Here is a 272768-nt window from a genome sequence, read left to right as displayed (position 1 = left end):
ATTTAAAATCCAATACGAAGCACTTCAAAAAATCGAGGATATCTTTGTTGGTCTTAAAATCGCTAAAATTATACGAAAATAAAGCACTTAGAAATATTTAAATGCAAACGTCTACTAGGAATGCAAAGAAAATGTCTTCGTTGTTGCTGTTATAGAAACTTTGATGTCAATTTATTAATTATTTATAGGTAGGATAAAATATGTACCTGTAGGAAAATGTTTATTGCAAGGAGCAATAGTTGTTTTGTAAAATCGCAAATTGAAAATGTAATATGTCGCACCTTTGTTAGTGTGTCAGGAAAATGTTATTTAAAATTCAAAATCTTTTAGTAAATTTAAAAAACAACTTACGTGAAGAACTTTGGAATAGACATATCAGAAAAGTAAAACAGAAACTTTTCAATTGTCACTTTTGTAAAGTCTAATTTTTTGTTCACAATGTTTACTTCTGTTTACTTCTGCTCTAACAATATTTAATTGTAGGAAAAGCTTAAACACAAATAATTTTAGGGGTGCATCAGACAGTAATTAGATAATCACCCTTTCAATTTTACTTATTAATAATATATGCCTAAATACTCAAACAAATAATCTTAAGACAATTATCTTTACAATTAATCAGCTCATAATAAGTGGTTGTCCTACTTAAAGGCTTTAATTAGATACTAAAAAATGGTAACAGCAGAGAACATGTGAATAATGAAAAATATAATTAAAGGGTTAAAAATAAGATAAAGAACGAAACATTCTATTTTCATTGTGGTTTTTAGTTCAAGGGAAGAGCTTCCTTTAAGCAGTTGTGACACATTTTTCAAAATTAAAGTATCGAGTAAACTCTCTAGAATAGCTTTATTAAAATGGAGCAATACGACTGGAAACATAATCTTGATATAAATATAAAAATGATGAAATACATGGGACTGTGGCCATCAGAAAACATAAATCCTGGACTGTATTCAATTTACACTGTCACAGTCATTATATTCTTTGTGGGTTTGCACGTTTCATCGCAAACTATAAACATCTATTTTGTCCGAAACAATCTAAATGCTGTCGTTGGAATAATTTACATCATCTTGACGGAATATATGGCTTGTTGCAAAATCTACTGCGTGGTCAAAAAAGGAAAAGTTCTCCGAGAACGGATTTCTTTCCTAAAAAGCGACTGGTTCCAACCAAAGAATTTCACCCAGAAAGAAATTATCGAACCTAGCATCAAATTTTGGAGAATGGTATACAAAGCGTTGTTGATCTTATGTATGGCATGTAACACATTTTGGATGATTTTTCCACTTCTGGACACTTCAGATGCAGAGAGAAGGTTACCTCATATAGCTTGGTTTCCTTTTGATTTTACAGTTTCGCCGTATTATGAAATTACTTACGTTTTTCAAGTTATAACCACAATCTATCTGACTCTGGTGCATTTAAATGTGGATACTTTAATTTCTGGTTTCAATGTCTACACAGCTTGTCAGTTCGATTTGTTAAGTGATAATTTAAGAAATATCCGAGCTTCTGATGCTGGAAAAGATTTAATTAGGTGTGTTACGCACCACAAGGAAATTTTGAAGTAAGATTTCAACATTCGTATATGTATCTTGTTATGTACTGTTTGATTAGGTTTATTGATGGATGTTCCCAATTTTCGGGTCTGATTATCTTCTGGCATTTAATCATGAATGGTATATCAATTGGCATAACGATGTTTCAACTAACTCTAGTAAATTAAAATTGAAATTTATTGTTTCAAAACTGACTTAAGTATTTTTTTTAAGGTTGTTCCATTTTCTAATGAGTTTTATTCTCTTCTCTCGTATGGAGTCGCAATCACTCTACAAATATTTATGTACTGTTGGTTTGGCAATGAAGTTGGAGCTAAAGTAGACAGAAAATACAATTCAATTTAACAAAATACTGATTTTTGGTTATTTTAGAGCGATTTAGTTTCATATTCAGCTTTTGAGTCTGACTGGACCAATCTACCAGGAGATATAAAATGGAATTTGTTATTTTTTATAATGAATGTGATAAAACCAGTGAAAATCTCAGCGTTTAATGTCTTTTACCTTTCGCTGGATACTTTTATGAGAGTAAGTTTTATTATTATAGAATACAATTTGGAAAATAGAACTTTTCAGATTTTGAAAACGGCGTGGTCTTATTTTGCTTTGCTGCATCAGGTCGGTTCACAAACTTAAGATAAAGTTAATTGGATTTAAAAATGGTATAACTCATTTTAACTTATGTCCCAAAAGTGTCTCGGTATTAAAATGTAGGTAAAAACTAATAATTTGTAAAATCTTATGAAAAATGTATGTACAGTTAACAATAAAGCAATAAAAGAACATCTGCTTATCATTTAACAACTATTTAACAAACAAGTTGGTTAATGAAAGCCGTTAATAAGCCAGATTATTAATCGCCCATTACCCATAGAGTTAGTTACAAAAATTTTCCGGTGATCAAATACACCGTGGTCCACGAGTGATAATGAGCCTGACGGAACTCAAACTGCAATTCAACATACATTTTCATAGCTGTCGTAGATATTTGAAATGAACGTCAAAATTGACAAATTTTTCAGAACAATCTACTCACGTTATTATGCTTTTAATTTATGAAGACTGCTAAGTTTTAGCATTGCTTTTACCTGCTTAAGGTTTCAGAGATTCCACATGCGATTAGAAACTGTCTTGAATGAAAGAATTTGTCGAAACTCTGACAGCTATCTTGTTGTAAATATAAATTTGGCAACGAATGCTATGAAAATGTATGTTGGGTTGCAGTTTGAGTTTGGTCAGGTTCATTATCACTCGTGGACCACGGTGTATTGAAAAATTCACCAAAAAAATTGGTACAAAGGTGGTTATGCAACCAAATATACAAAAACTAAAGTCATGGATATGCCCGATGTGTTCGCAGTTGTAAAATTTTAGTGTAATTCCAAACTATGTTTATCAAACTAGGAGTCTCTATGTGAAGTCTAAAAATCGTCGTTTTGATTTGGTATTAGTAAACAAACAAATCCAAGGCCTTCAGAACGGCGTCATTAGATCATTATTGAATTTATTGAATTGCGGGTGTAATTTGTTGCCTATAATAAACACATTAAATCATTCATTAGAAGCCCAGTTTAAGGGCCCCACAAACCTCGTTCTTGCACGACGTTTCTGAACGACGGTTTCGACGGTTGGAACGAAACGGTCGGAAAAACCGAGGTCTGTGGGTAAAACTGTCGGTTCAACACGACGGTTTTTGCCCACAGACCTCGGTTTTTCCGACCGTTTCGTTCTAACCGTCGAAAACGTCGTTCAAACACGTCGTGCAAGAACGAGGTTTGTGGGGCCCTTTAGTGTATGATTTCAACCGACAAATCATGCATTAATAGTACCTAAAAACAAACGATCGCCGGAAAAATATTTTAATATCTAATTTCTTTTTGTACGCGAATTATTACTTTTTCGATTGATTTCATTGTGGATTCTGCGCATTTCAGTAATGCAAAACTTCTACAGGTACCATAATTATTTCTTCGATCAATACTTAACCTCATTTATTAATCATAATTATATTATAATGCCATGTAATCAGCGATTGCATGAGAGTCTGCACTGTCAGCGTCGAACAAAATTACCTTCATAACCGACTTTTTAAGACAAAAATAGCAATCCCAAAGATAATTACTACAATTTTCCACGATAATTTGCAAGAGTAGCATTTAATTTTTTAACCCAATTCTGAACCTTTGACAGAGTTTTTTAAAGTGTCTATGCAATGAGGAATGTTATTATTTTCGTACTTTTGCACGATAATACAATATTATTTTGTTCTTTAAATTTCTCTAAAAAAATTTCTCTAAAAAAATTTAAAGCCACATGCTTCTAGATGTTTTGGCAAATAATTGTATTTTACTTCGAACAAAAAATAATTTTTAATTTGAATGCTCGTAATTACAGGAAAATGAAAATTTGTTCACATTTAAATTTAATTAATTTATCCCCTTTAGCTTTAACATAGAATTTTAATTTTGATTTAGTGTTATGTAGGTAAGGGTGTATTGCAAATCTACCAAAGATTTTAAAACACTTCCAGATATTTAGTTTTTTTAATATTTTTTTGACAATATGTAAGATATTTTATACAAAACGATACTAAATCTTCACGTAGAAACAAAAAATTATGGAGTATAATAATAACATTTAATACCTAATAAATAAAAATTAAAAAAATAATTTTGTTAAACGTTGTACTTATTATAAAAAAATTTCAAGATGTAGGTCTTAAATTTGGATATTTCTCCAAACGAGCGCAGCGAGCGATGCTACCACAAAGGTGAGTCCATACAACTTTCGATGGTCTTTAAGTTTTTGATATAACAATCGGTATCAATCTTCATATGATTCTCTTTTAGTATTGACTCTAAATTACTTCTTTTTCGATGTAAATGTATAATAAAGTCACTTTATTCTACTAGTCCTATAAAATCTAAAGTGGCAATTATTAATGACTGCAAACTAAAGTTATAAAGAGTAGTTTCTAATACATATTATACATTCATTTTATATTGTGTTGCAAAATTACATACAAGGGCTCCTCTGTGTTCCTAGAAATGATAACCCTTTGTTAATTGCTTGCATGTCCACCAGTCATGGTCTACCCAGCATGCAAGCCACACCCAATGGGTGGTTTAGTTTTGTATTATTAACGATCAAAAGGCGTGTTTTACCCTTGCATTATTTTTTCAAAAAAAATTAAACCACAAAATTACCAACAAGTAACTGCTATGTTCTTACGCGAAACCGAATAACGTTAATTACCATTCTTTATCATCCAATTTGTTGGAGCAGGCCGCAATGGGTATTTTCATTGGTGGTTGAACAAAGACAAACGTACACTATAAGTAAGATCGCAGACAGAAATAAATCATTGTTGTGGTGACAGTTGAAGGACATTTTCTTGAGGTATTTCAGAAAACAAATTTTATACCAGCACCAGCGCTTTTTGTTGCACATTTTGATGCTTTCATCTTCAGGTAAAAAATATTTTGCACTCTTGCAATGTCTTCTGTAATGGAAAAGTACGACTGGGAAAGTCATCTGGCTATGAACTTAAAAGTGATGAAATTGATGGGACTGTGGCCACCCCGAAATGAAAATCGACGTTTATATTCTATATACTCTGCAGTTGTGATAACATTGTTTGTGCCCTTCCACATTTTAGCACAAGTGACCAACATTTATTTTGTTTTCAATGATTTGGAAGCTGTTGTCAGTATAGTTTACATTCTTTTAACAGAATTTGTGGCATGTTGTAAACTGTATTGCGTTTTAAAAAAAGCAACAATTCTCAATGAATGCATTTCTCTCTTAAGAAGTAACTGGTTCCAACCGAAGAATTTAAGTCAAAAAGAGATGATTCAACGAGGAATAAAATTTTGGAGAAATATGTCCAGCGTGTTACTGGTTTCAGCTTTTGCTTGCACCACATTTTGGATGATTTATCCTCTTCTAGACAGTTCAAACATAGAGAGGCGATTACCTTTCGTTGCTTGGTTTCCTTTTGATTCGAGAGTTTCGCCGTATTATGAATTTACTTATGTTCTTCAAGTTGTTAGTACAAATTATCTAACATTAGTGCACTATCACGTGGACTGTATAGTTTCTGGTTTTAATGTTTACATAGCTTGCCAGTTCGATTTACTATGCGATAATATAAGAAAAATCCGAAGTTCACATGCTGGAGAGGATATAATGAAGTGTGTACTGCATCACAAAGAAATTTTGAAGTAAGGTTTGAAATTAGTTTTGTCATAAATTTGTGTTTTAGGTTTATTAAAGGTTCTTCACAATTCTCAAGCCTTATTATTTTCTGGCACCTAATTATGACTGGCATATCTATTGGAATAACAATGTTTCAACTGACTTTAGTAAACCACTTTTTTAGTACCTAAAATGACATTTATCATCTTTTATTTAAGGTTGTGCCATTTTCAAACGAATTTTATGCTCTTGTTTCTTACGGATCCGCAATTATTATACAAATATTTATGTATTGTTGGTTTGGTAATGAAGTTGGAATTAAGGTAAACAAACAAAATCATTTAATTGTACTTATTATTTCAGATTATTACAATTTTAGAGCGATTTTCTCTCATATTCAGTCTTTGAGTCTAGTTGGATCGATCTATCAGAAGGCATAAAATGGAACTTATTATTTTTTACAATGAATGTGATCAAACCTGTCAAGATTTCTGCGTTTAATATGTTTTATTTGTCTTTGGATACTTTTATGAGAGTAAGTTGCCTGTACATACAAATTGAAATTAAATTTACAAGTTTTAGATTTTGAAAACTGCATGGTCTTATTTTGCTTTACTCTATCAGCTTGGTGCACAAACTTAACTAAAGAATCAAATTCACTACCAACAGTTTCGCTTGGAGTTTACAAGTTTTAGGCTCTCTGTTGATTATACCTAAATAATGTGCTATACTAGTTATTATCAGCATATAGAAAATCTTCTTTTGATTTAAATAATCATTTAAAATAAGACTTCAAAATTTTTTTGATTTTCTTGATTTTTTAAGTTTTGTTCATTTTCCACACAATTTTTAAGTCACTTAAAATACTAATAAATTACATATTTCGATTCTCTAGATTCCTCCCCATTTATCGGCTGTTTAAAATTTTCAGATTCTTTAAAATTGTTAAATTTCTCATATTTTTCAATTTCTGTACACATTTATGTTTTATGGCTTGAGATCTTTTTGGGATAAATCGGTTTGTAATTTCATTTTTTTTTGAATGTTCAGTTATTAAATTTGTAAAAATTTAACTAGTTATAAGTAATAATAATATAAAAATAATTTTATTTGAAAATTGGATTACATAGAATGCTTGATTTTAGATTTACATATGTATGACTAAAAGTTGAAAATTATTTTTAGTTTCTAGATTCCATTATAAAAATATGATAAATAAAATCTAAAATTTATATTATTTTTATTATGTTGATAATACGCTAAGGCATTTCTAAATTTTATGACTCTTTCACCAATGTAGCAGAAACGATTACTTTTTATTTAGAAATATTAGAACCGGCGCATCCACCATTTTTACAATACACTGATTTACTCATTTTGCTTTCCGAAACTGGTAGATATAGTAGTTTCTAATATAAAGCAATTTGTAATAATTATCTCTAAATAATTAATGCTGCAAAATTGCTTGCATGTTTACCACTCCCATTTTGCAGTGCACGTGGCATTTTCCAATCAGTCATGTACCTATAAGCCGTTACGTAATTACTAGCGGGGAATTTGAAAAACGTAGAATGGAACTTGTATTAAATTTTAACCTGCAATAATATAGGCACTGACATATATCATTACTTATTAATATTCGATAATAAAATTTGTTCCTATTGGTGCAGAGGACGTCGATAACAATTTTCATTGGCTGCATAGATGCAATGAGAGCTTATAAATAAGGGCTCAGTAGTGCATGAAATTTATTGTTGTGGTAGTTCTCCCAGTTCTCCGTTAAATGTAAGTAAAGTTTAATTTTCATTAGTTTTGAACCACATTTTGGGTACTTACTTAGTTTTAACTTTTTTTTCTCTTTAATTTAAATTTCTAAGTTATTTCTCTTTGTTTTTTGAAGTTAAAACATGTGTTACTTAGTTATCTTTATCAGCGATTTTTTGGAAACTCGAATAGAAAGAACAACAAAAGTGTTTCTTCTGAGAAATTGCTTATCATTTTAATTTATTGCCACAATGACATAAATTTTTATTAACAATATAAAAAATAAAACAAGAGTAAAATAAATTTGGTAAACACGTATTATAAGAAGAATCAAAATACTTACAACAAAAATTATTTTTACTACACAACTTCACTTTTAAAACGATTTTTTTCAAATAACTAAAAAAGCTTAAACTATGTACTTAATAATAATTCTAGGGTGGCTTTCGAAAAATAATTAGATAATTACCCTTTAAACGATTCTTCTTATTAATAATATATTTAAATTTTCCATTCAGTCAGCGTCACAAAATAAATAATTATGTAAGCGTGCCAGTGACATTTACAGAAAAAATGTAATAAGTGGTTTTAATCTACTTTGAATACATTTAAAAGCATATTCTATTTAATTGTTTAGATCTAATTGTTTGATTAACAGGGGATATGTTAAAAATGCATGAGATGATTAGTGGTTTCGGGCACCTTGGAGAAAAATTTTCAATATTTCATTCAACGTTTTTGTCTAAAAAAACCTTTAAGAGTTAGTAGTGTCTTTGACCATGAGCAGAATATTTATAATAGATAGTCATGTATTAATCTTCAACTCTTCTATACAATGGATTCAAATAAATCTTACTCTTGGGAAGATAATTTCAAATCAACTTTAACACTTTTGAAATATATGGGATTATGGCCCAGCAGTGCAGATGGATACAAGTTAGAATTATACACACTCTATACTTCGTTGATGGGATTTGTATGTGTATTATGCCACATATCGTCCCAAATTGTACTAATCTTCTTTGTTCGCGATAATCTAAACGCAGTTGCTGCAATAGTGTACATGGTTTTAATTGAACTAGTGGGAGTTTGCAAAATCTACAGTATTCTCAAAAAGATGAAACTTCTAAAATTAGTCATTGCTAAATTGCAAAATTATCAATTTCAGCCACAAAGTCTCAATCAAAAGCTCATCATTGAACCTAGTGTGAAGTTGTGGAAAAAATTTTTCAGCACGTATCTGGGAATGCTGTTGATTTGCAACACAATTTGGATTATTTATCCTCTAGTGGACGGTTCGACAGAGAGACGCCTGATATTTATGGCTTGGTTTCCTTTTGATTACAAAATTTCACCGTACTACGAAATTGTTTATTTTGTGCAAGCTATAAGCACAATGTATTTAACATTGTTGCATACAAACGTGGACGCTTTATTATCTGGTTTTAACGTAACTGTTGGATGTCAATTTGAATTGTTAGCCGATAATATTCGAAATCTCGGCCGGGAAATGATTGCAGAGGAAATGCACGAAAATCTAGTGAAGTGCGTTTTACATCATCGGGAAATTCTAAAGTAAGTGCGTGATATTACAGTAGATTAGATAATTTTTTGTAGTTTTGTTAAAGCTGTCGCGCCATTTTCGGACTGGATACTTTTCTGGCATGTTATTCTCACTGGGGTCTATATTGGAGTTACTATGTTTCAACTAACAATAGTAAAAGAAAAACATTTATTTGCGACATGTTTTAAATAAGTTTTAGGTGGTCCCATACTCGAATGAATTTTATTCTTACATTTCATTTAGTGTTGCTGCTACGTTACAAATATTTATCCATTGTTGGTTTGCAAATGAAGTCAAAGTAAAAGTAAGTTTTTTCATAAATGTGTGCAATTAGAAGTACAAGTTTATATTTAGGGAAACTTGTTGTCATACGCTGCTTTTGAATCTAACTGGATTGACAAGCCGGAAAAGTTTAAAAAAGATTTGATTTTTTTTGTTCTAAAAACGATGAAACCGATAAATATTTCTGCATTGAACGTTTTTGAAATTTCTGTTCAGACGTTTATGAAGGTCTGTAGGTGCTTTAGCATGTAAGAAAATGATTTAGTTTGTGTTTTTTAGATTTTAAAAACAGCGTGGTCGTATTTTGCTCTTTTAACAACCTTGAGTACGAAAGAATAATTTTCACTGGCTTGGGAATTTTGTGTTTTGTGTTTAGGTGATAGTTTTATGTTTAGGTTTTCCACTGTTATAGTACTTATTAGGCATATTAATTATAATTATAAATCTTAATAAAATAAATGTTAATTGTTTCGTAGACTAGGACTATCCAATAAAGATAAATCTGTTACATGAATTTTTGTTTACTACTAGCTTGATAATGTATCAATATCTATGTTGCTTTTGATCCGAGAAGTTAATTTTCTTTCCTACTGGTCGCTAATGAATTTATTATCTACTACTAGTTAATAAATTACGAAAGTGAACCTTTTCAAAATCTGTCTAGAACCAATTAGTCACAATTACGAAATTTATATTGCTGTGTCAAATTTCGGTCTGATGCAGATGTCGGGTTTTGCATTTAGGCGATTGATATGTATTTGTAGAAAATATGATCCTAAATCAGGATAAATAAAATATGAAATATGTTTTAATATTTTTGCTTTATTTTTACTCTAAATTAAGAAAAGAAAAATGTGACAATTTAGGAAAACTTCAAATTTGGTTTTTGACTGTTAGTGTTCTATATCAAATATTTTTTATGTTAGATAAACATTTATTTTGCTATCATAACATACAAATAAAAGGTAATCAAGAGAATTTGCCATCAAGCAAGCTTCAAAATTAAGGTCACTAGATCAAAGTGTCTGTTTTATAAAACAGACAATTTGATCTAGTGACCTTATTCAAAATGACGTCTTAATGCCATCTTTTGTTGAAACTTTGACTTAACGTGCACAAATTTAAATGTCAAAATGCGCACTACATTTTTCTGGAAGAAAATTGAAAGTATGTATTTAACTAACTACCAGTAAAGTCGTAAGATTTGCAGCTGATTTTAAAAATCCATTTTGATCTTTTGAATTGTAAAGCACACTTTTTCGTTGCACACATGGAACCCTACGTTTGCGCTGTCAGGATTTTGCGTCACGTCTCTGCAGCAAATGCCGCCTGCGCTGTTGGGGACAAAAATTGCTGTCGAGCCGTAAAATTCTACTTATTGCAATAATGAAGTGAATAATTATATTATTAACAAAAAAAAAATAAAAACGCGTTTGACATCTTATAATTTTGTTCTGTTAAAAATTTGTTATATTAATTTCATGAATAGACTTAACTCCACCTTTTCAAAGCATGCTTTGATGATCAGTTTTCCTGATCACTTGGTACATTAACCATATCATTTGTTCTCTAACTTTTCCTAGTAGGTATATACGGTTAAAATCGGATGGATCAAAACAAATGCATCTAATACAACAAAATTATTTTCACTTAATAGATTTTTTTTTAATAGAATTTAAAGCTTAAAACTTATAATTCGAGGGTAGCTTCAGAAAAATAATTAGATAATTACATTTCAAACGATACTTCTTGTTAATAATGTATTTAAATTTTCTATTCAGTCAACGTCACAAAATAAATAATTATGGAAGCGTGCCAGGAAAATTTATTTACAGAAAAATGTAATGAGCGGTTTTAATCCACTTGGAACTAATTTAAAGGGTATTGTTTAGACATAATTATCTGATTAAGAGGAGATGTGTTAATAATGTATGAGATGATTAGTGGTTTCGAGTACTTTGGAGAAAATTTTTCAATATTTCATTCAACGTTTTTGTCGCAACGAAACCCTTTAAGAGTTAGTAGTGTCCTTGACCATGTGCAGAATAGTGCTAACAATCAAGTGTTGATAATACTACTGATCTAATTTGCACCAATGGATTTAAAACAACCTTACTCTTGGGAAGATAACTTCAAATTAACTTTAACACTTTTAAAATACACGGGATTCTGGCCAAAAAGTGCAGATGGCTACAAACTAGAATTCTACACCCTGTATTCCTGGTTGTTGGCTTTTATATGTGTCGGATGCAATATATCGTCCCAAATCATACTAATCTATTTCGTTCGCGACAATTTGAAGGCAGTTGCTGCAATAGTCTACATAATTCTAATAGCACTGGTGGGAATATGTAAAGTCTACAGCTTACTTAAAAAAATTACAATTCTCAAATCAGTCATTGCTAAATTGCAAAATCCTCGATTTCAGCCACGAAATCACAGCCAAATCCTCATCGTAGAACCGAGTGTGAAATTTTGGAAGAACATTTTCAACACATATCTGGGAATTTTATTAGTCTGCAACACAATTTGGGTGACTTATCCTCTTGTGGATAGTTCAACAGAAAGACGTCTACCATTCATGGCTTGGTTTCCTTTTGATTATAAAATTTCGCCGTACTACGAAATTGTCTACACCGTGCAAGTTATAAGCACAATTTATTTAACCTTCCTGCATACAAACGTGGACGCTTTATTATCTGGTTTTAATGTAACTGTTGGTTGTCAATTTGAATTGTTAGCCGATAATATTAGAAGTCTCGGCCGGGAAATGATTGCGGAGGAAATGCACGAAAATCTAGTGAAATGCGTTTTGCATCATCGGGAAATTCTAAAGTAAATGCATAAAATTAAAGTACTTAGACTGAGTTATTTTTCTGTAGTTTTATTAAAGCTGTGTCGCCATTTTCAAATTGGATTCTTTTCTGGCATGTGATTCTCAGTGGGATCTGTATTGGAGTCACCATGTTTCAACTGACAATGGTAAAGAAATCACTTCTTTGTGATTATTTTTAATTAAATTTTTAGGTAGAGCCATCATCCAATGAATTTTATTCTTACGTTTCGTTCGGAGCGGCTGCGACTTTAGAAATATTTATGTATTGTTGGTTTGCAACTGAAGTTGAAGCAAAAGTGAGTTTTATGAAGTGCTGAATTAGATATGAAAGTTTAATTTCAGAGCAGCTTATTGTCGTATGCTGCGTTTGAATCCGATTGGATTGATAAGTCAGAGAAGTTTAAAAAAGATTTGATGTTTTTGGTCTCACACGCCACCAAACCGGTGAATATCTCTGCATTGAATGTTTTTGAAGTTTCTGTTCAGACTTTCGTAAAGGTTTGTATAGTAATAATGAATACGCAATAAAATGTTATTTTTTTGTGATTTTTTAGATACTAAGAACTGCATGGTCGTATTTTGCTCTTTTAACCACTTTGAGTGGGCAAGAATAAGAACATTTTTCAATTTCTAGTTAATTGTTTCCTAGATCAGTTATAAGAACAATATTAATGTTGTATCACCCAGGTACTTATTGGTATATACATAATTAATTTTGTATGAGCTAAATAAATGATTGTGAGGCGAGTCAGAACCAATTAAGGAATAAAAGGTTTTTTTAATGCCGAGTTTTTTTTAAATAAAATATTGTCTAATAATAAAATTCGTTAACACAACTTTTGACTTTTTTAAAGATCTCAAATGGAACCAAGAAATTCCTACGACTACGATTGGGAAAACAACTTCAAAATAACTTTTGCATTTTTCAAATACATGGGATTATGGCCAGCAGCTGCGGAAGGCTACAAACTAGAAGCTTATACAATATATAATTTTTGGTTCGTTTTTATTACTGTTTCCCACATACTCTCCCAAGTTGTAAACATTTATTTTGTTCGTAATGATGTTAAACAAGTAGCTGCAACAAGCTATATCACTTTAATAGCATTCGTGGGAATATGTAAACTCTACAGCGTCATTAAAAAAAATGTGCTTCTCAAGTCAATCGTTGATAAACTTCGAAGTCACTGGTTTCAACCACGAAACTACAATCAACTCCTTATTGTAGAGCCTAGTGTCAAATTCTGGAAAAATATTTTTAATGCATATTTAGGAATTTTGTTAGTGTGTAACATATTTTGGATAATTTGGCCTCTTATTGATAAATCCACAGAAAGGCGTTTACCATTTCTAGCTTGGTTTCCTTTCGATTATAAAGTTTCACCATTCTATGAAATTGTCTACGTTTTGCAAATTATATGTACGATTTATTTTACTTTACTGCATGTAAATGTAGATGCTTTCTTATCTGGTCTAAATGTATGTGTTGGTTGTCAATTTGAAATGTTAGCTGACAACATTCGAAACCTCGGAAGAGAAATGACCGGAGATGAATTGCATCAAAATTTAATAAATTGCGTTCTACACCATCAAGAAATTTTAAAGTAAGTCCTTACCTACCTGTAAGCAAAGAAAGTGCATATTTTTTATAGTTTTATTAACGCAGTTTCACCGTTTTCTGGTTGGATACTCTTCTTTCATTTAATTTTTAGTGGCATTTGTATTGGAGTCACCATGTTTCAACTAACAATGGTAAAATTGATGTTTAATTTTTAATTTTTTGACTCAGTTTTTAGGTGGTGCCGGGGTCAAGTGAATTTTTGTCTTACGTCTTATTTGGGGTCGCTGCAACCTTGGAAATCTTTATGTACTGTTGGTTCGCAAGTGAAATGAAAACGAAAGTAACCCTTTTAATAATAAATGTGCTAAACTAGTTAATCAGTTTAATTTTAGAGCACATTACTGACTTACGCTGCTTTTGAGTCCAACTGGCTCGACAAGTCTGAGAAGTTTAAAAAAGAACTAATATTTTTGGTGTTACATACAATCAAACCCGCAAGTATTTCCCCGCTAAATGTCTTTGAAGTTTCCATTGAGACTTTCGTGAAGGTAAAGTACCTTTATCTTGGATGGGAAGAAATTTAATAAATGTTCATTTTACAGATTTTAAGAACTGCTTGGTCTTATTTTGCTTTGTTAACAACATTGAGCGATGAGAAGTATAATTAAACACAGACGTTTCTGCTACAAATATTTGGCCAAGCCTGGAAAAATCTGAACTATACGTGAATGTACCGGTTTTTTAAATGTCATAATGTCATAAAATCCTCGCTCCGCTCGGAATTTAAACTAACATGTGCTGATGTTGGTGTTACATTAATTGCATCTTAATTATGTTAATCATAGTTTGTGTAAATGTGATTATTGTTATAGTATTAAGATAATTAAAGCTGCTTTTAAGAAGTAAAGAATCTTTTTTAATTAGTAGTTTTTTAAATAAAAAAAATAAAAAATTTAAAAATATAGCTTCTGAAATACTCTTAAAAATGAATTGTATTTTCTTAGATAACTTCCAGTCATGGAGCTTATACCTATAAATTAATTATTTCTTGCTTGCTTGCATGTTCATTCGGCTCCTCGCATGTAAACCACGCCTAAGCAGTTATATACACGTGGTGTTGAAATCGGCCATGTTATATGAGGCGGAGTTTAATTAATTTAATTAAAAGGTATTATAATTTCACCTAGAATTTACAATAATTTGACTTTATAGCACTTGGTAGTAAAAATTGAATAAAGTGCTTGTAAATAAAAGCACAAATGTGCAGAAAATGTCAGGTCCGAAATGACAGAATAAAATACCAAAAAATTAAATTCGACAAAAAAAAACTAACTTAAAACTGGGTCAAGTCGCAAATTTCTTGTAATTTAACTTCTCCGTAAATTATTACTTTACCGAAACTAGGTAAGTGGGTGAAAAAAATATGACAAACAGTAAAATAATTAACTGTTTTAACTGATGAAGTTGAATAACAGAAACAAGCAGGTAATAGCATACTACAGCTTCAAGAGTTAAAATTGCATGTTTGCTGTCAGACATGTCATTCCCAATTCTTCAAAAAAATAAGGACACTGTGTTTTCGAGGATCAGTTGTGCTCCAATGCAAAACAATCTGCAAGCTGGTGCTCAAATTGTAATAATTAAGTTGTGTAAGAAAAAGAGAAAAAACGAACACATTTATAACTAATCACTTCTTTATTAACTTTTATCAATAAATCCATCGGTATTAGAAAAATTATAACATTTTTAAACAAAATCCACTGCTCTTTACGACAGCGAAATACTTACTCTGCACAAAATCTAATCAATTTATTTAATTTATAGAATTTTGGTTGCAGAAAAGACAAGTCCACATTTAAAGCTTGTAATTGACTGAAATTTTCTTACAGAAACTAGTAAGCCCTTCGACGAAATATATTTACATTTTTAATTAAAGGCTTCCTCATTATCTTTCTTTGTTACCATTTATTTTAATTACAAGTTGTATTTTATGAAATTATAATTGTTATGATAATAAGCAGGTTACTTTTAAGTAATAAATATTGCACCAGTAAAAATATGAACCAACCGGTAATTTATAGATGAAAAATTTCAAAACCACCGAATTGCTATAATTTCCACCTCTATTAAGATATAAATAATTCAACTAAATTCAGATAAAAATCCAACCTTTCTTTATTTGGTTGAAAGGGAGTAATAAAAAGAACTTCAGAGTTACAAAAACGGCATTTGAGTGTTGATTTGTTTGATTGACCATGAAAGGTTTTAGTTACAAGTCTAAAATAAAGCTCAATCTTTTGATGTTAAAAATCGCCGGACTCTGGCCCAAAGAAGACACGTATCAATTAAATCTTTATACAGTTTACGCGATTATTTCGAATTTCGTGTTTGAAGTTCTTCACCAAGGTTTTCAGTTCATGTACTTAGTAAGCACTGCTGATTTTGAAGCGAGAGCTCAGTCACTTTTAATGCAAGTGATCCAGTGGTTAACTTTACTTAAAGCTTACTACTTCACCAAGAACATCAAAGTTTTAAAATTTTTGGTGAACAGCACCGAACAAGAAATATTTCAACCAAAAAATCCGATTCAACGTAAAATAGCTGATAAAAATTTCGCTTTTTGGGCCTCGTATTATAAACTGATGTGGGGCTTTTGTATTTGTGCAATGTTTTTCTGGGCGACTTATCCTTTGTATGATGCTAGTGAAAATAATTATAGGCTACCTTTGTTGTCTTGGTATCCTTTTGATTATACACAGTCACCGCTTTATCAAATTGTTTATGTTCATCAGATGGTCAGTAACTTGTTTATTATAATTTCGAATTTGGATATGGACACGCTAATTGCTGCTCTCAATGTCTACACAGGGACTCAGTTTGATATTTTATGTGATGACCTGAAAAGTTTGCATTTTGATACGAAAAACTCTTTCGTGGTGTTAACACGATGTATAAAGCACCACAAACATATTTTGAGGTATGTAGGGAAAACAAGATTATAATAAATTTGGTGTTAGGTTTGCAGAGACGTACAATAATTTTATAGGATGGATTATTGTCTTTCAGTTTGTTACAAGCGTCGTGACTTTAGCATTTGCAATGTTTCGATTAACTATTGTGAGTATTTTTCTTTAATTATAAAAGTCTGTTGCATAAAAGTATTTTGAAGGTTTCACCACTCTCCAATGAGTTTTATTCCATTATTTTCTACACAAATGCAGTTTTAAGTGAAATATTTGTCTATTGTTGGTTTGGAAATGAAATAACTGTAAAAGTAAGACAAACCGCACTAGAAACAAGATCAAACATAATTTCTTAATTTTTCCAGAGCAGCAATATTCCCTATGCCATTTTTAGTTCTGACTGGGTTGGAGCCCCCTTAAATATTCAAAAAAATATGCTCTACTTTATCATGAAAAGTCAATGGAGCATGAAAATATCTGCGTTAAAATTGTTCGATCTTTCTTTGAGCACCTTTGTCACCGTAATTTTTACGAAATATGAATTTAAGTTTAACTTACTTAAATTTAATTTTCAGATTTTAAAAACGTCGTGGTCGTATTTCGCACTTGTGAAAAATATTAGTGTGCGAGAGTAACGGTGGATTGCGGACCTTTGCTGGTTACAAAAGGAAACACAGGTTTGCCTCGAAGAATGAAACTAGTTTATTTGTTTTTGAATAGTGTTTCTATCAACATTTTCACAAGTGGATCAAACACAACACGTCAAATTTTTTAGTTACAGGGTGAACCAAAACGAAACTATTATCTGTTACAATTTTTTGTTTTTGAATTTATAAACATTGTTCTAGGAAATCTTTTGTGCAACCTGTAAAGCTACATTTTGGTAGTATTAAAGTTTTCAATCCAAAATTATTTCAATGTATTTTTTGAATACACATTTTGTCAAGGCAACTTTACTAAATTTCAGTTATACCAACCAGGGGTATTTAAAATTTTAAGCTTATTACATCGAAGATGCCTCAAATTAATTACTAGAGTTTTTAAGTTGTAAACAACTGAGTTCACTGTCAAATTAAGAACACCGGCGCCTCATTCAGTTCGGTATTAAAATTGTTAAAATAAAAATTAGTTTCATAAACAATAAATTAATCTACAATAAAATGTAGATCAAAAATAAAACAATTAAACTTTTACTACTTTATTATCTTCTCGCTGAACCAACATCTTCATTCCTCTGTGGCAAAAATGGCTTCCATAATCTTAGACAAGTCGGTGTCCTATTGTAGGTATAACTCTATACGTTGTCATCTATGTTTCCAGTCGTTTCTCCAACCGTGAAATAATCCTCAAAAGATTTTTCACAAAGGGCAGGTTCCCGCAAAACCCTCCTCCCTTTTCCGGGCTTGGGACCGGCAACAGCGTCTTTAGTGATGCGGAATGTACTTACTATGATAAATTACTAAGGTATCTTTAGTTCCAGGTTTAGTAACGGGTTTCATTATAACAAAAAAAAATTATCAACTTACAATTGTAAATTACCACAGTAAGTTTTATGAAACACTTCAAAAAAAGTGTTAAAAAGTAATAAAAATGTATAAAATGATATGCTTACCTGGATGTAATTAACTTAACAATTTTGTTTTCAAGAAGTGAAAACGACATAAGTTACTTATACGAATTGGTTAAATGCAAAACTCGACATCTGCGTTCAACCCTAATTTTCAGACCAATAGAAAAAGCTTTGCTAGCGCTGATGGAAAATAAAATAAATAAATAATTAAATAAATAAAAAAATTGTTACCTCAGAAGCATAAGAGTCTATCTCCAATTTTTCTAAAAAATGAGTTAAACAATGTTTTTTATTACTCTTTACATCTTCTTTAAGACATAGAAAAATAATCTTTATTACATAAAATACAAAGGATGTTAGGTTTTTGAGGGAAAGTACAACAGCATGTAAGCATAAGGAACCAACTCCTTGCAGATCATTTCGACGTAATTTTTTTACTCAACCGTTCCAAACTTGTCAAATTAATGTTAAACGAAAGTATATTACATAGAAATACTATAAAAACAAAAATCGTGTATGATGCATAAGAAACCAAGTGTAAAAATATGCCAAAAATGAATTATAGGGTAGTATACTTTACTTTACAAGGAGCACTTTGTAGCACAAATCTCCGAAACGACCGTCTTTATCAAAAGTCGAAACACAACTAATTCCAATAAAGAAATTAATACATAATTTGCTAATTGCATATAACTATCTTTTTTTGTGCGGACAAAAACTAATCAGATGGTACTATTGCCATAATAACCAAGAAAAATAAATGACAACGACTTTTCAGAAGATCGAGTTTCAAAATAACTCCAAATATACGTAGATAAATCGAAGATAAACATTTATCAAAACTAACATAAAGCTAAACTATGCACAAAGACTGTGTATATTAAACTACTCAAAATTCACAACTCAAACTCGAAATTTTAATCGACTACAACTCATTGTCAGTTATTTGTTGACGTACGAAAAAAAATAGTACAGCTTTAGATTCAGTGTAAAATTCTGCATAAAGTGAGCGGCAATATCTAATGTAAATTTGCTTCAGAAATAAACTAGACATCGACTAAGAAATATTTAAGTCAAATTTTTTTTTTCAAAAAAAAATGATAAAAAGTTCGATTTAGTTCTTGAGATATTTTGTTATGAACTTTACATTGAAATTCCTATATATACCTAATCGAAATTCGGCTGAAATCCACAATTAAATTAAAACACTTTCAGCACTGAAGCAAGAAATATAGGTAAGTACGCATGTATGTATAGTACATTTTCATATTTATTTCAAAACAACAGTGTTTATTTAATTTTTAATTAACCCATTTTAGTATAAAATATCACAAATTTTCTCAATGTGTTATTATTTTACGGAAAACAAGCAGTGACACACTTCTTATAAGAGATCCTTATAAATATTGTATTTATTCAAGGGTTAAAAAACAAAACAAAGTCGAAAACTAAAAAAATGTATATTCCCAGCTGATATTTCTCACAAAAAGACACGTTTAACTTAATTAATTAATAATAATAATTAAGGGGTTGTTACAGATATTTTCGTAAAAATAAACAGACCTGAGGTAATTATACGTTTCCAGTGCGCAAGTGCCAGTAAAGTTACATAAACCCATACTAAATTGAAAAACACACTTCGATGTTAACACCATGACTGAAAAGTTCGACTGGAAAGTGAAAATGGGTAACAACATTTTTATGTTGAAAATCATGGGTTTGTGGCCTCCTGGAGACAACACCTACAAGGCTGACCTATATTCATTATATTCCTTCATTTTTATTGTCGGCCTTACCTATTGTCACACCCTCGCACAAATTGTAAACATATTCTGTGTGTTCCCAGATCTTAAAAAAATTTCAGGAACAACTTTCATGACATTACCGGCATTGTTGGCTATGATAAAGATGTACTACTTTGTTCAAAACATGAAGATGTTGAAGCAGATTATCATTGATATAAACGCCCATATTTTCAAACCCAAGAATTTACGACAAATGAAAATAATTGAACCTAGTTTAAACTTCTGGAAAAACATGTGTAATTTTTTCTATAGCATGTGTTTACTTGGTAATATTCTCTGCAGCACTTATCCAATTCTGGATGGATCAGTTAAGAAAAATGAATTTCCGTATCCAGCTTGGTATCCTTATAATTCTAAAATTTCGCCGTTTTACGAAATTACATACATCCACCAGTTTGTCAGTGCCGCTTTTACTGTTTTTTCAACGTTGAGCATTGATATGTTCATCGCAGCTTTAAATATGTTTATAGGAGCCCAGTGTGACATTTTGTGCGATGATTTAAGACACATTTTCAATGATCAGGGATGGAAGAATCCGTACATTGCATTCCTCAATTGTATCAAGCACCACAAGGAAATTTTAAGGTTTGAAGAAATTTGGCAGTTTATTTATCTTAGATTTAATAATTTTAGGCTTGCTGCTGACTCGAACCAATTCTTTAATTGGATAGTGTTTATTCAGTTTTTCATCAGTGCTGTATCAATGGGCCTCACAATGTTTCAGCTTACTATAGTATGTTATTTGAGGAAATTATCACCGAGTTTTATGGTTTCTTTTTTCAGACCGATATATTCAGTGGAGAATATTTCTCGATTATCATTTACGGCTCAGCTATAACTGTCCAGATTTTTTTGTACTGCTGGTTTGGCAATGAAGTCGAACTGAAAGTAAAAATATTCTTAATCATAATGTGAGATAAAAAACTTTTGAATTTCAGAGCAAAAATATACCTAATGCTATTTTTGAATCAAAATGGACAAGTGCTCAGGAGAAAATTAAGAAGAATATGATTTTTTTTATTATGAGAAGTCAACGACCTATAACAATGTCCGCTCTAAATTTATTTTCTCTTTCTATAGAAACCTTTATGGGGGTGAGTCAAAAATTGTATTTTGTTAAAACATAAATTAATTTTTTGTAGATACTAAGAACTGCTTGGTCGTATTTTGCTTTGTTACATCAAGTTACTTTAAAGACGTAAATTAAAACAATTACAACATAACAAAATGGACCAAAATCTTCACAAATCATCACAAATTTAATCAAAATCGTGTAAATTCATGATTACACAACTAAATGGAGAAATAAAATGATCAATGCAAATATTCCTTGACTCGACAAAAATTACCTCATACCAAAAACTAGTGCGTTCTAATTTAGCCACCAAAGTAATTTCTCACCGGATACCTACTTTTTTTAAATCAAATAAATTAGTTTTTTGTAATAAAGTTTGTACTCTACTATTTTTTGAGCTAAAAATTTTTTGTATTGAATTTTTGGTTCTGAGTTGTTCACTTCATAAGCCATTATTTTTCTGGGTCGCTAGTTCTGAAACACCTGTATAATTATTCACAAAGAAAAATTTAAGTTCTTAATGTATTTAATGTATTTTCTTAGTTATGTTATAAAGAAATTTTTACTCCCATTTCTTCTTTCAAAAGATTTTGTTCGGATTAGAATTTTTTTGTGTTTAACATTTTATTTATTTTGGCAATTTTACAGACAGAAATAAATTATTCCAACTTATTTTCTTAATACATATACCAAGAAAATATTGTACGATTTTCACATCATTCCTCGACTATCAGTGTTTCTCGGATAATGGAAAAACACGGACAATCAAATTGTTAGAAAAAAATACATTTAAAGTAAAAGTTTTATTTAAAACTTAAACAAAATTTATAAACATCTTAACAATAAGAATAATTCTAAACAAAGAATCAGAGAGATGTATTACCTAGCAGTAATTATTCTATAGTAAAAAATATGTAACCTTCATTTGTTTCTTTTTTGTCCCAAATTTTTTTTTCACTTGATGTTTCAGTTTTGTTACTTTATTTTATTTCTTTTTAATTATTTTAGTTTTTGCGAATACTATTATACGATCAAGACAAAAATTTAAACTCACAATGTTGATTTTTTCTTTTTGAGCTGACTTTAGTAACACTAAACTATGAAAACTGTTACTCGTAAATTTCCAATTTTTGGTCCTCTATTTGTATGCAGTCCCTTAATCCATGCATAATTGAGCCACGGTTAACTGATTCACCCTGTATGGATTACAATCAACAGATTTTACATTTTTCATTCACATTTGTATTGAAATTTTCAATACAAAAAAACTCAATCTGTACATATTTATTATTTAATTCTATATAAAAAGAATTAAATTTTTCTTTTAACCATTTTTTGACGAGTTTCCATTTGCCATATTACTAAAATGTTTTTGATTGAAATAAAACATTAAAAATTTCAACTACCGGATTGAATTAGTTTCAAGTCACTCATTATTTTTGCATGAGCAAGTTTTTTTTTTTAATTCAGTTCATTCATAATGATTCATTTGATCATCTATTAAATTGAACTTTACAATTTCTGGTCAGTATAAGCTCACAATTATTGCACTTTCTGAAATATATTGCAAAATACATATGTGCAAACAGAACAAAAAGTAATTATAACCAAATTCCTTTTGCGCCATTTTCATCTAATTTTTCGTGTACACATAATAAACAATAAGTGAATTACTGCACTGCATTTCGATTATTTATTGATTTAATACTATAGTTTGGTCGATTAAGATTGGGTTTGTGAAGCATTTGAAGTGATAAATCTTAAAATAATTGTCTTATAACGTTATTTTTTCAAGTTGTCATTTTAGGGTAATGAGAGTTAGGTCAGGTCAGGGCGCATACAGACAGACAGAATGTCTTTTAGAAAAGAAATAAGAAAAAAGAAAAGCAGAGAAAGAAAACTACAAAACTAAGGGAAAAACGCCAATAGAAACTAAGAAAAAATAAGAAGACAAAAAATAGAATTGACAAAGCAAGGCTGTGAAAAACAAGGCTAAGAGACGTGTTTTACAAGACATACAATTGACTTCCGAGTCAGATTTAAGTCTCAGTAACATTTGTGACGATAACAAAAATGATGCTCTGGAGTCCATTATCCATGCAGTATGTGTCCGCACATGCGGGTAATTGTGGTCAAAGTAATTTTTTTTAAGTAACTTTCCAAAGTTAATGAAATTCGTCACACAGATACTTGACAAAGTAAATTACTTAAAAAATATATATCAATAAATAGTACCACAAAAATTTGTGTTTTGGAAACATTATGACTCCCATTACCCTGTCCTCCCCTACTTGGCAAGACCAGTAAATAAGTACTTGGCAAGCAAAGTTTTCTTTGTGAGAACGTATTATTCATTTTTGTAAATTAAACTTATGACTTTTATAAACAAATTTTAAGTTTGGAAATACCAATTTACTTATTTATTGTATACCAAGTCAGTAAAACGATGCTTTATCGAACGAGTCTGAGATTAGAAGCGATCAAGCTAGCGAGGCGACTAACAGGCGAGTTTGATAAAAACACTTTACTGACGAGGTGCATACAAACTTTTATCGCCAACTGTCAACAGTAAGTTGTAGTTTGAAAATAGAAACTTTTGTTGAATTCCTGGAAGTGTACATTCTGTCAGATTCTTTACTCATTATTTTTTTCTATTACTATAATTACAATCGACACGAAATAAAATTAGTACAAAGTACAAATTGTAGACTATGTCTTTGGGTGTTAAAGTACATTGTTTATCCAATGCATAAATCCTCTTAAATTTAGAGCTCTACAATTTTTAAATTAGTACCATCAAGTAATGCTAATACTGCATTGAAACGTAGGTAACGTTTTTTCGGGGCATCCTTTACCGTTTAAAATTAAAATAATTTTTCGTCAGAGATGATTGATCTGGGAATAGATCGGTAAACCTTATCCAGTGTATAATTATTTAATGACTTTTTTTTAAATGCCACGTGTGAAAATATTTTAGCTTGACAGTAACAGTATAACATGCAGTAACTGAAATCATAGTTAATTCTACACAAAATTATTTTTTAAAAAGACGATTTTACGGAAAAGTGCACTCATTCTCTGAAATATAAAACAAATTTAATTTGAAGAATAGAATTTTCATAGAATAAAAATTTGTCAAAACAAACCAGAACGAGGATGTAAGAATGACTCATTCTATACATTTATATTTATATTAGTTTCTTTTGGCGATTTTCCACTTGTGCGTAGCATATTAAAGTGGAATAAAATATTAAAAATAACAACTATCGGTTTGTATTAATTTAAGTTTTAATTACTGTTTTATTTCAGCACAGCTCATTATCGTTGCATGAAAAGTAATTAAGGATAAACCTTCCAACAAGAAAACTAAATTCTTTTCAAAAATATATGTATGGCCAGATGATACTTCCCACAAAAATTTACGTTTAAATTAATGAATAAGTTATTATAATTAGAGGGTTGCTAGAAATACAGTAGAAAAAAAATCTTACAGGTTTTTCAGGGCGCAGATGCGGAAGCACCTAGAAAAGTTATAAAAGCTCAAATTTTTTCACAGTCCAACACTCCTTTGTTCGATATAGTACACTAAACAATGATAGTGAAATTTGACTGGAAGAAGGCCATCAGTCGCAACATTTTCATGTTGAAAATCATGGGCTTGTGGCCTACTGGTGACATGTACAAAATCAATTTTTATTCATTATACTCTTTCGTTGTCGTCTTCGTTTGCATCTATGGTCAAAACATTTTTCAAACTCTGAACATATATTTTATTTTTCCAGACCTCCAAGAAATTGTAAGAACAATTTTCATGTCACTTTCAGAATTGTTGGCGATTTTGAAATCGTACTATCTTATCCAAAACATGAAGATGCTTAAACAACTTCTCGTTGATATGAACACCGACACGTTTCAACCTAAGCATCAGAGACACATTAAAATAATTCAACCGACAGTAAATCTCTGGAGAAACACGTGTACTCTTATGTGGGGAATGAGCTTCGTGGCAAATATTGTAAGAGGCATTTATCCAATTTTGGACGGATCAGTGAAAGAAAACGGATTACCATATCCAGCTTGGTATCCATTCAACACTAGAATTTTGCCATTTTACCAAATTACGTACATCTACCAGGTTATCAGTGTTGCCTGCATTTCTGCTTCAGTTCTGAGCATTGATATGCTGATAGCAGCTTTGAATATGTTCACAGGAGTACAGTGTGACATTTTGTGCGATGATTTGAGAAATATTTTTAATGGTAAACATTCAAGTGATGCCTACACTGCACTTACAGACTGCATTAAACATCACAAAAAAATTTTAAAGTAAAGTTTGTTATATTGAGTGTTAAATGTGACTATGTTGATTGTTTTTAGGTTTGCAAACGACTCCAACAAATTCTTTAATTGGATCGTGTTTGCCCAGTTTTTTATCAGTGCGGTTTCTGTTGGTCTAACAATGTTTCTGCTTACTGTGGTAGGTATTTTTATAATAATGAAAACAAAGTTAAGATTTTTTCCAGACTGTCCCCTTCAGCAGCGAATTTTTTTTCCTTATTATTTATGGTTTGTCTATAGTAGTAGAAACTTTTATCTACTGTTGGTTTGGCAACGAAGTGGAAATTAAAGTAAAAATCTGATTTGTATAATTTCGATAAAAGTAAGTTTTATTATTAATTTTAGAGTAGCAATATTCCCAGTGCAATATTCGAATCGGACTGGACAAATGAGATTAATAAAATCAAGAGGAACATTTTTTATTTCATCATTATAAGTCAACATCCCATAAAAATGTCTGCTCTAAATTTGGTCTACCTTTCTTTAGAAACTTTTATGAAAGTAAGTTTATGTAGAAAATTTGAGTTATTTAAGTTTTTTTTACAGATTCTTCGTGTTTCTTGGTCATATTTTGCTTTGTTAAATCAGGTTACTACTACTCATTAATTAACTGTATTTTTTTATTTTGACTTAACTAATAAGATTGCACAACACAATGTTAGTTTCAATTTATACAGTATTACCTATTTGTCCATTTCAATTTTATCCTAATAAGTTCATTGAACAATCTTTGTACACAAGCTTTATTAAATTACAACACAATTTAAATGCAATTTACAGAAACATTTGAAATTTTAAAATATGCGTGTGGTCAGTTGAATAAAGCAATAAAAATTATTTTTGCCATAAAATTGGTGGAGGCGCCGGGTAAATAATATCAAATTTCTTCCTTGACACTGATGTTTTTGACTAGAGCAAAGTACGACCATGACGTTTTTAAAATCTGAAACAGTTATATTACAAAAATTCTACTTTTAGATACGCAATATACCACAAGAAAGGTTGCCAAAGAGAGATCGAACAAATTAAGTGCAGAAATTTTCAGACGGCGCTGACTCCGCAGCATAAAAAACATTAAATCCTTTTGAATAGCTATTGGGGCTCCAATCCAATCAGATTTATAAATGGCAACTGCTACCTTGCTGCTCTAAAATATTGAAAAATGATTTCGTCATGGCGCAGTAAATTACTTCTTACCTTAACAGTTACTTCATTTCCAAATAAACAGTAAATAAATAGTTCGCCTATAACTGCATTTGTATAACAAATATCAGAATAGAATTCATTGGACAATAGAGAAACCTAAAAAAATGTGCTAAAAAATGTTGTATTGATTTGTTGAAAACCTACCACCGTCATTCGAAACATGGCAAATGCTATAGTCAGAGCACTAGTAAAAAACTGAGAAACAATAATCCATCCAAGAAATTTGTTGTACGTTTCTGCAAATCTACAAAAAAACTCAACAAATTTTAAAAAGTACATTTTAAACTTACTTAAGAATAGCTTTGTAATGCTTTATACAACGTTTTAATTTAACAAACGCATCTTTCGCAGCCAGATTTAAATTTTCCACATCATTGCATAAAATATCAAACTGAGTCGCAGTGTAGACATTTAAAGCAGCAATTAACGTATCCATATCCAAATTTGCAGTTACAATAAACAAATTACTAACCATCTGATGAACGTAAACAATCTGATACAATGGAAACTGTTTGAAATTAAAAGGATACCAAGCCAAAAGTGGAAGTCTATGATCTTTTTCACTTGCGTCGTAAAATGGAAAAGTTCCCCAGAAAAACAGAGCACCGATGCACGAACCCCACATCAGTTTGTAGAAAAAGCTCCAAACAGCAAAATTTTCTTCTACTAACTTTTGCTGAACTTCGTTTTTCGGCTGAAATATTTTTTGCTCGATGCTGTTAACCAGAGATTTCAAATCTTTCATGTTTTTGGTTAAGTAATAAGCTTTGAGTAAAGTTAACCATTGAATTATTTGCATGAGTAGTGACTGAGCGATGGATTCAAAATCGTCGGAATGAAAGAAATACATGAACTGACAAAGTTGATGAACCACTTGAAACACAAAGTGCGATAAAAGTGCGTAAACTGAGTAGAAGTTGAATTTGTATGAACTTTCGTATGGCCACAGTCCAGTTATTCTCAACATTAAGAGATTAATGTTTATTTTGGATATGTAGCTGAAAGGTTCCATTACGTCTGCGCTTCTGAAAATTGTAGTAATTGTCAATTTAACCATGCAATTGAGAGAAATTAAGAATGAACTAAATTACAGCCTACTGCAAATCGAAATAATCAACAGGTTTTCGTTCTACCTGCAAGTGAAACTGAAAACTGAAATTTAATTATTAAGAGAAATGTGTCAGCAATGAAAAGTTGGACTTATTGATCAAAGGCAGTAACACAATTTTAATATTTAGATTCACTTTGCACATTTTGAAAGATATGTAAACTTTTTGTATTTAATGAAAAATTTATATTCCAAACAGATTTTTAAACAAATCGAGACAAAAAAACACAAAAAAAGCAGAAAAAAAATAGAAAATGACCAACCTTTTTAAATTATTGTTAATATTCCTCAAAGAAATTCGGCGAATTCCAAAATCTTTGATTTATAAAAACGTTTTTATATTTGAAAATATTGTTAGTAATAATTTTATAATAGCTTCTATTATATATATTATATGATAGTAGCTAGCACTCAACTTTCTCATCTAAGCTTTGAAAACACTAAACCTGCAGAAAGTAGTTGTCTTAGTTTTAACAATTAAACTTCAATCAGCGCCGAAGCAGCTCTGCTAACACTGATTGGTTAGTTTGTAGTATGTCAAATCTATATGATGCAAGACCTTAAAGACACTTAATCAAGGACATAATCCAACATAATTTATGTCTATAATAATATCTATTTATTTAATAGAGAGTTTTTTTACACATTAATTATTTGTACAAAAATAAGTCCAAAAATAAGTGGTGTTGTAAGGTATAAAGAAACATTTTTAAGTTTAAAACTCAGTACTGCGTAAATTTTTAGGTAAAAATATAAACGGTCAACTTATTTCAAATATCAGAAAAGAATTTTTTGCACGATAGAACAATTTTGCTTAGTTACCGCGCCTACTGTTAGAACAGTAAGTTGAGTTTACTGGTTACTAAGATAAACAAAACGGTAAGTACAAAGTTGAAAAATAGTCATTTAAAAAAAGGATTTATATACATTCTCAAACCGAAATTCTTACTTTTCAGGAATTATTGAAGAACAATTAATGTCAATTATTTGTAACATTTAGTTTTATAAAAATAAACGAAATTTGTCTATCGTCTATTATAAGCATCACGAACGTTAAGGACTATACCGATCTCAGACAGTAATTGCCAACTAATTGTTTTCGATCGGTAAAGTGTCCTTACCGTTCTTAATACTTAATATAATATGCTTTTGGATTGTTTTTATTTAAAAAGGTCTGTGTTAGATTTTTCAAATTTATTTCTCTACGAGGTTCTTGCAAAATATAGAATTTAATGTCTGCGATTTAAATATTACAGTTCTGACACATCGAAAAATAAACTGTGTGCTATATCTTTTTTTCTTAAATTTCTACAAATTATAAACAAATTACAGTTTATTTTTTCCCTTTCCGTTGCGTTTTAAAACTACCCAGTTGTTATACGGTTCATCGTACATAGATATTTATTTTTAAAATTTTTTTCTGTATAAGAAGAAAATCGTTATTCTTGTCTGCTATTGATTTAAATAGAATTTCTTATTAGCAAAGATTAAATACCTGGCACGTTGCTTTATAAACGTAATTACACGTCAGGAAGGTTTGCTTTTGCATAATAGAAAAGTAGATCTCTGTTATTATAAGTAAATTTTGCAATAAAAGGTTTAAATTCGTAATAAAATTATTTTTCCATGTCGATGAAACTTCTATTTATTTGACTGTGGAACGGTTTATACAAGCTAAATTAAATCTTTAATTTTGTGACATGTGACGGCTTTTTCGCCATCAAATGTCAGTATCAAAAACTTCGTTGCGGAATTACCTTAATTTAACGTATTGCGTAAACTGGTACTTAGTTTCGTAAAAAATACCATCCTTTTTCACTCATAAGTTCCCCACTTTAATCACCCCACCATCGTTACCACCACTTCTATTGTCTCCGCCGCTTCGAGCGCCGCCCCCACGTTGGGGGTAATTCAAAAGAAATCCAAGAAACGGGTGTTGACCTCAATTATTTCAAAAAACTTATTAGAATTTTTTGTTTTCGTCAATTTAGGAAAAATCATTTTAGAATAAAATCAGAATTCTTAAATCTTTTTTATGTGAAAAGTTTTAAAATATTAATTAGAGTAATTAACTATTTTTTTTATTGTTAAACATTGACAATAACAACTTATTTTTAAAAATAAAATGTGATCTTATATTAAGTATTTACCTATACAAATGATGGCACTAATTTCTGTATCTATCATTTACAATAACAATTAGCTACCTAATTTTATTCACAACTGATAAACTATGCTAAAATTGTGTTTTAAATTTTATTAATAAATTATAACGTGTGATCCACAAAATTTTTATTTAGGGTAGGCTTTGACAAAATTTACGTAAGTCGAGGAAAAATTTGACAGTAGTTTGACATTTGTCATTTGATTTAATTTCAATTAGTTTTCAATACATTATTGATTCTGGAGAGACACACGATACATTTTCTCTTATTTGCATCTCGTAATGTTACATATTTTCATCAAAAAATTGACTTTATATCAAAAACAAAATTTCACTCCGACATGACTTCTATGTTTGTCTCTCTTTCATGGCCTACCCTAAACAAAAATTTTGTGGCTCACATGATATGTATATTAAGCGAATTTAGTTACATTTCCTTAAACATTTAAGCATATACATTTATTACTTTACACTGATATTTTTCATTAGAGCAAAATAAGACCATGAAGTTTTCAAAATCTAAAAAGCTAAGAATCAGAGAGTTTACAATTTAAAGAAACAGTTAAAGTACCCCCACAAATGTTTCCAAGGAAAGATGAAAAAAGTCAAATGCAGATATTTTCAAGCTCCGTTGACTTCTCAGTATAAAAAGCAAAAGATCTTTCTGGATGTCTATAGGAGCACCAATCCAATGACAGCTAAAAATGACGTACGGAACGTTGCTGCTCTAAAATTAATTAAAATTAAAACAGTTACAACAACTCAAACTAGATTGATATTTTATACTTTTATAGTTACTTCGTTTCCAAACTGACAGTAAAGAAACAACTCGCCTATGAGAGCGCTTGTATAAAAAATATCAGAATAAAATTCGTTGGAAAGTGGAGAAAGCTAAAAAAACAACCATTTTATAATTTATTTTTAAGTTAAAGAAACATACCACAGTTAGACGAAACATTGCAAAAGCCAACGTCATTGAACTTGTGAAGAACTGAAAAATAATAATCCATCCAATAAAACTGTTGTATGTTTCTGCAAACCTAAAAAAATGTAAATAAAATAAACATTCTTGTCTACTTACCGGAGAATAGCCTTGTGGTGTTCTATACAAAGTTTTAATTGAGAATTTTTGGTAGTCAGGTGCAAATTTTTGACTTCATCGCATAAGATATCAAACTGAGTCGCTGTGTAGACGTTCAAAGCAGCAAGTAACATGTCCATATCCAAATTTGCAATTACAATAAACACAATACTAACCATTTGATGGGTATAAACAATTTCATAAGTAGGGGATTTCTTAAAATTGAAAGGATACCAAGCTAGTAAGGGTAATGTGTAATCATTTTCACTTTTATCGAACAGAGGAAAAGTCCCCCAAAAAATCACAGCACCAATGCATGAAACCCACATTAGTTTGTAAAAAGATGTCCAAATAGCAAAATTTTTTTCAGCAATGTCACGATGAGTTGCATTTTTAGGTTGAAAAACTTCCTGTTTTATGATTTTAACTAAATGTTTTAAAATTGTCATGTTTCTGGCAAAGTAGTAAGCTTTTATTAATGTCAACCATTCAACGACTTGCATTAAAAGTAACTGAGCAGTGGATTCAAAATTTGAACTGTGAAAAAAGTATATGAACTGACAAGTTTCACACATTACTTGAAACACGAAATGGGACAGAAATGCATAAACTGAGTAAAAATTTAATTTGTAGGAGTCTTCTTTAGGCCACAATCCAGCAATTTTTAGCATGAGGAGATTAATTTTTATTTTGGATTTGAAACTAAAAGATTCCATTGTGTGTGTAAAATCCTAAAAGGATAAATAAATTAAGCAAAGTTGTGAGCGAAGTGGTTAACAGGTTTTCGTGTTGAATTAAATTTGCGTGAAGAATTGAAAACGCCGGATTTAATTATTAAATGAAAAGTGTCTGCAATGAAAAGTTGGTTTGGATTGAACACCAGAAAAATTGTGTTAAAGAAAAAAAATTAAAAAAAATTTGTTTTGAATAGTTGTATGTACTTAATTATAAATTTTAATAATTTGTTTAACTGAAATAATTTTTTTAATGTTTTAAAGTGCATTATTAGAGCTCTTACAAGGCAATAAGTAGAAGTTACAAACCTTAGTTATTTCATCTATTCCACATCATCTAGTACAGTACAGGCTGAATTTCAACTTTCAAAGATAGAAACCACTGAAACTACAAATGAATAGAGCTTCTTTAATTATAACCAAATTTCTTCTCTGAGCGCAGAAGCAGTTATCATGACTTTCATTGGTTATTTTAAAATCCATTCAAAGTCAGAGACACAAACAGATTTTGTAATTATTTATATCAGTCTTAGTTTCATAAAAAAACTTTCACACTCTCTGTTTTCACAGTAGAAGCAAAACAAATAACAGAAAATAGACATTTTTGCTCTTTAATTTATCATCTTAAAAATTAAAAGACGTAGATTTTTAAAATATTTTTTCTGTTGATCATGAAATGGCCTAATAATACAGTGTGAAGGAAGTGTACGAGTTTCCGCGCACCTGTATAAATCATTTTCAAATTTTTTTTCTTTGTAATAATATGAAAATCGTTATTCTTGTCTGCTATTGATTTAAATAGAATTTCTTATTAGCAAAGACGTGATACGTTGCTCTATGAACGTAATTACATGTCGTGAAGAATTGCTTTTGCATAATAGAAAAACAGATTTCTGTTACCTAGAAGTAAAAACGATTTATTTATTTTCAGTTACATCTAAAAAAAGCGTGTCATTTTGATCTCTTCTATCCATTAAGAATTTGGTCACTAATATCTTTTTACTTTATTCATTTATAAATTCCATCTCTCCATGCCTCTCCATCTTTACCAACACTTCCATTGACTGTCTCCAAGTTGGGTTAAATTAAATTAAAAAACTTTAGTAAGAACCGAGTGTTGATTTTAAATATTTCAATACGATTGGATAATATACATATGACTGTTTGACGAATGTGATGACTGATGAGGCACAAAAAATACATATGTTATACTCACGGAATTTGTAAAAACCATAAAAAGATGGTATCTAAACAAATCGTTACTCTTGTCTGCTATTGATTTAAAGAGAATTTTTGATTAGCAAAGATTAAATACCTTGCACGTTCTTTCCAAGTAATTATATGACGTGAAGCATCACTTTTGCATAATAGAAGTACTCCAGTTTATAATTTATTCATTGGCACTAGAGTCAATAGAAAAGATATTTTAAATACAAGTTCTTCCAATCATATATTTGAATATTTTTCTAGATTTTATACTTACGTGGCTGATAAATTATAAAAACCTGAGGTTGAAATACAGCGACACCAGCTGTTTCCTAAATAAATGTTAGAACTTATACATATCCGAAAATATACAAATAGTCGAGCAGAATAAATTTTTTCCTAATTTGTATCTTAAACATTCCCAAGTTGCTATGGAAACAAACTATTCTAACATTCCGTATCGAAATGGATATTCTAGCACTGAAAAAGAATTGGAAAATAGCAAAAATAGCTCTGTTACAAGAACAAATTAGGAAAAATAATATAAAAACCTCGTTCATAAGGCCATTTAGGCACTCATCCATTATAAAACTCGCGAGTTTGCCGCTCGTTTTATAAACTTGGATTCGTGCCTAAAAAATTGCCTTATGAAACTCGGTGTTTTAATATACTATTCTGGTTTTGTAAATTCTTTGGTTTTCGGCGATCTTATTTAGATCATTTTTTTTCATTATTGTTACATTTATTTGTTTTATAACATTTTTGACAACTCGCTAAGCATCTGTTCACAATTAAATTTGTGGTCCATTTTGATATTTATGAATGAATAAATGAATTAATTATATTTAAGTCGACTTTAAAGAAATTAAAAATGAAGTGCTTAAGTACATCTCTTCATTTAGCATTAATATTTTCCTAATTGTAAGTAGATAGCAATTATATTATACTTCTAATTTCTAATAAATATAGGTATGTAGGTATTTAGATCTTTAAATAAAAAAATAACAAAATAACGGATGAGTAAAAAAAAAATTAAAACAAATTGCAAATTGAATACATTAGATATAGCCTAATTTTCAACTCTTTTCCATCGATTGTTTTCACTCTGTCTTAATCCACTAACCAGTAACTAAAAATCGAAGCCTTCAACAAGTGTCCAGCACAATTAAGTACATATTTTGAGAAAATTGTACCTAATTAAATTCGCGTGTCTGCTTGGAAATTTATTTATGAAGAAGAACCTGTCTGCAAAGTGAAAGTTTTATTGATTTAACAAAAAGTAGTTTAATTCGTCACGGAACAGATATTAAAGAATTACTGCTATGCAACTATAAGTTTAAAATTAAACAAACTAAATTTTAAAAAAAGGATTTAAATATTCACGTGAGAGTCAAAAGATTTTATGTTCTTTCGTGTCTTGACAAAAATCGAAGAAGCGTCGCCGTCGGTTTAACAGTACTCCAAAAAAGGCACACAATCAACACCAACACTAGAATCTACTATCATACAGCGCAAGAGCAACGCTGCATATTATGCCGATTGGTCAAAGTAACTCTATATAAGCTGAAAAATCATCAATCACATCCATTTTCCAGTTTTACCGAGTGTTGAATGGTCCATTATGAGAACCTATGATTGGATATATGTCATCAGAAGAAACATCACAGCTTTTAAACTTGTAGGATTATGGCCAGAAGGTGATGAAGGCTACAAAATAAACTTTTACCTCTTTCGAAGCATTTTTACCATTTTCTTCCTTGGATTTCTACACTGCTTTGCTCAAACCTGGAAACTTCTAACGAATTTTAACAATCTTGAAGTTGTGACTGGAACGGCGTTTTTGTCTGTTACCGAAACTTTAGTGGTCATCAAAATGTTGTGTGTGATCTACAATATAAAAACCATCAAAGAACTAACACAAGGCTTGCAAAGTGATGTTTTCCAACCTCGGAATATGAAACAGTTCAGTTTGATTACTCCTAATTTTATTATGTGGAAATTTATGTACTACCTGTATTGGATGCTTACCACTGTAACCATTATTTTCTGGACTATGGTGCCCATTGTAACCAAAACTACAAAAGAGTATAGACTACCTTTTATCGGATGGTATCCATACGACACTACAATTTCGCCATGGTATGAAATAACGTACATTCACCAAGTTACAAGTCTCTTCTTCATGGCTTATGTCATTGTAAACGTCGATACTTTGATTGCTGCCTTTAGTTTATATGCCGGTGCTCAACTGGATATTTTGTCCGACATTTTAAAGGACACACTATCTAACGAATTGGAAAAAAATATAGTTTCATGTGTCCTACGTCATAGAAAAATTCTAAGGTATAAACAATTTTACAGAAAATTTAGTAACTGCTTAAAATTTTCCAGTTTTGTGAAAACCTACAACAAAGCTTTTGACTGGATTATTTTAATGCAATTTTTTGCTGCTTCTATTTCTTTGGGTTTGTCAATGTTCTGCCTCACGGTGGTAAGCAAATTTTTTATAATTAATACAATAGAAAACAATAATTTTTTAGGTAGAAGCATTCAGTAGCGAATTTCTTTCATTTTTGTCCTATTTAAACGCAGTGTTGCTGGAAGTCTTTATATACTGTTGGTTTGGAAATGAAGTGCAAGCAAAGGTAGGTGAATGTGGTTTTTCATTTTTTAATAATTTTACTAAATGTAGAGTCACAACGTTTTGACTGCAGCATTTAGGTCTGCTTGGATCGAAGCACCAATAAAAGAACAACGTTTGTTGATTATTTTTATGATAAACACGCAAAAGCTTATAAAAGTGTCGTCTTTGGGACTGTTTGATCTATCTACTGGAACGTTTTTGGGGGTAAGCAATGTTTAATGTCAACATAAAATAAGTTTTTTTGTTTTAGATATTAAAAACTGCATACTCATATTTTGCCCTAGTCAGTAAGTTCGAATAAATAACAATTGTCGGCTCAAAAATTAAGATTTTTTAAGTTTTTAAATTTAAATTAAAATGTAGATTAGTAGATAGTGTAATTATTTATTATTTCAAAGATTGCCAATAGCAACGTATTTTATGCCTTTCGAAAACACGTTTCTTTTGGCAACTACGTAATGTTTATTGTTATTATGTCTTACAAGTATTGTTAAAAAAATTTAAGACCTGGTTTACAAAAGTTAAATTAAACTTATAGTGCACATTAACTATTGCAGGCCATGTTAAAGTAACATGTGACAGGCTTTTCCGCCAGTCATATGTCAGCATGCAATTGTCAAATTAAGTCCAAGATTAAATTAATTTAAATTAAAAATTGTGTAAACTGGCACTAAATATAGCATATTTCGTTTTATAGAAAAAAACATACATTGGCACTTCATTCATAAACTCTTACTTTAATCGCCCCACCATCGTTACCGCCGCTTCTATTGACTCCGCCGCTTGTAGCGCCGCCCCCACGTTGGAGAAACTTCAAAAGAAAACCAAGCAACTCAATTATAAAATTATCTCAACAAACTTATTGAATTTTTTTATTTTTGCCAATTTGGAAAATAATCGTTTATTAGTTCAAAAATTTGAAATTATTAATTAATTAATTAATTAAAAGGAAGTGCGAGCGTTCTGAGACATCCTGTTAACATTTTTTTCATTTTAATGCATCATTGAAAAGGCTGAGCCTGTATACGTATGTATATTTATATTTATTTTTACCTATATAATATTTAATGAAAAATTTTGTTATTAATATCATATCTTGTTTAACTAAAGCAAGCGTACATTAGGCAGTTCATTTTTGAAAGTCCTCCTCTTTTCGTCTCCATCACTTCTACTAACTGCTTTCAAGTTGGAATAGGTGTAAAGTAAACTCAGTTGACATATACCAAGTAAACATTTTATGGCTCCTAAGCCAAATCACCCTTAGAATTAACAGGCTTAGATGCATTTTGTGCAACATTTGGCAAAATATCTTCCAATAAACTACAAAAAAAATAGTATCAAAGGAAATCGTTACTTTTGTCTGCTATTGATTTAAATGGAATTTTTGATTAGCAAAGATTAATTACCTTGCACGTTCTTTCCAAGTAATTAGATGACGTGAAGAATCACTTTTGCATAATAGAAGAACTTCAGTTTGTAATTTATTCACCGGTGTTAGAGTCAACATGTTCTAATTACAACTTCTTCCAGGTTCTTGTCCTCTAGCCCGTACAATGTAATTAACCAAGCATATAATTTAATAAAAAAAGACTTGTAGAGTAAATTTCCTAGATTTTATATTTACGTGGACAAATAATTATTCTGCAACTGTTCTAAAAAAAATTTAAATTTGTAAAATTGGTATTCAAACCAAAATAGCTAAAATTCGTATTTTCTGTTGTTGTTTCAACTTGAGTCTGACTAGGATTTCAAATAAATAAACTTCTTTTGCATTCCAATAACAAATTAATTACAAAAATTGTAATAAATATAATAATATCGCTGTAAATTGCTAATTAAACACCTAAACTTGGAAACAATGACTAAAAGTATATAGGTGTCCCAGAACTCATGCCTAGCCGAAAACAGGGCATATCGGGAAAAGCTGTGAATGTGTAAATTGCTGAAAAAAAAGTTCCAACTGCAACAGAAACTGAGAAAAGACATGATAAAGTTGACCAATCACAAGGCCGCGAGCAAATGGTCTGGAGGATACACTCGCGTGTTGCTAAGATACCAACATTATTACCTAGCAACATTATTATTATTTGTGCTTGAGCGTCTGGGATTGGTCATTTTCATTAAACAATTTCTCAATTTTAATGCACATCAGGACAAAACAAATTGCGTTTTTGGCGTCCTGATTGCTGTCGGCATCCGCTCTTTTTCGGCTAGGCGTGAGTTCTGGGACACCCTGTATACGAATAAGATCAAAACAAAAGAAGAATTATTGTAGTACAGATGTGAACGTAATAGAAGAGAATTAAATTAGTATTGTTATATATAAAAAAAATTCTGTTAAATTCACGCTCAACAAAAAAGTGACCAAAAATATAAAACTCTGGTACTGTAATAAACGCAGTTAATAATGTTTCATGCATAGTAATAATTGCACTATTGATCGAGCTAAAAACGACATTTGACGAAATGAAAAATGCTTTTTTTATTAAATTTGTCGTAAACTGAAATCTCCGATAAAACCGATAAAGATACAAAAAATCGTATTTAAAGAAATTCGAAAATTTGACTATAACATTGTTAATGCAAGCTGCAAGCGACCAACAAAAGGTTCAGTTGATTTTAAAGGCAAATTTGTGCTTAGACTTCACTTAATTTAACTCATCAACATCTAATATACCTAATAGCATAAAAAAATTACAACATATCTTTTGATAACAGTAAAAAAATTCAAGATTCACAAATTTTACCTTAATTTTCCACCCTTCCTCATGGATCTCTTTTACTCTGCTTTAATCCACTAACCAGAAACTAAAAATCGAAGCGTTCAACAAGTGTCCCGCTATTACATACTTTGAGAGAGTTGTAATTAAATATGTGTGTTCGCAAAGTGAAACGTTTTATTGATTTAACGAAAAGTAGTTTAATTTGTCATGGAACTGATACTAAAAAAATGACAATAAAAATTAGTTGGAAGTTGGAAAAAGCAATAAATATTCACGTGAATAGTTGGATTGTCTATTTTCGTTTTTTTTTGTGCATTGAAAAGAATTACAATTACAATTACAATTAAGCGTCGCCGTCGTTTCAACACTTTTAAAAAAGAACACAACATTAGAGGTCTACTTGCTTCGTACTCAGACATACAGCGAAAGAGCAACGCAGCTTTAAAAGGGTAAGCAATGTTAAGCGTTGTTGTGATAAAATAAGTATTTCTGTTTTAGATATTAAAGACTGCATATTCATATTTTGCACTTGTCAGTAATATTAATTCAAATAAATAACAATAAATAAAATTCGGATTTATTTAAAGTTTTGAACTTTGGATAAAAATGCAGACTAGATAGTGCAATTATGTTTTCAACGATTGCCTATAGCAACTAATGTTTAGATTTATAAAATACGTCGCTATTGGCAACTAGGTAACGATTCTTGTGATTTTCTTTTAGTATTAGGTAAATCCTAAAAACAACACGTGTTTTAATAAAACTTTTTCAAATTGTGAAGTTTTTTTTGCTTGTAATTATTGTGTTTGAAGGTAGTTACACCATGCAAATAAATGAAACATAAAAAAGCATTTGTGTCTGTGTATCATTCAGTCTTTTTATTACATACTTGTAGTACAATTCATAGTAGGTATAGTTCGGGGACTGAAATACCGTGTTTATGACTTAATTAGGGTACCTACTCATTGCACAAAAAGGCAAAACCACAAGATAAAGGAATCAACAACGGTGGTGGTTTCGTCTCTTTGTGCAGTGAGTACCCCAGTTAAGTCATAAACACGGTATTTCAGTCCCCAAACTATACACCCGTCCTACAATTTTCTCCATCCAATCTTAGGGCTTATATCTGAAATTCCACCCTTTGTATGTAAATAATTGTTTAGTATTTCCTACGATAAAATGCAACAGAAAAAAAAAGAAAAAAGCTGACAGCTTTAAAGAATGGATCAAAAAATTATCTGATTGGTGGAAGAAAGGTTTTTGTATTGGATGTAGGAGAAACTCGAGCAGCCGAGATCTTTATACATTAAATTAAGTAATCAATATATTATTACCTATTTAGGATTCTTCAACAAAAATGCGTGACTGTCTCTTCTAGGATAGCAAACCGTAGAGATGAAAACTAGAAGTTTAAAGTAAGAGAAAGCAAACTGAAAAATATTTTCTTTTTAACACTGTCATTTCTTCATATATTTTGTTATTGAAATGTAATGTAATTCCTATAAGTGAATTATAGCTGAAATCCCCTTAAGACACAAAAAACATTTTATACCAGTTTTAAAAAAAGAACAAATTTGATCTTCCCTTTGTTACCCTTTGTCTATTATTATTATTATTATTATTGCTCAGAATGTTTTACAAGTTGCATGACTATTCTTTATTAATATCTTTTATTGGTCAACGAACTACACGTTGCCCGCCCCCTTGGTATAAAACAAACACAACAGTAGTTGTCATTACAAAAGCTAACAAATTAATTGTACCTGATGAACCTTTTTGATTATGTAGTGTACGCGAAATGCCTAATAATCATGATGATGATTTATTTTATTTGTAGGAGTATTAAATTGAAAATCTAAAAATTAAATTTAGTATTATCGCTATTGATATGCATATATCCCTTTTCAAGAAACACGCCATCTATTCTCAATAATTAAATTGAATTGAGTTCCTCTTAACATGCATTTTCATTGGTTGAAGTATAAACACGACAAGTATAAATGTTGCCTCAATATAAGGAAAGTTGTTCAGTTGTGTCATCTTGTCAACAGTGTTTTTGTCTATTAGTGAATCTGATATCGTTTTTGAAACTTCAATGCATAAGCCTGTTTACTAAGTTAAGCAAATTTAAGGTAAATACTTATTTTTAATTGTCTGTGGAGTAGATACTATAATAGATACTAATAGATACTATAATGGATAGTAGATAGTATAATTTTTGCTTGCTTTTCCGACGGTAATAGTTTATGCTATACAAAGCTTGTTTTAAAAATTTAAATATGAACGCAAACATAAAACAGTTCGTTATTTTATACTTATGATTCAACAGAAATCAAATCAAAATTTTAAGAATTTTCATAACTCTGCATTTTACATAATTATTATTATTTAGGTTGTAGGTGTAAGACGTCGCATAATAAATCAATAGAAACAAAATAATCGAAAAAAGATTATACACTTACCGGGCGCAGATGCAGTTCACTCACCAACGTTTATAAAAGCTCATCTTAAACTTCATAGTCTTAGTTAGTATCAAAAGCAAAAACATGACTGAACAGTTCGAGTGGAAAACGGCATTTAAAACCAATCTTTTTGTGTTAAGAATCATGGGTTTGTGGCCAACTGGTGATACCTACAAATTAGATTTCTATTCGCTCTATACTTTTACGACTATGCTGCTTTTCATTTGTGGTCACAATTTTTGCCAATTTGTTAAAATTTACTTATTATTTCCAGACTTACAAGAAATGGCAGAAATAATTTACGTAGCACCTCTAGAAATGATAGGAATCTTAAAATCTTATTATCTTATCAAAAACCTGAAGATGCTTAAACAGTTAATGGTTGATTTAAACACCGACATCTTTTGTCCCAAGAATTTCCGGCAAACTAAACTGATTAAACCGAGTGTAAATTTGTGGAGCAACACTTGTATTCTTTGCTGGACTATGAGCTTCATTGCTAATGTTTTAAGAGACATTTATCCGATTTTGAGTAAATCAGTGAAAGAAAGCAAGTTACCATACCTGGCGTGGTATCCTTATAACCACGAAATTTCACCATTTTACGAAATTACGTACATCTATCAGATTATAAGTGTTGCTTTTATTACCCTTTCAAGTTTGAGCATTGACATGTTGATAGCAGCTTTGAATATGGTCATAGGAGTCCAATGTGATATCTTGTGTGATGATTTGAGACACATTTTTAACAAAGATGTCTCGAGAAATTCGTACAATACGCTTCACAACTGTATTAAACATCACAAGAAAATTTTAAAGTTGTATAGACAGAAGTGGGTTGAATATAAATATATATATTATTTTTAGGTTTGCTGACGATTCTAACAAATTGTACAATTGGATTGTATTTTTTCAATTCTTTATCAGTGCTGTGGTTCTTGGTTTATCCATGTTTCTCTTTACAGTTGTACGGTATTTATAAAAAAATTGAAATAAAATCAATCATTAAGTTATATTTCAGACTGTTCCTTTCAGTAGTGAATATTTTTCTCTTATTATGTACGTCTCAGGCGTCATGGTAGAAATTTTCCTATACTGCTGGTTTGGAAATGAAGTGGAAGTTAAAGTAAAGTTCTATTTTATGGTGATGTGCGTGAAACTTAATTTTAGAGTAACAACATTCCAAATGCAATTTTCGAATCAGAGTGGATAAATTCTAATAACGATTCAAAGAAGAATTTAGTATTTTTTATTATGAAGAGCCAACGTCCTATTAAAATGTCAGCTTTAAATTTATTTGATCTCAATTTACAAGCATTTATGAAAGTGAGTTAGAATTTTGTTTGTTTGTTAGACTGCACTAATAATTTTTAGATTCTTCGTGCGTCTTGGTCCTACTTTACTTTGGTTAGAGGAGTTGCTGTAAAGCCGTAGATCAATACAAGTATCTCAAAATTACCGTGGGGAAATGAAAAAGCGTGACACAATTCGTGAATGTTAAGCGAAATTTGAAATTAGAATTTTATTTTGATGGCTCTTTTTGAGTTAATTTGTCACAAACCTATAAAAAAGAAAAATTAAAGTTTTATTAATGAAATTTACTAACGAGTTATCGATGTAATTCAATCACTTTGAACCCAGTTGGATGTTATAAACTTTGCAGTACTAACCTTTTAAAATAAAATAATTTCTTTTTTCAATTTTTGTTCACATTAATGAGTTAGGTATATTTTGCGGTAGTTTTTTCTGCGCTAATTGCCTGTAGAGCAATACAAATTTACATAATACTTATGACATATTCTATTAAAATTAATAGTAAATGTACTATCGCGGAATCAAAATTTCGAACATCACTTTTTGACATGGCAATGTAAAGCAAGCTTTATTGTCATTGTGACTGACATACAAAATAAATTTCTGACACTTGCTGTACCGTTTATAAATTTTAAGGTCATAAAATTAAAGGACAGTTTACAATTTTTAATCATCAGTCAATTTGATGTTCGAAATTTTGATTCCGCGATAGTATATTCACCAGTTTTCAGTTTTTAGAGTTCTTTTTGAAAATTGGGGTACAGTTTCAAACTTTTGCTACTGGAATCTGTCATATGGATAAGCTATCCAAATGGACTTTTTGTATTTGCACAAATGAATTGGATATGTAGAACTATTAGTAAGGATAAATATCATTTGATTAAAAAAAACAGATTAAAAACGAAACCTTTGTATCATTAAATGTTTAATTCGACTTAAGCTTGTATGTCTATTGTGGGTGGAAATAAACCAATAGTTGTATACATTAAATAGTACTCCTATTAAATACATGTCGAAATCCAATCAAAACTTTTTTTGAATAATATTTCATTAAAATGCAAACAAAAATACTGCAATTGTTGTTTAATTGGATATAAAAATTCTGTTTATTAGATAAGTATCCAATACAAAGAAATAAACAATTAAAAACATTCTTCCCTTTTTACTGTTTGTGGTTCAATCCATAGTAAACCCATCCCACAATGTAAACACTTATAACAAGTGTCCGGAAAATCGCGCATAATAAGACTGTATCATCGGACAATGCCATAGATCACCGGAAAAACGTTAACAAAAATGTCTCCAATTTTTCGGTATATGATGGATTGAAGAGTAAAAGTTTAATGCTAAAATTAACGATTTCTATGCAATCATTTTGCGTTCAAATGAATTTGTTACCCAAAGGACATTTTGCACAAAAGCATGATGTAAAAAAATCGGAAAAATTTTGTAAGAAATGCCTGAAAACTGTTAACAAAATTTTTAAATCAACAATGTCAATCATTCACATGAAACCATAGTCACATTATTCGTTCATGAGCCAATCTGACTATTGCCAACAATACAACAGCAACGTTACTATGGCTTTGAATACTGGAAATTTAAATTATTGGGGCAACAGTTCAGCAATGTTGCCATTTTCCTAATTTTATTTTGGCTGCGAAAACAGAAAGTGTGAAGTTTTTTTAACATTTTTTTGGTACTCTGCTGGACCACTCAATTACCCTCTTTCAAGATGGTGCATGCGCCACTTTCCGGACACCTGTATGTACTTACCTAAATTGTTCGTTTGATAAAACCACAAAATGCAATGGTAAATAAACAACAAAAAAGAACATTAAAGCATTCCATCCCTTTGACATGTTTTTCCTGCGTAAAAAAGCCTGACTTCTTCAAATTAGTAGCGCAAACTTACGTCCCGTCAATTTGGTTTGTCTTGCTCTGACCCAAATCTGATTGTTCTGTTCCAACGCTGCAAATTCACCAGCAACAGAATTTGCGATTCTGTGATGTTCAGTGTTTTTGAGTATTGATGGATCTAAAATGTTTTTGTGACTTCAGTGCTTATTCTGTAGACTAATTAAAGTTTTTAAGGTAAATAAATCAAATTATAAATTCGTATTTCTTATTTTTCAAAGATATCATTGTACCTAAATACATAGACAATTACCTATATATTCAAGCCAACTGCAACTAGGATTTAACAACTCGACAAGAACGTAGGATAAAATGAATGAACCTAATACATTTTTATTTTTGTTTTTTGTATTTATTTGATGGTCTCTTTTGATTCAAAAAAACCAATGCGATGGCCGGGAATCGAACCCGGATCAACTGCTTGGAAGGCAACTATGCTGACCATTACACCACCATCGCACATATTATGAACATTTACACAAAAACACCGCAATCAAAAAAAAATTAAAACAACCTATAGATAATAATAAAATATTCCCACTAATAAAAATTTATCAACATTTGTAATAATAAAAGTACATATTAACAAGGCTCCAATTTTCATTGTTTGGCTAAAATCGGTTAAATATTTATGCAGAGTATTTTTTGTTTTGGTTTATTTGAAATTTGAATTTCAAAGTAGAAATTTTCCGAGCAGAATTCTTGTCCAGTGCGAATTGTCGAATTGTGTTCCATCTTTTCTTGCATCAATAATAAATCCATAGCAATAATTGTTTACTTTTAGTTACACGTAAACACATAAAAGGCTGTTAACACAAACCTACTTACCAAAAATTAACCGACTTTTGAATGACATTATTTATCAAAAATAATTCAAAAGTCAGATTGATCTACAAAGGAAATAATAACCAACTCATGAAAATTTCAAGCATATTAATTTTACATACTTGCATGCAGACCACGCCTCATTGCAGAGAGTTCAGACGTGGCACTTCTACACTGAATTAGTGGTAAAAGGCGTGTTCCAATGACTAGCGGTGAATTCAAAAAAATGAAGAAGTTGCTACATATTTTCTTCCTTAAGAGCTATTTTAATAAGAAGAAATCAGTACAATACTTGCAATAAAAAAATTTAACATATTTTACTTATTATAAAATTATTCAACAAGATTTTTCATTTTTTGTGTCCAATATACCCACTACACTGGCGCAGACAATGTATGTTCTGATTGGTTAAAATACAAGAGAGAGGGTTATAAAATAAAGCTCCACTCTAACGAGTCCACTCTGACTATAGTTTGAAGTGAAATGTTTTACTGATAAGGTCTGTATCTTTAGTTTAGTTTTAATATATTAAATTTGCTCTTATAGAGAACTAGTTAAATAAGTGAAATTTGAGAAAAAGTGACCATCTTCATGATAAATTTCCAATTTTATATGTGAAACTTTTTCATAATCTCCTCAGTATTGTAGCTTTTTGACACTTTCCCTTCTTCAATGGAGAGATATAACTGGACCTCAATTATAAGATTCAATCTTTTTGCCTTCAAAATCGCCGGAATGTGGCCGAGCGAAGAGAGCCACAAATTCAATGTTTACCTTTTTCGAGCAGTTCTTATGTTCGTTGTATTTGGAGTCATCCAACCCCTTTGTCAAACTTACAAACTTCTGACCAACATAACTGACATGAAAATTGTAGCAGCAGCCTCATTCTTGTCGATTTCAACGTACGTGGTTCTTTTAAAGATAATCTACATTGTACGACATCTCAAAACTTTAAAGGAATTGTTAAGAAATTTGGATGAAAACATTATATTTCAACCACGTAACAACGAACAAGTAAAACTAATAGAACCAGGTATCAAATTGTGGAAGTTATCGTACAACCTGCTGAGTGCTAGCAGTTACATTGCTTTCATTTTTTGGACATTTGATGCGTTTAGACGTCGCCGGTTACCTTTCATTTCTTGGTTTCCTTATGATCCAATGGTGTCTCCTCTCTTTGAAGTTACAGTGATGCATCAGATGTTGAGTCTAGGTTATGCTGCTTACATCAACATTAATGTTGATACTTTTATAACAGCTTTTAGTTTGTATACTGGGTCACAACTGGATATTTTAAGTGATGATTTAAGGAAAATAGAATGGACACTATTCAGCAAAGACTTGATTAACTGCATCAAACATCACCAGGAAATTGTTAAGTATGACCGTTCTACTCTTAGTTTTCAGACCTTTAACTAGATTTCTAGATTCCTGAATTTATATAATGAGACCTTCAATTGGATTATTTTCGCGCAATTTTTCACTAGTGCTGTTTCTTTGGCCATCACCATGTTCCTTGTCATTGCGGTAAGTTCGTTTCGCCATGTTTAGAAATTTTAACTGATTTTTGGTCAGGTTCCTCCTTTTAGCGGTGATTTCTTCTCATTTGTATTTTACGCAAACGCAATTCTACTTGAGATATTTATGTACTGCTGGTTTGGCAACGAATTGCAACACAAGGTATGTATCAACGAAACAGCCTAAAATCAGCTAAATTTTTTGGCTTTTAGGGAAGTCAAGTTTTTCGATTTGCTTTTGAATCACAGTGGGTGGAAGCATCGCATGAGGCAAAAAATATGTTACTTTTCTTCATGCTACAAAGCCAGTCAACTTTAAAAGTATCGGCTTTAAAACTGTTTGATTTGACACTGGAAAATTTTCTAAAGGTACGACTAATTGAAATTTTATATTTATGTGATCTTTACGTGCTTTTTGTAGATTTTAAAAACGGCTTATTCGTATTTTGCTCTCGTAAATAATTTCAGTTCTGATGAATAAATCAAGGAAAGATTGTCACCACACCAAAGTTTTGTTAGTTATATTGATTAAAAATGTAATTTAATTTAATAGTAAAAATTATGTATCAAGTCTCATTATTTTACTATATTTTATTTGCTTCTACAATAATTTACAGTGCACATATTAAATTGCCATGATAATTTTTGCCCAAATTTTCAATTTTTCTGAAATAATTTCATTCTCTATTAACTTCATTTAAAACTGTAAAATAGGACCAAGAGCTGCGCAAAACCTGAAATTTACAAATAAACTACGACATAAATCTCATGATTATAATTACCATTTTAAAAGTTTCCAATGTGAGATAGAAAAAATTAAACGCTGATATTTTGATTGGTTCTTGAGCACACGAAATAAAAATTATCAATTCTTTCTGTGTGGATATAGGGGCACCGGCCCAATCACATTCAAATACAGCCGAAGAAATGCAACTGCTCTGAAACCACGTCATCCAATCAAGTGAACAAAATAAAATTAAAAAAATAAGTACTTTTACTTCGACTTCATTGCCAAACCAAGAAAAGATGAACATTTCTATTGTCATCCCTGAAGTATAGCAAACGAAGGAGTAAAATTGGCTACTAAATGGTCTCACCTAAGCAGTGAAAACTGTAAAAAAAGTTAAAAAATATTTTTTGACGTACCACTGTTAACTGAAACAAAGAGAACCCCATAGATATTGCGCAGGTAAAGAATTGTAACAAGATAATCCAGTTAAAAATATTGTTGGATATCTCAGAAAATCTACAACGAATTGTTATTTATTCAAAATATTAAATTCATATTTTCACCCACCTCAAAATTGCTCTATGATGCTCAACGCAACTGATAAACTCTTCGCGCATTCTCTCTCCAGCAAGATTCCTCAAGTTATCAGATAAAATATCACACTGGGTCCCAATAAACATATTCAAAGCAGCAATAAAACAATCAAGATTCATGCTAACATATACCAAGTACCAAATCGCCACAACTTGATGAATATAAGTCAGCTCATAGTTTGGAGACGATTTAGTATCAAAAGGATACCAAGCCAAAAATGGTAACCGATGTTCCGCAATCCAGTTATCCAGAATTGGGTAAATTGACCAAAACGTAACACAAATATTACATGTTATAAAATTTACGAAATACAAGAGTTTCCATGAGATAATAGCCGGTGTCACTAATTTGATTTGGCTTTCATTCTTCGGCTGAAACGACTTTTGGCGGAGATCTATAAAAAGGTTTTTAACACTTTTCATGTTTCGTATGAGACAGTATGCTTTGACCACGGCTGCAATGCAAGATAATGTCACAAAAATTGTAGAAGTGAGAGCCTCCAGATCGTTTAAGATAAAATAGATGTTGTATGTTTGAACGAAAGTGTGGATGAATAACAGACCGATTACACAAACTGTGGTGTAGATACCATAAAAGTTCAGTGTGTAGGTCTCGTTAAGTTTGGGCCATAATCCCAACAGCACTAAAGAAAAGATATTGATGTTTATGGCTTTTTCCCACTTAAATTCTTCCATGGCTTAAATAAATTGTTCCACCACTTAGTGAAGTTTAACGGTTATTTAACATTCACCGAAGCGCAATATTTTTAATATCTTCTGAACTGAAACTGACACACTTGGACTATGCACAAAGCTTCCCCGTACAACATTGAATTCATGCTTTCTCGAGACTTGTAATTATATCCAAAACATCCACTTATTGCAGCAATTATGTGTGATGCTTTTATTTATTTATTAGGGAACACTTGAATGCAACACAAGCGTTACTTGTGCAAAAGTAATGAGAATTCCCACAAAATTTATGGAAAATTGATGAGTTTGCATGCGTAACTTGCTCTTGCTCCCATTTTCAGGATTATCGATTCTTAAACAAACTACGACTTCGTTTTTTAGAGAAAAGCGCAAGAATCAATATACAAAATAAATGTATGAAATTTAGATTATTACTTTTCCAAAATTGTACTTGATTGTCCAAAAAACGAATGCGATGGCCGGGAATCAACTGCTTGGAAGGCAACTATGCTGACCATTACACCACCATCGCACATCGCACCATTGTAAGCATTTACACAAAAACACCGCAAGTAAATTAGTTATTAACAGTCGAGGAACTGCAAGTAGGATTTAACGCCTCGACAGCAATGTTTGTATCCTGAGCCGCAAGCTGGAGAGACCCAATAAATAGATAGATGGTACCACCAATAAAATTAATTCAAGGCCAACTGTAAAATCTGCTCACTTCTGAGTAAAGGGCCCCACAAACCTCGTTCTTGCACGACGTGTTTGAACGACAGTTTCGACGGTTGGAACGAAACGGTCGGAAAAACCGAGGTCTGTGGGCAAAAACCGTCGTGTTGAACCGACAGTTTTGCAGGAATAGCAGACAGAAAACATGGTGGCGCAGATGCTATAGAGTGCGTAGGTCTCGTCGAATTTGGGCCATAATCCCAACAGTTTTAAGGAAAGTGTGGTGGCTTTATCGCGGATTTGAAGACCTGCGGTCTAAATCCGATTCCACTTGACCACGCTGTGGATTGTCTTGGTGAATTGACTTGAAGGACCAGAATTGAAATTCAATTCGATTTTTGGAGATATTTACTCGTGGACGGTTTACAGAAAACTTAACTAAAACTAACTAAAATCTAAAAGGCGGGTGACATCCCCCACCCGTCAAGGGTTGCACCACCAATGGGGTGGAATGGAATATTCCACAGAAAGAATGTTGATGTTCAAGGCTTTCTCCCAATTACATTCTTCCATTGTCTCTGAATCTTGTCGTTTCAACTTGTCAGAACAAAAACAAAAAGTTAATATTAATTAGTCGATTTAAAAAAATGACTTTCAATTAAAAACTGCACACAAAACCGAAGTTTCCACGATGCTTTCTTGTCTGCAGCAATTATGTGTGATGATTTATTAATTAACGTGGGCTTAGATGCAGAACAATAGTTAATAAGAATTCTCACAAAATTTCTGCAAAATTAATGAGTGTTTGCATGTGTAACTTACTCATGTCCCCATTTTCAAAACAATCGATTTTTAAACAAGTTGATGAAAATTATTAAAACGCTCTTCAATAAGCAATTCACTAAATAAATCAATTAGAATATTTTGAAAATAAAAAGCATTTTTGTTGTATGTATTTCACCGCTGTCTTTTATAACGTCGTTTCACAAGAAAACAAAATCGAATGCGATGGCCGGGAATCGAACCCGGATCAACTGCTTGGAAGGCAACTATGCTGACCATTACACCACCATCGCACATATTATAAACATTTACACAAAAATACCGCAATCAACAAAATATTAAAACAACCTACAGATAACAATAAAATATTCCCACTAATAAAAATTTATCAACATTTGTAATAATAAAAGCACATATTAACAAGACTCCAAATTTTCATTGTTTGGCTAAAATCGCCTAAATATTTATAGTATTTTTTGTTTACATTACACTACCATCACACATGTTTTAAAATCTTACAAAATAACACCGCACGTAAACAAAATTTACTTTCAAATTAGAGATAATATGAATGTACATAATTTTGACATAATATGTAACTAATAAATATATTATTATACAGGGTAAACCCGAATAAAATACAAATTTACAAAATACAATTTTAACCCCAGTAGCAGATAACACAGTTTGATATAATTTGAGATTCCGAAACGTCACCGTTTGCGAGAAAAAACGGATTAATATTTTTAGTTAAAATCGCTGTGTTAGAGGTAAACCAATTCAATGTCATTGTCAGTCCAGGTCATCCAAAAGTTAGGAATAAAAATGCTAATGAACAAGTGGCAAAAAATGTCTGTAACGGAGTTTCCGTCAGTTTAGCAATGATCGTTGTAGAGAAATGTTGGTTTTACAGTGACAAATTGTTCAAATTTGAAATATTTTGAGAATTTTTTTTATTCCTTGTCAGTGGTTTCTTCAAAAATGATGGGATAAACTTAAAGTTATAAAAAAGTTTTGTTTACGGGTGAATCTGAATTACGAGTGATGACATTGTGGATCATCCAATGGACGGCATTTGGTCATTTTTCGTTATAACTTCAGGTAACTTTATCATTATTTCATTTCTAATTAAAATTTCAGTTTGGTCCTCAAAGCAAGTCGGAAAAAATCATCATACCAACCAATCGAGATTAAGATTGGCCTTTTTGAGGGCTCGATTTATTTCAAACAAATTAATTTTTCGCAATACCAAATTTTTGAAATGTGTCTGGTTTTTAAAATCAGGAATTAAATGAAAGTTAAGTTACACAATTCTGAATAGAGTGGGTATAAACGTTGTTTGGTCGAACGGTTTTTGGAGTCTTTGAGAAAAAATGTTTTATCCAAAATGCACTAATAAAGTAGTACTTTATTCACTCATTTTAAACAAATAAAGTACTCTTTTACTCTCTAAACACTTTAAAGAAAATTATGCCACATTTCCATGACAACAATGCAAGCATGGCTTTCTAAACGCTAAAAAATTGTCACTGCTGTGTAATTCTTTTAATGCCTTAATTGCAACCAACAGGGACTTTGGATAAAATCTAGTATTATATTCGATCTACGATCTCGAGAATAGCTGATTTTTGTCGTGAATAAATTGCGTCCTTACACTCTTATATAATAAATATCTATAAATTCAGTTCCATAAGCGTTGAATAACAGGTAATGGAAGGAGGGTTTGTTTGCCCCACTTAAATTTAATTTTTTTTTTTGAATTATATCCTATATCGGTGGCTGATATTGTGGTTAAAATCTTTGCATTTTATTCGGGTTCACGTTGTACTTACGAACATGTTATAAAGTGCATTATTTACAAGCTGATATTTAATTAACCGAGTGAATAATAGCTATAACATGCAAGTGTAATACTATGCTTTATCTACGACCATTTACTGAAATTAATTTGACAATTTTTTTATAAAAAATTGGTTTAAAAAAAATTAAACCAAACAGATTTTTTATTTCATTTTTGCGACGGACCTAATTATAGTCATAGCCATCATTATTTGTCTAAAACATATTGTGAGTAAATAATTGTTTAGTGGTCGTAGATAAATTAATCTTATTTTTCCTGCAGACATTTTTTTGTAGATGCCAAATTTAAAGTGCGGTTTTTTCCATTAGAATTTGTGTCAATACTTACTTCAATATAACTTACTTCAATAAAATTATACATAGTGCAACACAAACTGTGCTAAATTTATTATGAAATTTAAAATTCTAAACAAACTTTTCATAACTACTGTTTCATAATCCATAAAACTTGAACTATATAATTACGCTTCCAAACGATATGTTAGAAAAATTATTTCCCGATTGCAAAGAGTTGCAACGGTAGCATAAAAATAAATATTATTTCACTTACACATGTTGACGCCACCGCAACTAGTCAAACCAACGACAGCTTCAATCTCTTTACGAACACAAAAATTTTAAATAATTAAATATCATTCATCTATTACTAATAATTAATTAATTAACTTTTTAAAAGGTAAGTAATGACCAGTTTTCGTTAGTTCATCTGACTTTTTCCCACGACATTTAATTTTGAGCATAATAGCAATTAAGACAATTTAATTATCCATTTTCCCTAAATACCAGTTTGTAGTTTGTAATTATCTACATTATATAAACAGGAGAATAACCGATTTATCACTTTTCTGGTCATGGAAGAAAAATTTAACTGGAAAACCTTAATCAGAGCCAACATTGTCAAACTAAAAATTGTTGGTTTATGGCCATCTGGAGACGAAACATACCGATTTAACTTTTATACAGTGTGGTCCATTATTTGCATCGCAGTTTTCAATGTTGGCCCCAACATTTTTCAAATAGCCAACATTTACTTTATTATCGACGATTTGCAAGCAGTTATTTCAAACATCTTTGTGACTCTCTCTGAGCTTCTGTCAGTATTAAAAGCGTACTTCGCAGTCCAAAATATGAAGATTCTAAAAGAGCTAATGGTAATGCTCAGAAATGATATATTCCAGCCAAAAAATACACGGCAAATTGAACTTATTCAACCGAGTTTGAGGTTCTGGAAAGTTAATTATGTGGTTTACTGGTGTGTTACTTTGGGAGCGGTTTTTTTCTTGTCGTTTTATTCCCTTTTGGACAAGTCTGGGAAACAGTATCAGCTACCATTTATGGCTTGGTATCCTTTTGCGACCAATGCTTCGCCAATTTACGAAATTATGTACGTTTATCAGTTCCTTGGTACTACATGTAGCGCCTCCAGTGCTTTGTCTGTGGATTGTATCATTGCAGCTCTCAACGTGTACATAGGGGCCCAATTTGATATTTTATGTGACGACGTGGAGCATCTTGATAATTCCGCTGAAGATTTTAATGAAAAACTAATAAACTGTGTAAAACATCACAAGGAAATTTTAAGGCAAGTTGGTATACATCAATAACCAAAATTGTGTCTCTTTTAGATTTGCAGACAAAACCAACAAATTCTCTAACTGGATCGTTCTTGTGCAATTTTTTATCAGTGCCGTTTCCATCGGTATGACAATGTTTCAACTAACTGTGGTAAGTACAGTTAGTTTCTAAATTTCAGGTAATTAATAGATCGGTTTAGGTTACACCTCTCAGCAATGAATTTTTTTCGCAAATCTCGTTCTTATCTTCGATCACAACAGAAATTTTCATGTTCTGTTGGTATGGAAATGAAGTGACGATAAAGGTAAATTACACAAAGTTCTACTTTCATTTCTGACTTTAGTTTTATAGAGTAACAAAATTCCTTATGCTATTTTCAAGTCCCCGTGGATCAACGCACCATTGGCGGCTAAGAAGAATTTGATGTTTTTTATGGCAAATTGTCAAAAATCTGTTAGAATGTCGGCGCTTAATCTATTTTACCTTTCTCTAGACACTTTTGTCTCGGTAAGTTGAGTATTGTGCATAAGGTCTTGTTTAAAGTGATTATTTTTAGATACTTCGTGCTGCTTGGTCGTATTTTGCATTGTTAAATCAAGTCAGTGGTTAAAATTTATATTACCATGTAAAAATTTAGTGATAGTTTCTGAATAAATGCATGTTTGTAGGTACATTTTAAATTGTTTTTTTAAAGCAAAGACCTAGTTCCGGAGAAATTGAGCACCAACAATTTCTGCAAAAATATTCACCGAAATAAGTTTACATTGTAAACTAAAAAAAAATTGAATTCGAAATTTATTTATTTATTTATTCATTTTTATGTCTTAAGAATAAACATTTGATAATTTACTTTCATAAATAATATAACAAAAGCGGAAATTTTTATAACAATTTATACAATTATAACCATTGTCGGAATTTTTTTCCACAGACGCTTCTCGTGCCAAAGATCATTTTGGGATGATTTTCAATCACTGTTTTCAAGGTGAAAACGACGTTTGATACTTCTATGTTTACATCAGTCGAAAGAGAAGTTTGAGATCTATCTACTAGCCAAATTTGAGATGGATCGGACAAACATTTACGATTTATGGCCAAAAATTAAAAAAAAATAAAAATTTTTATCGACTGAGTAAAATTTTTTTTTTACAAAAAATGGTATTTTAGGCTTTCCAGAACATTATCTAACGTAAAATCAACCGAGAAAAAAAATGACGCAAACCGCATCTCTATTTCTCAAATAGTTTCCGAGATATTTAACTTGAAAAATTAGGAAAAATGAGGAAAAATGAAAATCAACTTTTCGAAATTTTGATCGGCCATAACCCAGTTATTTGTTGTCAGATATGAATTTAAATCCCAGATTTAAAATTTGCGGAAAGTTTTGCGTTACAGTGATGTATAATAACTCAAGTTTTCTCCAAAAAATAAGCGAGACATCGATATCAGAAGTTTGGCATAGTTTTAGTCATAAATTTTCGCAAAAATTTGCAAATTTTGACTTTTGAAAAATCTAAGAACTATTTCTTATGTAAAAAATCGCGAGAAGCACGATGGCGAAAACCGCATCTTAATATATGTGTAATGGTTTCCTAGATATCGAACACGAATTGTTTCAAACCTTTTTTTTGTATTTGTCGTAATTCCGATGATATAGAGCACCGACATTTCCGGAGCTTCAAAATTTTAGACTTCTAGCGACAACCCAAATTTTTAAACGCCTGCGTATAATAAGCATCAAAAACTTAAGTTTGCTCCACAAATAAGCAAGAAATTGACCGCAATAGATTTACACAGTTCGAGCAGGAAAATTTTGATTTTTTTAAATTTGGGAAATGAAGTAATACAGGATTCTTAACAACAAAAGTGGGAAAAAAATGATGATAAAAACGTCATCTACATATCTATCTTCATATCTACATATCTCTCGTACTTCCGGATATCTTCACTGAGAACCGGCGCATCCATCAAACGTAGCATTATCAGTAATTTCTGTCTATTTACCAATATCATGTTATGTATACTTAAACTGCACAATACCGTAAATAGACTTTAACAAGCTACTATTATCCAATTTATAACAATTACTTCAAATGTGCTTTGAGATTAATTGCACTATGAATTATAAACCGCGTCGTGAAAAGTGTTTAATAAACGATCAGCGTCACAAAATATAGATCAATTTACACTTTAATAATAAAATAATACTTTAATAATAAAAGAAAAGAAAATTACGATGTATTTATAACGAAGCGACTGTCTCTAATAGACTCTTATTATGAAGTAGCTGTCATAAAGTGCAAACGTGAAAGTTTCAAGTGGTGAGAAAATGAAAAAATTTGACTGGATATCTACTATTAAAATCAACATTATAAAATTAAAAATTGTTGGCCTCTGGCCTAAAGGAGACGAGGCGTACGGCTTCAACAGTTACACCCTCTGGGCCACAATATCCTTCACTTGTATTATATTCGCCCACAACTTTTTTCAAGCCATGAATATTTTTCTCTTGAACGATTTAAAAGCAATCACATCCATCATTTTCCTAAACCTATCCGAATTATTAGGAATGGTAAAAGCCTACTACTTGTTCCAAAATATGGCACTCCTCAAACAATTACTAATAACTTTGAACAGTAACCAATTTCAACCAAAAAATAGCCAACAGAAGCACTTAGTCGAACCAAATTTAATATTGTGGAAGAAAATTTACATTGTGTATTGGATAATGAGTGGTGGAGCAATTTTCTTTTGGGCCACTTTCCCAATTTTAGACAACTCAGTGAAAGATTATAGATTACCATTCATGGCGTGGTATCCATTTGATACTAAAGTCTCACCTAATTATGAGATTACTTACGTGTATCAAGTTATCGGAGTTATGTTTGTTGGTACTTCAACGTTAGGAGTTGACACTCTGGTTGCTGCTTTAACAATGTACACTGGAGCACAACTGGATATTTTATGTGACAATTTGAGACATCTCAGTGGAAAAAATTACAACGCAGAATTAATAAAATGTGTTCACCATCATAAAGAAATTCTCAGGTACCACATCGATGTGTCAAAAAGGTACTAATTTAATTTTCTAGATTTTCTGCGCACTCTGGTCAAATTTTCAACTGGATTATTTTCTTCCAGTTTTTTATAAGTGCGACCTCGATTGGTATAACAATGTTTCAGATGACAGTGGTACGTTAATTTTATTGGTACTTTTATTACTCTTGAAAGGTTAAAGCTTTTAGCAGCGAGTTCATTTCGCTTTTCTCGTTTGAGATTGCTATAATCGTGGAAATTTTCATGTACTGCTGGTTCGCTAATGAAGTTACAGAGAAGGTAGTAATTTCAAAATTCGCAAATTTAGATTTGTGTGTATTTTGTAGAGTAAAAATATTCCATATGCTGTGTTTGAGTCCGATTGGATTAACACACCGCTGGAAACAAAGACGAATTTAATGATTTTTGTGGAGAACTGCTTGAAGCCAATGCACATTTCCCCTTTGAACATATTCGATTTAACACTCGAGACTTTTTTAAAGGTACTGTTATCAAAATCACAAATTTTTATTACCCATTTCTTTGCAGATTCTTCGAGCTTCTTGGTCTTATTTCGCTTTGCTACAACAAATGAATACGATGAAACAGTAAATCATCTTAATTCATAATTACAACATATGTGTACCTAATAGATACATTTTGTAGACTATAGGTTCATTGGTTTATTTTACCTTTGTACCTTTTGACCTTAATATAAAAAAAAACAACTTCAAGTGTAATTCTTAATTATCTACCGTAATTTACTATCATAATGACGTTGTAATTGTCTAATGAGCACATGAAATCGATTTCACGTGTAATAAATCACTATCAGAATAATAATTATTTTATTCAAGTAAAAAACAATTACGTTCTATAAATAGATCTGTTGTTTTTAAACATCTGAATTCACGGTAATTGACACAAAATCCATTAAATGATTCTGTGCTTGTTTAGGAAGCAGTTGGAAAAATGAACTCAAATATAAAAGATGCCGGGGAATACTAACTTCTTTTAAATCCAGTCTTTGTGCTTTGACTATTTCCCTGGCTGCATCTTCAGTTTGTACAATCGGCGTAAGATTTTTAAACTTGCTCCTCCAAGTCGTACATAAACCAGTATTCACAAAAAACGGATAAATCGTGGTAAATTTAATCCCGTTGTTCTTATTTTGTCTACACTCAACGTACAGAGCATCCATTAAACCTCTTATAGCAAACTTCGAACAACCATACGATACTAAATTTGGTACTCCGAATAATCCTGCTAATGAAGAAATGGCGACAATATGACCATGGTTGTGTTTTTTCATATTAGGAAAAAAAGCTTCAAGAGTCTAAAATGTAAGAATGATTTTGTGGCTAAAAAAGAAGTCTTTACCCAAAAGTGTGCTAAGATGTTAACATTTATAGTTCTTTGGACTTCTAATGGCGTGTGATCAAGAAGAGAATGTGCTGCTAAAACCCCAGCATTGTTAACTAGAATGGTAACATTTCCAACTTTTTCTTGAACTTGTTTGGCGACACTTTGGACGTTATCGCGATTAGAAACATCGCAACTATAATAAATACACAATCACTAAAAATCCATTGTACTACTTAAATAAGTACTAAAAAAAATGAGCCTGGGAATATCCCCTTCCAGAGATTTCTTCAACGGTTTCAGTACCCATTTTTTCATTAATATCCCAAATAACGACAATTGCACCTTCAGAAGCATACAAAAGAGCCAACTCTCTTCCGATTCCATGTCCACCACCTGTTATCTTTAATTTAAGAGCATTGACAAAACTCAATAAAAAAATTTACTCACCAAAACAATTTCACCTTTTACAGATTTTTGCTGCTTTGGTGAAATCAAATAAACAATACTTAAAATAATAGAATACAGTATTTTGAAAACAACAGTAGCGACTTCTAAAATTAATGCACGCATGTCTTGTGGAACTTGCTTCCTATTAGCACTTAATTATAAAAAAATATTTCTATTTGTATAACGTTACTCACATGTCTGTCATTATTAATTGTTTCTAGTTGTTACGTTCTATTTAATTTTATAACGATACTTCAAGTTTACGTGAACAATACTAAAAAGTGGTTGTACGCATAACTAGTTTGAACAAACATCGGTTTAATGTACAGACAAGACAACCTTCCATCAACAGGTTTCAATAACACAACATTTATTAATGTTGAAAAGCCAAAGTTTTGAACAGTGAGTAATTTAAATTTTCTCCTTTGAAAAATCTAAAAAAAAAATGTGATTTTCATATTCGAAAATTTTTGTATTTGTATATATGTATTTTGTAAAGAAAAAGTTTTTTTTATACACGCATTAGTTGTGTTAAACTAAGTTGACAACCATTTATACAAAGAATATATGATAAGATTGATAAGTTGATAGCCACTGCTTGAATCCAATGCAGATTTAATCTTTGAATTTATTAGACTGAATTGTATGTACTTACCGACTTTTTTGAAGATACTTGCAGTTGAGGATGAAGAATTGTCTGATCAATAAAAACAATAAAATTGAAATAAATAAATATGTTCGACAAAGTTATTCTTTTAATAAATACATAAATAAATTAATTGTCAATATTTTTAATTGTATGAAACAGTAAAATCATCCTAATTTATATCAATTAATACACTAATACTAATTTAGCAAATACATTTTACAATGACATTACAAAGTATTGCAATAATGCATTCAGTGTTTTTTCCTACGTCTAGACCAGTCAAACAAGAAAGTTTTTATTCTTAATAGTTAAACTTAGTGGTTTGCCATAAAATCACGATATAAATTCAGATATAATCAAGCACATAATATCCATAGGTATCACTAATGCATTTAAATTCCTGTTTTTTTACAATAACACATTTTTTCGAGCAAAGCGCTAGCAAAAAGAATATTCTTACTGAGATCATTTAAGTTCCTACAAATAGATCTTCATTTAAATATCTGAATCTACTGTAATTGAAGCAAAATCCGTTACATAATTCTGTGCTTTTTCAGGGAGCAGTCGATAAATAAGACTCGATAAAATCAGATGTCGCGGAATACTAATTTCTTTAAAATCCAATCTTTGCGCCTTCACAATTTTTCTAGCTGCATCTTTAGTTGGTATAACGGGCGCAAGAATCTTAAACTTACTCGTCCATGTCTTGCAAAAGCCAGTATCCACAAAAAATGGATAAATCGTGGTAAATTTTATTCTGTTATTCTTGATTTTTCTACATTCTTCATACACCGAGTCCATTAGCCCCTTCACAGCAAACTTTGAGCAAGAATATGATACCATATTTGAGACTCCGAATAGCCCAGCTGTTGATGCAATAGCTACAACGTGACCATGGTTGTGTTTTTTCATACTGGGAAGAAAAGCTTCAAGGGTCTAAAAAAGTACGAATAATTTTGTGTCTGAGAAGAGATGTCCTCACCCAAAAGTGCGCCAAGATGTTAATATTTATAGTTCTTTCGATTTCGAGTGGTGTGTGGTCAAGAAATGGACGTGTTGCTAGAATCCCAGCATTGTTAACAAGAATGGTAACATTTCCAACCTTTTCTTCAACTTTTTTACCCACACTTAAGACAGTATCGCGGTTAGAAACATCACAACTAGAACACACACTTTTAATCACTGATAGATAGGTAGGTATATTTTCGTACCAGAAGAAATGGGCTTGGGGATATCCTTTCCTGGCAATTTCTTCAACGGTTTGATTGCCCAATTTTTCATTAATATCCCAAATAACCACAGTTGCACCTTTAGAAGCATACAAAAAAGCCAATTCTTTTCCGATTCCATGTCCACCACCTGTTATCTTTAATTTGAGATCATTGACAACATTCAGTAAATAAATTTATTACTCACCAAAACAATTTCATCTTTCACAGATTTTTGCCTTTGGGGTACAACCAGATGAACAGCATTTAGAAGAATAAAATACACTACTTTGAAAATAACGATGATGAAGTCTAAAACTAGTTGTCCAAGAGCCAGTATGATGTTTGCATCTTCTTTGCTAACAATAATTATAAAAATTGGAATTTGTTTTTCAAAACCATACTTACAAGTCAGTCATTGTAAAAAACTCTAAGCCTGAAGAACTTTCTGACGATACTGAAGTCTTCTCAGGGTAACACTAAGCATGTGTATGTAACCAGTTTGGGCGAAAAAATTCGAGGTAAAGGACACTGAAATTATAACACGGAGGTGAAATCCTGAGATCCAATGTTTTAAAAAATATATTTTAGATGACGTTTCGTATTCAATTATTGAATAAATTTGACTAAAATTGTAATGTAATAGGAGTATTAGAATGTGTAAGTTATCATTACAACAAATATTACTCTTGTACCTATTGTATAGGTATATATATTATAGGTGTATATATTACCTTGTATTACTTACCCTTGTATAAACAAAATATTGATCAAAAATCTGTAAGTTTGCTCAAATTTTATGTAGCAAGTTATTAAAATGAATTTTCGTTTAAACTTAGCGTGTGGTCAGTGTTGAAATTGCTTTGTTACAAGTTCAAGGAGATTTTTTTCGAATAATGTTATTTGTATTGTCGCGATTTAAAATTTAGATTTGGAATGAACATGACTGGGTAAACTTTTTATTACTTTGAAGTTCTAAAATTAATTTAAATCGAATCAAATCAAAGATATGTAAAAAAACAAATACAAGTCTCAAAATTTTATTAATGAAATAAACAGTTTACTGTTCAAGGTTGATTTAAAATTAACATTTCTTCATAGGCTTCATTTAATTGCTTCTCATTATTATCAATCGTTGATGTCTAGGTTAAAACCAAAGTGTTTCAAGGTTGCTGAGTTTTTGTTGGTATATTTTCTTTGCATCAAATTTATGGTATTTTTTATATTTATGAATTTTATAAGTATATTATACATACATACTCTTATCTACCAAAATTTCTAGTATCGCAGTACAGATTGATAAAATAATTTTGTCTAGATTGGACTTTTCCAGTCATTTTTAATGTTTATTTTTACGTACTTTCAAGGCAAGAAGCAAAAAATTTAGTACATTCACTGGTTTTGACCTAGCTACCATATTCATGGATGCAAATATACTTACATAATTAAATAATAATTTACTCCCTTAAAATGACTAAAAGTATAAACTGAAGTCCAAATTTGTTCTGAATTAATTTATTTTAAATTTGTTTTCTGTTATTGATTTACGTCTATATTTATGCAAAAAAATTCGTGTTTTGATTTTTCCATCTTTTAGAAACTTGCATTCGATTCTGTGTTGAAATTAATATAAACCTACCCAAAAATAAATAAATTACAGGGCTTAGGAATCACGGTGCATCCAGAATCAGTTTCAAAATAAAAAAAAAACCTTTAAAATAAAAATTACAATTTGAGGAACTGATGTACTGATAATAATTACAAATAACTGGTGTGGCTTACATTCAAACAAACTTCTGTCGACAATTACACACTTAATTATTAACATACTAACTTCCTGGACTTGCAATTCTAAAATCGAAACTGTTGGGCGTCAATATCATTGGATGAAAGGAAAGCAGTAATTATTTCTCCAATAAGAAAGGTCTATACTTATTTATGTGTTATTAACGAGTTTAAAAACTAACAATTGTAGTTAAAATAAAGATCTAAAATTAGCAACAAAATTGAACCAGCTAGTATTAAAATTTGAAGCTCAAAAACTCAAAAATAAACGAAAAAAGACAGAAAACGACTAATTGCATAATGCATTAAGTTGAGAGGGTTAGAAACAGCAACTGTCTTTCATATTTTGCGCAGAAGTAGAAAAGTGCACTTGGCTTATTGGCTTGAAGAAAGTCTTTGATAATACAAATTAAAGTGAAGTGTTGTGATTATGTTGGATACCCAAAAAAGCAGTCAAGGTATGTAAACATATAAATTAAAATCCATAATTCGACCATACTTCACACCTTTTTGGATGCTTAGATATGATTTGAGTTTATCTCTAAATTACTTTAAATCTGTTTGTTCATTTTCATGTTTCAAAATTTTTAAGAAAAAAACTAAAAACAACGGTTTTTGTATTTTCGTAGTGCTATTATTTAATATTTCTTAACGTTTTGAGCATTTTAAGCAAACTAAACTTTAACACAAACACTACTTGTTAAACATAGCTTATTTTTAAAGAATTGAGAGTTTAGAAACATGATTAATTTATTGCTGTAAATACTAATTACTTTAAAAATTATGAACGAAAATAAAAATCTAATAAGCAGGTACAGTTTTCTAGCAATTCATCGGATGTCATCAAAATTTTAAATTTTAATACGATAATTATAACGAATCCCCAAAGATAATAAGTAGACTAGTTTAACAACTAAACGATAAATTTTAAATATTTGCTCCCCTTCAGAAGTTAGAACAACGCCAATGGTCCCTTGTGAAACAGTAACCAATATTTTTTGTAGAAATGAAATCACAAAAATTCTGCTGGAAAATAACCATCAAGCTTAACATTCTGTTTCTGCAAATCTCCGGTTTCTGGCCACAAAAAAACGGCTCCTACAATTTGAATTTTTATACCCTACGCACCACACTTCTCGTCTTAATTTTTGTAATATTTGGATTCCTTTCTGAAATCATCAACATCTTTTTCATTTTCGACGACCTCATCGCATTTACTGGTACAATCTACATCGTCTCCACACAAGTGATCTTTCTTCTCAAAATTTATTTCATGGTGAAGAATATGGCGATTCTTAAACAACTAATGGAGATGTTAAATAACGATTTATTTCAGCCTCGAGGCATCAAACAAATTTCTCTGATTAGTCGAAACTTAGATTTTTGGAAGCTGATTTTCAGAACATTCATGGGGACGGGCTGTAGCGCAAATGTGTTTTGGGCCATTTTCCCATTGCTGGATAAATCAAGTGATGAAAAGAAACTACCATTTTTAATGTGGTACCCATATAATGCTACAATCTCGCCTCTGTATGAGATAACTTACGTTCATCAAGTTTTGAGCTATACATACACGTGTTTCACTCATATTAATGTGGATACTTTTATCGTTGCTTTGCTTATATACATTTCAAGTCAGTTCGATATTTTATGTGATAACTTAAAAAAACTTCATGTAAGCAAAAATTTTCATAAGAATTTTGTCAGGTGCGTTAAACATCATTGGCTAATTTTAAGGTGAGCAAATGGAAAAATTTGGATATAAATGACTAAATAATTGTTGTAATTGTTTTAGCTTTGCCGAAAAAGTAAATCACTTTTTAAATTGGATTATATTCTTGCAATTTTGTCTTAGTTCCACCACAGCAGCAATTACTTTGTTTCAACTCACACTAGTAAGTAAGTTTTGTATTAAAACATTACGACTAAGAAAGCATTTCAGATGACCCCATTCACCACAGAATTTTTGTCTCTTTTGGCTTTTGGACTTGCATCCGTATCGGAAATTTTCATGTTTTGTTGGTTCGGTGACGAAGTGGAAGTCAAGGTAAGCTAACATCACAATTTTTTTAATTTAATCGTAAATATATTTTTAGAGCCAAATGGTGCCATACGCCATCTATGAAAGCAACTGGCCTAGTTTTTCTCAGAAAACAAGAAAAAACATCCTTTTCTTTATTTTAAAGGCACAAAAACCCTTAAGAATATCTGCACATAACGTATTTTTTCTGTCTCTGGAGTCTTTTATGAAGGTATTTCTTCTAAAAAAAGAAGTGAAAATAAAACAATATTTGTTTTTTAGATTTTGAAAACTGCGTGGTCTTACTTTGCACTTTTGCAACAAGTGAATTCCTAAAATAACAGCACTAAAAATTGCATAGTTACACCTTTTAAAATTGGTGGATGCGCTGAATCAATCGCTTTAGTGTATCGTTTAAGGCATTTATACAAACTTGCTGCTAGGTTAAGTTATACAAATTTAAACAGCATTTAATAATTATGTATTATTTGTTTAATTTTTGGAGATACTTATTTGTGGTACAAGCAGGTTCTTTTACATATTACCTTCGAGAAATACTTATACCTAGTCAAATTACGAGACTTGCCAAGAAGGTTTATAACAAGTATGTAATATCTAATAACTCACAAATGTCATACAACGATTTATCCAACACACGTTGCAATTTTCATCCAATAGCAATGATACTTAATAACAGATCCAAATATAAATTTGGCCACGTAGTAGGTATAGTTGCTGTTTAATTCTCACTCACTAGTAAGTTATAAACCACTTTACTTATTTTATTTCAAATCACTATAGTTATACCGCTTTTATATGATTGTATATTATAAATAAAATAATGCATACATTTTTTTTGATGATTATTTCTACTCTTCATTTATTTTGAATGCCACATTTCAAGGTCATAATTTGTAAAAATTGTGCAGCTCTACGGTAAATTTGAGAACATTTATGCATTGGATTGAACATAAACGAGTACTTGACACCCAAAGACCGTTCATGATGCAATTCAATACATAAATCCTCTCAAATTTGCCATAAAGCTCCACAATTTTCACAAATTATGTCTTTCAAATGCGGTATTCAAAATAAATGAGGAATAATTATAGGACGAAATTGTTTTAATCTAAATATAATATTAGAAATTTTCAGATAAACGTATGAAAAGTGACGCCTCCAAATTTCATTCTTGTTTTCCGAAAATTAGCGAAAACACGAAATTTTAATATAAAATATTGAAAAATTATTGTTTGTCCTTAAATAAAATTTCGGCTTTTCTATTCCCCCAATTTTTTGCTCTAACCTAACTTTCACGTTGTGTCAAATTTGTATAGATTACCTGATGTAAAAATGACTTTATTGAAGGTTGACAATTAGCCGAAGTGTCAGGAACAACAAAAATTATTCTAGTCTTGCATTTATTTATGATTTAGGTACTACAAATTTAGACAACATCAAGTTTTACTGCTTGTTGTTCGGTCCTCTCACAGTCCCAATTCAATAAGGACCAAATTTTTATTTACAAATTGGATTGCTTACAACAAAGGCACATAGCATTTAGCTCAATTACTGATTTGACTCATGTTAAAACATTGGTTAAAACATCAATTTTGACACCTTTCTACTGTCACCAAAAGTCTGTTTTACAACGAAACACAAATTCAAACTGTCACTTGTCGGGATTTATGTGAACTCGGCTGTATATTTATATTAATAAATACATAATAAAATAAATTTACATATAATTCTAGCTCAATTTTTTATCAAAAAAATGCATAAGCCTCAATTAATGAACATAATCGAGACTAAATATTAGTTACGTCAACAATGAGTACAAAAATAACGAATTACTACATATTTCATGTTTTGTATTGACTTATTTTGCAGTTAATAAGAATTCAAGTCTTATCTTCCTTAATTATTCAAAAGTTATTCCGCGATGTATAATCATGAAAAAGCAACTTCGTAAGTATTTAATTTCTCGCTTAATAAAGAATTCTATTTAGATCAATAACAAACAAAGACAATGGATATTGAGATTTTCTTAAGTTTTATTACGTATTAGCAAAAAATTTTAGTAAGATTAGAATACCTAATTATTTGTGTTTTTGTAAACAAAATATAACATTTTGGGACAAAAACCGGCGCGTTTTTGTATGAAGAAACACTTGCGTCATCCAGCAGCCAAAAATAATGAAAGTTATATAAATTCCCTACGGCTTCTAAAGGCAGCATTATTAATAGTTTTTACATACTTTAAATAACATAAATACTTGTTGTCTTGTTGGGCTAACTCTGACGTATTGTGAAATCAATAAATCAATAATAAAATTAAATATTACCCACTGCACTTTTTGCTCTCTTCAATGCATGCAAATGCAAATGTGCAAAAAATAAGTAACAGGAAATAAAAAATTTATTTTTAATTCTGAAAACTTTATTGCAACCAAAAAATAAATATCAAGTCAGCGTTATATACAATTTAAGTAGGAAGAAACCGCAACATAATTGAATTTTAAAACTAAAATTTGTTCCAAGTGCATAAAAATTGAGTGCTATAAACTTAGCTTCTACAAACTGTATATCAAAATAACAACCCTAAAACGGTATATTTAAGTTATTTTTCTCAATATATCGTCTCCTAGCATTGGCAATGAGTTGTTCTTTCCTCTCTTGAAACGATTTATTTCTCTCTTGTGCAGATTTGGCAAAACTCGAAGCGGCGGTGTTGAATAAATCCCTATCATTTGCAGACGTAGAAGGTGTGACTTTAGTACTAGATGTGACAGAAGTGGAAGGCTGTGGATTCATGGAGGTTGAATTGATCTGTTCTGGGATAAAATGCACACGACCTTCTAAGATGTTCGTTATGGTCGTATCAACATTTCGTGTTTTATCTACAAAATAAACACTGACCACCCTCAAGTTCCAAAATCTAAACTTACTCAAATCTTTGTAAATTGCATTTAATGGCACATGTGGCAGTACTTCTTTTACTTGTGTGGCCATTCTTCTAAGTTCACCATCTACAGTAGCTCTTGAGATTGCGGGTGCCCTCTGTTGCTCCACCACTTGGCGTTTTTCCCACTCTACAAGATCAGATGCTGTAAAATCGGAGGTTTCCACCTAGAAAACCATTGGTAAAATGTTTTTCCATTAAAAGAAACTTTACTTTGAGGGTTGCCGCAATGTTTTGGCGGACGATCTCGGAGAATTCTGCTTCTCCCAAACTTTTGCGCTCAAGAAGAGGCAGGAATTTCAACTTGTAGTTTGTTAGTGGCGAAAACATGTAAAATAGAACATCAGTCCAATAAGTGGACCCTAAGGTAGTAACTGACAGGTCTAGAAAAGGTCGCTCTATGGTAATACAAATGGGTTGTACTTTGTTTGCTATAGAGAATGGGTAAGTTTTAAATTTTAGAAGTGCTTTTCCATTAGTGATCTTCTCTTCAGGAGTGAAATGTATAGGGATTTGTTGGCTGGCTAGGAAATCTGTTATGTTCTTCTTGAATGTATCCAGATTGGTTTGACTACCAAAGTGGTGGAGTCCTAAGCCGCACGAGAGTGCTGGGTGCATTTGAGCTCCTGGCTACAATAAAAAAACATGTCAAAATGGAAAAACCTTCTAAAGCGGAAACTTACTGAGACGGATCCCGTGGCTGTATGAACAACTAAATTGTCAAAAATGGACAAGTTATTGCTAATATACACCTCTACATTCTCTTTCTGCTCAGGATTCTCTACTGTTACAGTTATACCTAGAGTTAGACAAGCAACTTTGTTCACTATTTTCTGGATAATCCGAATGTCTGACAGAGTACATCCTATGAAAATGACACTCAGAGCTAATATTGTTCTTAAAATAAATAGGACTATTCCAACTGGTAAGTAAAGCACCAAACACAAAAGTTTCAACTCATTCTCAGAAATCCTAGAAAACAGACATGACCGGTTTTTGAACGCGCCAAGCTCCGGAATTACCTTTTATTTTTGAAGAGATGTTTGATTTCGATATTACTTGACATTTTCACATAACAAAAAAATAATATGTTACGTTTTTATGCAAAATAACATAACAGAAGGTTAGGTTTAGTGACGTCACTGACGTTTGACGTGTGGTGATATTGTGTGTACAGTAGCGCAGCAGCGAAAATTTTCTATTGATTTTGGGGGGGTAGGGTAGTCTTGAACATTAACGGCGATAATAGAAATTTAATAATAAACGAAATTTCCGATAAGAACTGCGTACAATTCATAATCCATGTTTCTGAACGTTTTTGTAGGTCGTACTTTTTTATAAAAGCCACAAAAAACATTTAATCATGTTGCGCCACTGTTTGAAACCTATCCACAGTACACAAATCATTTTGTCATTAATAAAAATAAACCCAGTTATCACTTGGAGGTACTTGAACTCTTTAGAATACGACCCAGACGGCAACTTTCCTATTTTTTAAACAAATAATTTGAACAAAGAGTTTGATAATAATTTCCCAAGCGCATGCGCAGATGCGAAGCATTGTTCACATGACAACTGATTGTCAATGTCAAGTGTCATGAAATTAGGTTAAATCCCGTCATTGTCAGCAAGTGTATGTAACTTTATGCCGTGAAAGTGACTTTAATAAAAATGGAAAGCATGGAGGGCAACTCCCCAGAATGCCACGTTTCCGTGTGTGCTAGTGACGAGGAGCGCTGCGCCATCACCCACCAGCCCTCCTGTCACGGATCCAGGAATCACCTAACTGAAGAAAAAATGCGTCGAAAGCTCCAATTCTTTTTTATGAACCCCATCGAAAAATGGCAAGCCAAGAAACGCTTCCCGTACAAATTCACAGTGCAGCTGATCAAGATTATCTTAGTGACAATGCAGCTGTGTTTGTTCGCTTATAATCGATATAACCACGTGAATTATACGTGGGATAATAGGATTTCTTTCTCGCATTTGTTCTTGAAGGGCTGGGACTCGAGTAGAGAAGTTAGTGCGTATCCTCCAGCGACTGGGCCTCTCGCTGTATACAAAGCGGACGACTTTTATGCCACCATTGACTACGCTTATAACAGCTATGCGAATTTGAGTCAGGCCGTGGGCTCTTACTCTTATGCCAATGAAGACAATACAATGACTGACATGGTGCTATGTATGTCCAAATACAAAAAAGGGATCATTTTTGGGTTTAATGAATCTTACGTTTTTGACGCGGAAATTGTAGAAACATGTCTGAACATTTCTCGTAATGAGACACCTGCAGAACATGCACTTAACTCCCGGGAATACCTGAAGAATCTCGACATCAATTTCTCAGCTCTAGTCAAAGCACAATTACTATTCTCCCTAAAAACTGTCAATTTTAAAACCGCCGGTAGGATCTCACCCCCGAATTGTTACCGTTTCGACATTAGTATTAATTTTGATAACGAAGACCACGACGGTCAAATGCTGTTGTGGTTGGATGCACAACCTGTACGCCTGATGTGTAAAGGTGACGTCCAATACGTTACCGATGATGAAATCGATTCTTTATTACAGAGTATCCTCAATTACCTCGTCATTATTATCTGCGTTCTATCGTTCGTTTTATGCAGTCGAGCAGTTTGGCGGGCCCATCAGCTCAAAAATATCACAAATGCATTCTTCATCGCGAATAAAGGGCATCCTTTAACCCCAGCAGATAAAAACAAATTCTTGAACTTATGGTACATCATGATCATTATCAACGATGTGCTCATCATGGTTGGATCCTCCATCAAAGAACAAATCGAACGAGAAGAATTTACGAGCGACCAGTGGAACGTTTGTAGTTTATTCCTAGGTCTGGGCAACATGCTGGTATGGTTTGGGGTTCTGAGATACTTGACTTTCTTCAAAAACTACAACGTGGTGATTTTGACTCTGGAAAAGGCGGCACCGCAAGTCGCCAGGTTCCTACTCTGCGCCCTACTGATCTACGCCGGTTTTACTTTCTCAGGATGGCTCATTTTCGGACCATATCATCTGAAATTCCGCTCGTTATCCACAACATCTGAATGTCTTTTTTCGTTGATCAATGGTGATGACATGTTTGCCACTTTTTCCATCATGTCCAGTAAATCCACTATGTTGTGGTGGTTCAGTCGGATCTACTTATACGCTTTCATCAGTTTGTACATTTATATAATTTTAAGTTTATTTATATCTGTGATTATGGACGCTTATGATACCATCAAAGTGTACTACACTGAGGGTTTCCCTCGAAGTGATCTCCAGACGTTCATTGGAGAAACCAGTTTTGACGATGTCTGCAGTGGTATCTTCAGGAGTGCTTCCAATGAGAGTCTCGGTGGACTGATGAAAGATTTATGTTGTTGCACCTGTAGTAGGCTACATAAGTCTTATTCATCGCTGTCACGAGGGAGCTTGGCGACTGAGGACTCCAACAGGGGCTCAAGGGGGTCCATTCCGGTTTGAAAGTAAAAAACAACTTTTTGTACATATTTTATTTATACATAGACTCAATGTTTTGTACAGGAAACATAGATAAATATATTGACTAGATAAATTGTACACAAAGAACAAGCTTTAACTGTATCTTAGTGTCTATAAATATGTATTTTACCTAAATGATGTCTCAATTTGATCCTTTACTTAAAAAAAATTGAGCGGACGAGTGGCGTATAATTTACGCTTTGATTACAATGACAATAACATCTTTATCAGTCTAGGCCGCAAATGTCCGCATAATACATAAAACAAAATCATCCCGACATTTGAACGTGACACTTTTCCATTGCAAAAGTGAGGTCGCGGAAATTGCACTATAAAACTTTAACATCTCAGATTATGGCAATTTAAACCAAAATATAACAACTACTAAAAATGCACACAAAACCAAGATGTCAACTAGTGCAAGAGCATCAAATCAAAGACACGGTTCCGCAGCGCAAACTTTTTTGGGCTGCAATTTAGATTTATCATAACATTCATAACTGGTAAAAAATAACACAATGCATAACGAGGCATCCAAACAATGCACAGTAAAAGTTATCGCTTTGTAGAACAAACAACATAAAACAATTTTGTTTCATTTTAGTGTTGCTTACTTTGTATAAAGTAGGAACGAAATTTGTAGAAATATCCTAAATAAAATTACCTTATAATTTATTACAAATTATAACAAAATGGTTTAGTTCAAAAGCGGCCATGGTCGAGTCCCATTATACAGAGTGTCCCAGAACTCGCGCCCCAGAGAGAAAGGGCTTATGGAGGCAACAATTCTGAACCAAATATTTGAAACCATAATTTTTTAACTCAAAAAATAACCGAGATAAGACAAAAAACCTGTAGCCAATCCCGAAGCTGAACGGAATTTGAAAATTGGTAACTATGGACACACACTATCATCCATTGGTCAGTTAAACATTAGACTCTTGTTGCCTAGGAAATTGGGATGGCCTTTTACTCTTATTCTCGAATAAGCTTTCGGGATTGGTTAACTTTTTATCAGTTCTTGAATACTATTAAACTTAGTCAATTTTTGTTTTGAAATTTAGCATCTGTATTGTTGTCGGCACCCTCCCTTGCTCTCTGGGGCGCGAGTTCTGGGACACCCTGTATGAATTTTCCATGAGAAAATAATGTTAAAGCCTTCTGAATATGTGTATACTATGTAATTTATGTTGTGTTGAATTATATCAATAAACATTTTATTTGAATTTTAAAATTGACATTGAAATATTGATACATAAAATAAAATGTTATCAGCAAATGCAGTCAGTTTGACTCACAAAATAAAAACATTATAGATAAAAAGTTGTGCAAAAACGACATTGCTAAAGCAAGTTCCGTCTTTCTGCATGCAATTTATGGGAAAGAAATGTTGTTGCAGAACACAAGCTACTAAATGAGATTCGTGAATCAATTTGTATTCATATGTGAACCTGTTTTTAATAAAAAAACAAGTAATAAACAATTTCTCGGTATTCAGATAAACAAGACAATCAAATTAAAAAACATAACAGCGCCAACTTTGACCTTTGAACGTGGAGAAAAAAGAGATGCATCTTTTCTATTGCCAAATTCCAGTAGGCGTCTAAAAGCCACTGAATCAGTGAATCACGTAATTATTATGACATGTATTTAATAAACAATCGATTCATCTTTTGAGGACATCAAGATGTTACATAGAAATAGAAAAACTCCAAGGCACGTAATTCTATAAAATATTTAATATATTCTCCCAGATGGCAATACCAAAGCTGTTAAACTCTCCGCAGAGCATCATGCAATTTGCACCAAAATTGGAACATCTGAGTCCCTTTTACTTAACCACGAGAGTTAGAAATAATAATGATAATAAGTAGACAAGGTACAGAAAACAAGGGTGTAGTAATTAGCTTTATTATTCCCGCGTTAGAGTCGCTTTTGAAATAAAGACGTCATTAAATTTAAGTAAAAAGTTCAACATGAGCTGATTAGTCATAATTGGCCTTTTGTTAGGCAGTATAATAAATGCGCACATTTCGAGACGTTTTAGCACCACATTAAGTACTTGCTAGTACAAACACATGCATTAGTTAATTGTTTAGTAGAATTTAGCCTTCAAGTTCGGCCTGGACTTCCTCAACAGTCTTTCCTTTCGTTTCTGGCACAACCCAATAAACGAAAAGTGCCCCCAAAACTGACATCACAGAAAACGCGTAAAAAGTGGAATCTTGTCCGACAAATTCATTGACTTGTAGATAGAATTTCGTGACTAGGAAAGCTAGAAACCAATTGAAAGTTCCAGCACCCGAACTCGCAATACTTTTGACTTCCGCCGTAAAAATCTCCGATGGAATGATCCAAGGAATTGGTCCCAAACCAATGGAGAAGACCACAACGAAAAGGCATAAAGACACGATGGGAATAAAACCAATTTCGTTCAAAACCACTGGGTCTATAGAAGAGCGCGTCTTCAACGTAAAGAAAATAGCCAAGAAGAAACTAGAAAGAGCCATGACTAGAGACGATACAAAAAGTAAAATTTTACGACCCAATCTGTCGATGGCTAAAGATGAAATGAAGGTAGCCACTGCTTGGAAGGCCCCCACGATAATTGCAGCAGTTTTTGCGTCGAGATTGACTCCAGCTGAAGAGAAAATATCGCTCGTGTACAAAATCACCGCGTTTATACCACTAAACTGTTGGAAAAACATCAAAGCGAAAGCAATGATGAGACCCTTAACGTTCGCTCTCTTTCGCAAAGTCTGTGATACAGAAATCGTACTTTCTAGACTTTCTTTGATTGCACTCTCAATCTCGGCCAGCTCGGCTTCGTTGTTGTGACAAGGCCCCCTTAATCTAATCAGCGACTTTAACGCGTCTTCGTAGCGACCTTTTCTTAAACAATAAGCGGGAGTTTCTGGTTGAAATGCAAATGTCGCGACAAAAAGAAAAGGAAGAGAGGAACAAAATATCGTGTAGTCAAAAGCACTCAAAAATTTCCCGGAGAAATACGCCAGGAATATCCCAATGGTTACCATCAATTGAAAGTAGCTTCCGACAGTACCGCGGATTTGTTTCTGGGCGATTTCGCCGGTGTATAATGGGGCTGCCACGCACGAAGCGCCTGCGGCCATTCCAGTGAACAGGCGCCCCAAATATATCATTATTATATTTCTGGCGAATAAAATTAAGGACCAGCCGATAACAAAAGGAACTATGAGGAGAAGGAGAGTTCTTTTTCTACCAATTAAGTCGCAGAGGAAACCTGTAGGTATGCACATGAACATTCCACCAAGAGTCACAAAAGAACCAATCCAACCCATTTGGTTGCTGTTGACGGAGATGTTGTGAAATTTACCGTGTTCCAGGTCTTCGAGGATTGGAGAGGTCCAACCGAGGACGGCACCGGCAGAAAGGGCGGAAAAAGTCGCTTTAATAAAGAAAAATTTCAGATTTTGAACGAATCAACAAGTCTTCATACGTTTGTTTCAAAAAAACTTTAAAAGACTTTACCAGTAATCGCAGCCACATACTGGGGCAACTTCCTGGAGCTGGAATTAGTTTGTACTGAATGTTCTGGAATTTGGGAGTTTTCCTGCAACGAATAATGTTAGATCTCCAAATAAGCTCAATCAGTGAGTGTACTTTACCACTGAGTCGTAGGTTCTACCCTCTGAAAAGCTAGAGACTCCAACAGATGGATCCCGTAACAACAAAACCTTGTCTTCACTCATTTTAAAAACTATAAGACTAAAATTATGTGTAACAACTCGTAAAATATAAGTATGTTAATTGTCAATCAATATTTAAAAGAAACTTGAACAATAATCAAAACAAAACATTGCAACAATGCAGCACCCACCACCACCTGTGGATCTGTCAATGTGCTGTCAATGTTTGACGTAAATAACTAAGAACAGTACGTTATCATGGCGGTATTTTTAAATATAAAACAGATAAATTGTGAAATACATATGTATGTATTTAAAATTCCTTCATGACATGAAAAACAAGGAATATTAATGATTTATTATAGTAATTTATGAAGGCGAACATAATAAACGTAACTCAGAGCGATAAACTTTGCCTAATTAAACCCAAAACTATTTAATTAATTATAGATAATCTGGTTACAAAAGATAATTACGAAGAAAAAGTAAATAGAACCTTCTTCTTTCGTAATTTTGAAGGATCAGGTTTGAGTTTCATGTAGAGAATTTTTTTTTTGTGTTATATGACAAAAGAGTTATTTATGTCATCAGAATCATGTAACCAATCATTATGCGATTAGGCAATTGCGAAATTATCGGACGATGCGTCTGTTATACAAAAAGAAAGGAAAACCTTTAAGTGGGTATAAAAATGTACTAATTTTTACAATAAAATTTTCGGTGCATATTTTGCTTTTGCCCTTTTTACCTAATTAGAATGGAAACGATTAATGTCTATTTGTAGAACACAGCCCTTAATCTCAAACTTTTTCTTAGTTTCGTGACTACATTCGTAATTTCAGCCTACGCAAAAATTCCCAGAACTGAATCCGCCGCGTCACCTCTAATTAATAACACGAGGGCGAAGAACCGTCCTAAATTCAATCTATGATTAAAACGAAGACAATATTAATTATCCGGGCACGAACGATGGTTATCCAAAGCACATGATAATGACAATGCGTATTGTGTCGATCAATATGTAAATTATATTAATTACAGCGCCTTTCCACTCTTCCCTTTTATCAGTCGATGGGTGCAATTCCCACCAACGTCTGAAAAATCTTATAAGTACATTCATTGAATTTGCAAGTAAACTTTACGGCAAAAGCTCTGCACCATTAAGCCGGATTATCATAGCAAATTAGTTAAGTAGATTTAATTATATTTCGTACGTCAACTTGTAATCCACACATGGTTGAATTAATTACTGTCGATTAATACAATTTGCATAAGTAGGAACTTTGCGGATTTTTGGCGGAGCAAAACGAGGGAGTCGAGCGTGTTGGAAAGCTCGATACAAAAATGTAATTAATGCAAAAAACAGCTTATACCGATCCGGTTTACATAAAAGTTAACAATGCGAATGAAACTGTCTGGGTAGTTGGTAAATTAAGCAAGTTTGCTCTAATAGTAACAAATAAAACTATTATCGTCGACTCTCCTCTACAATCTGTCGCGAGGAATCGAAACTCGTAAAGTTTTACAGTTAAATCAATAAATATGTTGTACTACAATTAAAAGTTTTATGGGCGGTTAGATCACTTGTATATCTACTATAATAATAAAACCCACTTAACTCCTCATCAACTAGTTTCCATTAATCATCTTTCTGCCTCCATAATTAATTACATCAAACTTTTTCTGTTCCAAAGTCATTTTTTTTGCGGTGAAACAATCGGCACGTGCTTCCAGGACCTGTAAAGGCGTTTGCAAATATTTCCAGTGATATTCGATATAAGTTGCTAAAGGTTAAATTAGTTGAATGTATCAAATATCAACAATACTGTCGGCAGACATTAAGCGAAGTCTTGAACTTCGGATTCTGGTCCTTTAGAGGAGACTTGATAATTATTATCAAAAGTTATCTGTTTCTTAGTCATGACAGAAGGTATTAGGAGTGTTAAGTCTCTAAACCTATATTCTCCGTTCTCCAATCTTCTTATAATGGCGATGAAAAATCCTTGATTGTGTATAAACGTATACCTACCTATTTATTTAAATTTTAAAAGGCGTTAGTGGAGATCTTTCCGCACAAAGAAATTGTGATTGTCCAGTTGAACTATTCAGTTAGTTTTTCCAATCCATTACTGATTTCTACTCCATTGCTTGATTTTAACTACCTCTCGAGTCACCCCAATGTGTTTGCTCTAGAGAAGTCTCTAAAAAACCTGTCCTAAAAGTATTTGATTTAACAATTTGACGTTGTTGGCTCCAGAGACAAATTCAATTTAAAACAACATAATTACATTTGTAAAAACACCGATGCCACAAACTTTTTCAAAAGAAGTTGTATTTTATTATAATTTTCTGGTAAATTCAATAAAAAAGCACAACACGGCATTAAAGTCAGAGAACTGCTGTTCCTAAAAACATTTTAAATAAACCTAATTTGAGGAATTTACAAAGGTAAAAAAGGTGTTAAAAAATTACATGGTTTCATTAAACTGCTTTTGAAAACACAAATAGGCTAAAAGGACTTCGAAGGATTCCCTTTGTGATACAATGAACCCATCATGTTCACCACCCCAGGCTCGATGACGAAATTGTTGGAAGTACTGCGACGGGATAAAAATTGGAGGTTTTGTTCGTCAAAAAGCGCAACTAAACCTCAGCTTTGTTCTTTTATTTTTTAAATGTTTTTATTTTCATGCTTGCCACGTAGGAGAGACTGTATTTAGTGACGTAGTTCACTTATTTCCAATTGAAATTATATTCCATTATCCAATAAAAGATAAGAAAAACGCACTCTTAGCAGTATCCACATTACTCATTGTCAAGTAAAATAAACTTAAGTGAAGTCCTTTTTCATTGTGACCCGAATCTGTTGTGCTATTCTTAAAATTTTCACCCACTCACTCTCTGCCTAACTCTCCACATTTTAAGTTAGCTATCAAAGCAGTCATTGTAGACCTAAACGTGGTCCTGACAGAACTATTTTTTTACCCATCGCAGAACAATGAATCATCTCTTCAAGTAAGAGTTTTGCTGATAAAAGAAACAAGTCTCGCCATTTCGAAACCGCTCTGAAAATATTGACCAAACAACCCCAAACCCAGAAATGAAATTAAATGAGCTGATCGATAGTAATTTTATTTCTCTAATATTAAATTATCTTACAGTGGGAAACGAAATTTACAAACAGGGTACAGCATTTAAATAATAATCACAATTAATAATTCAACGATTTACAAATTGAGTCATTCGAGTATAGTGTCTTGATCTCTCACGAGATTTCTTGGTATCCCCAAGTTTCTCATTCTGCTTTCCAGTGCGATCCATTCGAGTAGGAAGCTGTAGTGGAAAAATATTGTGATAAATTAGGGGTGTAACAAGAGATTTGACATAAATTACAGTTATTTTCGACCGCGCGTGAACGGAATAAACATATATGAGTAATTTCATAAAAATAACAAGGAAAAGGTTAGAAAATAAAAATAACAAAGTGATGAAATAATAGAATAACACACCTCTGAAATTTTAACTCTGTTACTTACAATTAGTTTAGTTTAATTATCACCCAATAATTTAGACACAGAGTAGTTATTCTTCGTAATTTGATTTTCAAAATGGAATTCAGTTCGGGGCTTTCAAAACTTTTGAAGTTATGTTGTACTAGAAGTTGCATTTGTTGGATAATTTACTTGCCAAAGTCCTTAATTTTATTATTACATCTTACCATCTATTACTATGTATTTTATTACACTGTTGCAAATGAAGTTAATTTTGTAAAGCTTAAGAATTCGAAATTTAGAATAATTCTCTTGAAGTTTTTTACAAAACCGCTCAAATTTAACTGCGATTTGAAAATCAATGAAGTTGCAACGAGTGCCTACAAATCCATTTGAATTTGTTCAAGTCTCAAAAACCCTCAACAAGATTATTGTAAAATTCCTTTGAAACCGAGCGTCTCAAGAGAATTCTCGACTTACTTGTTGACGTTATGCATGTCGACAGCTCTTTTTCCGTAACCTCTGGCTGTGCCTAAGTCCATGTTGTGGTATTTAAGACGTTCGATGCCTCTAGTCAATCTTTGCTGAGGATATCTTGCTTCTCTTCGTCCTTGTGCGTTGGCCAACAACAACCAGAGAAAAAATATCAACGAGAAGAATAACGCAGCATGATGGAACGCCATACTAGAACAAAATACGCACGTGTTTAATAAATTAACTCTCCTGTGCATGCGGATAATTAAGCACAAAAAACGACTCATCATTCGGCATAATGAAAATTGAAATTAATTAATTGCGAATTATTCTCTCTCTATTACTTTACGAATTTTGTTTGAAGGAGGAATCCCCAAGGGGACACAAAATAAAGTTAATTGAAACAGAAAATATGCCTGCACTAAAAAGGTAAACATGACATAACAATCCTCTGCACAATTCATAAATCTGGGAAGTGGTCCGAAATAATTCCGCTATTTATTATCGGTCTGTCGCTATTATTATTTATTTTATATTATTTTCGCAGCGTGTGACCTTTGGGAGAAAAATATGCGCATGGAGCACGAACCACTTTAAAAGAAAACAATATTTTTATGTCCACGCTTAAATTCATTTCCTCCAGAAGAGGTACAATAATTTGTTTACTCTAAACTTCAAATTATCAAATCAAATTTCCTTAAATGTTGCAATCTGGCTACAACTAAGTACATAGACGACAGTTTCAGATTACAGATAAAAGATTTATACCATAAAGCGTATACATGCAGTTTTCCGCTTTTCACATCAGATACGTTACTCGAATGTTTGTCAGAATAAAATTGGAACGAACCTTTTGAAATGCCCGCTTCCAATCAAACAGCCACAAAAAGATCATTGTTTCCACTTATCCGTTGAATAAATTTATTATAAAATTGTAATTAACAATTTTTACCGTAAGCTCATTTGTCGATGCATCACCAAGCGATCAAAGCGATTAAAATTAATCCTGCAAGTGATGTGCCTAGGCGTATTTACCGAAGTTAAAAATATACAGAAAAGGGGAATTTATTGAGAGCAATACTTATTTATATTTCGAATATCTTTGTCAATAAATAACAGCAAATATTTTCTTTTATTCAGGACCTTCAGGGAAGTTTTCCAAGTTAAAAATATGTACAGGAAAATTACTTTAATTACGTTGAGTGTCAACATATGACCCGCATTATGAAAGTAAATTCCATCTCTTTGTTAAAACGTAATCTAACAAATTATACCGCAAATCCGGATATTAATTAAATTAAAAATTAAAACAAATGCCTAAATTCATGCTAATTGATAATACGAGCTCAAAAGTGTATTTTTTCACAAATGCGCATATCAAAATTAACGTAATCATATTTCAAGCGGCATAAATGTGTTAATTTAGTATTATGAATTGTACAGTACAATCATGGATGCACATCATAATTTTCCACTGATTGCAGATAAAAGCAAACGTGTTTTTGCTTCTTTTGAGGTAATTTCAAATCTTATTAAAGCGGAAAATCAACTTCATTTTTAAATGGAGTACTTAATCTGGGCGATTTACTTATATTTATCTACAGCGTAAAGAGAGTTTGATATTTACTTCACAGTAAATTGGAGTTTTTTGAAAAGGACGAGTGCATCGCGATTTTGTGAAAAAACTTGTTAATTAAAAACTATACTAAAAATAGACACGTTATTTAAATTTGCACCAGAGATAAAAATATATGAAATAAGTACTGATAAAATTGGTGGATGCGCCGGGATAAACGTGACAGTACGTGATTAGATAAAGCGTTTTAAAATGCATGCGTCACGTTTAATGAAATTATTAAATGGTAACATTTCAGTCTAAGCCTCGTTTTTAAATTTGGATTACCTTTCATTATCATAGTTAGTTTCGTATTAGAGTTTTGAAGTCAAACTGATTTTGTTTATTTTGTTACCATTTTGAATTTTAGAATATTTTAAAGATCAACATTATCCAGCGATTTTTGATTAATTTAAATAATTAAGTTGTTTAAAAGTGTTGAATGTAAAATTAGCTCCACACGAAACGCCGTTTAGATTTTTCTTGGGAGAATTTTTCCATTCTGAATTGCCTAAGTGAAAAACAAATTTCGACGGAAGGAAAAATTCTTACATTAATTTTAACATCAAAGAGTAAATGTCGCAGGCCTGATTAATAAAAATGGAGCCGCTCCCTTCAGTTGACAATACCAAGTTGAACCTCAAAAAGCACTAAACCAAATATCGAAATAAACTTATTCAACTTTTTATTATACCTACATTTTATCTGATGTTTTTATTTCAAACTTTTTGCTGCTTTGTGCCTTATTAGATTTATGTGGAGAGGCATAACTTTGTTAACAAAAATTATTCGAAAACGAAAAATCGATGGAGCACTTTTAGTAAAACTTTATTAAATCCGATCTTGTAGAGCTAAGTGTTATTTACTTCACAAATGCATTAAACTCTTCTTTAGTTCCTAATCACTTCGCCTTTTTAACAAAACGTTTTAACATTGAATACTCGACATTTTGAGAGACGATTAATTTTTAAAACAAACGAAATTGAATAAACGTTTAGTATAAATAACTTTTCTCTTAAATCAGAGTTAAATTCATACTTTACCCATTTCTGCAACTTCTGACGCGTAATTTTCTTTGTCGTTAATGTCAGGTGCATTCGTCTCTTTTATTTCAGATTATGTAAATATAATAACAGTCATCAAAGTGCTGGCTTAATCCTGTCATGACTTCCTCGCCCTAGTCAAATACAAAGTCTCTTTGTTGGATGTGTTGAATCTCAGAATGGAAGGATTAAACTTCATCAAACAAGTGATTTTCTAACTGTCCAAGTTTCACACCAAACAAAACTTTAGCAATTTTCTCCAATGTAATTTCTTCGTTAATTTTATTTGTATTCGGTTTTTCATAAAGCAGCGATTTAGTACACTTGTGGTTGCGGACACGCATTTGAATACGTGCACTCGAATGAAAATGGCTTGTTTAAGTCAAATGTAAAAATGTCGTGGGTTCGATTGGTAATTGTGGCAATTATCGTTTAGAGAAATTTATGGTATTTGAAATGGTTGGTAATAACAGCAAGAAAAGAATTCATTGCTATGCAGTCTGAGATAATTAAATAAAAGCGGCGGTTTTTTGAATTTAAAAATAGACGCTAATTCCATAGTAGTGTGTTGAATAACAAACTGAAAATATGTACCTGTGTGTAATCAAATTCAAATTAATAGCTTTATGAACTAATTGCTACTCTTTTTAGACTACCAAATTAATTTTAGCTTGTGTTCAAAATAAATTTGTGAAAGTGAATTACCTACAGTTTGTATGTTCTTTCCACTTGCACTTTGCTAACGTTTCAGCTTACAATAAACTACTCGTTCATTGGGGCCACCTTTACCCCTTTCTTGTTTTTCAAGCAAACATTTTACTAAATTAGAAAACATCGATTTGATAAAGTTAAAACCTCTCTTTTTTTCTGGTGGGAGTCCATAAATAATTATATGGAATTAAGTATAGAACAAATTTTCTATTTTAAAATCAATTACGAAAAACACAAAAACCGGTAAAAAATGTGAATTTGGACCACGCAAGCTAATAAAATTAGACGATTTTCGTTTTTTCTTTTTAAGTTTTATTTCAGTTCAGCCAAGAGTGGGTGGTTCGTCTTGGCCCAAGTTGATTAATTAAGATCCAATTTTGTTGAACTGTTTCAGTTGACCGCAATCAACAACACTCATTAAACAGACAAAATAAAACGTCTCAGAATAATTTTATTGCTTACAAATAATCCTTCTATCTTCTACGTCCAATGTCTTTTGTAAAATTATGCAAATTGCATTTTATAATCAACCGCTACAGGCTGTTATAAAAGTTTTAAGTTATAAAAGCCAGTGTCTATGTTGATTGTTGATAACGAAGCTTTTATTAAATCGTGTCATTTTTCTACAATAAAATGCACAAATAAATCCAACAATGTACAGAGTATAGTTTAGGTACAAAGTTAGATTCGTACAATAAATCTCCATAAAAACTTGTACCGGTGTTTGTGTAAATCTGTTACCTTTTTTCTTGTAATATATTGTGGCTTAATCTGTTTAACAGGAACTGTAAATTGCAGTTTGACCAACTTTTTAAATTACAGGAAAATTGCAGGTTACAGTTATCATCATTAAAATGGCAGCAGAAGAAACTTTGAGAAAGGTCACAGCAATTCGCTTTTTTTCTAAGTAAAAAATCCAGTTAACTCTTAATGCTATTATGTGACCAAAGTTAGTGAAGGAATGTGCGTAAATTGCTAAACATGCGCCGGCCGGAAAGTTTTATGATGGAAACAAACCATTTCTCGTACTATAAGAACAATTAAGTAGTTGTCATGAAAAATATTCTGTTATGATTACTATAGTAAGGCCTATTCTGTAAACAACATTTTTTTAAGAATTTTACCCTGTTTTCAAAGATATTTTGAAAAAAGTAACATTTTTAACAAGTCCTATTTTTGTTTTGTTTTTAGGTACTTTTAAGAAAAAACAAAATTTTAACGATTCTGCCCTACTTTTAAGAAATATAAAAATTTGATTTCGGCATAAATAATCACCTTTGGAAAAACAGCTAAACTTTAAGGTTTTTAGCCTGTTCATAAAGTTACATTTAAAAACAAATATTTCAAAGATTTTGTTTTGTTTTAAAGGTATATTTAAAAAACAAATACTCCCCTATTTCAAAAGATTTTACTCATTTTTATAGGCTTTTAAATATCTTTTAGCCAAACTATACTTACCACGATTTATTTGTTTCTTTTATTTAAGTTAACTTTACTTGAAACCTTTGATTACCAAATTTAATAATCAACTATGTGTACAGAAGAGGCCTTGTAGTGTAATGAAATACAAATTTTGTTAATTTTACGTTATCTCAAGGTTTATTTTGATAACATATGCGTGTCCAAGCTTTTCATTAATTTTTTATTAGCAGTTTATATTAATATCGTTTGTGCCCTTATTAAACTAAAGTGTTTTATTGCTCCTACGAGCGCTTATTAAATGTCGAACATCACCCTCCTCTTACCATTCTTTACTCTTACAAAGGATGCTAATATAGTTTTTTAGGTATAAGGTTTGAACTTTGTGTGGGTGGAATAACCTGTGGAACTGATAATTTTTCCTAAAAAAAACTTGAATGGACCTCCAGTACACACCAAATTAAAAAATTCTTTACTAATTTATTAATCATTTTCGGGATGCACAGCGTTGAAATAATTACGAACAATTTTTCGTAAAGTATATCCTAATTGTCACAAGTCACTCAACTCATTCTTAAGAAGGATAATTTTGATTAAGCTGGCCGTGTAAGCGTTTTGTTGAAATTTCAAGCAAAGTATAGATGAAATTTTGATAAAAGTAGCACAAAACTTAAAAAAAAACTGAGATATTTTTAACACAATTATAATTAAATAAATTTAAGTTAGTGTTTGTTTTTACAAAAACTCTAAAATGAGCAAAAATTACATATGCTAGGCGTTGCGACACCAAACTATCGGTGATAAAAAAACAAATTTTAAGTCAAAATCTAGTCAATTATAAACATGATGCATATTTTTAATTATTTATTTTAAAATTATAATCTATTTTAGGAGTGGCTACATCTTACCAGACATAATGGAAAATCTTAGTGCTTCAAATAGTTGTAAAATCTCTGTGAGTTCGTATTTATTTTTTATTAATACTGACTTATCGCAATAAATTTAAAAAAAAAATAACCAGAGGGGTTTTGATATCAAGTTTTCTTTCATTTTTAAAGTCTGTAACTTTATACTAACAGTAAAAAATATTGTTAAATTATTGAAATGAACTGAAAGCAGAGAAATTACCTACATATGAACTCAACGCAGCAATTTAATAAGAGATATAACATTTTTTTTTATATATTTTTCCTCCTCTCTTGTTTAATTTAAACCCACGATTTTGTTCCGGATTCTACATTCTATGTGTACTAACAACCATAAATTTACGTGTTGTATCTCCGGGCTTAGAGGTAATTACGCTGTTTTCATATGATCTTAAAAACAACCGCCAGACGCTTAAAAGCGACATAGATAAGTCAAGATATATTAGTTATGCAAATAACAAGATAACTCAAAAGGTACATATAGAACAAAAAATTGCATCTAAATGTGACAAAAAATTCGTTAAATTCTTATTTTTAACTTTTTAATATAATTTTAATAAAACAACAAAATCACCTATTTTAAACAGAATATTAATGGTTTTAATTATTACAATTTTTTATGTAATTTTGTCAGGAAAGACCTTTCTTTATTCATTTTTAACGCGTTTTCAATTTCGACTTTATATCGTGCAAAAACTTTTTTATTGTGTGCGCCTTTTATCTTTGAGGTATATTAGTTTCTATCCTCAATCATTAAACACCAAAAACAGCAAAAAAATGGAAAATTCAGTAATATCAAATTGCAATTAGTGTCGCGCTATAGGAAATATAAAGACTATTATAATATCCAAAAGAATACAAAGGTTCGTGTAAATAAAATATTGATGGGAAAAAATAGAACTTACAGTTTTGAAAAAAAAGCTTTTAAATCCCTAATTGTGGATTTAAACTTCTGTTTCTCAATTTACTACTGTGTGTGCTGATTATAATCGACAATTTTCTCTGCTTCAGCAAGTTTAATTTTTTTATTGATCCACCGATATTATTTTATATCTATTATAATATTATTATGCATTTATTAACAAACTCTTGTATAATTATGAAATTTAACGCTAATTGAAATTAAATAATTCAGGAAACTATTTATTTCGCAACATAAAACCATAATGAATAACACGCAATTTTGAATTTTGTTGCAATTTCCAAATTACTTTACAATCCTATTAAAAACGTAAAGATAATTTCCCGATTAAAATCGTATGACTGAGTATGAAATTTTACAATAAAATTTTAGTTTTAGTGGACAAAAATGCAATACAAAATCTGTTACACAAAGTTTTGTTTAGAGTCATTTTATTGTACAAATACAAGTTTTTCGCAGCCGGAAACGCGAATCTACAATTTTATTAATAATACCCAGCGCGCAGTTTCATCAAAAGTTTACTTTCATCTCAAATACGAACTTTCTAACATCGCTTTGAGCTATTATCAGTAGGCCAACAAACATTACAAAATGGGTCATAGTACACACAAGAACGAAAAAATCTCCTAATATAAAAATACAACCGCGAAATAAAAACAACAGCAAACTTATGATGGAAAATACTTACCAAACGAGATTATAAATTTTTTTTTTTCGAAAAATATGGAAAAAATTAAAAAATAAAAACGAAAATTTGCAAGTTTTTTTTTAAATCAGATATAATTTTTTCTGACTCAAATTAAAGATGCGCACAATCTAAGGACCACATCGAACTTACCTCTTTTTAGGCAGACAGATTTGCAACTGTTGTAGATGCATGAAAACTTTTGGCTTGAAAAGCGCGTTGGTCATGCGCCCCTTTTTCAGGGGGAGTAATCAGGAGGAGTGACTATAACAACCTACACTAGAACACGCTGAAATCATTCCTTAACACTTAAACCAAGGGCGCCTTAATATAAATAAGTGCACTAAAGAAGGACCTTGCAAGGTTAATAAAATCGCTCATCATCACGAGAAATTTCAAAATTGGTTTTCAATTAATTAAAGGTTTTTAAGTAAACAGGTTCTATTGTAGTAATGCAAAGATCTTGTTTGTGCAACTCGAGAATATAGTCGTGATTTGCGTGTTGAAGAGATGTGGATAGTTTGGGTTCAATTTTTTTAATTGCGAAATCATGAAGATGGGATCGTTTGTAGCACACTTTGTGAGATTAAAAAACATTTTCAATATGTTGCAAAATAAGACAACCAAAATTTGTGTACTTATACCTAATGAAAATGAAAATAAATTTACAGGATAAAATTTAATATAAATCGCGTCTTTTTAAAACTCTCATTTAATAATTTTATTTTACATTTTTTAAAGTTAATTCAAGAACTAAAATTCTTTGATATAAAAAAAAAACACAAATGTAAAAGTTTATCCCGGCGCATCCACCATTTTTAACAATTCTCCCGTATATCATCTCAACTATACGAACCTTGAATTTTAAAGTCTTTTGGGAGATCTGTTCGCTGTGTCAAAACAGTTCTTTGACAGTTTGGAAATTAGAAGTCGTGGACGACAGAACTACGAGAATCTCTTAATTTAACCTTCATGTCTCTCTTTTGTTGAAGATTCTCACTTTTATTGTTTGCTTTTGGTTTGAATTAATTTAAATACATACATAAATACTAACAGCTTCTTTTATACCACAAGAAAAGTTAACTAAACTAACTTGAAACGTAAGAATATAGAAAGAAGCACTGAGCAATAAATTTGGAGAAGCAACACAATACGCCCTCCGTAAACATAAGTGCATACGTTCTATTTTTATAGACCTACGTGAAGGAAAATTTCCTGTCAAAGAACCTGGTCAAAATACCGTCGCAATAATTCACAAACACCTGTAATGAATAAAACTTTTATGTCGTTTAGGAATCACTTTGTAAGTTGACGACTTTTCCGTCCCTCGCTCTCATATTCATTTTCTAGTCTAATTTAATTATCGCTTTTACCGCATTTCACCATTGGCGTGACGAGCATCCGCGAAAGCTTCTTCGCGGCAAAATAATTCCTTAATAATTAGATCGTCGAAAAGAAAATTCAACGCAATATTATTTATCGGGGAAGATCGATTGAAATCCACAATAAATTGCTTCTAAAAGGGCATTTCTTGTATTTGATATCTCGTGAGATCAAATAAGTGTTGTTTGATTGAGCCTTTGGGAAATCCTCTTGTTACGTGATAGCTTACGATTTTTACAAACTTTGACTCACTTTTCATTGATGCTGATGTAGAAGTTATTCGTATGATTTGCATTCATATTGGTACTTGGAAAGTTGGCACAAGTATTCTTTTTCAATTTAAAAGAGCTTTAGGCGAAATATCTTTGCATAATATCGGGCGTATAGACTCTGATTGGGATAATAGTGAATGGTAAAAAAATCGTGTGCAGGTAAATACGGGAAAATTAGCGCAGGTGCGGGCGTACCAGTGCAAAAATTTCGCGATTTCTCTTAATACAGAGATAACTCGGTTAACGGCTGTTTTCACAGTACATTAAAAATTCAAACGTTGTGAAGTACGTGCTTCATGTCGTAATGTCGGAGGCAAATATATTTTATTTAATTTGTTTAAAGTTTGTATGGCAGAAGTGAAATTATGACAAGTCTTCCAAAAATTTTAATAAAGTTTATTAATTAAACTAAAAGTAAAAAACAAACAATGTCAAGTTATCACAAATACAAAATTATAAAACCAAATAACGCCTGAAACTTTGCCCTTCTCGCCGAAGCAAGTACGACAGAATAATCATGTAATCTGCATTACTGAGCACAAATAAGTTTCGTAATTGTACAATTTTCTTCTAAAATTTAAAGTCAATAAAAGGCGCATCTGTAAACCTGTGCCTATATGCTTTTAAAATATCAGGGAAGAAAAACCGATGCGATGTAAATCAATATGAAAGAATGTGGTCTTATTGAATATTTCATATTGAAAATAAATCACTCCTATTTCGACAACATACAAAAATTTAAATTGTGATGAAAAAACAGCTACAAAGCAGTGAAATATGAAAGAAACATCAATACGCAGATGTAGCCAAAGAGGAAAATAACTGTTCAAAAATTTTGATTTAAAGATCAATGCGCACCATTGAAGTTTGGTGTAATTAATTCCGCGGTGATAAACCCTTTTTAAAGCACCTGTTTAAAAACAAGAGCACGAAATAGAATCAAATTTTACGATTACAGGTAAAAAACGACATTATCTCATCGTTTCTTTCCGTGTTACAAAAACTCAAATTGTCAAGAGGAACATAACTCTTCGTTATTGTAAATGTGTTCTTTGAAATAATCGGATTATGCAAATTTACGTCTGGTAACTCTAATATTTATTTAAGTGTTTTTATTTCCAAATAGAACGTTCACATCTTCGCAGACAAGAAACATTTAATCCAAATTGGCCCTCAAGTTAAAGTTTAACTATTAAATATTAAATACCATTTACGTTAAAATCCACATTCGTTTACGAAGCTTCAAATATAAATATCTTGGCTGTACAGGGAAACGAGTAAGAGGTCAAAGTTCACGAATACGCCTACTGTAATCGGTAGTATAAATGTAAGGAAAGCAAATTTGCGGGTTGCTTAAGCGATCAAGAGGATTTAAAAAGGCTCAGTGTGCAAAAACTTATGTAGGCATAAAATCTAAGTAGAGGTAAAAAATTGTTAAAAAAATAATATCCTTATATTTACTATTTCCCAGGCATTTAAAGAGAAAGCTAGTACTTTTTATTACGTGTTGACAATAATAAATCAGCCATAAAAATACAAAAGTTGTCATCCTGATGGAAATGGTTAAATGATTCAAAGATTTGAAGGCTCTGACGAATATGCACCTAAATTTTAAAAGAGAAATTCGATGGAGTTTAAGAATTTGATCACTTATCTGAATATAAAAAATAATGATTCTGATTTATTGAAAAAATCTAAAATCTCTAGATATTTTTCTTACATTATTACCTACGATTTGGATGAACTTAATTATTTGTTTCAAACATCATGACGAAAAAAGAAACTTGGTCGTCAATATCAACATCCAAAAACGTATAAAAGGAAGTGGTAGGCGCGACAAACTCTCGGGGGTGGTATTAATGTTTTGTAATTAAAATTCTCCCGAGGTACTGGAGATGACGACATTTAGATCAGGAAATTGAAATTGCTCCACAGGAAGAATTTAAACATTACACGATCTGCCAAATGTCAAGAATAACGTGTTAATAATTTAATTATGCGCATGATAATCCAACAATTTTCAGTTCGTGTTCGCGCCTATTTACGTAATTACATTTCGTGGTAAAATGGAGTTGAATCAATCAAGAAGTAACTCTGTAATCAATTGTCTTTATTTTAACAAAATTTAGATTACAAAAAAAATCTGACCTATCATAGAAAACTGCACCTTACTAAAGTTGGCGCAATGAAAGTAAATTACAATAAAAAATAATTCCTTTCCTGTCGACGTAACATGCATATTTATATCAATGGTAAATGTTAATCACAATTTTAGAACTACAAGTAGGATATTCATTGCATATCACAAAAACAACAGCTCGTCATAACTTACAACAATAACAGCAGTATTTAAGAAAAACACAACACTAGATCACGATAACGTACACTTTTAACAATGGTTTAATAATAGGAGGCAGTTGCGAACTTCTGACTAGTTTTACGTTGAGCGATAAAAATGCATGTTACTGACTTGTAGGAAAATGCACGCACAATAACCACTACGAAATATACTAACGAGACGCCTAACTTTTCTCATTACAACTAAAGAAAAAATTCTACTATTTTTCCGAAGCTTCTATCTTATGTTTCTCTTCTTCTGTTACGTTCTCTTCGCTTAACTGTCTTTTTTCGATCTCTGCTTTAAAGTTCTCGATGTCCTCTTGGCTGAAAAAAAATCATCAATTTGTTAACAACAAAGAGTACAAATTACCTTAATTGAACGAACAGAATTCCATTAATTACATTTAGCATATCTAGAACTGAACCCATGGAAGGCGGTTGGATTTGAATTGGTGGCAGTGAGGCTCCATTTTTGCTTACATACATCTCATTCATCTTCTTCTGAAGAACCACAGCTTGCTGTGTTAAATGTTTGAGACAATCGGAAGATTCTTTGGTTTTCTCATGGTTTTCCCCCAGCTAACAAACAATTAGTCAGCACAAGAAACACTTTTTTTTCATTACTTACTTGCTGCTTATAAATGGCGTAAGCTTCTTTCTCGTTGGTGAGCGCGGACCGGAAGTTGCCCATGCAACTCTGAGTTCGTGCCACCAAGTGGTAAGTAACTGCAACTTTAAGAGATTTGGCCCCGTAATATTTAATATTTAGAGCTAAAGCCTTTTCTAAGAAACGCAACGAAAGTTCGTATTCACCCACAGCGTGAAGAATTAAACTGATATTGCTCTGGAAATGAAGAATTAGACGTGTTTTTGGACTTGGGAACTTACATCAAGCAAGGCAACTTCTGGATGGTTCTCTCCGCAAACTAGAACCGCGAGGTATCTAGCTCTGTAGAGAAGTTTCAAAGAGGTACTAACTTGACTATTGGCGAAACAGTATAAGGCGAGATGTGCCTAAATTAAGAAATGTTAAAATCAGTGGGAGATTGAGGTGGTACTTACATATTCGGTAATCGTGTAAGGATGATCGATGCCGTTAACCCTCTCCGACATCAAAACCGCCTTTTGCTGATACACCATAGCCTCAGTATGCTCCCCCATGATATAATTAAGCCGAGCAATCATTCTTAAGCATTGAGCAATTTCTGGATGCATTGCTCCATACACATTATTCAACAAATTCAAAGCTTCACTGATCAATTCGTACCCATCTTTCAAATATCCCTGCTGAATCTTATTCTGGCCAGTGGTATAAAAATTATACGCATCAGTCGCTCTAGGATTGATGTGTTTAACAATAGGAAAGACATTCAGAATGTCTTCCTCGTAAAATATCAACTTATTCTTGGAATCAAAGTTGTAGTCTCGCAACAAAATCTGGACGCCAGTTTTCAAACAAAAAGAGCGCAAAAGAGAAATTTTTTGCAAAGTGTACGTTTCTAAAGTAGCATCGATGTCATTGGTCGTTAAGTCATAATCGAAGTAAGATTTAAGTTCTTGTTTAAATTGAGACCAAAGTGATTTAGGGGTGAGATTCGCCCATTCGTTATTGTCGTTGGATGCTAATGGATTTAATTTACCGCGACGTTTGTTACGTTTCCTGTTGTTCTTGCTCTGAAACGGGACAATTTGATTACGTTCACTTATTATCAGCTGCAAGTTCAAGGCTGATTACGCTCTAATCGCCTTTCGAAAAAACTATCTCGATAATTACCTCATCCATTCCTTGCAATGGGTTTGGAACTTGTCCCGAGTACAACAGGCAGTTCAAAAAATGAGCGATGGCTATCGACAAGTTCAACATTTCTGAGCTCTAAATCACACAATTAATAACAAATTTGTTAGTTTTACCCACAAACCTGTAAATATAAGGTGAAAAGGTGCTTAGCTGCCCTCAACAACAACTCAGCAACAGCGATGCTGTGCAAATATTCCAGTTGCTTTACTTTCGCTAGTAAATTCGTGACTTTGCCTAAATATCTAATGTTGATGCCGCGATTGTGCATTGCTTCAGACAAAGTAAAACCGTCCATGGGTGCCGATGAATGATCCAGACAGTCTCGGATCTAAAATTAATTACAACCATACTGTATATTATATACTGAGACACTCACGAAAGTGGGGATTTGAACAGTGACCAAAAACTCAGCGGCGTCTTTAACCAACTGCCTTTGTTTCGCGATGGGAGGGTCTAAATTATCACAATGTTTGATACCAGGTGAGTACACATCTGGATTAAAATGGATATCAAACTCGGTGTCTTTTAAAGACCCTACAGCTACCGCGGCAGTTTTGACAATGTTTTTGGTGCTTTCTTCCACTGAAAGAGAAAATTTAGTACTCTTTTCGATTAAACGGAGATCAATACATTCGATCTTGTTTCCGTCAGTGATGCTCTCCACAATCTTCTTCGCTTCTTCGTCTTCCATTTGCTCCTTCTTATCCTCGTCATTGTCAGTTCCGTTAGTGGCGATTTTCTCAGATTCAGTTTTTACATTCGCATCCTCCTCAGTCTTATTGTCATCGATTGCATTATTGTTAACTTTAACGTCACTCTTACGAATATTTAGTTGTTGCAAATGATATGCAGCGTATTTAATAAACATCATGTAACGAGATTCGACAAAGCTGTCGATCAATTCCTGACGTAAACAACACAACTTGTGCTTGTGTTTTATTGGAAAGCCTAACATTTTGACTTCCTTGCTCAACTCTTCATCAACTGTAATAAAAGATTCAGTGAAAATGTAAGAATTAAGTTGCTTGCGTACGTTGCAAAAAATTAACATCTGGAGGAAAAGTCCGCAACAGATCCAAAATATAATGTCTGCCGTCATTTCCAATGATTCCTTTGCATTCAACGCTTGAACACAATTCAACAGGTTCATCCTTATCGTTAAGTACGTGATGCGGTAAGATTTTCAGTTGTTGGCCAGCTTTAGTTAACTAAAAGAACGAAGTAAAGAGTCGTTACTGTTCGAGGAGTCCTTACCAAGTCCAAATATTTCGGATGGCTCAAAACAGTCTTTCCAAAATCGATAGTGCCGTACACCACAGACTGCTCCTGCTCGCGCTCTAAAATCCCTGGTATTATCGACTGAGCTGTGACTCTGAACCCTCTATAATCGATCACAACGGTTCCCAAAGTATACAATCCCGGCAAATCAACGGCGCTGTACACTCGAACACCTTGCAAGTCGTTTTTCTGCAATAACAAGACTATAGAGGATGTTAAAGTTGAGATGAAGATCGTACAGGAGCAACGAAGGCGGCGGCGTCCCCACCGAACTCTTTGTAATGATCCCTGACGTCAAATCCAAGCGAAAAAAAGATGTTATTCCAGATAAACATCTGCATTTTTGCTTCTTCGCCGGGATTTATCGCCATGACATTACCGTCGATGACGGCTAAAGCGCCTCTTGTAGCGGCGGCCACGAAATCGCTGTGAATTTTGAAAATGGCTCTTTCCCGGAGGAGGCGTTCTGGGAGGGTTTTTCTCGGCAACTCTCTAGTGGTTTGTAGTTCTTCGTTCCAGTCCCTGGTCTGACCGGGAATGTGCTCTTCATAGCCCAATCTGGACGAAAACACTAGAAATTGATTTACATTAATTTTAATCAAACGATTTAACTGACATAAAAATTCAATCTGATGCTAATATCGTCCGACGTCACTTGCAGTTAACTTACTATCTTCGGCCCTAATAGCATCAATGGTGTGTTCCATGACGGGCGCCGTCCACGTGTATAATTGGTACGGCGTGACAACTCTTTCGAACGGATGTCTTTGGCTCCGCTTCTTCTGTAGCAGCGCGAAATTTCTCTTAAATTGCGGCGATATCTGGTTTAACAATTCAATCAACGAATGGCACAAATGACTAGGCGTTGCAGTTTTAGGATTAAATTCTTCGGCCGTGGATCTGCAATAAGACCATGAAATAAACAACAAACAGACACAGAAGTTCCTCTTACTGGTTAATATAGAAACCTCGAGAGCACGCAGATATGTGATAATGTTTATCCTCCAAAGTAACAACATACAGGTACATAAGATCGCCGTGAATTTTTCGATAACCTGGTGGTGGATTCCAGGCCGACGGTGTCAACACTTTAAGACAAGGCGCCACTTTTTGTTCTTTTAACTGTGGCTGAAGAGCCGTCAACGGTCTATCTTTGCTATCTGGCATTATATAATCCGGAGGAGTACAATCCACACTCTCTGGTCTCATTTTCTTCTTCTCCAAAATATCTCCCTGAGTTACCGTATTTAAAAAACTCAAAGAATTGCACTCTGTCCCGTTATATGCGTCAGTAGGATCAACAGATTTGAGCAAGTCTCTCACGTGTCTCACATGAATTCGTGCTTCACGCATAGTGTATGGTTCTTCGACTACTTTAATAACTGAGCCTTCTTTCAAACCTTCGATGTTTTTAAGTTCTGCGAAATTGTCTAAAGTGTTGCCGTCTAATTGAAAAGAGAAGCATGTCCGGTGACATGTATCCTCCCTGTCCATCAACAACTGGTGGATCTCTTGCACTAGTTCCACGCTGGAGACTTGCATGTCAAAGGGTTCCACACCAGGGCTTACGATTTTTACAGAAAAACCGATATCTTGAATGAATACGACTTCATCTTTATTTTTGGTGTCGTCTTCTTTCTTCTCGGTTTCTTCTGCGTCTTTGGTTTGTTTTTCTGTAAAATTCACTTTCATTTTTATAGTAAAATATGATGGGTTTACCTGAGGAACTATCCACATGTCCGTTCTGTAGTGCGGCTTTCGAATCGATCGATTCACTGTCTCCATTAACTGAAAGAGATAAAAATGTTGACGAGGATTTGAAATAATAGCTCTTTCCACTACAAGTTATTGCATGTTATCAAAAAATAATTATATTTACTTTGTCGTGATTATCACAACCTTGACGCTACGAAATAAAAAATTTACTTTTCTTTAATACCCTCTATTAATGAGCATAAATTTCGCAAATATTAAAGAATGATAAACATTCAAGCGAAGAAGCCACTGTTGGAACAGATCAGTTTTATCAAGCTTTAAAATGTGTGTCAATACATGAAATGTTTTAGGAAGCTGTACGTCTATTTATAAGTCTATAACACTTTTAAGTAAGGAAAAATCCCAAAGTTTTGATTACCACAATGAGTGTTTTCTTCATAAATATTAAAATTATCTACTGAAACGATGATAAAATAAATTCTATATTTTAACCGCACAATTTCTAAATGCAATGATAGTAATCATTAATCAAAATTCTGATTGATATTTGTGTCCAAGAAATTTAACAAGTTTATGTTAATGACAAACGCCCATAAATGTTTTTCTAAAGACACAAATAACCTCATTACATATTTAAAAATGATAACAAGGCTTGCGTCATTTCAAGCTAAAAAAATCATTATGTTACGTTGATGTATCGACTGCTGTAAGAATTTCCAATTCAGTATTTTATTCCAACAAAAAAATCAAATAATTTGTAGGTATATAGACTTGAATATTGAAACTAAGTGGACTTCTTTAAAGGAATTTTTTCCTAAGTAATTAAGACTAATTAAAAATACTTAGTTCAGCATATTTTCTTTCAAGTTTTTGTAATTCTTAAATGGTAGTCTCATAATAAAAAATGATGAATATAAAAATATTTAGCCTGAGCCAGCAGAACGGTCAGAACAAAAAACACCTAAAGGGCCACATGACTAAACGAAACAAAAGCAAAGAGACACCACCAATTAATTAGATAATGTAGCTTTTATCTCTTGCTTGTAACTGGTTTGAAGCTGATAAGCAGTGAAAGACAATGATGATTATCGAGACGACCCGCAAAGAGCATTCTAGAACTGAACGCAGTGGAATATTCACGTAAGCATTATATCAAAAGTAAGTTTGCAGATTTATTCTGGGCTTTGACATTTTTTACACACTGAATACATTTTATGACGGCCCAGTTTTAGTATCCAAAAAAACGCCGTGTCTGTTTATTAAAATTTAACTTAACAGTTGTTACAAACAAATAAAATGATTAAAGTGAAATGGCATACTTTTAACTAATAAATGTGCAAAAACATTGTTGCATTCCTTGTTTTATTCCCCATTGAAAACCAATTTTTATGTTGAAACCATTAAAAAACCAATGCAATAAGAATTTTTTATAATACTTGTGGGGATTATTTGCAGACCACATGAGTTGAGAAAAATAATGCACGTGAGAAATAATTTCATTGTCAAGAAATAATTATTAGGTTTTTCGAAATCTGGAAGTTACAGAATTGTGTAAAACTTGGAGTATGTTTAACACATTAAAATATTCTTGCCTAAATCAATAGCAACATAGAAAATTTCATTTACTTACGAATTAACAAGAAATTTGACGAGGGAAATACATTTCAAGGTTATTTTTATGTGTGTCTTTAATATTTCGGCCAAGTAAAATAAAATGCTTCATTGATCATTTCGTTTCGAATAAAGGATAATTTACTCTTTCGAAAAGATTATAAAAAGAATAAAATGAATTATTACAACTCTTTAATAGACTTATTATTAAATTCTTTTTACGGAGAGCACAATTAGAAAATGTGCAACATTTTCATTGGGAAATTATTGTTAAACATATTTCAGGTAGCTCGTATTATAAATACGACACTGACATACCTATAATTATCAACAAAAGATAACACTGAAAACTATGCTATGTACAGTCGCGGTAATGGAATTTCGAAAGAATTTTTTTATGACTTCAAGAAGTAGTAAGTAAATCTATACTTTATTGTCCTTTGCCGAAATTTTAAAATTTTCACTTGATTTTTAAAATGGCAAATAACAGGCATAATTATCTGGATCACGTAAAGTTTGCCAGAATGATTTTATGATAATGCGTCAGTTTCAATAATAAAAAAAAACGTTTTGCACTTTCATTGTTTGTTAACGTGCTACCAACTTTTTAGTCTCTAGAAATTTTGTATTGGATGCCACTAAAAAATGTGGAATTTTTGGACAAAATTGAAGGCTTGACATAAATAACGGGCTAAGCCCCAATTCAAAAAGGCGTTGTCATATTAACTTGATGGCAAAAATGATTAGGCTTGGGGTAATAGACTGTCTAGTTTAAACAAAAGTATTTCATAATTTCAAAATATGATTTGGCGGCTAGTCCGTTATTTATGTAAAGTCTTCAATTATATAAACGTTATCATTATCAATTAATTACATAAGGACCTGATGTGACGACTCAAATAAGGCTTTTTTGCAGATGAAAGGAACAAAAACAATAGTCTCTGCGACAAGTGGGCAGTTATCATTTTGTCTTCGAGAAAGAAGTGTCGTTCGTACAGACAATTTATTATTACATAATTATAAAAGTGCCAATAAATTTGTACAAATCTTCAGTATTATGAATAATGGCCAAGTTAATACAATATTTTACAGTTCAGGTATGTGCATTCAAATTTCGCGCTTTATCCTTTTAGGGTAATAAAAGTAAAATCACAAAGGATAAAACGTCACAATTCAAAAATGATTGAAATGTGACCAGTGCCTAGACTCGTTTTTGAAAATTTTCCACTTGAAAACCGAAGATTCGACATTCACAAACTATTAAATTATTATGGATTTTTTTTTACCGTAAAACGATACGATTATACGCTAGGGCAATTTTGAATAAAAAAATGTTAAAATCGATAAAAAATTAATTGTGTTCTTTTAGGTAAACTACATTTGGGAAGAAATCACGGAAAATTGCTTTGATGTTATCAGATAGAATGTTGATATAATAATTAGATATAATAAGGGTGAATGTCCCTTGTAAACATCCGGCATTGGCCCGACTTCTCCAATATTCAAACAAGAATGACAACGCACAAGTTACGAACGTAAAGACCGAAATGATAAGAATCTTATGCTGCGCCACCACATGTACCACTTCTTGCAAATGGGAAACCGATTTATGAAAGATCCAAGGTCCAAGTTCATCAATAAATGTACATTGTAAATAAGAAAACTTATCAACTGACGTATTTTTCAAGACAATTCCATGCCTTTTATTCACCATTAGCCCCCAGTAGCCCTGAGAAGTCCGATTTTCCAACCTAACCAGATTACGTAACAATGTCGTAATAATCACCGGCAAAGCCTTTTTCGGCACTTTTAACCCGAAATTCCACTCACCTGCAATTTCGGCGTCTTCTGTCTTGGTTTTCTTGACTTTGTCCACCGCATCGTCTAGGTTATTATTGGTCTTCGGTTCGGTATTATTCACCGCAGCACCAAGAGCCATTTTGTTCAACCAACGATTATCACACAGGCGTTAATGTTTTATAGTTAACAAGAATTAATTTCACGTGTATAATTAAATTAAATGTTCAACGATACGATATTTTACAACGACAGGAACATTTTGTTTAGCACGTGCTTCGAAAATAACCCCCCCTAAACGCACTAGGTCTAGTCCGGGCACTGATCACATAGGAGCGGAACGCACTATTATTACACGCCCTTTTGAAAAACGAGTTATTTTAGCGCGACGATATCGGAGGGACAGCCTCGTCTGACAATTCAAAAGTGACAAGAACAAAAAACTTCAATTTTTTTGAAAAAACGTGCAACGTCGATGCGATTCTCGCTCAGATTGTGCTAATGGGGCGCTCCTGAGGTCATGGTGGCTCTTGCGTAAGATATATGCAACATCTACAAAATTAGGAAAATTCGACAATGAAAACAAGATAAATAAAGCTGGGGGACGAGGTTTTAGCAAATTTATTTGGTAAAGTAGACAACCAACTATACGTAAAATAGTTCAGATTCAAAGACCAAGTTATAAATCACTTATTGATCTTTGAGAACTTATGGTCAGGATTTCTGTTTTTGCAGCACCATAGATCGTAAGAGGGAACCACACATAAGTCTTATCGGAATCATGGTTTGAATGGGAGCATCCAGATACTGAAACAATCAGTTAGTCCAACTGTCATCATTCTCCAATATTATTACCTTTTTTATACTTTTTTGGCCCATATCATTTAGGTACAAGTGTTGAACTGGGTCCTTTTCTGTATTTTTATCCAACTGAACCTCTGGTATTGTCATACTAAACATAGACTTTGCAACATCATAGATTTCAGCAGAAGTATCAGAGCTCTCTTCTTCACAACCCACGCAATGCAATTCCTAGGAATATAAATTATTCACGAGTATAACCTTTCCCCCATTTTACCTTTTTAGAATCAAGGAAAAAAATCGGTGACCTTTGATACCACCCCACTCGTGCGTCGTTGCTATTTTTACTTGGCACAAAAGCTGCTGTATAAATACGGGAATGCTGCTTCAGTAGCGTATCGCTTGAAAAAACCGGCTCTGGGGAGACGGGGCTGAAGACAAAAACTGAAAAGCATGTATAAGTCAAGTTCCAACTAGAAAAAAAAGACACAAACTTGAATTGTCTTTCGTTATTATCGCCATGTTCGTTGTTACAGTGTCTGCTATTAGAACAGTCACATTTACTGGTACCGTCCAGATCATGGTGAGAGTTAGTAAGTTCCAAACGCTCAATCGGTCGGCACTTGCAGCTACCAGTAAGTGGCACTGATTACTGGTGCCAAATTCCACTTGGATGATTTCTTCTTTACATACGGGGTGACTCAAAGAACACTTTAAGTGACAAGAGTCAGGGAGCCAGGTGGTTACGGTGTTGCCAAACGAAACCGCCACTAAAGAACCGTCTATTGAAAAGGACAAGTCTTTGCAGGCGAGGTCGTGATAAAAGCCCACGCATAAGCACCTCCAAATTTCATTTTTCTCTAAAAATTGAAGTGAAATAATAAATAAGTACAAAATATTCAATGGATTGGTAGCTCTGGATTTTTGCCCCAACTCCGTCAATTGATTACATAGTTGAACTGTCAAAAATTGAGGCATACCAACATCTAAAAAAAATACAGAGCCTCCCAAATGCTATGGTATTTTAGTCAACGATGAATAAAACGGGAAATTTTTACTTACTCTCAGCTGTTTCAACAGTAGTCAAGTGCCAGACTTTAAATTTTTTGTCTCCCCCCACTGTAACCAACTTAAGTTCTTCATTGTCCGTCGGTTGAAACGCCATGGCGTTCACATGACTTTCATGTGGATCCTCCACTGATGTGTTTAGTTTAAAACTGGAAAAACAATAAATGTAGCTCTTGTTACAAAAATACGAAACCCACTTTTGTATAGCAAGGTCAAATCTCCAGAACTTCAACCTTAACTCCGACGAATATTCAGGATCTCGTCGAATTTCCACGGACGCCATCCAAATTCCGCCTTCACTAATCGCAATTTTCGAAACTTGCGTGTTTTCTATTTTACAACTTCTCTCGTTACTTATTTTATTCTGACCGACGACATCCACCTGAGAAAAACTATTAAAAAAACACAACAAACAAATCACTTCTTACGCACGTTATATAAGAGATTGTTATCAAAGGTGGAATAGAATTGAACTTGGCCCACGTTTCCGTTCATAACTAGAGCTTTCGTTTTCGGGTCCACGACGATCCCAGTTTCGAAATTATTCCCAATGACCAAGTGTTGAATAAGACTAACATTCTCAAATCTTGAATCAACAATTCTAACCGCGTTGTCATCAGTTGAAATTCCAATAAAAGTGTTATTGGGAGACACGCTAATCTTTGTGATAGAGGAAGGCAGTCTTGGAAGAAACTTCTTCTCAAAGTGGTTGTCCAATTGCCATCTAACCAGAACAGATTCTTCGCCTCCGCTGTAAAAATAACTACCACTAGCAGAAAATGACACACATTTCACCTGAAGGGTGTGCCAGTGGTAGACAGCTTTTGAAGGCTTAGAAGTGAAGACGTTTTGCCAGACGACGCAGCGTCCTGTGTTGTCGCCTGTTAGAATTGTCTCACTTTCAGGATGACAAGCAACACAGGTGAATCTTCTAGGGCTGTCAATGCAATACGTGTATGTTTTCAAAATATCATTAAATCTGACTACATTTAAAGATCTGTATTGAGAGACGGCAAAATATTTGTTGCGGCAAACATCCACAAAAAACTGCGCGGGGGTTATTGTCAAACCACATGGTTTGCTTTCAAAAGTAGCAAAGTCTATGACATGAAAAGAAACAATATCTTTTTGTTTAAATGAGATTAGAGCCTGTGGGGCTCCTTGTGTAGGCAAAATATGAAACGTTAGAATGTTCCGTTTGTCCAGTTTCTAAAAATAAAAATATAAGATTATTCCTAGTTTGAATTAGCAACTTCCTTACCTTATTTAACAGTTTAAAAAAAGTAACAATTTTCCACGTGATCAGTTCTCCTGAAGACGAACACGCGGTGACACACTCATACGAGTCGCAATAGTGCACCCCGAAGCCGACGATTTTGTTTTTTATTCCTTTGAATTCGGCAAATAAAGCCCCAGTTTTTACATTGTACCCTAATATTTTGTTCTTCCATGCCACGTACACATTTCTGAAACAAATTTAATGCAACTGGACCTAGTAAACAAAAAGGGCTTACTCGGAATTTGCCGAAAACTGGGGTTGGAGCTCCACAAAGGAGCCTCCTGCTATAAAATTTACTTTAACTTCCATGAAACGGTAAAAAGTGAGGTTAACAGCACATGTTTGTGAAAGTTTGACAGAAGGGTATTAACAGGACGTAATCGCCCGTGACGACGAAAAATCCCTAAAAATGACAACATACAAATATTTCCGCGAGCTAGAACATTTTTGCATACGAGTGGACTGGGGACAATATATGCGAATTTTGTACTATATTTTTTCTTCGATTACACATTTTTATTTATTTATCTAAAAGAATCACTATACGATGACTGATGTCTACTGATTATGTGTATATTTACTCGGCTTATTCTTTTTTTTTTGAACCAAAGGAAACAAAACAGTCGTAAAAAACATTTCCGGGATTTTTATTTTTAATGTTCTTCTTAATTTGCAAGTTATTCAATTTGGTATTAACTTTATTGTATTTAAGAAATAAAACTAAACAGTCTGCGTATAATTTCCCGGACCCTAGTTTGGAAAGTTCGTTTCGTTTTGTTGTATCACAGCCAGAAACACCCAAACTGACAATATCTGGTTGGGATAAGCTCTCACATACACAGCAGATGCGTATTGTGCGTTGTCATCTTCCTCCAAATGCAAACCCCAAGATTTTACCTTTTTCACCACAGTACTGACGTTGACAAAATCGGAGTTTAACAGGTGCCCCCATATCTGAAAATTACGACTAAACAATCGGTAATTTCTTCATGAAACCCACCTTAAACTTGGCTGTAATTTTTCGAATTTCATCAAATGTGTCGCTTTGATTCTTTCTGAACATTTCAGTTTTTTCTAAAGAGTTTAAAATCTGTTTAAAATTATTGGAGACGTGATGATTCCATATCGTTCGATCCAACCGTCTTAGTTTTGCTATTGCTTTTCGGATTTTTCTATCTAGGATAATTTCCAGTTCGTCTGTCGCGGGTTTTGGCAAATATATGAGGTCTCCATGAATTGAATTCGTGGGGGCTCCAATTTTGTTGTTAAAGAGAGGCAACCAATCCGACCGTCGCGTGAAATCGAATCTCATTGTAGTTACGTCATCGTTTCTTTGAATATTGGCCCAAATCTGTAGTTATCGGATTATTGTAATACATAGATAATAAAAAATGGTTTTCGAGACATACATTGCGCTCATTGACCACACAAAAAACTCTTTGAAGCGGGCAAAAAACATCAGTCAATTGTATTTTTTCTCCATAAACCACATCATACAACGAAAATACCACAGCTTCATTATTACTGTACTCTTTAACAAGCACAAAAGCTGTAGTTCCATGCGGAAGTCCAAAACCAAGCAGAAGCCAAGCTTCTACTTTCAAAGCAAGAAAGTAACAAGTGAGAGCTATGGCGTGGTCGAAAATTGATCCAACCATGAAGTGAAGAAATTTCTACAAAAAATTCCATCAGTTACAGTTAGAAACACACAAATCAGTACATCGACTGGAAGCCATATGTTTTTATAAAACTGATTGCAGTCCATAAATGGGATTAATGAAACGTATCGAGCACACTGTTCGGGGGTGACATCGAAGCCATCTAAATTAATTTGAGGGGGTTCTAAAGGTTTGATGTAGCGCACCAAGCAAGATGTTGTGGCATTAGTGTCTATAGCAAAAACTGAAAATTTGCGGTTGGGGAAATTGGTGTTGTAGTCTTCGTTCCAGCGGAAAGCGTGATCTCTTATGTAAGGCAGATCCGAGCAAGGGAGGTCTTCCTGTAACTTGAAAATAATTCTTTGTTATTAACACTTTAGTTTTACTTACAATTGCGGGATTCAATTTTGGAATATTTGGCTCAATGTGGACTTCAAGATTCAAAAACGTTATCTGATTGACCTGCGGATTCCTCGTCTTGTTTTTATCCATATTCCTAACTTCATATCCAAACAAGAAGTTTGGTGTTTTAACTCGAAACATTCCTTGTATCTAAAACGAGTAAAATTACTCTTAAAATCGCACAGTTGATTGACACCTACCCCATTACAAGAAAATGCTGAAAGAGGAATATCTACTTTTCCTAACCAAGTTCTACACGTTTCTCCTCCAAATTTTAACAAAACTTTTTCTTTATGATCAAAAATATTGAGGGTTATTGCTCCATTAAGAGAATTAGGATTTAAGTAGTCCATATGGGAAGGCTCTAAGGGTAGAACTAAAGTTTCGTTCCAAGTAGGGTGTACTCCCTGTCTTGTAGAGGTTCGAAGAGTCATTGAATTATATTCGGCTTCCACGAAAGGAGTCACTACTTCAGTTTTACCCTCAAGTCGCGACGGTAAGTTAAGAGCAGAAATGACTTTAATGACCACTCTAACTTGACTTTGGAGGTCGTAGTCAACGACTTTTTGGTGACGAATTTCCTTTTGGGGTACGGGAGGCAAGATGGGCCTCCATTGGAACCATCGTAAGAAACTTGCAACAAAATCTTTGACTATTTTTCTAAAAACAACAAACAAATAAAATGACAAAATTCATCAATTATCATTACTCCAACTGTGGGATAAATTTCTCAGCGATCACGTCCTCAAAAGTTAGGTTGTTTTGAGAATTCTTACATTTTTGAAACACCCGAATTTGTATTTGCTTCAAAAGTTTTCTTCCCCGACTTCGCTTTTTGTCAATTTCGTCTTCATCGTCGTCATCGTCTAGTATTGTCTCTCGTTCTGATTCCACTCTTCTTTTATAGTCTGATAGAATATCCAGTGGTATCTCTTTTATTCGGTTAGGCACAGTCATCCGATCAAATTCAGGTTCGTTTCTGTTTCGTAGTTGCAAAACTTGCAACCTTAAATTATTTTCTAGAACTTTGGAATCGCAAAACTGCCATTGTTCCATGTTCTGGTTTAACCGAAAATACTTCTTTTGTATTGTTGACGAAATCACATCACTCACTCCTAAGGAGTACTCGTATAAAATCGAATTGCGTGGATCCTGAGGATCTGGTTTATGCTGTTCGATCCACTGAGCGAGTTTTTCTTGATTAATGTCTCCATTTTTGTTGACTATTTCATTGAAAATCTGCTTAGTGTACTCGAGACTTTCTTCAGATTTCACAGAAACGTTCCACGATAAGGAACAGGTGAGAGAACCACATGTATGGAGCTCAACATCTGCCAAATCATTGATTTTAACACCACTTCCAACTCCTTCGTGCTTATAATGAACGATTTCGTCCTTTTCAAAGTAGACATCCTGATTAGTCTTCTCAGCGACATTTCTTGCAGGAACTTTAAGTGAGAGAGTACCAACAGTTCTTTTGATTAACGATTTCGGCTGCTCGATGATCTCTATCCCCACAAACTTGGGAATCGTAATAAGTTGAATCGAGATGGTCTCATTAAAGGAGCAAATAAAATCATTCGTCAGATTCACCCATTTGGTTTTACACACCTCCATTTTGTTGCACGTTATCTTTAAAGCAATCTTTGTGGACGCTACAACGTTTCTTCGGGTTACTTCTTTAGGATTATCAACACTGTTAGTCACTTCGTTCTCATCCGTGAGATTAAAATGTAGAATTGGTTCTCCTGGTGCTCTAAAACTCTCCCGAAACCGCTGTTGAAGTTCCTCTTTAATTTCTTCGTCGTCTTGTCGTTTGCGCCTGGATTTGTCTTTGTTTAACTCAAGCAACTCTTCGTAGGTTTGCTCGAAGTTGTGGTGGAACTGCTCTTGATCATCCTCGTAATTAACTTTTTCTTTTCTTATAATAAGTCTGAGGGTCGTGTTGGAAAATTTATTTGTTTCTCTGAATTTCTTAATAGTTTTCCATGTCTGTAAAATTTCTTTCATTCGGTCACGCTCTTTCTTCCCTTCCAGAAAAACCTTCTCCTGCAAGTCTCTAATATCTCGTTTATAAGCCTCCACTTTACCATCTTCTTTGTCCGACTGGTCGCCAGATTGACTCGAGTTTTCCTCCCAGTGCTTCAAAATACGGCGGATACCTTCCAACCGGCGACAAAGTCGTGTCAAGTCGTTTTTCAAGACACTGTCTTCATACTCAGAGAAAAGTTTTTTGAGTTTTTCAGCGTGAACATGCTCAATACTGAAGAGAGGATGATGAAGAAATTTCAGCGATGAAATGCGCAAGTGGAGAAGATTTTCACTAACTACGACGATTTCTTCACATTCGTCATCTTCGATTTTTGCTGGTATATACGTGGAGGTTTCGGCTGTTGGAAGGTGCTTTAGCCAAGGGCGATATGAGGTGTCGCGACAGGGATTTTCTAAGATGTTCATGGTACCGTCGCAGTTGAACCATTTCCTATTAAAGTATTAAAAAAGTATAAAAAAAACGTAACACTCACTTGTGGTCTCGTGACAAGCGCTGCTCAAGAAGTTTAACATGCCGGGAGGGTATATTGAGTTTTGAGGCAACGTAAATGCCTTCTTCCTCCAGGAGTCGAGGTTCTTCAGATTCTATCTTGTCGATAATATCCACGGGCTCTCTGAAATTAAGGTTTTTGGACCGTGTGGATTCGTAAAATTTGGTAACGTACGCTCTGGCGTTGAAATAAAGGGTGTCTTCTGTCATTTTCATAAGACCGCGACACTTCTTCGGTAGTTCAAACTCGAAATTCTCGCGCTCATCACTCGGATTTTCTGTCGACTTTATATTTTCATCAATATCTTCAGTTTCTTTTTCTTCAACTTCGAGGCACTTTTCGTTACAAAAAAACTCGTATACATCTTTCTTCTCATGAGTTTTTCCCAACTTCAGGCGTTCTTTCATGACTTCCAACTCGGCATCAAGATCATTGCTTTCTCTCTTGACCTTCTCGAACATTATCTTCTCCGTCGCTTCTTTAAACACGTTCGCTCGTTTCGTCGACTTCCCAGCTTTCTCCTTAACACTTCTAAACCTATCGTTGATTCTCTCTCGATACGACTTTGTTTCGGAGTGACCAGGGCTTGATAGGGAGACAGGCTTTGGCTTAACGAAGACATCATCAGAGAATTCTGATGTGTCCTGACTGTCGGAGGGTACTTTTTGAGGGGTCTTGATGGTAAACAGCTCGAAGACATCGCTTCGTTTCGAGAGGTGCAGGGGTGGTTCGTGCAGTGGTGATCTTACTCGGTTTTTTCTAGTTTTTCTTGAGGAGGCTCCCTGGGGAGAGTTCAATTCGTGAATTTTATCCTACAAATTATTTCTTGTTAGTATGTTAGAATGGTTTTGAAAATATAGAATACCAGTGAAATTGACATTGTTTATGGTTTTGTTTGTATTGGGGTGTTGGGTCGTTGCTAAGCACCTGTTGCTTCGCTTCAGTGGTCACCCTTAAAATTCCTCTCATTATTAGTAATTTCATCAATAGTGAGATTGCTGAATTTGGATTATTCTAGATTCTTCGGAATTATTCAGGGCGCGTGAAGAAGACTAAAGGTTACTTAGTACATCCCAAAGATCTTTAGAACTGTTCGACACGGTACTGGACTTTTAGGGCTTCTTTAGAACTCCTAGAAATTTGTAAAACTGCTCCCGTACTGCTAAGGTTTTAAAAAATTCCTGAAAATTTCTGAAGATTGTTTAGAAACTTTTCGATGTCTTTTTGGATCGTTTGGGCATTTAGAAACAATTATTCGTACTCCTTTCAGACAAGATATTACATGATGTCCCTTTCTAAATATTTCAATTTTCCATTAATGCTCTTTTAAAATTTTTATTGCACGTAAAATTGAAAAAGTTGGTACAAAATAACGTTTACGATTGGTTATCTCATCAAGTTCAAAAGTTACCAGTATAAACTTTCCGTAATTAACAAATATAATGATTTCTAATTTGAGGTCGTTTGTTGCGCACTTTGAATTTCAATGATTAAAATTTGCTCAGAGCATCAAGTAAGGTATACTACTGGTCAGTTTTAGTATTATCACTGCTTAACGATGCCGTTCGTCTGTGTTGATGTCGAAAAACTCTACGAAAAAGACAAGAAAATAAAACGGGAAGATGTGAAAATTTTGCAGGAATGGTTAAAAAAGCAACCACATTTACCTAAGTTAGAAGGCAAGTCAGTTATTTATTTATAACCGATTGTAATTGTTTTTTAGAGATGCAAATTGTGGTTTTCCTTCATAGTTGTTACTATCGAATAGAAGCGGCAAAAACCACAATCGACAATTATTTCACAATCCGAACACAGCATCCGGATCTTTTTAATGCGCTGAGCAAGGACGCTTTAAGAAAAGCATTATCTGTAACGTACGACTTTAATTTTAAGTGGATCAAAAACTACAATCTTATATCTGCAGGTTTGTTTCTATACTGCCTAAGAAAACATCTCAAGGTTACGGCATTATGTTGATAAAACTGGTAGATGTTAAAACTGAAAATTATAATTTTTCTGATTCGCAAAATCTGGTAAACATGGTATCCACTTTATACATGCACCAGCACGGTTTTGAACGAGGAGGTGTCGTAGTTTTTGATGCTAAAGGTTTCACTTTCACTCATTTAGCCAAGTTTAATTTGAGTGCACTCAGACATGCATTGGAACATCTTCAGGTATGTATCTTATCGCTCCAGCGAATCTGCACAGTTTAATGCAATTTTAAGGAAGGTGCCCCCGTCAGAATCAAAGGAATTCACTTCATTAACGTTAATCCAGTTTTGGATAAAGTAATGTCATTGCTAAACTCGATGGTCAAGGCCGAGGTTTACAACTTTGTACGAAATATTTCCGTACATTCTCAAAGCTAACGGGTTGCTTTTAGTTACAACTTCATCCAACTTTTGAGAGTTTTTACAAGTTTGTTGGTCCGGATTGTTTACCGGAAGAGTATGGTGGTACACTTTCTTCTTGTCAGATTTTAAAAGGTTTGGTAATAAACGAGAGGGATTGATTAGTAACTTAGAATTTTAGAGAAAAATTTGAAGAATCTACTGGAAAATTATGAGTTTTTTGAGTGGCACGATTCGCAAGTTGTTGATGAAACAAAAAGAATTGGACAGACGAAAAGTTCCGGATTTGGTGTTGACGGCACGTTTAAGAAACTTGCAATTGATTAATATGAAAATGAAACATTTTGAATAAACGAAAACTAACTGGAATTGTGTTATTATGCAAATCAGGCTGCCAAAAGGTGAAATCAGCTCAATTTTTTATAATTCTATTTACTGAATAAAATGTTAGGTAGGAATATTATTTATTTTTTTGTTGTAATAGTATTGTCTGGGAGTAAATAAAATTACAATATTTGATGAGTAAAATTATTATTAGAGATTTGAAGATTGTAACAAATCGGAAACTTATTTTTAGTTCCTAGTGCGAAATTGATAAAATTGGATGTTGCTAAATGAGATTAAATACATTTATTTGACGGTATTCTTTTGATAAAATGAACTCTGAACTAATGCCTATTACTACTAGAAAAAGATTTACAAAAAATATATTATTAATATAATTGCAAATAAATTATAAGTTATAAACAGATAATAATATCACTGTCATATTAAACTTATTTGTAGTAAATAATATACCTACCTACCTACATAATGTAAAACATAACTAGTTAATTTAAATACATCAAGGTTTGTAACCAGTTCCGAAATCGACGTTTATAGGTAAGTACAAATGTTTGTTTAATTTATTGCTTAAAACTTCGCTTAGAAAAGATTTAGAAAATGTACCTTTGGAGGGGAGAATGGCTTTATGTGTAGAACTCTGTTTTTTAATAAGTAGTATTGACTATAAGCTTTGTTCTAAGATATTTTTTTAAGTTTTAACTAAACTGAATAAATTTCTAGTTTTTTGTACATTACCTAATTAGGTAGAAATACTTTTTTATCAAAATTCGTAGATTTACATTGTTTTAGTCGTTTTTTTTTAATTAAATTTTTCAATTCTAATTAAAATTAATAAAGTGAATTTTTAGATAACGAAATGCGAGAAGAACAATGACAAAAATCACATCTCGTTATCTGTCATAGTTTCCAAGACATGGATCGCCGATATTTCCAGACTTTCGAAATTTTTTCTTTCTGGTGGCAACTTAACATTTTAATCGACCATAACTCAGTTATTTGTTGTTGTACGTATATTTTGAACACGGTTTTGAAATTTTGCATAAAATGATTACTAATAACTTAAGTCACAAAAATTTTATTTGAAAAAAAATAATTTTTAAATTCGGAGTAGGTAAAACATTTGAAGTAGGTACGAGCATATTATTATGATTTATTTTATTTTACAATTCGATTAATTTTTTTAATTCTCTTTTAAATATTGATTAAACTTGGAAATATTGATAAATTACAATTTTGTTTACCATTTTCCTTCTCCATTTTAACACTTTTTTACAAGAATCCATTTCTATATTAATTACAACCAATTATAAAATACAAGTTGTACTTGCAGTTGTTGCAAACAAATTATATTTTGCACTTTGCCACTTTGTCTATTCAAAATGCCGTTCTCTTGCATCGAGCCAGAAAAACTCTACGAAAGGGATCCCAAGATCAAACGCGAAGACGTGGAGATTTTACAAGAATGGCTGAAAAAACAACCGCATTTGCCAAAAATCGAAGGTCAGTATTTTCTGTAAAAAAATCTTCTAATCAAACTTTTAGAGTCGCAGTTAATTCTGTTCCTTCACTGCACCTACTATAATATTGAACGGACTAAGGGCGTCATCGACAGCTATTTTTCTATCAGATCTCACAATCCTCATGTTTTTGAGTATCCAGGCGAAGATGTAGTAAAGATATCATGTCATACTGGGTAAAATGCAAAATTTTGCACTTTTAACTTTATACAGACACTTTCAGGCTTTGCGGAATTATGCCTCGGAAAACTTCAGAAGGTCATATTATTTTCGTGGTACGGTGGATCGATCAAAGAGCAGAAAAATTCAATTTTTTGCAATCCTGCAATTTAACAAGTTTAGTGACATGTTTAGATCTGCACCAGAACGGTTTCCCTGAAGGAATTATCGGAGTTTTTGATCTTGAAGGATTTTCATTAGGACATTTAGCACGAATGAATTTGTCCGTTGTAAAAGTGGCGCTAGAATACATTCAGGTATTTTTCTAGTAATAAAACTAGCAATAAAAAAGTATTTTGAAGGAGTGCATCCCTGTCAGAGTCAAATCAATTCATCTAGTTAACGCCGTTTCAATTGTTGATAAACTTCTAGCATTATTAAAACCATTTATGGCGAAGGAACTTTTTAATTTGGTAATATATTATATTAGTTTTACATTAATTAACATTAATCTTATCTATTGAACAGATTAAAGTTCATACTTCGCTGAACACCTTGTATAAAGATGTTTCTCCAGAGTATTTGCCGGAAGATATAGGTGGAAAATTACCTTCTTGCCAAATTTTAAAAGGTAAAAACATTTGTTATGGTGAAGATCCTTGATTATTTATTGCTTTTAGGTGAGACTGAAAAACGTATTCTTGAAAATGTAGACTTTTTCAAGTGGCATGAGACACAATTTGTCGATGAGTCAAAGAGGGTTGAAAAGTCAAAATATGCGAATTCAAATTTTGGGATGGAAGGCACTTTTAAGAAACTTGAACTTGACTAGAATTTTTTAGAATTAGAAATAGTCGTATTTTATTAGAGTTTGAAGGTTGCAGGTTGTGGTGAGGTCGATTTTAAAGTTCAAATTGTATAATAAATAGAAGTGTGTTTTTTTCGTTCTTATTTTAGGATTTTTATAAAATTTATTAGTATGTATAGGTAATTGATATGTTTTTGGTCCTGTGATATTTTATTTGACAATTTAGATTATTAGAAAATCAACTTAATAACAGAAATATTGTATACAGATACATTCAAATATAGAATCATAAAGAAAAAATATATTTACAGTCCAAGGTTGGCTCCGATTCAAAAAAACATTTTAATGAAAATTTTTTTTGAATGAGTGACTGTAAAATGTGTTTGCTCACAAAATTCAAATAAAATTATAATTTAAATACCGGTTTTAATCCATAAAATCGAGTTTATAGATGAAATAAGGAGAAAATGATACATTGCTACAAAAATCGGCAGAAAAAAAATTGTAACGACTAAATAAAACGTTTGCGCAAAGGTGTTATACTTTTAGAAAACTTTTAGAAAATTTATCATTTGGTCACCGTAGTGTTAAGTAGTATCCATTTTGGTCAAAATTAATTGGTTTAAAAAGTGTTGTTAAAATTGGATAAATCAAAATTAGAGTGACTCACTTCACTTGGAATTGATCATATTTCTGTATGTTCCTATAAAATACGCAACATTTTCATTATCTTTTTGATTTTTTGTTTTCCAAAATTGGTCCTGTCCGTACCATAACTCACTCGTCCGACAAAATTTCGTGTGTTAATTTCAAAATTTTGTCGAGTTTTTGTAAGGCTCGATGGGGGTTATTTAACTAAAAAAAAATTACGAATCTGCGATCCTAAGACTACAATAACTTGATCATATAAAAATATGGGAAAATGAAAAAGGAATATAAAAACTGAAGGTAAGATCTGGAATCTAGGAATCGGTGAATTTAACAAATTGTCTTTGATCTTTATAGATGGATCTAACAACTTCAGAACCTGAACCCCTGAAAGAATCTGAAAATTTCAGAATTTCAGTGTTTCTTTGCAGATAACTGATAATAGATAATAGAAATCTCCAAACTCTTCATCTACATTGTAGTTTAAAGCTTCATCCTTCCATACAGAGAGGGCTCCATTTTCACGCGGGCTTCTATATGATGTTATCTTACATATTTGTTTGTTCTGAGCGTTTCTGATTATCATTTGCCATTAATTTTGGTTGATTTAACTTATGAGAATCGTATGTCTCAGTAATTTGAAGTTATAGAAGAATAATAAGTAAATGAGGGATTAAGGATATAGTTAATTTTAGTTTAGGGTAAATAAACGAAGACATCTACAATATAAACATGGTTTATTCATATATTAATTATTCAGTTCCGTGTGTGACATACATATCATAAATTCTGCGAAGCACAACGCCTCAAACTTATCCAACCCCTCCACTTTGTCCATGTTGCACTTTAAGTCTCACTTCGATTAGCACATAAAAGTGGTTAAATAACACAGTTCACATATTTAGTAGCCTAGTATACTTTTGATTTCGAAGGGCCGAATAAAATCTGGTGGTAAGTTTAATCTAAAATGTAGTTAATAAGAGTATGATTATCATATATCACGACACTTATAAGCTGCTTATCTTATACATAATAAAAATAATCTTTTCTAAATTACACATGGAGCCATACACTCATCATTTGCATCACGGAGCTCGAGTTTGAAACTGGACGTTTCGTAACCAGAGCTAATCTTAATTTAACTCTTTAATTTAAAATACACTTAATTTATTTACAGTAATACTGTGTATATAGAATAAGTAGAAATATTTTAAAAGCTTCACTATGCTATGTATTTACATATAAAAATTAGCGTAGGTACGTATATAATGGCAGGTTTACAATTAAGAGATTTTTGTCAACTAAGAGGAAAGAGCACATGTGGGATGGCCAGAACAACTAACTTTAAGGTCAGTTATCAAATCGATTAGTTTGTCAGAGGGATGAGAAAAATAAATGTTTGTCGAGGGGGTGCAAATATGACCTTTACGGTTGTGCTGGCTCATCGAATTAGGGGCGGTCAAAATAATTAAAGCAGAGGCTATTTGGACCCTTTTACAGAAAACACAATTTTAAATAAGTGTTTAAATGTTAAAACACCGCTTTATGTATGTACAAATAAATAGAAATCTCTAGCTCTGTCGTGTTTTACACGTGTAAGCGTACTTTTCCCAAAACTAAATGTTCGCCGGCATTGAAATTCGGTGTTTTAACAAGTGGCAGCAACGTATATAAAATGTAACACGAAATATTTTATCTGAGAAGATTTAACTATGACAATAAATCATTAATTTAGCAGAAACATTTAACAATTACATTGCTTCAATTTATATGGCACTATGTTAGGATTTAACACAGAGTTACTTATCCAAAGAATCGTCGTAAGTTCTAATTGCGAAATTATAATGTTAGTTTCGCTTTTATTTAATAGGCAAGTATAAAAAACTTATACAAAGAAATTATAAGGTTATCATTTACAAAGTGCACATTTATAGCATAGGCGTAACATTATCAACGATGCGTTGAAAACATTATGCCGGAAATCATACGATTTGGTGTGATACCTATTAGTGAATCTATTTTACAAAGAAAATGTCCAATGCATAAACTAAGAGCACGTCATTTTAGTTAAGGACTTTTAGGAAACTGTATATGATGCACATGGTTACGGCCACTTTCGAGACTGAGCTTGCAGAACCGCTGTATATTCTTATTCCAAGGTCCTTTATTTCATTTTCTGTAACAAACAAACTCATTACTTCTGACATATACATGACATTATATGTAGTTACGACTGGTTTTGTTAGACGGGATACGTTTGTGCTTTACATGAATAGAGTTATGTTTATTAAAAAGGGATTGCAAACAAAAGTTTTATAGTATCTCTTAAAACATAGAAAAATAACACAATGACCTTTGGTTTTATTAAAGATAAAATCCATTAAAATGCATTATGAAGCATTCGCTGGATGATAAACAATGTTAACATTTAAAAAAGCAGAAAATGTTTAGTTTTAGATTTTAGTTTCAAAGCCGCAAATGGGAATTCCATACTACACTGAAGATTCTGAATTTAATAAAAATTTTCTTATACGTAACTAAAATGTAAAAATATCTGGTTACAATCTAAAAAATCGAAATCCGAAAGAACATTATCTGAATTAATTTGGCGGACCTTTTACATAACTTTACACTTTTTATGAAGGATTTTATTGATTTAAATTTATGTGTACTGTTGCATGTTTCTTATTTGAGTACATTTCAAGGGAAGAAGGCCACCCAATTTTTTTTTCATCCATTTTCAACGAAACTTGGTACCTTCGAGAGTTTAATACTTTATCAAATATTTGTAAACAATTTTGGCCAGAATGCCAACGTTAAAATTTCGCCTGCATAGACTAAGAAAATGAATTCGAAATTTTTTTACATGACTATTATGAAAAATATACCGGTGAGATATAGTAGCCAATTAAAGTTATTTCTAAAAGAAGTATTTTTTTAAACAATATTTTTTAGCTGTTATACAGGTGTTCCAGAACTCGAGCCCCAGAGAAAAAGGGTTTATGGAGGCAACAATTCTGAATCAAAATTTCTATTAACTAATTAACTAATTAACTAATTCTAATTAACTCAAAAAATAACCGAGATAAGACAAAAAAACTGTAGCCAATCGTGAAGCTGAACAGAATTTGAAAATTGGTAACTATGGACACATACTATCATCCATTGGTCAGATGAATATTAGACTCTCGTTGCCTAGGAAATTGGGATGGCCTTTTACTCCACTTCTCGAATAAGCATTCGGGATTGGTTATTAACTTTTTATCAGTTCTTGAATACTATTAAACTTAATCAATTTTTGTTTTGAAATTTACCATCTGTATTGCTGTCGGCACCCTCCCTTGCTCTATGGGGCGCGAGTTCTGGGACACTGTATGTTACCAAAACTTTTGTATAATTTCTTGTAAAAATTTCTAAAATTTATTTTTCGAGTCTATGCATGCAAGAAATGAGGAATTTCAACACTACGTATATTCAAAACTATTGACGCCATTGAAAAATTCAACAATTAAATTCAGGTCAGTTATGTATGATTTTATTAAGTATAAAAAATTGTTTTTATTTTGCAGTCGAGGCTGAATGTCAACCAGAACAACTAAAATAGATAAAATAACAATTTTTCTCATCATTACTCTTACCATTATAGACATGCCTGGGAGACTGGGGTCTTTCTGGAAAAGTCAAGTCTTTACGTTCCAAAAAGTGCAAATCAACGAAGGAAGGTGCATGGTAGACACGGTGCATGTAACAAATAAACAATTATTTTATCTCTTAGTGCTCATCTCTAGTAAATATTCTATTTTATGCATAACTCATACTGACCTGTCTCTGTAGTTTGAAACGTAAAAGCTTCGGAAATGGGACTCCAGCCAAATTTGTTCCGTGCTTGCACTTTTGCTTCGTAACTTTGACCCGGTTCGAGACCTCTGATGACGTAACTCATAGTCTGGAAACCGGAAGGCTGCACTGGAGTTGCTGGAAGAATAACGTCTCGCCAATCTGTTCTTCTGTCGATGATCTGGCGGCCGTAACCGTTGCCAACGTTGTAGAAAACGGCACCATAAGTCTTATTTTCCTAAAAAATTAAATTCGTTTTTACAATGAGAGGAGAAATGAGGTAATTACCCTTCCTAGATTAAATTTCCTTTGACTCTGGTGATGCAGCGGCTGCGGATGTCCATCCTCTGAGCCAGGATTCTCTGGCATTCGCCGGAACAGGAGTTTGTATTCTTCAATGGGACTGAAGGATTCCACTGCCCAGGTGATGTTGTAGCTGTCCTTCCAGCTGCCTCTGGAGGCGCTGCTGAACTTTGCCGGGTTGGGTTTGCCTACAGAAATTAGTCTAATAGTACGATCACGTAAATATTTGGGAAATGACTAGTTTTATCAGCTCAAATTTACAGTTTCTCTCATTTTGTGAAAGGTAAAGGTATTTATGGCTCCAGTACTTCGTAACAAAAGTTGAAGCCGCAATAATTTTGAAACGAGTCTTTATAATCGAGCCATTTTTGTTTTATTAAACGTGACTATATTCGCCCAAAAAGCAAAGCCATTTTCCGAGTTAATTATATAAAAGTTCGGAGTTTGGACAATGAATGCATTACCCATAAATAATTCCTCTTGGTGTATAATAAAGTTAATGTACATGCATATCAAGCCAAGCTTTCCAACAACAAAACGAGAATAAATTATCTTCTCATGCTCTTTTATTGGCTTTTTAACATGCCATTACGGCAGCATGTATAATTTAATTAAATCCCTGACTATGTTAACTTAATTATTTCTTGAAAAAGTTGGTAGATCTGCAAGAAAATAATTGTCGCCCAGTTGTAAAAAGTACAATGAAGACAACCGTAAACTCCGCCTCAGCAGATTTGTTTGAAAAAAATAAAAAATAAAAAACTCCACTTGCAAACGGATTTTTTCACGGTGGCTCCATTTCTGAAGTCTTTTATCGGGAAAAGTTGCGTCGGAGAACTTTCACAACGTGCTCTCTTATACGAGAATGACTGACTGGGTATTTTATTTTTATTTATTTTCTACTTTTGTCGCTTGGGAATCAAGATGAAATAAAATATGGCGCAATCGCTTATCTGGAAAACTTAAAAAACTTTGTTATTCAGACGCTTTACTCCAAGTTTATTTTTAGGAAATGAATGAATTTTTGGTTGCTCATTTTGTTCATGGGGTGTTACATTTTTCAACATGTTTGTTCATCGATTTGTGGGAGTTTTTACACGCACACGTGTTAACATGGAAACCGTTTTTACGCAATTAATTTTATTATCGTGGTGAAAAATTTGCTGACTTCGCTCTAGTTCATCGGTTTTGATAAAACTATGCTTTGAAACGGTCAGATTTCCCCTAATCTAATAAATAAATGTTACAAATTGTACGAAACGATTTTTAATTAGCTGTGGTAATGAAAAGTGACGCCATTTCGAAAGCCGTGCGGTAAGACCATCAAAGAAATTCCCCATGACCCGCAGAAACGCTGATGAGTTCTCATCAACTTTTTGTCAAACGTAAAAATTTAAATTTTCATAATTTCAAAAGCCTCGTAATTTTGAGACAACTGTTACAATTACCAAAAGCCGCGACGAAGTGAGCAATTACGCACGTAAAGAAATAAAAAAAAGTAATAAAGTTTATTACTCTTTTGGGAATGTGGCGAACTTTATATTTGTGGGGCAGCCGTCACCGGAGTTCATATTAAAAATGATTGCAAGCTGCATCGTTAAGACGTTGCATTTTCTATCATCCATCTATGTCAAATCCTTTTATGAAAAACGTTACATTGACTGTATGCACCGGTAATTACTTCACGCAAAATGAATGTTTCCTTCAATATTACCTTCGACAAAACTGCAATCAACTATGATGGAGAATCAATAGACAGTACACGCGGACAGAACTAAAACAATACGAAACATGGAACATACAACTGCTGTATTTCCTGTTTTACTGATCCATAAAGGTGACATCTAATGGTAATATACAGAGCAGATATGTGTTGGAGCACCTGTGGTGAACATTTTCACGGCTGAAATGACGACTAATTGAGTTTTACTGCTTGTCGCTGCTAAGGGAATAGCTTATGACTGAGATGCTGCATCATGCCATTACGAGATGCGCTTCACCAATCTGTTTCTAATAAGGTTTAGTTCTGAACGTAATGAGGTTAAGTCAATGATTAAACAGTGGATGACGAATATTTTCATTTGGGACGTTGATAGAACGTAGCATCTTAAATTTCAGCGTAATTCAATAGAGTCGCGACTCATTTTCTTATTTGCAACTGTGATAAATTGATTTTTGTATAAAATATCAATAATATGGTTCCCGCAGCGCTGAAAAACGTAACGAACTTCTCGTATTAAATGAAGCATTGATGGAAAATGGACAAAGATAAGACGGTCTTAAAACATTTATTTCATCATCATTGTATCATGACGAATGGAAACGATGGGAGTTGTACCTATCTCCTGTCATAAATTTAAGGGCTTAAAAACATTGCTATGTTAAAAATTATTGTCGTTTTTACGGCTTTTGTGGAATAAAATTTTAATAATTGTAAGGGCCGTGTATAATAAAATTTTTAGCGATGTCTCAAATTGGAACTTTCCAATTGAACAATTATGCTCATCTCATAGCATCCTATGCACGTTTTTCCTTTTAAATATAGAAGAAGTGTTAATTAATTCCTAATTACAAGAATGAAAATACCAACTTTGTGAATTTTCTAATTTACATTAATCAAGTATTGATCTGATCACATTCACTGATATTGTGTTTTTTATTTGACTATTTTTATATACTTCATACTTTTTTTAAAACTGTCAAATTTGGAGACACGTTTGTTAACTCAATCCAGTTACAAAGTGTCAGATTTTTTTTGGTTAATAAATTTTATTCATTTTTCCACCACTAGCTTGAGAACATGTCATTATGTCGCCTGGTTGCGAAATTCCTACAAGTAGATAAAGAAAAGCGTATTTTGGGTTGCCTATATTAAGCTAAATATTTAGTAGGCTTGGAAACAAACGTCATGCATACATCAAAAAGAAAAATGTTATATTGGTTTTACTTTAGAATTTTTTATTTAATAATTGCAAATAACGAAGTAATTTAATTGGTCAATTAAAGTTAGATAAAAACTCTAAATCAATTATATAAGTGTCAGCAATTGATAGAGTAATGCTTTCTTATTGCGTTCTTTTCATCTTCGAGTTTTAAATCCCTTAATAATAAGAAACATTGACCCAATTTTATCGAACCGTTTTGCTCGTTTCTAAGGAGCTGCGTCAATTTGAAACAAAAAAAAACCAAAAACATACAATTTAGAGTTCTAAACGCACCAAACGAGCACATTCGCTGAAGGATGATCATAATAACAACACTTTGGATCGTTCCTTGTCGTGATAAGCTGGTAAGTGAATGCGCTTTATGAAAGTGACAGCAGCAATATTTTCCGATCCAGCAAATCTACATGCACACGAAAATTCAATCAAAATCTGGGATTCCCCAACGGTTCACATTATTTTTTTATATTTAACAAGATAAAATTTATTGACGCTTTGCTTTCGTTTGATTGAAAAATCATTTATTTGTCGGGAAATAGTTGGCAATAAACTGCACGTGGAAGCGTTTATTTCCTTTTCTCGTTCGGGATAATAAAACTTTCAGGACAACAGCAACGAGTTGATAGTTTTCATTGCCCTAACTAACCCAACCTGGTTCTGTTTAATCTCTGAATAATTTTACAGTTAAAACTGGATAAAATGGCTAATTAATGTAGCTTTACGCCCATATCTTCAAATCTACTCTGTAAACTTGAGGCAATTATCTATTAATCTCCAAGATTAATCCATCTAAATTAGTAGAGTAATTTTATTGAAAGCTCAATTATTTGCATCAAGCGCCAGTTTCAGCGGAATCAGACATTTCATCTACCGACACCGCATCGACAGATCCTCGACTTCTCCAACTGACAAATTTGTTTAAACAATTATCATTCTCGGGAAACTTTGTGAATTTGTAAGTCGCTTCTCATCAGAACTTGAACTCGTTTAATCGACGTCTATTGACTCTGTCGTTTTGCTTATCGTTTCCTAATAGCTAGGACTCTTGACGCAAGAGTGATGTACGACCTCCCGGTTTTTTGTTGTTTATCCTGCAATGTTATTTGGCTGTGATAAATCTTACCGGTTAATTGGACGCTCTTTCTTGTTTTTCCCAGTTGATTATCCGCCACGCAAGTGTAATTTCCAAAGTCGGAACGGTGTACTTTGCGAATCACGAGTGTATGTCTGGATCCGCGTGACTCCATTATTCTTCTTTCTGTTGTATCCAGCTGCATCGTGTCCCGGTACCAGAGCACCTGGAAATGAAATACGGGAAATAATTAACGAGGGATTTGGGAAAAATTACGCTTCAAAAGAGTGAAATTTTAGACTGTAATAATTTGCACAGAATAGAAAAACAGCATATAAAGCAGAAAATAGAGATCTCGTTTTTCGTTCATCTGAGCTACGTTTGTAATAACTGTTAATGTTATTTCTGTTTGTAGCTAAATGTACTACCGTTAAAAAGTATTTGCGTGCTTTACTTTTTTTATTTCGTTTGTTTGGGTGATGTTTTGTACGAACCATTTCCTCGAATTGAGAATCGGTTTATAAATTTTACTTTTTCCAGATATTAAATGTAAATATTTATTCGAACTATCGAATTAATAGAACGGGTTTTTTAGTTTCTATATTTTTTAGGTGGTTGGAATTAATTTTGCCTAAGTTGTGTTTATTTTGCTACGATCGATATTTTTAATTATCGTCTTTAAAACAAAGAACTTTAAACTTGATTAATTAACCCATAGAATGTTATTTACATTTGCTTCACAGTAAACTGGGGCCGAAAAGAAAAGGACAAAGCAGTCGTAATTATTGATTAGCTACTTTCATATTTTTCATTTCTAGATTGCCTGTTCCTTAGAATCTTAAATTATAGAAAGGTTTCTTTCATATTTTTGAGTTTTGAAAATTTTCGAGCTTCCAAGAATTTGAATGCTAAACGCCACTAAAATATGAATAATAGACGACCAACTTCACAACACATCAAGCTTGACTAAAATAATTAGTTGTGTAGCTTTTGAAAACTGAGTACAATATTGTAAAAATTAGTCTCTATTTCATATTCTGTTTGAGTACAAATCGCTTTGATACAACTACAACAAACGAAGCAAAAGGAGAATGCAGTTGTTTAATATTGCTCGTAATTGGTTTTATTTCTCATACGAAAACTTTCTATTTAGAGTTAATATTCCTTTGGAAACGTTTTTGATTAATTTAATATTTGTACGAAGTGATGTTCGTCTGTTCATTTTCATCTCAAATTGCAACACTTGCATGTATATTATTGAGTGAGATATAAAATATTTGGTTTGATCTAACTAAATTCTCTTTGAAGGACATCGTTATCTATTATTTCAAACATACATTTATAAAAAATACCGCTCACTAATCACAAAGCTCCATTTTAAATTAGGCGTCTACAAAAAAATTCTGCAGGAAAAATGAGGTTTAGAAGTCAGATAACAGCCAATTACAGATATGCAATTGGTTAAATATGAAAATCTCGCCTATTTAATAAATGAAATTGTCGTAAATTTTTGATACCCTTATTACAATGAGATTCCAGAGCCGTCAACACACAAAATGCGTCAATTTTGCCAAAAACGCATGAAAGGGAAACACAATATTTATTATTCAACCAACAGCGCACATGTCTATCAAAAAAATGTTTTGTTTCATCACAGCGAACTAAATAACACCCGCAGCTATTTGCACGTTTTTGTTTTCATGTATATAGTTTTACTTGGAAATAGAATTTTGAATAAAAAATCTTTGTACCGTGAAAAATTATTTAGTAATTTCAGTGTCGCTTCTATCGTCAACTTCCTACAATTTATTATCGGCATGTTTGAACAGGGTATTGGGTCGAAAACTTATTTGCATATCGTTATTCTATGCAGCTACTGAGTTTAACTTCCGTTATTGATGTAATTTATTTTATTATAACATCGTTACTATCGCGTATAATAAGTCGAAAGAAAATTGGAGCAATTGTTGCCGTCGATTCTTGATTTATTTGTTTACAAAAATTTGCATTTAGTGGCCCTGGACTGTGTTAAAGCATTCTGCTCTTCCAGCAGTGTGTTTTACATGTTAGCGTGCGATATGCAGGTCCTATTTTATCAAAGACTTTAAACCGTTTATCTCAATAAACCCGACATGTGCAAGGTATTAAAAATTTAGTCTGTCTACCCGAGAATGCATTAAAACAAATAATAAAAATAAAATTATGCATGCGATTCTGGGATAACTTTCTGGTTCTTTACTTCGTAAAATTAGCCAGCGAGCTTTAAATACACGACTCTTGGTCACAAGTCAGAATAAATAGGATTAAGACTTAAGACTAATGATAGTAGCAACCTCATTTTTCACGTGGTGAGTCAGTTCGGTTCATTCTTGGTTAGGCGACATTCTTTAGAACTTTTGGCTCACGGCCATACCGGAATTATTAGGATTTCGGCGACACCGTTTGCATACATTGTCATTCTAATCAGGAGTCGTGTCATGCTCGAATTTTTAATCTTTATATATCGCAAATTTCCGATATTACGGTTCACCTTCGGGTCATGTATTCTCCACAAAAATTACCTCGACGTGGCCAAATGCGCTGATTTCAAAACGTGCTCAATTACAAGGAAATTGGAAAAGGTTTATCAAGGTTGGTGCTTTGATATCAAAAATGATTATTTTAAATCCGAGTGGAGGGCGGTTTTGATAAATGATTTATCAATCCGGAAGGCGGGCATTAATTTATGCCGTCTCTCTTTGACCACGTTAACAGAAATAAAGTTTTAAATCATTCAAAAATGTCATGGTTTGGAGGCGAATGCTTAGTTGGCATGTTATCCACATTTTGATACCACATAAATTTTTACATTCAAATAAAGCACACAGCGGTTGTAGGAGTGCACCGGATCGTAAATCAATTTAGAAATGGGTCAAAAATTTACACTCCCCGAGGTGCATTGTGTGTTGTCGAAGTAATTAATTTATAAGTGAAACCATACATATCGTGCCAATCTACATTGTTGCCTCGGAATGAAAAAGTATTCTTTTACGTTTCACCTCGTCGCAGCCAGACTCATAATATTTTCATGTGTCCTTTTACAACGGCTCTATAATTCTTTAACAATAATAAAAGTAAAACCGGGGAAGTAGAGAGCGCAACTAAGAGGGAGTATAAAAGCTGTTAGGGTAAGGGAAGCCGTCTCCAGTCGTTTCGGTGAACCAACAATGCCTCTCTCTCAGTTCTTGTAAATTATACGTTTCTACATAAACCCTATTTTCCTTTTCATTTCTCATAGCCACCGACATAAATAACACTCCGGACCTGCTGGCCTGCTTCGCAAAACTATTCCAGTCCGGCTAAACTTTTCCATCTGCCGGAACCAATTTCCAAGCTTTTTGCCCGGACCGGCCAAGTTTACCACTCTGATTAATAAACCAATTTGTAGGTGTTTCTCCAGTTGGTACGATACTCTTGTGTTGTGGTGTTAGACTTGTGTCTCGAAATCAAATTAAATCCGAACGAGCGTTGTGATTCTAGCGAAATCCATATTGCAACAATTTCGTTTATCTTCAGCTCAAGCGAGACTCCTTCACGCCTCAAGACTCTGCTCCTTTTGAGAGTAATTATCGCCAAAAAACCCGCACATCCTTTATGTCTGCCTGGGAAAACCATTTACAAACAAATTTTAATTAGGGTTTTATTTAGCTAACCCACTTTGAAACTTTTGTTGCAGATCCACGAGTCCTGCTTCCAGCGCGCGAAAAATGCCACTTTGCAGGTGGGCAATAATTCCCCAAAATTTTTAATTACTTTTTCTAAACTTGGTTATTATGGCCGGTAAGTAACAAATCATGTCGGTGAAAAACCCCTCTCGCCATAATCGTCAAACTTACGAAATTAATTAAAACTAAATGATTAATTTTTTATCACACTCCAGGATGTGTGAGAAAGGAAGTGAGCTTTTTCACGGTGCGTTTCCGCGTTTTTATCCTGGCGGAGCGGGGGCGTGCGTTTCCACTCGGCAGGTACATACATTAATGTCAGGACGAGTGGGTTATTTAGCCACATTCTGTGACGGCGAACGCGAGATATCCACCACTGCAAACTGTATTTAAAAGGTTTTTTGTACGTTTGTTTTATTTGCCCCCAAGGATCGCAGCTAATTTACGTTGATATGCGTTTTGAAATGTAATTAATTAACAATCGGTACAAATCAAACATTTGAGACGGAGGGGTGAAGTTGCATTACGTTGAAAACATAGTTTTTTGTTTTCTATTAGCAAAATGAATACAGGCTGCTGTTTATGCAAGCGTGGATATTGCCCATATTGACGAAAAATTTCATTAATTATACCAACTAATAAATTGATTAAAGCATAATATTGAACGTGGCAAAAATTAAATCAGGGAAAACACCTGTGCCGTGGGCACACGTTTTTATTCGGCAAAATGTTTGCACCAGCAGCCATCCAAAAATTAATATAATTTCTTAAAAAATCCATCATTATCTAAACTTTCGTATAGTGTAATTTTAAAACTTTCCTAACACTTCAAAGAAATTTATATTAAGCCGATATAAGAATCTCGGAATCTAAAGAGTTCAGCTACTGCGTCGGAGAAGAAGTCTAAGTTCTGTTGACCAGTGTAAGTTTTTCCCCCAGAAATCACATGCTCATTTAAGAATCAATTGGTTGCGAATTGCCTTAAAACGACCGAATAAAGCACATGAAAACTTTCAATTTTGGCAACACAGTTCCAGAGGGTTAATAAATAATTTTCAATGAACTTATTCAGATAATCCCGCTGTCAAGAAGATCATTGGCTAAGACTATTATATAAATCTCCAGAATTTGCCCGGAATTTCTGTAGAAACTTTATAAGGAATTTAATACTCACTTTTCGTTATATTGTCTGCTGGTTTGACTTATTTTATTACTACAAATTTCTGCTTATTTATGAAACTGCCTGTCTAAGCAGTTTTAAACTCGTGCACTTTTCACCTGACATAATCGATCGAAAAATTATTTCCCTCAGCCCTAAACTTGGTTTTATATACCTGTCGGAAGGTTTATATTAGAAGAGCGGGAACATCGATAAAGACATCAAAGTAAGTATCTAAAGCTATGACGTGTACTGAATTAGACGCGTGTTTATTCAAGGGTGTACCGCTCAGTTTTAGTTCAACTTAGCACGAAATAGAAAGCAAGTGTTTAATAAGTCTAAGTATTAGCTAAACCACAAAGGACGTGAGCGTAATTTTTCGCACTCGTTCGTGTTCATTTAAATGAGATTTGATAGTACATTTTAAAATGTTCCGGCGCATCCACCAAAACCCGCCGACCACCCTTTTTAAGTGTTAATAAAAAGAAATTGATATTCAGTTGACCTAGCTTTGCTGAAGTTAAACAAGGTTCCAAGTCGTCATCTGTTTCGCATTCTTGTCACATGAATTAATCGCGGTGCATTTAAAATTTCAAACGCAAATCCGAGAATTGCGTCCATCACTTTGTCGGGCTTGTCCTTTGGTAAAAATGGTTTGAAAATAGTTGAAAGTTTTAGTTGATTTTAGTTTTTGCTATTCGGATATGTCGCAATACCATAAATGGAAGGATTTATGTCGGTTTTAGTGTTACACGGTATTGATACGTAGTTGGACCCACTGCTGTTGAGCAATAAAATTCCTCGCGGTTTATGGCAAGATAAATACGACACACCCCTATTCTCTATTCCCCAGAAAGTTGAGACGAGAAGAAAAACAGTTTAGTTTCGTATTATTGTTATGGCAGTGGATAAACATGTCCATTCTGGCTGAAAATACATATCCGATTCGTGGGCGAGCTGGCGAGGAACGCGACTGTATTATTTCACAATAACCCAAAATAAGCCGTTTAAATATATGCGGTGTTCTGACAACACTATAAATAATAATCAACATCAAAAATCTTAGAGGAAATGGGACGACTGTTATTAAATTGGAAAGCCGAAAACGGAAAAGAAGAACAATCATAGATTCCAATAAAAGAATATTGATTTTATCTACGAGTTCCAAGGAGAAGCTACTAAATTTTTCACTTCATTTATTTTGATAATACTACAGGAGCAGCGCGGTGAAAACAGACCAATATTGCAAAGGCAGTTTTATTGACAGAAAAATTCAATATTTGGTGTCTACTCTTAAAACTGTTACATTTTAAATCGATTAAATTAAACACTACATCTGCTAACAGTTGCATTATTAATGAGCAAAGATCTCTCGAGGAATCTTGATCTTAATAAAATTGTAAATTTGAAAATAAAATAAAGAAACATCGTTCCGATTCCCGGCTGTAATCTGGTTTGATTAATTGTTACTTGTTGAAGAAGACGTAACCAAATTCGCTACAAAACTCGTATCAGTGTTGAAATATAATCTGTAAACTTTGTTCGGGTTGGTTCAATATGATTAACAGTTTATCCCGGAAAAGTTTCTGTTTACTTTGTAATAGTCACTTGCTTTACTCGATTATAAACTTGCCCTGAATACGCCTTTCGTAATCTTCGATAAACTGAATAGACGTTTAAAATTTAATTGAGTTGTATTATAAAACCTCGCGTGAGATGGCGTCGAGATGCTCGCCTTTTTGATTAACTTGCAGGAGAGCAAATCAGGAACTAAAAAATTACGTTCGTGTACCGATCCCTCTAATTCAAACACTTGAGAAATAAATGGTTTTCTGATTCAAAATCGTCTCAGTACTGTAACCAAGATTTATGCAGATCTCTTCGTTTAATGAAGTATATTTCCCACTCGACGGATTGACATCGTAACTCTTTATTCCTGTAAAAGGTCTCATCTGTTCGGTTCCATTTACTTTCGCCACAGCGAATCTTTTATATTTTTGCATTTGGTACTCTACACGTTTAATAAGGAGTGATATTATAGTTGGATGCGACATTTGCTCAAGTGGCTGAGAGCTGATGGTATTTTCAGAATGGTGCATCCAATGCAACAGTGGATGGCACTTAGTTCGAGTGCTCCTCTGAGTAATAGATGAGGAGCTTCGACAATTTGAATCCATTTATTCGATACCAGACTGTCCGAATTCTCAAAATTGCATTGGGTGCACGTGAAGGGGAAAAGAAGCAGCGGGAATGCAAGATCCTTTGTGTGAACCACTCATACGACACTTTTAAGCAGAATTGGGACGTAATTTGACGTTTTTATATCTTGATCGATTTAAATTGGATGTGAATTTTGCGGACCCTTTGAATATTCAACGCGTATTTTCAATCGTTTACTACTTTTACGAATCTTTTAACAGTTTAAAAATAAATAGAATTTTATATTCAGGTTTAAAGAATTACCCTCTATTTTTCTTCAATCAATTTACACGAGTATTTTAGTTAAAAACTATAAACGATTAATTTTCACTTTGAGAATTTAACGCTGCAAAGATACTCGGATAAAACCGCCACCGGACACTGAATTCCACAGAGCCTCAGTGCACAAAGAAGAGATAAAGAGGAAATTGTAGCTCATGCATTCATCGAAAAATTGCATATCAGCTCCACAGAAAGACGATCCGGAAACTCTTGGTTGCGTACCACTCACCGGAATGTAGCGACTTTAAATAGGAACTAAACCGGAGCCGCCGAGTTTCCGGTGAAAGGCAAAGAGTTCACTTTTTCTTTCAAAGAAAACTGCATAAACGTGTTTATATTTACAAATATAATTTGTACAACTTACCTCTTTAGATGTTTATGGAAGGCGCGTATTGCAATTTCTTCAAGCACGTTTCCAAATTAATTTACAATGAATGCCGTAAAAATAATTATAATTTAATTTTTAATTAAAAGTAGCAGTCCGCAAGACGGAGCCGTCGCCGGCGTGTCATTTAACGTGCCAAACAATTTCTACAAGTAAAATGGCAAACAATTTAAAAAACAATCGCCGAAACGATTAAGGGCTCCGGAAGCACGTGCTAACTGCCGTGACGAAACAAAGCAAGCTCCCAACAACAAAAAACATCGTTCTCATCTATCCCATTCTCCTTTTTCTTCGCCCAATTCGCAATTCTAACACGATTCCCGACAACACTATCGAACATCGAGTAACATTATTTATCGAGAAGATTCGTCGAACCTTTCGACTGTGACACGATGGAAGACAAAATGAAAACGCATTTTAAGAGCAGAAGACGGGTCAAGGAGGAATTAAGTAACCTGTCGCATTTTCTTTATCGGAAAAACGGCGAGTATTAATGTGGAGGTGCTTTTATCGGCACGAGATCTTACAACGAGCTGTTTAGGCGGTTTAGCAATTATAATCGGCTTTTGTAGTGATGAATTACTTTCAACACGTGCATATTAACGCGGAAAATGAGGTGAGCAGTTATAATCTGGAAAAAGTCAAAAGGTACAATGATTGGGCTTTTGTTACTAATGAAGTGTTGAAGTTCGCTTCACGAGCAAAATGAGCGATCGAAAATTTGTATGAAAGAGTAGGGAAAATGTGAATGAAGACAAATAACTGATTGTCACTATCTCAAATCCACAAACATGTTTCTGAAAGGTAAAATAATTTTTTTTTTGGTTTTGACAGGTTTTGATCTAGTTTGCTGATTTGTGGTAAAAACGTAATTAACACAGTTAAAAAAAGTTTTGCAATCTTCCTTTCCACAGGGAAAAGTTTTCCTAGCTAGTTTAACTCATTTTAGCGCTTTTTTGTCCACAAATCATTTTTTGGAAGCACATTCCTCTCATTTATTTTTAAGCGCATGCATTCTGTGCAAAAAGTCATTTTCGTTGCGCTTTTGGAGATGAAATATGTTCTGGAACTTAATAACAGTCATTATTAATTCAAACAAAGCGCACGGTTTCCACCAAAAATACTTTTAATAACGACTTTGTAAGTCTGGTTATCATAAAGTTCTCTGCAAGCATATGTAAATGGAGCCGAACAAAAAAAGAAATGTAAATATTTTGTTGTTCCTTAAACGATAATTCTCTGCGCTAACGGTTTTGCAGATGACGAACGATCCGCATTAGGGCAGAACGTGAGTTTTTCGCGCTCTTTGGTGGCGTATTTACCACTCAACTATCGCCAAATAAATAACTCAATTCCATGCACTTTATTACACAGATTTAGTAACACTTCATGAGTCCAATAAAAAGTTTAAACTTTATGGTCGATATATCAAGCTAATAATTCAACGGCACTTGTTCGCGGCACGATGAACTATACAGAGTTAAAGATATATGTCTTACCTGCGAGCTTTCACACTAAATTTAGCCCAACTTCACCATTTTTAATTTATTAAAAGCGCGATCAGGGAAAAGCTTGCCGCATTTTGATCGTTCCATTAATTTTCTGCTTGTCATTTAGTAGTTCACCCGGACTGCTTCAATTTTCTCTCTGAATATAATTACAAGACTAGTTTTGCGCAAATCAAAATTAAAGCCGCATTCTGTTTATAAGACCTCTCCATGAAGCGTTTTATGTTAATTAAATCTCCATAGAAAAAGCCTGAATACATGATAAAGTAACGTCTTTTTTGTGATGTAAATGTATTTTTCCGACCACCAGTTTTTTACATTTCCTATCCCCCAATTTCTATTCAAATTTGCGTTGTTAAAAAGTAAATATTCCGTGTCCGATCCTAATAATTCTAAAGTTTAGGAGCACCCACACTGGAAAGGACACGAAACCGGTGTTATAATCCGGGTATTATCCGAAAATATGACGACTTTGATTGCGAATTTAACTTCGTGCAAGTTGGGGCGAAAAATTTGTAAAAATACAAAAATTTTATTTATCCAGGAAGAGACTTGTATTGATTACAATTTTTATTAAAAGTGACGTTGTGAAACCAAAATACCACAATGTGGGATCTAGTCATTAATCACCGCGTGCGTCATCGTCGTTCGAACACCATAGAAAATATTCCGAGTCTATAGAAAAGAGCGACACCTGTTACTTTGCTGCTACTCTTAAGAAACCCCAATTCTTTTGACCGAAGCCGCATTAAAGATGACTTTTATTGATTAGCTTCCTTATGACCTATTCGTAATTTTCTTACCAATAAAACATCTTTAGTTTTTCGCTACAACACTCCTCTAAATAGCGTAAATCTTCTCACAAAAAAACGATTTTCACCATCCTTGCCTAAAAGCCGATAAATTATTAATCGCATTTATATTGTGTAAAATGTGGTGAGCTGTTTGGCGTCCATTCCAAACTAAATATGACGGACCTTGTTATCCGATTATTGACCGGCACTTTGTACCATCGCGTGCACTAAATCACCGCTTCCAATGACACGGTTTTTTCAACGATTCAGCCGGAAATCGTATTAATGCGGCTTAACACTTTCCTGTCTGCACATGGGGTATTTCCATACAAATTTTCAATTTGCGGGGTGATATCAAGTTTTATTGTGAAAAGTTTTATGTTTGAGGTATAAAAGATTCTCAACTGAGACGTATCGTGGATACGAGCGGATCTAATGATTCGGACCCGTACGCAACCTCTGCATATTGATTGTTAAGCTATTGGACGGCCTCTTTGCAGGTTTACGGATCGTAGCTCGCAATGCATGAAAATAACCGGAAATTGCTTTTAATGGTATTAAAGCGACGCTGCTGGGAAATTTTGGCAAAAACTGGAAGATTCAGATTCTTACGTGGAAACGTTCCATGATTAGTTATTTATAGGTATTATTTTCAAAGTGTGATATTGGAAAATGTAAATGTATTCCTATTATCGGTTGGTAAAGTGCGGAAAAACCGACAACAAAACAGTCCAATTTCGTACTATTCCTGCTCGACCGCTTGGAATTATTTAACCAAATTGTGCAATAAATGAAATGCTGCTTCCCTCTCCGCCTAAGAGAAAATTTCTAATTTATTTAACTCCGCCGAAATTACTGTCAAATGTAGGTGCAGTTATTGAATAATTCACTAGAGAGCTTTCAGGGTAAGCCCCTACATGGAGTGCTCTGCCAAACCGCTTTGACGAACATCTTCTCCATCATAAATTTTTGAGAATTCCCAGAAACAGCAAACGTACTCTTTAAAAATCGTTTTTGTTTTTCTTATAATTGTGCTCTTTAATATGCGATATTCATGCTTTATTACGGTTAAAATTCCTCTTTTTCTAAGTTTTGCATATCGAGAGAACGGCGTTTTTAATTTAAAACCGAGAGAATCAATACTGCAATTCAGTTTTATGATTATTTTGAAACGACGGATTTGATTCATTAAGCTCGGCTAAATCGAAGGACAATAATGATTATGTTAGGGACCTGAATGAAATGTAGCAGATCCGGGCGATATTTCGCTTGAATGAGCGCTCGATATTTACAGCTGCTACAAAATCCTTAGTTAGTCCGAGAGATTTACTTTGTACGCGGCTCTAAAAATTTTATACACTCAACTTACATTTATTACAGAAAACGAATGTTTTTTTGCGATTTCATTTGCTGAGAATGTTTTTTTCTTTAAATTATGATTACAACAAGTTTTAAAGTGAACAAAGCTGGAATTAAGAGAAACGACCAAAAATACAAAACATGACTCTCGAAGTTTTTAACTCAAAAGTTTCACAAGCTCTGTTGTGTCGCTAACTCAATGTAAACTTACCTGGCAATTTACAACGATTTTAATTGAAGTGTATTATTTTCGTCTCAGTTGCAGACTTGAAATTAATGACTTATTATTTCTGCGATTTTACTTTGAGCCCCTGATGAAATTTTTTTAACAGAATCTAACTTCTAATTTTAAAAATTGTCAGTCAGCACCTGTTTATTTTCGAAGCGCCACATTTGTGCATTATTTGCGCTTGTAGCTTCATTACCAGCTCGAAATCCTGCATTTCTTACATAATAGCGTTGTGAGTAATGTCCACGAAACTGCCCCCATTAACCGGAGTGCACTATTATTCTAAAGCCCAGAGAGCTGTAAATTAAAACTTGGTGCAGCATATCCGTCTGTTACTGGCATATCTTTCCACAATAAAAAATAATTGGCTATTTGTAGAGGGGACAAGTTGAAATCACCCCGTATATGAGCAAAAAACCGTTGAGAGAGCTTGAATTCGGCCAGTACAATCCCAACAAGACCCTACACTCATTAGACGGTGTTTAATGGCCATTCCCAAAGTAATCCCAATTATAATAAATATTATCCTGAAGTAATGGGTTTCCGTTAACGGCCAGAAATATAAACTCCCTCTGGACTCCAGCTTTTTGCGGAAATGACGAATAAATAATGCTTTCCAGGTCAAGCGAAGCTCTTTTAAATTTAAAACGGGATTGATTCCGTCTGTGTTATTCTTTGATTCTTTAAAAAGTTACATTTGTGGCGTTGTTTGTGTGAAAAGGTGGGACTCAGGAAACGCTAATTTGCCTACATATTCATGATTTTCTTGTTAGTAGCGTTGTAAAGAGGCCGTTATCGTTCATTTTTCTGGCAGACATGAATAACTTGCGCGTCAAAAATACATAAATTACCGTAATTTTGCCAACGCGAGCGTTTAATATACAAGTTTCAGAAGGCGAGCAACCTTAGCTAGTTGCTATCAGCATCTGTACAAATTATAAAGGTCCCTAACCGCATGCGATGTATAGCACTGGGGCTGTTGCTATTACGAAATTATAAATCTTACTGTAATTTTGCCTACAATTTCTACTAGCATGCTTAAGCTCGTTGGAAGAAAACTGCGACAATTTATTAGGAGGAAGTTAGCGTGCTGCAACCACAGATCTGGAAAAGGTAGATACGGTTACCGCATGGATCTATGGACTTAAGTAGCACAAATGGGCGCATCAACCATTTTTATTGGCCTTTCTTTTATGTTGGCAAGCAAATGCTTGTGCGATAACGTCTCTTTCACGACAGAAGAATTAGCGTCGAATCAATAAAATCTTCTGCAAGGATTCTGCTGCCATTGGTGTTTCGTTTCGTTCAGCTGAACAGATTTTCCAAATCTCGTTGTCTTGTGCGGATATACTAAAACTGTTTTGATCGATTTCACGAGTTTAATCAAAATATGACACCGTATATTGAACATGATTACTACTAATGAAAATGGTATAACACTAATATTTGTGTTGATATAATCCTGATTGAAATCTGAACTGAAAAATGACAGTGTTAATATTGACAGTACTAAATAACACTCATCATTGTCCTCACGTTAGGGTGATAAAATCGTGTCTTCCTAATAGCTAATTTGTTACATGATAAATTATAGAATCACACGAATCATATCCAGGAAAGTCCATGCTTTCAAAAAACGCGTCGAGTCACCGATAGAAAATTAAATTCACATTTCCCCTGCTCGATTAATTCGACCAAATATTTTTTTTGTGATTCACTCACCTCAGGTTGACTCTCCCCATGTACGATACAGACCAGCTGCGCCTCTTGACCTTCCCCAGAGTGAACAATCGGTTTTTCTACAGCTATTTCTGGAGGATCTGAAACAAATTCGCACTTAAGAATTCACCAAATCGTTCAAGAGGAGGCTTTCAGCATTTAAGCTTTGAAATTATTCGGGAGAACGAGATATCTTAATTAATGATACGCCAGCGACAGATTTTTTACAAGCGAATCTTTTGACAAACGAGCGTGGATTCTTCTGTAATAAAAAAATAAAAATACAAGTGCGTTTAGATACGCAACGTTGTCTAATTAACGGTGAAAATCCACCCTTGTTGCCATTTATTTCCAGACCTCGGCATAAATCAACGGATCCAATAGTCGGTTACGAAGAGTTTCATTAACATTTTTGCAGTAATCGTGTTGTTTTGTAAATTAAAAAAGTGGACGAGCTGCAATATCTGCGCTTTTCCACTATGAATTTTAATTCAATTTATATAGTTGTGATGTTGGGAAATTTAATTATAAATTCGGAATCTCCATTGTACAAGGTAATTTGGTTTTAAAACATTAAATTCGACATTGTTCACTTAGGTACAATTTTTGATTACGGTAGCTAAACCTAATTTCGATATAGAAATTAGCAACCGAGCAAATAATTCCAAATCGAAATAATTAGGCTTCCTCTTTGCATCGATATTGCATATTTGAAACATTTCATTATGCACTAAATGTTAACCATCGAGGTCAGGGTGCAAAGCAGTTTCACAGAGGCTTTTGTGATTACCAATTGTGGTTTGCACATCGTTAATAATCATTACATGTCGTTATTAGTACGATGTTGTTATCAGTAGTATTTGCGGTCATAAGCATACACACTTTAGCAGTGTAAATTGACTTTAACTAAATCCTATAAATTTGAATTTTATCGGAATAATTTAGCTTATTGTTCCGGTTTCAATTAGGAATCCTAGAGGAAAACAAACTTGCCTGTTTAGAGCTGATAACAAATGAAATGTGCAAATTGATATTTGGCCACGGAGTATTGTTTCAAAGTAAACAACAATTAAAACAACAAAAACGTAAACAATAAAGAAAATATTTCTAAAACCTTCCTAAATGATGTTTACCTTTTCAAAGCAAGATAACAAATTTAATAATCCTGAAATACATTTTCTTCTAATTAACTCGAAAACTCTCGTTTTCTAAAATTTATGCTTACTCGTTTAGGAGACAAAAAAGTAATAATTTCCGGTTTTGTCCTTGCTGCAGGTGATTATACTGAGTGATGTTTCAATTAAGAACTCTTGTGGTGCACCGTGCGACAGCTATTGTCCATAATTCTAATTAACAATTATCTTGATATTTGCTCTTTCATCTACTGCGCTCGAGCTCGAGATAATAAGATGCTATGTCATGAGATTAGTTTCTTTTTTTGAAAACTTTACATCCGCAAACATTACACAGTTTGCTCGAGTAAATGCCATTTATAAGACAAGCAAAACAGTTCTCTAACCAAAGCTCTCGGAAAATTAGGTTGAACGTAAAAGTATGACTATTTAAGGATCCGTCTTGAGCGTTAATGTGGACATTGTTTCGGTTAAAGTGCAGTCCATATGTTGTTAGCTGACGTTTTTACAACCGACACATTTAATTTTCTCCATGTGGGAAGTTGAACCGTTTTTACAGCTAGAATAAAAGTTTTTAATTTGTAAAGTACATTGTCCATTAAGTTCACTCCCTTTATTTTATTACACCAGACGGTAGCTCTTGTTGCATGAGCTGAACAAAAGAACACGGCTCATTCAATGCAATGATTAAGAAAATTGAATTCAGCATTTCAGTGGATGTGGTGCATTGACGGAATCAGGAAAATGAGCAAGGCAGGAAGTTTTCCAAAACTCAGTAAATCTATAAGAACAATGCAGTTCTAACACAACTTTAACACCTTTCTTGTTTATTTTCAGAATTGTTATTGAAATTATCGTAAACCGTCGTATTTCCAAAGCATACAGCGCGTTTTCCGCCTTGTTATATTTCTTCTGTAGAGCAGAAACTGTTAATTACCTCAAATAAACTGTTGGCAAAATAAACTGCTTTTAGATGAACGATTCTTTAGAGGCGTTCTTTAGAATCTGGAAGCACATGCATTATACGTAATACTATTACAAAATAATTTACGAAGCGGCAATAAATTCTTCGTCCTTGGTTTAGTAGTTTTATCGCAGGGAAACTTTAATAGATTTTGCAAATTTTAGTTGAGCGATAAATAATGATTTAAGAAGTAAAGTTGTCGTACTCTGCACCTAAATAAAACCCGCAATGATTAATTAACACAAAGTACAGATTTAACACGATATAATAAGGATTCTCTCAGATTTACACACCGCCACGTTCAAATTTATGTTTATATCCTCCGTGCGTAATTAATATTCTCCCCAGATCGACGAAACCTCGTCCGGGTCCAACTAAAACTACATAACTGGAGCAATCTATCTTGGACAATCTTGGACTTAAAACCTCCACAGACCGCATTCACTGCACTTAATGCATTTGCGAGTAGTTTAAAACCGTAGAAAAATATGGCGATAGTTCGTTTAATTGCGGCTTAGTCCACATTATGGGGGCATTAAACGGCACTTGTATTAAGCGTTGTTAATATTTTTTACTTTTGCCAAGTTTCACAGAGGAAGTTTGAACATGCATCTGGTTATCTTCACCTTTCAGATTTTTACAGCTGGGTATTATGGCCTAACTTTCATGGAATCTGGGTTATAAATGACTCTGTTCGGTTGTTTTATCATCCTTGAACTGCGACAGACGTTTGTTATCAAGAAATATGTGCATATGAAATAGGGAAATATATTACAGAGAATAAAATTTCTATTACGTGCAAACATAACATTACTCTCTTTTATGAGGCACTATTTAAAAAAATTTACGTCGTATGCAAACATATTGCGATATTATGAAAAAATAAAAGTTCAGATATTGTTTATCGCCGCTCATTTTTCACTGGTGCTGTTTCAATTTTCTAGCATCTTAGACAGATTGATGCCCATTTTCCACGATTTCTCAAAAAAAAACAATGCTGAATTTTGACAAATTATTATATTAAAATAAAAGTACATGGAAAATTATTATGTGGATAAAACCCGGCGCATCCACCATTTTTAACAAAATATAAAAACCAAAAAAATTGTCGTAAATTGAACATTATTTTTTTATGGAGAATAAAACATTATTTTGTATATTTTTTAAGAGTATTATTTATACCTGAGAATTTATGAAATCAAGACAAAAATCTTGAATTTATAAAAATTTAGAGAATTCAAGGTGTCCATAAAATTGAAGAAAACTTGGATTTCCCAGAATCATGAAATCCGACTTAAAAGATTTTAAATGTCTTTCTATTTCTTGGATTTTAATAATTCCCAAATTTGCACATTTTAAATTTTTATATATTTTTTAATTACCTAATATTTCAAGAAATTGAAAGAATCGAATCAAGTCTAAAAAAATCAGAAAATCTAAAAACGTTCTAAAAATTAGGTATACAAAAATAATCTAAAAGATCTCAAACTGACTCCTTATTTATTATTTAAGGAATCTAAAAAATTTTACAAAACCAGCCTCCAAAGAATATAAGAAATTAAAAAAAAAAAATAGAATCCAAAACAATTTAAAGAATTCATCAAATTTAGAGATCGTCCAAATAAACTATCAAATACAAAAAGTAAAAATTGAAAAAAAATTGTAGACAAATTTTTAAAATTTAAAAAAATTGTCGATTAGAACATTTCCGCAAATTCCGAAAATAGCAATTGCGGGAGAGACATAAATTGCTAAAAACAAATGAATCTTTTTAAATTTTGTGAAATAATTACCATGGCGGAATGAAGACAAGGACGAAGAGATAATTAAAGTTCTTTTGGTGGTTTTAAGTGTCGAAACCGGAAATTTAACCCAACTCACGTCTAGTCCACACAAGGCACTTTAGGCGTTCTAGTTACCTATATTGTGCGACCTGTAACCGCTACAGTTTACCTCAACTCGAAATCTCCATTTAGAGACAGAATTAATTATTAATTATGTTTAAAACGTAACTGTTGTATTAAGCGCAAGGCACGAATTTAAAAATTCAGATTCGTACAATCTAAATAAACGAACCATTTTGTTTATATTTTTTTCCATGAAACCAATGCAATTCTGTTTTTGGTTCGGTTCGTACTAGTGATTCCACCAGCGAAAAACCGCATGTTATTGAAAGGTGGAACAATAGTCAATTAAACGTATTCAATAATACCTGTTTAACCTCCGATTAAACCGAATTTACCTGCAAATACAGTTAAGTCACGTGTAAAGCTGATAACAGTTGTATCAAACCCAATAATGAGCTGTCAGCGACAGCAAACCGGGGTTTGTTTATCAGCCGTCCTTTTAGAGCATCACCCTTCTTCAAACCCCATCCCTGTATGTCGGACACATGCCTGTCTATTTGCTCTTGTAAATAATGGCCCGGAATTATGCAATATACCATTGTCAATTGCAGGTGGATTTCAAGAGTTTTAAATGTCAAATTGTTGTTGTCACCGATGCAGGATTAGCAAGTCTACATGGATAAATTATACGTAATTACGCAGATATTCTTGAAGATCAAAATAGACTTTAGTTGTTACAACATCCACATCTCCTTCTGTTATGAATTTGCAAGGAAATACAATAAGAAATACAAGATTAGGTTACTGCCGGCTTTTCAAGATCCTTTGAATTGTAATATCTTTTCTGAAAATTAAACACGAACGATTTAATTGCATTTTAATTATTATTACAAATGCACTGACACGAAAACAGCCTCAAACGCTGTGTTGGTGTTTTTGCCTTTAAAGTACCTACAAAGAAAACTTCAGACGACCACCACCCGACTTACAAGCGGACCTTAAAGCCACATCGCAATGTAGCCAAGCTAAAACAAATCAAGATGACACCCGTAATAAAACTTAATGGCGATCATGCACTTAACCCTCGCGGATGAGCAGCCCCTGGTTCGCAACGCAAAGATATTAACGGAACTGGAAAGTCCGTTTAATCTCCCGTCCGTTAAAACTGCAGGCGAATGTCCCTGTGTCTAGCTAGATTCTGAGCTTTCGAATTGATGTCTTATTTTACGGTACTAACGGTTTAATGGTAGTCGTTTATTTTTCATGGGGTTGGTGCTCAATTTTAATTCACTTTTAGAAATTAGCTGATGAGAAGGGATTAAAACGGATGTTTGCAACGGAGTGATCGGTCTGATCCGGCGGTATTAGTTAATTAAAATAGGCTTGTGGAAACCAAATTATGGTTACATTTTAATGTACGGAGGAGTTTTTAAAAATCAACAAAAAATATTTGTGTTTTGTAAAATGGTGAAGGCGCCGGGATAAAATATTTTTTCGTTTTGCTTTGTTTAGGTAAAACCTGTTTTTGTTAAGAGGTGGCATGAACACATTAATATTTACATTATAAATCCGAGATTAACAACAAACTTTCTAAATACGAGTTGCAGCCCTGACAATTTGTCACTTTCTCAATTTCTCCTCCCGGAAGTGTCGTTCTCGTGTAAAGTGAATTTCTGGCTCTCGCCGAATTGGGAGTTGCTTGTCGACCTGGTAGAACGTTGAGTTTGGAGTATTAGCTAGGGCGAGATTTCCATGTATATTCAGTTAGACGCAGGTAAATTAGGTTATAAGCGGCCGGGACATTGTTCACAGATTCGAGCCATGATTATCAGAGCTCGTCTGATAACAACTGTGATAACCCACCATTTGCATTTATATTTGAATTTTGATAAACACACAAAGCTGCTACATGGACGACACTGCTCTGAGCCAGGCGTATATACACGCCTATTTGCGTCCGCATTAGCCTTATTACCCGACCACTCTAAGATATTACTAAAATCGTGACTAAATTTGGGACTTGACTCGACACTAATTAGCATTTCAAGGCAACGCCGTGCCGGCAAAACTTCAACATTTTACTAATTTGCTTTCTGATTCCGGCGCACATCGCTGGAGCAAAAGAAATTTTAGACGCAAAGGGCGAAATTTTAACGTCTATATTTTTTAAAAACTATCCCAACAACTTTCTGTTTCAGCTGATTCTTCCTTCAAATTGTCTTACATATAAATTTTCCCGGAAGAAAAAACAGACCCCGATCGCGAATGATCTTCGTGCCGCGAATTCCATTGCCTTTAAATGAAATCGGTTTCCAAAAGGACAAACTTTGAAATTATAATAGTCCTCGCCCAGAAATATTCTGTCATAGAAATCCAGAGTCGTCTGGAGAAACGTGCAGCTACTGCACCTCAGTTGAAAATGACCTTTGCATAACGAAGAAATTTACATAATGTGCATTAACGAGTTAACACCAATCCCCAAGACTCCCAATTACGATTCATGATGTAATGCAGGGAATCAGGGTGGAGTATCATTCAAACCGCGTCACGCAGCTGCAGCTTAATGCTCTGTAACAACAAAATTCGATGCACGGGTGCAGGAGGAGATTTAGTATTCACGGGAGGCAACATAAATGTGCGATTTGCACTAGAAAGTTTAAATAGGTGAAATTCTGCTTCGTCATCGCAAACGTAAACAAACACATTGGATATAATCGGAAATCTTCTATAAATTTGGAGGCAATATTCTTATAGAGCGTCTAGAAGAAAATTTATAGATATTAGAGTAAAAATTGAAATAAGACCAGGGAATGTTTTCTGTTTGTTTTATGGTTAGTTGGAGAGTAGTAAATTTTATGTAGTCACTTTATTTTAAAAGTGGTGCTTGGATGCAGGAGCTGCATCGAAGGAATTTGAAAACGAGTGAAATATCGTTTTTCGGCTTAAACTAGGACACTGAATTACTCTAAATATTTCAGTTCCCAAATATACATATTTGTTTTGTTAAACACCATAAATATCATTTGTTTGCAGTTGTTTTGGGTCGGTTAAGGCGATTTACGATGATATTATTGCCTGGGTTTCAGATTTGAATGTCAATACGAATAATAAATTGTTTGGGCCGCAATTCCTAAAGAAATTACACTTTATTCCTCAAACATAAGCGAAAACTTAATGGGATTGAAAATTGCCAAGTTTTTAGCCTTTAGTTCTTAGTAATAGCTCATAATGTAAAAAAAATTACCTTTTGATTTATTTCAGGCAGAGACAATTTTTGAAAATTAGATATTGATGTATGAACTAAACAGATAACAATCAAATTATGTAAACAGCACATTACTTCAAACAAAAATCGATAAAACGCGGTAATTTGGAGCTTACAGTGAATGATTACGAAAAAAATTGTACTGGAGTCATTGCTCATGATTATTAGGATTCAAACATCGCAAATTACTTTAATATTTATGTGTATTTACTGCCAGTCCTTCACTTTTAGATGAATAATTTCGGCTGTCAGATTCAGTACATACGGCTAATTTCACTTGTAAAGTATCTGACCCACAACCAATCATTTTAACACAGACACCAGGCAATATCATTTATCTGTCAATGGTTAATAGCAATTGATAGAGAATTATAAACACATTATTCGATAAATAGTGATTTCGGAGTCAAATCTGTTATAATGCGTTCGTTATAAATCATGTTTCGGTGCGCAAATAGATTAAATAGCAGTGACATGTTTATATGAGAATCTGTTTTCGAATTGATCTCATGTCGTTAAAAACCTGCGTAAATTATTCATAGCGCGAAAATCGAGGTCTTGTGTCCAAATCCGGAAGGAGAAATGTTATGGTCCACTTTAAGATTCTCATTAAATGGACCTATTTCAGTAAATTGACCGCTTTAGGAGGGTTTTACATTGGGGATCATTAACAATAAAATCCCCTGAGATAATAGCTTCAAGCATCAAAGTTAATTGGAAAGATATGGAGATCGGTCGTCAATAAAGTCCTTAATCTAGACGTTCGGAATACAAAAATGGAAACATTGCTTTTTCGCCATATCAATTCCTAGACTCTCCATAACTTCTTGAATCCGATTTACTTGAAAACGAGCCCACTCCTGTCTGCAACTTCAGCATTATCTTGCACTTAACTCCGAAAAATGTCCGTCTGAATGCATAAAAATTCCAACAAAAAGCAGGGCAAATATTTGCAAGGACAACGAGCGCAATCTTTATGCAAATCCAAGAGCTTGGAGTGAGTCAAACTATCCGAGAGCCATTCTTGCTAAGTTGGTCGATGATAGTTCAATAATGCGGGGTTGGTTCAGGTTGGGCAGCTCTTTAACGTAGCAACTTGTAGATAAAGGGTGATGTATAGTCATGTTCGTGCAAGTGCAATTGTTTACAGCTAGTTCGCTGCATGCAGGTCGCACACTGCAGACAAGGGAACTAGTTCAATAATTTATTCTGACCGATAAATGTTACATGTACATGATACATACGATGCAAGTAATAAACAACGAAGGGGAAAGCCTCTGAATGCTGAAATTAGCTCGAAGACACGCTACGGTTTTGCGTTTTAACTGCTTAATGTAATCTGTTTTTATAGTGGATTTGCCTATCGCTTAAGAGGCTATTTTTCATGTTGACAGTTCGTTTGATGAAATGCTTGTATCAGTAAATAAAAAAAAACGGAATTCATAAGCCGCGAATTCCATGGCGCCCTTCTGTTGATTCACAGTAAATCAACATCAACATGAAAAGGTGCACAATCGTAATATTTATTGATTAATAGTAATTATATATCATGCAAGTAAAAGAAGACCCACAAAAAAGGATCGAGGGAAATTAGAAAGCGAGGGCCAAAAAGCCTTCTCTCCTGTGGCAACCCAAAATACGCGTCGCTTTATCTACTTGTAGGAGAGAAATTTAATTTCATAATTCGGAAGCAAACGACATAATGACATAAAAAATATTTTAGATTCCAAAAAAACAGTGCTACTGCTCCTCGCCATATTCCATTAAACCCGCCTAATAGATTAGAAGCGAGCACTGTGATTTATGGCGTATGACCAAATTTCTTTCAATATCAAATAATGTTAATCCCTCCGAACCCCGGATGCTGGTCACGATAAGCGAAAGTTTATCGATGCTAACGGAGGTACTCGACACTGTTAGCTATTGAGAAGACCGCACAAAAGATCCGCTCAACCCCCACGAAGGCATCGCACGTCAAGATGACACGTGCTTTTTCCCACAAACAGCTAACCTCCAGTTGATAAAAATAACACAGAAAACGTCTTTTTCGATAATACGAGAAGAAACAGACCTGTCTGAGCTTTATTAAACAGATACAAGTACGTACGTGCTGGATTTTGACGAAGGTTGAAGAGATGTTTGCGAGCACGTTGCATCAATTTAAACCACGCGAAGAGAACATTTCCTAACTTTTTTAAACTGTTCGATACGAAATGAAGTGTATCGATCATAATTAATATTCGAGCAATTTTTGTTATGAAGTGCTCCATTAGTTACTCTACATGTGAATTTTTAATACAATAATTACGGTGTGTCGTTGCTTGATTAAAGTGCGGCTTCAGAGTAATAAAAGTACGTTACGACAAAGGCAATAAAACGAGGCTAAATGAAAAAGTTTTCTACTAAACTAGCACAATACGTCGGTAATTTTTTACCATTAGCATTTTTAACTTTTTCTATAGCCATTTGTTTAATGTAACGACGTAAGTTTTATTTCACGCACAGTACAGATGAAGCTGACACATTTTTCTTTGCTAATTTATAAATAAATTTAAATACATTTTATTTGCACCAACTGTGGTGTTGAAGATTTATGTCTCTACGATACATTATAAAAACGATCATTTTTGTGGCGGAGACAGCTTTCGACAAGGTATAAAAATCCTTTTTGTAAGCAAACACTTGATTGACAGACAAATTTGGGAGTTTATTCAACATTAAGTAATTAAGTAAAATTTTAAACTTTTACTTTAACTTTAATAAAACATAATAATCATGGTAGGGTAATTTTAATCAATTTGGCTATTCACCGGAAGAGCAAGTTATAAGTTTGAACACTTTGGGACAACTTTGATAAGAGAAGATGTGAAACTTGAGACAAAGAGCTTCTAATGGAATATGAACGAAAGTCATGCCAGCACTGTATGTATTTAACATAATGGTGAAGTCTATACCGTGCGGAGATGATAATCCAAAAAAAAAACTATTTTTAGCCGCGTGGTTCAAATAATATGCCAATATAATTTCAATCGATTTTGTGATTAAATAAACTAAAAAATTTAAGTAGAAAGATCGTTTACGTGACCATATTTCGCATGCTCGGTCGGTATGGATGTACTTTAAAATGTCTAATAAAAGTCGGCCAAAGTTCGAGTTGAATTTTACTCCAATAAACGAGAGCGTAAAAATGATAATAGCGGCCAGATGACGATTATTTTCCAAGATATTTACTTAGTTCAGCTACGAAAAGACGGAGAAAACATGAAAGAGCATGGTTATTAATTGTTTTCTCCAAATAAGAATGATTTATTCTGACCAATAAAGCGAAAAAAGCTTGACCTAGACGAGCTTCCACTCGAATCTCCTGTAACAAAGCCCGCACAACCATCGCCACTAATGTAGGGATAAAGTTATTAACGCACTCCCAAAGGAAATAAAAAAAGACCAATAAAAATAAAACCTTCAAGACACGGGCAAGGAAATTTCTACTTTTAAGGGAAATGTATCGAATTGTTTATTATCGGTTGCTGAAACTGAATTCTCTAGATTGTTATTGTTATGTCGGCCGTAAAAATTTTGCCGGATTATTTGCTTCCAGTGGGAAGACGATCTGGGATTTTCAGCTGAAACAGTTGTTGGGTGGTTTTTGTGTTTTGTTGATTCGGGGTTGGAGCCTTAATACAATTGCTGTTGATTTTATTTAATTATTTAGGGGTTGAAGAGTCCCAAATCAGCTAAACTTTTAGTTACGAGGGTTATTACGGCTATTATTGTACATTTACATGCAAACAAATTATAAAATGTTTAGTCTGTCTAGCAAGTTTGTCTAAGATAAAAATTGTGGATGCGCTCCATCCTTTCTAAATATTTAGTTTAATATAGGCAACCCACAATACATCGTTTGTTGTCTACTTTTTAGAGAGAAATCTAATTTCACAGTATAGAAGCAGACGACATCTCAAGCTAGTAGTAAAAAAGTTATTAAATATTCTTCACTTTTGATTATTTTTTTATTATTACTCTATTTTTGCTTTAGGGACGTGGCAGCTTGACCTAAAGTTTCACATATCTACATTAAATTCACATTATTGCTAGATAAGCATAGGTTTGTTGACGGAACATGCGTGGGCAGACAAAATTGATGTTCACAAACCTCGACCTATAATATTTTCTTTATGTCTACATAATTAATTTAGAACTTAGACGTTACGCAGCGCATGAAGAATTCCCACATTTGACCTAGAACCCCCAAGTTTCGTGTCATTTTCCAATTAAAACACAGGAAATGTAAACAAAGCAAATTAAAATTTCACTAATAAAACTACCAGCACATGAAAATGTGTGCATATCTAGTTCAAGCCTTTCGCGACAAATCGATGTGTCCTGTGTTATTTCCATAAGCCCACCGCTCCTCCATCACCAAACAGGTGGTTGTAACATGTCGAAAATTATCATATTTCTACATCGATAATTTGATTTTGATCACGAACGTAGGTATTCCCTATCCGCCTCGATTAAGCATTCTAATCTCAAATCGCTCCGACAAAATCCCATTGGAAACTGGAAGGCCTAGCAAAGGTTGGAGCAGTAAAGGTGCAGAACCTCGCCTGCACAGAATCATTGATGGCGCAAACACCCTCTATAAACCCACAAAGCGAGGCCACTACACACCTAACACGGAGTATATTAAGTATTTAACATGATCAGGATCCGAGAATTGGCAATAAAAGATCTCTGTGCGGTGAAAAAGACATCTAAGGTCAAGTAGTGTGGTGAAAAATGTAAAATCTTTTGGTACAGTGAAGGATAAAGCTGGAGAGTTGAGTGGTAGAGAATTAAATTTTTGAGTTGGAGGATATTCTGTTTTTATTTTCTGGGATTTTGGATAAAATCGATGAGAATGTGGGTCACAGAGAATGACGGTTAATCGTTCAAACGACAATGGTGTCATAGGTCGAGTCGAAAAAAGCGTTTTATAAAGTGTACAGTGATTGATTTTGGATTTAGGTTTTCTAAGAACTTTTGCACGTAGTTTGAGCTAAATATATAGTGTAAACTAATGGGCGCTTCCAAATTTATCGTGGCAAACGAAATACCATTATAAAAAATAATCAATGTAATTTCCTGATATTATGGCTCTTTTGTGGCAGTTTATTACGGAAATAAATGGGAATATCGGTAAACAAAATGTAAATTAAATATATGGTTGTTACATTGAAGCATGCTACAATTTACACCTGTTATCTAAATACATTTAACACATTTCTGGATTGCCAATGCGCGATAAAAGACACGACAGATTGTGGTCATTTTCTCAAGGACTTGTTCGTAACTCAATAAAGCTTTCAGGTTTCACCTTCGGAAAGCTCTGTATCCTGCAGGACATGCCCACCACCTGACAAGATAATTTATCGAAAATGCCAGCTCGATTGTCTTGTTCAATAAACATAAAAGTGGTCGGGTCAAACGCTTGGCTGAGCACAAGTCTCTTTGCTTTCAACCAAAAGTTTGTTTCAGTTTTTTCCTGATTTAACGCCCGTCGATTTGTTGATTTAGGATTTTATTTTTTCCCGATAATTAAAAAAATTAAAAAACACAGTGAATAAGTGAGAATACTAAATATTATTTTATTATTATATCGTGTTTATAGTATATTATTGATGGCATCTGCAAAATAAAAAATCCCGCTAATCCCGAAAACACCAAAAAACGTATTTTCCCGACATGCTATTAATTAAAAAGAACATAATCATCTGCTTGTTTTGTGTGTTTACGTTTTTCGGCTCCCACTGGTCTCGCTTTTTTCATATTCGAAATAATTATTTTTGTGTTTTGTATCACAATAGGATATAAGGTCATATTTTTCGTGTGTTTAAATCGATGAAGCAACATTTGCAAACCATTTGTGCTACAAGCAATGCATATAATCGCGCAATCGAACCTCGCCAATTATCTCCGAGTATCCTTTGTGTCCTCGCAAGCTGTGATCAATTCCCATTCGACCTGCAGCTGCAATTACAAGGAAGAAGGATTCTACAAAGGATAAGATTTGGCCAAACACTCCGACCTAATTGCGTCTCTTTTGTGGGTGCGCAACGGTGTTCCAACCGCATTTTTTCCATGAATAAAAAAATCGGTAAATCGCATAAGTGCGTGACTGAAACAATATTTAAAACGAAAACTTGTTCATTTATTTTTATATGAAATGGACATGAAAGGCGTTTAAAGTGGGTCATATTTGTTTTGCGAGTTTCGGGAAAGAAGTAGTTTTAGCGTACTACTGAAATTTAAGATCAAAAGGACGATTCTTGGATACTCCGAAATGTTTAATTGCATTAGTTATATTTCAGTTAATTAGGAAATTGAGTTGAAGCGTACAGAAGAATTTCAGCTTAAGGAGTTACCTTAATTAATACGTATACTTAATATCTGAGTTGCATCACTGGGAGCTGCCGGGCTGCATCGTCAAGATAAATTTCATCGACATTTTACTTGAATTACTTGTATTAATTCACTAGCATTTCCACAGTAAGCGGGGCAAATTAGAAACGGAAAACTTAATTTTTATCTTATTAAAGAAGCAACTTGACGAGAAAAATAAAAAAAACATTTTTTAGTGGAGTTTTGTTATTTTTGTAAAATAATCTTCAAAAATAGAAAATGCATTATTTTGGCAAAAACAGGTGTAATTTAGTGACATCAATAGGCCTTTGTTCTATTTATCTATTGGATTACGCGTTTCCAGGTCAAATATTACGGGATTAAAAGAACTTCGTTCAAACAATTAATTGATTTGAAACCCTTTTTGCAGTATGTCACAATTTTTGACGCATCGTGCATCCATGAATCCGGGCTTATTAATGTTTCACACAAATTCTAAACAAAACAAAGGAGAAAAAAAAAAGGATTTTGTAATTTTTTGCACTACACCCGTTAATTAAAAAATGCATCATCCTGCAGGATATTTACCAAACTGAATGAAATGAAGTCTGCCATCATCCCGTTCGAAATCTCTTTTGATTTTCCCCGGCAATTAAGGCAATTGAAACGATGAACTGTAATAAACTGTAATAAGCATTATGGTCGGTTTATCTAAGAATATGTATTTCCAATTAGTGCATTTAATCGTACCGGTGCTGGTCTAATCCCTTGAAAAACCAGAACAAAACTCTTGTTTGAACATTTAATTGGCAGGAAAATCCTATGTCAGGGAAATGTGTCCGACTGAACAATGTCTGTCTCTGTTGGTTTTACTGGACCAGAGTGGATCAGCTTATCGGACTAATCGTAGCCCGAGGGAGCGGTTAGTTCGCGATACCCCCGCTGTGGCAAAAACCACCCTGATTTATAACTCTCCAGTGGAGTAAACACCACTAACTAGCATCTTCCGCCAGGTACATCTGCACACTGGGCAAATCTTCGAGACTTACGATCGAAAATCCACAATGCAGAGCTAAGTGATTTTGATTGAAAAATCTCGATTAAGTAGGGGTGGTGGGTGGAGGAAAACATCTCCCACAACGCCAACTCGCGATATTAAAAACATATCTCAAGCTCATGAACGGACCATTCGGAGGAGTTTATAGGATCGTAGCTTTTTTTTGTCGGGATGGCGCAGCGAGATGGGGTTATTATGTGCAAAATTACTTACAACGATTGTTTATGTTGGCTGTAAATTGTCCGACTTTGGAATTTGTGGGGGAGCGGCTTAGAGTCGACCGAAATTACTCTAACATTCACATTTACTATACAAAATACACCGCAAGAAATTACGTTAAATATTTATTTAAACCAAGTTTTATAAATTTAAAGTAGCGGAGAGATAGCTCAGGTTTATTCTTTTAAACTACTCAGATGGAACGAAAGTTTGCTGAAATATATTCCCAGTGCTGTAAGAAAAATTCGATACCAATTAGCAGTAAATGCATTGCAAGCAATTAGATAAAACCTATATAATAAAACAACAAAAGGAACTCAAACTCAATACAAAATTGTTTAATTGTTTGTAAAATAAACGCAAATGTATTTAAGACGAAACATCTATTTTGAAAGTAAACAACTCCCCACTTGGGAGTTATGAACAACAACTTTCGACTTAATCTCCCTTCGCCGGACCCAAATATTTCAGTCATTGTTGATGTAGCAAAATTTTTTCCATCAATGCAAATTTAGCATATTTTAGACATATCTCGGGACGTTAACTTCACACACGGCTTCATTCCCTCACACACCTAATAATGTCACAATGTCTCGGAAGAGTCTCCAGAGTCGCTTCATATGCGAAACGTCATATGAAATACTTCATTTTTACGGAAAGTAAATTTCATTTCATTTCATACGTGCGCACCGTATCCAAGCATAAATTTCTCTTGAAAAATCGGATGAAATAATCTCAGAAATCTAGCCAAAACGAGTGTCAAGTTTGGAGGACAAGAATTTGCGTTCCACTCTCTTCTATAACACTTGCATTTCTGTGAAAGCGGCCGGATATTGGAAATTTGCAGTATAAAAATGAAGTGTCGCCTCGTCTTTCTTTGTCCTTATCTTTGGGCGTTCTTGTGTAAATTTTCGTTAACAACACCGTTTGCGGCAGTTGCAACCGTCATGTAAACGATAAGAGGTAGAAAAATTAAATTGACCGAAAAAGCGAGTTTCGGAACGAAATGTTTCGAAAATATGGGCGGTTTTAAACCAACCGCCATAAAAAAATAGTAAACAAAGATAATATCAAGTAAGTGAACGGGTGTTGGGCTAAAACGTAGAAACTTTTTTATTTTTCATGACAGTTTGCTTAAATACTCGCTTAGAAAACATTGTTTTATCGCATACCTATCAAGAGAATTGACAAAAACTTGTTTAATAGAGTTTTGTCTCAGTTTACGATCAAACTAGAGTAAAACTAAAAAAGACTCATAAGTTCCTAATTATTTCTTTAATACAGTTAGTAATGGGGTTTATTATTTGTATTATCGGTTCTTTATTTAATAGCCTCGAATATGAGCATATTTTACAAATTTTCCTAGATAAAATTTAAATTTGTTTCGTGATGCCACAATTGGAACTCAGGTTAAGCCTCTCTGTAAATATATGAATCGAAGGTACTTAATGTGAAAATACATTAAACCCCCCTGAATTGAAAGCAATGATAAATTTATTTGCTTCTGATTCCGTTTTCCATTAAACTGCGGCAGTTACTGCGAATATATAGGCTTTGTAAACACCACAAAACAAATTTTGAAAATGCACAAGTGCTAATAAAACAATGGACGCTTTGTCATAATATTTACTAAATGGGAATTAAAATATCATGTAGCTGTCATTAAAACATTGCATTGCCCCATTAGTTAATATGTGCAAATCACATAAACGACATCGCGGCAAACATAAATTTTGAGCAAATTACAACAGTGACAATTGTTTGTTGCTTCAGATGGTTTGGTACCGCACAATCGACAATGCATAGTTGTAAAAATGGAGTGGTTCTCGAAAGCTGGGCGCTTTGTGAATAACCACCGCAACAAAAATAATTAAACAGAAAAGCTCTCAAATGAATAGCGTCGATAAAAGCTCCCGATGTCGGTTATCTCATCATTGCTCTCAAGTTAGTTGCAAAAGGCATCCAATTTCACAAACTATAACAATTGCAGAAGTAGATGCCACATGTTTATTCAGTTGTAGAAATCATTACGAATTTTAATGAAGAAGATTTCATCAGCGTTCCGCCATCGAATTATTACTAATTTAGTGCACACGCTCCGCAAACCGGAAACAATAGAGCAAATAAAAGGAAAAAAGAACTTTCCATTTCATCGTAAACAACGAAGTTAAAACTAAAAGTTTTATTAGAATTTGGTAAAATAAACTTTTCATCTTTCCTAGCAGAGATGCTAACAATAGCCGTCCTGTCAAGATGATAAATTCATTTTGAAGCAATCATCTAGTCATTCGCGCCTTTTTTGAGGATTAAATTTGAAGTGAAATTCGTCTAATTATTACTTGATTAATGATGAACCTGAGGAGATATTGTTGGTATAATTAATGTTTCCTAAACAGAATATTAGTATTATGTTTGAAGAACACGGCTTATTCTTTGATCCCCTTGGCATTTCCTTATAATATAAGAAAAGCAATCAAATATTGAAGACGAAAAACGATATTGTCAACAGATGGCGGCGCTTCTACACGTGCTGAGGGAATTCTGTTAAGTATATCTTCGATCAATGGTGAAAAGTATTCCCAAAATGGCATGTGTTGTAACTCTGCGAGTTGTACGTTAAGTTAAAAAGGCTACATCCCTTTGGGAAAGCCTGCTTTTAGCTACCAATCACATCCTAATATACTTATTGCTACGATAAAAGCCCTCTTTTATCAAATATGAATGAATCAATATGACGTTCTAAAATCCAGGAGCTCTTGTTACGTCTAATCTAAGTTAACTCTCCAATTAAAACCCAAACTCTGTACAGAATTTTTCGTCGAATAATCTTTTTTTGCAGCGATTTTAAAGCTACTGTAGGCGGCTAACCTAATCGATATTCTCTACTTGATTTTGTCAATATATTTGACAACAGTCTACTCAGTTTCGTGAACATTGCCAAAACATCCTTTGAATCTCATCAGCAAAGCTGAAATTATACGGGAGCTGTTTAACTTAATGTAAACTCACTACTGGGGATATCTTTTATTAGTGGATCTTTGTGCGGCTTCCAGCACATAAATATTCTAAAGTAGATGCAGGTGAATATTTGTCTGCACTAATATAATTCTGTATTTATCTGCTGCTATAAATTGTTTTGTAAATTGTAAACCATTCTTAGAATAATAAATATAAAATATAATTATCTATATGTTGTTGATATAATATTCAACAAAAAACCTAAATTAATGAAAAAGTAAAAAATGATATAGCAGAAAATGAAAGAAAAGATAGAAAAACATCTTAAAAAACTAAAGGAAAAGTGAGCGTGGGTTGACGAAAGCATACAAACCAAACATAAGAAATGTTTCTTCAAGTCGGAAGTTTATGTGAAAATTAGCACGAACTACCAATAATTCACATATTTTGAAATTCATTCAAAATTTTCCAAAGAATTCTAGGAATACCTAAAGATTACTTTTGATTTGTCAAATCTATAGAATCTCTGGAAGCTTTAAAGTTCTTTAAAATCTCTAATTCTAAAAATTTTTGGATATTTTGAAATCTGACATTTAGAAACTTTGCAACACGGTAAATCTGGCAACTGCGAATTGCTACGAATTTTGAATGTTTAAGAAACTTAAGAAATCATCTATATCTTTGAAATCTTCTAGGAATTATGAGAAGTTTTGAACTATCTGATATCGAAACCATTTAATTTTTTGAAATATCTAAAAATTTTGGAAACTTAACAAATTCTTGACATCTAAAGAAATTTAAGTTACTTGTTATATTTAGAATTTTTTGATTTTCCAAATTCCATTAAACTAAATCTCGATTAAAAAGAAACTAGCTGATTTCATAAATATTCTTCGGTTGACGAGTAAATTGACAGATATTTTAACGCATAAATATTATGGAAATTTTCCGGTGAAAAAAGTGCGATATTTTTATCGCGATTGGTTACAACTGATTGACTACAACCTCATATTTAAATCTGCTGGAATTGAAATGTATGAAATGTACAGCGTACCTATCAGCTTTTTTATTTTAAATACAAACACAAAATATTTACACCGCTTTGAACACTCGAGTTAATAAATCTGTTCCATGAAAATTATCAGAACAAAATCTGCAATTTTTTATTTAACCATCCGAGAAATCCTTTTCTTCGGCTTCATGGGGATAACTAGTCCAGCTTCATTGCAGGGAGAGTGTATTATACACGATGTAATAGGAAATTTAGGGAACATTGAATTATAATTACACCCTTGTTTGCTGTGAAGGGACTCCACTGTATCACATTTATGTAAAACGGAAGCGTATTTTAATAGCACTTACACGGGAAACTATGAAGAAGATCTTCTCGTTTGCAATAAAAATACAGCCTTCACCTTGACCTTAACTTTAACCCACTGAATTTTATATTAAGTACACAAAATAAATATGCCTTATTTAGAGTGTTTATTGTACATTTAGTGCTTGTTTTTTATTAATTTTATCTACCTCAACATGCCTGGCTGTTTAGATACCGTTTCGGATAAAACTCAACCCACGGCTTTGATGTAATAAAAATCAAACAGGTGTTTGCTTTCAAGAAATCGAGAGCTGTATGATAAGCCACGAACTATGTATTTAGCAACTTTTGTAAAATAAAACTGGAAATCGGATTCATCTGGGAATTTGATCGCGATCATTATTAGTAATTGTATTATGAAGGCTTGCGTGCTTTTCATAATGCAAGAAAATCTCGGATCTTGCCAATTGTATGTGTGCAAGATTTCTTATAAAATTATTTCTCCAACAGAATTTCAACTTTCAAGCCGCAATGCTGGTAGAGAAATAGTAATTTATTTCAACCATTGAAGCGAAACAAACTCACTTACACGAACACTAACTTTGAACAAAATGCATTTATCTTGACATGTACTACAAAAGCTTCCATATTTAATCAAATTCCGTCGAAATAAATATTTGGCAAAGTGGGTGAGTTTACGACATCCATAAATCCTCCTGGTGCATGTTCGGTTTTACTACTGCAGTGAGTTCAAGGTTATGGCGTTCATTTTTCTTTTACTAAGCTACAGGTTGAGAATCTTGAAATGTTTTGCAGATAGACAAGATTAGTAGTACAAGAGGCACGTTTCTAGTATAAATGGGGATGAGGGTGGTCCCTGAGGTGCCTTATTACTTTATTAACTGACACCGGCCGGGGTAGTTCCAAGTTATCTCAGCTGTCGCAGTCGGCATTCTTTAATATTTGCGACTTTCCTACGCTTTTATGGTACGAAAAGAGTTCGAAAGCTTTTCAATTTATTTAACTGAATCGGCGCGTTTAGTTGGAAGGGGCGTTGATAGATGTAATGAAAAACATGACGACCGGGTTGCGAAAAAAAGGGTGTTCTTTGACGGCAAACTTTTTACTTGATAAAATATATTCATTGATGAGCCAAAAAAGGAACTATATTTAGATCCTATTATTGAGTTTAGAATAAAATTAGATCCCTTTAGATGGCAATCAGAGCTTTATCGCCCTTTCGACATGTCTATCTCCCTTGTCTAATGAAATACTGAGCTTTAGAGCAAATTAGTATAATAACAGCAACATTGCAACATTGCTACATGCCTGGGATGCCTGTGCTAAATTTTATTACCGCTTTAATTGATCGTGGACGGGTCGAGGTTGATTGGATCCCCAAAAAGAAATTAAATAGATCTTGGAGGGAGAATCGGAGTTCCAATTTCACTCGAGGTCGTCAAACCGTGACAAGCAACAATGTCACGCCAAATATGGCGTTGCATTTATGCCTCCCCAATAAAATTGTCGCGATAGCGATCTTCGTCCTGCTGCGATTGTACAAATGTCAGAATAATGGTCATAAATAATTCCGTCCAGCAGCGAAAAGGTTGCCCCTGCCACCTCATAAACTTCGTAATTAGATTTTCGACTCAATTAAATTACGGAGTATATTTACAATTGGATTCATTGTTTAGCGTCAGCGGCGTCTTTGTCGTCTGTGAAACCCCACTTTTAAATAATTCCCGCCACTACAAGAAATTTAATCAAGCGTGGTTATTAGCGTTTTGTTGTTGCGACGAACTTAATCGGAAGCTGCAACACTCAAGAAGATAGAGCTCTGCACAAGATGCTATCTTCGATCCCTCCGTTAAATGAAATTTCGAGTCAAAGGCAGTTCCGCGAAGATTCGCAAATTAATTATTTCGCGATGATGTACAAAGCTTTCGCTCGAGAACACACCCATCTCTATATAGAAACATTTTGCTTCGCCGAGGGCTTGTTTTAAAACGAGACGAAAGACATTTACATTAAGACCATGCTGGATAGGTGAAAGTTCTGTAAGCGACACAATTAAATTAACAAATGGGGGAATTCCCATACAAACTAATCCCAGAAAAGTCCAATTATCGCAATGCCTAAGTCCCACGAGGTCTAATTACGTTACGGTCTTATGCGACCCTACCTATACAAATCAGGGCGCCTTCATTACATTGATCTCTAATCCTCAGTACCGAACGTTGCTTATGTTTGGATTTATGGGAATTTATGGAGGGGAAATACGTCACAGTTTAGCACTGCTACCGACGCGTGCTGCCAAGGATTTAATTCCTAGGCATAAAATACATTCTAGGCTTTGGTTAAAATGGTGGATGCGCCGGGTTAATTTAATTTAAATTTTTGTAATATTTTTTCAATTACAAATTAATTGCTCCAAGTTAAACACGGAAGCTCGTTACAAGAAAACGTATAAGATTTTATAAAAACATCGACAAGCTTTCTATTTCAAATATTCAAATTTCGATATAACGTTGTAAACAAAGAGGCGGTGGCGTTTGCTCTTTACAATACCTCTGAACTCTGACTTTTTTAGGTAGTTATCCATTGTATTTCCATTTGGTGCTATTTCCACTTAATCGACGTTTTGTGAAACCAATTTATCAAAGAAACGACATCTTACTGATTACATAATACGAGTTCAATTCGTATTATAAAAACCGCTTTATTGACTGACAATAAGTAAATTCGATGGCTAAAAATGCATACAACTGTCAAAGAGATATTAAAAAGTAACGACAATAGATTAGAATTTATTTTGGGAGTATTTTAAATAATAATATAAAGCTGAGAACCAACTATAGATATGTTAGAAAGCCAATTTAGAAGTTAACAAGGTTTGCTTTCTGCGACGCTTTTAGTTGAAATTTTCCACAGTTAAAAATAGATTCAGGAACTTTAGTGATAAAATATTCCTCAGCAAATACGAAGAGTAACGTTCTTGAAAACTAAAGTGCTCAAAAAGCAGTTAATTCTTTTAAAAATAACCATTGAACCAATTTTAGCGTTTGATAAAGCTGAATAACCGAACTTTATTGTCGTCTCTAGAGAAAACGTCGCAAACAATGCGTCTAAATGCCATCCTATAACAGATAAAAACTACATCTGTCATTACCATTACGTATACCATTAATTTCACGACTGAACGAAGACTCAGTTAGACAAATGTTGAATCCATGCGATCCGTAGTGCGTCGCAAAGAGTAATAAAAGGAGATGAGAAATTCGAGCTGCTGCAGTAGCGAAGAGAAAGGGGTTCGATGTTTTAATAACGTACCAGCTTTGTTCACACAATTAGCCAAATCTTAGCACACCTTGGAAAAGGAATTAGTGCGCGAGGGGTTTAGGAAAACAATGTCGCACACCCGGGATACAAAAGATTTATTTAATTTCGTTCATTAAAAAAATAACGCAATAAACGGGAATTTTGCTGAATTGGAACGAGGCTCGTAATAAACAAAGTTTCAAGATTGGAGATATTAATTTTCTCAGTTAATTTGGACCTGCAGACTTTGATTCACACCTGCTGATTAAGATACGAGAGAAAAATATTCCTTCAGTGTACAGTAAAAGAAAAACGCCCGCGTAATTTTCTCTCGATTCTTATTGTTAAATTATGTAAATGGAAAAATTTATTTCATTAAAACCCCAGTGCAAAAAAAATAATTAATTTAATCAACTGAAAATCCCCAACCTTGATCGCTTTTAATCCCTTTACAAAAATCAAAGGAGCTTTACCATCGGAAAGAAGTTCCGTTTAGTCTAGAGTAGACGGGAAAGCCGTTTCTTCGACAATGTAATTGTTATTTGGATACTGTTTTGTAAAGCGAATGCTTTCCCTTTTAAAATAAAAGTCTATCCGTCATACTTAAACCAAAATGGTTTTAATGTCGCGCGGGATGTGTTGGAAAAAAATTGCATTGGGAATTTGTGGTCTCTTACCGGTTAAATTTTGCACGCATTTCTGACAAGATTTTGCTTCTATCTGTGTGATGAGAAGCTATTAGTATGATGTAGCGTGTTTTTGTGACTAGAGAGATCTGTTCTACCTTAAAATTACACAGGTTCTCCCATAGCAAGAAAGCTCTTTTATGTATGTTTTCAGAGTTAAATCGATTCGAGTTTTAAGATGCATGAGTTGACAAGTGTGTCACAAGTTTATTCAAGATTATTTAATATTTAGTATACGTAAAGTTGTAAGAAGAAATCCAGCTTTTTTGGTGGCTTAAAAATGATTAATTTTTATAGTAATTGCAGTTTAGTGCTTGGAGAAAGCACCACACGTGCTAAAAGCCGAGTTAAGCTAAGCACTCAAACAAGTGGAGACAAAATACTCTAGTTTTTTTAAGCAACAACTTTCTAAGTTCTTATCTCTCGTTTAAAGACTCGTCTTCTTCGTTAGCAACACAAAAAATCCATAAACTATTTACTTGGTGTTCCAGACGACTCATTAATGAAATGTCTCGGAAAACTTATAATGACATTACAAACGCCGCTGCAGCAGAATTCATCGCATTTAACATTTTAGAAGTCGTTTCATTCATCTTTAAAGCACTCCACACATCTATAAATATCAATCATGTATTTTTTAAGAAAGGCGAGAAAAAGTGAAAGAACAACTAACAAAAGTAAAACTAACTTTCCCGACGAAGGCACGTAGAGAGAATTTTCGAATTGGGCTAACCTTTTCGTCGAATTACAAAGAAAGTTGCAACTTTACAAATAACAAAGAAACTTCAACAGAAAATTAAATCTAAGTAGGTAACGTGCAAGTGTGTACAGTGGAGCTTCTTCAAGGCTTGGCAGATGCTAATTATAATCTTGCTGTGTAATTATATTAAAATTCAATTTAGCGCCATGCTCGGAAAAAGTTATTACCGAGAAATTAGAAGGTTACTTTAATGGCGTGTTTATCATTTAATTCACACTTAATTATTTACTTGATAGTCACCGCGATGAAGCAACTTCGCATAATCTATAAAAAAGTGGATCTTGGCATGCGATACTATTTATTTATTAAAAACTCCCGGCATTTAGCTGTCCAAAATAATGTTCCCAATTTAATAAATGAAATGATATCAACTTGATAGATGATTACCAAGCGAGCAACAAATTTAACAAAGCAAAAAATGAAACACTACATATTTAACTGCTAATGCTTAACTGACACAAATTTGGTTGCAAAATTAGTTTCCCGTATTCGACCAATTTAAATGATCTAGCAAAGAGTTGAATAAATGAAACCACTTTAAATACATGTTGTATTTTTGAACGTTTTTTGTGCTTTTGTTTAGTCGTTCCTTTTTGCAAAGAAACTAGGTCGACTCAAAAACCCTTCAAACTGCAGCCTGTGGATTTAGTTTTAACACTCATTTCCGCTCCACTCAATCTCCAAAACGCTGTTTGAAGTTGTGGATCGATTGTTAGTGGTAATTTTATAGATATTAACGACTTCGGAACATACTGTACGAAAAGGTGGTAGTTAGGGATGATTTATCGGGTCCGAAGGTGAGAGAATCTTTTGTTTTCACCTTTCATGAGGTCGGCTGTTGAACAGAGGAATGAGGGTTGCCGGCTGCAGTTAATCATCCGAGTGCCGGCTTTAATTTGCCGGAGCCATAAACCAGATTGAGTGGTGAGCGGCGTTATATATGCCCTGGGAACCCTTAACCTCCACACGCTAAAGAACTTGATGTACACTTGCAACTTAAGAGAATATCTAGACCCTGCTTCTTATTTTAATAGATCCGGGGACCACTAAAATGCCAATAAGTCAACCCTTCGGATGAGTTGAGGTTTGTGTTTCTAATATAACCCGAAAGGGGTGGAGATGATGTTATGTTTCGCGCATTGTTGAGAGGTAGGGTTGGAGATGGGGAAGAGATGGAATTAACTATACGAGCTTCCCAAGTTTTGTTAATAAAAGTCATATTCTGTGCCACCTGAAGTTAAGCCGAGCATAAACGTTTAGATTTATGGGGTTTGTTGTGACAAATTCACGCAAAAATTAGCACTTTTTTTCTTTAAATCGTCTGCTTTGGAATTTACTTCAATTAACACGTTTGAAGTCGTCTGTACAATCTTGAGACAATATAAGGCTTCCGCTTCGTGCTTGTTGCCAACTTAATAGCTTGTTACTTGCGCTATTATAAGCTCTAAAATCGAAATCTTGATTGATAGCGGTATCTGGAGCAACATCTTAATATGGTTGCCTCATTTCACTCAATACCATTATCAATTTCTCCAAGGAACCTTCCTTGAGTAAGCCAATGAGCCGACCCTTTTCAGAATCATTGACTTATTGGAAACTTAGACGGAAGTGACCTAGGATAAGATTTGACAATGTCAGTCTCAATTAAAAAGGATTTGATGATAACAATTAATGGAAAAGTGATTCTCTAAATTTTCGGACGAAATTTGAGGTTTTATTGAGGGTTTTTTTGAATTCTTTAAATTATACAAAGCCTTTGTAGAATCTAAAGAATCTGAAGCATTTACTCAATATAAAGGGTCTAAAATAAGTATAGATAAGTCACGAGGAATCGAAGTATCTCGAAAAATTGAAGACATGATTTTTTTTTATTATTTTTCCGGTTATTTACGGCATTGTCCTAGAAAAAAATCTAAAGAATTATAAAAATTCGGTGATTTTTGCAAATTCAAAAAAGGTAAAAATTTCTCTAATCTCTTGAAAAATGTAGCAGTCTGAAAATTTCAAATATGAAGATCGAGCTAAAGAAAAATTTGAAACTCCAGTCTGGGTGCCTTCGATCACGATCAGGAATTGTGTTTACATATTTTAGACTTTAAGCTCTTTTTAGATTTTAATTACATACATATTATTCTATTACTTCTTATTATTAGCTTCTCTTCAATTTAAGGATTACCGTCGACCACCACTCTTACAGCCTCCCTACATTTATCCCTACATACCTATATTTATCACAACATAATAAAAGATACTTTTCTTATAGAGTTTTGAAACTTTTGTGATCGTCCTGAAAATAAAAATTAATAAAAATATATTAATAAAAAATTTTAGTCTGTTGCTTCAGAACTTTGTAATTGGGTACAGTTAATAAATGATTTAAGAGTATCAATCGCCCCAAATTTCATCGTTATAGCGCTAAAACAACCAATAATTAAATTTTTTAAAAACAATTTTTTTTAAAATCTGAGTCTGTTGCCTCAGAATTTTGAAATTCGGTACAATTAATAAATAAGTTAAGGGTATCAATTGCTCAATTTTCATCGTTGTAGCGCTAACACAATTATGTAATATGTAATAATTTTTTTTTTATCAAATTTTGAAACTTGTTGGTTGGTTCTAGAAATTAAAATTACCAAAATCTGAGTCTGTTGCTTCAGAATTTTAACATTTAGTAAAGTTAATAAGTGAGTCAAGAGTAGCATCCTTTCCAAATTTTATCCCTGTGGCTCGAACACAACTAAAGATAAAAAATTATTTTGATTTTTGAAATTTCTGGGTCCCTCTTAAAAATAAAAATTTTTGAAATCTGCGTCTGTTACTCTAGAAATTTGGCCCGGTTTAAACATCAGCAAAAACAATGACAACAGTAAAAATTTTGAAATGTCTGAAAAATGGTGTGTGTCACAGGCAGTACATTTATTTCTTAAGAATTCGAAAGTTATTTAGTTTTGAATTTTTAATTCCTCTAGATCCTTTAGATTTTCTGCAAATTTTCGTTTTTTTAAATTCTCATGTTATCTTTTAAGAATACATATCTAAATTCTGCAAGTAGTAAGATGCATTGAATATTTTTTTATTTCTTATAGTCTTACAATTTTATATCTCTTAAATTCACTATATTTTTGAATTTTAGAAATTTTTAAACTGTTTTATCGTTTTGGAAAAGTTTAGAAATATTAAATTCAAAATTATCATCAAGAATTGATTATAAAGATCTCAAGATTTTCGATAATCGATTTTTTTGGAAAAAAAAATTGACTCAGAAGGACCTCACCTGGACAGAGGCGAAAAAGGAAGCGGAAAATAGAAAAAAACTGGTGTAAAATTATTGTAAGCCTGATTTACATACATTTTTTTTTAATTTGCACAGAATAGTGAATTGGCTACTATCGAGCTCAAGCTTAGGTATAAATGGTTTTACTTCAGATTGTCTATCTCTAGAACATTTTCTTTCAAAAATTTCTAGACTAGTGTAATAAATAAATTCAACTAAGTACATTGTACATACGTGTCTATGAATAGGAGACAATATTCTGACGTCAGAGAAATCAAGAATACTTTATGAAAATCCGGGCACGCCCGATAAGACAATCAATGTAGGGCGTATTTCACATTCATCCTCGACAAGAAAAGCGCGTGATTTTGCGATAGGTAGATATGAAGTGTAAACTACCTCTGGCAAAGGGAAGCGTCATCTATTTAGTTTAATGAACAGACAAAAGGTCGACCTGCTTCTGCTTTATTTGCGTCATTATCATTTTGTTTTGTGAACAGGGTATGTAGTAACTTTGAAAATTTCCATTTAAAAGGTGCGTTAGGCAGCACGTGTTTTATGAAAGCTGAAAGAAAATTCATGTGATGTAAAGATTGAAAAGTCGGATATTAAAGAAACAGTGGTAAATTATTAATGACTTGATAAAACTTAGATGAGTTTGCGACGGATGGTAGAAGTTATAGAGGAAAGGTTATGGAAACTGTTTTATTATGTGGCGCGTTAGAGCTTTATGGTGTTTGAAGTGGTTTTGTAGTGTAAAAAGAAAAAGAAAGCGGGACTTTGTGGCACGTCTTGTGTATCGACATCTTGTGATATAAATCATGTCTTGTAATATGAATTGCTCTTCAACTTCGTAAAAAACTATATCTGCGACAACGTTTCTCTAAATCGTGTGCTACAAACTGTTTGAAAAAGAAGACCGTACTCACAGAGAACATGTAGATTTATCTCTTCGGTGACGTCTTCTCCAACTCCATTGCTCGCCATGCATTTGTACACACCGGCTTGATGCCGATCTACCCTATCCAATGTTAGCACTGGAGTCACCAATGTTTGATCTCCTGATGGCAGGACATTGTTTTTTCTCGACCATGTTATTTTAGGTACAGGATTACCCGATGCTTTACACTCTAACCTCACTGATGATCCTTTTTTTACTTCAACGCGTCCGTTCGAAGACACGTAGTGTATCCGTGGAGGCACTGTAAAAATAACATTTTTATTTTCACGAAATTAACAGGAAATAAAAAGTACAAAAATTATTCCAGAAAACGGCGCTGCACACTTAATAAGATTCTTTATATAATTTGATGATGTTTAAATGAATTAAAGGCGGTGGCGATGAAATTAGGTCGAGGCAGGTCAGCTTAGGATACAACGTGTTGCTTAATTTAGAATATACGAAATTTATTGCTGGAGGAACGCGCTGGGTTTCCGAATTCTTCTATTCGATTAGGAGGTTTACGGTTCAATTATTTTCCGGGAATTCTGCACCAAATGGATATACCTTGTTAAGGTTTTAAGTCCCTAGTAAATCAGTTTTGTGTCACATTAAATGGTATTAAATTTGTATTTAGATTCATAAGGAACACGCGGTGCCTACCAAATTAAATTTATTCGATGAACTTCACCGTCAACCTTTCGGGAATAAAAGTTCCTTCTCGATTTGCAGCATTTTTATAAATTTAAATACGCGAGGTGAGGCAATACGAAATCGGATTTGATTTATTTAATTAAACAGTTTCAATCAGAATTAAAAATTTGGTTTTCGTGTGGAATTAAATACCTATAAATAAATTAGATACCTACTATTATATAAATGATACTGATTGTTTGGTTTCAAATAATAATTTTTTGAAAATAAATTTTGAACGAAATCAAAATCAACTTAAAAAAAATTCATGAAAATATATTTTTAAACTAAAATTGGCCGATTTTGAAGTTGTTTATGATGAATTTTCACATATTCCTCCTGGATTTATAAATTTTTGAGAATGTGGCCAATTGAAAACCAAAATTAATAATAATAATTAATATTATCGCTACATAAATAACCTCTGTAAATGTAAATAATTAAAAAATTACATGAGTAAAGACCCCGTTTAAAAATGTGGAACACCAATGTAATCCTGCATAAACTTTAGGCTAAAAATATAAAATCCGGAAATACCATTAGCACTCTTGAAATAATATTGAAAGTTCCTGTTTGCGCTCTTAATTTGATTATTTTATGATCTTAGCATTCGCGTGAAAGTAAAGAGGAATCACAATTACTTAGAAATTTATTTCTTAAAGCAAAAGAGTGGTTGTGTAAACCCTCATTAAGCTTTTAATTAAGAAGTAATTACTGCGTAAAAACTGTTGCGTTTGAGTTACTTCGCATTAACAAAAACAGCGCTCGCCAAGTTATGAAACTTTTATGTTACGTAGGTAAATACGAAATTCCAATTAAATAAAGCATAAAACTTAACAACGCGACGAGTTTTACGTAAAATAAAATTTTCAATCTTTTAATAAACACTCGAAGCGGAGCTGTTTTAAACTTGACAACATAACACAATTTAAAACTCTCTCTTGTTGGTTGTTTTCCTGCATTAATTCGCAAATTATAATGGTTCCTGATAAATCGTATCCCTTCTACCAGATTTATGGAGATTTTCTTTTGTGTGCGTTATCATTTTTGCTTTTGCACCCATAACCCTTGTATATTTCATACATTAATATCTCTTTGATAAACTTACGATGGGAATTATAACGGGGACAAGTACCGTATTTAATCTGAATAATTAAAAAAGATACTTAAGCTCTTTTCTGCTATTGTTGCTGTTTTTTTATTAAGCGGTGTATAGAAAATAAAATGTTTTGAAATTTGGTTAAACTCCAGAACTAGTGAATTTCAGTGACAGCTCGACATTTGATTTCCACCATAATTTCAGTTGCGATAAAATATACGAAATGAAAAAGCTTTTAAAAGTATCTACTTTTAAAATAGCAGCGGTTCCTTTGTCTGCGGTTTTAATTAAAAGCATCGAAAAAAATGACACAAACTACAATCGAATAAGAAGTTCAAACTATACTTTATCCTGAATGTATTGTCAACACTTCAGTTCAAAAATGACTAGTTGGTTACTATGGATATCTCCATAAAGTTTAATTAGATATAGCTCAAACTTTTCTTGACGTAAACATCTCTGTGGCAGCTATTTCAAAGACGATTTCCTGTCAACGACTAATTTTCCGCAAAGGGATTAGAGATTTTCCACCCCAGGGTTCAATATGATATTTACCTACCCATAACGCATGATTTAATCTTGTGACTGGAGTAATTAGCCCTTTATTTGCTTAGTCGGATATTTGTCTTTTAAATTTAATTCCAGGGCAGGTATATCATTTTTCGATTGGTAAGAGGTGCCTCAGGGCTAAAAATATTTCCTATCATATTCTGTTTATAAATCACAAAGCAACAACATCTCAAAATTGTGTAATTATTCGTTCCTAGTACTTGCTACCTTTGTTTGAGTTACACAATCCTCGGAAGAGTAGGCATTGTTTTAAATTTAGCTCGACCAATCTCCGCAAACTTGAGTTTGTTATCTCTTAAAACATACCGAAACATTACTTTTCATTGTTATATTTTAATTTTGATGATATTCATGTGGAAACAAAACCAAATTGGCTTCATATTTCTCCGTGGCTTTTGTTAAAAAACCTTCCGCCATCGGTTCCACTATTGGTTTACAACGCACCGTTGATATCCATTTAGGAAGCGTCAATGGGAATGCCAAATGATGGATAGCCGGTCCTTTCTGTGACCTAATTCGGCGTAACATTGATTTACACAAGCAGAATGCGGATTTTTCGTGAGGAAATAAGCTCTTCTTGTAGGCTGCGATGCATGTGCGAAAAACGTAACATTTCATAGGCGACCGAATCTTCGATCCGAAACAGAACAGGAGAGGATCGCCCGAACAATATCACACCTCGTCGCACACTGTCAAAGCCTCCAAAAGCTGTCTTTTGATATTTCGCCAGAATGTGTAGTTTATGTCGCTACTCGTATACCAAACTGTTCACGTACAGCTCCACAGTTGAATGTTGACAGACAGAGAATGAATCGACAAATGTTTCGTGAAATTTATAATCGATGGGCTCGTGGGTGCGAAGTCAAAAATTTGGGTAGCGGCAATGTTTATAACAAAGACTGTAAACTGGATTTTATTATTCATTGACGATTTTATTTATTTATTATTCTGTTTTTTTTTAAGTTATATAAAATTACACATCTCATGCCTTTGAAATAAATGTTAGGTAATAAAAATAGTGTTTTTGTCTCCAGCTTGTCATTATTTATTCGTTAGCGAGAAAATTAAATATTTGTATTGCTTTCGGACAATTTATTTGTAATAAATATAGGCATTTTGTATCGATAAAGTTATCTACCTAAAAACTAGTAGAAAAACAATTTAAATACATATACCTACTTGTAATTTTGATGGGTATGGTCAGGAGGCGGATAAATCCCTCCAAAAAATATAGAAAGAAATTTAGATTGATTGTTTTTCTATTTTCTATGCTAAAAATTTGGGTTTTGACCCAGCCAGTCGATCAGAAATAAAAATCTCTACACATTTCATTGCTGAAATGTTCAAACTATGTACCAACTACCATTAGGAGATTACCACAATCATAAACAAAAAAAAGTTTCTGATTTACTATAAAAGTTAAAATTTGTATTACTTGATCATTAATATGGTTATTTAATTCAGTTTAAAAACAAACTAAACATGGAAATTTACCCAGTAGCAAAAGTACTTCGAAATAGCTATTTAGAGCACAAAGACCGAAAAGACCGAGTGACAATGCGGCTCACTAGAGCAGCTAAGAAACTGCATGTGAGCGAGCTTTCGCTATAAGCTTCTCGCGTGAGTACTGTACATACTTGATTATAAGCAAAATATATTTTTTATTTAATTATCACGTGCTAATGTTTTGACCGCTGACTTGTCTTCAAAAACATACAATAATGTAAAAATTGTCAAAAATAAATTTTTGGCTCTGCTCTAAAAATAAACATTTTGCTATAATTTTGGAAAAACTTACATCTAATCGCAATGTCGCATTTTAATTCTCAATTGCAAAAACTCTGTTAAGTCTCTATTAAAGATTAAATTTACTCAGGAGTTCCCAAGATGAAGCAACTGCCAATAACAGTAAACAAAACGTAAAATTTTCTCTTCGCGTTTACTTTTGGAAAACGTTTTCCCTCTGAGACTGAAATTAATGTAAAAATGATTACCTTTAACTTTAAGTAAATTACACCTCGATGTGTTGCCGTTTCTATAAATTTGGTTCGATACGACATGCAATAAATCTTACAATGTAATAAATCTAATGTGAATCAATATCACAATGAATAATACGCTTTGTGGGGTAGCTCGTTTGTCATCTTAAACATGGAAAATTTTATTTAAAAAAAATCTGCACATAGAGTTGCGTGTTGCTATTGTAAAACGCTATTGTTTACGCTAAAATATCCAGATGATATAGATACTAGTTAGCAGGGCTGAAAACGCCATTCTTGCAACCATTTCAAGTAACTACTGATTGAGTATCTGGAATTCGTGTCGATACTCCTTCAAAGCTTTTGAAAGCGTCTAAAGATAAAAGCTGTAGAATGTGGTGCTAAGTACACCTGCGACAAAAAACTAAATTTGCTATTGAGTTAAAAAGGCTCCCGACGTTTTCTGGTTTTAAGAGTGAATTATTTGGATTCGTGTATATTTAGTTCTGTTCGTTTCAAGTATAGTTAGTGGGCAACCAGACATAAATCGTCACTAGAATACACCCAATTTCGCTTTGCCGTTTCTCTTCGAGGTCAACTTCTCTCTAATGACTAAGTTCCAGAAATAACGAAGTGGAAGTGGAACATGTAGGTACCAGCGGGAAGAGATTAAGCGCATTAAGACTAAATGAAACAGCGAGACAGAATGAAAAATAATGCAAGGATGTGGATTTCTCCTAATTCAATTAGCGGCGCGACTTTTCCATCCCGTTTGAAGCAATCACCATGCTAGTTCCTTTGTCTCGTACGAATTTCCAGCACAAGAGCTTAGACCATTGTCGATAAGTAATGGCTCCTTTATTATTTTCATTTGTTGGATTATGAAAGGGAATATGAAAGATTTTATAGCTGACACGGCGTGAGTAGTTGAGACAGATTCTCGTCTTTTTGCGGATCCTGAAATTTATAGCGTCTGCTCTTAACAAACATTAGCGCTTTATTTTTTGTTTGTTGTTCTTAGACGAAATTTTCAAACTTGCTATCCGTTGCATTTAGCGAAATTTGATAATCTGACGGAGGCGTTTTATCCACAAACTTCTGAAGCACTACTGTCTTGTTATGTATTAAAGAGGCGGTTATGTATTAAGTGCAAAGTTACCGTCACACATTTAAGCTGAGCGGATTATTTTCAACTAGGAAAAGGCGAAGTGGTTAGAGTTACGCATGAACCACTTCATTAGCTTCACTTTCATTCATTACGTGTCATTATCCATACCACGTCTCGCCGTTAACAATGATTATTCTGGCAACCAGGTCTTACTTTATACTTGAGTTAATATGCTAATTTGAGACTATTAAACCCGTTGCTGTAATTCACGCGGCCGGTTGCCATGTTAGTTGTGCTTTTAAACAAAGACGTTTTGATCGTTACATTAAGTTGACGCGGGAAGGGAGTTTTAAAACTCCTGTCAGATGCAACTCTAACTTTTTGGTAAATGTCATCTGTCGAGCAAAGTTACAAAGCAGGTAATAAGTGCACTAAATTCCTTGTAATGCACGCTCGTTCTAGATAATAAAACTTACCAGAAAAGGATTTGAGTTAGATAATCCAGTCTAATTCGCTAAGTTTTCAAAGTGATTTCGACGCTCTTAAAAAAGACAATAGGAAACTGCTAAGCAATTCCAGTTGGCGAAGAGTATTTTTTATAAATTATTTGTTCGGAGATCATCAACAAATCTCAAAAGAGAATCCCCACAAAATTTTCCAACAACAGTAAAATTTAATTCACAGATAGCATTACTCTTCCGAGAATCTGTACAATTTACCCAGAAACATCGGCATCAAAATTCAACAGACGGATTATAATGGCATAACTTACACAAACGCTACATCCAACCTTGACGAGTTGAACGCATATTTTAAATCAGACAATTATTAATTTCCTGAAGAAGCGTACTGGAAAATGGAGGAAAACGTCGGAATTAAATAAATGATAGAACGTTACAACTTTTGGTAGTATTCCCGAAAATATCGAGAGCCATTTTACATAACTTTCAATAACTGCAAGCTTTAGAAAATTTATAGTTTTCATAAGTTTTAGTGCGACATCTCCGCAGTCTCATTCTTTCAACGTCAACTCACGCAGATAAAAATAGTCAAATAGAATTAAAAAAATGACTATCTAGATTCTAAACTATGGTTAATGAAGCAGAAATTAATGAAGAAACGAAATTCCTCCTATCGGATAATACAGGCATAAGAAACTTTAAAAGCAAAAATCAATGTTTTGAAAGTTTTGGTAAACTTAGCTCCAAGTCTTAGACTTTGCCACTACTACCAGTAAATTAAACTAAACAACCCCAAAGGGAGTAGAAATTTAATGAGGCTCTAGATATGAAGTAAGTGATATGTAACTGACGAAAATAATTCGAGCGCGTCTCTGGGGCTTTTAAAACTTGGAATAAGTGAGATAATTGACGCAGTGCCACCAATCACCGGTTCTACTAATTAAAACTAGCGCTGGTGATAAATGCGGAGAGATTTACTAGTTCGTGTTTCGGAAACTCCGGCAGTTACTGCATCAATTTAGATGCATTTTCACGAGGAATAAACATGAAGATTTTTTTTGAATCGAAACCCATAACGATCATATATCAAAGCGGAATAAAATTCCATTTTAATCATCCAAGTTGAAAGCAATAAAAACTGGATTTCTTTAGATCCATATAAAAGGAGCTTTTCTTTTCAAAGATTTACTTTTACCTTTAGTTATATCGGGCCTTTGGAGAACGTGCACCGAAGCGGTTTTAAATTAAAAGAAATCTTCAGAACATAATCGGGCCAATAAAAAACACGGACCGTACATTTTTAGGCGGAAATATCTTTTCGTCTGTCACGACATTGTTTGATACTGAATTTAGAGTTCATATTCATCTACTAATTTAGGCGGTGGCATTAGCCAGAATTAAATTTTAATTAATTGTATCTTTCAGTGACCCAAAAGTGACAATGTTCTGGATAATTATAATTGATGAGGTGAGAATATTCTGATAGCAACAACGACCTATCAGAGCATCTGTTTAATTACGAATATCCGTAACGTGACGACGCTGTGTTAAAACGATCAAAGACTATTTAGATGCTAATTACAAAATTTTCGATTAATTTTGGCACCATCTCACTTAAATTCCCACATAAAAACCTAAACCGGCTTAAAACGTGCAGTTATTGTGCAATTATTTTTACTATTAAAAAGAAAGAATTGTATCCGCTGCAACTCAATTTGCTTTCTGATTCGTTAAAAGGTATTCAATATTTTGTTATGTAAACCAAAAATAGAATCAATTTTTAAAAATAAAAAACTGGTGGTTGCGCCGGGCGCAATTTTAAACCATGAATAAAATTAAATAAATACAATCTAGGACAAGAATAATAATGTATTCATATGTAAAATGCAGTTTTTGTTTAATAAAGTCTCCCTTCCAGCGCCGTCATTTTAGTTGTTTTTAATCAAATCATGAATCATAAACTCCTGCAATATATTTCGTCCCTTCTCATGTAATTGCATGGGCATTAACTTTAAATTTTCCTCTTTAAAACCGTGGAGAGTAAATAGACCGAAAAGTTAATAAAACAGACATAAATTAGAATACTGTAAACTTCCATAAAAGCTGAATAAATTAAAATAACTTACCTAAAATTTCGACCGTGTGCGTGATTTCCCTCGGTTCTAGAGTCCCGATCTGGCAAACATAATCGCCGGCGTCTTGTGGTCCTGCTTCTTTAATTTCCAAGCTGTAACCATTTACTAGACTGATACGGGGATCCGGAGATACTTTCACGTTGCCAGCCGATAGAACTGCGATACCTTTTTTCCAGGCTAGCACGTACGGACCTAAAGAACAGAACAGACACAAATAAGAAATATTGCCGGGCCAATTTAACGGAGTTTAACTTTAAAGAGGGATCAAACATCCAGCTAAACTACAGCGAGATAGGGAAAGTTGCCTCCAGATTGCTCCAGATTCGCTTTTATGTTCGACAAAAAAGTAAATAATAATAATTGTCTAAAAAGCTACTGAAACAAAATATGCTCTTTGTGTTTTTGAGAACGGTCAAAGTTTATTATAAGAGTTGCTCCGACAATGAGGAAGATACTGTGCTGTTGTTATCAGTTAATAATGAGCAGAGACAGAAACCCTAAAATAAAAGCCTGCGCGAAAATTTATATCTCGATTCTTGTGGAGTCAGCCATTCATTTTTTTCTGGACGAAAGGTAAATTTATGAAGTTCATTATTTCGCAAACAAGTCGCTATAGCATGTGGCAAGGGACTCAGGAAGAAGCGGAACGCAGTGCCCAATTAAAGGGATGAGTTATGTCCATAATCTGGATAAAAATGGCCTTTTTAAGCAGACTGTTTTAAACCAGATCGCATTTTCAATTTACGTCATTATGTACTGGCAAAAAGTTAAATGCCGGCGGAAGGCGGATAAATCTAGTTATTTTTGACATTTGAAGCCCTCCATCCGGTAAAGCTCCGTTTTAATATTGTTTCTCTCAACAATTTACGTGCAATTTTGTCTTTTGTTGCAAGTGCAAGTATGTCCCAATCTTGTAAATACCCTCATTTTTGTATGTAGACTGTGGCGTTAGCGCTAGTAAAATTTATGAGCAGTTGTTGCCCAAGTTGTGATTTCCCAGAGAAAACTTGCAGAGCAAGAATGTTGCAATTGTAGCGTCGCTCGTTGATTAAAAATTTTAAATTTCATTTAGAGAATTTACGTCGCCGCAATAAGAGATTAAATGTTAATTGCAGTTCTCCGCAACCGGCTTCTGAAAAAGTCGACATCTCAAGTTTCCCTTGCTCATATGATGAAAATTCTCAAATAAGAAGCAAAATAATAAAAATTATGTGTAGTATAAAAACGCGAAATGGAATGGCTACACGGAAAAGCTTTTCCTTTTCTGTTAAACATTTATCATGTGGAATATTCCCGTGAAATCCGCCTTTTTACAACTGCTCACAAAAATCAAAAAGATATTAATAGTTCTATATCGTGCTAAAACTCACGCAGGCTTTGTTCAATTTGATAAAAATTTTAAAGTTTCAAACTGTTTCCTTCAAAATTGTTCTAAACTTTATAATGGAAGTTGCGCACTTCTTGTTTATGTATTTTCTGACAATTACTGCCTTGGGATAGCTCATTACGTGAAAGAACTCTTAAAGATGGAAACTTATTCGCCCAAAAAATTGTCACTTCAAATATTCTCTCAAGTAATTTCACGGATTGCGTAAATAAATGTACCGTGCTAAATACGACAAACTCTTTTTTTAATTATGAGAAAATGTCACCGACGACCTAATTGATGTTGTAATTAAAATACCACATATCAAAAACTCGACGGACAAAAAATAAAGTAATCCTCAAAATATGCGCAAAATCTTCTCAAATATTTAATTAAGATTGTGATGGCGTACTCAATTCTATCGGTCTGTTCTTTGTTGCGCATTAAGCGGTATTACGATTTTTATAGCAGTTGTGTTTGTTTGAATTACTTGTTTACGCTTAACTGTTGAACAAATTTCCCCCCAAAATATTGAAATTTGAAATGTATTATACAATATTTTGTATTGATCAGAAAGTAAACAAAATTAATTTTATTTTTGCGAGATTAACACTGTTAATTAGAGCAACTTTTACCATAAAAGCTTGCACAGGATTATAAAAAAAATAGTTACAAATGGGTCAAAACTACTGTCCTCCTAAACACACAGAGCGATTACGGCTCTGGCAACTTTTCGGATGTATAATGTATGAACTGCTGTCGATTTTAGTGAATTGCAGTTCGGTGCATTGTAATTTGGCGCTATTCTGCAAATTCTTCATACAGGAAACTTTGTTGCAATGAATTCCTTGCAACGGATATTAGTGACTAGTTTGCACGAGCAACTTGGCTCGTTTAAATGCAATAGCTTGGACTTTTTCGACATGTTGGTGTTTGACGAGGATTTCCGTTTAATTTAGGGACTGGACATATTGTAGCATTAACTAATTTTCGCTCCCATTTATTTATTTCCGTAATGAAGCATTTTGTGACATCGCCTAATTGAAATTCAACATGATGTGTTGTCCGCGTCAACGATATTGTATAAAACTCACTATTTAAATAGGGTAACTTTTTTAATTATAAACTCGGAAACTAATTTGACGGCGCTGTAACTTTATTAAGTGCGGAATTACGACAGGTAATATCATAATCTGAGTCCGTACCGCAGGCGGCGCCTTAGATTTTCAGGTGCCACTTTTTATGTGTCTCAGTTTTGTGTATTCATTTATGCACCATTCCTCATTTAAAAGTTCCACCAGAGAGTTTACCGTGGTAATTTAATAAGCAGTTGTTTTAATTAGTCTATCAGTTGTGGGCAGAACTGTAACATTTGAGTAATTCCAAGTGAAGCGCACCACATTACAAAAAATTTTGCATACAATTTGAATGAAACTTTGGTACGTAATGCTTTAGAAATTCCCAGTGGATAATTTTGGCCAGAAGGCTTAAGTTTGTAATATACTGAGTGTTAAAATGTTGCATTTTTTGCACGCATCGACTAAAAAAATTATTCCTGGAATGTTTGACTTTAAATTTAAAAAAGTCAAATTATATTAATTGAGTTTTTTTTCTTAAGATAATATTTTTTGGATATTAGGTATATCCCGCTAATACATTTTCTATAACTGTTAAAATTCCTACAATTTATTTTTCTAGTCTATGCATACAAGAAATGAGTGCAAACGTTAAAGCGAGGGGCCGAATTTTTGCCCTACATTTGTCGTTCACTAGCTATTAATTTAGCGCGCGGAAAATCGATGTAAGAGTAGATCGTGTTAAAGTATCCGATGGGTATGAAAGGCGTTAACTCTGCACGCTATCGGGCATTTGTTTGATGCTTTCCCTGTTCATATCAAGCAATAAATTGTTGTGAAAATAAATGTTTATTACGGGAAACAGAAGCGAAATGGCTTTCTGTTTCTGTTAATTGTTCGCGCGGATTTTTATTTTTCTCTCTTAAAGCCAGAAATAGCACTAAATTGTCGTTTTCCTTTTGTTCAATCTAAAGTCCGAACATCCAATCATAACGAGTTATAAATTATTCATTGAAGTTCAGTTACAATAAAACAACATGATACACCTAGCGCTAAACCTGTGTGGAAATAAATGTAAATACGCTACATGCATAATGTAGCACAAACTTGCATTAATCGATAGTCTTATTTTCAAGAGCAAATGCAACCACCAAGTCCATTGAATTTAATGCTGATTTTTATTGTTTGTTTTCATTTATAAATTGCTACGATATGTTAAAGAGGAGGTTTGTTATAAATGGTGGAAGTTTCATAAAACAAACTATCTGAAATATTACGTCCTTTGATTAATATTTCCCAAAGGTATATCGTACTTTGTACTTTGACAGTCTGTGGTTTTATTATGAAATGCGTCACTATGATATTCATAAAAAAATTAACACTTAGATAGTTTGCAAAGTGTTTCTTACCGAAGAATTTTACACATTTTTCCAATCTTCATTTAATTATTAAACAGTAATATCACTTGAAATTAAAAGCACACCCCTTTAAGTATATGATCAATAAGGTGTTATTACTGGAAGGAATAATGAGTAATATTTTATGATCCTCTTTTAGTCTTTTATAGAAATAGAACAGAGTAGAATAAATCGGTATTAAATATTTATACGTACACTGCTCTTCAGCAAACCTAATCTGATCGATAGCATCATATACACGTTTGTCTTAAGGTGAATATTTAATTGAAACAATGAATAATTAATGAATCGAGACGATACGACCCTTAGGACGTTAGAGTTACGGAGCTCATCATTAAATTCCAATACCGCATCACTGTGTTATCGATTTTATGTTGTTGAGAGCCAAAACAGTGAAATTAATTCAAGAGTAAGTTTAACATTTTTTTAATTAGTTATTCGGAAATGGTTTATTGGAAAGTTAGGTCTTGGGGTTATAGTTTACGGTAGAAGAGCACGTAATTCAAATTCAGGCTAATCGAAAATTGTGAGCGGTCGTCCTGAGAAAGAGCCTCCAGTAATAGTGAGCGAACTTTAAAATCAGGATTTTTAAACTTCCAACCGATTTGTTTTGAACGTAATTCGGCATGTTGCTTTTTTAATCTTTTTAACTCGATACTTTCGTTCTTCGGTTTTCAATCAGATAAAAATATTTTTCCCGCAGCGAAAATAGAATGTTCTTTTATAATCCATCGGATGTGGACGTCTAGACTGCACAGTTTGTTTTCGCAACCCATCCGCGGTTGGAACTTTTTTGCAATCTAAATGACTCCCAAATATTCGAAGTGATTGAGTGGAATAATTTCGGAGCGTGTATCGATCAGACGATAGCCGACGACTTCCGCCGGAAGTGGGTCGACTGAGCCATCGGATTATTATCTCACTTACCGACTGAGCGGAACTCTATATTTTATTCAGGATATTCTAGTTATTTCCAGTTTGCAATTGCTCCGCCATCTCTCGTAGGATTCGAACGCTGATTTCTAGACGCTGAGGGAACATTCCGAATCCGCTAATTTTATTTCATTAGGAGAAAAATAGGCGGGTGCATAATTATTTCGAGGATAGATTGCCTTTGCAGGCGGAAAGAATGAGTCTAATTGGAAATTTAGATTGGCTCGGGCGCGACGTTTTTTGCCCTTGTTCATTATGCTCCTATTTTTAAAAAATGGAAACTCTTGATTCTGCAATTCTTATTCCAACGAACGGTTCAGATTCGTCCTACGAAATCGGCTCCTTACATCGTAAACTCTTCAGGTAATTCAGAAAATAACTTGGCTCGAGCAAGATTGATTTGGAAATTTTGTACGTATAACATATCTGATATTTCAAAACCTGCTTACTTTTTCAATTGTGTATTTCCACGTCTTCGAGAATTCTATGTTAACACACAATGCTCTTTTTATTTAATTTTTGATATTTCCATAACATAACTGGAATCATGTCTCCGGGATATGAATCTTGCACGATACCGAAAATAACGTAATTTTTTGTAAACATATTCGCGACTTCATTTCCTGGCACAAAATGTTGACGATATCTTATAACGTTTTCATAGCAATTGAACCAGTTATTTTTTTACGATGAAATTAGCAACGTTGGAAATTTCAGATTTCAGTAGACCTTATACGTGACAAATGTGGCGCGTGCCGGAAGGAAGGTCAATCTGACAATCTGGACTAAACAAACTGCTGCGTAAGATTTATGATCTATCTTTATACTCTCTTTTTGTGGAACCCACATTAGTTAATGGTGTGATACGAAGCTTCACCTGTTTGTTGTATGTGACACATATGTATCAGAAACGTCTCGGTTTTCAAACCACTTATCTAACAAAAATATCTTCTCATTATAATAATTGCAAAGTGGAGGATTCCGGTTATTTACCCTTAATTAGTTTGTTCCTCACCAGCCATTAAACCTTTGTCATAAATACTATACAAAATCCTAAGCTTTGACTTCGGAATAATGTTTAAATGAGCTGTCTCTTGCAGGTTTGGGTGAAGGATTTCCAATGAGAAAGAAAGATGGAAGTGACAAACACTAATCTAAAGACATGGGCCATCGACTATAAGAATAAAATTAATGAAATGGAACAGACAACTTCTGTTAAGTTGACATTGCTCCAATCACTCAGTTGAAATCTTAAAAACCAATAACTTCAAGAGCAGTTGTAAAGTAAATATTAAATAAAACTTTCTATTAGCTTTAAAAGTATTCCTTAAAGTTTGATTATTGCGCTCGGTTATATTAAAGTCGCGGCCGTTGTGTATTATTGTCGTTTAATTTATTTTAATGGTGTTTACTGTGAAATATTTTGTTGTTTCAACTTCGAACGTCAAACCAAAGAAACGTAATTAACTTGGTTCAACTACACAAACTGCGAAGCTTGAGAGTTTTCCGAATTGAAATCGGGAAAAAATATTTTAACGTAAATAATTTTTCCATCAGTGGGCGTTGTTTGTTTGAGTAAAGCTTGACAGTGTTGTGTTTTACTTAATATCCTGGAAACACGGTAGAAACGTTAAATGTTTAAAGAATTTTATAAATTCCTACCAACAGCATATTATTAAAGTTGATTTTTCTCCCCAATCAAAACGTCCGGTTCTATCAACTTTTTGCTTGATTTTCCGAGTCAAATATTCAATGTACATTCTGTCACAGCATGCAATAGAATGTAAGATACACATGAGCAACAATAAAATAAAGTGGACATATCTTACCCGGATTGGAAACCTCGCAGGGCAATATGACCGTATCCTTATCTGTGACCTTAAACACTTGACTTGACGTGAGGAATGTGGGTAGTGTGGCAGGATCGACCTTGATGCCCGCTTGCCAGGATTCTGGAAAGAGGACAATAATTAGAGACACATGTCCGTGGCTATCCATTTCCCAACACTTAGTTACCAGAAAGCTTCCTAATATCACCGCATTCAGGACTAATGTTGATGGCCCGGGAAATTATCCCATTCCAGACCAACACTCGTCACTCGAACAAAACAAGCTCTATCCGCAATTTTGCGTTTTACAAACAAAATTTAAACGTCAATGTTTTAAAACAAGAGGAAAAATTGCATTTTACAGACATGTTAGAGTATTTTGATAAGCATTCGATAACAGAGTTATGGTCGATTTTACAGTGTTTGTTTTGGTGAGTGTGCTTCTGAAGCGTTTAATTAAGGACTTTTTCGATTGACATTGCGTATTCGAAACGACATAATGACACTTGTGATAAAGGAAAATATTGAACGCATCGAACAAATGCGAACTGTGTTTTTATTGCTGAATGGATGGTACAGCACGGTTTATGAATTTTTCATTGGCTGAACAATAGACGTATTTGTTTAGTAATTTCGTCGAATGGAGAGTGCTTGGATTCTGTGACTTTCCATGTTTGAACATTAAAAAAATACGAGGAAAGTGATTGGTAAAATGTTTGACAAACTAGCAAAAACGCTTTTTTTAATACTTTAATACCTATTCAAACATTGAGCTATTTTTTCTGTTAACAAATACAACCGGGACAATGCAAATGTACGAAATCTCATATTTTATCACATTATTGAGCGTGAAGTTAAATGTTTACCACCATCGTTTGCTGTTCGATATTTTAAAAATTAACTACACTTGCACTGGCATGATAACATAATTACCTAGAAAATTAGCTTTCCGTTTCAATATTTGATGTGTATTGGAAGTCAATTTGTTAATTATCGGGAAATGTAATTTTCAATAACCATTGTAATGCGAGTTCAAGTGGACATAAAAAGTAGCCTTCATGTACACAAATGTTGGAAATATGACATGTAATATTTAAGTTATAATTGTATAAAATTTACATTTGAAAAACCTATCAATAGATTCCCACTAACTTGAAATTGAGTAGACCATTATTTCAGAACGAGCAAACTCGTAAAGTTTGCTGCGTTTTTAAACAACTCTACCAAGTTTAATAATGCTTGTTTTGTACAAAATGATAGGATATAAATGCGTTGGTAAAACGTGTAAAGACTTTATTGTCAATAAGAAAAGCAATCTTTTACCCTTTACTGCGACTTGAGCCACACAATTTTGGGATTAATATTTGTCTTTAAACACAAAATGCGTTATAAGTGAAGTTTATGTCCGTTTTAAGGTTCGGCAGAGTTGAAGTAGCAGATTAAAATTGCGATAAACGCGCTCAGTAGAGTGATTCTTAAATAAAAAGAAAACGCCAGCTTGCAACACCCTGTAAGCTTCAACACCGTCAAGTGTAGCAGAGAAAATCAGATAATCCTCGCCCTTTGATTAATAGCTATTATTGTAATCTATTAATAGCAATAAATTATTTCCGTTCATCTGGTCATGCATCAAGGATTTCTGGTGGAAACTAATATTTCACCGACGCAGCCCCTACGTGTCGTTAATCTTTAATTATTAGTGAAGTTTATGTTATCCATGTTACTGCTCTAAATTTGCTGTAATTAGTGTAACGTCTTCTGCGCGCTTAAATACCCCCTCACATAGTTGCGCCATCGTCGCCCCCACATAATCTTGGACCGAGATGAAGAGGTCGATCCTTGCGATGTAACAATTTGAGAGCGATGTGAAATGGGCTGCCTAATTGGCACCGCTGACCTAATTAAATGTTCCGCGCTGTTACAGACCGAGTGTCGGATCTAACACTCCAGCAGAAGGCACTATTTGGTTTTACCTTTGTTATCCTGAGATAACTTGCTTAGGGTTGTGTGTGGACGCTCGGAAAAATTACGCTTTTCAACATGGTGACTAACCTAGTTTCTGGACTTTTTCTGGACGTAAATAAAAAATTAATTAAGTTTGAAGAAGAGAAAGACGCAATTGGGGTGTTCTGACAAACCTACATTACAGTGAAAATCGATGGCGAGGGGTTAAACAGGGTTCAAGTGTGGCTTTGTGGGGGTTAGTTATACATATTTAGAGCTGCTCAAAAGGCTGCGATAACGTGATATTTTTCATAAAGCGGCGCTTCAAAAAGACTACAAAAGGTACAATTAAACAGTAGACGCAAAAACCGCAATAATTAAGTTTGTAACTATGACAATATTGTCATAAATTTTCAGTAAATTGCATAACATTACAAGCTGGGAATTCTCCATTTATCTACTGTAACTGGAGGCACAACAATATATAATAATTACACACCATATATCGGATCTGTAAAAACAATCACATTATTATTTTAAATAGTTCCGTTCCAAATACATGACCACCACGTCAAAAGCAAAGTACGGCTCGCGGATTAAATTTCAGACATTAATTGGCCATTCACTGCAATTACGGTTCGCTGCAATGCAATAAAATGTTAAACGCTTATTTCTATAAGGTAAAAATGTAATTCCCCTGTTAAAACATTTGATAAAAAATAGTTTTCCGAGGGTCATTTTCCGTCATTAAGCTGAACACTCCCCAAAGTCAATAAATTAATTCTCTAAAATTAATTACACTGTGCTCAAATAGCTAGTAATTTTTACAAAAACATTAATACAGTAATTTAGTACAAGCCATTAAGCGTCATTACTAAGCTTCAGAAATTTATTAAACAGCTAGTTAAGCATCATTTCCGTGAACGTTCCCACGCCTCAAAATAAAAACAGCCCGAAGTGGCCAACTGGATTGTGTGCAAATATCGCTTTTATTTCCTCAAGGTTCCGGGGCTCGATCCGATGTACCAGTGTAACCCTTTGATATTATTATTTCCGATTTAATCGTCGGTCCTAGTAGATTAGCTGTGGTTAAGTAAATAGAGTTGCTGAGGACAATTATTTGCAACAATACATACGAATCTCCCCGGACATAGAAGGAGAAGCGGAAATACGAGTCCTTGCGTCAAGAGGGTCTTGTAACCGCACGAGTGCCCTCGTGTTGTCAACTAGGACCAACAAGGACTCGCCAACTCCTTATCAACATAGACTTACACGACTCGGAGTTTCAATCAAACAACCGGACTAGGAAGATATGCAATTCAATGCATCGGTTATCGGAGGTTTACGCTAAATTCGAAATTGAATATGGAAATGCTGCACAGAACGTTATGGAAATAACACGAGTTGTCTTGAGGTAATTAGAAACTATATTTCACAAAAATGGTGGAGGCGCCGGGACAATTCAAATAATTTCCGGATGACGCAAGATCAGTCACTTTGAATTAAATCTTTTAATGCATCCCACAACAATAGCTTTACATACACATTTTCCTGAGACTGTTTGAACAGTAAGTGAATTGCCTTTCCCTCGGGAAATCTGTAGCAACTTTCATTAAATAAAGGAAACAGCGATAAAGTCTCAATTAATTTTGTTTAATGTAAGGATTTCAGATCACCACAAATTCGCAATAATACGACATACCCGTCACACGTTTGCCGTAAATGCAGTCACTGTTGACAACAAATTGTGTTCACTGCCGATTAAATCTCTAACAATTAAATTATGCAAATTCCACGGTTTTAAACGAGCAATTAAAATATTTGTGCATCAATCGCTAACACCAACATCTCGTTGACTTCACACTAATTTCCGATTTAGCTAGCGTTGGAAAAATAGAAAATACAAGGAAAATGTATTTTTAAAGAAATTCCAGTTATGCACCATTATAAAACTATATGTAGCTGAACTGAAATGTCAAAGAGCAATTCTTTTATAAGAAAAATAGCAAATATCACTACTTGCTCGTAAGTTAAACGGGATGTGCAGAAAGAAGGAAATTACTTTATACGTTTCGGTGAATTTTCATGACCCCAATGCTTTGCGTTAGAGGTACTTTTTTGTTTGTTTACGAGTACAAAATGGTTTAATAATGATAGCTATTAATAAACAATTTAGTTTTAATGCACAGTTTCAGTTACCACTCGCAAACAAACGTACAATTTTCGAGTTTTATCGAGCTCCAAATCATTAAAAATTTAGTTACGATCAATTGTTTCGTAAACGCAACGTACCGCATGAATTTCTTTAAGCTTTCAAATGGCCTTTTCGAGCTGTAGGAAAACGGGCAGTTGTTGTAGTATTTTTACGTTTTCTGGTGCGAAGAGCGCCCTAAGCGTGAGTTAACTACCAGATTGAATTTCTATAAAAGTCTGTTTCACCTTAGATCCTAGCTCCGACCCTTGTATTCTTTATTCCGTCCGCAAGCCACAAATAAACTGACCTTTTCCAAATAAGATCAAGGCGGTGTGTAGCTCGTATCGCGCTGTTAAAACTTGGGTTCGATTCGTAAATTTCAATTGGTGAGGCCATCAGCCCAGCTGCGGGTCCTTCTTTCCACTTTCATCTCCATCCTACCTACGTTTCAAACACGAAACCCCAACCAAACATCCGTAACGTATAGTGGCAGGGAAGTTTATGTGGCGCAACAACGTGGGGGAACTTTCAAATTTTGCCCGTAATATGTTTAGTATTTTCGCTAATCTGTTGATTCGCTGGAAGGAGTAATTGTGAAATAGTCCAAGATACGTGCGTTTCTCTTGTTTTATGAAGGATGGGGGATTAGGTTACTGACAGTTTGGAGGGGTGGAAATTCAATGTGGTAACTGCAAGAACTGGAAAAACAGTTTTAACGGCTATCTCGTAAAAAATGAATTCGCTTGACAGCCGCAATCTTAATTTATAAAGTTTTAATGAAGAAGAAGAGGCTTTCGCTGAATTAAACATTTCTTTTTAAGTATCAGGATCGAACAGCGAAAAGCATTAATTTGAGATCGAACCATGCCAACAAATATTTATTCCAAAAATATTCAAAAAATATAAAATAAAAGTCGATAAATTAAGACCTTTGATATTTATTTGTTGGCTTTTTTTGGTCTCAAAAGAGTTAAATGGTGTTTTACCTGACTTCTATAAAATTATATTTAAAGATAGAAAAACAATAAATATAGAAACTTCGTCCCGCAGCAATTATTTTTTGACACGACCTTATTAACAAATGTCGTTCTTCATTAAATATCGTAGCAATTACTTCCACAAAGCTCTGCTTAATTATCCACGTCCATCTTTTTTATCTGAAGCTTTTTATTCATAAATAATTTATTTTCACACCGTAACATTCTGCATGATTTGGTCCCCCCTGCGGCTCGCATTATTAATTTACCATCATTTTTATTTTACGAGCGTTTATTAGGGCCACTTTATCGCTTTATAAATTCGGTCAGTCCCGACTAAATCACGTTGTAAAAGCAGCAATGAAAATATGGGTCTGGAAATAAAACGTTCAATTTGAGCCACGGCACTCAAAAATTTTTAGGCCGGTATTACAAAATTACTGCATTACGGACCTTTGAAACATTGAGTAGGTATAAGAGCATCTGAATTTTTAACTCCCTAGCATGTTTATGAGAACTGGTGTTGGCGAGGTGTTTGTGAGAATACAGATGTCGGCTTGCAGAAAAGCGGACGCTTACGGGGGAGTGTCTAATCGAGAATCCTTGTTTCTGACAACCCTACTTCACCCTTAAGTATATATCGATACTTAGAGGGTACTTTCAATTCATTACAGCTCCACCTTCGCCATTGACTTTGTATTTCCCCAGTGAAAGGCGAACCTTTGTTCGATTATTACCCGCCAGACACACGTCTAATCACAGACAGGGAATAGATATCTGAAGTTGTTTTTATCCTCTTGGAAATTTACTGCTTCTTCGATTAAAAGATATAATAACACGGTCAACTACAATTTCGTTAAAACGATTTTATTATTTTTCGATTGCAAAATTCTGCGCCCTCCTAAACAAAAGCCCTCTGGGTACGAAAGAGAGACATCTCAAAGCAAACACTTTCTAAAATTCAATAACCCCCCATACACCACCTAATATTCATTTTCAGTTGATAATAAAAGTTTAATAGCGGTTCTTTCATGTTGAAATGAAGCACGGCTTGGGCGGCAGGACCGCAGGCGTCCCTCTTCGATCCAGGGAACCTTGGAAATTCCCGTAGCGCGCGTCTTGGTCCCATTACAGGATGTAGACTTTGATTATTCTAGCCGTAATTGCGGCCGCTTTGTCCTTTGAGAGTCGGGCCTATTGTCCATCGGTGGCGGCGGCGGCGCCCTCTCTCTCTCTCGTTGCTATTGGGGCTATATTCGTCCTTTTACCGGCGGCGGTGCGTTTTTTCACTCCATTTCCCGGCCGAGAAGAGATTTTTCCAGAAACTTTCAATTGTCTACTTCTTACGGCCATTGGCCGGACTCAATAGGAATATTACGTATTAAGTGTACCTTGGCAAAGTCAGCCATCAAAATTTGAAGGCGGAAACCCCCCAATTGCGACGGTCTTTTGTGTAATATGCTTTCAAAAGAGATTCAAGATTTTCTATTATGTTATATGATTACATGGCAAGAATACATTTTGCGAGAATTATCCCAGCTTAGACATGAAAGCAAAAATGGAGAGATTTTTCAAAATGTCAACGTCCTCAGTGGTAAATAAGTTTTTGCACGAGGAGATTCGATACTTTCGATTGTGATTCAGAATGAATATCTCCTAAATGAAGAGTAATTAAAAGCATTCTTTGTGCTGCTAATGAGAAACGAATCCCACACGCGCATTTCCTGGACATTTTACGTAATGAAACTCATCTCGTCATCACGCTATGTTCTTGATACCAGACAGTATTTGAGAGTTTAAAGTAATTAATAGAGCCCATCACGTTAAACCTATTAAAGGTACTCCATTCCGGCATAATCATGTCACAAATGAACCGTACATTTTATGAGCGGAACTCTACGTCATTCCGCGTTAACCATCAAATAAAAAACGTTTGCAAAAAAATCTTCACTAGCCAGAGAGATAAATCAAGAGCTATTTTGAAAGAATAATGTAAAACTAGTCTCGAGGGAGCAATAGTTAACAGGAGTGTGTTCCCGCTTTCCTAAATTATGACTGGCCTAACCCCATTAATTTAGCTGGTAATTAGAATATCATTAACTACGGTCCATGAATATTGAGCAGCAAACTGGTAACTGCTACTTACGCCCTAGTTTAATGCAACTGAGTCCGGCCATTTCCCACAGCTCGAATAAAACCCCATAGAAAATGTCCGGGGTGTCCGAAAGGAGCCCGTAATTTGTAATGGGCCAATCGACGCAGCAGCCTGGTCCCGCCCTGCTCCGGGTGATTAGCCTTACCCGGAATATAAATAACAGTGTCATTAACAATCTGATATGATATATATTATTATTAATTACTATTGACCATTAGTTACAGCACGTCTTTAATAAATCTTACTTATTTATCTTAAATCTTAAATCTTACTTAATAAACCAATTCTTGTCAAAGAAAATTATAAAAATTTAATGAAATAATGAACAAAGCTTGAACTACTGGCAATAATAAATCAAAGCAATTCTGATTTCTCGGAAACACGGCGCAAAATTTACTGAATAACATAAGTCATCTGTAAGCTAAAGCTTTAATTTCAGCAGTGAAAATTTAAAACACGCACTTATTAATGTTCGGGAGATCAAAGAAGAAACGGAGAATGATGCCGAGTAGAAAGCAAGTCTGCTTTCGATTTTTCATTCTGACCTAATCCACCTCACCTCTTCTCGTTACTTCAGACTCGCATTTTTCGTAATTTATTTTTACGGTTGCATACACGTAAGATCGACTGAGACTTATACCCAAATACCGGTTATAAAATGCAAAAATAAACACTTTCGATGTTGGTAACTTCTCATCTAAAAACTAATATTCCTTCCTGTTCTATAAACAAAAATATATGGGGATAATGTCTGCTGTTTAACGACTCAACTTTCGACGATGCGCTCGATATTTAAAGCGAACACAAAGGACCAAATTTGTTTTTATTTTTATTGTTGTTTGCAGTTATCAGACTTTGTTTCTGCAACACAAGCAATTTTCAGTTTTGACCTTGTGTTATCTTTAAGTTTATTGAAAACAAGCGTGGACTGAATTTTAATGTTCTCTGTTTTTGCACTTGAAATTTGAATTGTCGGTTTTTGAAACGCTTTACAAATAGCCAGTGATTTAATTTGAAACTAGTTAGACGAAAACTTCGTCTAGAAACCCGATCACGTGCTCAATTTGTCAATGTTGTGAAGCAGAGAAATTGAGCTTATTAATTTTTATCCTCCCATTTGTTCCGATCCAAATTGAGATTTTCGTCCGGAAAACTACGTGTTGCGGTACCTATCGCATTTTGTGAAATATTACGTTTAATTTTAAATCTATATAAATTTTCCTTGGCTTTTGTGTTCTACCCCATGTTTGCTTCATTCGCTTTAAAGCTCCCACAATAAGTGAACTGCAGCTAAGCTTGTATAAACACCAACTTTGTTCTGCACACTTAGGCCTTTGCATTTGGTAACAACTAGTAAACTAGTAAATTAGTTATAGAGTCCGTGAACAAAAGCACCTTCTTGAAAGGACTACTCAAATCAATCTATCAATTTATTATTGGAGCCGGATGTGGAATTTAATACTTGATTCTTTAATTCGTAACCAATTCAGCAGTTAATCTGACCTCGTGCAGCTATGACTAACTTTGATTTTCTGATTTGATGAAAGTATTTTTCGTAACATAAGAACATTCCTCATGTTCGTTGAAGCAATTAAATTTTATCCGCTGGAATTTTGTTTAGCGTTTAATGAAATTTAGATGAGAAATGTGAAGTATTCAAGTTGTGCATTATAAATCGGACTGCTATATACCTACTCGTTCCCGGAAGTCGAACAATTAGGGCACCGCCACATACCATTGGGAAGACATTATTCGAATGCAATTCTAATGACGAATCCGCCCAACTCCTTCCATCCTTCTTGTTATTTAGTGATATTTAATGACTATTGTAACAAAACCTTACGACTCTTTGAAAGTTTAATTAACATCCACTAACAAGAAACTGGATGTATAAAATAATAATAATTAATAGCGTACATCGGACGAGAACATTTGATTATTTAAAAGTAATTAGTTCTCGGCGGCGGTAGAGAAAATGAAACATTTTAAAGCCTTTGAAGCAACCAAAAACCAATCTGGGAAAAATAAATTCAAACCTGCGGTTATATAAACATACAGCTAGAGACTAGTTAATTCATTATTTTACTTTCTAAACAATTTATTAAATTTAAGGATATAATAAAGCGTTTGAGGTGTAAACTTCCGAGTTGAGCGGTTAAACTTTCAAGTTATTACATAATAGTTTTAGAAAGAGATTTTAAACTGTTTGCTACACTTTTTGATAATAAACGGGTTGCTAAGTTGTTAAAATGCAAATGAAACTTAGAGTATGCTCTTGATACTAATAAGAGGCGTCTGCTTCCTGCGATGTTAAATGAAACAATTTGATCCTAATTCAGAAAACTTTTATTAGATGGTCATAATTTTATTAAAATAAATTTGGTTAAGCTACATAAAAAACATGATGAATAATTAAAAAATAAAATAAATAAATAAACCCGGTTTAATTTAAAATTATTCCAATTAAAATATACAACCAGTGACTAACCTCTATGATTAATAAATTCCAAATTGAATTTGCAATTTTTAGAAAGAATGATCTTTTTTTAGGTTTAAAATAATTTTGACTTCAACTGCTTTGCGACATAATTAATCATTTGATAACATTACTAAATATATAAAAAGAAACTAAGTAATAATTATTAGAGCAGCAATATAAAAAGGGTATACATTATTCTCCCGAAAAGCTCATAGCGAAAGCTCATTTCGCTATGAGGTCTTTTCGACGCTTGTACTGTAAAGAACCTAAGTGAGATAAGCGTTGATATGTAATGGAGTAGGTTGAGAGTGCGTGAAAAGCGCCATTTTATGCGCTAAATCCGTAAATCTACTTATCTGTATAATTAATTCTGCGCTTATTTATGAAATGGAATTAAGCGTCACGCGTGCGAACCTTGGGATAAAAATGTTATAAACACAACAATAACGGGGACAAGTTGTGCGAAAGTTACCCTATCTTTTATAATATTTACTCGAAAATGGCACTTTTTGTTAGGAATTTGCGCCCAGGGAGCGCGAAACATTGTTACGTAAACTAGAACCCCAGTATATTAATATGGTATGAAAATGTAGAACATAAAACCGGAAGAAAGCGTTTTAGGGCGTTTTATCCGACAAGGTTTAGATGAAGCGATTTCACTTTAAATGCAATCAAATATGCCCGATATCTCTAGGGAGAGATCTATACAACGGCCATAATAAATACCTTTTTGATAAAATCGCGGTGCTTTGTGTATTTGTCCATTAAAAACTTACATCTGATGGTAGCTTAATAAAACACCGAGCAAGATTCAATCGATGCGTTCCTCTGATAACGCATTGCGTCGGAGAGGCTTTTGTTTAGGAAAAATTTCCGCCATTGCCGTTTTCGTGTTGATTTAGGTACAAAAATGCAAAACATTTGGAGATTTAGAAGGTTGGAAAAGTTTATTGCCCGACTCGTTAAGACAATGGGGAAATGGCGTTTTGGCGTTTCAGTCTAACGTTCAAAAATCACGACATTTTCATCAGATGGGAAAACATCAAAATTATTTTTTCATAGGCAAGTAATAATACGCTGTGGGAGGCCACGTTAGCTAGTCTAGTTCGTGAAATTAACACATTTATTATTTCAGATTTAATAGTAATGGTTTTGTTGTACACGACATTTTAGGGTGAGGCAACTTAGAGTTACACAAAGAGAGAATTTTCGATGACCATTCCAAGTACCTCGGGCGGTGTTTATTGAATGATTAAAATCTACCTTGATAATATTGTTGGAGGCAGTCAACTCAATATTTGCATGCAGGTTACCAAAGCCCCGGACATTTTTTTAACGAAAAATTAACACCGAACTCTACATGTCTGTTTAAATTTTAATAACACAAAAGATGAGCGCTGCGTCTAATTAACTTTGCACTCTGCTCACTAACTCTTGAACTCGACACTTCCTCATCATCTTTGTCGGCGTTAAAAAAGACGAATTTTCCGCAGCATTGCCAATTTAATTTGTTTTAGGACGTCAGAAGAGTGTCTCTCTTTTTTCTTTGCAAATATTTGCATTTAATCTCATTAGAAGGCTTGTTCTCTTTTGTAAACAAAAATCAAACTAGGCACAGTGGTCCCATAAAGGAACAAGTGTCAGAGTGCAGGAACTCAGCACTAACAGCATGGAGTTCTCCTGGGTCCACCATGCCATAATTTCATTTAGCTAATGAAGCTAAGCCGGTAAATACATTATTATATGCAAATGGAGTTCGCTCTGCTTAATAATTTAAGTTGGCAGTTACCGGTGCCGCTGTATCTTAAAAAAAACATAAATTTCTGTCATTGTTTATTTACTACTTGTCTAATCTGTGCAACAGGGGCTACTAAAAATATTCTTAAATTTACGAAATTTGCTGTACACTCTACTAAGGATTTAATTAATGGCTGTGAGATAAAGCAATTGGCATTTATTGCATTCCGTAAATTAGCCAACGAATTAACTGACGGTTAATTAAAACAGCCGAGTATCGGGTCCAGTGCGTATTAAACCTGAAACCTTTTCCTAGCTACATTTCGAAAATTTAATAAAAGCATGGAGCATCAGTTCGTCTTGATTTATTTCGCTACTCGAGCAAAGATTGCCGGTTTTGCATTAAATCCAAAGGGAATCCAAGAGAAAGAAATAAAGAAACTGGCAGACATTTACATTTTAATTAAGGTTTTTATTACCTCTATTAATTAACCGCAATTATAATTAAAAATCGCGCTAAATCGACAAAAGAAAAAATTATTGAAATGCGCGCTTTTGCATATAAATTGATTTATTAATGAACTGAGAGAGACGTTTTTGCTCAAGAGTAATTTTATTGAACAAGATTAGTGGAGCTGTTTAGCAAAAACATGGAAATGAAGTTGTTTGATATTATCTGCTAATTTATACTTTTATTAATGAGTTGAAAATGCGCAGAGTGCAACATTTTCCAATTTAGATAATGTGCTAAAAGTTGCATAATTATCTAAATAATCGGAATGAGATAAATGTTAAATAAACTCCGGGCGCATTTCCTTGTTGACGCTGTATTCGGTTGATTGACGACAGGCTTAAAGAGCAAACACAAATTATGCCCACTGAAACTAAATTAATTAAATAAATATAATAACATATTCATTAGTTCCTATTGGCGCATCAAACTGCCCACCCCTCGAATTTCCAAATCAAAAACGCCAAACTTGGTCGGCGCCAAAAAGCCCTCAACCAACAAAAAATATCATAAAGAAATTCCACGAAGACGAATCTTCTGACACGCCATTTTTCGCGCTTTTATTTATCGAGTTTTGAATTACCAACGTGTGAAACGATGATTTGATTTCGTCTTTTTCCGCTGGATAAGTGGGACAGCAAAAAGGAGGTTATATCCAGTCGTCACATATGTCAGGTCAGTTCATCTTTTCGAATGTGAAATAGAGAGCATACACCTCGCGCCAAGATATGTTAAGCTGGTATTTGTGTTGCATTTGTCTTCAGAATTTGCTGTTTGTGCAGCAGCTTTACGTCGCTGCTTCCTCCTCTTCGACAAGGAGCGAACCCTTGTTATGCTAAACCAAGCCAAACAGTAGCAAAAAATGACGCTGTCTTTTTCTTGGTGACGGTTGATTAGGAGAATGGTTTTGTGGAGGCGCAAAAAGGCGTAGGTGACAAAGAACTGTGAAACTCAAATTGTATCTAGGAGCTACGGACTGAACGCGACGACCACTTTTCTTTACACTTTTATCCTGTTGTCAATCATCCTCTAAATCCCTCTAAATTAAAAAAGTTAAGCTCTGAGTGGTATTATCCGGCTATTAACATTATTGTGTATTCAGGGCGCAATATTGGCAACAGGAGTGAATAGAAGCAATATAGTGAACACCATTCGCTTCCCATGTTTACATGAAGTTCACCAGCATTTCTACTATCATAGACCCATCAGGTATTACACCTCGTCAATAGTCAATATACTATAACTATAGAGGAAGAACTTCTGTCCAATAACAATCGATCAAATTGGCTCAGAAGTAAATTATCAGTTATTCACAACAAATCGATGGAGATGAAAAAATAGTGAGCAGCTATTCGTGGAATAGATTGGTGGTCAGTTATTTACATACAAATTTAGACCTAAAAAACTATTTAGCCTGTACAGTCCTTGAAAAAAAAATTAATCAACGCGTAAATGTATTTAGTCCCCCAAATTGCAGGTTTCGTGTGACCAAATTAACTTTCTTTTGTAACGAAAAAACAGCACTGTTAATTATGGGAGTTGCCTTAATCAAAGCACTACCTCATTTGTCAAAGGGTCGAAAGTATCCTGTTGCATGTCGCTAATTCTTCGATTAACTTCAACAAGTCATCCCTCCTTACACATAACATTTTTATACCACAACCCTTGGCCGAACTTTGTAAATTATGTAAACTTAGAAAGGCGTCAAAGCGTCAAGAATTTATTATTTAAATTAGTAGGTAGAGGTCACAATCATATGAGTAATTAAAAAACAAACAAACCTTACATATTTATGAAAAAATCTGGCCGATTTTCAACAGTTGGATTTTTTCAGCTGCCAAGATTGTAATCGGACAAGCCGTAATATGTAAATTTCATAGCACGATATGCAAAACAGACGGCACTAACTAACTAAATGTACCTTCCTGTGCATGTATGGATATGTTTTTCCGCAACGGATTGTGAAACGGCGTCGTTATTAAAAACTATGTAGCTTTCCGAGCTTTTGTAATTTATTAAAATAAATGCGAACGGTCTGACGTTAGTCAAGATAATGTGTAATAAATTATTCATCGGAATAAAATGTATGTGGTGCAGCAAAACAAGAAATATGCTTCCTACTTTTTAATTTTTTGTGGGGTAACAAGCAATTTATTTAAACCCTTTTACTTCAGTGTGAGGTTTGTATACTGTTTTTTCACTACTAGGTGAAGAACATGTCATTATGTGGCATGCTTTCGAACTGTGAAACTAAATTTCTTTCCTGCAAGTAAATGAACAAAAGCGTATTTTGAGTTGCCTATATTAATAAACAATATATTTAGTGGATATATGGAAATGAACGTCATGTATACGTGAAAAATTAAGGTGTGAAAAGAAGAAAAGATTTTTATGATAGTAATATAATTCCATTATCCGTTCAGATAGTGTCAGGTTTAGACAGTCTTGTCAAAGGAATTTTTAGTTAGTAGCACAATTATTTCTAAAAAATTATCTCCCCTTGGATCAAACAATACAATGACAAGTGTATTCCAGAAATTGATTGCTGTTAATTTATGGATAAAATTTTAGCGCCATTGTGTGCTAATCATTAAATATTCCTTTTACTGATAAATGTTTTCAATTAATTACCATAATTAATTGTGTATGTATTTTTAATTTGCTTCATTAAAATTTCATTCACTCATTACTCGAATCCGTTTATAATGAAAGTCAAATTTGCGTTCCGATTATTCAATATTTAACCAAAAATGTGTTTATTTGGCTTCCTTTTACGAGGATATTACGGTTGCCCGATAGTCGAAATTTCCTAAATGAATACGTTTCCGAAAGTATTTCCTTGGGAACAAACTTAACAGCCTTCCAAAATCCCACTCCTGAAACAGCGCTTCAGCGAATTGGAATAGACAACTTGGTAAATATTAAACCACGCTCGACTGAATACCAAATATGAAATAGCACGAACTGACAATGATTGCTGGTAGTGTTGTTGAGTTTTTAATGAAGTTCATCTCTCGGACGTGTCTATTCGTTGGTCAAAAATTAAAAAAAAAAGTAATTGAAGAGTAGATGCGGATTTGGATATAACTCCCTCCGTAATTGAATTAATTTTGACGTTGCGAAATCACGATTTGATGCTAAGTAAATTAAAAATGACGATTTTGATTATGTAACGGATGATTTAATCACGTTCAAAATAACGAGACTTAAATTACTGGAAGCTGAAAGATCGTTATCGGCGGAAAAAATAAGTGCGCGGATCAACTGATTAGAAACGGTTTGTTCTACTAAATCCCACATTAACTGTCCTCACTACGTTTGTTTAATCAACGGGATACCTAATGTAGAAACTAAGGGCCACCGAGTTAAATTCTCTGGATACCAACGAAATAGTTGTAATATTCAAATTCGTTAAAAAAATATTGGAGAAGCTAAATATAGTTGAGCAGGGTCTAGGCTGTCTTACCTATCAATTTTTCATCTGTTATCAATATTGATTACTAAAACATTGTCTCTATACTATAATAATTGAAGTTCCATCGGAATTTGTTCGTGTATTGTTGTTAATTGACAATTTTAAATTATAAATGCGTTCATGAAAACCAGAGTCTCAGCATACATAAAATAAAAGATTTTAAATTGAACCAGCCGTAATGACCCCATTAAAATTGTACATGGCTGAAACAATATCTAAATAAATTCGTACAGTTAAAGTATACAAACGTTTGTAAATTTGTCAGCTTTGGCGTACGGTTCTTTATAATAGATCTAATTAAATGAAAAAACAAAGTCTGACTTTTTACTAGGTGTAGCTTAGTCATCCAGTCGCTGCAAGAGTACTTAGGTGACATAAAATCCAGATTACCAGCTTCAATTTAGCTCGTATTATGTCAATTAGGTTTGTTTAATCAACGAGACACTAGTGTTGTCTGTTAGCGTCGGAAATTGTTTAATGACCGAGTTGACTGCAACAATTCCAACAGGTCGACCCTAACCCATCGAACTTGTATTATTCATTAGGAATTAAACAGTAAACTTCCTCTTCTATATTGATCCCACATCAAATTATTAGTAGATTTTCATGTTTGATTTTCATGAATAAACAGAAATAAATTGAGGCTTGATTGTGTTAGGGCGGCGAAGCAATAATCCGTACCCCCTTTCTTATTAAATATAAATTTCTGTTTGCCTCTTGTAGAGGCAGTTGCAAATGTAAATATTTCATTTCGAGAATATGATGCTATTACGAATATCTGTAGAGGAATTCCGTTGAAAAATTGGGGACGCCAAGAAAAATTCTTCAAAGAATCGGAGTATGTGTGGCGATTTTAAGAGGATTTAACGAGTTCGCTAACTTTTTGTTAGAAAAAAGTGCATCAGACTTTATTCTGTAACTGAGAAGTTTACAATAAACAGCAATTTCGAAGTTGAGGCAATCCTACAAAGTGCAATTTCTTCGGATATTTTTGGACGGAGTTTTTTTCCTGTAATTAAAAGTTAACATTTTACGACATTGCCACTTTTGCATTAAAACACGGTAATGTGTCATGCGGATAAAATAAATAGGTTTGTGTTATGACAGGGCAGCAACGTGACATAAATGCATTTTTAAACCGAATTTTTGTTTGTTTTAGAGTTGTGGTGGGCGCTTTTCCAACAAATCATAAAAACCATCGAAAATGAGCTCATGTCGGACATGACAGCGCCGACCACAATAAATATGCGTTAAATGGAGTTAATTCCAGCATGAAAACGATCCAAAACCGATCTGGAAAATAGCGTTGAGCAAAACAATCAGCAGGGGGTCGGGGCATTAAAAAAATATACTACCGCCACTGATAGATCCCAGCATGGGGGCCGCCATTGGCCCATTGACCATCGGCCCGCATGTTATAAAAATATCTTTTGTTGGCAACATCTCGTGTTTTTCAAGCCGTCATCCCTTCGTCGTAAACGAGGACCTCGAAAAGTCTGACATTTATACTGAATAATTTCACGCAAGTCATGTATGAGAAAAATAACGTTATGTGGCACCTCGTAGGGAAGAAAAGGACTAAGGGCGGCAGATGCGTTGGGCAGTGATATATGAAATGAGCCCGACACATGCATTAAATTGCAGTAAATTATGATAAATTATGGATATTTAACGAAGCACCACTGTACAAATATTTCTAGCGTCACGCTTAGTTCCATTATGACCGTTTATACGGTCTTGTGGTTAGAATCTAAACACCGTGTCCTCAATCATTCGTGGCATGAATGAAATTATGATAATGAATTTGACATGAACCACGAGATGAATCGCATAAATGGAGATTCTGGCGAGATTTTGAGGTGGCATTTTTTGCATGAGTGACTGATTGCGTTGTTATTGCAATTCTGAAACTGACGGCGCTTACGCCTGAATTTCAGATTAAAATTGCATTATAGTCGAGCGAATTATTATCTAAGATAGATGTGTATTTTTCTTAAGAACCGTGAGCATGACGCTGTCATCTAAGAATTGATGGCGCTATTAGCTAAATTGAAACGGTCTGTTCTAACGTTTTTAAAGTAACCCAAAAGCTATAAGGCTATATTGCACTAATAAAAATTTTGACCATCAATTATCATCTCTTTTGTACCCTTATCGGCAAGCGCGTGTCCCAACAATAAATCATGGTTTGCCTGAACTTACCAGAACCGGCTTAAAATATTTTAGTAATCATAAAATTAGGATTTATCTGCGGTGCTAAATTTACCATTTATTACATTCTTTAAGAAAAACAATAGAAATGTGGGTAATCTGCGATTAATAATAATCTCTTTGTCCAAGTTTGATGTAATTCATGCACATGTTTCTGTAATTTTTAAATATTATTAAGCCGGGACTGGTCGAAGTGACCAAAGTAAGCGCTGCGGTACAACCAGATGGTTTACAACTCTGGGATGTTTTCTATTGTAGACAAGTTAACTTTTACACAATGGGATAATTTTACTGCTGCTATATAGCCTTATACCTTTTGGGTTACTTTAAATGCGGTTGAAACAGTTTGTTTTTTACCTTCAAATTTATACTGCAATGACGGTCATTAGAAGACACGTCTTTGTGTCCAACTATTTCATGAAAAGCTTTTGAAATTTCGCTCTTAGCGTAGATGGTATTGTTGCATTTTTAGTCAAATTACATCTCACAAAATAGAAACTTACAAAAATTCATTAACCTGCAGAATAAAAAATCAATTTTTGTCGAAAAGTGGAAGTTTCAATATGGAAGCGTCGATATGTGTTGAAAAATAGTTGATTTAGCTCATTAAAATTGAAGATTTTTCGTAATAAACGCAATGCTTTTACTCTAAATTAACAGTTTCCAACAATAGCACCGAACAACAAACTTTTTTTCTACTTTTATTTAATCAAGTGTTCTATTTTGCTTCACTGTTTGTAGTGAATAATAGAAGAAATTTAAAAATTTATTGATACGCTTTTATATTAAAAAAGTTTCGGATTCTCATCAAAATGATTACTTATTAAAAAATGAAAATTTTATAGTTGTTTAATAACCGACAATTAATTAGACTCCTTTGAAACTATAACAAATGCAGTTCCAAGTAACCCGAAAGTTTTGTACCTACTTTAATGGCTGCACGAAATAAGATGCATTGTCTTTTGTTTAAAACAAAACTTTTCCATTTCGTAAGATAAGCAACTACTAGCTGTTGCTTTTTATTTCCTTGTGTCAAAGCGCTACTTTTTGGCACGAGAATATTCACTCGATGAGACAGATAAGCTACCACAACTGACTCTGCAAATTCTCCGTGATATCTGACCAAGTAAAAGGAACCCAGTGCGCTGGCAAATAATTATTCCTAGATCCGATCGTAATTTAATTAACATCGACACAGTTTCGTCCGTGACCGTTTATTCCAGGCGGAAAACTCCCCGGAAATACTTTCGCGGATCCCAAAGAATAAATCAAGATGAAATACGGCGAATTTCGACGATAAAATTTTTTTCGAATGAGCATTTTATTAAAGAAAAGATCAATCTTCATTATGGAAATGTGGACGACAGTGCGGAATGGGAGCTTCACAGAATTTTTAATGTACCATTAAGCGTACCAATGTTGTTTTCAAGAGTTTTTTAATACAAAAATATAGAGACTTTGCATCAATAAACAATTGCCCAGTGTAGAGAGCACGAGGGAAAAACAGACCAAATAAATCAATAAGTATTTCTGTATCAAGAGGGCAAAATTATGGATTAGCGACCAGACATGCAACGTGCGGTGAGACGTGAAGTGCCGGAAACTTTTCTTTCCTTACATTAAATGAGACAATTATCGGTTGCACCATCATATTATACTAATGGCGTATAGTGCATAGGAACATAATTGAATAGAAAAAATTGTACGTTATCGCCGTTTGATCAGAACGAGAATTGATGAAAACTGCCAATCAATAGAACTCATTAAAATCCCGCATCAATTCCATTCACTCGAAAATATACAACTTCATATTTGATGTCAGACACGGGGCGTCGTCATTTGGGCAAAGAAATTGTTTATGTTCGACGTTTATAGTTGGAGAAATTTATTATCCCAGCGAAAACGCGAATAAAATTGAGAAAAACACACAACCATAAACTTAGGACTAACATAAAATGTGAAAGCATTAATACAAAAATGTAAGTAGAAGCCCCTGGAATTTTCTGTGCCTGTTTCAGGGTTTCTGGGCTTTGTTCTCGTACAATAATTAGACTAATCGGTCAGAGCGACGTTCAGTCTTTAATCGAGATCGTTATTTCAGTTCGATTGCACCCCGCGATGTAGATTTCAGTAAGGAATTCCACAAATCAAAAAAGAACTTTTATACATGTTTCGATGTTGGTAATTCCCGGCTTTGAAAAAATTCCATAATATTACGTAAATCACAGTACACGACGAACAAAAGTTGTTGTAAAACTGTACTTAAACCAGCGTCAAATTAATTAAAAGCGTATTTTCGCTCGCATGAAAGCCCCGCATGCACCTAGAAAATATGGTAGCATAAACTAGGAGATAACAAATAATAAATTGAAAACAGCAATAGTTAGCGCAGGGTAATATTTTCCTTAATGAATTTACATAAAAACATCGCGAAAAAATGCTAACGTGACTTTAAGTATCGTGTTACTGTCACATAAATAATACCGCTAGTCATTCCATTTGACTCCCTATACTATAAATTCTAGCGATAAAATAAAGCATGTTTAAAATATATCCTCGTATTTATTTCGTAAATTCACGAATCACTCAGGTTGGAATGACCGCTCAGTTTTCAGGGGGAAGGTATACAATGTGATGTGGTTACATAATTCACCGGGTCAATGTTTCTATTAGGAATTTATTGAATTTGTTGTCAGTAACCCAATACTGGGCTAGAAGCATATAAAATTTTATTTAAACAGGAGATTGAATTTTCAAATGCTTTATATGGAAATCAACCCGTTTTGATAACGGCCATAAAATTTTCAATTAGCTTTTAAAGTGAATATTATCGAGGTCATATTCATCAGTTTCTTCCGACGTTTGCAAATTATTATCGAAGATGCTATAATAAATAAGTTTTTCGAAAATCTAAGACAATTAAATGAGGATGGGGTCTATTAAATTTGGATAACAAAGCCGTGTTTAGAACTACAATATAATGTCAAACACATGAAACCCTTAATAAGGAGATGTAACTTAACCCATATCACTTGCTCCAACTGTGTAATGAACCGAAAAAATAGTCGAGGCACGAGTATAATATTCCATAATTGGTTTTTAAAAATTGTGTGATGTCCTCGTCGGACAAGCCACGATAAGAATCAAATTAGAGTTGACATAAATAAATGAACATGCACAGTCGATAGAGAAAGCAATAAATTATAATTAAGACAATATTTGAGTGTAAACTTTCGAAAATTAAGTAACGCAAACATTAAGCGAAATCAAGCCTCACTCAACCGAATTAATTTAGAAATTACAAGATAGAGACAAAATACGCAAGCCTCGTACCGGAAATGAAAGATAAAAGCATTTACTTTCCTTGTTTCGAATAATAAACTTAGTCATGCAACTTTGTCGCGAAAGAGTCGGCTTTTAAAAGTTATGAACCTATGCGCTAGTAACAATAAAGGTAATTGCAGGAAATTGGCTAATAGCATCCAAAGTTGTGGTATTGTTTTGATTAATGGCGCGCTGGAAAATTATGACTCGCTATTTTTATAAAGTTTCGTGAATGCACGAGTCAAACACAGTTTCAACTTCAAAACAGTTTGTCAATAAAGTTGAAAATATTGTCTTGGAAAATTGGTACATATGTGAAAACTTTAATAAGCTTTGTAGTTTCTTGCGTTCTTTTCCGATTTTCTTATAAAAGTAACTTATCAAATCTCGTGCGGGAGGAATCCGGTAATACTTACTTTACAGTTCCAAAGGGAGAGCAACAATAAATGAGCTTTCACAACTTTCTTTTTTCAGGCAATGCAGCGACGAAAAGACTGCACCACTTAAAAACGGCGTTTTCCGTTGTAGATCTCCCCCTTCACTACCAATAATTAAATAAACGTTTGTCAATATTTTATTTCCCTTCACCGCACTTTTAATAAAAGCTTAATGGAAAATCGTGTTCTTGCGAGTCTATAAATCATCGACCGCCCTGATGTTTTATTGTAAAACTTTACCTTGATGGAATCTGGCACTCTTTCATAGGGTTTCTTCATAGAAATGATAGGTATTGTGAGTTTGAAACATGCCCGACACAACTTTGAGAACACAATCAAAACTTGTGTTTCAATGCAAGTTCGGATATAAAAGTCATCTTTAATTCCGTTTGCAAAAGTAGATATGGGCAAAGACCGGAATATCAATGCTTTCGGGATTGAATTATCAAATGCAAAAGTACGGCTCCCACCGCAAAACTTTGATTTATTTTTAGGATCTAGGTGTCACACCTTAGGGCGACGCTAAGCCGGCATACAAAACTAAGGTAAGTCCCTAAGCTAATAATTTATTAATTCCTGGTCAGCACAAACTAACATGCTAATGAAAAATCGATGCGGGTACTTTTGTTCGCGGAAAATTTGTAATTTAAAGCGACAAACAACCAATTCAAACTGTAATGAACCAAAACATTCAGCTTAAATATTAATTATCTTGCATAAACAGTGGATCTGCTAAGTCAATATGATTCCATGTTTGGTTAGTTAAAGAAGCAAATGCAAGCGTTCAAATAAAGGGAAATATTTTATCACAAACTTTGACAGATACAAAATCTTGGCAATATGCTTTTCCCCTGAAAATCTGCGTAAACATTTTATTTAAAATTCTGGGTTACTCAGACATATTCCACGATTTTAAAGTCACGCACATTACCACAATTTGCAAATATTGAATTAGTTACCCATCAATTTCATGTCAAAATTATCATTATAAAATGTTCAAATCCAATTTTATAGTGCATAGTTCAACAACAAAAAATTACACTTTTAATTTGAATTTGCCACTACAAATTTGATTATACATAATTATTTTTTCATGTAAAAAAATCGAGACGTTGCGTTAATGTCGATCACGCTACATCAAGTCCTTAAGCCGTGACTAAATTATTAAATATCCTTCTTCCCCATTCCGTTTTCCTTGTTCCTTTTTCACTTTTTTCAGTATTTTACCCTAATGAGCTGTGACACTTGCTAACACCACTTTTCAACCCAAGTAAAATAATTTAAAAAATCTCCAGACACAAGCCTGCATACAGTCTTGGACGCATTTTCACGACCCATCATCATCAACTGAAGAGTCTACCACATATCCGAAGGGTACGTAGACAGAGCTTGTCACGAAACCCCGACCACTAATTACTTCTTTTGTCATTTTCATTCGTCATAAAAACGAGATGGTGAAGCTGCACAACCATGAAGGATTGTTTATTACGAACCACCACATATGCGCCACCTCCGGGGAACGACAACTCACCACCATTTCATTCACTATTAAATAACGCGCCACGTGAACGCCGTTTTGTAAGCCACAGAAAACACGGATCAACGTGACACAAGCGCGACAATTACGTCATAATGGGAGAGATAAATTGTAATTTAAATTTTTTTCAGTGATAACACGTTAAATTTTTTTTTATTTAAGAGGGATGTACTAGCGACGCGACGCCGCCGTGGTCACCGGGAGAAAATTAATCTTCATTTTTTTGAAACATGCGTGTGCTCACAGGAGGTTGTAAAACAGCGCCGGTTAATTTTTTTAACATTAAATCCTACGGTGGTTTGCAATTGAAAGTTTTTTCACAGTCTAGACTGGGTCATTTCTGCAATCTCTGTGAGCTTAAATCTACAATCTACAGGAGCAAAAAACTAATTAAATAAACAAAACATGTTTAAAATATTCAGTATTTTTGTAATTTTGGCGTTGCCACCAAATTTACCTCTTAACTTAGAATCACCTAAATAACTTATACTATACAAGGTGACCAAAAAAAATGCTCCATGAATGAAAGTACCATGATCTTTTCAGTTAAATCTTCTCAGACATCAAAGCAAAATTAATCTAAACCTATTCTTTTTATATTATGGATTTTTTTCAAAAAAAAAACTTGGCAATGCTCTTCAACTTTTCCTAATAAAATTTTACATTCGGCAGTCTCCGTAACTAAGCAACTAATACTAAAAGCTTTACAATGTTGCAACATTGAAAAATTTTCTACAAAGCCAAGAAATGGTACTTTTAAAAGTTGAAGAAACCTTGTTTAAAGCACTTTTTGTCCTTTTTTTGATACAGAATATCATTAACTGTAAAAAATGTCTAAGAATAAACTTATATAAAAGTTAATCCAAATAGAGTTTGATCGCTTATAAAAGAAAGCTTAAGTATTAGTTAAAAAACACAAATTTCGTTGAGGTTTATAATTTTGAGCTCAGAAAACAATTAGTTGGAACATGATAGGTAGCATGGGCGTCTTTTTTTCATCATCCTGTGTATTTCTAACTTTATGTGCTTTTCTTGAGCATAAAAATATTCATTTTCGATACGATTAATTCAAAGGTAAATCAATCAAATTGCTGAGCTAATAAAAATTCCATTTGGGGGTCTGACCACCTCACGGTAAGAAATTTATTAGTATTAAATCATTCCTAGCAGTTGGCGCACGCCGGGACGCCTGTGATGGAGTAGATTGCAATAAATCTCTTACCAATGGGTGGTCACTAACGTTTAATACATTTTCATTGTCATTTTATAATTTATTAATAGAGTTTGTAGCGATCAGATTTGTCTAATAAATGAGTTTTACACCATGACTCTGTTCAATTTGTCACACGGTGAATTTGAATAGATTTATTTCTGTGAGGTGGCAGTATTATCGTCGTTGTTTGAAGGTATAATTAAAGCCGTACGATAACATTCATTACCTGGTATTTGATGAACGTACATAAAAAACTGCTGTGTTAACAATTTCGGAGCAAGTTTATTACAATAATAGATCGTGAAATTTATAGTTGGACCAACTACACGTACACACCAGCATCCCCTGAAAGTATAAAAACATTTATTCTCGCACGGAACCTAACACCTGATTAAATTTCTCCAGAAGTGTTCGCTCTCCCAATTTCGAACTCACTTTCCTCGTGCTTACAGCAAAAAGGTCGGCGATTAATTTTGCTAACGCTTTGTATAATTGGCGAATGAAGATTGTAAGCGTGAAATTAATTTAAAATTAAATTTCCTCTTTTTTTATCCACGACCATAGTCGACCGAACGTGATCCCCTTTAAAATGACCACCAGCAAAAATTCGCACTACAAATCCATGAGAGAATTCGTTTCCCAATCGGAACTGCCTGACTGGTGGCAGTTGGGGGCCGGAGGCGGAAACATCCCCGTGCCCCTCTTCAGCCGGCAATTATACCGATTATCTGCGAACCGATTTGATTGATAGGTCGCAAACGGTCACGATTTTGTGCTATTGTCAATAACAGATCGTTGTTTTTAGTGGTTCGCCCTCAAAAGTTAATTATTTTATGTGAATTTCTCTTTGATTCGTTTGCTGGCAGTTGGCATTAGCGGTTTGGGGCAATTTTTTCGCGTAAATGTTCCGGGAATTTATGAAATTGTCGACCATTGGTGTGCAGTTTGGGAAATCGACCGACATGTTTTACGGCACGCAAATGACCAAAGTAATTGTATCATCGATGATGATCATTTGGACAATTTCGATTTTATCGCTTTGAAGTTATTGGTTTAATTGTAATTGCGGAAAAACGAGGAAGAGGGAAATCCAACGTGGGAAGAAGTAGAGTTGAGAAATTCAAAACTAATACATACTTAGATTTTTAACACTCGCTTTAGGCGCTAATAGTGTTAGACCTTTCGAGCATTAGCTGACTAACAGTACGTTTGCATTAACGTGGCAATTTAATTAAAGTCGAATAGACTAATCGCATTATTCCGAAACTACTGAAAATTTATTTCCAAACATTGCTCCAATTCGGAAGCATATGAATTATTAAACATATATTGAAGCGGCCAAAATGCATTGGAAATACCTAACTAAACCTATATTATGATTATCAGTTTACGTTTACATTAAATAAATATTTGATTAATCAAATTATATCGATCAACTCCATACCTTCATCGAAAATGAAATTTTGAAAACAAATTTATTAGTGGCCAGACCAAAGAAAAAAAAGCTGGAAACGGTTCATCTTTTAATCTGAGCAAAGTTAGAATTAAATTAAAACGTTGGGATTAGTTAGAAGTTGTTTTTTTTGTTCTAAGCACTGCAGCTTGTCGCGCGAGCTTTTTCTTAGTGCTTCCAAGTTTAACATTTAACATAGTGCTATCAACTTTGAAATCCGGTATTAAAGTTTCATTACGTAATGAAGATAGTTGCGTCAGTAAAACAGAATAATCCCAAACACCGCTCCACAACTCATTTGAATATCCGAGAATTTAATTTGTATCGGAAACTAATAACAGTCCAATTTGTTTCTATTTCTCCTTGTGTCCGGGAAGCAAAGCAATTTGGGATTATGGCGAATAAGCAATTATGTCAAGTCTGTAAGATCTCCGGCCAATCTCCATTACGAATTTATATTTGCATAAGGTCCGATGACGACACACAACGACCATTATTAAATTAGAACAGCCGTCGCCATTTTGAAATAATTAACCCTTCCATGTCATGGTACCACCCCTAATCCGAAAGCATAGTTCTGTGCAGAATCCAATATCAAATAGAAAATTCAAGGGTTGTCGAGCGGGATGAAAGTTGCAGCTACAGGGGTCTCCCTCTCCTACCTGAACGCTTAACATAAATGTCACAACAAATACATACGCACTACCGGTTCTGATTATTACCTGCCAATATTAAGGGACAATTGGGTAAGTGGTGCGTATTGTCCGAATCCAATCTGACGACAATGCTGCTGGATTATTTAAAAGCTGTTTCTACATCTGTTGAAACGAGACACTGCTTTCAACATTCCCTCTTTTCCCTTGAGGACAATACCGTATAATTTGTGTCGTTGAAAGAAGTCTAAGGTTGCATGGAATGAACGAATTAGAGAAAAGATGCTTGTTTTTGATAAAGATTTCGTATCGATGGTCTTTCTTGGCAGTTCCGGATTTGGTTACCAAGTCTTGCAATTGACAGTTTAATCACATTACATGTGATGCTTGTCTGCTTTAGCTTGATAAACTTGAACGAACAGAATCAATATTTAAATGTGATTACCAGTATAATTGAACCCACAAGCACACGAAATCAGGCAGCTGCATTCGTACGTACCGGTCAAAAACAGAAATAATGTTACTTAACTAGTATAATATGATCAAAAAAAAAGATTTACTTGCAGATTAATTTTGCTCCGGAAACTATCCGCGGAGTCGAAACCAAGTGTGAAATTTTAATACTTCTACCCCTCGGGAAATGCTTCCAGAATACACCTCGGCGAATTCACCGGGCTGTTTTGCTCAAGGTCATATATTTTTTCCCGCGAGTTTTCTCCGTGGAATATAAATTTCAGGCAGGCAGTGCTGAAAGAGTGCCAGTGAAAATTTCTTATGTAATTGGTTTAAAGCTGACTCGTTTTTATTTTCCTCCTGCTATCTTGCTCCGCTAATGATGGAGTTGAGAGTTATAGACAAGAATCAAATTATGTATATTTCTGAACACTCTAATTAAGTCTAGAAGACGCTTGAAGTCTGTAGATTTAAAGAAGTGAAAATTTATTTTTAATTAAAATGAAGTTATAACGAGTGAACTTGCTAAACGAACACGGGAAAAGTAATGGAATGTTTTGTGTATATTCTAATTTACTCGATGAACTCTTGAGAGAACTTTACGTTCCATTAAACGAAAGAGTGACGTTTTATGATTTTATGATCAACAAACTCACAGGAAAACTCGTCTTTTTACCGCAAATTATAATTGAAGAATAAACAGCAATCTTCTAAATTGTTTACCTGTGCTAATTTCTCGAGTTCTTTACGAGTTGGTCCCACTTATGCCATCAACTATTTACTTGGTTTTCCATTACGATATTAATTACTTTGTTCCGTAAAAACTCAACATTTACCCGGCTTTCAAAGATGTAACCTTCATAGTGTCGTATTTCAGTAAACATCTCATGATCATCGAAAAGTTTTGACACCAACCCTACAATAATCAGACGAAAGGATTAAATTTTTGAAGACAATCAGAATGATTGGACCTCTTCCAACTTTTCGGAACCTAAATTACTTGTTCATGTTTGCACCGGAAGGAGCAGAAAACAAATTTATGGGCGTTATTTATAACCTGCTATAGTATTTGTAGGAATATTTTCTTTGCAACTCATACTAAGTTTCATCAGGAAATTTTCGCAGTGGGAAGTGACGTGACATTGTGTAATGCAGCATTTAACACGATGTAAAAAAGCCGAATTCTTGTAAAAACCGACAACGAGCCATGAATATTTGAGTTCGAACCGCGAGTTTCCAATAATTGCTTTTGTAAGTCTAATAATAGAGGTCGACAAAGTAGACATTTAACAAACACGACACAATAACATCAATTATTGGGCAGTGTTTACACGCCAAATTACACCTATTATTAGTGCAACTTACCGCCATTATTATGATAGGATACTTTTCTGGTGAGCCAGTCACGAAACGGAGATAACTACTTTTTGAAAATAAGGTGAAAGAGAGCTTAATCTCGGCAATTTATTATAAGACAAGAAGTGAAGTATTCCTGATAAGAAAACTTGTGGCACTTTTATGTCCAAAAGTCGCCCTTCTTTCCAACGTAAACTTATCATCGATAAAAAAGTATTTAACTTTATTCCCTATGAATTTTGATAGAACATATTTTAGGGGACGTTTCTGTCGATGGCGCAAAGGGTCCATCGAGGCCGTGACCCAACAATAAAAAATCAAACTGTTCTGTATGCAATAGGATGCCGTTAACGACTACAGATTTATTGGACTTCCGCTTTCTTCGAAACTTTTCGGCTCTAAGATTTTAGTACCAGTTGGACGAAGTTTTTAGGGGTGTCTCATCCAGTTTTACGAACTGAAAAGTATCTAAGTAATCAAGGGGACTGCATTCAAAACAACCAATTTCAAGGCAGATGAGTCATTTTCAGAAAATTTGTAAGAACGTAAATCTTTAATGACTATTATTTATTACTGGGGCGAACTTCGTATGCATAATGAAGACCGAAATCACTTTCGGTGGTTAGAAAGTTATCTGCAGGGCCCCTATTTTTATGTGAGCAGTTTCTGCTTTCATTGTTCAGATTTGTTACGAAATAAATATTGTATTTTCTAGATAAGAAGCTATAAATTTAATCTTTTGCTGTGGATTTATGTGTAACAGGTGGAGAAACCGGTTTAAACTTAAAGCTCGAGTGCGAAACCAACCCCAATTTAGCATTGTCAATGCAAGATAAATGATAGCTAATTTAATAATGGCTCAGGTTAAGGAGATTAACTTAATGCCTTATCTCCTTCTGACCATAAATATCAGAAGGGGTGATTTAAAGCTCTCGCAGGGAGTAATGACACTGTAAGAAAATCTTCGATACAAATTTATGTCTGGGATCAAACACGTATCACGGGAGAAAACACGTTCCGCTCGATGCTAAAGAAATTTGTAATTTCAATTAATCTTGAAGTAAGGCACATACTCTCGTGTAAGCCACAAACCCTCAAAGTCAAGCCTGCATTCTCTAAAACAAGGTGCAATACAAGGTTAATTTGCTCTCGCTGCACGCTATAAATCTTCGCTAACAAGACATAAAATAATCATGTAAAAAATTTATAGCCCCTTGTTGTCAAATTTTAGCACCACTCATTACGTCTAATGCTTGTTAGTACAATCACTGTGAGATAATAAGCAGGGCGTTGTACGTCACCCAATACTTGACGTTACTGAGCTTTTTATTTAAACCGCACACGAAACATTTCATGCCATCGAGTCATAAAAGACGTATGACGTCGTTTCGCGCTAATTAATCACGGGAAAAGTTACTTACGAATGCTTGCCAGTCAAAACACTCGGAAACTAAAACGAACTTCCCGTTTTTCAAATGACGTATCGGCAGCTTTAAAACTGTATAATTCAATTTAGAGTCGAAGGCGAGGCAGTAAAGAAATGCATTTTCCCATTAAAAACATCAAAGTTTTCGCAGTCGCTGAAGTTTCCGGAGGAAAAAATATATAAAGGTTGTATAAATGACTGTAAATGCGATGTTATTAAGTTGGAGGTTTCCTTTTGCAAATGACGTTTCCTACTTGTGTTTGTTGGAATAAGAAGTTGGTAACTACCGACCATTTCCCCGCAGACCAAGTACTGGGCTATAACATTGTTTACTAACTTATGTTCATTTGATTGTTATTATAGTGGAGGAAAGACTTGAATACACAAGTGTGAGCGGTCGGGGTACTCGGAAGTTTTCCAAGATGCTAAAGCCTAGAACTAGATGGTGCAAGTACATATTTAATTTGGATCTAAAAAACGAAACGAAATCGGAATTCAATAATCTTTTTATTCTCAAATCCAATCAATTCGCTTCTAGAAAATTGTCACCACGTTTTCAGCAGCTGCTAAATCAATAGAACAGTTTTTTTTAGTGTCTTATCGCGAAATAAATTTAAATATTTTCACATTACAGTGAGAAATATACTTTCAAACTGGAAAACACGTCAAAAGAATGCTTAAAAATGCATAGTAACATTACATTAAACATAGTAATTTTTTATCAATACACAAATTGACAATGCTATATAGTTTTTGCAAAATTTATTATTTGTATTTGCATATTTGCAACTCTACCACTATTAATTTATTTATAGGTTTTTGTGGTAGTGTTTAAATAAAAAATCTAGCTCAGAGTTGAATTCAATTACGAGGACCAGTACAAACATGAATAATTATTTTGTTGGTAATGGAAATGTAGGTATGTATATATTTTGTTTAAAAAGTTTACAATTAAAATTAACTTTTACTGTTTAGCAGAAACGTGATTTTAGCGCATTTTTGTTTGTGCGAATATATAAATTAGTTAGAATTGAAAAATCTCATAAAAGAATCCTTGTGCTACTCTATAATTCCATTACAACTTTATGATTATTTCAAAACAACACAAACATTTCAGAAATTTTGTCTTTAGAAATAAAGTGTGTAAATGCTTTAAGATGTAAACTAATTTTTAACTAAAATTAAAAAGAAAAACTTCTTAAAAGCTATAGCACATTTTTTTTAATAGGCTAAAATTCAGAATCAGCGCTTACATTACCATTAAAATTCTCTGTTTTATTCATTCTCAATGTGTACGTCTCTGATCTGTGCCTAAAGAATAACAAAAAGTACTGAAAGTTTCTAATATCAGAATGCTCGAAATTACAAATACAACATTAAAGTCTTGTTGTTTTGGGTAATAAATTATAATATTTTGTTTAAAGAGCTTCTGGGCGACAAAGAATCTGTTTTGAAGTTTCTAAAATAACAAAATCATTTTTTTTTCAGGATGAACTAAGTCTATGAATATTTCCAATATTTTCAACAGTGAGAAATTGGAAAATAAAAATTCACTTTTGGAACAAATCTAAAATGTGCAACAAATTTAAAAAAAAATTATAGTTACTCAAATCTGGAAAGTCTTGTAACAAATGCGTCGTAACTGCCAATACAATTGCTCTTATCTCGGCATTCTTCCCGCAAATCAGGAACGTATTTCCTAGACTTTACTGCTGTAATCAAAGCCTTATTACTTTTCAACAAGCGATTGCTGCATCTCTCTTGCAAAAATCCCCGTCTTTTCGTCCCATCCACAAAGTGCCTTTCAGTAAATCGCCCATCCCCATACTTCACGCTCTGACAGCACGACTTCCTTAGTGTTTGCACAGATTGCGTCAAAGCTGCCACGTAAAATCTCAATAAAATTCACTTTCCATCGAGTACCTGGAAGATGTACGAGTTCAAACATCAAAAGCCGAATTTATCAGATACTACTCGAACCGTACGGACGGTTTCAAGTGCGTTGGGCAAAAGCTCAGGTGTCTGAACGTTAGAGCATCTCTGTAACGGCGCAAGTTTTCCAACAACTCCCATAAAAAATTCAATATGAGCCACGGTGTGACGCTCTGTTATGGGCGCCGTGACTTAGCGCGGCCATAAGCGGACGCCACCACCTCAGTAATTGAACCGAAATTTATACTAGGCCTAGGGCGGATACGCCCTTGGAATTAAGCAATTCCGGCCAGGAACATCCAGGAATTTATGTCGAGCTATCGCAATTGAAATATTTCGTTAAATGCGAAGATGGGCAACGAGCTGCACCACTACGGCCAGAAAATATACTGATATGGTTCAACAAGGTAATGAAACGGATTTCGGAGCGAGGGCAAACAGAGATTTTTGTTGCAAACTTCGGAGCTCATGAAAAAGCTGTTTGTAGTTGATATTAGTACGAAAAACACGGAAGGATAAACAAGCAGCTTATTTCTTCTGAAATATTTTATACGTCTCGAGAATTTGGGGTTAGCTCCGACAAACCGAAAGTTTGACGTATTAATCATTCTTTACAACTAGCATTAAAAATAAATCAAAATTAGTCCAAAGGAGTTCGTATTTCTCCGCTTTTTTTTCGGTATTCGCTCGATAAATCTTCAGTTTTCACTCTCTACCAATAAATCAATACGAAAAACTCGCCTCCACGTATAATTCAATGAAATTTTCTAAATTTCTGTACTTCACGACAAAAACCATCTTAAAATTTTCTCCCACGAAAAAGCGAACTTCTCTAAATCTCACTTGCCCAACTTTATTATTTATGGCCTGGAAACAAAATGAAGCGAAAAGTTAAGTTTATTGATAGTAATTACGAGATTTTTTCAACGATCCATGAAGAAAGTAGTGATACTGTGATTGATATGAGCGTGCATCCAGAACCCCGGAAATTTCAGCAGTTTTATCTTTTATCTACAAATGTTAATTGCAAGTAATCAGAATGATGTTACATGTTCAACTCACCGCTTTTATTATCATGAACAAGCTCCACTTACAAAAGCATGAAATACTGATGTTTACGACATATGTGTGCATTTCAACTGAAAATAGGGATAGTCACTGTAATCTTTTATTTACATATTTTCCAGCTTAATTACATTTTATGTTTCTGTAAACAAAATAAATATTTGCTTATTAAATTAAACTGGACGGTTTTGGGGTTAGTGTCCATCGATGAATAAATAATAATGCAGAGATTGGTGGATGCACTCAGGATAATTTTATCCAATTTCTATTATGTGTAAACAGGATGAATTTAATTCATAGTGAAACATGTTTAGCATAATTGCATTACAAATTGAATTAGATAACTTGTAAATAGCTCCACTGATGGTTACCTATTAGAAAGACAAATTTAATACAAATATGACCCAGCGCATCCACCATTTTAAAAAATCAAAAATGTGAAAATCGCAATTTTAATGATGTTTTGTGGTTGGGTACAGATAGAAATATGTTAAGAATTTTATAAAAAAAATCGCGCCGTTATAAAACGCTGACTAAACTCCTAATTACTTTATGTAACAGCCATTTAATCGCTGCTTTAATATCCTTTTCTCCCCTCAAAAAAATCGTGCCCTTGTACAACATCTTCATTACGGTTTTCCGCCCCCAGAGCCGCCTTTTTCTGAAACCATGAATAAACGAGTTTTCTTATAACGGGTTTTCCACCCTGACAGGCGGCACTAAGGGTTGACATTTACTGTCTTCGTAAAGTAGGCATAATTCCCTGCTAATGCTAATAAGAACAGCAACAAGAGCCCATGTGGAGCCGACTGTCTTAAATCAGCACTTAATTGCTAATAGACCATTTACCGAACCCTCAGAAAGAAACTTAGTTAAAATGTGAAATACGCGACGAGGGTGAGTTGTGGAGGGCGCGAGTGCGCGCTTCGGTCTGGTGCTTTGCTACCTGTGTTTATGGCTAATTTATGTCCGAAGTCGCGCTATTAACAAGCATTAACTGCTTAATGTTGTGTCGCCGAAGCAGTTTGCACTTAGTTATAAAGTATGGCAGAGATCGGGTGGTTTCCCAATGGTTTAATTACAATGTACGAGTTACAGACACCGATTGGACTATTATAAAGTAATTTCACGCCAGCTGCTGGGAAAATTTTTAGTTCAAATATACTTATAAACATGTTAATTCATCTCGTTCGATTTATGATCAAAAGCACTCTGAATATTTGGATATTATACAATTCCTTATTTTGCTTTATCAAGATTGCCAGATTTATGGCCGACTCAATCCACACTGACCCATAAAAAGCGTGGTCAAAATACCCCACTTCCTTCTCTTAACGGAAATACGTTGAACATTATAAATTTCGCTTCCAAACAATTTTTGTTGGGCATCCAAGTATCCAGAAAATCCATTACGTTTTAGTCTGTAATAAATTTCCGTACGGTTCTTCATTCCAACCCTTAGGCCAATGGAGTGAGAAATTATTACCTACCAATCACGGGCACGTCACTAGTTTGTATTACTTACAAGTTGGGCCGAAGTTGGGAACCTAAATCAGAACTCAACCCATCGTGTTTTGGATAGAATATACAAGTCAACTCGCTGTATTAGCTGAAGGAAAAATAAAAAGAGAAAAGTACTTAAACAGCTTTATTTTCTTTCAGATGATCATTTTCTGCTTCATTCGAAGGCTATGATTGCGTGCAAGAACACCATTGAATATCATTAGCATTTTTATGGTCTTTTGAACAGCAAACTTAAACAGAGAGTTTATTGAAATATCTTGATAGCTTTATTAAGAAAGTCGTAAAATGAATTCCGCCGTTATGGCGGAATAAATGAAATAACAAAATTTTATACTCACCAACTAAAATTGCACTCTATTCAGAAACTCCTTACCTGCAAAAAAACATTAATTTCAGTACGAAATGTTCCATACAGCTTAGAAACTCGTCATTACCCGGAAAATAATAACTGTTTATACAAATGTCAAATCCATGAAATTTGCAATTTATTGCTCCATTAACTGAGGGAAAAACGGATGCACTGAATGCACCCCTGAAAATCGCGAAAATATCATATTTCCCCACAGTTTTTCATGAAAACTTTTATAAATATTTATAAATGAAAATGCGCTGAAAAAAAACTGGTGATCTCACATTTCCATATAAATGAAAACTTACAATAAAACTCATGTAAACTTAGAATAAATTCGAGAAAAACGTGTTAAATTTTCCGTCCAGAATCCGCGACGTGGCAATCCAGAGACATGTTTCACTTAATAAATTTCAGCGGTCTTGCGCGCACACTGTATAAAAATACCGAGTGTAAAAGGTGAGATTTATTACATCGAAAAACGCGATATTATAGTCGAGACAGTTTCAAAGTTAAAGATCTCTGTCACGCATGAAATATTACCATCAAGCCATCAAGATCACCATTTGTTTCGCAATTCTAATTATTCGAAATTTCAAGCGGACGGTTCCGGAACTCCAGGATCAAAATTTAATATTATTTGTACGAAGCATGCACGCTCAACAATAGAGGAAATTATGACAACGAGCATTAACTGGTACGTTTTCACATGGGAACACATGAAATATCAGACTATTATTGTGCCGTTTAAAGTAATAAATTCGCTGTCAGGTGGGCCAATTTGCGAGGGTTAATTAGCAAAAAAAGCGACAAGGAACTTGATATGCACTTATGGCGAATAGCTGCAGTACTAATTATTATCCCTGCTAACACCACTTTAAACGTTGGATGTTATTAGAGAGAGCGAATTGCTGACGTTACTTACGGAAAATCAACTAAAACTGAATTTACACTACTTGAAACTTTTATTAAAGCAATATTTGTGGCGATGTGGTTTAAACACAAAGTTTCGAACTCGACTATTTATAGTCGTCGTCGTTTTTTGCTTCAACAAAATTGCAAAATTTTTCTAAACAATGTTCGCTAGTTTTCTTTCAATTCACATTAGTAGGTCACACTAGAAAAAATAAAGAAAATTATTGCATTTTCGATGGAATCGATAAGAAACGGGTAAAATGTTAAGTTCATTGATATTCATTTTATGATTAGATCAATTGTGGCAAAATAAGCCAACATGCAACATGTAAATGAGTCCTTTAAAAAATACCTAAGCTAAGCGAGAACAATAATAAATCATAATTGTATAATAATAAGGGAAAAATCTACAGCAGAAGTTTTATTCAGAATTATAAATTTCTAAGTGCAACTTTGATTCGTATATTAAATGAACCACGCGATAGTAATAATCTAATAAATTATCGATGTCATTAGAACTTATCATGTTGTATTAATCCTACTTAACATATTAGTAACATAAAACAGTTTTAGTGGCAGCTAATTTATCAAAGCATTGAAACGTGCAATATTAAAAAAATTAATAATTCACTACACCAAGGGTTGTTTAATTGCGGTCAACTGAACTAGTTCAAATTGGAAATTCAATCCAATCGGGATTTTTTTTATTCTGAGTAGAACTAAATTTAATTTGAACTTGATCGAAGTCATAAAAATTTGGACATTGACGGCCTGAAATATGAAGACTGGAATCGTTCGAAAAACTATCTGTTTTGAACCTCTTTGTATCCCATCATTGCCAGACGGAATCTCTAATCGAATTCCTTTTAAATTCGGCGCGTCTCTCGGGCCCAGTAAAAGAAGTTATCAAATCTTTTGTCTTTTTTATTATCGGCCTTACTTTTGTAATAGTAAAAGTCAGTTTGATAGTTTATTGTCCCTTTTTTGTGCGTGTTCCAGCCAAAAATCTCCGCTAACACGAAACTCGCTAAGATATCATCTTTATCAGTTCTGTAAACTTAACCTAGTTCCTGGCGCTCTCTTAATGACCTAGTATCTCCTCTCCGGCAAATAAAACCCATCATTCAACACTCGTAATCGCAGCTGTATTATTATTCATTCCGCACGATACTTCCGCTTCTATGAAATTTTCATTAAAAAAATATTAGCTACATTTACGGTTTCATCGACGTAGAATAACACTGTTGTATTAACACATTGAGCTGTTACAAAATGTTGATTTAACCGACGTTCGATGGATTCATTGTTTCGAAACACAACACAACCAAAAAAGTCAGAACTCAAATGCGTGCCTAACTTCGAGGTAATTGGTGTGAAATAATGACTTAATTCTGTGGCTGGTCTTCAGAGGAACTTTAATTTCCGACGAAACGTAGAGTAATATTCATAATATGTATTTGACAAATTGATCAATACAATACTTGAACACAAACACAACAATGTCGTTATTTAATGCTTGATTAATGAAGAAAATGAAATTTGTAATTTTAGCTGTTTATTATGGCGTGCGGAAACGATGTCACCGATATCACATGTCATTAATTTGAGGTGTCAGTTTACAGCAGTCAATCATATAAAAAACATGAAATATTTAGGCTAGTAAGTAATAATTTTCGCTCGCGAGTCGGTAATAATTTATTTACTGTTATTTACCGCGTAAAGGACTGACGCCAAATGAGAAAATATCAACATTGTTAATTGCAACAGCGCGAATTAAAGACTATTGCGTCTATAATTTTTTTTAAATATTTATATAACACTGATAACTGATGGGTATTGCTGGTTTCTATCTCAGGTGAACTAAATATCACACCTCTATGAGGTAAATTTGAATTAATACAATATGAGCTCACGGAGGCACAAATTTCAAGCCAATTTACGTGTATCTCTCAAAATAAACACAATTGTGCCAAATTAATTTCTTGTTTGGTGTAAATTGTGCTATAAGTATGTCACGAAAGTGTAGTATATGTACGAAATAATGAGTAAATCATAAATTTTCCAGATTCTCGCTCACCACCTTGGAAGAGAGTGACTGGGTACTGTTCTAGAATGAGAAAAAAATGTTTAAATTAATTTCACACTCTGTTTTCGCAGTATTACCAAAACAAAATAAGAGCAGGCAGCGTTCTGAACTGCGCACTCAATAATTTAAATTTCTATGTAGTATTCAAAGCCATGGTTGTTGTATTGTTGCTGTTAGTGGGGCCTATTTGTTAACGAATAATGGAATAATGGTTTCATGTAAACGATACCACATTAATGGACATTGTTGATTCCAAAATTTTAGTCACAATTATATTATCATGTATTTTTTATAAGATTCTACCGATTTTTAACACCGTGTTATTTTAAGTCGGAATGTCTTTTAGTTATTTTCAAAGAAATGCATGACATTTGGAACACCTGTATATTAAACTTTTCTATTGTTAATAAACCCTAAACGAGTAATTTATTTTCAAAAAACCTCAATATCTGCTCGTTTTTATTTATTTTGTAGTTTTATTTCAGTATAGAATTCAGCCCCTTTTATAACATTTTCAATTTTTTTCTTAATCTTTTAAATCTTTCCAATTTTCTCGTCTTCTGTCTATGCTTCGTGTATTCCCAATCTTATTATTTACTTTACAAAGGTTATTTTTTAGATTGTAGACTTTTTTTTATTACTTACTATTTATTTCTTAGTTTTAGTGTCCTCGTTTCTTAGGCTATGTATCCTGTGTACAAACCTGAAAGAATTTATTATTTCTGTGAAATCGATTTATAACTCTTTCGATCTTTTTAGTCTACTTTCTTATCTTATGAATATTTGGGTTTCCATTTTCAATTTTTTAACAACTCTTTCAAGGAATTCAAACCGTAAAACAAAAAATTTTGATCGTGTCTGGTTTTTCGGATATTTAACAATATTTATTATTTAATATTATTTCTCTAAAAATCTAAATGGATTAAAACAACCCAATTATCAACGTTGATAAATTTTTAAGTATTATTTCATGTCTTGAATTTAAAAATCAGTATACAGTTTGTTCCAGAACGCTTGTACTTCTCCATCAACATCTGAGATGATTTTTATAATACACATTGTCCAGGCATTTACAGGTCACAAGCATTTTAAGTTGATCCATCATAGCGCATCTGCGTGTAATACAATTTTGCTTGGTAACTTAGTAACGGAACACTATCGAGTGAGTTATAGACTGAATAATTTTTTTTTTAATAAATAGTTTCTTTGACAATTATTTACATTAATTAATTAAAAGATTTTGGCTTCTAGTTGGAATTAAATTTGATTGATTTAGCTGAAAATGGTTTGCAGTTTTATTTAGAGAAATAATTGATTTGTAACTTCAATAATAATTTTTTTTGAACTATAGTCGCTTTTTCTTTCAGAACAACAAAAACTACCTACCTACTCGTAATTGGTCCGCAATTTTGAACCTTTGGGTATAACATACAATTAGTTTATTTTCAACTCAAAGAACAATCGGTTCAAAAACCCAATTTATTATTGATGTTCCAAATCAATTATTTCTCAGATAATTTTGATTCAAAGTGTAAACCACCTTGACCGTATTCGAAAGTAATCATGTAACTATTGATTGTTACATATTCGAAAACAAGCAACGCCCAAATATAAATATTTGATAAGTCAAGCAACATGGAATAATTTATGAAAGAAATAAATGTGAGAAAAACAGTTTAAATAATTCGTCAGGCAACGCATTACGTTTCTTTGACATAAGGACTCAATACCACCATAATTAAAGTCAACAAAAAAAACTCGCTTTTTATTAGATGTTTCTGTGATAACCGATAAATCGATTTAAGCCATAAACCACGTTTCCATAATTTGAACAAGCACTAAATGAGAAATTAAATTCAGAAAGCTCATGTCTGTAGTGATAAATTAAATAGGCAACCGCTAAAAATGCGAAACACTCCCCTAGCTATAAATTCAGCAATCATCATATTATGCTGTACACCCTTTTACGGCCTCTCCATTATTACATGTGTCAATAATATGACAAGTGGATGATGCATTTTAAAACTTGCCAGTCATTGCCCGTTTTACCATGAATAAAACGCTCCTCGACAGTTGATGTTAGTTGGAAATAATTTTGTATTCTGAGTGAAGTGCAGTGCTCTCGTAAATGCACAAAGAGAAATAGAATCATGAAACAAATTAAATATTAATTGCATTCTTGTGTATCTGGTATGCAAATCAAATTAAAACGAAAAAAACCAAACGTTTGTAGGAAGTTATAGTTACTAATGGTGGCTTGCAATAAAACTTGAAATTATTTCCATGGTATTTTAGTGTAAGCTAACGCAAAAGCGGCGTTTTATTAAAACTCGTGGTATGTTTTTTATTCCGGTGCTATTCCGATAAGGTGACGCAAACTATATGACGATAACATTACCATACAAAAGCCGTTAGCTTAAATACTGCAAGCATAATTTCTTTGGATTAATAAAAACACAAAAACATGAAAGCGAGAAAACTTGTAAAGAAACGTTCGAAGCGTAAAGATCCATTCACAAAAAGATGCAAATCGCTGTATAATGACGATATTCAAATTCCGCCACTATTACCATCACAATCATGCGAAGGAAAAACTTCTTTAATCAAACCGACCGACACTCGGAAGAATAAAACTACGACATGGAAATATGATTTCGATACAACACGAACTGCATCAATTCCAAATTTTCATTAAATTCTCGTTTATATTTAATGGAAGTAGTACCTCGTAACTCGATGTACACGCTAAGTATAAATAAATGCGGCAAAGCTCTGTGAAAGAGAATCGTTGCAGGTGATGACCCAGAACTAATAAGATCTCAGAGAACAAGAAAGAGATGGATGATAATGTTTGTTTGGTTTTTCAGTTATCTCAGCTTGAATTATCTCTGAACTGTGTGCGTGTCGCATTAATAAATAATGAGAACACAACCTCGAAATAGAATAAACGCGTTTGTTGCGAAATTCTGACGCTTAGAAAAATAAACTGCAATTAAGTAATCGGTGCACTCTGGTGGATGCGCCGGGTGGGAAATGTCGAACTATTAAAGTTCACTAAATCCGTCCCAGAAATTTCCTAGACGAATTAGGGAGCGCGTAATTAAAACTTAAAATTAACAATCGAACCGAGTCGAAACTTCAGGTGATTTCGTCTTAATCTCTTTATCCTTATTACATGGGAACTGAAAACATGAGAACACAAACTACTTAATAAGCCATGAATAATAGATAAAGTCTTCCTTGGTTATTGTGTTTACATCGATAAATTACATAAGCAAGTTCTACCATCATGTTTACAGTGCATGTTGAACACTCAGCATCACATCGTTATTAAAATTTTAATAAAGAATAAGCTTCGCGGAATAAGAAATTTTAGATAACGCCGTCATGTCAGTTCCATTAAGTTTTAGAAATTTCCTTGTTTTGACTGAGAAAAAATTTGTTTCGTCTTATATTTTTAATAAGATGAATTTTTATCTGAGGATCGATTTCCACTTTGTTCTGTTTGAAGCCCCGAGCAATTTAATCCGACATGAATAAACTATAATTATTTTTAGAGCTTTGTCGAGGTTTGTCATTGATTTTATAAATCATTGTGTAGATGGTAGTCTCAATCTTATAACATTTTGTAATTATGACTTCAGAGGAAGCTCGTTCACGAAAATTTGGCGCTCCCATTAAAAGTAACTGTTATGGTCTGTTGCAGAGCTGCTATTTTTTCAAGATGGTGCGAACATGTTAACTAGAACCTTCCAAATATTTATTAAAATTCTGCTGTCGTTAGTCTACGAACATATTTTCTTTAGATAAAATCCAAACCACATATAACTGTGCCGGCAACAGCAGTTCAGATTAGAATAGCTGTCAATCAGCTGACAAATTCTGATAAAGCCACTCGAATCAAGTCCCCGTCACATTAAACTCCCCGGTAAATATAAACAGGCTTCTTCGGATGAAAATCGGGAAGTTATTTGCACAGATATGAATTTATTCCCGCAATCATAAAAAGCCGTTGTACCAATCAATAACGTGAAGTCGAGATAGTTTGGCAACTTCAACTTTTCATCAGACGAAGAAATACGATTTTGACAAAACCAAGTACTGGAACATCATTTATCAGCTTTTGGCGGAAAAGCGATAACAAAATATTACTTGAATTATCATTAATAATTCTTCCGATAATGCACTAGGAATTGATTACGATTGCTACCTTTTACGTAATTATTTATGTATCTTTTGGATATTTTATGTTTGTTGGAATCATATTTATTTAATGAGTCTCCCAAGTACCTTCATTTAGGTCTACTCAGTGCTTGGACACTAGAAATTACTTTATCTCTAGAGCCTTTCTAATAATAATTTGATAAATACTCTATGGTAATTAAAACTAGTCTATGAGAGACCATTCGCTTTAAATAGTCGCTGCATATGTGGATGACAAATAAATGCATAAAACTATTTGATCAAATTTCTAACAAATGTCTGTTTTCTTATTTTGTAGAAGTAATTTGTTACAATTTTGTCCTTATAAAAACTCAACAAGTCTTATCCCGGCGCCTCCACCATTTTGATCAATATTTTATAATATGAAGATTAAATAAAAGACGCAGTATTAACACCAAAGTCTTCTACTGTTGCCAATCTTATAACCATCTTCAGGTTTTAAGCATTAAAAAAAATAATTTTGAGATAATTTTTCATAGTAGAGGAGTTAAACAAAAAACAAAGTTTCAAAAACATTTTTCTATTGTTTCTAGTCTTTCAAAAGTGGTGTTCACTGTAACTAAATAAAATTATGCTTTGATTACAGCAATATCGTTTTTTTCTCCAAAAACCACATTTTAAGAAAACTTTATAACATGGAAATTAAATAAAAGACAAGAGCTCAATACATAAATCAGCGTGAAATTCTAGCTACGTCCATTTCTATAAATTCTACTAAACTACAACGTTTGAATCATAAAGTGATTAAATTTTACAATTATTTGAACTGTTGCAAACTACACAATTATTATTATCGCAATTTAACAACAATAAATTACTCTAACACAGCCAAACCATTAATGAAACAATATCATTATTAGAGGTGTACAAAAAATAGGATGTTTCTTGACTTGCAAAGTCCTTCGATATTTATTTTTTCAGAAGACACATTACCGTGTCTTTGTAAAATATTTTCCCTGGTGCCTCTTCAATTCGTCTGGGGAGCTTATTTTACGCAAGAAGATGTGGTCTTCGCAAAAAATCCCGGAAGTAAATGCCTCCTCTTCTGCGTGTTTTTCCGGCGTCCGTTTAATATTTCCGTTATCCTCCGAGTGGGAGGTATTCGAGCCGATTTTCATCATGTTTATGTTTGTCGTCCTTGAAGCCGCACCCGAAATCTTCGTGTTCGAAAGCAATTTCAAGGCAACAAGTATCACTGCTTATTGAATTGCGTATTGGAAACAATTTTGCGTCAGCAATACCAGTTTGTTGTAGTTTAGCTCCGTACATCAACCTCAAATGTAATAAATATTTTTGTGTCTTGCAACCCCTAGAATTTACGCATCTCTGACAAACATAAATTCGAGTCCCGGAATGGAGCTTGCGAAACTCGGCATGACATTTGCATGCGGTAAAATAATAATATTCGGATAAATTATGCAAAATTTAGGTAAACAAGGGAAACTAAGTGGCGGCGTCTGCGGTGACGATCATAGAACCCCAGGTGTGGTTGGTAAACAGCGCAGTGTTTTCTTACACAAACGGAAAGCTTTCGTTTGCGGCTCTCCAACGGCCTCGCTGCCATTTTCCGCTGATACGTCTGCATCAACATCACATTACACGTCTATACGTGGGTCTGCGACATAAATATGTATGTGCTCGACGTTTGTTTTGCGAAAATATTCAATATGAAAGCAGACTGAATGAAACCTTGTTTATGGCGATGCTCCCCACGCTGTTTATCTGTGGTTCGTGTCGAAGGTGTTTTACTCCTTATTGATTAAATTCGAAAGCGCTACGTCAAAGCTCTACGCCAAAATCACGCTCTCGTCGCATGGCGAATGTATGAAAAAACAATTAATTACATCGACCCGGTTGATCAGTTTGTTTCCGGTTACGAACCGAAGAGTCGAGTCGGATCGCAACGGGTCGAATTAAACTGAAACCGAATTATTTTGATTGAAAAAGTTTTTTGTTATTTTCGTATTGACAGTGTAATAGATTGTTTTGAAATTTAAATACGTTAAAATGCAAATCTAGTTCGGTTTTAGCTTTACCTCACTTTCGAGCTGATCAATTTACTTTGAGTCATAATTTCGACTCATTTTATTAACCTCCTCTGGTTTTTTTAAATGAAAAGAGCGTTAGCGTTTAGATATTTTCCGATATTTTCTCACCTCATTTCGGGTTCGTGAAAGAAAACCCCGGTTTTCTCAGTTTTGCCAACTCTTTCGTCGACATTTTTTGCGGATCACCGAAAACGACACTTCGAGCAGACAAGGGCCTATAGTTTAGGCAAAAAACCACAAGTCGGGGTACGCTTTTTCTCCAGAATTAATAAATTAATTTGATTTTCAATGAGACTTCCAGAGATCAGCTTAACAAAGTGAACAGAAGATCGCGAAACAAAAAATTCGACCCTCCCGCGTCCACAAAAATCGTGCGGCTGAGTTTTAGTATAATATCAATGTGAATTATTAGCTCTTGCTTTTCTACTTTCCTTTAAAATTAGCAACAATCTCATAAAGATTAGTACCACATTATTCACATTTAAAGTTTCCAAGTATCGCCTTAGGTCATATAAAGTGTACGATCCTCTGCCGGTGTAAATAGCTTCATTCTGTGACAAACCAGATAAGATTAGGTTTTAAATGCAGCTAACATTGTTGTTGCAAGAGCTTTTTAGTGTATAAATTGTTTCCAATGCAAGGTGACCACTAAAAGAGTAATTTTCCTTTTTCGCAGCAGCTAATTTTGTTATTTTCTAGAGAAAATTTGCGCTATAAAACTGCAAGACTTTGTTGTGTATGTAGACATTTGCTTGCTTCATTCTCGTTCGTCTGAAGAGACCGTGAAAGCACAACTTTTGCGCTATCATTTTCACGTCTTTTGTTCATATTCATTAAAAAGTTTCCATTACATGCTGTACGATCCTATTGTTTTAATAATCTCTTACTATTTCAACATTACAGCCGCTAGTATCTCAACTACCGTTTCGTTCTCTACACATGGTAACATCTTGTGTTTCACGTATTAAAAGTACAGGTAGGAAATTCTATTGTTCACATAAAGGATCCAGGACAAAGGCATTGATGGTTTAATTACTTCACATAATGAAACCGTGCGTAGAGTATCGCCATTAATATTTCATCGGCGTAATATTCGTAACGATAACCAAATTTGCGGGCCAATCTGGCTGGATTCGGCTCTCTTGAGGTTAATTTCTGCACACTCGCTAGAACAGACTAAGCAAATACATGTATCGGGTTGAAGAGAGGTTAATTATGGATGCACCCCAGTTTCGTGTCACTTCTACAACCATTTCAGAATCCAGTCGTGACGTATTCGAAGACTCTTTAAAGCTCATTACTAATTAATGAAGATTTAATCGCACAGGAGTGATCTCTTGGGCGGACTTCAGGAGATTCTAAATAAAATATCCTTCACGTTGATGGTATTGCTTTGAGAGATGATATTTGGATTTAATCAGGAATTGCCGATAGTCATTTCAAACTCGACGTTGTTCAATTACCATACCAAAGTTCTTGGGCTGCTCTGTAACTAAATCATTTTCGAAAATAAAATATCTAATCTGATTTCAGTTGAAAACTGAGAATATAAGTCCCCATAACCAGTTTAACACAATCAAGTTCCTCACTTCCTTCTCGCAAACTTTATAAATTAATTAAAGTGATTTTTACCGACAGCTCATAAATTTAATTAGCAAGTTAACAAAGAATGTTTTCGGTGGTTGAGATTAATGTTTTAATAATAGTAGATGCCCTCATAATTTAAAACAAAAGTCTGCAGGTAGGAGATATTCGATATTGCCTAAAGCTTTCAAAGTGGAGAATTATTGATGAAGTTTGGAACTAGACGCACTCAGACAAAACTTTTTCAAAACATCGCTCGTTAAATAATTTAGACTCATTCTGCAGATATAATACTGCCTTCTTATACTTTTATCCACTCTGAAAATGAAACGGTAAGAGAACGTCGTTTAAACTTTACGACTGCATTTTTTAATTAATTTGTAGCTATAAAGGTGCTTCAAACACTCCAACTTCTATACTGGTTTAATGGCGAATGCTATATCTTACGGAATAATTACCAAAACTCAGAGTATACTTTCTTATTAAAAGAATCTTGAAAGTGGAGCAACGGTGATTCGACCGAACGTTTTGTCTCAGCAAAAACTGTTTTGTTTGAATAGAATTGTCCTGACGCATCTGCTATTTAGCAAACTGCATCAGTAATTTTTACCCATCGGTCCTGAAGATAACCTCATTTATTCGAAACGAAGAGCTCTTGTTTAAATTTCATTATACTCATTCAGGACCCAGATTGAGGTGCAGATTTGATTTACTGAATAGACTTTTGGAGCATTAACGTTTAGCTGGCGCAATAAATTCTAAACTGCACTGCTGATCCTTTGAGAACCGAGAATGTGTTTCCACGTTCTTTTCAAAAAGACAAATCGCCTGACATGATTTGTGCAGATGCACATCATAATCCAAAGACCTCATCCGCCTTCCAGACTCCAAAGTTCTCTAAGAAAATTAATAACGTACGGTTCGATAATAAAAAGTTTTCAAAGTAAATTTCCGTTACCGGTTGCCATTATATTTATTACTCCAAATTTCCTTTTCTTCGCCGGTTTTTAGTGATCTCGTGATATTAATATATTTATTTTTGAAGACCAGAGGAAACGGAAACTTTCAAAGCTTCAAAAATAGTTTAGAATTCAACTTTTATCGATTTCTTCTCCGTCTCACGTTCATTGAAACAGACGAGACAAATGTTGTGTTATATTACAATTCGAAGTAGGACATTGGCGTACTTCTGGCATCCCATAAAATGCATATGTCCTCACAAACCACCATTTATGTGTCATAAAATGGGCGAATAAAATTGGATGGCGAGTAAAACGGTTTTAATGATGCTACGTTATAAAAACGATGACACAGATTTCCTTATCACTTTGTAACGAATTGTTTCGTCATATGGAAATGACTTTCTGTATTATTATTTAAATTTGTTTGTTTAGAGCTTTCCGCTTTCCATCGATTTCAAGTCATTTAACTTGCACAAGAACGCCATATTAAATATTCATAAAATGTTCATTTCATGATCTTAACTTGTCTAGTTTTTGGCAGGTAACTTAAAAATTCACTTTAGTGGTTAAAAGAATTACTAAATACATATTTAAGAAAATATAATTTACCTACATCCCTAAACAATTCGTCCAATTCATATTTGACATTTTTATGTAAATACGAGATATAATACATAGTCCCAACTTTCAGCGAATGCAAACTCTGTATCTCCAAACCGTTATTATGTCAAAACCGCAATTCTCAAATCAAACAATTCATTTCTTCAGTATTTGAATCCAGTCTAGCGCAAAACAAATATCCCCGGCGAATGATGGCTAATCCAGGTGTGCCAACACTCTTCTTCGATAACACTCCACAGTTTATCCTCGAGAATTTTTCTGTGTTTGTTGTCGGTTGAGTTCTTCTCCTTCCTTCAATCAATGTTTATTCCACCTTAATTTAATTTAGTTTATTTTTGCTTGAAGAATGTCGCCCGGGAAAACTTTGAGAGCCGAAAATCCAGAATTCAAATGAAACGTCATTTTCGCCCGTGGTTAGAATAAAAGTTGGTATTGTAATGCTCTTAGTTACGACTCTTATGTTGAACGGGTTTATGACTAGAACCAGGATACATTAATAGTTTTATTAAATGGCAGCAGCATAATGAGGTAAGTTTTGATGTGGATTCTTGATGGGTTGAAAATTAGAGCATAGCGTAAGATTCGAATTAGATACTTGTTTATGGAGCAATTACAGGGGAAAGTTTTTAGTTAATTGTGGGGTTAGCACTGCCTCAAAATCTCATAAAACATTTATTGGCGGTGTGTTATACTTTACGTTATTTATGTTCTCATGCACTTAGCTGATAATTCATCAATTCAATTATTTACAGATGACTTATTTTCTAGAGAATTCCCCCGACATGCAAATGATTGATGTTGACGAGTTCTCTCGATACTTGTATAACGTAATTTTTGAGAATTTGTTTCGGAAACTTATTTTCTAATCAGACTAAAATGTGTTGGAGCTTACCTTTAATCCTTAATGCACGTCTAAGCTCCTGAAAGTTCGCAAATCAAATGATTGATTCCTTCAATAAAAACCGCATTTATAAATTAAAACGTTCTCAAATTTCGTTCTTTTGTTTCATATTTCCACAATCTCAACCGCTAAAAAAAATTCACCCCGATGTAAAACAAGGAGAATTACCACCAATTGAAAAAAAAACAGGAAAATAAACTAAATACAGATTTATGAGCCGCAGTGCGAAAATTATTCTTTAAAGGTTAGGGTTTAGAACTGTCCTCATGGAATTTTAGTGATGTACGGAATCTGTCCAGTAGAGATTTAACACCCTCGTTCACTAATCGGAGCAGCTATTTCCTGTCACTCTATTGTATGTAGTTCGACGAGTACTTGCTCCCCTGTCATTTCTCGATAGTTAGAAGTGGAGGAAAATGTACTTGTTACGACACAGCTGAAACTTGTTTAATTATCTTCACATATGATATTGCTTTTAGCGACCCCTCTCAGCCTTATAAAAGCATTATCACACTCTGTTTTTACTAACATAAATTTCAGTTAATTGCAATGACGAATGACAACAATAGCATTGTGGAATAATAGCGGGGATTGCGAAACGATGTGATGAAACAAACATAAAAGTGCTATGCACTAAAACGTGCCGACAAACAGCATTAGTAGATATTTTGGGTGGACATTACAAGCGGGTCTTTGTTGCGTTAAATTTTTTGAATCCATTGGCGTTTCTCTGAAATGAATTGTGTTGCTTATAACTCAGGTCATTTAAAAGCTTTTTAGTGTATGCAGATATTACAAAAGTTTTTATTTTAGTGCCATTCTCTGTTTTCTATGTGGCTTGAAAATATAAGGTTAGATGAACGGGTATTTTTTATTATTAATCTAGAGTCAACTGAATTAAGCCCGTCACATTTTGAAAAAATTAAAGAAACTTTTATCACGTCTAGACACCTTAGGATAATTGGATGACAAGTTTTTATTAAAAATCTTGAAGTTGTTAAACATGTGACTATACATTTCTTCAATTTTTATTTCAAGCAAACATTTTTCACGGTACATAAATCCTATTTTAAAGGAGCACTTGGAGTCGTTTGGTAATCATATTTATGTATGCTGCAAGTACTTTTGTTTTTCAGAAGATTGAAAGTAATTAAACGCAAACTACTTCTGTTGTGAAACATACTCAGTATTTTTTATTCAAATTTTATACATACTTGTTCCATTCACTCGCTAGAATTAGCGAAGAGAAGGTATTATGATCTAGACACAAGCATAAATCATGAACTATAAAATCCAATTTATTGACTCAAGCCATTGTGCATGCAAGTGATTTGTCGATTAGAGTGCAGCCTTGCATTTTTTACACTCCTTTCAAAGAACAACAATAATAGTCTTCTGTTTATAGAAGAGTTCGTACATTAGTAACCTACTTTGCCAGTCAGAAAGGATCTATCGAAATTATTCCTTCGTTAGATATAAGTTTCACGCAACAAAAATTAGAACAAATTTGAATTATGCGTAAAATTCTACATAAAATCAGCACCAATAACTTAAATTTGCTCCGCAAAAAATATTTCAGTTGGTAATAATAAATATATACTTTACGACCGTTCCTTCTGTCCCTTCTAGTCTGACAAAGCCTAGAAACATTACTACACTGACATTTCTACAATTTTAAAAATTACAAAATAAGATTTGGCATAATATTTGCTTTAAATATTCTACAAAGACCTATTTTTTTAGAAAATCGAAACAAAAACAGTTTTTAATTTATTAACAATTAAACAAAAGCTGGAAAATAGGGCCCTTTCTACAGCTTTTATTAAAAAAAATGTACTTAGTGCTCGAGATATTTTGTTATAACTTTACATTACAATTCCCACAAGAGAAATACGGCTGGAATTCCCCTAAAAGCACCCAAATAATTATTTTACGTTTCGACAGTTCGCGTTGTTGTTGTCATCCTTAATTAAACGATGGTTTTTCTTGGCAGCGGAGATAAATATTACATCTGGTCGCATATAAGTTGTTTTCCCGGTAATATTTCAGGAGTAACATAAAAATATCCCGTTCCATTAGGGATACGCGTGAACGATGCAGGAGTAACAACTGAATATTGGGCCCGATTCATCACTAGGACTCCCTAGGGACTTGTGCTCCTGCTAGCCACTATTGCCTCCTGTTCGCGCCCGGCTCTCCCAGGACTGTTTCCTAAAAGGATGTTCGTGCAGCTGAGAAGCGCTGGCATTCCATTTTGGCCCAAGCTATTTATTTGTATCGCTCGTATATCAGAGATACCCTCTTTCTCGCTAAGTACGCCATAAATGCTTTCCGAATTCTTCCATTGATTTTCCAATTATTCGTTGGATTTATTTTAGCCACACGACGTCCTGAACTTCCATCATAATTTACATTTTAAATCGCTCTTATAAGCAGCTTTTCTTTACACAGTGTCAGAGCATCGGGAAAAAGTCACGGGACTAAAATCCATTATTAAATTATCTTTTTATTCTTTTCGGTTGAAATCATCCCGATTGCGTTACAAGATTTGTCTTGAGGAAGACCGCCGAATCGTAACAATCGTAAGCTTGACGTTTGTCTTGAATCAACACAGAATTTATGGTTTCTTTCGGGATAACTAGTGTTTGTAGATGGTGTTTTTGACAGAGGTGCAGACAAGAATATTAAAGCAGTGGCGTCAAGAATGTGACATGCCGATACTTGTTATTCCCGGAGTTGCAAATGTGTCACAGTTTTTAGTATTCCTTCTCCCACTTGGAATTCCAAACAGCTAACAAGGCCTTTACTTATCAAAAGTGCAGACGTACTTTAAAAACTTGTAAAAAATTCCCTTTCTGAAAACTTAGTCTTTGCTAAATTGGGCTCGGTGAAGACATAATGAACTATTCAAAATCGATATTTGCACATTTTAATTTCTTGGTACGCGGCCAAACTCTCGCAATTCTTCTTGACATTATTATATCAGACAACTTTAACAATTTCTCCCAGTTTTATTGAAATTAACATCGACAATGCAATTAGTCTTGTTTTGGGAAGCGTTTTAGCTCTCTCCAAGTGTTGGGTTACATTAACCAAGTGCAAGCAATTCACATTAAAGAAAATTAAACATGAGTGATTTGATTTTTCGAAGCGAAGCCTGCTTAATTTGATATTTCCGTTCCAGTTTTCGTCTTTCTGTTATTGCAGAATATTGAATTACAAGACAACAAATAGCTCATGTATTTTTCAGGCTGTGTGCGATACATGAGCACATTTTAAGATGTGAGGTTGTGATGTATTTCTGGGGAACAGGAACTCTTTATTGCATCTTCTAATACAAATTCATTGGCAATTACCCGGCGTCGTGTAGGGTCACGAAAGACCCGAGTCCTGTCGTTATGGCCAGGATTACTGGTAACGACGTCGATGTAAAAGTTGTAAGACCTCAACGTAGTACTTTTATTAAGAGGTATTTATGGGTTTTATTGCCGAGACCGATAAGGTAAAAACAATACTGGAAAGGAAGGAAATACCTGAATTGTAAAATGTTATTACTCTTGTTATGCACGAAACTACGCAATTTAAATTGTTGTTAAAACCGCAATTTTAGTCCGCCATTTGCTGTTGTTTGAAATGCAAAATGTCAAATTTTTAGAATTCAACTGAACGCAACCGACTTAAAAAACAAAATTGTCCCGGCGCATCCACCATTTTAACTAATTGACAAATTTTGGACGAAATTTATATTGGAGTAGTGCAAAGTTATTTTTTAAATTGAATTGTTTCCTAATTTTAAATCCAAAGTTCGTTTTCCTCCATCAGGTCAAAACTCTTTTAGTACATCCCGTCCACTGTTGTTATTTCCGTTCTGCTTAATAACTTGAAAAATCATAAAATTTTATAATACATCGTTGAAAAGGTAATAAGCATGCCAATGAACAAAAAGAGTTACCGAGCAAGTTATTTTTAGTCAAGATATTTGAGAAAAGTAATAAGAGTAATAATTTTGACACTTTTTTGCATTAAACTTTTAAATTGATACTTTGATTCTTTAATGTAAGACGTCATTATAAACATTCAGATCTCTGCTTTCTAAGGCGGTATTATCTCTTTTCTGAAATTTGATTCTGAGAAAAATATTAACAAATTTATTGATTTTCAAACATTTTGTAAAAAATTTAATGTAGTTTTTCGATTCCCGCGTTTTTTGAGACATGAGATCAGTTCTTCCTAGCCTATAAAATTGGCTTTCCAAAACTTTGTCAAGCAATTCCAAAACTTTTTTAAGAAAATATTGAAGAAGATAAATTTTTGTACAAAAACAAAAAAAAAAACGTTTTTAAGAATATGTATCTCTGATGTCAGACCCGATGGAGCAAAACAGACATTTTTTCAAAATATGTTGACCAGTGTAATAACTAAAATTGCAGGTTCTCCACTGATTGTGCAATTTAGATTGAAAACGCGATTAAAAAGGAAAATTTCGGAGGTGTTTCGCAGGTAAACAGCGATTTGTCAGAAGAGAGCAAAGCTCGCGAATTATTCCCCTTTTTCGTAGTTGACACACGTTATAAAATGCTATTTACATACCAGGGATTTATTCATAATTATTTATCACTGTTGGTGGAAATTTCGCTCCGCTTTTCATATCATTTAGTACCCACCTGAATTGATTGAAAGCCTAATGTCTAGAAGCATTTTCAATTCGTTATTTTCAGTAAACTTCCCGAGAATTTATAGATCCAAACGCAGGATATGTCACAAGAGACTAATAGAAGTAATTTATTTGGAAGAATGTAACATGCTCCTGTGGAACTTGATGAAGAGTACAAATCAGTCGGCAATTTATGTAGGCGAAAAAATGAAATCGTTGGAATGAAGAAACAAATTCCGGGAAGAAACTAAGAAATTTAATTATTCTATGCAAATAATAGATTCTACCAAGAGATATTAGAGGATAGAATGATTTTAATTAAATTTAGTCTACTGCCACGGTCTGTTTAGTCTACGTAATTTACTACTAAGACGAGAGGTATGAATAGATCTCGCGGTTTGAATTTTCTTATCTAATTATAACTACAACCTAATTTACGGAAATAATAAACGAAAGTGCACAAACTAACGGGAAAATTCGCCAGAGAACTGCACTTTGTCTCAACGTAAACGATGGAATTAATTAATTTCCAACACTTCTTTTTCGGCTTCATATCCAGGCATTTTTACGCTCGCGAACTTTCCCACCTGCTGCGCAATATCCGATACGTGAGCCCATCATCAGACAATTTGTTTGTTTGAAAGCAGCAGGAGCGCAAAAATGATATTCCTGCTGCATGGGAGGCTTTTATGGGACAGGCTTTCCGAAATTGCGCTATTAAATGTGATATTTTCCAATATGGGAAAGGTTTTATGTACAAAGAGCTGTTGAACTGTTATCGCCATCCCAGCGTTCAATGCTTGATTAAGAGAATTTACGGTAGAAAGTGACAAGAGAAAATGCCGCTGTCGCAGGATGAGTGCGACTTTTCCGGAAAGATTCCTCAACAGGATTAAGCGGGCAACCACGGGACAAGTGTGTATTTCATCTAATTAAATCCAACATAATTAAAATTCCCCACGTGCTGCGGGTGTTGCGGTTGGTACCCTTGCCGCTTTAACTATAAACTAGGGATTCATGTGTGACATAACTGTTTAATGGCGAACTTTAAGAATGTCGCTACCCCAACAATGACACAGTTTAATGAGCGAATTTATAGAGAAAATGCGCTGAAATGTCAGAGAAACTTTATACCTTCGATGATGGATTGCTTCACAAAAGGTGAAATTTAAAATGTAATTCCGACAAGACAGAAGAACAAATTAAATGCAAATGAGAATTCCTGTTATCGAAATGTAGTTTATCAAGTACTTGATCTTACTACAAATTGCTAAAAGCAAAGCTCATATTCACCGTTCAACTAAAATTGCAATAGATGTTTAAATTCATGGTCACACAAATTTACAAATGTTCGGAATTATTCACGCTTGAAATAATCGCTCCTTTTATGAAAACGCGTTTTAACAGTGTGTTAAATACCTGTGTTAATTGTACAAACCGTGCACTGGAATGTTACAGTTCAGTAAAAAGTTTCAGCCAACCACAAAAAATTCAAATAATTTGTTGGAACAAGTTCGATCTCCAATCGATACTCTTTTTCTGATCGACCGTCAGAGTTTAAATTCTCACTTTCCGTAATTTGTTTTCAGTTTTTCTTCATAATAAAAAATAAATCATAAATTGAATGATCATGCTCCAATGGGCACTTTACGAGCTTACATACTAAAAGCCTGTTCAGATTGAATATCTTAAACGTTTTACTTTTTTCTCTATTTTTCATTTTTCATCAATAGATTGTGACTAACCCATATAAACGATAAAAAACTTTCCTTCACCGGTTACTTTATAGAAAGTCTGGAAAAAAGTTTTCATCGAGATAGGTCTGATGAATCAATTCTTGAGCAAATATGAAAGTTGTCTTTGGCCTTGCAAACAATCCCTTCAGAGCTGATCCTGTGGTTATTCGTGATTTAAACTGATGGTTTCACAAACAACTAATTCCCTTGTTAATCATCTTAAGGGTAGATTAAGTTCTTGTAAACACTGCCGATTGGTTAACCTTGGCGCCCACTTTGTTGGAGAGAATTGTAATTGGAGCTCGCCCGTAATCCAGCAAAAAGAGAAATTTATCTTTATAATAACCGCAGTGCAGAGATCTTGAAAACTATAAGGTTAATTTCTTTTTGGCGGTTGATCTCGCAATGAAAAGTCGTAAGAATGAGAAGCCTTTTTCAATCTGCTCTGAAATTTTTGTCAGCGCGGCGTTCCCGAATCAGTAAAAGTTTGGATCAAAGATAAAAGTGTCTGAACTATGAGGCAGAGTCTTAAGTTCCAAGAAGAAATATTAAGTAAATTATTCAACGTAGCATATTGCCCTACTTTGAGCGCAACCTTGTCAGGCAATTCCTTCTCTTATTTTAATCAAAGAAGACATGCTGCTAATAAAGTAATGGGTGTTCCATTAGATAAAATTCGCTTTGAACGTAATTGAAGAGTTATGTGGACCCGGCGATGTAAGAAGCTGTCTCGAAGGCCCAATAATATCTAGATCTGCTCGTCGCACCGTACGAAATTAGCCAGGCAATTCCGTTCCTGCAAAAAATATATGGAACGTATTTGAAATGAGGTGTCACGTACATAATAAAGTGAAAGATCGCGGACGGTATGTAAGCGGGTCCTTTTCGGAATTGCTAAATCCAGGAAGCTCAATAACCCATCGATATTGGGTGTCGATCTAGACAGGGATAGAGAGGTCATTACGCAGTCTTCATTCGGGATACGAGTCAACTAAAGCTATACGCCGCATCGTATCGAGAGATTCCATTCTCAAACTTCCAGATAGTGAATTTCGAATTTTTTATCTGCATATCAAATAAAGCAGCCCCCTTTATTTCAAATAAAATAAAATGCTGACGTGTAGCGGTGGCGACGGCCAGAATTTCACGCGATTTGCACCGATTTCCGTCAACCGAAACGCCCAAAATAAATTCATCCGAGGCGAAATGACTTAAATCAGCAAGGCCTGTGATTAAAGAGGACATGAAATGGGGATAAAGCGGTCTGTTTTGTAGGACGAAAAAAATTAACAGGACTTTTGGAAGTTCCTAGTGTGTATAATCACTGCACTGTACAAAGTTGTGTTTTGTACGATTTTTCGCGCCAGTTCAAGTGCATCTGCGGCCACAGGCGACAACTCGACAGTAATAAAAATGGATAACCCAAGTTGATTATCAGGAAAAGTCGCTCTGATTTGTGCGAATTTTGGAAACACGTTGATATATTATCCCGTTCTTAATCGGCAAATTTCCCTCTGGATTTTTTTTGTCATAACTCGGCGACTGCATTAAACGATTGGATTTCAGTTTTAGTGTTCCTGTTTCATCTGGGAATATTTCGTCGCGTAACAATCGCAGCAAACCTTGGACTTTTTTGAATTTATCGGACGATGGAGCGCTTTTGTTGATGCATTGCTAATATCCCGGAGGAAATAATGTCCAAAATGGGAAAATAATCGGCGCGATTTCTATGAGCAACATGCCGATCCAAGTCCAATTTACGAGTCTTCAGGCGGCTGTTACCGAAATCCAATCAAATCAAGTGTGCCTGGTCCGGAGTATGGCACGTTTCCCCCACCACTCAAGTCATAAACCGGCGGAAATTACACAATTCCAGTTAGTGAACGACTTGGTCCTGTTCCAGGATGCCGCCTTGGATGCCACTTGGCTAGACCATTTACGAGATTTCGTGTTCTCATTAGCACCTACAGATTAGATATGTCATGCCGTTCGCAGTTTCCTGCTAATCCCCTCGAGGTTTTAATCTCATCGACAAGCACTTGTGCACTCATTTTCATTTTAAACGCCGTTCTCGCCCTGCCGCAAATAATCCTACAGCAATCCGAGCAGAAAAGATGGAGCTCATTGCGGTTGCTCATATTTTAAAAATGCAACTGGCAAAAAAGCACGGAATGTTGCAAACCAATTCCAGCACGAAGAAACCGAGACTAGAGCTACTCACATTTTAAACAACCACAAGAAAACCAAGAGAACGCAATGTCTCCAACATATTTTCCAAGAAAAATATCAACATTTCATAAAAAGACATTGTCCGTCTGACTGGAGCTTATTCTCACAACACTTCGATTCCATTGGCGACCAAGGTCTCGAAAAGGATGTATTAGAGAATATAGGTCAAGAATATAAAGAACAAAGAATTCTCGATTCTCATTAGAGTTGTACGGCGCGACGCATTTCTCTCTAAGATAGTTTACTGCTTTTAATCTCGTCGATACTCAACATCAACTGAGCGTGCTTTGAGTTCAGATTCGGTTAGCCATACTGATGCAAAGAACGATGCATATCTTTGACCACCGCTTGTAAACTCTGCACAAGAATTCTGTGTTGCATTCTACTGCTCCAACTTTTAGGTGATTATATTTTCAGTTTTTTACGATTGCACCAGCAGCGGAACGGGTGAAATTAAAATATTATATTCGATTCGACAGCTTTATGATAACATGTCAAACCGCGATTATTTATGCATCAATTCCGCTTATGTCCTCAATACATCAGCGTTTTTATGACTAGATCAGCGTCCCTTCTGCCCAAAACTTGATGTCAGCAGGATCGCAGTAAAAATTTAAGCATCCTATTGAAAATCTTTAAAATTTTATTTGTCCTGTAAATCCCTGCTTTAATGTCCTTCGAGACCATTTTTTCGGTGGAGCACGCACACATTCCACTAACAAATATCAAGAGTCAAACCGGCGCAATAAAAATATTCCGTCCGTCGGTTGATCAACAAAACGGGACGCTTGGCGCATTGAGATTCTGCCAATGGGTTTATTGCTTTGCTTATATTCGGAATTCAATAAGAAGTCTCGATAAAGGAGCAGCCAGGAGTGCGGATAGAAAGATCGACATGCAAAGCAACGACAAAGACGAAACTACCGAGCAAATCCATATCGTTCTTAAACTTGCAAGAAAAATAAAAAGCAACTACTGTTTCATTGTAAATGGAAGCTCTCGTATCTAGAGACATTATGGTTGATGCTGTTGAGGCGAGTTTCTTGTCACAAGTGCAGCTTTGGTCGGCTCTCAGCGGTGATAAACTTGCTAGACGTCATATTACGGCCTTAAATCCCAAGAATAAAAACGGTATTACGGAACGGCGGCTGATAATCACGACTTTCCATCAGTGGATAACTCTACTTGCAAATTGTTTAGAGACATCCAGAGATCAACTTTGCGAGTTGGTGAATAGTTTTCTCAAATAGGTGGCTCTCGGACCCCGCTTTTCCGTGTTTCGAGAAACTCAGAGTACGGTTCTGTTGTTTAATTAAGCTTTGATTTTAGTGGTGTTTCCCACGAGACAAAAAAGCCAAACGATAGTTTTGTTTATAAACATAATCTTCAAACATTGTGTCGTGTATGTAATTAGAAACGTACACTGCAAATGTTATTATAAAATCTTAAATCGCATCCCTTGTGTTTTCGGTTTTAAAGTCGAGATTTGTTTTCGTGTCCGCCAACTCTCAATTGCCCGTTTCTATCTCATAATTATTGAGCAGCACAGTTCCATTACCCAGACGTCAGCAGTGCGTGCATTAAATTAAAATGAAACAGAGGGCAACTCAAATTGGACTGCTATGTCTCTCATACGAGAGCCAAAAGTCCGAAGGAGACGAAATTTTGAAATGCCTTTCAGCAGAAACTGACTTAAAGTACGGCGCACTTTGCTTACTTCATCAGAGCCAGACTCAAAATGTAGTACATTGTCGTCTAAGCGGCAACATCCGCAACCTCAGTTGAGAAAATATTTTATTACAACTTTTTCTCATATGAATTTTTTGCAGGAAACTTATTGGTGGAGATTATCTTTTGTATTACTAAATAGATCTAACCATAAGCTAAAATTTAATATCAAATAGTCATTGCAAAAAATTCTCGAAAAAACAGTTTTTTTGCGTTTCCGTATGACTTTGTAAAAATTGAGATTGCGATAGTTGCCGCTTAGACGACAACATATAGGTATAATACATAGAAATGACATGACCACAACATATCTTTTTGAAAGTCTGTACAAGTCTTTATTATAATTAGCTGTTTACAGACATCTCAAGCAAACATATAATTTTACTTAAACCTGTCAGACAAAGTAACGTTCTTTTACAGTACCCTAAAATTTCGTTCCATAAATAAAAAGCTGTGTCTAATTAAACTTTTAATAAAAGACTTCTTCAACTTAAATGACAAATTGTAAACACTTCATAAGTAGAGCTTGTAGAACGTCAATCCGTCAATTCCAAATTAATAACTTTTCTTCGCAGCGTCAGCTTGATGAAACGGTTAGAAAATTACTCCTTGCGGTTTTTGTGTTTTAATTACTGCAGTCTTTTATTAAGGGTTCGAATTTTTATTTACTCCAGTCCTTTCGCGTCTATAATTTGAAAGTTATTCATATTTATATGTACCAGCCTGGAGAACCACGTTCAATTTTATTTACCCGACTTATCAACTCTGCCACTAGAACTTTAGTGTTAACGGAAATAACACATTACTTGTGCAGTAATGGCCAATGTACGATTTAATTTAAACTTTGAAGAGATACTCTAACTCCAAACTTTTCCCGACATGCTATATAAACAATCACTATCTTCCTCGCTTTCATCGACTTTAGAAAATTTATATCTTTTCCTCTCGTGTTCTCTTTTGTCGAGGGTAATTGGTAATTTCGCAGAGATCTAAACTAGAAAAAATTTAATATTTAATCGATCGACAGGAGAAGTGTGGGATTTCCGATTTAATTAATTTAAGACCGCAGGGATTTCAACCTCTCTGCTTGAACAAACACAAATTGTTGGCAGAAATCTCTTTACCAGTTAACACGTAAGGTGGTTATTTTGGGATGAAAATATTGAAAGTGGCGGTTTGTTAATTACTCCTCTCAGAGTGCCATCTAGGAAAGTAGCCCTTTTCTTTTCTTTTCTTTTTTTCTGTTAACAACCTCTTGTTCGGGTCATCTTGTTGACAGATAAAGTTTATTCGGAAGTTATTCTTGGAAATACTTTCCTAGTTAAACAATAGCTCCTTTTTGTATAAGTCTGTGGACAAAAACCCGGACGTCCGCTCACCGGGACGTAATTAGGCGAACATACTGTGTGATTTGATTTGGAATCGCGACAGACGTAGAATAAAGCTAGAACGCGTGACGATGTCATAGGTCACTGCGTCGAATCTGCGCGTTTACCGTCCGTTCAGAATACCAATTGTTCAACTCTGAACCGAAGCAACGAACTCTTCGGTACCTGACCAAGAGGGACTCTAATTAGCCGATGAGAATTACCGACAATTCTACTGTTGCCGAAGTTCAGAGAACACAGGAGACTGTCGCTCGGGATCACAAGTGTTACCGGTTCGATTCTAGTTGGCGTGACCAATGCGACCAATTCAATTTTCTCATGTTGCCTAACTGCTAAGACGTCTGGGGAATTCAAGACGCACCCGGGGACTCACCTAGAACACAGAAAGGAAAATGCATAATCACATGAAACGTAATAGCTAATTTAAAAGTGAACACGTCAGCTTACGTGTATGGTGCAAATATTTTACTGGAAGAAGAATTTCAATTAGGGAAGTGTTAGTTAGGGAATTAGACGCCAAAAATTGCTTCATTTTTGTAACAGAACTCTTCGAAAGAGGCTTTGAAGATTGATATTATTATCGTATCAAATAAAACACGTCTAATAAATTTTGTGCTTAAAGACCCGTGAGACTACTTACAATATTGTTGCGTATGACTCGATAAAATGTTCCTAAATTTAATGAATCCAATACGAATTTATGGCCGTCAATATAAACTTCCGAAACAGGTCCCATACATTCCATTATTCAAACGAATTACCGCCATAAAAACGCAATAATATCATTCCGAAAAATAATTATCTTAAATGAGGATATAAAGACACATCTGCCCTTAACCCGGCATAAATTAATATAATTCACTTATTTACTTTACGATAGGGATCTCTATAAAATACCAGGCAAAACCGCATTACCAACACTCGTGCAAGTTTACTTTGCTAGATTAGGTAACCCACCACTTTGCTACCACTAAACTTTATAGTAATTTAATTTTTCAGTACCATGAAATCAACGATTCTGCTTTTGGCCATAACGTGTGTATGTTATGGCCGATATTTAAACCCTTATCCTAGTTTAAGAATCCATAACGAAAACCAGCAAGTTTATCGCGGACTTTCGAATTTTTTCGACGCTTTGAGTGCTAAAGCAAAAAGATGTTCCAACACTTTTGACGAAGGCTGTGTCAATGGAATCGTTTCTGGAGCTGCGGCGGATCAGACTTGGCTACAGAACAATTCGCCTGGAAAAAGATGTTCTTCTGTGAATCTATTCGACGGCTGTAATGGCGGAGTTGGAGGAGCTGATGAAGCAGCTCTAGCCGACGGCCCCGGTAAATAATTTAATTTGTTTTTATGAATAAAGTGCACTTGCAAAATAGTCCAGTAAAAGAGTTTAATTTGATTTCGGTGTAAGAGACAGTTGTCTGCAACTTTCTTTACGAACCAGCGCACAGTGGGAATTCGCATGGTTCTGGGTGCGAAAATTATAGTTGCGTGAAATTTTCATTGTTTATGTTTTTAACCTGCTTTATTTGATTAAAAAAATATATAAAAATAATAATACATATGAGGGGATTCCATACCAAATCGACTACTTTTGACCCCGACCCTTGTCGATTTGGCTGAAAGTTTTTCATTTTTTTCTACCCTATGAAAAACAGTTCTCAAAATTTTTTCATATTTTTTTACCCAACCAAAAAAGTTGAAAATTTTTCCAAAAAATGGCTTTTTTATTTACCAATAGTATAACTATTTCAAAAATTAGTTTATTGGAACGTTTGTTTTTTTAAATTTTTGTTTTGAATTGTACTTTTCAGAAAAAAATACAATAATTATTTAAAATAATAAACTAAAATAAAATTTTTACTTTTTTTGAGAAAAACCGTAATTTTCTCAAAGTTCGCCATTTTTAATTTTAATTTTATTTTCTCAAAAAAAAAAATTTCAATTAATTCTACGATTTTTCGCGCATATCCGAGAGTACTGTTTTTTTTTTCTTCTGCATAAACTGCGTGTATAAAATTTATGGGATTTTAGTGATGTTGTCGACTTCGTGAATAATTCTGAAATTTGAATAATATTTGGTATCCATCTAAAGCTTGCATATGTGTTAACTTTTCGTTCAACCAGAGCCGTGCAAATTGCCCACTGTGCAACGGTGTTTGGAGCTAGAGGCATTTTTTCCGATCTCTTGGAGAACTGTGCTGTTTCCAACAGTAATTGACCAGATTTTTATCTCCGGAATTTGCAGTTTCACCCATAGTGGTTGCTGTATCGAAATTCGCCACGGGCGCTTACTCATACGGTAACCTTCCAAAACAACACCCACGGCTTGTTTGAACCACAAATATTATCGACATTAATCCGATCAACATTGTCTTCAACTATTCAGACTAACAAAAACGAGATTTCGGAAGGAAGGAGTGAAAGTGTCTCAAATTTCATTTAAAATTTATTTCTGGAAACGCATAACAAATATTCCAGGGAGAAAAGAGAACCAGTCAAAAACAACATCACTGCTTGTGCTTGTAAATAGGGCAAAGGCAACACAAAACGTTCCTCGTTACCTACCCAAAGTAATATAAAGGAAACGTGTAGTATTTCCAGAGTAATTACAAAAAAGAAAAAAGTAAGAATAATTAAAGTTGTACCCATTTAAAAAGTGGCATCTTCATCTTTCCGTAATAAATCTGTACAAACTTGGCTGAAATTCTAGTTTATAGCGGGTACATTTATTCATAAATTTCCAGCTAAACTCCGTAAAACGGTGTTTTAAATTGTACAAAAGCCGCGTCTTAAATCTGTGCTCAATTAAAAACTTATAATTAAATTCCGAATGATTCTTTTATTACGACACGATTCTTTTTAGGATCCAAGTTGTGTTCGGTTCCAATATCGGTTTAAATTATTAAATACGTCAAAAAGATATTTTAAATATTCTAGTAGTCATCTCCGCATAACACGGTGGTAATCAGCTGGGATGGTGTGACAAGAAAGGAAGGAAGCTGAAATTGGAAAGAGTAGATGTGATTAAAATACGAAATCGGGATATATTCACCTTCTTAGTTCTCTCTCAACTTTCTTTCGCACGTGACTATAGTTCATTATTATAATTAGCTAAATAGAAATGAGGGGGAATTAGGTTAATGAATTAATTAAATTCAATTAGATGATTAAGTTTATTAAGTATTAAATTCAGTTAACCTGATTAAATCGTGATAATTTTATTATTCTTCTCGGAGTTTGTAATTATCGCAAGTTAATATTCTTGTTGACTTAGCTAATTGCTTTTGGTTAAATAAAATTGTTAAAGGTGAGTAAAAAATTAATTACACCGAAAAGTGCATCACCACTTTATCGGCTCCTCAATCGTCAACCCTTGAAGCTTCGCCAAGCCACAACCTCAGATTGCACAGCCGTCGCAATTACCGCTTAAAATCCAGTAATCGACATTTAATCCGTAACGTATATGCACATTTGCGGGTGTTCTCCTGTAATTTTCCAGTCGAGCATTCCCGTGAATTTGTTACGCGCGTGCCTGAGATCCAATGGGACACGTTGCGGCCACTACTCTTCCTCAGAGAATTCGAGTGGAGAGCCCTTCAGACCAGGCTTGTAATTGCCGTGTCATTATGTTAACATTGTATTCATCTCGGACCTAGTGGTATTGTGCAAACGTCACAATCGATATGAATACGGGGTGAAACATATTCACCAATAATGTGATTTTCTCCTCCAGTACTGCCCACTTTTATCGCCAATTTTCAGATGGACGTTATTAAATTATTACCTGTCAACTGTGGATCTGCACGTATCGGTGGGCACATTATTTCCGCTGAGGGCGCGTGCAACGGTGCACAAAATGGATGCGTGGTCCAGAAAATTTCGAACAAAATGGACGGTGATTAGTTGCGGGGATCAGCGGGCTTATTTAAAAATAAAAAAGAAAAGAGATTGGCATTTTCCGGACGAAAATAAATTCCAATACAAGCAAACTAAAACAGTCCAAGTAAGCGCGTTGATAAAAACATAGTGCTTACAATTTAACTGGTAATTAAACTTTTATAATTACACGAACTAAATTAGTGCGATTAAATAAGACTGTTCTGGTTCCAATTACGATAGAAAATTATTCAATTTTTGCCTACTGAACATGTCATCTTCAGATCTTATTTTTCCGCCATTCACAATCACAGTCTATCCACTTACTATAAGAGATTTTCCGCTTTATCTACGTTTAGATGTAAGCAAAAATGTCATTATTTTAGGGATTCTATAAATCCGTCGTTAAAATAAGAAAGGAAAGCGAAAGCGACAACCGTAAGCAGAAAATAACAAAGAACGTGGATACGAATATACTTTTTCGAATAAAATTTAATTTGTTCTGATTTCCGGATCACAAAGCCTGGATCCCGTAATTTGTTAAGCCGTACACCTAAATATATAAATCCTCTTTTCAGAGGTCGTAAATAAGTAATGGTATTTAATAAGTTTTTCTCATTTTGTTTACACATTCTTTTCGGCTGCAAAAGATGTTTTTGTTTTTTTTGTAAATTGAGTTCAACGTGGCTTTTGTTTTATAAAGAAGTAATTTGTTTCGTGAAAAATTAATTTTCTTGCTTGACCGCAAAGAATTTTAATAATTAACGTAATAAAATGTAAAGAGTTTGAAAAAAACAAGGCAAAATTGCAAAGGCTTTAAATTTTAAATTCAAAGTTCCGTTGAACCTGAAAGTAAATATTTGAAAATGATAATTTGCGTTTTGTAATTTTAAATGTAAATTCCCTAAAAAAACTGTTTAATAACTTATAAACGAGAGCAATTAAATTTTTTATGACCCATCGATAATAATTTTTTCAATGGCGCAAAAAGCTTTAAAGTGGCGCACTGTTCCCTTTTTTGGTGAAGTTTGGCGTCGTAATTGAAGGAAAAGTTTAGTAAGAAAATCCGTAGACTTCTTAAAATACTTATTAATTAACAAATGTTGGTCCCAATTAAAACTCTAATTAATGTCAAAATATTTTCTCCCAATTCTTGTGTTAACATTTTAAAGAGCAAAAAATCTCGTTCGTTACGCCGATTATCCGCTTGAACAGCAAACACGGTTCGGCTTTATTAAGACCGAAGAGTAAAGTCTGAAACATTTTAATACAAAACGTCGCATCGCTTTAATGCAATTCATTTAATTTAAACTGCGCTTAGATGCATAAATCTCTCAAAATCGCGAATGTGGCGAAAAAAGAGATCTTTTATCAAGAGACAAAATACAAAGAAAAACTTGAAACCGCAATCCTCTAGTCAATGGGATCTGTCAGAAAGCGGCAAGCTTGCACACAAATTCCCGCTTTGTACCAACACTGATTAAAGCATTCTCAGCAACATTTCAATTTCCTCTCATTACATTCAACAACAAATTGTGAAATAGAACTACAAGTGAAAATTTCAAATCACCACATGTATTGTATTTCATTGCAAAAGCGCGAAAATAAAATAAATAGCCGAAACGAGAAGTTCGTATCAAACTCCGCCTTTTAATATTCGAAATCCACTCCTTCATCCACCTTCTCCGTTAAAAGCTCCGCCCCTCACATCGTCCCTAATAAGAGACATCTATTTTTTCCTTATTATAGACAGCGTTACAGTTGGATTTCGGTTTTTACGAGGCCATCGCATCAGTATTTATGATGTCATCTACTGCTGGTACTAAATCAGTTTTTATACTTTCTTGGCGGCCGTAGACAATCGGAACGATTTATGGCAGGAAAACAAGTGTTCCTAATTTAAACACACAGTAGAATGCATGAAAATTATCTCTAATTGGATGCGGCACAATTACACGCATGTCTGAAATTCATTTAAACTAATTTTGAGAACGTCAGTTGTCATTGTCGGATGCATACGACGGTTATAAAGCTTTTAAGTAAATGGATGCAGACGCCGAGAAAAATTAAAGAAGCGGACGATGAAACGAATTTATTCAGTGCGAATCGGTTTCACCTTTTGAACTATTTGCAAAAAGAGACAAGCAGTGTGTTTGTTTTACACCAATACTCCATCGTATGTTTTGCCAGTAGTTCAAACAGTGTTGATACAAACTAATCAGAAGCATGGAAAATGCATTTTCCATGGACAAAAAGGCTAATTTTAGCTTTGCTTCGTTAGAGACGCGACAGTAAAATGACGAAGCTGTTCACGTTACATCATCTGTAACGATGGGAAATAAAAAAATTTAGTTTAATCATTTCAGATACTAAAGTAGATCCATGAAATCAAAGGAAGCAAAAAGGTGAATACGAAGAAAAAATAAAAATAAACTGCGGAGGATGGAAAAATTCCAACACAGATAAGAGATTGAAAAAGTAGTGGATACTCTAAAATAGAGAAAATTTCAATATTTCAAACCTATTCTGTTTGTTGCCACATGTTTTCATTAATTTATTGGGTGGAAAAATCCAAGTTGCCCGTGTAACTGCACTGTTTTATTACATACAACTTGCGCCCAGAATAAATGATTTAACCATTTTCTTCACTCATAAATAAGAGCATTCTGACAATTCTATTCTTGTTTTAGATTTTCTTGAAACGCACAGAAATATGTGAACATATCTAAACGACCACAATAAATCGCCCGCAATGAGAATTTTCACATAAACTAGCCGATAAAAATAAACCAACTAAAAACCTTTATCTTTATCCCAATATTATTATAAATGTGTCAACACTACATTATCATTTCAGTTGGCGGAAATGTACCGACTTTATAGCTTATGCTGTTCACACGGTTGACTTTTTTGTGTCTTCACATTAAATAAGATCTGCAGTGAATAAAATGCAGACGGATGTACAAAAATCTGATGCAGGGACCCAAAATTTGAGCATCCTACAAATTTAGCAGAGATCGTCTTGGAAGCTAATGACCCGTGGCTGACTATAAAGCAGATAAGTTAAAATGCTTCTTGTTTGTCTCTAGAATGTTTAGAACGTTATTTCAACGGATTTGAAGCAAGCAAATGGAAGGAAACAGTCGGTATTAGCATAATTGAGTCCCAAAACAATATTTAAAAGAATATTTATAAACATCCCAAACTTCAGAAGGTTGTGTTAATTTTTTCTTTGCCGGAGGCTAAGAGTATGTAAAAAGTAGCAACACAATTTTGCTTTCAGCTTAAATTGAGAAGTTTCATTGATTTTAGTATGAAGTTAGACCGTGTCAAGTCGAGCTGTGTCAAACGGAAATATATCTTCTCGTAATTAATTAAATAATCGTAATTAATTGTTTCCTTTAATTGACATCATGAGGCAAAAATGTGAAGCCTGTGTGTACACTTTTATTTGAAGATTTAATTAGTGTCGATCAGAGGCAAAATATTCATTAATATTAAAATTCACATCGCGCGGCTTTTCCGATACTCGTAATCTAGCTTAATTTAATCTTAAAGAAAATTTCGTTGATCTGCGTTTAATCAATGCGGGCTTAATTAAATCATTAATTAATTTAAGTTGATTGCAAAACAAGTGATTGATCTAAAAACAGAGACTTCCGGTGTGGGAACAATTTCTAGGAACAAAAAAACTCTATTTTCGGCTTCACCTACTTTGCAATGTCTGTTTTCCTTTTGGCGTCGTAAATTTGAAACTTTAAAGTTTGTTAGCAATATGTGCACATGACACGCCATTCTCGGATTAAATAGCTTGAAGGTCGATTTTCTTTGATAATTTTCGTCTTGAAGGTTTAAAAATCACTTGGAAATAATTTTGATCAAGGGAGCAACTTTTCAGCTTCACTGCGCCCTACTCATGTTAAGAAATGGTGCGGAAGCATTTAAGATGTTAATTATGGAGACATTTACCTAGATACGTTGTTTGCTGTGAAGCAGAAGGATAATAAAGGAGAACAGATGAGTTCTACAATACTGCACATTTTGAACGTAGGAGACATTTACTGAGACAACAAGCAACGAAGAAACATCGGGGGTAGTATATAATTCCCGTTGAACGACTTCCTGTCCTGCGTTCTACTAAATTAAAACAAAATTAAATGCGGATATGGTTTTGGTGTATTACTGGCGTCAACAGGTAGTCATTGATTCCTTGGGATTGATTAGAGTCTCCAGTCAATTGTTGAATAAAATTGAGACTTTAGGCTGGGCTATAATTCACCCCTTTCTAACCACGACTGTTATTTCTAGCACACTTCTGCTCCAGTTGGTCTGAACAAAATCATCGCAAACTCAGATAACAGGAAGCTCCGTAGTGAAAGAAACTAGTATCAAAGGGAACATTGTGGTTTCCACCAGTCTCGCATTTGTAATTTGCAAAGGTTTCAATGGACTCCCTAATCCCTGCCCGACCCAACTATTTACAGAAAATTGACAACAGTCGAACTGATTGGAATCCGAAGAGATCTGATTATTCTGATTTAGCCGATTTCTGCGTGCCACTGCAGTTCCGATTAAAAAACAAGCCAAGTAAATTTTATGAATGTTGCATGAGTCCTGAATTCTTGTCGGATCTAATCAAATCAGAGGGGGCTATAATAGACGATGGCATAGTTTTGAAAGAAAACACACAGTGGCGTGTTTCTTAACTAAAATTAACAGTAGATTTTTCTAGTTGAACCGCCAACGACTGGTTTTAATTCAATTATAGACCGAATGTAGGAACAACAGTATTGACTTTTCCATCGGTTCTTTTTTATTACTGTAGTAAGAGACGTCTTAATTGAAGATACATGGTTGTTCCGCCACTGCTTAGATCGCGTGTGTACTGATGTCGAATTGGTGGAGAGTATAAGAGCAGTAACGGTGGTTCAATTCCGCTATATCCGCGACCGATGCCTCCCCATTACCGTTGATTGCCGAACACTGATTGGATTTTCAGTCTGATCCCAGCAATCGACCTTTTTATACCGACGCTACTGTATCTCATAGCGTTGATAAACAGAAGAGCCGTGACGCGCCGCGCCAACTTTATAATACTCCAAGTTATGCACTTTCGACCGGAGCCAGACATTCTAGACTCAAATGCTGTTATTGGACAGCATAAATACAACAAAAAGAACTCCACTCGAGATTACGTGAAACGTGGGCTATTTGTGCTATCAACAACGCCATCGAATCTGACAAGAGATGGCCGACTAGATGACCTGCTCCGGAGAGCAATTTGGAAACCTTAGCTTCAGTGATGTCGCTTCTCAAATGGAATACATCTACATCTGCAAATATTCATTTTGTGAGAAGTATGAACTTGGCTGGAAGTTTATCAGAGGTTCTTTACGCTTGCGAGATTCCAAAAAAACTGTTCCAGATGTTTAAGCAATGTCACGTTAGAAGATCAGATCCTGTTTTTTATGTGACTTTATATGTAATAAAAGCGTCCCTATCAGGAGCTTTTTTTGGACCAACTGTAACCGATGATGGTAAATTTTCAACACTCGCTTTTTCTAATAAAGTTAATTTTAGACCGCTTAGAGATGTCTGGAAATATACTTTCTGACATTGGTGTTAATTAACGGCATCCGTTTTCTCTTCGTTAATACTTTTAGGATGCAAAAAAGTTACTATAACACGTACTGGTGCTGGGACGCATACTTTTCATATTTCATGGTAAAAAACCTCCAATTATGGTTGTACCGATAGTTTACAGTCGCTAATTAAGTTGAAGACTGTGTACGACCGGACATGTTCCTTCATTAGTTGTTCTTTCATGCTACTCACACAACCTCCCCTTAATTGGAGCACAGAAATTGAGTCTCTCCTAAATTTCAACTTTTAATTTGTCGTTGAAACACCGCCGAGAAAACCACTTAAGAAAGACAAAGGTCTGACTTATTACACGTTTTGTTTTCCTTTGTGAAACTTGTAAAATCTAAAGCTACTCTTGAATTATTCTCGACTTGCAAAGCTATTATATCTAATTGTAATTGATTTGGAGCAAGAACCGATATCCCTGGCACTAAACAATTGTTCCTTCAAATCACAAATGCAAGTTCCATTGTGACAACTCGGAAACTTTCTGATAAGGGCAGACGTATTTCCAGAGCTTGGCATACGTGAAACTTTATCGCGCTCCTTCTATCCTTTTTATAGTTTTGTTTGATATAAACATAGTGGAAACTTTGCTGAAAATTCCGCATTCGATTCAAAATAATTAGTTCTCGAGCAGAAAATCGTAAGCGCACATTGTTAAGACAATCAAACTTTGAGAAACTCATTAAACGTTTGGAAAAGTCCAAACACTTAAAAAAGCCAATTCGTTTCTTAATATTTTGTACGATATTATGGACAAATTTTACGATTCTTTACAACTCAAAAACCCATAGGCACTTTCTAATGATTAATCTTACAGTGGGAAATCTTGGAGAGCTACAGATGGCAACACTCGTGCATAATTTAAGCAGAATTTAATTATTTATGCACCAGAGATCCATTTAACAAATCCAATATGGTTAATGACATGTTTCGCTCTTGGTGTTTATCACTAATTATCTTTTTGTTATTTACGATGCTCCTCAAAAAACACAATTACAAAACAAAAAAATACTATTAAATAACGCATAAGTCAATTACATAATTATATCTACAGGTGTTAATTTTAAAAATATAGCTATCTATAGATCCATTGCGACAATCATTTAAAACCGCAATAAATTTGAACAAACGAAGAAACTATCGAAATTTGAATATTCCAAAATAATAAAATTAAAAAAAATGCCATCTAAAAAAAAAGTTTTAAAAAGTGTTTGAGTCAGAAATGACAGAAAGTTCAAAAATCTATCTATAGATACGTATTAAAGTAAAATTCTGCAAAAAATAAAGTAAAATCAGAAATATAAAACTTACCATAAAATCGAATTACTGTCTCCAAGAATTGAAATAAAATCTGAATTTTCCAAAATATGCAAAAAAAAATAAAAAAATGTTCAAACAATTGAGAACAGAATTTAAAGACAGTTTGAAGCCTAAATTAATAGTTAGAACTTTTATATCTACTTACTAGATTTTTAATCTGAATAATTGTCAATTAAATTTTAAAGTACAGTAATGAACTAGAATTTGATTTGAAATCTAATTGCAATTCCGTTTTTTTGCTCATCCCTTATTATAGTCGGAATTTTGTAACGTTGGTTTAACCCCGTCCACATGAACAAATGACGATTTTAATTTGTCGAATCAAGGAATGGCTAGCCTCCTTTACCCAACATAATAAAAAATCCGACAACTCTAGTGTCACACGTGTCAAGAAGATTTGCAGTTTTGCGGGAATTCAATTAGTCGTGAAACCTTCGTCGACTTTGATGGTGTTTCGTCTTCTAATGTTTGGATATTTCTACTCCTGCTTCTCGCAAATATCAACGAACTATCAAAATGTTGTAGAGTAAATCAGACTTTTAGCTAAAATTCAATTGGCCCAAAAGGTAGGCGGAGTTAAACCAAAGTTATAAAATTCTGACTATAATAATCAATATCTTCCTAGTGTCAGAAAGACCAAATTAAGAATAATAATAATTATGCAAAAGGACAATTAAAGTGTAGGCGTATGCATTTTAGCCTGCCTGTACAAACACAATGTTTCAAAATATTCAGAAGTGTACAAAATCCCGTTAATGAATCTGTCCATTAATTTTTTCAACAACATCTCACCCTAAGACTAAAACCTTTATCTCGTTATTTTAACCCGAGCTTGTTATGTGAAGGATTGAATAGAAGATGCAATGAATTGTGGGAAAATAAAACCTGTTCAGGGACTAAGAACGGAGAAAATGTCTTGCGCTCAGAAACAACCGGCGATGATCAAATGAATGTCATTCAGGTGCCGAATTAGTTGTCAGATCGCAAAAGGGTAATAACGTTTCTCTTTCCAACACTCGATTTCTTAGGAACGCTGACAGCAGTCGTCTTCCGTATATTTGTATTAATTATTCTTTCACCCTTTTCTAATGGCACGGCACCCATTACGGCTCAAACAATTAACATTTTTACAGAGTTAATGAAATTCATTTTCTTCCCTTATCTCAGAATTTATTGGCGTGTCTTTTTAACAAATTAAATGAGAAGATAAGCATCTCGAGACATAAATTTGCAGCAGCCCGGCGACGAAACAAGGTTATTAAATTTTTCAACTCACTTTGTTTATTCTTTCGGATGCATTTTTAAACCGTAAAATCGGAGCGAATGTAGCGGGGATAAAAATTTAATTTCTGACGGCGAAATTTCAGTCATTACTTTTTCAAGAAACGGATAAAGTGTGCAATTCCTTGAACTGAAATTTTCAAGAGGTGCTCTTCTTAATTTTAAAACGATTATAGAATTATTTAACCCACTCAATTATAGACACGTCGGATCGATTCCTAATGAGCTTAAAAAGAAACTTATAATTAGATAAGTCCAATCTGAATTTTTTATCAGAAAAGTTTAAGAGTCGAGATCTCGGTTGAATAAAGCATTTATTTCAGCTTGACACGTGAATTTAAAAAAAAAACTAAAAAGGAAGTTGCAGATACGACCCGCAGACCCGTATTTTCTTACAAAGCTGTTGGATTTTTATTTTACCATCAAAAAGCGTTTTATGTAATTTAATTAAAGCGTTTATTCTCAGCTTCGTGAAAGCTACAACGAGGGGAAGATACCAAACTATTGCTGTTTTATAACATTATCAAACTGAACTTCACTGAACACGCAAGAGTTGTAAAACCATCGACTACTCTCTGGAATTCCCTAGTGTCTGCAACGTTGTTGCTATAACTTGCCAGAAGGAAACGATCATCGATGCTCTGAACATTAACGATGTCGATATAAATCTCCTTGACTGATCTCAAGCACCTTTTACCAAAGCGTAATTTTTTCAATAAAGCTTTTCGATAAACAAGCGTAAAAGAAAACAGACGCTGGACAGTATTTCGCGGTGAAAGAGTACACACTTGAGAGTTACTGGTTAACACATTTTACTCGTATTTTTCTAAGAAATTGCAGTTATTTAGAAAAGGTTATAACTAGTTCGCAAAGTTTCGGAAAACTTCTATTTATCCTTTTGTTTCATCCATTACACTTCTGTCACCGTCAAGTCGTAAAACCAAACATTTTCATAAAGAAAAATGCGAAATACATTTCGTGCTCTTTTCTAGTCGACACCCTTTCGATTTGCTGCCAAATAACCACCGTTAAAACAAAACGGACGAAAACGTCACTTCCATCAACCGAACGAATGCACTCTAAAAATGCACGCTTTCAGGAAAACGTGCATAGTGCGGCAAGTGCATAATGTGGAACTAACATCTGTCGCAACTTTATATCTGTGCTTAATTTTGCATGCTAAAATCTGAACTTAGCAACAACTTAAATCTGCACAAACACTTCATAATGAACGGCATAGAGGTGGAACTATATTGAGTGGTGATAATAATTTGAAACCTCTGAATTGTACAGAACATTACATATACGAGCACTCAAAAAGTAGATGCAGATAATCATTCCAAATGCACTTGACATGTTGAAGCCTTGATGATGCGATGATTTTGAGCATCACTAGATTATATCCAAAGTGATTTATTATATTAACAATATTACGCCTATTTTTTTTCTTAGATATTTGAGACTATTGTGAAAAATTTTATTAAATCTTTTATTTTTATTTATTAGATGATGAAAAATTTTACTCAATAAATCCATCAACACATTTTCATTTTGAAATGAGAGTCGGAAAAATTAGAATCTTCGAAGCATGCAAAGAATTTTGTAACATTTGCAGCTGTTTATCCGTTCTATAGGTATTTTTAGTAATTGACTAATGATTGTAGTTTAATCATTTGATAAACATTTAATAATCAACTAAATGATTGTGCACAATGTGTTTCGTTCAGTGTGAATGCGAATTATTGAGGTAAAACGTAAAAACACCTAAAATCCCGTTGAATAAAATTGTCGAAAATTGGTCGTTTCGAAAACACTGCGACCAGATGCGAAGTGTTCCGTTTGAATAAAATATCATTTTCCAGCGAATAGGCATTTCATTCGTTTATTCTGCATTTGGCATGGTGAAAAGGAAGAAATGAAAATAATATGTTAGCAGATGGATCCAAATTAGTTTTGTGTAATTAAGCCCGTTTTTGCTGTATTTAAAATACGTTGATGAGATTCTGTTTATATTCGTAATTTAGTTTCATTACGATTTTGCACGCATTGTTGCTGTAATTAATGAATGTACCGACACGGAAATCGCTATAATTTGTCCAGCGAATTATTGTTTCGTGTTAGAGCTTACTTTGGTTGCTATTACTATTATTAAATATTCAGGGAGATAGACATCGTACAAACGCGGCCTTTACCTCCATAAGACCACTGTTTGGATGTTTATACTAATTATAGACAATTTATTTTAATGATCTGTTGACGAATACTCTATTAAATTTTAAGAGGATAAAATGGTTTCAATCACTTCGATATTTTTCCCAAGAAAAAATTGACATCATCACATTTTTATGCAAATAAAAATGAAAAAACAAATAAATTACACGCTTTTATTAAAGCTTTCAGGATTTTAACGCCGCACCAGTTTTTGCAAGCAAAAACGTTGCTCGCTGTCAAATCCCTGCTCTGATGTATTTACGATTTCTTTTTGGTCTCAAATAAATCGAGGACTTTAACAAAATTACCACGTCGAAGTCGCCATAATTTACGATATTATAGCGAAGCATAGATGTGGCTAGCGGTTGCGAAACTTTGAAGATAGTTCTGAAATAAAAGTTTGACGTCAAAGAGCCGGAGCGCTTTAATGTAAAATCAAAAATATTGAATAGCCATTAGCACCCAAATGAACGGTTTTTATGATGGATTTCCCTCTTTACTGGTGGTCCATAAAATTTGATGAAATGCGAAAATAAAATTTTTATAGCTTTCTACAGGTGACAGGGCATTTATAAAAAGGCAGATTTAATAGCCATAATTTGTGCAAAATTTTGATAGGATATCAATTTTTGCACGAGTAAGTGGATCAAGGCAAAACGCTTTTACCTAACTTTCTTTATTACGTCGGTTTAATAGAATATTCATCAACTCGTCAAACAAGGACGGCAAAATCGGTTTAACCGGAAATTGGAAAAAATCTCTTCAGTATTACAGAGATAAGTTGCAGCCCAATCTCATATTTTAATGGACAAAGTTGGCTGTATATATTTGAATGGCAGAGCGGAAAGTTTTAATTGAGAATAAAATAACAAAAATATTGACGCAACACAAAGAAAAAGCTCACCTTGTAGCAGAAACCCAGAAACAACGAACAACGTGCAAAGCAAAGAACACATCCTGTCAGTTTATTTTGCACTTAAATAAACAAATCAGTTCACGAAAACTTCAGCTGAAATTATATTTCCAAGTCACTAATGATTTATTAAACCGTAGCACATTTGAGCACGAGTTTTTTGCCTAGTTCGGTGTTTAACTCGAAGATGACATTTTAGGTAAACACTCGAGATTTCCACGCTTCCAACGCCATTACAACCTAAAAACGAAAAAAAACGTGTTAGTAAAAAAGACAAGTCTTGTCAGCGGTGATTTGACTCTTCTCTTTTAATCAACAGTGTCATGTGAAAACAGGAGGAAAAGTTTTTCTTTGATTTAATTAGCTTTGACTTGGTCCCTTGTGTGATGAGAGTCAACAGTTCGAATTAACTTGTTACCTTACTTACAATGAAACTTTAAATATTGTTACTGCGCTGCTGACAAAGAATTGCTCCCGGGACGTACAAGCGCTTAATTGCAAACAAACTTTTATTTACACCCTCATTTTTTTTTGGACTGAATCTAGGATAAGTATTGCATGGATCTCGTATAAATTTTCATACTTTGTCGTAATTTTTCATGAAAATCCTCCTTTGGATCGCGGCGACAATGTCCACAAGAACACGCGTAAACAGCGAACTTCAACCCTCCAACACGCACCTACATCTAACAGAGAACGCGGAAGAACTGCGGTCCGTTTGTAATCGCGAAGTGTGGAATATGAGGCGCAGGCGCTACCCTTATTATCTAGTCAAGGGAGGAAACAGAACAAATTCTTTCCGAATGTCTTTGGGGTACATTATTGTCACCCCATGAGCTTGGCCAGCTGCGAATTAAAATTTCTCTTTGATTTAATTAAAATTTAAACTTCTGCCGGCTTTAAAAATAAAAGTGGGTTTTATGTCCGGACGTGCCAGCGCCAGCGTAGCGGATTCGTGTGTAGTGAATGAAAACGGGAAATGTGTTTAATAAATTTTTACGTAGAAATTTTTGTGATTTTTGTCCACTTTTTTGCGTGCGCGTGCGGTTAATTTCGATTATGTTCACACTTCTCACCTTGTGGTGACGGCCGCGAAACTTTGGATATATAAAAGTCTGCCTCTGCGGACAATATAAATTATGGGAATCAAAGCGAAAGAAGTTTTTATGAACACACTTCGACGCGAGCGATCCGGTCCATTTTTATTCTCCAACTTCGGAGTGAACAAGATTGTCATGTTTGACAGAACGGTATTTATGACTGGAGTGGAAATAAATCGATCGCGTTTAGTTGATTAATATTTAGCCTTATAACTTATAACTTCTTTCATTATAAAAATTAAAATATTGATCTTATCAAATAATGGATTTGATAAAATTTTATCCTACTTCTGATGTACTTAATATTAATTAGTACTATCTACTTATTAAATATTTCAATAATAAATTACCTAATAAGATATAAGATAAGTAGGTTTACTGTAAATCGCGCAAGCTTAGACTTTATCTATTGCATAATATAATAAAAATAAACTTATATTTGTTTAACCTTTGACTTTCAGACCGAAAATCAGTTTACCACAATCATCACGATATGCAGGAATAACGAGTACTAAGTTAGATATTACTGAAATAATATAACTTCTGTGAAATTTTGGTAAATTTGTCATCAGGATTTTAACTGTGGTGGAACGATAGGTTGCACCCACTCGGATTATAAAATATTCTGGTCAAAGGTTATCCATTGTGCGAATTATCCGATTTTAAATTTTCATCAGGACCTATAAAAATTGTTTTAAAACAGATATTTCAGGTGGGTCGACGTTTTGAGATTTTTTATAAAATACAGGGTGTTTCACTAATAGACGGCAACTCGTGAACTAGTAAATCTTCGGATTAAATGGGCAAAAATGACTACCTCTTCTCTGTCTATTTAAAAAACACCCTCTATTTTTACACGGAAGGTTAATTTAATTTAGAACATAGAATTCTAAATTTTCAAAATCTACAATTTGACAAAATAAAAGCAGATATCGGAAAAAAATTTCTTGCCTTGAATATTGAAAAATTCCGGAATATAAAAAAATTCTCAATTTACTATCTACAATAATTTTAAAATACGAGAGTGGTTCAAATTTTACACACGATTTTGTTATAATAATTTATAAAAACTTAGGAGTAATTGATATTGGTAAATACTATCGGCTGACTCTCCACGTATTCTTTTTTTAACTCTATACAGGTGTACTCAAATAATGTGCGAAGATTTTAACCCCAATATCTCCAATATCAGACAACGCAATTTGACATAATTGCCAAAAAAAAGCGTTTCCACTGCATAGTGAAGCAAAATTTTGTTAAATTTCAACCACCCTCTTACAACGTTCATTCGTTGCAATATGGGAACTAATAAATCAAAAAGATGACAAATCTGAGACTGAGATGAAAGAACTTTATTTAAGATAAATGAATCTTTAATTGTAGAAACAACATGTATATTTCATACCAATTGATAGTGTGGCCCCCATTTTAGTGTTAAAGAGTATATACACATTGAGCAATGTATTGTACTATGCTAGAAAAGTTTGGAAAAGTTGGTATTACTTGCAAAATAATGAAGTAGAGGGGGATGACGCAGTCAAAGTTTTAATTGTTGACATTTTCTGGTTTTCAAAAAGTGGATTGTAAGCGGATGAAAATGCTTGCGCCAACGTTAAAAATAGCAATTTCGGTCTTCATTTGCTCTGTACCAATTTGTAAGTTGACATTTAAGGTTTCACATGAGAGTCATTATTTTGTTTAAAATTTTAGAGCATAAACTATAGACGAGAGTTCAATGGTTACAAAGGAATAATATTGTCTGGCCACCATAAACTTGACTGTTCTGTAAGTTTCACCATTCAAGAAAGGTAGACCTAATGTTTGGTGTATTTCAGGCCACATTCAATTTCTTTCTATTTGATAGTTTGGTTATTGCAAAGTTTGTTTGGTGTACACATACGATATCGTTAAAAAAAGTGATCACTTTTGTAAAGGAAAACACTTTTGGAACCGTCTAATTACAAATCTTAAAAATGCACCATTAAAGGGACACAACTTTGTTAAACTTCTTTGCAATGGGAAGTTTTGTGCACCTCAGAGTGAATCCCATGACAATTGGTCATAATTTGAAAAAAGACGACATTTAATTTCCTACACTAAAACAACATGAAATCTTTGATATGTGAGGTATAGACGTATTCAAATTCAGCAATTCAAAATCCTCGATGGTTGAGGTAATTAGAATTTACCTAAATACGAATTGAACACTTTATAGTTGACTATGTAAACATTAAAAGCTTTGCTAAATTCTCCATGTGTTTTAACAAGAGTTAACAACTTAAATATTTCAGTCATACAACTGCTGGCCACGCAAACTTTATAATTTCATTGTCAACAACTAGAAAAATAATCCACTTCTTTGAAAACCATTCAAAAGCCAATTCAATTTTGAAATAACTTCAAATTTCCGTAAATACGGGAGCCAATTGTCAATGTTTACAAATGATGACGTTTCTGTCAAAGTGCTGTCAGACAAGGTCGTCAACTTTTGGTGTATAAAAATGTCCCTATGAAGTACATACATTCCTCCACACAATTTTTTGGGATAGTCCCAAATTTCGGGCCAAGTTTAACATTTGGACCTCACTATCAATTGGTATGAAGTATAAGCCACAAAATTTTTATTTAAGATGATAGAGAGAGACATAAGTGAAATTTTGGTTTTGATATAACGAAAATTCTTTGATAAAAATAATATTACAAAAGTGCAAATAAGAGAAAATGTATCGTGTATACCTCAGAATCAATCATTTATTGAAATGAAATCAAATGACAAATGTCAAAGTCCTCACAATTTTTTTTCTCGACTTACGTAATTTTTTTCAAATTCTATCTTGAATAAAAATTTTATAGATCATACGTCATAAAACGAAAATTGACGTTTAAATAAAATTTAAAAAGTTTTAAATACATCATTTTAATCAATACTCCTATTATATTTTAATTTTATAGGAATTGATTCGTTAAAACGACTTTTGATGACTACGTTACGCCTCAAATAATATTGTGTTAACACTACTATAGTAATTAACAAGTTAATAGCTTTTAAACATGCGATAAAATGTCTGCAACAATAGAACATTACAATCAGTAGCAATTGAATTAAATATAGTTAAAATTTCAGAATAAATGTTCAAGTAAACACGTCAGTTTGAAGCAACCCCAGCGCTCATAAATCATTTTTTTATGTTAAAAATCTGCAGTTTACGTTACTGCAAAAATTACATTATATTACATGTTTGAAATTGCATTGATATTTCAATTCTCACAGGTGTTGCCACTGAAAACGTTTTGTAAGTACATTGTAAAACAGTTTCACCGTTTTCCAGATCATTTGTTCTAAAGTACATCCAATTGAAAATTTCTCCAATGTCAAACAAAACTCTCGTTAGTTCTGCAACAATTATGTATCGTCTTCATTTGAAATTGTATTCGAGATTAAATTGAATCGTTTTAGTTGCACCACGACTTACAACTAGAACTGCAGTCAATCGAATTCAATTTGAATTAATGCATGCTAGGATTCAGTTAAATTTGTTCAACCGTCATACCCCACCCAGAAATCTTAGACTTGTTTTGTGTTATTGCCTTCAGCGCTGTACGTATTGTTAGTTTAAATTACACCGCCATTTGTATTGATCCGCATTTTTCACGGTCATCTCATTCCTTTTGGAACCGGAATCGTATAATTGTATTAAAATCGTTTGACGTGAATGTTTCCTGGTAAAGCGAGATTAATTTTTTATTCAGTTAAAAAAACAATCTCTGAAATCATAACCAAACGTTTTGTTATGAATTTTTTAATTAAAACACTTACCGGGACCGCCAATGTAAAAATATTGGACAAAAAGTTAATTATTTCTTATTGTGATATCTGGGTACTTTACGAACCAATTCGGCTTTTAAGGGCACAATTAAAAGTTAAACAGTCTTGTCGGAGCCGTTCTTTTAAAACAACGTTGTGTCGAAAGCGTTCTCTTTTAAACTTGTTTATGTTTCGCTTTTATCTTGGGGTAGACAAGTCGCATCTTTCACAAAATGCACGAGATTAAAATACAAAAAACTGACTTAAAAATAAATTGCGAAACATCCCCGGAGTTAAAAGATTAAATACAAATATTCAAAAGTTTACATTATTATGTATGTGAATGCATTTCGGGCGGCAGAAACTTCGCTCTAGTTGAATATAAATTTTTAGTGCAAAGTAAACTCAGATTTAAATAAATGAAAAATGCGGATGTAGGTAGTTTAAATTGTGTTTATCTCGAAGAAATAAATAATAAACATAATTATACATTTTTTACGACTAATTTCAGTGGACACATTGTTCTAATGAAATTATTTTCGGGCTAATTTATGAAATTGCTTTGAAACACAGCTAATGTTAAACTCACTTTTTTAGCCACTACATAACATTCTGAAAACCTAAGTCGTTATAGCATCTTATCGCTATCTGCAAAAAAACGAAAAAATGTAATAAGCGAAAATAAAATTAATCAGAGATTATAGCTAGCTCCATCTCCTCTTAACATCGTATTTCTTCTCCCCAAAGAATTTCAAATTTCCTCCTTTGAATTTTCTTTGTGAATTCATTGATGCGAATATGTATGTGCATATGAAGTAACGATCTGATGAGAGGTTGAAAATTTCAATTTGCATGAACTGTGCCAGTATTTGGGCTTGTCTTATGCGTGCTCGATCTAATCATCCGAGCAATGGATTCTCTTTCCTTAGATCATGCTCATCCACAGCGAAATGTTCACTCAAAAGGTAACGTTTTTATTGTCTTTAAAATTTATCACTAACTAAAAAGCTTGCTGGAATATGGCATACATGAATCTACACCGCAATATCCAAATACATTGTAAGCGGAACGGTGCATTGTACCGCAAAATGCAAAATCGTGTTGCAACTTAATTAAGCTTTTTCAGTTTCTAACCAAGTTAGGTTAAAGGCTACATTTGTAAAAGGCCAGTGTTATTTAATTTATCAGAAAATTATTACGGAATCTGATTTCTGTATGATAATAAAACAAATAACAAGAGATGTTTCAAATCTCAATTGTACAGACTCTTGTTATTAGATTCTCAGAATTTTTATTTTTGTCGTTACTTTTTTATAGATTTTCAATTCCTTGCGTACAATTAACGGTTTTTTCTTGTAGAAACTTTGAAAATCATCTTATTGAAATTGGCACTCAAGTTTCTAAAAAAGAAAAAACTTGTCGGACGTTCTCCCTAACTATAGGATCCTTCGCCTTGCATGAAGCTTACCTATCGACATTTTTATTGAAATTGATGTCTGCGTTGAATGGATATTTCGTGGTTGCCTTGATCCCTCACTTTCTTTCCTCGATTACACGATATCGTGGTTGCTTTTACAGAACACATTTGCCATTTGAAAACTGTTGTTTTGGACTATTGCAGATAATCTTTTTTAGGTTTGATTCGCATAAAAGTACGATTCACCTCTGAGAAACAACTTGTCAGAAAACTATTCAGGTGTTTAATTGAGCGTATTCAGTTCGTGATGAGCGCAATTTAGCGTGCTTCTATCTAGAACCCCAAAGTAGCCTTGGGCGATTCAGATTTAGCAAAATAATTATTGGAACGAGGATATTTAGGGCAGTGTTGTTAATCCAACAAATAGAACACACTTAATGTAGTTCATCGTGAACCGCACAAACTTTGGCGTAAACTCAGATGTATCCATTCTGTAAGTTTATAATTTAATTTGAATGTTTGTTAAAGCTTATATTATACGTCAGAAGCATCAGCAAACAAGTTAACACTGAAATAATTACTACCGCGACTATTATTATAAACAGTAATATCTGTAATATTTAAGTCTTAAAGATTTCAAAGCCCTGCTAAATGAGAAAAGTTTGAGCTCGCTCGTTTACCAAAGAAAACAAAAGTTGACGCTAGCTGGTTCAATACAAATATTAATTGTCTGAAAAGTGATTAGTTTTTTCAACATCTGATTATCTTGTCTTCACAATACTTGCGGATAATCGAAAACTTGCAGTCGTAAACAAACAACAAAATCTTTATTTTAACCACCTAGTATAAACCTTATGCAAATTTTGTGTTTGTTTATTTTCCAATGGAGTAAAGATTATTTCTCAGAAATACAAACAATGAAATGTAAGCGCTGCTTACTCAAATGAGAAGTTTGCTTACGGCAAGTCTTTATAAAGCGAATTTGTATTTTTATCCCCGAATAAAAAACAACTTAATTACAAAGAAAGGAAGTGAAACCTTGCAAATCCTACATAAAATAACATTTGTTTAGATTAATTGAACAATTAAAGAATTTTGAAAGGGTAAAAATTATTAAAGCTCGGCATCTTGTTTGTCGCTTTAAGTTCTCTCAGCTCAAAATTAATTTATCCATTGCTACTACTCTTGTTCATTTTTATTTGAAACAACAAAATAAGCAGTTTTAATTTTCAGTAGAACCATCAATACTGTATTTCATAAACAAGCGTTTAACAAACAATTAAAAATAATTGGAGTGTTAAATCAATATTCAAAATACAATAAACATTAAAAACTTAGTTTGTTTGTATTAAAAATAGTTGGTACTAAAATTGTATAAAGTGACAAAAATGGTGGATGCGCCGGGCAACCAATTTTTTATTTCTGTCCGTTCTGCACGGCGGGGATTAAAAGATAAAAACTCATTAGAGAAATGCCGATAGTATCGGACTTCAGCCGAATATCGGCTTTCTCAAGTCTCTTCAATATCAAATCTCGTAGTCAGCGGTTTTAGAATTGGTCAAATTAGGAGGGGTTGTGTCCATCCGTGGATCTGGATTCAGTCACTTGTCACAGGATTCTATGAAATATGTTCAAGCTGGTGCAGCACATGTGTCTGCTCCGACAAACTACATTGACTATGACATCTTAGTTTATTTTTGTCGTCTTTAGGATAAAATAACTTGTCGTGTCGAAAATTTGATAAATGTGCGCCACGAGTGTCTTGCACTGCGATTTTAACATTACTGCGTTTCTGGGTTTTAAGATTAATACTTTTTACGAGTTCACCTATTGTCAGGTGATAAATTCCCGTACTGTTGTTTGTTTATACACGCTATATCAATAACCCACGACCATATAAAATTCCGTAAGCCGTGACAATTCTCGCGCTATAAAACACAGACAAGGGCTACTCGGACATAAACAGGCGAGATATGGACCAAGTTTCCAAATAAAAGATAAGGACTCTTCCAGGTCCGCACTCTTCCCATTCGAGCAACCCTTGAAAGTTGGACAGTTTTCCGCTTCGTTCTTGTCTTTTCAAACTTTGAATATGAGATTTTTTAATAACATCCGTATGGGAACTTGTCAGGCTGTTGGAAAGACAAGTTTCAAATAGTAATATAATATGTCGGCCCCTACTACGTTTTCGGTACATCTGAATCAAGAAATGAGATTACTTTTCGATATCGAACGCAGAGCTACGTTATCCGGATTTGGATTTATAAACAGAATTAAAATTTATTCTTAAACTGATTAAATGGGTTTAACTTGTATCTATTAATTAAGGTTAGACATTTGCAACGAGCTTCTCATTAGTAGCTTAATTTAAAACACGCTAGAGCTCTTATAGCGAGATACATTAATAAGCTTGCAGTAAATATTTTATAATTCGACCAACACTTGCTACTGACCAGCGCAAGGTATAAATAAATGGACATGTTTAACTAACGGCGTTTGGATGAGATCACCACTTGCAACATTTATCCTTGACTTCTAGAAATACCAAAAACTAGCTCAAAATTTGCCAGTAATTAAATAAACAGGTTCAAGATCCTAAAGTGTTGTTTATACTATTGGAATTGCCATCAGAACCCTAGACGGAGAGTGGTTCTAGCGACTAGTAGAAGCACTAGAAGTCATATCTCTCGAAGTTGTGGCGGGTGCTTGAACAGTCCGCCCAAACTTTTTTAATTTTTTCCTTTCCAATATTCCACTGTTAGATATCAATTTTTGCGATGTTTTTTTCAAAGTTTCCCGAACGTGATTTTACAGGCAGTTTTTTGCAGTGCGATAATATAGCAGATCGACGACTATAGAACGGAAGGCAGAAAGCACCCGGAAATAATTAGAGCCCCACAGGCGATCATTTCCGGCTTCTTCTGCCTATTAAGAAGCGACGCCTATAACCAGCATCCTTACTTCAGAAGTTATGAAACTTAACTTAAAGTTCAGTTCAAGTCTCAGAACTAACCAGCTGGAGCGAAACAGAATACACATTCAAACTAAATTAACCTTTGGGATTGAAATAATACGATTTGAGTTACATAAATTCGATCCATCAGCAGTTACAGGAAGCTTATGAAAATTGAAAAAGCACACACAATAAAACAAGTGAAAATTTTATCGCCAGATTCCGTTGAGTGAAAATTGGAAAATTTAATATCAGCAGGTAATAAGATGGTATACGTTATTACGACATCAACATTTCCAGCAATTTCTCTGTTATTTTAGCTTGGTTTGTTGGCACAATTTAAAAATTCACATTTAATTTTCTCTGATGCTTACGTGGGAGGTGTTCAGCGTCTCGGGTATTTTTCCAAAGCGAAATTATAAGATAAAATCTTATCTAGTTCTCAGACCGCAAACTCAATAATCTGGAATGTATCCCGCTAAAATAATATTTACGTAGTAATTGTCAACTAGCCAGGGACGGAATAATAATCCCCTAAATATTTCTTCGCGGCTTGCAACTCTGCGGAATTCTATATATTATTAATTGTTTTTACTCAACACCTCATCGTGCAAGCGAATTGAGTTTTAAGGGGTTGCAGGAATGCGAGGATTTAATATCAAGTGGTAGGGGCGCGTCGTAGGTGTGTGTAGTGGTAGTAATGAGTAAATACCGGGGTGTCCCCTATTATGCCAGGTATGCGGGTTGCTATGCCATCTTTTGTCGGTTCTTTCGTCACCGATCGGTAGTGAATAGCGATTTAATAAAGCCGCGGGTACAAGAAATGAAAAAACAATGAACTGACGCGCTCCTTAAAGGAAAAACTCAAAGATTAATAGCTGTTTATTTTAAAAATTTAGCAAGTTGCCAGACCGGCTACAGAAAAAAATATTGTTTCCGCGACTTTGTCATTTAAATGCTTTCCGGCAGTGCTCGTAGCAAACTTTTATGATAGTTGCAAAATTTATTGTAAATATCTGTATTATCGGACGCATTTTTTAGCGTAATGTGAAGTTCCGACCACCGACAGTCTGTAATATACGATTTTATTATACTAATGCATGAGGGGTGAGAGGATATAACGATGAATTTGACATTTATTACCAATAGAGATTGATATATCTTGCGGGGATCGAATCCTATACGTTTATTCTGCTTTATATCCGGAATTTTTATTTACGCTAATTTGCTAAATGATCCTTAGCTAACCTCTAATGGACCTTTTGGATTCACACTAAGGTAAAAGCTAATCCAGCCGAGATCCTCACAGAAAGTTACAAGTAAACATCTACAGAGTGATTAATTTAATGAATATTTTAACTGAATAAGAAAACATCAAATTGCGGTCGTCAATTATAAATCCGCTTTGTATTGCTTTATCCACCCGATTTCCTAGCTACCTGCAATGATTTTATGATCACACCGAAACAGTATTTTTATTTATCTTTATTTACGATAACTATAAAAACTGTGGTAGCAAATATTTTTACATCTCCTTAAAGTTAATATACGCCCGCGTAAAATCCATAAATTTTGTCAAAATTGGTTTATAAATAAAACGTTACGTTTATGTGAAAAACGTAATAAACTTTTTGCACACGTTGTATATTGGTTTCAGATGTTATCTTCAAAATATTGTGGTAAAATACTGTGTGTTCTGCTTAAAAAATACAAATTTATCCACATAAAGTTTACCGGGCTATAAATTGCTCTCCAAAGCCTTTTAGTACACTGTAAATTAAAAATAAGAACTTTAAGCCACGTATTTGCTTTGTTCATCTCGCGTTTCTAATCTGATTGATTTGTAGCAAAAATATTCAGGAAATTTTAGTCATATCCTACAGGATATTTATCCCGATCTTACATCGGTAGCCCGAAAATTTCCTGGGTAAAAAATCTAAAATCGAGACGAAACATACAATTAGATTCGATATCTGTACGAAAAGCTGTCAGAAGTGTTCAATTTACGTTTCGACGTCGAGTTACGTGCTCCACATTTATTGTATTTCTATTGTTTTTTGGCATTATTTTTTCTCTATTCTCGAAACTAATGACAACAATTTCCTCCCTTCTAACAGACATCTCCGATAGTTCCAATCGCCGGTTTTCTGTATCGATTTTCAGTGTTGCTGGCATTCGGAGACGTCTTCTTTTTCTGCTTAACTTTTTTCCGAGTTAATGAGAGAGCGGTGTGAGCGGTTCGCTTGCTCGAATCGTTCGAGTGCAGTCTAGGCTTTTATTAAATTGTCGTTTCTCGATTATATTTTTCCAAGTCTTCTGCACATTTACAGTTTATTTTATTAATGCACCCAGCGTGGCAATTTTAGCGATTTATAGCGATTTAATAGTGTACCTGTTAGTCTGCAACATCCGGTCTAATAATTACAGGAAGAGGAAGCCTCGAAGACGAGCCGCAACTCCTTCGAGACTCACTTCCGGTTGCTAGAGAATGTGTTATGTATGCAAAAGTCGTAGCATTATTGCAAATTTCAGCTGCTTCAGAGGTAAAAGGGCGTAAAAAGACGTAGCCTAACCGATAAAGCAACTAATAAAAGTTCCGGAAATGAAATCGTACAAACGGCTAAAATGGTCTCACGTTTCACTTTTTCCCAGTATACAACATAAATATTTTTACTTGAATTCTTGGGACTGTTTTCCGTTTTAATTTTGATCTTGGACTTGATTTATTATTTCTGACAACTTCTTTTCGTCGGTGTAACCTTCAAAGTGTTGACTGTCTGAATGCTTCATCATGTCTTCAATGCTGTGCAACAAGTGCAGTTCTTCTTCGACTTTTTGGAGTTGCTCCATTCGCCACTCAACTAAAGTTTTTTGTAAAGATTCAGGAGGTAGCAGTTTCAAAGGAGAAATATCAAAAGATTTGTTTTCGAGAACTTCCTAAAATTACTTTCATTCTTTGAAGTAACACTGTTTTACTTACACTTTGCAGGTTTTCATCAACTGCGGATGCATCGCTCGGAATATCTGCAGACATTTTTTCAGACTCGTTAATTTTTTATGGTCAATTGACAGTTTATTGTCAAAAAATTTTGCCAACTCGTATCAATCAAAACGATTTTATTATTACGTTTAAAAAGCTTAAAATAAGGATCAATTGCAATCAAAGAATAACATTTTAAAACGAAATTTAATTTAAAAACCACCAGTAATAATTTTTTCCTAATTTGTATCTTAAACATTCCCAAGTTGCTATAGAAACAATGCTATTCTAACATTCCGTATCGAAATGGATATTCTAGCACTAAAAACGAATTGGAAAATAGCGAAAATAGCTGTGTTACAAGAACAAATTAGGAAAAATACTATAAAAACCTCGTTCATAAGGCCATTTAGGCACTCATCCATTATAAAACTCGCGGCTTTGCCGCTCGTTTTATAATCTTGGATTCGTGCCTAAAAAATTGCCTTATGAAACTCGGTGTTTTAATATACTATTTTTATTTTTTTCTTAAAATTTTTGGAATTGGGTATGTAAGAACATTGTACGAGTTGTTTCGTTAAGGTTGAACTGCTAAAATCCTAACGGTAAATTTCAGTTTCGAAGCAACTATGCATCGGTCTCACTCGTCTCACTTCTGAGGAGGTAAAGTTTGGGGTATGGTCAAATCGACGGTCAGATCATAAAATAGTAAATAAACCATAAATCTAACGGAGAAGAAATGCAGCTGAAAGTTTGAAAGTTCTTTGCACAAATATTTCACAAACAAAAAAGGGACACATTTTTTAAAACAAATGTTGTTTTTTTATAAATAAGTTTTGCTTACATAATAAGCAAAATTAGTTTCAGGTGTACGATCAAAAGGAATTTGAAATAGTAATAAAACTTATAACAACAAATAATATAATGAAAAAAAAAAACAAAAAAACACAAAAAAACCTACAAAACCAAAAAAAAATATACTAAAACAAAAAGAAAATACAAAGAAAAAAATAAAAATATACAGAAAAAACATGAAATGTTTACTCAAACATAAAAACAAAAAGAAAAAACAAAAAATATGTGAAAAGCCCACTAAAGGCATTTCTTTACCATTTCGGGTAACATACATGACATATAAAAGTCTTTTATTTTGATTAACATTACATCACAAAATTCTTCATCCTTGAAAATAATATCCTATAAACAGGTTAGTTAGATACTTTGGAGTATTGTCTTTGAACAGTATCTTCTTCTCATAACTAGCAATTGGCTTTGGACTTGATAAAAATACTGTTGGTTTTTGTTTAGTGAAATCGTGTTTGTTCCAGTGATCAAACAAAATTTTATTTTTTTGCAACAATTCTTTCCTGCGGTGTCAAATTTTCGAGCCTACTGTCGCCTATCAGCCCATCTGGTGAGGCTGCCAAAAATGGATTGTTCTGACATATGAAGAGTCCACCCGGGAGAAATTTTGGTTCATGTGGGGGTGAATCTCCACAGTGAATGTCCAGGTTCAGATTTTTTAGTTGTTCTGGACAACATCCTTTCTCCTTTTCTTCTAATAACTTATACGCGCAAGCCACAGCTTTGGGTTCGTTTTCAATGCCACAAAACGTGTATTTGTTACCCGAAAATTTGATTTCTATTATTCATGCTGCCACCTTCGCTCTACTTGTACTTGGTCGTAGTTTACAAATTCCACCAAAATTACTAGCCGTCAGTTTTTGTTCTCGTTTAAATGCCACAAAACACTGTTTCTTTGATCCGTTGTGGCCAATGAAATATTTAAAACTTTTTCCGGTGTTTTTCGCAAGTCATTTAAAAATTTTATCTACTTTTCCTCAAAATTAAATCCTTTTAATACCTAAAAAGGTAGAATTATAGTTTTCTATCCACGCCGACGGGTCGAAAACTGACCACTTTTGTTATCAAATTTGGCATCAAAAATGGATCAAGAGTGGTGATGATTTTCTTGATTTTTAATTTGATAATGCACCCGCCTTCGCCCGGAAATTGAACTTCATTCATTAATAAAGTTAGTTAAAAGTTAGTTGACCATAACTATGTTGTAAATCAACAAATCGCCACACAAAAGAAAATAATTACGTAGCAATAACCTTTATTGAGGGTTTTACACTGAGGGTCGTCTTTGCCTGAGGCGAAAGAAAAAGACAGACATCATTCTGAAATCGCTAAAAATTTCAAAAGTTTAACCAAAACTACAGCCGCCCTAATTAATAAATTGACTTTTTTCTTGCGCCAATTGATTTGTTTTGAAAATGTGTAGCGTTGTTACTAAGTCAAATTTTAATAAAGAAAAATATAACTTTCTAAAATCGAAAAAAAATATATAAAAAACCAAGATATAAATCTCATAGGGTATAACGTCACTACAACTTTTTGTGCTCTTTCAAACACAAAAAACCGCGTTTAAATAGCTCTTTTCGTTTTCGTGCAATTTTGTACGAACTTTTACATTGAAACGCCCTATCTTCAAATATAGATACGTAGTTCAACCTTAATTAGATATTGCCCCGCCAACAGGGCTAGTTCGAAACGTAACGTTCCTTGATTCTTTCTCTTCTGACTGGATTTATATTAATAGATGCATCATATTAGTAACTTAAGTAACCTTTGTACATATCAAAGTTATCATTGCTTAAATTTAGTTAAAATTAATTTATAATTCTATACAGGGTCCGGCAACACTTGTGTCCACCCACAAAATCGTCTTTAATTTTAACGAGAAAATTTTGAAAATTTGCATACGCTCACAGTTGACAAAGCTCTAGAAGCTAACGCAAAAATTTGTTTTTTATCACTTATAGTTTTGGCGTCGCGACGCCTTAAAAATCTAATTTTTAGGTAATTGTGAGGTTTTGTGATATCAACCCCTAATTTAATATTTTTTCAATATAAATGTGTTAAAAATATCTCAATTGTTATTTTAAATTTTATGCAAATCGTCTTCAAAATTTGAGAAAAAAATGCTGTTTTATCAATTTAGTTTCCAATTTCATTACGTCAAAATTGGGAACTACGTTTACACCGGTCTGTCAACATCTTGTGTCACAAATGACATCTATCCTTTGGCTCGCTTTAGATTGTAACAAAAGTCTTACTTGATGAAATTGTTGCTTTATCAATGTTAATTAATGATTTCTGGTGTCCATAAAGTGCAACATGCCCGTGTTAATCAAAATTAACCTTTATAGAGTGAATGAAGTGACTTGTGAAATTTTGGTGTAAACGTAGTTTGCCGCTGCGCTGTCATAATTTTGAAAACTAACTTGATAAAACAGCGTTTTTTTCGCAAATTTTAAACACAATTTGCATTAGATTTAAAATAAAAACTCAGATGTTTCTATTACAGTTATGTTGAAAAAAAATTGAATTCGCGAATATTTCCGCAAAAACTCAAAAATTGCTAAAAATTATACTTCTTAGGCGTCGCGACGCCAACCAAACCGTAATAAAAAACAAATTTTTGCGTCAGCTTCTAGAGCTTTGTCAACTATGAGCGTACCCAAATTTTCAAAATTGTAACTTTAAAATTAAAGACGATTTTGGGGGTGGACACAAGTGTTGCCGGACCCTGTATAGTAGAGACTGAGACTTCTTAACTAGATTTAATTACGTTCGAACTTGCCTCAATTCACCTTACTAAAATTTGCGTCTTTTGGTCTACAATCTGTTTTAATACAAATGTTAATACACGACCCAAAAACGTAACCTTGCTAAATTTCATAGCTGTAATACTAAAATTACCAAAATTCCAAATTTTAATAAAAGATGGACTTGTTGCCCCTAGAGATAATATCAAAAGAAATTTCAGACATTAAAAAAACCAGAAAATCCTTTGCTTGAAATAATGTTTTATAACATACTTTATTACACGTTATAAGCAATAAAAAGTAGATGTAATGACGCTAGATTTACAAAGATAGACACATTTTACCTCAAGTTTATGTCGCCCGAAGAGCTTTGAAGAATAGTTCCAATAATAACAAGAAAAAGTGTCGCTTTAAAACAGGATATTTTCCCTTGCGTAAGTACATGTGAGGAAAAAGCTTTGCATGCATGAAGTAGATTAAAGAAAGGAAAAACAAGAAAAATCTGTTTCCTTTATAAACACAGTTGACAACTCCAGTATATTGCGTGAGAATCGCAGTTTCCCGTCTTATATTTCAGCAACCGAAAATTCGTCTTGTTCTGTTTCTTTCGCACTCTGTGGAAAAACGAACGCAATAAAAATGAACAAAGATGACGTGAAACAACAATTCTATGGTAAAAATGTATTAGAATACGCACTGACTTGTATTAAATAAGGCGCGGTGCTCTGCTGGATATTCCTGTAGAATTTACGTTGTGTATTATTTAGCTACTTTCCTTTTGTTTATTATTTTTATTACTTTCATTTTTTACAGCACTACGTTGAAAGAGATCTGTTTTTTCTTAATTAATATTTAGGGGCAGAACAGAGCGGATTTTTCGTATAGACATATAACAAATGTAAATTATTCTGGTAGATATGAGTACTGTGAAAAATGCCTGCATTATTAGAACGGGATAGCACTCTAAAACGGATTCTGAACAACACTCACAGCTGTTGTAAATTAGCAGCTACCAACTAAATTAGCAAGAGAGTGAGTGCATCCCTAACTTTGCACTTACATTTTCCCAGTTTATCATTTGAAAAACTTTAAAACTACCAATTTAATTTGAATCTATTACAGCTTTACTCCAACTGTTTCAAAGTGTTAAATAACTAGGTAAATGTATTATGTGCATGCATTAGTAACATAATATTTTAATATAGACCAACTATGAGTTGAAAATGGAAGCGGTTTCATATCACTCTGCTGTAAGACATAATTAAAATAGTTGTTACAACATTTGAAGTGCACCTCTGAGGAATTGAAACATTAAATTATGACTTTCTACTGAGAAAAATAGGCGAGTAATAAGTAAAATACAGTCTTGATGCGATGTCTCAACATAGATTTGATCTTATATTTTATCCAAGTTGTCAGCTCGACATCAATCCACATGTCTAGACGGCACTAGTGAAAAGCGTCTCCGTCAGGATTACTCTCAGCAAAATGATTGATTTCCTTTTCCGTACCCGATAATAGTAATGCTATTATAAATTCATCTAAGCGACTTAATTGCATTAGTCAAGAAAATTTAGATCTTGAAATTGATATGAAGCGCTTAAATTTTTTTGTCCAAATTATCCACAATAAATAATTCCTAATATATCGGTTGAGTTGTCCCAAAAACACGGGACAATGTATATTCTCAAAGGGCGCTCGAAACGGGACCAAGGGGTCGCCAGTATTACAGCGGATACGACGGACTTTGCTAGGATTAGGGGTTGAATATTTGATAGAACCCCCTTCTCAGGTTATGCAGAAATAGTCTCTAAGCTCCCAAACAAAATAAGGGAAAACTCCTAACAAATTAACCGCGTTTCACCAAATCCTTCTTCCAAGTTTAATAAGCTCCATATTTCCACAGAAATAAATTTTTCACAATATTGAATCCGAAGGCCAATTTCACATTCGGATGTGCAAGCCTGTGGGAATTGCCCGTGTCCGAGTGCAGACTGCAGTTGCTACAGCGTCAGAAAAGTGCAGTTGATGGTTGTTACAAAATGTGGTGGCGCGGCCTTCGGTGGATAAAATTTGATTTGCATCGAAGGCTTGAAAGGGACCTAGTTCGATTTGAATTTTAAAATATTTGATCTGTATACACATATCGGGAGATAAGAGGAATGGCTTATCTAAATTTTTTATTTTTGCGGACCGACGCAAAGGCAATAAATTGGGACAAAAGTGACAGAATTCAAATGGAGGCTACTAATTGGAGTAGAATAAATTTTTACCGGAACAAGTGGCTACAAGTGGTGCAGCCGGACAAAATGTGCTTTCTCGCACTAAGCTTAAATTGCCGGGTTACAACAGTTGCATATTTAAATTTATGTTAATCCACAAATCTAGTGAAATCTTTTAAATTTGATTTACAGAACTGTGCTGAAATCAATTATTTTTCCAGATAAGATTATATGATGGGAAAGCTTGGTAATTAAATAATTAGTCAATCCTCCCAACTTATCTAATTTCTAGATTTATTATTCATGGTGTTGAGTTCATCACACGTTTTTCTGCTGCTCCACGACTATCAAATATTCATAGATGCTGTGCTTACTTATTAATACTGTCAAATACGTTTCACATCTAGAGCTTAAATAATTAATTGATGTTGTATAGGCAACTACACACTGACTACTGTATAGTACGTGCAGTTGCTTTTTTAATAAACATTTATTATTTAAATGCTAATTAATGACTAACAGATCCTACATTTATTAATTTTTTTTAAGTTAAAACATCCAAAATTGTTCAAAATTTAACGAACTGAGCGATATTTTAGGATAGATAACGAGCAATTTCTGCGAACTTTGTTAAACATAGATAGATATCGACCACAAAGCGACGCATTCTAGCGAAGAAGCCATAACTCGTGACAAGAACTTGAAATTTCACACTGTCAAAGACACACAAGACTTCCCTTTTAAATCCCCACGTTTAAGTTCTGTACTTCCAGCGCTCATTAGATGATTAATGCAAGCTCAATTAATTATTTAAAGCGTTCGCGGGGTGCATCCCTTATTGTCACATTTTCTGTAAGGGTGTTTTCATGAAAATGTTGCAAGTAAGCACAAATTAATATAAGTTGGGGTTGAAAAGTCGAATTTCCATATGAAAGGCTGATGGCATCTATTTCGGACGGGGTGGAAAAGAGCGTTCTTATATAAACATAAAGTGCGATGGGGGGGTTGGCAAGGAAATCAGCAGGAGTTGGACAAAAGCCGCATGGACAGTCTGATGGTCCAATGAAAATACAATTGAACGATCTTGGATTTCTGGAATGGGGTCCATGTCCGGCTCAATGAAATCATAGCGGCATTAGAGGGCGCTCTACATAAGACGTATTCAACATAGGCTATTGTGTTGGAAGTTTACGAGGCTAATTTTGACAGAAAAGACCGCGCGGAATATTGAATTATTACCCATACAAAAATACACAAAATCTGCCCTAAAGCAGTTTTTTCAGGATAGATTTCCAGTAAAATTAAATTGCATTTTGTAGAAACCTGCAAAATATGACAGGTTTGACTATGCTCAGCTAGAAAATGATTATCACTCTCGTATTGGAATCCGACAATTTGGCACGTTTTTGATCGGCAATCGGTTGAAACGCCTGTTCCGCTCTCACACTAAACCACTTTACCAATATTTAAATAAATGCGAGCAGCCAATTTCCCTGAGAGTACGCTCGTAAACAGGAATTATCCGTAAACCTCTCCCGTGTAAAGCAGCATTCTTGGGGAAGTTTACGATCAGACAAAGTGGTGTGTGTTGTCGAAATGGAGGAGACCCGCTATTGTGCTGTATCCTTCTTCGAGCTCATACGTAACAAAAACATTCGAGCTGCCCTGCAAACCCAAGAGCTTTTCTCCAGACGCAAATACTGCAACTGAAATGAAATCTAGGAGTTGAACGACATTTCTGAATATCATTTAATAAGCATAACTGGGAAATACTGTTTTCCTGAAAGCTTACATTCGCCTAAAATATTAGCTCTGGAAAATTCCACACCAGCGAAACTTCTTCCTACCTGCATCCAACACCTTATGGGCTGAGTGGGTCATCTAATTCAGTGAATTTAATTTTGTGGTTTATGTGGTGCCTTGATTCGTTGCCTGTGCAAGCTCTTGCTAATTAATGGAAATCTAGATGACCTTCACAATAATAATTGATTATGTAATACCTTTTATTAATATCAGCAATTGGCGATTTAGTGTCATTTTGTTGTGTTTGTATTCCTGCAATGAATTGTAATGAATTAATTTATGAATAATGTACGAGGCTGGGATTACCCCCATAAACATTGCGACAATAACAGCACCCCGTCAAAATCGCCCGCAGAGGCGATGAATTAATTAATAATAAAGACACGTGTGGGTTGTGTGTTTTGCCAGGTCCGGTTTGGAAGGGGTTGAGGTCGCCCTAGTGATTATTAGCGGGATCAGAGACAAATTGAAGGCGACCGGACCGGTGCCAGAGTTAGTCCTGCAGGCTCCTAATCCTGGACAAATTGTATCTAATATTTAGTATAATCGGCTTAGTCTGCAAACTCGGGTCGCCTCACTCGATATTCGACACCCTCCGGTAATACCACCAAACACAATGAGCGTAAACAAATTCAACGGAGGAAAACAGCGTTTTATGTTTTGTTTTTTCTTCTTGTTGCGTCGTTTATCAACGAAACGCTGAAGTTTCCACTCACGTTTTCTCTTTACTTAGATCGAGCGAAATGTAATATTTCAGTATTCATATTCGGTTGCAAATTCGAAAGCAATAAGTGGAAAAATATTGCCCTCAACTCTAAATGCATGTTTTATACCCTGATTTTACGAGTTCAGTATTTTTTCTTCGAGGAGATAGGTGTATTAACGAGGGTAATAAAAGAAGCCCGACTCGTGAAAAAGTAAACTACGCAGATCTAACTAAAAAACATATAAACTATAGCTCTAAAACCTTCACGTAAAAGTGAAAATCACATGTTAGAGAAACTCTGTTTAGGTGTGTCAATCAATCACTTAAAAAATTCTTTGATTATTCCAAAGTTCTAAACCAAAGTGACTAAAAGTTTGTAGGTATATCTTTTTTGTTTATATTTGACATTGGGAAAGAATAACTTTTTTAGTATTACCAGCAAAGCCAATTCGAAACCTGTTAAATAATGTTGAATTGAGCAATGAAATATAGTTTCCAAAGGTATTAAAATTGATTCCAACATTTTATAGCTTTTGTTTTGAAGCGAAACCCAAATAAATGGCGCGGATAAATTATAACTAAATTTGATAGTTTTAATGTTTTCGTCACGGAATAATTCAATTTGAACTTGTATATTATTTATAATTGTTGCCAGACTGCAATCAATAATTTATAAAGGTCGGCATTCGGCATTGACAGTGTTTATTATTAATAAGCATAATAACAATAAATGATCGGACAGTTTATCAGCTTTGTTACATTTGGACGCAGTTAAAAACACCTCAAAAAGAAAAACGCCCGCTGACACATTTCAGATGTCATAGATTCAATAGTCCGTCGTTTCTAGTCCATGAAAACTCGAAAATAAGAACTCATTCATCCGAGGTGTACTTCCAGAATTTCCTCCGTACTTGTATCTCTTCCAGTAAATTTGAAACGTTCAAGTGCAATTGCTCTCTACTGGAGCGTTAAATATTAGCAAAAATTCGTGTTGAAAGGGATTGTTGTATCTATGAAAATTCTTGCGACCACCGTCGTCGACAGAGTTGGTGGCTAGGTTATTTCAATACACACACAGAGAGATGGAGGCTGTTTTGATTTAATATCGGGCTAGGGTTCAAAGGGCCCAACCCTAGCATTCCATTGAATCGCCGGTCTGAACGTCGCTCACTTCACTGCACTTCATCCGTGCCCCATCGGTCTGAGTATCTGTTCCACCCCCAACTCCCACTAAACACTGGCGCGGGAGCATTGCTGACCCCAACGTATCTTCAACGAGGACCCTGTGGACCTTATCATGATCAAAGATTGTTTAAAGAGGTGTCGTGTTCGTGCAGAGATGTGCTCGTTGCAAACCGGGATAGTCTAAAGACTTTTTCATCCTACCAACTACAAGAGTGATAAATACCGTTTTCCATTAAAAATTTCAATTGGTGGTGGTAAAAATTCCGCTGCTTTTAAAGGAGGAGTTGTATATGTCGCGGTTGAAAGACTTTACTGTCATGATGCACATTTAGCAGAGCAATGCATGGTTGGGCGGTCGGACACCTGGTAAAAGCTTTGTGATTTAGCAATTTGTGTAGCGAACATACTTGTTACAATGGACAAACAGGAGTTCCTCACTACAATACATGTACTGAATTTCATCAAAATGCTTTTTATATCACACGATCGATGATCATGCAAAATTCCACTCCCATCAGAGATAAGTTCACTTAGCACCTCCACTTGCAGCCATTTTTGTTGCTTCTAATTACTGACACCGTTTTAACTTTCTTTATCGAGCCAACATTTTACGCAAACCTACACATTCAAGCCAGTGCACGTCTTTTATTTAGTTTCTATTTTCTCTTAGTTGCATTGTTTAATCTAAAAAGCTTGGAGTTTTCGCTTGGTGCGGTTTTATTCTAGACAACTCCTTTAACCGCGGGATCTGAAAGTAATGAATTTTAAATGCGCACCCACCTAATAGGACACATTTTAAGCAAACCCACCCTTATTGAATTTTACATTAAGTGGGTCCAGTAATAAAAATCAACGGTCCTAAAGCAAATTTGTTGGAAGAGCATTCTCAGATCATGTTTCTTCACGGATCATTGCATCCGGGAA

The 272768-nt window shown here is 33.8% G+C and overlaps 23 protein-coding genes, 1 long non-coding RNA gene and 2 other non-coding genes across 33 annotated transcripts; 12 read left to right on the top strand and 14 right to left on the bottom strand.

Moving 5' to 3' along the window:
- Positions 1-857: 857 nt before the first annotated feature.
- On the top strand, positions 858-2201 carry LOC148179289 (odorant receptor Or1-like). The gene is made up of 5 exons (XM_088029526.1): positions 858-1543; positions 1624-1723; positions 1779-1883; positions 1938-2093; positions 2142-2201. Exons 1-5 carry the CDS (start codon positions 858-860, stop codon positions 2199-2201), a joined length of 1107 nt encoding a protein of 368 aa, XP_087885652.1.
- Positions 2202-5071: 2870 nt separating this feature from the next.
- On the top strand, positions 5072-6783 carry LOC148179288 (4-vinylanisole receptor-like). The gene is made up of 5 exons (XM_088029281.1): positions 5072-5788; positions 5830-5929; positions 5981-6085; positions 6142-6297; positions 6345-6783. Exons 1-5 carry the CDS (start codon positions 5073-5075, stop codon positions 6402-6404), a joined length of 1137 nt encoding a protein of 378 aa, XP_087885407.1. The 5' UTR covers position 5072; the 3' UTR covers positions 6405-6783.
- Positions 6784-11467: 4684 nt separating this feature from the next.
- Positions 11468-12822, top strand: LOC148179287 (odorant receptor Or1-like). Its single transcript, XM_088029524.1, has 5 exons — positions 11468-12207; positions 12255-12354; positions 12400-12504; positions 12551-12706; positions 12763-12822. The coding sequence occupies exons 1-5, from the start codon at positions 11468-11470 to the stop codon at positions 12820-12822; spliced, it is 1161 nt and encodes a 386-aa protein (XP_087885650.1).
- Positions 12823-12879: 57 nt separating this feature from the next.
- LOC148179286 (odorant receptor Or1-like) lies at positions 12880-17367 on the top strand. The gene is made up of 10 exons (XM_088029523.1): positions 12880-12895; positions 13542-13812; positions 13861-13960; positions 14005-14109; positions 14162-14317; positions 14372-14427; positions 16039-16746; positions 16929-17043; positions 17098-17253; positions 17308-17367. The coding sequence occupies exons 1-10, from the start codon at positions 12880-12882 to the stop codon at positions 17365-17367; spliced, it is 1743 nt and encodes a 580-aa protein (XP_087885649.1).
- Positions 17368-24774: 7407 nt separating this feature from the next.
- On the top strand, positions 24775-25639 carry LOC148179285 (uncharacterized). Its single transcript, XM_088029522.1, has 3 exons — positions 24775-24853; positions 24965-25441; positions 25560-25639. The coding sequence occupies exons 1-3, from the start codon at positions 24775-24777 to the stop codon at positions 25637-25639; spliced, it is 636 nt and encodes a 211-aa protein (XP_087885648.1).
- A 719-nt stretch (positions 25640-26358) lies between these two features.
- On the bottom strand, positions 26359-31019 carry LOC148179284 (4-vinylanisole receptor-like). Its single transcript, XM_088050861.1, has 4 exons — positions 30939-31019; positions 30785-30889; positions 26512-26667; positions 26359-26463 (listed from the first exon to the last, which is right to left on the bottom strand). Exons 1-4 carry the CDS (start codon positions 30972-30974, stop codon positions 26398-26400), a joined length of 363 nt encoding a protein of 120 aa, XP_087906987.1. The 5' UTR covers positions 30975-31019; the 3' UTR covers positions 26359-26397.
- Positions 31020-44466: 13447 nt separating this feature from the next.
- On the bottom strand, positions 44467-44538 carry TRNAG-UCC (transfer RNA glycine (anticodon UCC)). Its single transcript has one exon. It is a non-coding gene; the product is annotated as a tRNA-Gly (tRNA).
- Positions 44539-45902: 1364 nt separating this feature from the next.
- Positions 45903-46924, top strand: LOC148179282 (4-vinylanisole receptor-like). The gene is made up of 5 exons (XM_088030678.1): positions 45903-46283; positions 46332-46431; positions 46480-46584; positions 46635-46790; positions 46843-46924. The coding sequence occupies exons 1-5, from the start codon at positions 46066-46068 to the stop codon at positions 46900-46902; spliced, it is 639 nt and encodes a 212-aa protein (XP_087886804.1). The 5' UTR covers positions 45903-46065; the 3' UTR covers positions 46903-46924.
- Positions 46925-47098: 174 nt separating this feature from the next.
- LOC148179281 (odorant receptor 70a-like) lies at positions 47099-48440 on the bottom strand. Its single transcript, XM_088029521.1, has 5 exons — positions 47719-48440; positions 47568-47667; positions 47414-47518; positions 47204-47359; positions 47099-47155 (listed from the first exon to the last, which is right to left on the bottom strand). The coding sequence occupies exons 1-5, from the start codon at positions 48438-48440 to the stop codon at positions 47099-47101; spliced, it is 1140 nt and encodes a 379-aa protein (XP_087885647.1).
- Positions 48441-50116: 1676 nt separating this feature from the next.
- TRNAG-UCC (transfer RNA glycine (anticodon UCC)) lies at positions 50117-50188 on the bottom strand. The gene has a single exon. It is a non-coding gene; the product is annotated as a tRNA-Gly (tRNA).
- A 2413-nt stretch (positions 50189-52601) lies between these two features.
- Positions 52602-54029, top strand: LOC148179279 (4-vinylanisole receptor-like). The gene is made up of 5 exons (XM_088050850.1): positions 52602-53337; positions 53381-53480; positions 53530-53634; positions 53682-53837; positions 53887-54029. Exons 1-5 carry the CDS (start codon positions 52607-52609, stop codon positions 53938-53940), a joined length of 1146 nt encoding a protein of 381 aa, XP_087906976.1. The 5' UTR covers positions 52602-52606; the 3' UTR covers positions 53941-54029.
- Positions 54030-55624: 1595 nt separating this feature from the next.
- On the top strand, positions 55625-57000 carry LOC148179278 (odorant receptor Or1-like). Its single transcript, XM_088050855.1, has 5 exons — positions 55625-56378; positions 56423-56522; positions 56562-56666; positions 56714-56869; positions 56916-57000. Exons 1-5 carry the CDS (start codon positions 55660-55662, stop codon positions 56976-56978), a joined length of 1143 nt encoding a protein of 380 aa, XP_087906981.1. The 5' UTR covers positions 55625-55659; the 3' UTR covers positions 56979-57000.
- Positions 56866-58478, bottom strand: LOC148179277 (short-chain dehydrogenase/reductase family 16C member 6-like). Of its 3 annotated transcripts, XM_088050853.1 has the most exons (6): positions 58373-58478; positions 58179-58320; positions 57977-58131; positions 57747-57924; positions 57376-57702; positions 56866-56948 (listed from the first exon to the last, which is right to left on the bottom strand). In XM_088050853.1, the coding sequence occupies exons 1-6, from the start codon at positions 58381-58383 to the stop codon at positions 56898-56900; spliced, it is 864 nt and encodes a 287-aa protein (XP_087906979.1). In that variant the 5' UTR covers positions 58384-58478; the 3' UTR covers positions 56866-56897. The 3 variants fall into 3 exon arrangements, with proteins under 3 accessions (XP_087906979.1, XP_087906977.1, XP_087906978.1); XM_088050851.1 differs by lacking the exon at positions 56866-56948 and having other exon boundaries at positions 57201-57702; XM_088050852.1 differs by lacking the exons at positions 56866-56948; positions 58373-58478 and having other exon boundaries at positions 57201-57702; positions 58179-58363.
- Positions 58479-58986: 508 nt separating this feature from the next.
- Positions 58987-65487, bottom strand: LOC148179275 (short-chain dehydrogenase/reductase family 16C member 6-like). Of its 2 annotated transcripts, none has more exons than XM_088030814.1 (6): positions 65183-65487; positions 60444-60566; positions 60244-60394; positions 60039-60193; positions 59810-59987; positions 58987-59763 (listed from the first exon to the last, which is right to left on the bottom strand). In XM_088030814.1, exons 2-6 carry the CDS (start codon positions 60452-60454, stop codon positions 59323-59325), a joined length of 936 nt encoding a protein of 311 aa, XP_087886940.1. In that variant the 5' UTR covers positions 60455-60566; positions 65183-65487; the 3' UTR covers positions 58987-59322. The 2 variants fall into 2 exon arrangements, with proteins under 2 accessions (XP_087886940.1, XP_087886942.1); XM_088030816.1 differs by lacking the exon at positions 65183-65487 and adding an exon at positions 60784-61096.
- On the top strand, positions 62827-64176 carry LOC148179276 (4-vinylanisole receptor-like). Its single transcript, XM_088029520.1, has 5 exons — positions 62827-63557; positions 63616-63715; positions 63763-63867; positions 63917-64072; positions 64123-64176. Exons 1-5 carry the CDS (start codon positions 62827-62829, stop codon positions 64174-64176), a joined length of 1146 nt encoding a protein of 381 aa, XP_087885646.1.
- Positions 65488-66258: 771 nt separating the features above from the next.
- Positions 66259-68140, bottom strand: LOC148179274 (lipid droplet-regulating VLDL assembly factor AUP1-like). Its single transcript, XM_088050603.1, has 5 exons — positions 67825-68140; positions 67486-67774; positions 67016-67432; positions 66789-66969; positions 66259-66740 (listed from the first exon to the last, which is right to left on the bottom strand). The coding sequence occupies exons 1-5, from the start codon at positions 67866-67868 to the stop codon at positions 66442-66444; spliced, it is 1230 nt and encodes a 409-aa protein (XP_087906729.1). The 5' UTR covers positions 67869-68140; the 3' UTR covers positions 66259-66441.
- A 199-nt stretch (positions 68141-68339) lies between these two features.
- Positions 68340-70444, top strand: LOC148179273 (mucolipin-3-like). The gene has a single exon (XM_088050601.1). It carries the CDS (start codon positions 68474-68476, stop codon positions 70289-70291), a length of 1818 nt encoding a protein of 605 aa, XP_087906727.1. The 5' UTR covers positions 68340-68473; the 3' UTR covers positions 70292-70444.
- LOC148179272 (facilitated trehalose transporter Tret1-like) lies at positions 70445-74199 on the bottom strand. Its single transcript, XM_088050602.1, has 3 exons — positions 73957-74199; positions 73820-73901; positions 70445-73736 (listed from the first exon to the last, which is right to left on the bottom strand). Exons 1-3 carry the CDS (start codon positions 74038-74040, stop codon positions 72415-72417), a joined length of 1488 nt encoding a protein of 495 aa, XP_087906728.1. The 5' UTR covers positions 74041-74199; the 3' UTR covers positions 70445-72414.
- Positions 74200-77093: 2894 nt separating this feature from the next.
- On the bottom strand, positions 77094-85490 carry LOC148179271 (uncharacterized). Its single transcript, XM_088030422.1, has 3 exons — positions 85417-85490; positions 77949-78152; positions 77094-77310 (listed from the first exon to the last, which is right to left on the bottom strand). The coding sequence occupies exons 1-3, from the start codon at positions 85488-85490 to the stop codon at positions 77217-77219; spliced, it is 372 nt and encodes a 123-aa protein (XP_087886548.1). The 3' UTR covers positions 77094-77216.
- A 3517-nt stretch (positions 85491-89007) lies between these two features.
- Positions 89008-97955, bottom strand: clu (clustered mitochondria protein homolog). Of its 2 annotated transcripts, XM_088050609.1 has the most exons (16): positions 97492-97955; positions 94054-94122; positions 93287-94007; positions 93005-93234; positions 92574-92905; positions 92311-92523; positions 92090-92264; positions 91687-92040; positions 91433-91638; positions 91178-91384; positions 91033-91131; positions 90321-90932; positions 90147-90272; positions 89887-90102; positions 89629-89837; positions 89008-89582 (listed from the first exon to the last, which is right to left on the bottom strand). In XM_088050609.1, exons 1-16 carry the CDS (start codon positions 97598-97600, stop codon positions 89477-89479), a joined length of 3984 nt encoding a protein of 1327 aa, XP_087906735.1. In that variant the 5' UTR covers positions 97601-97955; the 3' UTR covers positions 89008-89476. The 2 variants fall into 2 exon arrangements, with proteins under 2 accessions (XP_087906735.1, XP_087906734.1); XM_088050608.1 differs by having other exon boundaries at positions 91433-92040.
- A 109-nt stretch (positions 97956-98064) lies between these two features.
- Positions 98065-100998, bottom strand: l(2)05287 (WD repeat-containing protein l(2)05287). Its single transcript, XM_088050611.1, has 9 exons — positions 100842-100998; positions 100589-100793; positions 99760-100536; positions 99525-99709; positions 99322-99476; positions 98754-99119; positions 98537-98703; positions 98314-98490; positions 98065-98265 (listed from the first exon to the last, which is right to left on the bottom strand). The coding sequence occupies exons 1-9, from the start codon at positions 100913-100915 to the stop codon at positions 98173-98175; spliced, it is 2199 nt and encodes a 732-aa protein (XP_087906737.1). The 5' UTR covers positions 100916-100998; the 3' UTR covers positions 98065-98172.
- Positions 100999-101306: 308 nt separating this feature from the next.
- On the bottom strand, positions 101307-106261 carry Cc2d2a (Coiled-coil and C2 domain containing 2A). 2 transcript variants are annotated; one of them, XM_088030844.1, is made up of 10 exons: positions 106075-106261; positions 105384-106021; positions 105192-105332; positions 103376-105148; positions 102867-103326; positions 102655-102816; positions 102327-102605; positions 102016-102279; positions 101607-101957; positions 101307-101560 (listed from the first exon to the last, which is right to left on the bottom strand). In XM_088030844.1, exons 1-10 carry the CDS (start codon positions 106087-106089, stop codon positions 101357-101359), a joined length of 4287 nt encoding a protein of 1428 aa, XP_087886970.1. In that variant the 5' UTR covers positions 106090-106261; the 3' UTR covers positions 101307-101356. The 2 variants fall into 2 exon arrangements, with proteins under 2 accessions (XP_087886970.1, XP_087886969.1); XM_088030843.1 differs by having other exon boundaries at positions 105192-106021.
- A 403-nt stretch (positions 106262-106664) lies between these two features.
- Positions 106665-108021, top strand: LOC148179267 (alpha-tocopherol transfer protein-like). Its single transcript, XM_088029917.1, has 6 exons — positions 106665-106888; positions 106933-107083; positions 107134-107386; positions 107438-107548; positions 107596-107698; positions 107745-108021. Exons 1-6 carry the CDS (start codon positions 106768-106770, stop codon positions 107888-107890), a joined length of 885 nt encoding a protein of 294 aa, XP_087886043.1. The 5' UTR covers positions 106665-106767; the 3' UTR covers positions 107891-108021.
- Positions 108022-108353: 332 nt separating this feature from the next.
- Positions 108354-110535, top strand: LOC148179266 (clavesin-1-like). Of its 2 annotated transcripts, none has more exons than XM_088030219.1 (7): positions 108354-108445; positions 109239-109408; positions 109451-109601; positions 109649-109901; positions 109947-110057; positions 110113-110215; positions 110265-110535. In XM_088030219.1, the coding sequence occupies exons 2-7, from the start codon at positions 109288-109290 to the stop codon at positions 110414-110416; spliced, it is 891 nt and encodes a 296-aa protein (XP_087886345.1). In that variant the 5' UTR covers positions 108354-108445; positions 109239-109287; the 3' UTR covers positions 110417-110535. The 2 variants fall into 2 exon arrangements, with proteins under 2 accessions (XP_087886345.1, XP_087886346.1); XM_088030220.1 differs by lacking the exon at positions 108354-108445 and adding an exon at positions 108749-108912.
- Positions 110536-111760: 1225 nt separating this feature from the next.
- On the bottom strand, positions 111761-250203 carry LOC148179265 (limbic system-associated membrane protein). Of its 2 annotated transcripts, XM_088030552.1 has the most exons (10): positions 250051-250203; positions 175323-175445; positions 168692-168892; positions 160645-160917; positions 132536-132633; positions 119246-119420; positions 115166-115368; positions 114863-115115; positions 114679-114726; positions 111761-113216 (listed from the first exon to the last, which is right to left on the bottom strand). In XM_088030552.1, the coding sequence occupies exons 1-10, from the start codon at positions 250100-250102 to the stop codon at positions 113104-113106; spliced, it is 1539 nt and encodes a 512-aa protein (XP_087886678.1). In that variant the 5' UTR covers positions 250103-250203; the 3' UTR covers positions 111761-113103. The 2 variants fall into 2 exon arrangements, with proteins under 2 accessions (XP_087886678.1, XP_087886679.1); XM_088030553.1 differs by lacking the exon at positions 114679-114726.
- On the bottom strand, positions 250178-251259 carry LOC148179264 (uncharacterized). Its single transcript, XR_015769582.1, has 4 exons — positions 251236-251259; positions 251136-251180; positions 250643-250739; positions 250178-250299 (listed from the first exon to the last, which is right to left on the bottom strand). It is a non-coding gene; the product is annotated as an uncharacterized LOC148179264 (long non-coding RNA).
- Positions 251260-272768: the final 21509 nt, after the last annotated feature.

The sequence above is a fragment of the Gnatocerus cornutus genome, chromosome 2 (assembly GCF_029298725.1).
Source record: "Gnatocerus cornutus isolate USDA-ARS CGAHR chromosome 2, icGnaCorn1.1, whole genome shotgun sequence".
Taxonomy (NCBI): Eukaryota; Metazoa; Arthropoda; class Insecta; order Coleoptera; family Tenebrionidae; genus Gnatocerus; species Gnatocerus cornutus.
This window is presented reverse-complemented; position numbering and strand designations above follow the sequence as displayed.

Excerpts from the sequence above, each read along its gene's own strand:
- LOC148179289 (XM_088029526.1), top strand. The coding sequence starts at position 858 with ATGGAGCAATACGACTGGAAACATAATCTTGATATAAATATAAAAATG. Across the intron at positions 1,724-1,778 it reads CGATGTTTCAACTAACTCTA|GTTGTTCCATTTTCTAATGA; the intron begins GTAAATTAAAAT and ends ATTTTTTTTAAG. Across the intron at positions 2,094-2,141 it reads CGCTGGATACTTTTATGAGA|ATTTTGAAAACGGCGTGGTC; the intron begins GTAAGTTTTATT and ends AGAACTTTTCAG.
- LOC148179282 (XM_088030678.1), top strand. The coding sequence starts at position 46,066 with ATGGTGTCTCCTCTCTTTGAAGTTACAGTGATGCATCAGATGTTGAGT. Across the intron at positions 46,284-46,331 it reads CATCACCAGGAAATTGTTAA|ATTCCTGAATTTATATAATG; the intron begins GTATGACCGTTC and ends CTAGATTTCTAG. Across the intron at positions 46,791-46,842 it reads CACTGGAAAATTTTCTAAAG|ATTTTAAAAACGGCTTATTC; the intron begins GTACGACTAATT and ends TGCTTTTTGTAG.
- LOC148179276 (XM_088029520.1), top strand. The coding sequence starts at position 62,827 with ATGAAATCACAAAAATTCTGCTGGAAAATAACCATCAAGCTTAACATT. Across the intron at positions 63,558-63,615 it reads CATCATTGGCTAATTTTAAG|CTTTGCCGAAAAAGTAAATC; the intron begins GTGAGCAAATGG and ends TAATTGTTTTAG. Across the intron at positions 64,073-64,122 it reads CTCTGGAGTCTTTTATGAAG|ATTTTGAAAACTGCGTGGTC; the intron begins GTATTTCTTCTA and ends TTTGTTTTTTAG.
- LOC148179275 (XM_088030814.1), bottom strand. Across the intron at positions 60,194-60,243 it reads TGAAAGATGAAATTGTTTTG|ATAACAGGTGGTGGACATGG; the intron begins GTGAGTAATAAA and ends CTCAAATTAAAG. Across the intron at positions 59,988-60,038 it reads CCCCAAGCCCATTTCTTCTG|TTGTGATGTTTCTAACCGCG; the intron begins GTACGAAAATAT and ends TGTGTGTTCTAG.
- LOC148179277 (XM_088050851.1), bottom strand. Across the intron at positions 58,132-58,178 it reads TAAAAGGTGAAATTGTTTTG|ATAACAGGTGGTGGACATGG; the intron begins GTGAGTAAATTT and ends CTTAAATTAAAG. Across the intron at positions 57,703-57,746 it reads ACATCTTAGCACACTTTTGG|ACTCTTGAAGCTTTTTTTCC; the intron begins GTAAAGACTTCT and ends CTTACATTTTAG.
- LOC148179287 (XM_088029524.1), top strand. The coding sequence starts at position 11,468 with ATGGATTTAAAACAACCTTACTCTTGGGAAGATAACTTCAAATTAACT. Across the intron at positions 12,505-12,550 it reads CAACTGAAGTTGAAGCAAAA|AGCAGCTTATTGTCGTATGC; the intron begins GTGAGTTTTATG and ends GTTTAATTTCAG. Across the intron at positions 12,707-12,762 it reads CTGTTCAGACTTTCGTAAAG|ATACTAAGAACTGCATGGTC; the intron begins GTTTGTATAGTA and ends GTGATTTTTTAG.
- LOC148179271 (XM_088030422.1), bottom strand. The coding sequence starts at position 85,490 with ATGACCAACGCGCTTTTCAAGCCAAAAGTTTTCATGCATCTACAACAG. Across the intron at positions 78,153-85,416 it reads ATCTGTCTGCCTAAAAAGAG|TATGGCGTTCCATCATGCTG; the intron begins GTAAGTTCGATG and ends ATTTTGTTCTAG. Across the intron at positions 77,311-77,948 it reads GACATGCATAACGTCAACAA|CTTCCTACTCGAATGGATCG; the intron begins GTAAGTCGAGAA and ends TTTCCACTACAG.
- LOC148179281 (XM_088029521.1), bottom strand. The coding sequence starts at position 48,440 with ATGGAAGAATTTAAGTGGGAAAAAGCCATAAACATCAATATCTTTTCT. Across the intron at positions 47,360-47,413 it reads GCAATGAAGTCGAAGTAAAA|AGCAGTTGCATTTCTTCGGC; the intron begins GTACTTATTTTT and ends ACGTGGTTTCAG. Across the intron at positions 47,156-47,203 it reads CATTGGAAACTTTTAAAATG|GTTTTGCGCAGCTCTTGGTC; the intron begins GTAATTATAATC and ends TGTAAATTTCAG.
- LOC148179273 (XM_088050601.1), top strand. The coding sequence starts at position 68,474 with ATGGAAAGCATGGAGGGCAACTCCCCAGAATGCCACGTTTCCGTGTGT.
- clu (XM_088050608.1), bottom strand. The coding sequence starts at position 97,600 with ATGGCTCTTGGTGCTGCGGTGAATAATACCGAACCGAAGACCAATAAT. Across the intron at positions 92,906-93,004 it reads TGCTATTAGGGCCGAAGATA|TGTTTTCGTCCAGATTGGGC; the intron begins GTAAGTTAACTG and ends ATCAATTTCTAG. Across the intron at positions 90,103-90,146 it reads CAGAAGTTGCCTTGCTTGAT|AGCAATATCAGTTTAATTCT; the intron begins GTAAGTTCCCAA and ends CTTCATTTCCAG.
- LOC148179286 (XM_088029523.1), top strand. Across the intron at positions 14,318-14,371 it reads CCATTGAGACTTTCGTGAAG|ATTTTAAGAACTGCTTGGTC; the intron begins GTAAAGTACCTT and ends TTCATTTTACAG. Across the intron at positions 16,747-16,928 it reads CACCACAAACATATTTTGAG|TATTTTGAAGGTTTCACCAC; the intron begins GTATGTAGGGAA and ends GTTGCATAAAAG.
- LOC148179285 (XM_088029522.1), top strand. The coding sequence starts at position 24,775 with ATGATAGTGAAATTTGACTGGAAGAAGGCCATCAGTCGCAACATTTTC. Across the intron at positions 24,854-24,964 it reads CATGGGCTTGTGGCCTACTG|ACCTCCAAGAAATTGTAAGA; the intron begins GTGACATGTACA and ends TTATTTTTCCAG. Across the intron at positions 25,442-25,559 it reads TTTGAGAAATATTTTTAATG|GTTTGCAAACGACTCCAACA; the intron begins GTAAACATTCAA and ends GATTGTTTTTAG.
- LOC148179267 (XM_088029917.1), top strand. The coding sequence starts at position 106,768 with ATGCCGTTCGTCTGTGTTGATGTCGAAAAACTCTACGAAAAAGACAAG. Across the intron at positions 106,889-106,932 it reads ACATTTACCTAAGTTAGAAG|AGATGCAAATTGTGGTTTTC; the intron begins GCAAGTCAGTTA and ends ATTGTTTTTTAG. Across the intron at positions 107,549-107,595 it reads AGGCCGAGGTTTACAACTTT|TTACAACTTCATCCAACTTT; the intron begins GTACGAAATATT and ends GGTTGCTTTTAG.
- LOC148179278 (XM_088050855.1), top strand. The coding sequence starts at position 55,660 with ATGAAAAAATTTGACTGGATATCTACTATTAAAATCAACATTATAAAA. Across the intron at positions 56,523-56,561 it reads CAATGTTTCAGATGACAGTG|GTTAAAGCTTTTAGCAGCGA; the intron begins GTACGTTAATTT and ends TACTCTTGAAAG. Across the intron at positions 56,870-56,915 it reads CACTCGAGACTTTTTTAAAG|ATTCTTCGAGCTTCTTGGTC; the intron begins GTACTGTTATCA and ends ATTTCTTTGCAG.
- LOC148179284 (XM_088050861.1), bottom strand. The coding sequence starts at position 30,974 with ATGACGTTGGCTTTTGCAATGTTTCGTCTAACTGTG. Across the intron at positions 30,890-30,938 it reads CAATGTTTCGTCTAACTGTG|CTTTCTCCACTTTCCAACGA; the intron begins GTATGTTTCTTT and ends TTGTTTTTTTAG. Across the intron at positions 26,668-30,784 it reads GAAACGAAGTAACTATAAAA|AGCAGCAAGGTAGCAGTTGC; the intron begins GTATAAAATATC and ends TCAATATTTTAG.
- LOC148179288 (XM_088029281.1), top strand. The coding sequence starts at position 5,073 with ATGGAAAAGTACGACTGGGAAAGTCATCTGGCTATGAACTTAAAAGTG. Across the intron at positions 5,789-5,829 it reads CATCACAAAGAAATTTTGAA|GTTTATTAAAGGTTCTTCAC; the intron begins GTAAGGTTTGAA and ends TTTGTGTTTTAG. Across the intron at positions 5,930-5,980 it reads CAATGTTTCAACTGACTTTA|GTTGTGCCATTTTCAAACGA; the intron begins GTAAACCACTTT and ends CTTTTATTTAAG.
- LOC148179266 (XM_088030219.1), top strand. The coding sequence starts at position 109,288 with ATGCCGTTCTCTTGCATCGAGCCAGAAAAACTCTACGAAAGGGATCCC. Across the intron at positions 109,602-109,648 it reads AAGATATCATGTCATACTGG|GCTTTGCGGAATTATGCCTC; the intron begins GTAAAATGCAAA and ends AGACACTTTCAG. Across the intron at positions 109,902-109,946 it reads TGGCGCTAGAATACATTCAG|GAGTGCATCCCTGTCAGAGT; the intron begins GTATTTTTCTAG and ends AGTATTTTGAAG.
- LOC148179272 (XM_088050602.1), bottom strand. The coding sequence starts at position 74,040 with ATGAGTGAAGACAAGGTTTTGTTGTTACGGGATCCATCTGTTGGAGTC. Across the intron at positions 73,902-73,956 it reads GTAGAACCTACGACTCAGTG|GAAAACTCCCAAATTCCAGA; the intron begins GTAAAGTACACT and ends TATTCGTTGCAG. Across the intron at positions 73,737-73,819 it reads GTATGTGGCTGCGATTACTG|CGACTTTTTCCGCCCTTTCT; the intron begins GTAAAGTCTTTT and ends TCTTTATTAAAG.
- Cc2d2a (XM_088030843.1), bottom strand. Across the intron at positions 105,149-105,191 it reads CGCTTGTCACGAGACCACAA|GAAATGGTTCAACTGCGACG; the intron begins GTGAGTGTTACG and ends ATACTTTAATAG. Across the intron at positions 102,606-102,654 it reads CAAAATTGAATCCCGCAATT|GAAGACCTCCCTTGCTCGGA; the intron begins GTAAGTAAAACT and ends TTCAAGTTACAG.
- LOC148179274 (XM_088050603.1), bottom strand. The coding sequence starts at position 67,868 with ATGTCAAGTAATATCGAAATCAAACATCTCTTCAAAAATAAAAG. Across the intron at positions 67,775-67,824 it reads CATCTCTTCAAAAATAAAAG|GATTTCTGAGAATGAGTTGA; the intron begins GTAATTCCGGAG and ends TCTGTTTTCTAG. Across the intron at positions 67,433-67,485 it reads CAGCCACGGGATCCGTCTCA|CCAGGAGCTCAAATGCACCC; the intron begins GTAAGTTTCCGC and ends TTTTTATTGTAG.
- LOC148179265 (XM_088030552.1), bottom strand. The coding sequence starts at position 250,102 with ATGTGTTCTTTGCTTTGCACGTTGTTCGTTGTTTCTGGGTTTCTGCTA. Across the intron at positions 119,421-132,535 it reads ATGGGGAGAGTCAACCTGAG|GTGCTCTGGTACCGGGACAC; the intron begins GTGAGTGAATCA and ends TTTCATTTCCAG. Across the intron at positions 115,116-115,165 it reads GGAAATTTAATCTAGGAAGG|GAAAATAAGACTTATGGTGC; the intron begins GTAATTACCTCA and ends TTAATTTTTTAG.
- LOC148179279 (XM_088050850.1), top strand. The coding sequence starts at position 52,607 with ATGGAAGAAAAATTTAACTGGAAAACCTTAATCAGAGCCAACATTGTC. Across the intron at positions 53,338-53,380 it reads CATCACAAGGAAATTTTAAG|ATTTGCAGACAAAACCAACA; the intron begins GCAAGTTGGTAT and ends TGTCTCTTTTAG. Across the intron at positions 53,635-53,681 it reads GAAATGAAGTGACGATAAAG|AGTAACAAAATTCCTTATGC; the intron begins GTAAATTACACA and ends TTAGTTTTATAG.